At 35.5% G+C, this 288,358-nt stretch overlaps 5 protein-coding genes across 7 annotated transcripts in view; 3 read left to right on the top strand and 2 right to left on the bottom strand.

Annotated features, from left to right (window-relative positions):
• LOC121382570 (galactoside alpha-(1,2)-fucosyltransferase 2-like) overlaps positions 1 to 228 on the top strand; it is a 4,099-nt gene extending 3,871 nt beyond the window's left edge. Inside the window, exon 2 of the mRNA XM_041512046.1 lies at positions 1 to 228. This exon is cut by the window's left edge and continues 1,035 nt beyond it. Within this exon, the coding sequence (XP_041367980.1) occupies positions 1 to 68 (68 nt within the window). The 3' untranslated portion in view covers positions 69 to 228.
• Positions 229 to 17,733: 17,505 nt separating this feature from the next.
• Positions 17,734 to 43,203, top strand: LOC121384574. 2 transcript variants are annotated; one of them, XM_041515031.1, is made up of 14 exons: positions 17,734 to 17,871; positions 21,010 to 21,100; positions 24,672 to 24,883; positions 27,718 to 27,919; positions 28,784 to 28,933; positions 30,973 to 31,115; positions 32,679 to 32,904; positions 35,006 to 35,143; positions 35,683 to 35,829; positions 36,707 to 36,816; positions 38,877 to 39,075; positions 39,960 to 40,094; positions 41,461 to 41,631; positions 42,836 to 43,203. In XM_041515031.1, the coding sequence occupies exons 1-14, from the start codon at positions 17,812 to 17,814 to the stop codon at positions 43,111 to 43,113; spliced, it is 2,262 nt and encodes a 753-aa protein (XP_041370965.1). In that variant the 5' UTR covers positions 17,734 to 17,811; the 3' UTR covers positions 43,114 to 43,203. The 2 variants fall into 2 exon arrangements, with proteins under 2 accessions (XP_041370965.1, XP_041370964.1); XM_041515030.1 differs by lacking the exon at positions 38,877 to 39,075 and adding an exon at positions 38,612 to 38,816.
• A 3,408-nt stretch (positions 43,204 to 46,611) lies between these two features.
• Positions 46,612 to 82,952, bottom strand: LOC121383226 (endoplasmic reticulum transmembrane helix translocase-like). The gene is made up of 26 exons (XM_041513114.1): positions 82,698 to 82,952; positions 79,346 to 79,435; positions 78,562 to 78,749; positions 77,787 to 78,015; positions 77,164 to 77,233; positions 76,559 to 76,665; positions 75,653 to 75,782; positions 75,132 to 75,314; positions 73,431 to 73,568; positions 72,997 to 73,117; positions 71,753 to 71,904; positions 69,843 to 70,018; positions 69,274 to 69,384; positions 66,970 to 67,095; positions 65,642 to 65,747; positions 63,346 to 63,455; positions 62,794 to 62,886; positions 62,211 to 62,307; positions 59,999 to 60,060; positions 58,743 to 58,877; positions 57,451 to 57,568; positions 55,922 to 56,118; positions 54,782 to 54,921; positions 52,433 to 52,541; positions 50,111 to 50,254; positions 46,612 to 49,065 (listed from the first exon to the last, which is right to left on the bottom strand). The coding sequence occupies exons 1-26, from the start codon at positions 82,950 to 82,952 to the stop codon at positions 48,958 to 48,960; spliced, it is 3,495 nt and encodes a 1,164-aa protein (XP_041369048.1). The 3' UTR covers positions 46,612 to 48,957.
• Positions 82,953 to 83,679: 727 nt separating this feature from the next.
• On the top strand, positions 83,680 to 89,753 carry LOC121383294 (coiled-coil-helix-coiled-coil-helix domain-containing protein 5-like). Its single transcript, XM_041513218.1, has 5 exons — positions 83,680 to 83,698; positions 84,502 to 84,641; positions 87,281 to 87,423; positions 88,161 to 88,232; positions 89,400 to 89,753. Exons 2-4 carry the CDS (start codon positions 84,505 to 84,507, stop codon positions 88,166 to 88,168), a joined length of 288 nt encoding a protein of 95 aa, XP_041369152.1. The 5' UTR covers positions 83,680 to 83,698; positions 84,502 to 84,504; the 3' UTR covers positions 88,169 to 88,232; positions 89,400 to 89,753.
• Positions 89,754 to 93,843: 4,090 nt separating this feature from the next.
• Positions 93,844 to 275,007, bottom strand: LOC121382741 (discoidin domain-containing receptor 2-like). 2 transcript variants are annotated; one of them, XM_041512313.1, is made up of 13 exons: positions 274,524 to 275,007; positions 185,002 to 185,107; positions 156,758 to 156,899; positions 133,729 to 133,821; positions 123,595 to 123,742; positions 112,009 to 112,533; positions 111,322 to 111,477; positions 109,353 to 109,844; positions 107,534 to 107,862; positions 106,823 to 106,953; positions 106,272 to 106,469; positions 104,259 to 104,493; positions 93,844 to 103,017 (listed from the first exon to the last, which is right to left on the bottom strand). In XM_041512313.1, exons 1-13 carry the CDS (start codon positions 274,648 to 274,650, stop codon positions 102,685 to 102,687), a joined length of 3,015 nt encoding a protein of 1,004 aa, XP_041368247.1. In that variant the 5' UTR covers positions 274,651 to 275,007; the 3' UTR covers positions 93,844 to 102,684. The 2 variants fall into 2 exon arrangements, with proteins under 2 accessions (XP_041368247.1, XP_041368248.1); XM_041512314.1 differs by having other exon boundaries at positions 109,395 to 109,844.
• Positions 275,008 to 288,358: the final 13,351 nt, after the last annotated feature.

Genomic DNA, 288,358 nt, shown 5'->3' with positions numbered 1-288,358 from the left:
AGTTAAGAAAAATGTTCTCCGAAAACTATTCAGATTACTTTTATCCAGGTTGGATTGGAATGGAATAGAAGGAAGGAAGAAAATGTAAACGTCAAATTAAATTACTGTGCATGCCCATTTGAATCGATGGGAAACCGCCCCCACGGTTTGGTGGTGGGGGTTGTTGTTTTGGTGGGTTTTGTTTTTGTTTTTGTATGTGTTATTCTATATTGATAAAGAAGGAAGGAAGGAAATGTTTTATTTAACGACACACTTAACACATTTTATTTACAACTATATGACAAATGGGCCCATCGACGGGGATCGATCCCAGACCGACTGCGCATCAAGCGAACGCTTTACCACTGAGCTACGTCCCGCATCCGAAATGGAATAAAATTCTACAGACAACATAATCAGTTTTCAGTGTTTGGTTCTGTTAATGTGCACGTTTGGAGAAATGATTTGAACGCTTCAGACCATAGTCAACAGTGATGTATTTCATTGGTAGCATACGATCTGAGCTCCAGACCATAACTGTTAATTATTAACAGTGATGATTCATTGGCAGCATACGATGTGAGCTTCAGATCATAATTGTTAATTATTAACAGTTAATTAATTGTTAATTATTAATACTGGTAGCATACGATCTGAGAGTATGGGGTTGGGGTGCGTACCCCATATAATGTTTCAAACACAATGATACTTGACAGAGTGTTACTGGGTGAAATAACATTGCATACATTTATTGTCCAAACCAAACCTCTTTGTTTTTGTACAACAAACACTGTTACATTTGAAAATGTGACCAAAAATGAAAATAAAATATTCAAATGAATTTTTTTTTTAAAACACTGTTACATTTATCACTAGTGGAAGAATGGAAGGAGTAATTGCGCCATTAAAAATGACTTCGAACTTTGACCTAACCGGATATTATTTATTTGTTTTGTTTAACGGAACCACTGGGGCACATTGATTAATTAATTAATCATCGGCTATTGGATGTCAAACATTTGGTAATTTATGACTCGTAGTCATCAGAGGAAACCCGCTACATTTTTCCTAATAATAAAAGTGACAGAGAATAGAATGAAGGGAAAGGGGAGGGGGATAAAAAGAAGAGAAAACAAACAAAAAAAGTTTGTTTTGTTTAACGACACCACTAGAGCACATTGATTAATTAATCCTCGGCTATTGGATGTCAGACATTTTGTAATTATGACTCGTAGTCGTCAGAGAAAATCCGCTACATTTTTCCAAATGCAGCAAGGGATCTTTTATATGCACTTTCCCACAGACAGGAAAGCACATACCACGGCCTTTGTCCAGTTGTGGTGCACTTGTTGGAACGAAAAAAACCCAATCAGCTGACTCTCTCAAGATGACACCAAGACTTGTAGGGTACAGTTATCAAATTTTATCGAGAACAGCCAATATTTTATGATACTTAAAGAGCGAAATCGTCCACGTTCTAAATAAATCATAGAACTAGTTGTAGAGTTTCTAACACAAATCAACCTTTTAAAAACTGAATATGAATTACTTCAATATATCTGGTTGATCAATAAAACCCGAAATCTCACTAGAGTCGTTCATAACAACATTATCTTACATATATGGCGGACAACGTGTGACATCAACGCGTTTTACGTTTGAGTATTTTTTTTTAATTATTATTTTTTGGCCCAAGCCATTCGTGAAATCAAATTCAAATAAACTACAGCTTATATAAACTCGTGATTCTTGCGTTTTGCTGTCCAGATAACTGCCAATTTTATAAGGATCAATGCACTTTACACACCGGTGTCATTTCATTTTAACTTATTTTCGTAATTATATCCGATTATGGTTCAAGCATGGTGTCCTGGGCACACACCCCTGGGCTGTCTGTCCAGGACAGTGGGTTAATTGTTAGTGAGAGAGAAGAGGGTGTAGTGGTCTTACACCTACTCAATGAGTTGTTAAAACTAGCTTTGGGTGGGAGCCGGTATCGGGTTGCGAACACCGGTAACGACAAATCAATACCAGCTGTTGAGATTGGTACGGTATGTGTGGAAAAAACAATAAATAAAAGTGAACACACAGAAACCGTTTCTGAATATCTAGCATGCATTCTAGGTTTGGTCAGTTATCTTATACATGTAATAATATTTAGTTAATTTTAAGTTACGTTTTATTTGACCTCTTTTTTTTTCTTCTTTTTTTCTTTTTGAAATGGGCAGATTTGGGATAGGGTAGGGGTGGCAGGAATCCACCCACAGGACAAGATTTATATAGAGTAGAGAAAACAAAAACAACGAACATTTTAATCCACGAATGGTGTGTTTGTGCACAGGACGCTCGGCCACCCCCGCTTCCTACGGGCCTGTTTCTCAATATATATATATATATGTATATGTAAATGTATGTGTATATATATATATATATATATATATATATATATTATATATATATATATATATATATATATATATATATATATATATATATATATATATATGTGCGTGAAGAGTACCGTCCCTGGCCGAAATGGACGGTATCGAGGCTATATACAAATTGGGGGGCATGATCGACAGTTGTCATGAGCGTCGTGAGTAGCTTCGTAGGAGCTGTGAATCTCTAGCGACTAACGTACATATTTCGTATAAGATGTTAAAATGGCTGCGAAAAACGGTCTACTAAAGTTTACATCGGAATGGTTTAAGACCAAAAGCAGTGAAACATTAACTTAGACGAAGTCTCTGGAGCCGCCTGTCAAGGGTATTTTAACAGCGCAAAATTAAAAGATTCATACAATAAAATTAACTTTAGTGGAATGTGTTTGCTACTTTTGACAATTAGAATTATTGTTAAATATTCACGCGGATTTATCAGTGATGTTTAATTCTCCACATGTATCAGTATTTAAAATTTAATAAAATATGCCTCTCCTTCCCCTTAAAACCCCCCCAACAAAACCCCTAACTCACATAGCCCTTTTCACAGCTCCATTTTCCCCTTATCGATTCATTAAAGGGACATTCCTGAGTTTGCTGCAAGTTTTAAGATGTTATCGACTAACATAGACTTTTTAACGAGTGTAATTACATATCAAATATATTTTTCTGCATATAAAATATTAGTGGCTGTATATTAAATGTGTTTCTGATCATTCTAATATTTGTACTAGGTTAAATTTCAGTTTATTTCCTAAAACATATTTTTTCGTACGTACGAAATTATTTAAAGACGAAATCCAGTTTGGGATTCTTACAAATATTAAGACGATCAGAAACACATTGAATATACAGACACTGATATTCTAAACAAGAAAATATATTTAATATAAAAGTTTAATCGTAGAACTATTTTGTTAGTCGGAAACATCTTACAATGCAGCAAACCCGGGAATGTCCCTTTAAAAAAAGAGTCGTACAACTATTAATCAATGTTACATGTCTATCCACGAATTATTTATTTATGTATTTATTTATTTACTGATTTATTTATTTTATTTTATTTATTATTTTATTTTATTTTATTTTCACTATCATTTATATCAGATACATACAACTTCACTTGAAATAATAGCTGATATTTACGAAGTTTTAAAACATATATGAGCTGTCAAACCTACAACTTAGCATGACGTCAGAAACCGAGTAAACGCGGCTGTTTGCGTTGTTTGTTTTGGAGAATTTAGAAGATGGCATCTTCTTCTTTATATGAAGATCAGCTTGAAGTAAACATATATCTGTATGTACAATAGTGTTTGGTTACTATTTTGTATTTTGTACCTGAGAACATTGGTCGAGATCGTTAGCGATACCATCAGTACTTTGATACACATTTACAAGCATAGGGAGAAGTCCTATATATCGATATGGTATGCAAGTATCACACGTTTTTATAACGTACATGATTATATATAACAAAGTTCAGCAACTATACCAAAGTGGTAGACCCATGCAACCCGATACGATCCTAATTTGATCTTTGGTCTAACTTATGAATATTGTATATAACTTCAGGCCCGTAGCCAGCATAATTAATGATTAGGGGGGGGGGGGGGGGGGGGGCCAATTTCATGTAAACGGAATTCATCAAACGCGAGCGCCGAAGGCGCGGAGCCGTAGACGGGGGGGGGGGGGGGGGGGGGGGGGAGGAGAGGATGTTTCCCCAGATTTATATATATATATATATATATATATATATATATATATATATATATATATATAACCCCTTGTCAAACAATGAGATGACGCTGGTTACACTCGAGAATAATACACGAACTTTTGTTGCGAAATATACGTTAACAAGTTACATTAGTTGTGGTATGCATGTGAAATGGACTGGTCACAGAGCCACAACAAGAAACCGTTTGTTTTCAGTCGTACCAATGTATTTATAATAAATGATACATGGCATACTTCTCACATTCCACAAACAGGATAGCATACACGACGTCCTTTGATGGATCATTCGTTGGGACGGGAAATAATCAAACGGGCCCACTGAGGAGGATCGAACCTTCAGCAAATGGAATCTCAGACAGACGTTCTTGCTACGTTATCCCGGTCTTTTGGGGACAAGGACTTTTATATGTAAAATCCGATTTTGTTTTCATTTGAGCGGAACTCTCAATCCTGCGTGGGGGGATTGTCCGATACCCCGATCCCCCCTCCCCGGGCTACGGGCCTGACATGGTACTTAATATGTTTGCTTCAAACATTCAAACGAAGTATCTTATGACTGGTACCTTATGACTGCGCATAATAAACCCTCATGAGTTTATAATAAAGAGACCACCCTGAGTCTGTAGCTATATTATCAAGCTGTCGGCTAGTCTAATATGTTATAGGCTAAATCAAACTTGCATCTTTCTTAGGTTAAATAATCTTGCTTCGAATTTAAATAGCTGTATATGCAATACAGTTACATTTCTGACCATTCTTAGGTCAGTAGCAACCGAGACGTCGGAGGGGGGACTATAGCCCCACTTTTATAAACCCGGTTTAAAATATGGTTTTTGAACCACCACCACCACCCCCCCCCCCCCCCCCCCAGATTGTGCTCCCTCCCCTTCCCCAACTCCAGATATCGTTCCTACGGGCCTGATTCTAATGTTTTATATACCATAGCTCAAATTTCATATGTATCGTTTAATTTTATTCCAAATACCGAACAAACTTTTAAATAACTTGGTGAAAAGAAATCCCGACAAGAATCCTGAATGTATTTATCTGTATAATGCTTTATAAATATTTAAATCATGTTAAATACAATAAATATCTACATAGATACACGCGCGCACACATTAATATTAATATATGTATATTAATATAGTATATAGTATATAGATAGTTTGTCTTTTTCATCAACTGTTCACACAAAAGTAACAAACACACACCAATATTTACATTTCAAATCAGCTCACCCCAAGGCATGTGTCACGGGGATTCTACAATACCCGTAACTGAATGAAACACGATTGTCCAAATATCTCTCCTAACTGTATATCTATTAGATCTCTCTGTAACAGGCAGTTATACCCGCTGTGGCTCGTCTCTAGGTATGATCAGAGATACGATCTTATATAAAGTATATATAATATAGCACGTTTAGTTCACTAGAAAACACAACAAAAACACAATACACTTTGGAATCTGTATTAACCTACGCTGACAAATGTACTGCCGCAGTAGTTAATTAACAACAACAAATAATAACAACCCAGAACTGATCACTTAATTAGTTAATCTCTTAGGTGTCTAATTTACACAATATGCTAATCACTTCACCGTGACACAACACCCACACGTGTGATAATTGAGAAACGCTAACACACACACGTGTGATAATGGAGAAACGCTTCCAGGGGAACTTAATTAATAAAGGAATTACCACTCTATTCCTAACTGGTTAATTTTTAATTAACCCTTAACTACTCATTCAGTAACCTTGTAACACATAATTAATACTGGTACCTATCACAATAAAGACAATAACCTACAGTTTACCTAGGTCCTCTAGGATGACTGGTTAAGCGTTTTATAATTATTTAGGACAGTGAGCCTACAGATTACTGCGTCAGATGACCGGCAGCACCGTCTAAATAATATTGGTATAATACAGTATTAAAATATTTAAAGTGACATCAATCACATCAAGGTTATACACAGAGCAGAAAATATATATTTACCAAAGTCCCGTCTGAACTAATATAGATCGTTCAGTGGACGGACAGCGATCCCCTGGAGCCTTCCTATCTTTCTCCCCGATATATCTAAATCCTAGCTATTTATTCAAAACTCTCAGAGACAGCGAATATCGCCTGGGGGTACATCGCGGCACCGAATCCCTACAAGTGCTATTTCCACCGCGACTAAGCGGTATTTTTTTTCTCAGATCGTCAGACTTAATGTCGCCAGTTCGCTAGAGATTCCATGGTCGCGCGGAGGTATTACGTAACTACTGGCCACATGGCCTCCGCACCTGGCTGGGTGTGTAATTGAAACTGCACACGGCCGTCGCGCAGAGGTATCACGTAACAAAGTACCCACCTGGGCTAAGTGCATAATGGAACTGCACACGGCCTTCTAAAACAATTAATATCGCCACAGGCGAAAAGAAACTAAGAGCATGTACCGTCACAGCATGTAAAAAAGGAATTCCTTTCAGTCAAGCTAAAAGGTACACCAGAATCATTTCAAACAGTGACACGTTACAAACTGAACTAAATAGTTTGAAAAAACACTTCTTGAATAGACTGTACCCTCCTGCCATTGTAAATAATGCTATAGAAAAAACATTAATTGGACCCAAAGAAAAACATATCGAATCTCCTAAATCTACGTCTGAACAAGAAACAATGATACCTTTTGTCGTAACATACAACCCATGCCTACCAAATATTGACCATATATTACACAGATATTGGGGAATTCTCGAACAGTCAAGTAAACTCAACATACTAGCACAAAGTAAACCAATTGTTGCTTTTAAAAGACCACGTAATCTTAAAGACATGCTTGTTCATTCTAAACTACAATCTAATGATGATAATAAAAAGCACTCTGCATTAAAATGTGGTAAAAGTAAATGTAAAAATGACAAATTCCTTGAAGAAAAAACGCACTTTGAAAGCAGTCACACTGGACGCGTTTATCCCATAAAACATACTATGACATGCTGTTCTTCAAACGTGATTATCTTATCACTTGCACAAAATGTAGTATGCAATATGTAGGACAAACAGGGGGTAAGCTGTCTTTACGTATGAATGGACATCGTAGCGACATCATTTTATATCCTAGCAAATCTACGTTGGTTAATACCCACTTTAATACGAATTATCATTCCATATCTAACTTTTCTTTTATGCCTATTGAACTAGTATTTAGCAGTGATGAACATCATCGACTAGTTAGAGAAACTTTTTGGATACACGAACTGAGAACCAAAACGCCACATGGACTTAATGATAACGTTATATTTCATGTAAACACATCTTAGGCATTCAGTAACGTTATAAATATCCAATGCAGTACAGTGACATTACTTTGTGTTTCCATGTTCCATAATTAATTAAATAATCTTGTCTTTATAGTAATTTAACAAAATTGCTATAAAATGCATTTATACACTTATTATTATCTTTTCCTATTTAAAATGTGACATTGTTCTTTAAAATTTCAATATGTTCAGTTAGTGGTCTAATGTCTGTTTTGACGGCTACTTTTCAATGCATTAACCTGCTGTTTTTAGACTACTGTTGTATCTACGCAGATCCTGTACAAATTGATAAAACAATATTACAATAATGGAAATGAGAGTGTATAAAAAATAAAAAATAATCTTTTTGTCTCAATGACGTCATGATGAGAATGACGTCAGGATGACGTTACGTCATCTTATTGTTAATTTGAAAAAGGCAATATGCCGAAACATGTCATTATTAAATAACTGAACTGTTGGTAGTAGTTTTATTATTATTATTTTTTTTAATGTAATTTTGTTATATATATATATATATATATCCTCGGGTAGTGAAGACAATAACAAGATTTGCTTCCACAGGTTCATTTATTAATGATGATCATATGAAAAACCTGCAATAACAATAATACATTTCTTATAATCGTGTTTAAATAAATATAATGATAATAATAATACTAGAGATGTTAAAATATATCTTTGATTTTGCAGTCGTAGATTGAAAGATGTTATTCAGATCAAAGCGGAACAAAGAATGAGATCGGGTGTGGTTCATTTGGCGGAAACAGGTGGGAAAATACCCAGCATGCAGTGCTACTGTCCTTAGCGTCACTGTATTCAGTCAACCGTCACCTGTCACTAATTACACGTGTCACCGAAAACACAATAACCCAATATCCAATCTAAACCAACCAACCGATAACATTACCCTCACTATTAATATATAAACTGTAATAAAATAAGTGACTAACTGCAAACAATTAATGCCCTAAATATCTAATTAATAATATAGTAAATAGCAAAAACTACACTTGGTCGGTTTGGGATCGATCCCCGTTGGTGGGCCCATTGGGCTATTTCTCGTTCCAGCCAGTGCACCACAACTGGTATATCAAAGGCTAAAAGATCCCTTGCTACTAATGGAAAAATGTAGAGGGTTTCCTCTCTAAGACTATATGTCAAATTTACCAAATGTTTGACATCCATTAGCCGATGATTAATAAATCAGTGTGCTCTAATGGTGACGTTAAACAAAACAAACATCCATATCTTGTATTACTCACTGGCTTAGCCAGACGTTGGGGGGGGGGGGGGGGGGGGGGGGGGGTGGGTGGGGGGGGGGAATAATTCCCCACCAAGCACATCTCTTTTTTTCCCAACAACCACCTTTTATATTTTCCTATCGTCCCATAACACGATTCATGGATATAGTGTGCATCCCACCCCACCCCGATGGATACCCCCAATATAAAATCCTGACAACGCCAATGGTATCAAGGTAGTGCTTGGCCAAATGATAGCATTCATACGGCAGATGATCATTTCAAAAGTTATAGCCGCTGTTTTTGTTGAAGAGTATTGACGAAAAATGGCATCCGTAAAACGTTTTCGCCAGATGTGCGGTCGGTCTGGGATCGATTCCCGTCGGTGGGCTCATTTGGGCTATTTCTCCTTCCACCCAGTGCACCACGAGTGATATATTAAAGACTATATGTCATAATTACCAAATGCTTGACGTCCATTTATTTATGTCCATCAGTATATATCGATTGTTGGATAGTATCGTAACATACAATGAAATAGGGACTCCTACTAGTTTAAGGGGCGAGACGTAGCTCAGTGGTAAAGCGTTCGCTTGATGCGCGGTCGGTCTGGGATCGATCCCCGTCGGTGGCCATTTCTCGCTCCAGCCAGTGCACCACGACTGGTATATCAAAGGCTGTGGTATGTGTATGTGTGGGATGGTGCATATAAAAGATCCCTTGCTGCTAATTGAAAAGAGTAGCCCATGAAGTGGCGACAGCGGGTTTCCTCTCTATATCTGTGTGGTCCGTAACCATATGTCTGACGCTATATAACCGTAAATAAACTTGTTTGAAATGATAGGCGGAACCAATGACGGGCCGCTCACCTCAAAAGAACTTTCTGTTTCCCCTTAGTCCCCCCCCAAATATTTCTTGGATCCGTACCTGCTAAAGCCTTACTTCCTTCACACAAATATTGTATATTGTTGCCGTATTGGCAAAAATACTGGAACAAACATTTGGTACTTCATATAACAAGGACCTAAAAAGATAAAGTTTGTTTTGTTGAACATCACTAGACCACTTTACTTTAATTTATTAATCATCGGCTATTGGATGTCAAACATTTAGTAATTTTGATATATAGTCTTAGAGAGGAAACTCTCTACATTTTTCCATTAGTAGCAAGGGATATTTTGTATGCACCATTCCACAGACAGAATATACCAGTCGTGGGGATACTGGCTGGAACGAGAAATAGCCCAATGGAATATTTGTAAAAGCGATTCCACCACAGATTTAAATGATCAGAGTATAAATGTCACTTCATGAAAAGATACGAGATGTTTCGACCATAAGCGCTTCATGTGATTCTGACGTGCACGAAAGTGTTTTATTGGTTTATTGATGAGATCAGTATATATATCAAGGTAGTGCTTGGCCAAATCATTAAATAACTGAACTGTTGGTAGTAGTTTTATTATTATATTTTTTCAAAATGTAATTTTGTTATATATATATATATATATATATATATATATATATATATACACAATGAATAATATTGTGAAAGTAACAAAGAATATATTTATTATTTCCGTTAAATGCTGTAAAAAAAAAAAATAATAATAATTTAAAAAATGGGTATTTTCATGTTTTATTTTAAAACCAAGTATTACCGACCAGTCACTTCGTGTGTTAACGGGGGGGGGGGGGGGGGGGGGGGGGGGCGTATCCCAGTAGTAAAGCGCTCGCTTGGTGCGCGGTCGGTTTAGGATCGATCCCCGTCGGTGGGTCCCTTGCTGCTAATCAAAAAGAGTAGCCCATGAAGTGGCGACAGCGGGTTTCCTCTCTATATATCTGTGTGGTCCTTAACCATATGTCTGACGCCATATAACCGTAAATAAAATGTGTTGAGTGCGTCGTTAATTCAAACATTAGCTTCTTTCACTGGTGTGTTAACGAGCAAGACGACTTTGCTAGACAGAATTGCTATTGTTACAGTTTGTGCATAATACTAGCATTAGTCCATGAGTAATAAGCGTCAACTCGGAAAAAAGATACTAATGCATAGCTGAATTGTTCAGGATTATTGCAGAATGCCATTAGGAACAACATATTAAAAGTTCCTAAACTTTATTGGTGTGTTTTCCTCACAACAGAGGTAAATGTATCATGACGTTTTTTGCATTTTCTTCTCAAAAAAGGTGTTTTCTGCATAAAATATTAGTTCAAATGCCCTAAACATAATTTATAATTGTTTTTATAAATGCATTTTGCTTAAACTACTAGTACTTCTAAACTCAAAGGAGTCGTTCATTAGTTACGTTAGCCTCTGAGTAAGGGTGAATGGGTATTTATTTGCCAGGGGTTTTGTTACGTAACATCTCAAAATAATGTCTCAAATATTTATAATGTACCTTGATAATGAGTTCTTTAATATTTTTTTTTTATATAGTACATATTACCAAACCAAACCAAAATACAAACAGAAAATACATGAATATTGGTCGACTTATGTCACTAGAATAGGAAAAGCGAGGGTAAGGTGTTGCAATAGTTAGGTGACCTGGTTTCAGTATTAACGGAGGAAGATATATAATTGCGACATTTGGTGTTATTTAAATAAAAAAAGAGAATGACATATAGAGAAAATAGAACATGGACAAATAAATACAGAAATTAATTGAGGAAGAAAATAAAAGGGAGACAAGTGAAAAAAGAGAGAGAAAAAGAAATAGAAAGAAGAGAACATAGAAAGTAAAATTAATTAACCACCACTGAATTGTATTGCAACCAAAACGCGCCTAAAAGTAGTTGTTCGTGCTGAAGTGGTTTAAACTTGATATTACATTTTCATGTAATACATCAAATAAGTGTGTTTTGCATACACCAAATGTTCAGTTACTTCAGAAATTAAATCGTATTCTCAAAATTAGGTGCTTAAAAACGCAGACCCTAGTTTTAGCCTGTGGAAATGGACAGTACGTTTATTTAATCTATCCACCTGCAAAACATTTGGATACGGTTATTACAGAGAAAAGCTGAAGTTTGTGATGTTTAAACCTGTAAATATGGTCTAAAAATAGACAAGAGCCTGTCTCGATAACCATTACTTCTCAGACGAACGTGCGGTTTCAGAATTATGAAAAATGTATTTTGGGTCATTACAAAACCCTGGATGACCAGAACCACTTCAGGTGTACGAAAATGAATATTCTAAATAATAAAATGTAAGTACTCCTAATTTAAAATATTAAAAACGGTTTTAATAGTGGGAAAATACGTCGTTTTATTTAAAAACTAGGGTCTGTCTCTTTAATTAACTTCCAGGTTTATAGAAGGAACATAATGGAGGAGTAACACAGACAAGGAAAAAGAAACAGAAAGACAGACGGAGAAATAGAAATACAAAATAGAAGGGAATCAAACAGGGGAAAAGAAAGATAACAAAGGACAGAAATAGATAATAAATAGAAGAAATAAAAAATATAATGTATAGACAAAAGAAAGTGGAAGAGAAAATAGGTCAGAGAAAAGAGAAAGACAAATAGAGTAAAAATAACAGCGAGTCCAAGAAAACGAAATAGACCATAATACGGATAAATAGAATGAAGGGGAAAAAATAAGGGAAAGAAAGATGGATAAATAGAAAGGACACAGAAAACAAAGATAATATAGAAGAGATTCTACAGAAGACAGAACATATGACAATGAAAATAGGAGAAAGAGAAAATAAAAAGAAGAGAAAACAAACATAAAAGTTTGTTTTATTTAACGACACCACTAGAGCACATTGATTAATTAATCATCGGCTACTGGATGTCAAACGTTTAGTAATTCTGACTAATTAGTCATCAGAGGAAACCCGCTACATGTTTTCTAATGCAGAAAGGGATCTTTTATATGCACTTTCCCACAGACAGGAAAGCACATACCACGACCTTTGACCAGTTGTGGTGCACTGGATGGAACGAGAAAAAAATCCATTCAGTTGAATGGATCTACTGAGGTGGTTCGATCCTGCGACGCAAGCACCTCAAGCGAGAACTCTACCGACTGAGTTAAATCCCGCCCCAAAGAGAAAACAAAGACAATACAGAAGAGAAACAGAAATTAGGACAGTGAAAATAAGAGATAGAAATAGTAAATAGGAAAAAAAAGATTAAGAGAAAACAAAGATAAAGAAAATAGACAGAAAGAAAAGGAAATAAGATAGATAAACTGGTTACTGGAAGAATGAGAGAAAAAGAGAAAAAAAAACAATGATGAAAATGCAAGAAAAAAGAAAGAAAGAAATGCTTTATTTAACGACACACTCAACACATTTTATTTACGGTTATATGGCGTCAGACATATGGTTAAGGACAACGCAGATATTGAGAGAGGAAACCCGCTGTCGCCACTTCATGGGTACTCTTTTCGATTAGCAGCAAGGAATCTTTTATATGCACCATCCCACAGGAAGTATAGTACACCAGTTGTGGAGCACTGGCTGGAACGAGAAATAGCCAAATGGGTCCACCGACGGGGATCGATCCTAGACAGACCGCACATCAAGCGAATGCTTTACCACTGGGCTACGTCCCGCCCACTACAAGAGAAAAAAGAATATAATTGTTTTGCTTAACGACACCACTAGAGCACACTGATTTTTGGATATTGGCTATTGGATGTCAAACATTTGGTAATTTTGAATGAAGACAAAGGAAAATGGAAATATCGTAAAGAACAAAAAAAGAAAAAGACAAAAAGAAGAAGAGGGGACTGCCAGGGGTCTGCTTTATATTGCGAGGGGGTGTTTCACCCATGTGAGAATAAGTCCTACAATATTAATGAACAATTTGACATATGATTTGATGAAACTGACGAAACGTTAACGCACAACCAAAACAAACAAATATAGTAAGGTATGTTGATTTTCATTATGGTGTACAAATTAATTAATAGCGATTTTTTAATAATCATTTGTTGGAGACCAATCATAACTCTATATGACAAATGTTTTTAAGTTTCGGATACACCCGAACATCCCGGGTACCCCATTTATTTACAGAAGGTTACACATCAGTATACATTGAGCAGGCACAGCGGAGCAGGGGTGGTGGGGGAGGCGCTGGTGGGAATTTGTGAGAATCCACATGTGATTAATACAACTTGTGTCGGACTCGAAGACGTTTGGTAATACCTAGAAAGGCGATCCTTGATATTAGTCAGGATAATGGTCAGTCTTTAAGACACGGATTTGGTCGTGCATTTGCTGGAGACTGCGATGTTTCTCTCCTTAGAAGACAATTAATTTAATGGTGCTTGTAAGCTTGTAATATTTGCACTCTAATTAAAATTAGCTCCATTATTACCAGCCAGTTGGAGCTCATGTCGACCAATCAAAACCTTACTTGCAGAATCCTGCCAGTGATTTAAAAATAATTTGAAAACATTCCGAATTATCTGAGGGTATACGATATGTTTCATATGAATAACGAATGCCTTATTTAGACCAGTAGAACTAATTTTTATCGATTGCTAACAACACTGCGTAGTCCCCAATGAAAAGGTAACATTTCGTCTGTAAATAATAATTTAAATATTGACCATGTCATATCATAGGGATTTACGTGCACATTCAGAACAAGCTGTTGTAGCGCACGCCTGTCGTGGGCTCCTCCGTCCATGACAGGAAAGTGGGGGGAGGGGAGAGGAGGGACCGCCTGCACTGGCAGATGCAAGGGAGCACCAGCAGCCTGATCAAATCGGTAGCAGGCGGGTGGGGGTGGTGGTGGTGCTATGGAATTTGAATGGAGCAGTTAAGAATATGAACTTGAATTACTTCACTTTGAGGCTTGGCCTAATCAGAGAGATGCAACTACCAAACTAGTAATTGGTAAGTAATTTTAAAGTATGTCGGTGACTTGGTGTTTGTCTTGTGCATATTAACCCACAACTAACTTTACCCGTAATTGGTGTTATCCCTACAAATATCCCAAACCGAAGAGTAGCAAACACAACACCACAATCTACTCTCAAAACAACACGCACATATACACACTCCTGAGCACACTCTAAATTGCCGTATAACATGTTATTGGATTTTCTTTTAATTTCAAATATGAACTCGCATTTAATAAGAGCCCCCCCCCCCCCCCCCCCCCCCCCCCGTTACTGCCATCTTCCGACGCCTATGGTACTACTAATTTAAAGTTGTAAAGAAAGAAAGAAATGTTTTATTTAACGACGCAGTCAACACATTTTATTTACGGTTGTATGGCGTCAGACATACGGTCAAGGACCACACAGATTTTGAGAGGAAACCCGCTGTCGCCACATAGGCTACTCTTTTACGACAGGCAGCAAGGGATCTTTTATTTGCGCTTCCCACAGGCAGGATAGCACAAACCATGGCCTTTGGTGAACCAGTTATGGATCACTGGTCGGTGCAAGTGGTTTACACCTACCCATTGAGCCTTGCAGAGCACTCACTCAGGGTTTGGAGTCGGTATCTGGATTAAAAAAACCATGCCTCGACTGGGATCCGAACCCAGTACCTACCAGCCTGTAGACCGATGGCTAACCACGACGCCACCGAGGCCGGTCAACTTGTAAAGTAACAACTATGCAATTGTTTAATTACATCATAAAAATAATTATCTTGAATCATGCATACAAATTTTATTATTATACATACAAATTATATATTTTTAGCCCACATCATAATTATTATAATATTAATAATTATCTTATTATTTCAAAGTTGTTAAATTAATAATTAATATTACCTAAAAATTGCATCAACAAAAAATTATATTCTACCCAACCTGGTCCCCTCGACATACAAACTATACGGAAACACGTCGGTAATAAATATAGATTGTACTAATTCAGATTGCCGTTGTTCGCTTCTCTTATATGACAACCCAAGCTGCTATAATACTCATAAGACGTGCTGCAACTATGTGTTAGTTACAGAAAATAAATGATAATATGCAAGGCATGCACTGGTATAACAAAGGTCGTAGTATATAGGGTAGTGCATATAAAAGATACTTTCCAGGCGTGTACCTGCCTGTACGCAAGTACGCAGTGGCATCCACATCATTTTTTCCAAAACAAAAACAATTATTAAAAAAAAAAAAGGAAACCGTGCGCGCGAGAGACTGTTGATTTTCAGATGAGATACTACTGTTAGTAGATGACCAGAGCCCGAGGTTACAAAACTATTTTCATGCTGAGCGTAGAAATTATTTGGTTAAAGAGCAAATGGTTTTAAATTCGTGTTTAGCAGCCAGCATATCTACATGATGATGTCACACAAGGTGTATTACTTATGTTATTAACTTGGCTCTACGATGCCATTATTTTTTTATGCTCAGCGGAGTTGAATAAGAAAAATGGTTCGTAACCTCGAGCCCTGATACAAAATATACCAATGACCATGTCGATGTGTTATGGTGTTCTACTACATTTATGTAGGTCTAAGGACTAAAATCTCAACTCTCCTATTTACCAGTACATTAATGATCCACTAAATAGATATACACCGTAGATCTATGTGCATGTGCAGTTGCTGACAAGGCACAGGTTTTGATTGACTGAGTTGGGTTTAACGCCATTTGTCAACAGTATTTCAGTTATATATGGCAGCCAGTTAACCTAAGTGTTTCTGGCAACCCCCAGTACTAACCAGTTATTTGCAAGTAAAGGCACAAGTGAAGGCACAGGTAGATCTACATGTAGATGTACTCCTTTTCATACCCGGACTCAGCTAAAGATATTTTAAAGTGAGATGCAACTCAGACGTATCGATGCACTGATGCTATCTATAGTTAAGACATTTTACAAATTGCCGCATTAAAATTGCCAATCTAATTAAAATTAGCTCCACTATTACATGTGGATCTAACACCAGCCAGTTGGAGCTCATGTCCACCAATCAAACCTTACTTGCAGAATCCTGCCAGTGATTTAAAAGTAACAACACTGCGTAGTCCCCAATGTCCAGGTAACATTTCGTCTGTAAATAATAATTTATTCATTCATTCATTTTCATTCATCAACTTATTTTCGTGCTTACTTGCATGAATGTCCTGGGCCAGCTATCTGGGCTGTCTGTCCATTTAGTGGTTAGTGAAGAGAAGAGGGTAACACCTACCCATTGAGCCCTTAAGAACTGCGTAGCCGGTCCCCGAACCCTGTCCTAGGTGTAGTCCGATTTAACGTCTGCTACCGAGGCCGGTTTTATAATAATTTAAATATTGACTAATCACACTTCGCCTTTTATAACGTTATTTGGGAGCATGCAAATTCTAAAAATATCGGGCGAGTCTATTTTAGTGGCCGCAGTACAGCGAACCATACCAATACGTACGGGGTGGGTTATCAGTCTTCAATTTTACATTAAAAATTATTTATTTATTTATTAAAAAAAAAAAAAAAATCAGTCTTCAGTTTTACATTACAAATTATTTATTTTATAAAATACAACATGTTTTAAGGCATTCGTAATTCACACGAAACATGTCGTATACCCTCAGGATAATTCGGAATGTTTTCAAATTATTTTTAAATCACTGGCAGGATTCTGCAAGTAAGGCTTTGATTGGTGGACATGAGCTCCAACTGGCTGGTGTTAGATCCACATGTAATAGTGGAGCTAATTTTAATTAGATTGTAAAATTGCGATTTCCAAGTTTATTTATATGTGTAAAATTAGTTCTCAAAGTCGCCAGAGTACACCATATGACGTCTAGGTTTCAAAAAGTTTGGGGAGGGGGGATGCCCCAGACCTTCCTACTACAACTATCACCGTCGGTGCTCGACTGTAAATTTGGAATCCACATCAAAAATAGCTGGGTACGCCCCTTCTGCTAATCAAAAAGAGTAGCCCATTAAATGGCGACAACGGGTTTCCTCTCTCAATATTTGTGTGGTCCTTAACTATGTGACTATGTGTATGACGCCATATAACCGTAAATAAAATCTTTGAGTGTGTCGTTAAATAAAACATTATCTTCCGTCCTTCCTTTGGGAGTTCGAGTATCTCCGGTATCATTCGTAAAATCGACCGAGGGATCCGGAGTGTTGAAAAGAAATCATGTGACCATACAAAATGGCAGCTAAGAAGAAGAACTGTTTTGTTAATTTCATTTGTATCCTAATTGCACTTGGAGTAAGTGTCATTGATAATACGTTATAGATTAAATTAGTTGTTTGTTCCATCTACTATTTTACGTATCCTGTACTTTAGATTCTGATAACGAATAGATATAAAATGGATTTGTTTATTAAAATTATTTCATTTTGAAAGTGAAAGTATTTTTGTAGTTGAACTTTAAAAGGATGAAACTTAGATGATGCCATAATTTAAACTAAATTTCCCTAACTTATCACGTTGTGGTGGACCAGCCAAACACACGAAAGTCGGTAGGACTTTCCTTTGTCACTGTCACATATAAAGAACATTATAAATAGGCCTACTTATCATAAATAGTTAGGGTTAATGACAGTGCCAAAGGAAAGTCCTTCCTGAAACAAACTGATAGCATTTTAAAAGTAGACTTCCAGGCTAAATTTATTCTGCGAAGTTTACTGATTAACATAGGAGTGGTTGACATTCGCAGAAATATTATAAATAAAAATTTATAGGGCATCAGGCTAAATTTATTCTACGAAGTTTACTGATTAACATAGGAGTGGTTGACATTCGCAGAAATATTATAAATAAAAATTTATAGGGCATTTAAAAAATACACCTGATTAGAAATTTGTAAAACTGGCATGATCTCGTTTGTCTATAATACTCATGCGCATAAGACTTTCATGTAAACTACACACAAAAGCTTTTTTAAAGATGATAAATATTTGATTTTAAAATACAAACAAAAATACAAGATTTGTTCAATGATTAATGTCAGTAATGTGATCTACTCAGTTAAAATTGCCTAATTTAGCCAGAATCATAAACGGAAAAACCCAGAAGTATAATACCTCAACTTTCTATTTCACGACTGATCCATTCATTGACGAATTCAGGCATGGGTTACCAAAACATTTGGGAGGGGGGCACACACACATATATATCAATACATGTAAAAATATATTTTAAAAAAAACATTGCTGCTGCTACGCCAGTGTCAGGTGCGGGTTAACAGTAAAAAGTTTGTGGGGGTGTATTGTCAACGTTTGACATTTTATTCAGAAAGAGAAACACATTGGTACGTGGTTCCCCAGTAACGAAGTTGCGAAAAACATCCAATTGTGTTGTTGTCGCAATTAATGTAAATAGTACATTTATGTAGTATTAAACAAGTGTATTCAGGGTCTCAAATTGGCTGAGATTCCTGCCGGACATTTTGCTGGCCCGAATCATAACTTGCTGCCAGACCTAATATACTACTCAAAAGAATTTAAGGGTCAAAAATTTATAACCAAAGAAGTTTCAGAGTGTATTAGATTGATGATGTAAACTACACCAATTTTTTTATTTATTGTTCCATATTTACAAAAAACCACAAATAAACGTCACTGTATACAAGAAAGTCACATGACATGCTGTCAAAGTTGAAGGTTGTCAAACATGGATTTTACACATTAGAACATTCGTTTAATAGTGTGTGAATCCATCCCTGGCGCAAATACACTTGACACATCGTTGCCTCATGCTGTTGATCAGACGTCTGAAGAACTCTTGGGGAATGGCCTGCCACTCTGCCATAAGAAGTTCACCCAGATCATGAAGGTTGGCCGGAGGGGATGGTTATCTCGAACTCTACTGCCTAATTCGTCCCAGGCGTGCTCTATTGGGGCCAAGTCAGGCGAATATGCTGGCCAATCCATCCTGGCGATACCTTGTTGTCTGAGAAAGTCCGTTACCACCCTGGCGCGGTGGGGTCTGGCATTGTCATCCTGCAGAACTGCCCCGCCGCCAATCTGCTGAAGGCCTGGGAGAACCAACGGCCAGATAATCTCATTCAGATAGCGGATTCCATTCAGATTGCCATCCACCACATAGAGGGGGGTCCTGTGGTGGATAGAGATGCCGCCCCACACCATGACGCTGCCACCACCGAACCGGTGACGTTGTCTAACGTTAACGTCAGCGAAGCGCTCCCCAGGACGTCTGTAGACACGAACCCGACCGTCGTTGAACTGGAGACTATACCTGGACTCATCAGTGAACATCACTCGACCCCACTGAACACGTTGCCACCGCAGATGAAGCATACACCAGTGACGTCTGGCCATTCTGTGACGTGGTAGGAGTGGTGGTCGAACAGCCTGGCGACGGCAGCGTAGATTATTGGCTCTCAGACGATTGCGTATGGTTTGATCAGACACTCGAGTTCCAGTCGCAGTCCGCAGATAGTCACGTATTCGGCGTGCAGTGGTTGTGCGTTGACATAGAGCCATATTGGTGATGTAGCGGTCCTCTCTATTTGTAGTGCTTCGGGGTCTTCCTGAACGTGGACGATTTCGAACAGAATTCGTTGCTTGGTACCGTTGCCACAGTCGGCCAATGACACTCTGACTGACACCAAGTCTCAGAGCAACATTTCTTTGTGTATTGCCATCCTGAAGCCAAGCAATAGCCCTTCCTCGATCTTCGATAGTCAGTTGAAGTCGTACCATTGTCGAATTTAGAGTGTGCACTATACACGAACGCAAGCTCCAATTATACGGAAATTCAGCATTGGGAACATGGAATACACGTGCAAAGCGTGCAAATGAAGCGCTTTGTGAAAAAGCAAGTTATGGGCACTTAGCAGACCTTTCGCTTTCGCCCTAATTTACGTGCAAATGTAAGCATGTTTTCGCCATTAGAACTAGTCGACAATGTCAATGACAGTGGATTTTAATTCATTTATGGGTTGCTTAGACCCACTTTCGTCAAAATGGAACAATACCATGCGTGACATTATGGTCTAGCTAATATAATTGACATTCAGAAAATAATGTCGAAAATATCGTCTGACCCTTAAATTCTTTTGAGTAGTATATACATTATAAGGCCTTAATGGTTTTTTTGTTTGTTGTTGTTTGGAGCCACTAGCGAGTGTGATTGCCAGTTTGTTTCTGTTTGTCAAATACAGTTATATGTAGGTTTACTGAATCTATTGAATTGGCATGTTAAAATTCAATTACATGTATTTTGAGAGGCATTTTTGTAAAAAAAAGAAAAAACCCTGCAATTTAGGCCTTCAAATATATCACATACACATGTCTGAATATTGCTTCAAAATGGGTCTAGGCAAATGCATTAGTCTTAAGTTTATCTAAAATTACTCTTCTTTTTTTTCTTTCTTGTAAGTTTGGTACCTGTACCGGTACATCATTTCAAGAAGTCCATGCTGAAGTACAGTCCATAGAAAAAGTGCATATTATTTTTATGAATCATTTAGGTAAGTTGTTATTTATATTTTATTACATATACACAGGTCCCAATCTAGAACTGAACAAGTTAGAGAAGTGACTTCTCCCTTCCCAGGGAAAGGGGATAAGTTTGACATTTATTGGTATATATTGCAATGGTTCATAATTTTCCACATTTATTCAGAAAGGTTCCGAATTATACAAATTTGAAATGCCTAGTTTTATAAATAAACTCATCTCATAGGGGGCCATTCAAATATTACGTAATGCTCATGGGGGTGGGGGGGATGTAAGTCCAAGCATTATGTGCCATTACAAGGGGTGGGGTGCTGTATTGAACAGCGTTACGTAACACAAATTTGTTTTCTCTTAAACGTGCCATGACAACAATATATAATGTTGGTTTTAGAGGTAAATGTAAACCCAAAACAATTATAAATCAAGCTGAAATGCACCAGACTTTTTAATATTGTATTTACAATATGTTTTCCCAAGGAGATTCTCTGGATTCAGGGTCTGGTATAATTTTTCTTTGTCAACCATGATGGTGATCAATTAAAATGGCACAAGTGAAAATCTGCAGGACACATGGGTATAAATAAACATTGCCACATTGCTTTGTCTGTGTGTTGGGAGGGGGGGGGGGGGGGGGGGGGATCTCCAAGCGTTACGTAATAATTTGGGGGGTGTATAGTCTAGTGCTACAGGGCGTTACAAGAGGGTGGGTAGGTGTCTAATTTTTACCAAAATAGCGTTACCGGTACGTAATATTTGAATGGCCCCTAGTTAAAAATAGTATATCTATAGTTACAATAATATATTGTGACTTAATAACTTGATTTATTGAACAAAAACATTGACATTGCGTTTCATGTTTCCTACTATCGAGACAGTAATGTAAAAGTTCACATTGGGTGTTTGGAATAAAAACACAAATTAAAAAGTTCTTTTCCCTTTTGTTTTGGTCTTAGTTATTTGTGTGTGTGCATGCATACACCTACATCAGGGGTGGAGAAAAGCCCTTTTCTCCCGGTCTGGGACTGATTCTCGATCGTGTGTTTGCCAGTCCCACTTTCGTCATTCTTGTCGGTCCAAAGCATCTGTCCATTTCTATTATTGGAACAAATTCTTATCCGTCAAGTGGACCAGCCTGCCCAGACATCGGTATCTCATGCACGATTTAAAATAATAAATAAATAGTGGTCAATATGGCTGGTGTTTCAGACGTCTGTGATTTTAAAGTCTGCCTAAGTAGTTATCGCCAGTCAGTGAAGTCGGACCTACAGCAGTGTCAATCCATAGCCACTAGGCTAGACATTAATTTTGTCAAAGTCGCTGAGCCGGTCAAGAGATTAAACAGACATTAACAATAACACCATTCTTGGTGAGAGAGCCATCAAGGTATTACACTCCAATTAAAACAAAGGACCCAGAGTTTGCAGTTGATTACAATCAACACCTGTCAACACCTATGTACGGAGCTCTGTCGGATCGAGTGTCCTAGTCCGAAGCAAGAGGCTTTTGTGCAATACAGACTGCTTAAAATAGCATAAAATATACTGAAATAATCTATAAATGTATTTATTGTTGAATGTAGTGTATCCGATAATTATAAAGGATTTTAAAATTAACAAAAGGTTTCCACCTTTTTGTTAACAAGTGGGAGTAAGCAGAACAGCTACATGGTTATTTTTTATATTATTTATTCCATTATGTAAAATATATACAATTTGTGGGGGTTTTTTCCACTGATGTGATAAAAAAAAAGTTCCCCCCCCCCACCCACCCACCCACCCCCATTGGTGATTGACAATTTTATTTCCCCCCACCCTGTCTTTGGTCTTTGGCTACTGCTCTCTTTTTGGGGTGGAACATCACAGCTAGATCCACAGTTATATGTACCATTCTGTCTTTGGCTACTGCTCTCTTTTTGGGGTGGAACATCACAGCTAGATCCACAGTTATATGTACCATTCTGTCTTTGGCTACTGCTCTCTTTTTGGGGTGGAACATCACAGCTAGATCCACAGTTATATGTACCATTCTGTCTTTGGCTACTGCTCTCTTTTTGGGGTGGAACATCACAGCTAGATCCACAGTTATATGTACCATTCTGTCTTTGGCTACTGCTCTCTTTTTGGGGTGGAACATCACAGCTAGATCCACAGTTATATGTACCATTCTGTCTTTGGCTACTGCTCTCTTTTTGGGGTGGAACATGGCCCAGTGGTTAGTGCTCATTCGATGGGCAGTCGGTCTAGAATCAATCCTCATCAATTTCTCATTCTAGCCAGTGCATCACAACTGGTATATCAAAGGCCATGGTATGTGCTGTCCTGTCTGGGATAGTGTGTATAAAAGATCCTTTGCTACTAATGGAAAAATGTAGTGGGTTTTCTCTCTAAGGCTGTGTCAAATTACCAAATGTTTGACATCCAACAGCCGATGATTAATAAATGAATATGCTCTAGTGGTGTCGTTAAACAAAACAAACTGTCAAATTACCAAATGTTTGACATCCAACAGCCAATGATTAATAAATCAATATGCTCTAGTGGTGTCGTTAAACAAAACAAACTAACTCTTTATGTGCACTATATATAGAATCACCTAGAGCACAAAAAGTACATCATAGTAATGGAAATTTTAATACACACGTAAAGGCATGATGTTTTTTTAAAGGCAATAACAGGAAATTTAATTCTTTATCACAGGGATATAGGTGGGGGAGTTCAGGAGGTTCATCCAAACACATACACGCACTCGCTAAGGTTTTTCAGTCCAATACTAGGCTATTCATATACATGTAGTTGTGGAGGTTCATCCAAACACATACACGCACTCGCTAAGGTTTTTCAGTCCAATACTACCGGTAGGCTATTCATATACATGTAGTTGTGGAGGTTCATCCAAACACATACACACACTCGCTAAGGTTTTTCAGTCCAATACTAGGCTATTCATATACATGTAGTTGTGGAGGTTCATCCAAACACATACACACACTCGCTAAGGTTTTTCAGTCCAATACTACCGGTAGGCTATTCATATACATGTAGTTGTGGAGGTTCATCCAAACACATACACACACTCGCTAAGGTTTTTCAGTCCAATACTAGGCTATTCATATACATGTAGTTGTGGAGGTTCATCCAAACACATACACGCACTCGCTAAGGTTTTTCAGTCCAATACTACCGGTAGGCTATTCATATACATGTAGTTGTGGAGGTTCATCCAAACACATACACACACTCGCTAAGGTTTTTCAGTCCAATACTAGGCTATTCATATACATGTAGTTGTGGAGGTTCATCCAAACACATACACACACTCGCTAAGGTTTTTCAGTCCAATACTAGGCTATTCATATACATGTAGTTCTCCATGGAAAATATAGACAAACAGGTTCACTAAGTTCATATTTCAACCCACCCGGATCCAGATTACGCTATGCCCTGACCTATAAGTCTGTTGTAATCAAAATTGATAGCTTAAACAAACACATTTAATAATAAAATGACTTTACAAACTAAAGTAAACATATTTAATAATAAAATGAGTTTATAATTAATTTTTTTTTGTAAACATTTTTTGCAGATGTTGGATACAACGGCATTCCAAAGAAGACTGGTTTTGTTAACAATGTCATAAATACCTATTTTACTGAGTACTTCCCTCGAGCTATTAACCTTTCTCAGGAGCTGCGGAAAGGTGAATATGTCGAAAGCTTTATCTACACCACACATCCGTGGCTTGTCAGTTTGTATTTGGACTGCCCAGATTTGGTGCTTAACCAGATTCCTTTAAAGGTGAGTGCGTGCTCTGTTTTTAAAGGTGCATTCTCACATAGTAAGTTGTATTATATAATCAAGTTTTTAGTCCCCTTCCTGTTCAGTCGTTGGGGACTGTAAGTTTTGTTTCTGTTCGTCTGTCCCAAATTTAGTTTTCCGGACTTTGTTTTTCTCACAATGCCTCGAGATATTGAGCTGAAATGTTGTGTTTAGTTTTATCAAATAGAGCTACAGATCAAGTTTGACTTTCATGGATATTTACCTATTTTTGACAGTTATGGCCACATAAAGTTAGACTTCATTCAAGGGGCATAACTCTGTTAAACAAATTTAGCCAGGTTTGAATTAATCTACACAGTTGGATGTAGGGCCTCCACGAGTCCAAAATATTGAACTCGAGTACTCGAGGGTCAAACTCAACCCAGACCCGAGTACCCGACATTTACACTAGATGATAATGAGACTCAGGAATAAAGTAAAATAGCATTATGCAACTTAATTCCAGCACTGAACATAGATGCCAAATTATGCCATTGTATTGAATTCCGCACATGTGACTGATGTTTTCCCTTCATGTCTCATAGCCCTGTAATTTTGTTACCGCCAGCAAGCATAATTATGGTAAAATGACGTAAGAAAATATAATTAAATGAGAGCACTCTTTCTTTTAGTGGTTTGAGTCTTGTGAACGGACTCAAGTCTTGCTAGGTCTGGCCCAAGTACTCGTGTACTCGTGGAGACCCTAGTTGAATGTACACTCATACATGGACATAGATGCACATACACTTACACACACACAGTCACACACACACCCTGACTTACACACACATACATATACATGCACGCACCCATACAAACACACAATCCACCATTTTACATGTATTCATGCTTACACCCAATACATTAATTTTGGGATTACATCGATGAAGTTTGAGCCCGTTTCACAAAGTGATCACCTTAAAGGGACACACCCTAGTTACGTTTATTTGTTAACCATTACGGCATTGTTTTTCGCTATTAAACCCCATTTTTCACAAATAAAATTGCACTTTACTTACATTTTATTATTTAGAATACACATTTCCATTCACCTGAAATGCTTTTTGGTAATCCTGATGTTTGTAAAACCACGAAATGCATTTTTTGCATTTTTTCACAAGACGTGTTGTCGAGAAAAAAATGTTAAGCAAGCGAGGTCCTATCTATTTTTAGAGGGGATATTTCCATTTCAATGTCACAGACGTTGGTATATCACGTGACCGTTATCATTTTGGTTCGGTTTGTTTTCTCGTGCACGGTTCGCACAATCAACATCCGATTTGTTGTTGTTCATTTGTGAGATTTTTCTTCACAGTTCGTGAACATTTTCAGTAACAATAAAGTTCAGACAAGTAAGTGTCTCAATACAAAACGTTACAAACCCTTAAAACCAATAATTTTGCTAAGTCTTACGATATCTGGAGAGGGGATACAACCAGGACAGAACAGTTGGAACATGTCCAGGAGAGGTGAAACGAACGCACCCCAAGTCTGTGAAATTTGTCGTGACGTAGGCATTGTTCTGCTTCGAGCGACATCTACCGGTGACATCAGAATACTAACTTTCAAAATTATTTCAAGCAATTGGGACATGGGGATTCCCATGGTATTTATCGATATAAAACCTGTTTTTTCACTCCATTTGATAAAAACGTGATCTAAGTGTGTTACAGGTTTGTAGATTAACCAAATTATAATTTATTTTCGCTGGATGGAACTAGGGTGTGCGGCTTTAAGTACATACGGTAGAAATGCACTTATGGTGTTCTTAGTGATAAAATCACTTTGCGAATTTCACAAAACATTGTAAATTTACATTTGATTTGTTACTAACAGTTATACCTGTCATAGGCTTACATGTGTTTAATATCTATTTCACACAGAATATTACATCATTATAGAGGATATAGCAGTGTATATGGCATATGGTTTCAATTGTTCTGTTAGTAGTAATCAAATTTATGTTTACATGCCAAACTAGACTTAAGAATATCTTGTGAAATTGGTCCGTAGCGATTTTTAAGTTTGCAACCATAAATTTTAGAACTTACAATTGAAGCTGTGTATAACCATCGCTCAAACAGAAATATGGTTTCCATGAAATATTATGATCTGCATGCCCAGAATATAATATTGCTTGCACAAATAATCACACACTACTAAATGTCACAAGGTTCACACAGATTTGAAAAGTGCTTGAATTTGAATTGTCTTAATGCTTAGCCCTTGAATATACCAAAACCCATGAAAAGTGCTGGTATTTGACAAAATCATCTTAAAAAATGCTTGAATTGTCTATTTCTGCTGATAAATATTAACATTTATCTTCCTCAAGTTTATTTTCTCATAATTACAAATTTGTCAGCTGGTGGTATTGTTAGTTTTTACGAGTCTCTGTCATTTTATCATAAATATCGAAAAGTGCCGGATATGCTGTTACAAATACTGACCAAAACAATATATGAGATTAAGTTTTACCAATTGAATATAGTGAAGGCAAAATCCCTTGAAAATTGTAATTTTACAGTGAAAAGTGCTTAAAAAGTACTTGAAATTTTCACTTCGAAGTTGTGTATGAACCGTGTGTGAATATTTCCTTACAAATTTTGTGTATTAACCGTGTGTGAATTTTGCCTCTCAAATTGTGCATGAAACTTGTGTGAATATTTCCTTACAAATTTTGTATATGAACCGTGTGTGAATTTTGCCTCTCAAATTGTGTATGGACCTTGTGTGAATATTTACTTACACATTTTGTGTATGAACCTTGTGTGAATTTTGCCTTCAAAGCTGGGATTGTTAATATTATTCAGTGTCCAAATGCTACTGAGAAATCTGCGTTCAAGGCGGCTGTTCAGCGAGGCGACATTGCGTGGCATGCTGGGCCAATGAACATGCAGCCAGAAAACATGAACAAACTGGTGTTTGAACTGGGCCTCAACATCAGTCTGAACGTGGATGCCATGTTTGGAATCAAGAGACGGTTCGCAGCTCTCAGTCAGAGAGACGTCCCAGGTGGGTCGGGTTATTATAGTCTGTTTCTGTCTCACCAAAAGTACTTTTCATTATTAAAGTGACAGACCCTAGTTTTTAAACGCTATGTAGTATATATTTTACTATTAAAGATAATTTTGATAATTGAAATGAGATATTAACGTATATTTTATTGTTTATTGTTTATTGTCTCACCAAAAGTACTTTTCATTATTAAAGTGATAGACACTAGGTAGTTTTTAAACACTACGGTATATATTTTACTATTAAAGACAGTTTTGATAATTGAAATGAGACATTATTTATATTTTATTGTTTAGAATATCCATTTCCATACATTCGAAGTGTTTATGGTCATCCTGGTGTTTGCAGTGACATGAAATACATTTTTAATAATTCTAAACATATATGTGCCTCTGAGAAGTAACGGTTATGCAGGGCTTCTAGATTATGGTAGCCACACTCCCATGGCTAGTGAATTTTTAAAATCACTGATCTCATGGCTAGTGGATTTTATAAAAATTCTAGAAACCATATGTTATGAAGACGATCCCTAGTCTATTTTTAGAGGATATTTCCCCATTTCACTTAGACTTACCGTACGGTGAAATGATAACAGTTTGGGGAATAAGAGAAATGTTTAAGGTTTTATATAAAACATAATTATATGAACTAGTGAAACCCCTCTAAACCAGACACCTATTAAACTAAGTAAAAGTCTGGTTTTAAAGGGAATATGGTTTAGAGAGGTTATGTTCTGTGCTGATATTTACAAAGGGTCCAGTTTAGAGGGGTTTTACTGTAATACCATACATGGAATTTATATTACTTTTTTGTTTAATATGATTATGTATGAACACCAATTTATTGTTGATATATTTCTAGGCATGACTCAGTCTGTTGTTCCAAGTCTTGTCAAGTATGGAGTTGCCGCAGTGTCTGTTGGCGTAAACTCTGGAACCAGCCCACCCGCTGTACACAACCCGTTCTTATGGAGGTTTGAAGGCAGTGAAGTCATTGGTTTCTGGCATCCAGGTATTCTCTTGCTACAACATTTATATTAGTGTATGATGTTAAGTGCCTCGAGATCACACCCCCACCCCCCACACTAAAAAACTAAAAAGAAAGAAAGAAAACGTAGAAAGTCTAGAAATGTCTCTGGCAGAATAAACATTTTTAATGGACATTTTTAGGAGGAGGCAAGGGTGGCAAAAATGACTGGGCGTCTAGATTATGGTAGCCCCACTCCCATGGCTAGTGATATTCAATGTTGGGCTAGTAAATAACTAATACTGCCATGGCCAATGACTAGTGAAAGTCAATTTTGAAAATATGAATATCCTGCCCCATCACCACCACCCAACATTAATGTTTTTAATCTCTATCTCCCTCTTTTGGTGACATATCTCATTATTTTTATTATTTAGTAAAATTGTATTAACTTAAAGTAAAGAAGCAAAGTAAAGTAGGGCTAGTAAATTTTTAATCATGGCTAGTAAATTTTTAATCATGGCTAGTACATTTTTAATCATGGCTAGTGAATTTTTTATATCCCTGATCAGATGGCTAGTGGATTTTATACAAATTCTAGAAGCCCTGAATGTACTTTAGTGGAAATGTTGATGGTTATGAATTTCCCCTAGTGGTAAAATTGCAGTCTTTTTGTTATGGATTGTTTATTTGACATAAAAAGAAGTTTATTTAAAAGCAAGACTGTAATATCTACTCAAAACATATTCTCTATAAATATGTTTTTGAGGTTCACCCAACTTTATAATAGACCAGTTTTAATAGCAGTAATTCTGAATCATGAAGTTATGCTGAATGAACCAGATATAACTTATAGATATATATATATATATATATATATATATATATATATATATATAGAATACTAAAAGAGCTTGCCTGTCATACCATTTTTATGAAATGAGTAAACAGTTTTAGGATTTGACGAGTGAAGGCGACTCAGATACCAACACTGTAACCGAGTTTCATGAAAATGGTATGACAAGCAAGCTGGTTTAGTATTTTATTTATTACAAACCATCTGCAAACAAGCCGCAATGCAGAAGTAAGCAGATGTCGATACCTACAAGTTGTTTTTCTATGAATTGGGTCAGCAAGTGATCTAGGTCATACTCACGTCACGCCAATATTATGCTACAGGTACAAATGTAGTTAGATACTGAGTGATTGTTATGACATGAGCAATATCTTACACTAGTGTGTAATAAAATTACGTACTTTTCAAGGTTTGTGTATGAATTCTTTGATGATATTTTATCTTAATCAGTATTCTCATAGTAAATTAGTCTTGAAAATTCATATCATCTGTCATCAGGCAGTGCTGTTGCAAAATTGATCTGCAACGCCATTTTTATGATTATTGGGTATTTACTTTGTTTTATTACCCATATGGGCAGTGAGATGCAAGTGAATATATTTTTAATCTTTCTCTATGGAAAGATAGAAGCTATCTTTCTCTAGGGAAAGATAGAAGCTATCTTTCTCCGCTGACGTCGTGACGTTAGTTTGGTGACGTCGTCGGTTTTCTCGACTGTTAAGTCTCTCATTGATTTGTTGAAATCGTTTAAGCAATTTGTTCTTGTTAACAATTAAACATGCTCTAAACTAATTTCTTTGTAGTTTATTCACGTTCCCACTAGAAACATCAGTTCATTACAAATGTGACCTCTCTTGCTTACATTTGATTTGTGTACCTAAAGATAGCTTTTGATGTCATTGCTTTTCTTTCGTGACGTCATCAGTTTCCTCAGACTTTCACATCTTTTATATTATATAGTTTGTGTCATGTAAGAAGTTTAAAGTTTAAGTTTCTAAACTATTTACACTATGGGTAATAAATACAATAACCCACTCGATACTCATGAAATTAATGTTGTCAGTCACGAGCTTTAATTTCACTCGGTACAGATAATTTGTAATTCCTCGTAACTCGTAAGTTATTGTCTATATTATATATACTACATTGCCATCCATGATGAGCTTGAATTTGGATGGCTGTAGAATGTCCTGAGAGTTCCAGTTATTTTTTAATTTGTGTACTTCAGGTGGATACCCAGAAAATCCAGGACCAACCCCTGGTGACCCCCATGGTCTGTCAAAGAAAAACTGTCTAATAATTGAGGGGTTTTCTCAAGTCTTGTGTTTCGCCTTCAGATCTGACAACAGTGGACCGCCCCTCAGCGTTCAGGTGAGACCTTGTGGTAAAGTCTTGATATAAATCAGAGATTAACGTTTTCAGATTTATCTAGAATTCGGGATTTTTAATCGTCTGTATGTTGTTTCTGGGTTTTCCACTGTTTGTATGAAATTGTCTATGTTCTCCATCCAAAACTTTTGATGGTGTTCTGGCTGATATTTGCATACATTTTGAATAGGAAATGCCATTTTAGATTATTGTGCATCCATAACCCAAGGGCCAGAATTAAAACTTCCAGATTTTTTTCGTAACCTACTTTCCACTCTGATAAATTATTTGTTTCCATGTAAAAAAAAATTAAGGTTAATGGGAAAGAGTAAAAGAGTAGTCTGTGGGTGTGGGTTTCTTCTCTAAAAGTATGTATGAACTAACTGTTTACGTGCTGTGTGTATAGTATGTTGTTCTTTTTTCTTGTATTTTGTAATTTATGTTTTATAAACTTTACCTTTGCCAATAAAAAAGAAAAAAAAAGAATTAAAAACCCCCCCAAAAAACATGTTTAACAACACCACTAGAGCACATAGATTTATTACTCACATACATTTGATAATTCTGACATAGTTTTAGAAGACATCCGCTACATTTTCCAATTAGCAAGTGATCTTTTATATATACTTTAGCACAGACTTTAATATACCAGTTGTGTGGTACCGGTTGACACAGAATAAAAAACAGTCCGAGAATGAATCCACCAAGGGGTTTCGATCCGATGACTCAAGCACCTCAGGCGAAAGCTTAACCAACTGAACTAGGTCCCACACTTTAATTTAAATTAACAGACATTGATTGGAAGTGGTGCATAGGTTAAGTTTACATTCTGATTGGTTTTATTTATAACATCTTGCTGACACTAGGGGGTCACCCAGAAAATTTTGAAATCTAGAGGCGCTATTAAAGGCATACTGTCATGGATTTAAGGAACTTATTTCTCTAAAAATGGATAATAAATAAAAATTACATTAATTGTTGGAAACCAAATCTAGCTATCGTATCACCATAACTGAACCATGATGGAGTGAAATTCATGTCATCCTCTCGGCAATTTTAGTTTTTTAATTATGGACCATTGCCATAATTCAATTATTTTTACAAAATGTCATTAATAAATGGAGTGTGGTGGTTATGAAGATGTTTGAATAAAGTACATTTAGGGACAAATCAAATTATTTTTCTTTAGGTAATACTTTGTTAGGTCATTAAATAGGTCAGTGTCTGTGACAATACGCCTTTAATACCATTTTGAAGCCATTTCAAAGAGGTTATTTCAAGTAGCTAGAGGGTGGGACGTAGCTCAGTAGTACAGTGATCAGCTGATGTACAATCTAGGATCGATTGAAATTTTGTTTAATGACACCTCAACACATTTTATGACTATGACTATTTGGTGTCTAACATGTATGGTTATTCGGACACTTTTCCACAGTCAGAACAGTTCACACTATGGCCTTTGATGTCACTGATTGGAATGATTGACACTGCAATCCATCATACCGCTGGGGGTGTATTATGTGAGTTGCCACCATGACATTTCTGCTCAAATGTTTTCTCTTACAGGAAATTCTGGGCAACTATGAAATACTGCGAACAGAATTTCCTGGAGCCCAGCTTGAGGCCTCAACATTTGACCGATACATCGAATCTCTGCAGCCGATAAAGCACACTCTGCCGGTGGGCACATTTGAAGTGGGCGATACCTGGATCCAGGGAATAGCCTCCGACCCCGTGAAGATGTCCAAGTACTGGACGTTCAGCAATACCTTACAAGACTGCTTTCTGTCTCGTGAGTCCTTCATAGTCTCATGCTCCTCGTTTACAGAGGATATGCTCTGAGTGTCATGTGATATCATAATTTATCATCCATTAAAGGCTTTTGTAGGAGATATCACTGGCACTAAAATGTTTTTATCATCCAAATCTTGATTGGTCAAATTTTAATCACAAGACAATGTTTTGTTACGTCACTGTGTTTGTTTCAGCACTAAACCTATCATTAATGACATCACACCACTGCCATTCTGCTAGTTAACGAGTCTACCGCTGACATTCAAACCACATTACTGGCATTGTTTACAACTGTCGCAAATGAAACGAATGATAATGGATGAAAAAAAGAATACCCCCTTGTGTCTTGTAATATCATAATTTATCAGCACTCATTAATAAAAGTATAAAATCCTTGATAAGCCTCGGATTTCATACTTTTATTAACTCGTGCTGACAAATTATATGATATCACAAGACACGAGGGGAGTATCCTCTATTTATCAGCATGAGTTGATAAAAGTATGAAACCCGAGGCTTGCACAGTTGCATTTTGTGAAGCCTTGTCCACCACATCTTTACTCCAGTTGCACAGGGTGGTGTAGGCAAATGTTCTTGTTATTGCAGACATCGTTAACCAAGTGATGGATAAATACAAGACACAAGGGGGGTATTCTTTTTTTCATCCATTATCATTCGTTTCATTTGCGACACTTGTAGACAATATCAGTAATGTGGGTTGAATGTCACTATATTTGGCAGTGGTAGACTCGTTAATTAGCAGAACGACAGTGGTGTGACATCATTAATGATAGGTTTAGCGCTGAAACATAATGTACATAGTGACGTAACAAAATAATGTCTTGTGATTAAAATTTGACCAATCAAGATCATAAGAAGCGATATCTCCTAGGATATCAAATTATGGTGCCAGCGATATCTCCTACAAAAGCCTTTAATGGATGATAAATTGAATTATTAATTAGCTCCAGTAGACTCAATAAAGTAAATTGAGTTTTTTTAGTTCAGCCTACACTACCCACTCATCCCCTTTCAGTGAGTAACGGTATGTCACAGTTGGTCAGTAATATTACTACCCATATGGTTAAAAATATCTTGGTACATATCAAAGTGATCCGTCCTACTAAAATGCCAAGTGGGACGTAACACTTCGATTGGCACACTACAACCTTACCAGAACGTCAACCAAATGAGATCAGTGATATAAATTAAGATCGATTGTGGGTAATATACTGTAAACCGTATTAATATTGCGACGTGTTTTTTTCGCGAATGTATACCTTAGCGCATGTTCGCGACGTGTAAATTCCGCGAACGACCGTTGACAGCTAAAAAAAAAAGTGGATAAAGACAGCTCACTGTAATTGTTATAAAGTTACTGTCTGTAAATCAATATTCTGTTATCCTACATCAAGCAATTGTGCCTGGTACAGAGTCTATAGATGGGATTAGGCCCTACCCACCTCACCTGTATTAGAATCACAACTCACAGCTTCAGTTGTTAACTGTTAACACCCTTTGGTAGATAAAACAATAAATGATTAGTCGCCATCGATTGGTTACATAAAACAATTAACGATTAGTCGCCATCAAGGAGAGCTCGTGTATAGGCTGTGCACACTTCAAACTGGAAAATAGTGCGTGCATATTAATTTCGCGACATAATGTTGGACACAAACGACGTGAAATTTATACGCACGCATTTTTTTCATGGTTTACAGTATAGGATATTAAATTCGACACAAACTCTTATCCTATTTATGTTCTTCATAAAAGCTTGTGTCAATTGATAATATTTCACTTGGGACATAAACATGATATGAAATGGAAGCTCGTTTAATATCCTATTAGTATGTCACAGTCAGTCATTGCATCAGACAGTTGATCATTCAGTCAGTCAATCAGCTGGTCTGTCAGTGTAATATAATTTTTGAAGTTCTAAAGAAACAATAATAATTTCTTACACGGTTTTGGTGTGTTTTTCATATTTACAATAGGTACATTGCAGCCTTGTGTGTATTAAGTTCCATGGTTATGTCTTATATCTCTGCTTTGAGTTATTTCAAAATGAATTAAGACTTCGATACTCTACTTTTCAGAACGGTGTCAGGGAGATGACCCCAGGATTAAGAATGCGGCTAGGTTTCTCGTCAAACTTCCAGAACACACGTGGGGCCTTCCGACAGTATACGACAACATTAACTGGTCAAATAAAGCCTTTGAAAAAGTTCGAAATGGTTAGTATTAGCTACATAGACCTGATGTTTTGATCAATTAAGAAATAACTTTCACACCTGTAATATTATTGATACGTTTGGAAATGGCACGTATGTGGCTTTTCAGCAATTGCATAATGTTCTAGTGGGGAAAGGAGTATTATGGGATGCATTACAGAACATTATGAGGGAGGGATGGGGTTTTAGTTAAGAGTTATATAACATTTTCAAATCATTTGTTTCATTTTTATTTATAAAATAAAATGCAGCTAGTCAATGCTATTTTGTTCTTTAACAAATGATTTTTTATGTAGTATTTATTAATAAATCAAAAAATCAAAAAAATCCAATAATATTGGTCAAAGTATGTTATAATGACAGGGAAAGTGGGTTATTGATAAGAATTATGTAATTTTAGAGGGGACAATTGTGTATTAAATATGCACAATTTTGATTAACTAATTGTTGAATGGACCTATCTTTTACTTTTGTCTTTCAGAAGAAGAGTAGTCAATAAGTACATGTATAATGATTATAATTTCAAATTTTTTTTTTTTCAGGTAAAAACTTCACAAACTGTGTGAAGTCATGGGTTGAACAGCGGGCATTCTTGGACCTCGCGCTACAGAGTCTTGGTACACATCCAGTGGCAAGTGAAATCAAACAAAACTATGATCTTCTCACTCCCAAACAACCCAGTCTTACAGGTTACTTGATTTTTATAATATTTCAGTACTATGTTACTAACTTTCATCAGAACATTTTGATGATTTTTTCCCCCTTTAAGTTGGATATAAAAATATTCTTAGCAGTTTGACAAATTTAGTTGGTATATATATCAGTGTTCGAGATTAATTTTTTTTGCCAGTATCCCAGTTGGATACTAACATTTCAAAATCTGGTATCCCACCTGAGAATTTAGTATTATATGGCATCCCGGTGGGATAATGGGTTCTTGAAGTCTGGTATCCAAAATTAAATTCTGGTATCCCCGGGATATCGGGATACCGTTAATCTCGAACACTGTATATATATATATATATATATAGCCTACATTAGTTTTACTAGCCATTCAAAATGCAACAAAATAAGGACCATGTAAGGGAAGTTAATTCTAGCATTAACTTTTTCCAAGATAGATTTCATAATTTATTTGCCGAATTAAACTTCATTTTAGAACAAAACTGAAGCCTGTCCCTTCATTCTATAATCATGTTGTTTGTAAATAAATTCAGTTTGGTTTGATGTAAGAAGAAAAGTAAAAGTGTTTTGGAAAAAACTAAAACATACTATCTTTGTGTGCAATTTACAAATCAATCGACTCCGACATAAATAACTTGTAGTAAATTCCATAGGATGAAAAAAAAGGAGTTCCCTGTGGGACAGACTATAAGAAAATGTTAATTTTGATGACTGCTTTTGGGGATTAACACCCAAAAATTAAAAAGCAAAATGGTCTCAATTTCACTTCTTAATTTTCTCAGTAAAAACACCAGACTTTTCCAGATCCCTAGATATGTTTTCAGTGCTTTGAAATGCTGCCCAGTGAGGATTGTGATTTATTTAGATTTATAAAAATTACAGGATACAAGCGGATTGACAATTACTCCGTGCCTTTCATCTGTAGTGATGGAATCAGGTTGCAGTTTGGATCTGATGGTTCACTGGCCAATCTCTTTGATCCTTACAATCAGGTAATATATCTTATACTTTGATAGCCAATTACAGCTTTGGATACTAAAGTTCATGTACTGTAAAACAAGTAGATTACTGTACATGCTTTTCTTCATTCAGTATTATCATATAATTACAAAATTTCCGAATTTATACGATTTACTGTACCGTATTTGACCGGAAATTAGCCCAGGGGGCCAAGACAACTCATTGTAAGCTTAGCATGGGGTGGGCTTATTCCCAGACAAGGGGCCAGTTTTGTTGAAAAAAACACAAAAAAACTAATAATTAAAATAAATAATAATTAAATGAACTAGGAAGAAAATGAAAAACGTCCAGTAGCACATCTATTAATTAGTGTTCCATTTGTTATTAATAAATAATAGTTTATTAATTACAATTTTTTTTTTACTAGTATCTAATTATCAGAAACGCACCTTCTATGTTACAATTACTTACCAGTGCTGTTTATTTACATTCAAAATTTAATGCTGAGAAGACTTAAAACAACAAACTCAATAGTGTATACACACGTTTCTGACAGGCAGCCAGCTTACACTACAAAGAATTGTCAATCTAGGCCATTGTTCTTAGCCAATCAGAATAAGGTATTTGCCTAATTAGCATTAACTGCGGACACAGTGTGGTGGTAAAAATAGACATTGGTTTTAGTTCAGACTTGGGTTTGGGTACTTCAAAGAAATACTGCAGGCATGAAATTGAAAACAATGTTACACACTGTTACTGTTAGACTACTAAATCTCACTGGTGGTAAAATATTGTGTTACATTTGTGTGTTTAATTATTTGCAGGAGGTATGACCTTTTAAATGAACTTTGAGCAAACTTGCAGTTTTGTGTTATTTATAAGGTGACGAAGTTGGGGGTGGGCTTATTTACGAATGAGGGCCTAATTTCTTAAATGCTATCAAAATGGAGGGGGGCTTATTCAAAGACATGGGCTAATTTCCGGTCAAATACGGTATTCTGATTGGCTGACGTCACTAAAAAGCATTATCCTTCCATAAACCTCATAAAAATACGTCATCACGGAAGACCAAGATTGATTGGAACTATTTTTAGCTGGATGGGCGAGAAGCCCAATGACCCAGTTCGGTGATCGTTTTAAAAATAGAACAAGGAAGTGACCTGTTTTCTTGATTAAAAAACATAAGGGAAACTGGATGAGATATTCATGTTATAAATATAAAAAAAATTACAATATATTTTTTATTTGTTTTTATTCTGTTAAAAAAAAACCCCAAAAAATCCAATAGTATGTATACATGTATTCCTACGTTTATTTACAGAACATGGTTGACAGTAAGAACGAAAGAAATTATTTTTGAGTGTTTTAAGGTACACTTCTTGTACTGTTTGTAATTATAAGAATTGTTTCTAATGTTTTTGGGAATTTATCGATGTATAAAAGTCACAAATGTAGTATAAAATCGTTTCGCTAAGCTACTCAATTTTATACCATTTGTGACTTTTATACATCGATAAATTCCTAAAAAATGACAAAGAATTCTTATATGTATCGTATGTATGGCAATAAATAATAGTAATAATAAGGTGATGTCATCGATTGGCACACTAAAACCTTACCAGAACGTCAAGCAAATGAAATCAGTGATATAAATTGAGATCGATTGTGGGTAATAAATAGGATATTAAACTCGCTGCCATTTTGAATCAGTTTATGTCCCTCGTGTAATAATTTTCTTATCAGTTAAAAATTATTTCACTTGGGACATAAACATGATACGAAATGGAAGCTTGTAAGGTGTATTTATATGTATTAAACTTTATGTAGATAGAGTGGGCGTCAAAAGACAGCCATTTTGGAGGATTCTTATACTCGACATACAACGAGACTGACTTCATCCACATGGGGAAGATATTCAACTTCGTGGGAAATGGGATTCTGTTTGGATACGACAAACCCAACTCCACCCAAAACGCTGCCCCTGTGTCCAAGACTTGGCAGTTTATCATGGAAAGTCTGTACCAGAAAACTGGTTTGTTCATTTTAGTTTTTTGTGAACATTTTCGCCAGTTGTTTGGTTTGGTTCTTTCAGATAAATTGGGCTTCTGGTGGAAAGGCGATGGGGCAAATGCTTTACACTACGTTCAATGAGAGTGATTTTGAGAACATGGCTAAGCAGTATAACTACTATGCGTACGGTGCCGGCTATGACAAGCCAAACTCTACTAAAAATGCTAATCCTTTGTCACAGAACTGGAATTTTTTTATCAGTGACTTGTACAAAAATGAAGGTATGAACAATTTGTTGAGTTTTCGCTATCACTGAGGCAAGGTACATTAAACTCTTGGGAGGGAATATTTCCACTTTTTATGGCACTGTATATAATTCTGTTTTTCATTTCAAAATGTTTAGGAGATAGAATAATTTAATCACAATATATTTAATTGAGAGCAACTTGGATAGGACCTGTTTGATTCCAGAGCAAAGATTGTGTGATTCCATGCTGAAACTCAATAACAAAAACAGTTAAATGTTTATATTTAAAAAAGAAGTTATTTAGTTCACCTATCAACTAAAGAGGGTCTAATATATAATGTAGCCACCTCTGTTTCAGAGTTGGGAGGCCAATCCACCACCTTAAGCCAACTTCCAAGGTGTATGCTTTTAAAAAATATAACTAATCATGTAATATTTTGAAACAAAACAGGACTTAAATACATCAAGTTCTTTCTTTCAGTACCTTGTAATATCTTTTAATGAAACATTTGTAAATGCAAACCTGATCTGTGTATTAAAAAAAACATTATGCTTATATCACAATTAGTAAACATTTTCTAAAATGTTTTGCATTGTAGATTAAATATTTCTTGTTAAGTGAGATAACCTACATCTTCTTCAGTATATTATAAGTGTGGTAAATTCTGATGGAATGAAATAAAGTTAAGCACATAAATATTCATCCTCAGTGTCAACAACCTAGCCACGTTACTATCATTCAACCACATATTAATGACATTCAGTCCTGTGTTATATTTTTCTATTTTATACAAACATAACTATGCTATTAGTGAACTAAAGTGATCTAAAATGTAATGTGTTCCCTTATATCTTTTCATCACTATATGAAAATTTGGTTGACAAAGTGTGTTACTTTCCATTTTCGTTTTCCCACAGATACATCAGAGCACTGTGATTTTTTGGTGAAATTGGTCCCAAAGGATCGTGAAAGCTATGAGCTGTATGGGGCTCCTAGAAAAGTGTGGATACAGTACACCTCTAGATCACCCTCACCACAGGGCTACCCAGGAGGTAAGCGAGGTCATCAGTCAAATGTCACATGTATCCAGCCTTTTGTCTCACTTTTACGGAGTAAATCTCGACATTTTACTATTACTTTTCCAACGGTGATGAAGGCATGAACCTTTGTATTATAGTTTTACACTTAAATTCCTTTTTCACAATCTATAAGTCCTAGATCAATGAAACTTGGTAGATAATTGGGCGGGACGTAGCCCAGTGGTACAGCGCTCACTTGATGCGCAGTCGGTCTGGGATCAGTCCCTGTCGGTGGGCCCATTGGGCTATTTCTCGTTCCAGCCAGTGCATCACGACTGGTATATCAACGGCTGTGGTATGTACTACCCTGTCTGTGGGATGGTGCATGTAAAAGATCCCTTGCTGCTAATCGAAAAGAGTAGCCCATGAAGTGGCGACAGCAGGTTTCCTCTCTCAATGTCTGTGTGGTCCTTAACCATATGTCTGACGCCATATAACCGTAAGTAAAATGTGTTGAGTGCGTTGTTATATAAAACATTTCCTTCCATATAACCATAAATAAAATGTGTTGAGTGCGTCGTTAAATAAAACATTTCTTTCTTTTTTCTTTAGTAGATAGTTGCATTTAATTTTTGTTTTTAAAAGAAGTATCATGAATATTACATCACGGATTCTATTTGTATGACATCTGGTTCTGGGAATAGCAGGGGACATTTTGGTTTTTATCTTGAATTTCCAGATTTGCCCAACGGGTATTTTAGAGGACTTCTGGTATGTTTTTCTAATATCTACTCTTCAAAAAAAGTAGGGAAACTCTAATAAGAATTTACAATTGCTAAAATTGTAAGGTATATTAGCTATGGGGAATGGTTATATGATAATAGTGAATTAATTGGGCAAACATTACAACCGGTAGTTCAGTATTACAGTAGGTTTTATGACCACCAAAGATCTTGAAGGACTATTGGAATCAGAAGTGAAATTTGAAAGTTGACATTTTTAAATCAGTAAATAGCAAATTCAGAAAAGAAAAATGACTAAAAACAAAATAATAACAACTGTATGATCAACAGAATGAAAAAGATTGACAGACATAATGTTCCACAGTGATTAATGGACCTTCCTGGAAATTGTCAAAATCGAGAATGACACCCCTCGCACGTGTATGAGGAAACTACGTGTCCTGATGTATGTGCAAACTATGGAATGTGTTTCAGTGTGTTGATAAACAGACCTGAACGTTCTTTACTAGGATGTCTGTGGTCAAAACGTATGTTCGGTCTAATAGTTGATATTAACATTAATATTTCAGGTTCCACTACTTTATTGAAGAGTATATTTGGAAACTTGTATACATATGAGAGTTCTTAATGATCAAAGCATTGTGTTTGTTTTACAGGACTGGATGTGACAGTTCAGTGGTTCCAGAAGACTTCAACACGGCTCGCCGAGTCTCTGTCATTCAACTTCATGCCCGTGTCGCAGTCGTCACATCGATGGCTAATTTCAAAAACAGGTCATCTCGTTGATCCAGCAAACGTCGTCAAGAATGGGAGTCAGTATGTTCATGGTGAGACGACTATTTACTATGAGAAAATGTTTCACTCTTGCATTCAAACTGTTTGTTTTTAGTTTTAAAAAAAAATTCAACTTATATTTTCGTGCTTATATCCAATTAGGTTCAAGCATGCTGTCCTGGGCACACACCTCAGCTATGTGGGCTGTCTGTCCAGAACAGTGGGTTAGTTGTTAGTTGGTTAGTGGTTAGTGAGAGAGAGAAGAGTGTAGTGGCCGTACACCTACCCATTGAACCCTTAAGAATTTGCACTGGGTTGGAGCTGGTACTGGGCTGTGAACCTTGTATCCACCAGCCTGTAGTCCGATGGCTTAACCACTGCGCCACCGAGGCCAGTTGTTTACTATTGACATACTTACCTAGCCAATCTCTTCTTTTTTTTGTGCTGGGGTGTCATTAAACATACATTTATTCATTTATTCAAACTGTTGCAGTGGATGCAGACCCAAATATTTATGGTACATATTAATGTGAGTACTGGGGACATTTTAAAGCCTATTGGGCACTTGTTTCTACTTTATTTAAGCTAACAAATAAGAATAAACTTGGATATAATTATAAGATGTCATGAATTCTGATAGTTGCAATTATTCCAAATGAGTGCATCATGACATTAATTGTCGTACTAAGATCAAGTTGATGTTCATGGCGATTTACCCATTTGTGACAGAGTTATGGCCCTGTAACTTACAAGATACAAAATGCCTCAAGATATTTTTGTTAATTGTCATACTCATCTGTGATCTTTGACAGGTGCAGATGTCATTTTTTATTTATTGATCTGTTTTACATTTAACTGATCTAGGATTAAGCTAACTAAGAAAACTCAACCATTGAAGTTGTGTAGGGGGATACCATTTAAAGTCTTTTATTTTGACTTATATTGCAAACAACAATATTATCCAAAAGCACAAAATTACAAGTTTATCTTTTGTAAATGGATTATAATTTTCATCTACTACATGCACTGTAGATTAGACATGCATTATTTACATTTTAAAGGGTCTGTCCCAAATTCTATTTGTCACAATCAGTGAAGTTTTATCATCTCTCTTTTAGCCACAGACAATGGTGCTTTCTACATGGATAATGATGGGAATGAACCATCTTCAGTATGTAATTTTAAGCTGCAAACTCATTGCAGTCTCTTTAAATTCTATTTGTCACAATCATTGAAGTTTTATCATCTCTCTTTTAGCCACAGACAATGGTGCTTTCTACTTGGATAAGGATGGGAATGGCCTACAGCTGATCACTCAGAATGTTCCACTTGTGTACGTGGGAACCAAAGCCCACCCTCCTTCACCATTTCCGGTTCCTCTGGATCCAATCAAACAAGAGGAGATAACTAGCATGGCCTTTAACTTCTACAACAATATTTGGAACACAAATTATATACTGTGGTATCCATATCTTCCAGGAGAGGATAGTTTTAAAGGAAGATTTAAAATTAACTTTTACACTTTAAAAAATTAAAGGCGCATCCCCTAGTTTTAACCCGTAAAAAATAAGACACTAAGTTTAGTTAATTTACAAACCTATAACTCATCTGGATAAAGTTACAGTAGAGTGAAATAAGAGTCTGTGACGTTAAAACAGGAAATATCCTTAAAAAAGACTGGAATTCGAATCAATAAACCGCTACTTGTCAGACCAACGTGCATTTTTAAAAATATGAAAAATGTTATTTTTGGTACTACAAACATCAGGATGACCAAAAACACTTCGGTTCTACGGAAATGGATAATCTAAATAATAAAAGTAATGTTTGATTTCAGTGATCATAAACGGCTCTAATAGTGAAAAATATGCTGTAGTGTTTAAAAACTAGGGTATGTCTCTTTAAGTGTGAAAAAACTAATAATTTGTATAAATGCTGTAATTTTTAATACATATCTCCATGATTGTGAATTAACATTTGTGATAAGGCCCCTACCAGGCCAACCAGAAGGGACTACAGGTTTCGTCTCTATCCTTCTGTCTGTCTTGTCTTTTTCTTTGTCTGTCCATTTGTCCCACATAGTATTCCAGATTTTTTTCCACAATACTTCAAGATATTGAGCTGACATTTTGTATATACATGTAGCTTTATCATTTACTATTACGAGACAATATTTGTTTAGTTCCCTATGGGTAGGTGTAAGACCACTTCACCCTCTTTTTCTCTCACTAACCACTAACAACTAACCCACTGTCCTGGACAGACAGCTCAGATAGCCGAGGTGTGTGCCCAGGACAGCGTGCTTGAACTTTAATTGGATATAAGCACGAAAATAAGTTGAAATAAATGAAATGTATGCTTTAGCAGTACTCTCAGAATGCTTGGCATGGCATATAGTTTGACCAAATATTCCGGGAACATTCTCTTATTGTAGTTTTGTTAAACAAGCATCCTTGATTAGTAGGGGGAGGAACGTAGCTTAGTGGTAAAGCACTCGCTTGATGCACGGTCGGTTTGGGATCGATCCCTGTCAGTGGGCCCATTGGGCTATTTCTCATTCCAGCCAGCAGTGTTCGAAATAACCACTTGTCCATTTGTTCTGACAAGTGAAAATCTATGCAGACAAGCAAAATGTGCCTCAGTGGTTGTCCAGTGGACAAGTAAAAATATTCAGTGCAGTTTCATTTTGAGCAATCACAAACATCATACTGGTACTTGAATAAAACAAACCATTTATTTGGACAAATGAAAATATTGGCAGAAAAGTAGATTTCTAGATGTGTTTGTCCAGTGGACTAGTAAAACAACACTGGCCAGTGCACCACAACTGGTATATCAAAGGCTGTGGTATGTGCTATCCTGTCTGTGGGATGGTGCATATAAAAGAACCCTTGCTGTTAACTGAAAAAGTGTAGCCCCTGAAGTGGTGACAGTGGATTTCTTCTCTCAATATCTGTGCAGTCTTTAACCATATGTCCGATGCCATATAACTGTAAATAAAATGTGTTGAGTGTGTCATTAAATAAAACATTTCCTTGATATGCGAAGATTCGCGGAAACTGTCAGAGTATGTGCAATGCCTGTTGTATATTGATTTTTATTTTTATATTTTAATGTACTAAACAAATATTTTAAATCTTTCATTCCATGAAATAAACAATTAACCATATTCATTATTTGTTTCTTTTGTTGTAAAATCAATCTCTCAGTAGACTGGTTGGAATGGGAATAAAGTCAAGCTGATCAGACCAATACAATATATTAAGATCAATGACAGGATATTCCAGCTAAAACCTTTTGACTAACCTGAGCTTCCACAGCATTAATAACAAAACTTTATGTTCCACAAATATTTTATTCATGAATAGCAAATGTATCACAAATACATCAGTGGATGAATAAACACATTAATATTTGAAAATGCAGAAAGAACAAAATGATTTAAATGTTTCACAATACCCACGTTTAAAAGAAAAAGCATAAAATAGAAAATGTTACATAAACTTCCACACTGTATACTGCCCACCAAAAAGTAATGTGATTGACATTGAGATCTTGATGTTCCTTTGTGTTCTATATACATGTACAGATATTTTGTAATGTTTTGACATAAACCTGTTTGTAATGTTTTAGTTTTGATATTGTTGAAATGAGTCAAAAGATGATTTATTAAAGGGGAGATTCCTGAGTTTGCTGCAATTTTTATGATGTCATCGACTAACAGACATTTTAACGATTGTAATTAAATACCAAATATATTTTTCTGCATAATATATTAGTGGCTGTATATTAAACCTGTTTCTGATCGTTCTAATATTTGTAGTAGGTTAAATTTCATTTTATTTCCTAAAACAAAAAATTTCATACGTACAAAATTATTTGAAGACAAAATCCAATTTGGGCTTCTTACAAATAATAAGATGACCAGAAACACCTTGAATACACAGACACATATTCTAAACAAGAAAATATATTTAATGTGTAAGTTTATTCGTAGAAATATTTTATTACTCTGAAACATCTTACAATGTAGCAAACTCGGGAATGTCCCTTTAAAAAATTGTTGCTTAAATATTAATGGGGAGTATTATTTTAAAGAGCATGGCTTATAGTATCAATCTCCTGAAGTATAGTGACAGTACACCCATTTTAGTTTTAAGTGTCCTTTAAAAAATATTCATAACTGGTTTCAATACAAGAAAGGAATGAATAAAGGAATATATTGTTATACAGGCCTATATGAACAATATCAGGGGTGGGATTAAAATGACTAGTGAAGGGGCCATAGTAGGGGCTTTGTTTATATAGAGTAGGACAAAAAAATCCAAAAACAATTCGTCCTCAAGTGGGGGGCACAGCTCCCTCCCCTCCCCCGGTTCCTGCTGACTTTAAACCTAATTCATAATGCATTTTTAACATGGATATAATCAAGTTTATATCAGACGGTGCTTACATATTCTTTCAAAGCAGTACTAAATAAGTGTTTTTATTCAATCAAGATCTTCATTCATAACCAACAAATTTGATGAATTTTGCAGCATTAAGAATAATGCCTTTTTTTTAGCAGTGATACCTAGTAATATTTAAAGGATTTAAAAAAAAAAAAAAACTATTATTGATGTAGAACTGGTATATAATTATTTTAAAGTATAACACGTATATTTCAGTTAAATTGCTGACACATTTCATCAGATGACTTGCATCAGCTGACCTATACAGGTGTTAGTGATTCTATTCCATATTACTACTGGACATATACAACAAAATGTTAATTTAAAAATAGTGCATACTTTGCAAGACTTAAGGAAATATGCACTATTATGATGAAACGACATTCTAAATATTAGCATTGGTTAACCACCAAAATTTTGAGCAAGATCCCCTTTAAATGAATAACTACATTTTTGTCTTTAAATATGTCACAATTTGTTGATGTAAAAAGTTTGTTTTGTTTATCGACACCACTAGAGTACATTGATTTATAAATCATCGGCTATTGGATGTCAAACCTTTGGTAATTTTGACAAATAGTCTTAGAAAGGAAACCTGCTACATTTCTCCATTAGTAGCAAGGGATCTTTTATATGCACCATCCCACAGACAGGATAGCACATACCATGGTCTTTGATATACCAGTTGTGGTGCACTGGCTAGAGTGATTTGTTGATGTGTACCTGAACATACAATCAGAGCTAGCATCACAACACAACTGCCAAATTTGATTTTAATTTGGCGAAATAATTTATGTAAATGTAATGATTGATATTTTCGGAGTTTAATAGATAATTTGGCGAAATTTTCTACACACCCAGAGCTAGCCCTGATAAGTCATTAATTTTTTTTGCAAGTATCAGTTGGTAGTGAATGTTTCTAGATGACTGAAGTAAAGCATAAAGGCTCATTCCACCTAATTGTTTTTACATTTTTATGCCCCATTTCACGAGTTATCAACTGTTTTCATCTTGGCGGTAAACACTGGCAGAAAAAAGTAAACTTTGTTTTGTTTAACACCACCACTAGAGCACATCGATTTATTAATCATCAGATATTAGATGGTAATTTCAACATAGTCTTAGAGAGGAAACCCACTACACTTTTCAATTAGTAGCAAGGGATCTTTTATATGCATTATCCCACAGACAGGATAGCACATACCACAGCTTTTGATATACTAGTCATGGTGCACTGGTTAGAGCAGGCCCACCAATGGGGGGAATCGATCCTAGTCACGATGACTTGGCTAGAGATTTTCGAAGCAATCTTAGTGCTGCGATATCGTAAATCTGTTATAAGCTATAATGTCACAATTGATGCTATAGCCTATGCCAGTTTTATGATCTCGTAGTCTTAAGATAGTTTACAAAATCTGGGCCCTGATCTCAAATACAGACATCCTACTAGTTGCCCTGTGAATGTTTCTGAAAGCTGTTTTCGCATTTTAAGCTGTCAATGAGTGATGGCTTTTTTAACCTTTTCATTGTAAGATCATTACAGAAGACAGCATTTCACCCACACATTTCATGCACCATGACACCACAGCATAAAATGCCTTCGTGGATTATGACCTTTATACACACAAAATAGTATATGTATACATTGTCTCTATGTCAGGTTTTGAAAGGGACCACTTTCCAGCAGGAGTATATATTAAGTTACTACAATATATGGCACAAGGATACTAATAGTGTGGAGCCTGGACAGATAGCTGAAGTAATTACCCAGGAACATGTGCTTGAATCTTAACTATATGTAAATACAAAAATAAAGTGAAAGCTTGGTGTTGTAGTTATAGGTATATATATATATACCAGAGCACAGTTCCCTGCATAACATTGTAGACACATTCTCCAGGTTTTTTTTTCTTCTGAATATAACCTCAAATTATACCTTTTGTCAATCTAGGCCATAGCTTAAGAATAAAACTTTTCTATGAAAATTTTCAATCCCCTATCCAGCAGATATTTATGCACCAAGTAATAATATTATTTGATTCTTTGCCTTAAATAGTGAAACAGTGAAATACAATGTATTTTGAACACTTGTTTTTCATAGTTCATGTCATGTCATATTTCTTATGGGTTATATAACAATATATAAAAAATATATATAAGGCTCAAAATCAAGAGTGCAAAAGAATGGAATGCACATTGAGGTTTTAACAAAAACAAAAAACTGTAATGACGATGTTGAACTTCTGAAATCTCATTTAGGTATGCAATTTACCTCAATATTATGCGTCTGGTTAAATAACATTATTTAGGGATGAATGTGTTAGTTAACTATCAAACCGTAGACAACGATATAATGTCCCGTTGACCAGTCAGAACAAAATATTTATCCTTTTGTTGGGTCTAAAACTGTTGTTTAAATCATTAAGTTTAAGAACATGCCACAACTTACAATGAAAGAATTTGTATTTTCTTTTGCCACATTTAAATAAAAAAAATACCATAAATATCTACTTTATAATAAGCATGCCTAATTTCTATGTCATTTTATTCTAAAACCAAATTTGATTTTCTAGATTTGAAACAGTCTTCTGAGTAAAAAGACTTAAAATAAAGCCCCTAATGTTCATATTTTCGCACTATGGATCATAAAATAAGCTGCAATAGATAACACTAGTCAGGGTCAATTAAAAGTGTGACTTTTTCTCTCGTTTAAATTTCAGTCAATTAAGAGATTTTAATAGTTGGTTTCAGCCCTAATATTTCCCACATATTTGTAAAACTGAATTATAAATAATAAGGCAATACAAATCTGTATCAACATTAGGGAAATGAGTGTACAGAGCTTCTTTCAAATAAATACTGCCAAGAAGGTTTACGAAACATGTGCACCAGTGACTCTGTCCTCACAACATTTCACAGCTATGTTCTTCATGCCTGTTTTAATCTCCCTGATCCAAACAAAAAGCGACATGTTCTATCGACCATGAACGCCGAGATGATGTCCGTTAATATCACCGTGATAACAGTATTGCGGAACTGAAAAAGAAGAAAAGAAAACAGTGCTTATTACAAACAGACCACTGTTTATTAAGACAGAACCGCATATTGCAGAACCGACAAAAACAGAGCAAAATAAAACATATCCAAACCCAACGGCGAAAGGAAAAAGAAGGAAGTTAAAGTCACATGACCGGAACTACAGGGAGAATACAGTGTAGAATTTTAGGCCATCCCATTGGCTGTTGGGATGTTCAGACCAGACCACGTGTGAGGGGGGGGGGGGGGGGGGGGGGGAAAGGAGGTGCACTTGTTGAGGACAGTTAATGTTAAAAAAAAAAGGAACTGAAAGCTTGCTTAGTACAACGGTTGGAGGTCAGGTTGATGTATCAAAAGAAAACATTTAATTTTTGGTTTTGTTTAATGACACCACTAGAGCACATTAATTTATGAATCATCGTGTATTGGATGTCAAACATTCAGTCAATCTTGACACAAAGTCTTAAAGGAAGCCGGTATGATCTTTCATTAGCAGCAAGAGAGATCTCTTGTATGCTCTTATTACAGACTGGACAGCATATACCACGGCCTTCAATACACCAGTCATTGTTCATTAGTTCAGACCAGGAAAAACACAATCAGAGAATGGGTCCACCGAGGTGGTTCAACCTATGATGCATGCAGCTCAACCAACTGTCCCCAAAACAAAAGAAATACCAAGGCATAATACTTCAGAAATACCCAGGCATAATATTATAGAAATACCAAGACATAATACTTCAGACATACCCAGGCATAATATTATAGAAATACCCAGGCATAATATTATAGAAATACCCAGGCATAATATTATAGAAATACCCAGGCATAATATTTCAGACATACCCCAGCATAATATTTCAGAAATACCCAGGCATAGTATTATAGAAATACCAGGCATAATATTATAGAAATACCCAGGCATAATATTACAAACATAACCAGGCATAATATTTCAGAAATACCCAGGCATAATACTTTAGACATAACCAGGCATAATATTTCAGACATAAAAGTGTGATTAAAAGACCAGTGGTGTACTCACCTCACTAGGTAACTGCACTAGTTGAAACTGGTCAGCTATATCCGGAATCAAGCCACAGGCCAAACAGACTATAGCCCCAGCAGAAAACAATAGACTGTACACCAGTGGTTTGTTGTTCTTTAGTGACTCCATAAATGGTTCACCCTGCAACACAATTAAAGTTTGGTTTGTTTAACGACACCTCTAGAGCACACTGATTAATTAATCATCGGCTGTTGGATGTCAAACATTTGGTAATTCTGACTCGTAGTCATTAGAGGAAACTTGTTACATTTTTCCTAATGCAGTAAGGGATCTTTTATATAGACTTTCCCACAGACAGGAAAGCACATACCAAGGCCTTTGATATACCAGTCATGGTGCACTGGCTGGAACGAGAAATAGCCCAATGGACCCACTGACAGGAATCGATCCCAGACCGACGGCGGTTAGGCGAGTATTTTACCACCAGGTTATGTCCCACCAACTGGAACAGAGTTAAGTATTATCCACTGATTAAAGTGAAAGACCCTAGTCTTTAAACACTACGGCATGTCTTTTTACGTTTTTAATAATTGATATCAGATACTTGTTACATTTTATTGTTTAGCTTATCCATTTCCGTACATCCGAAGTGTTTCTGGTCATTCTGGTGTTTCTAATACTAAAAAATGCATTATTTTATATTTTTAAAAATGCACACATCTCTAAGAAGTTGTCATTATGGAGAGGACTTTTGTTTCACTCTGTTGTAACTTTATCTGAATGTGTTACAGGTTTGTATATTAATCAAACCTATAGTCTGTCCCATGGGGAACTCCTTTTCTCATGCTATGGAATTTACTACAAGTTATTTATTTCTGAGCCGATTGTTTTCTGAATTGGACACAAAAATAGTATGTTTTTCTTATTTCCAAAACACTTTTACTTTTCTTCTTACGTCAAACAAAACTGAAATTTACAAAAAACATTTTTATAGGAGGATGGGATGGACTATAAGTGTCCATTTTTATGGATTAAAACAAGGGTATGCGACTTTAACAAAGTTAATCATAAATTGAACAAAACAAGTAATAACCGAACAAATTTTCTTCCCTTTCAACTGATTTGTCAAACAAGTTGTAAAGTTACAAGCTTCAACAGAAATACTGACTAACCAGTTGTAAGTATTTATAGGATGTTAAACGAGCTTCTCTTTCATATCATGTTCAGGTCCTGAATGAAATAATTTTCAGTTGTCACGAGCTTTAGCAAGTGATAATGAAAATTATTTCACGAGTGACATAAACACGATATGAAATGGTGGCATGTTTAATATCCTATTTATCACCCATAATCGGTCTTGATATTACTCAAGACGTTTAGTTGACGTTCCTGTAAGGTCATAGTGCACCAATCGATGATGTCATAATGTGACATCAAAGTGTTACATCCCACTTGGCATACTCGTGGGATGTATCACTTTGGTATATACCAAGATATTTTTAACCAATATGGGTAATAAGATTGTTCTATCAAACAGGATCTGGTGTCATGCACGAGGCACGTTTGACAATATGCTATTTCCCATACAACAAATATTTGTTGGCAATTAGTCTCAACTCAAACCTTTAATGACATCATAAGCATGTAATTTGTAAGCATTGTTATGACATTAGTCTCAAGATGTTTAATTTGTAAGCATTGTCATGACATTAGTCTCGAGATGTTTAATTTGTAAGCATTGTCATGACATTAGTCTCAAGATGTTTAATTTGTAAGCATTGTCATGACATTAGTCTCGAGATGTTTAATTTGTAAGCATTGTCATGACATTAGTCTCGAGATGTTTAATTTGTAAGCATTGTCATGACATTAGTCTCAAGATGTTTAACTAGAGTAACAGGCCTAAGTCTGGATGCTTTATAAGCACTGAACTAGAAATGTTAGCAATCCTGTCCTGGATGGAGGAGTCGGTAAAAGTCCACACATATGCCCATGACAAGCATGTACTACAACAGCTTGCTCTTAATGTGCACATAAAACCCTCTAACCGAACCGGACTGTTAGCAAAGCTTTGACTAGTTTAAATGTATTAACAAAGCCTAAACATTTTGTGTTAAAATGTTCACCAGTTATATACAGTGAAACCTCTCAAAACTGGACCCTCTGTAAACCGGAATTCTCTCAAAACCGGACATTTACAGAGTTCCTTTTTAAAAACCAGTACAGAACTTAACCTCTCTAAACCGGATCCCTCGAAAACTGGACACATGTCTTGGTTCCAAGGGTGTCCAGTTTAAAGGGGTTTCACTGTATAACCAAATAGCCGTCATACTTGAATTTATTTTCTCTAATACTTACCCTATAATTAACTGCAAATGTGGATACTTGTAGAGCCATAGATATAATATATACAGTCGTATTTAATAAATTTGGCTTGAATTCGGCTTCTAAATTCACTGGTTCCTCTCTACAAATACATTTAAAGAAATTATTAGTATTGCGTAGTTAGTACAAATTATTAAAAAAAGTGCATTTGTGTGTAAAATTCTAGTATTCTATGAAACCATCCTGATTAAAAACAAAATCCTTTAAGAAAAACAAAAAAAACATACAAAATACTTCAAAAACACAATCAATCATTTTAGTATTCAGCTGGACACAAGGTATTTTATTATTTTCAATAAAAAAAAATTTTAATATGTCAAGAAAAAAAAAAGTCCAGTCTCTTTAGTTTGGCACAAAGAGATAGCAATTGGTTTAAAAATTATTACAAAATGATTAGAAACATTAGAACTATCTCATTAAGTCAAGACCAACTGTTAGTGTTCGAAACCATAGTGGTATATGGACACGTTAAACCAGTTACGGTACTAAGCTAAGCCAACTATCAGATTTTAGTTCTCACTTTTTAAAGTGGTTTTTGTAAAAACAATTCAGTTTATAAAAGACATACAACTAATTTTAATAAAATAAAGAATGTCTGAGCTGATCAAGCAAAGGAGAACTCAAGATGATCACATAACAGAAAGAGTGAACTATAGACACAATGGAAGATTCCAAAGAGATTGGTCATAGGTAAATTTAGAGTTAGGTATGATGTATGTTGTCTTACAAAACAACTTAGGGGGCCGAATTTACAAAGCCTGTTTTTCGTCAATGCAAGTGTTTAAGCAAATAAACAGAGTGTGTCTGGGGGTCAATAAACTTCTTTAAAAAAAAAAAAAAAAAAAAAAACCAGATTATTATACAAACTTGTGTGTCATATTGATTTTACGAAACAAATGTCAGAATAATTGTATTACCCTCGCTCTCGTTCGGGTAATACATGAATCCTGACATGAATTTCGTAAAATCAGTATGATACACACACAAGAGTAATAATTTCTTTATTATCCACATTATGCAAAATATTATTTTTATGAATAATAACAAGATAAGACTATGTCAAAACGTTTCAAACATAACTAGAGAGGACGAAATGATGTCATTTTCCAAAAGGACTTCATTTTGATAAGTTTTACACAGATCTAAGACTGGGGAATCCACATTAAGTTATGACGTCACTTCAAAAATTACGTCATTCGTTGTGCATGTGAAATCATTATGACACACGTGTGCCAAACTGGTTATATTTCCCTGAATATCTTGAACTATGTGGATAATATATATATACTGAACAAAATAAGAAACTTCCGCTAACTTTGCTTGAACATAACTTGATGAAAACAAACCGGAGGAATAATTGTTATATATGCGTTTAAAGAGTGTTCCATGATGCATCATTTGGTGCAAAAATCATGGCCATAGGTTAACAGAAACTGGGAGAAATTTTGACCAAATGTGGTAGGGGTTAAAAAAAAAACGCCCACTTAATAACGGGTATGACCACCTCTTGAATTGACCACTGCAGTGCATCGCAGGCGCATAGAATTGACTAAAGTGTTGATTTCTGCCTGTGGAATATTGTTCCATTCCTGAATGAGCACTTGACGAAGTTCGTTGACGTTAGCGGGTGGGTTGGGACGACGCCTCAATCGTCTGTCCAGACTATCCCAGACATGCTCGATGGGGTTGAGATCAGGACTTTTAGCGGGCCAGTCATCAATGAAATCAATGTTATTTGTCCTAAGAAAATTTACAGTGTCTCTAGCTGTATGAGAGGTGGCATTATCATGCTGAAAAATCGAGATGTTGGCGTTGTTATGGAACAGAGGAATGACGTGATGAGAGAGAATGTCATCGCGGTAACGTTGAGCATTTAAATTGCCATCAATGACGACTAGTGGTGAACGATAACCATGAGCAATGGCTGCCCAGACCATGACATTACACAATGAATTCTTTAACACAACAAATACTATATGTACAAATCGGAAGTTTCTTTTTTTGTTCAGTATATTTACTCTTAATATTTATGGTCTGCAGGATAAAGAAAATAACTAGTTAATGATGTAGGATATTAGCTTTATCCTGTTCCACTGAATGACATTTTCTGCTCGGCAAGCCTCGCGGAAGTTTCCATTCTTACCGTCACAGGATAAAGGCAATATTCTATGTCATTACCCAGTTATTCTCTATGCAGTTACACACATGTTAGACAAAAACAGGATTTGTAAACTCAGCACTGTATATTTAAGGTTTAGAAAAAGAAATGGTATGTTTGTACATATTAAATAAAACAGTTTATTTTGTTAAATGAGCTCTTACTTTGGATCCAGTTTTTGAGCTTCTCTGACGAGATATACCAGACTGGTAAAATGTACAGCAAACTGTAATATGACAGTCAACATTGTGTAAAAATTGAAGATGTTCGGCAGTGGTCGCAGTTTGGACAAGGTCTTAAGTGGCTGTGAAAGAAACATACAACAACAATTAAAGATAAAACTGGTACATGTTGACATAAAAATAATAAACTAACATTCAATCCTATGCTAGCTTTACTAAATTAAATGCAGAGGACAATATTTCAAAATCTTAGGTAACCAGAAGTCAGTTCATGTGAGTTTTACTTAGGTAACCGATGAGTTAGACCTACATAATAGTAAAACACTTGAACTACAGTTCTATGCTACATTGGGGGTTCAAATGTATTAAAAAAAAACCAACTGATTTTCAATTTGACTTCCGATACGGTACTTTTAATTTTTGAAATTAATTGTTCACCACGTAACAAATTGGTGGTTCTTAATTCACGTGATTTAAAGTTGCGTAACCAACACGCGAACAGAAAATCGGTTCTTGTGAAATACTGTGCTCTGAAATGTCTTTGGTAAAGAAGAGTTTTTGGTACCTATTCAAATGTAAATCTTGTGAATACTAAATACTATTATTCAGTATAATGTTTATTGAAGTAGGCAGCTATATTATGTAATCTATAAAACTTACTGGCACATATTTGAAATTTGCATAACAAGCATTATGAGAGTACTGCTATTAAAGCAATACATGTCCCCTACCGGGCCCAACAATTTTTCCTATCCCTAAATTCAAGGGACATAACTCGTCAAAATTTGATCTGTACTAGTACATGAGAAAGCTATACACAAAATTTCAGCTCAGTATTTCAAAACCTTCTGGAAAAAAAAGTCAGAATTTTGTTTTCACATCTCATAAGATGAAGGGCCATAACTCCGTCAAAAATGGGTAAATCACTGTGAAAGACAGGATGGAGATGAAACCTATAGTCCCCTCCGGTTGGACTGGTAGGGGACTAAAAATTAGCAATTAGCTAATTTGGCAATAGACAGGATGAGTCCAGGGATTTTTCATTCGATCATGTCGGTAGAGCCCAAGCGATCAACTTTCGACCATAATGGATCACTGGTTACATCACTAGCATGAACCCACCTTTGATCTCGATATGAAGAGGAAGCACCCCGCCAGTAGGAGACCCTGCATGGTGGCCTGTCCGTCGCTGAACTTGATCCCATCCAGATACAGCACACTCTGGCTGTATGCCAGGATGAGAGCATTGAGGGCGAGGATTTTGAACATCTGCAATGTGGTCACCAACGTACACCGGCCTTGTTTGATGATATGACATACTGAAGAAAACAAATATTCATTATAAGAAGTCGTTTTAAGGTAATTTGAGATATAAATGTATTAGGGAAAGGCTGATAGTGACGACTGATTGTTAAGAATATGGATCTGAATCATGTACAGTTGGACTGATGTTACATGTCTGATTGTCAGAGGGAAAAATTGGGTTATATGGGGAATAACTGGTTACTGTCTTAAGATATCGGCTTTATCCTGCGAAGGTTAGAATGGCAAATGCAGCGAGGCTCTGCCGAGCTGCATTCGCCATTCGACCTGAGCAGGATAAAGCCGATATCTTAAGACAGTAACCAGTTATTTCTTTTATCCTGCACTCCTACAGAATAGTCGGAAAATCATTATTTATTCCATGTTTGTGTAAGCAAATTGAATATCGTCAACCTAGCAAGGCTTTTGTCGTATGATGTCATACAAGATACATGATGTAATTTTTTTGTAAGACGCTAGCTACATTCTGTCACATTGAAAAAGCATTTCTAAACTCTAATTCATAATAAATATACAAGTTTTGTATAGTTATCGCAAAACTAAAAGTTATTTGTATTTACTGTACTTAAACAAATGATTTAAAGAGTATGTTTATTGAAAAACTAGTCTGAAACACTCAAGTAGAGTTGGGCTTATATCACATGAACTATATTTGTGATTAGTGACAAAAAATATAGAGATTTATTTAGTTATCATATCTTGTCAATGTATACAGTGATTGCGGGATAAAAGTAAATAATTGCATTCAAATTTTGTAAAGTGGAAGTAAAAAAAACAACAACAACATTGACCCAAATTATAATTACAATTGATAATCTACAAGGAGCACATAAAAGTACTGTTAAAATTATATAACATAGTAATGTTTTGTATTATTTCAATATAAATTTTTGTCTGAAATAATTCTGTACGTACAAATTTATTATTTCTTCCAATGGCCAAACAGAATTGGAAATAACTCGTCCAAACGTCATTCCTATTGTATTTATTCCATATAATGTTTATGTTTAAAACATGTTAGTGTAAAATAGTGTTTCAAAAAACACAAAATAAGCAAGCTGTGTGTCTGGGGGGGGGGAACAAACACAAGTCTTGCACTGGGGATGAAAACTCAGGATAGCCAGATTAAGTAGCAGGGCTAACTCTGCCACTCGCCATAATTTGGCAAAATGACGTCAGGAAATAACTGATATTTTGTTAGAAAATAACTGGGTTTCTGCAGTTTATGAAGTTTGAAACACAATTTGGCGAAATTGTGTGTGGACCCAGAGCTAGCCGTGAAGGAGCTAGCCGTGAAGTAGCTAAAAGAAGGAGATGAACAAACGAACCACTCATGACTGTTGAAAGTTTTGAAGTGAACGGAGACGCCACACTAGCATCTCCCAGACGAACTAGCTGTGACTTTTCCTCTTCTTCCAAATCTTTTAACATGGAAGCCAATTTTTTCTGGAAGTATAAGAGTAATTTTAAAATATACTTTAAATAAAATTACAAGCCAGTAGATGCATTCATCATTTATCTTTAAATATAAAAAATTCCAACATATTCTTCTGTTGTACGGTGTTGGCAGTTCTTACACTTAATGATATACCTGGTAACCAACAATTTAGAACAAACAAAATGACAAGTATCGTTCAGGGGTGGGAATTGGTGAACTGTAAAATGGAGGAAATCTAGAGGGGTCCGAACTGCCATTTTTACTTCAGATATGTCACGCTGCATCACGACACCGGGTAAAGCTTACTCGCTCCCTTTGCAAATGAAAGCAAATAAGAAACGCAGCTGCATTTAGATTCATAATGACGTCACAACATAATTTGATGTGTAACATCATCATTTAGGACAGTTTTACGATATAGTAGCACTAAGATAGCTTTGAAAATCTGGGCCCAATTCCCACCCCACCCCACCCCACCCCCAGCAGAAAGGCTGATTAAAATGCGAGGAAACACAATGTTCTATGAGAGGATAACCGCGAATCCGAGGAGAATTCCCATCCCTGATCATTATGTACAAATCCTAGTCAAAGGCGCATTTCAGTACTTTTCATAAAACCTATCACTGCTAAAATTTTACAGAAACAATGTGTAGATGTCTCTGTGATCAAAACTTGCAATAATATGACAGTAACAAAGAATGACCAAGTCTTTGGGCCCTTAATTAATCTTGTCAAGTATAAAGTACAATAACAAGCATTCAGTTAAGATTGACGCAAATATGTTGAACTGATAACAAATTTACTGTTTACATTTCTTGCATAGATCTACACAAAATTCAATCTATTTAAGTGACAATACCAATCCCAAAGTATAAAATGGAACAGCATAACTCCCACATGATATTTCTTAATAAAATATTATATAGCATGCAACACTGTGAGGAATAAAATGGTAAGTTTAATAAGATTTACTACATAATGCTAATGTCATTAAGTCACAAAATATAATTATTAGTCATTGAATAGTTTTCCACAAATTTTAACTTCACTAAAAATATCAATTTGTATTTTAAAATCACTAAATATTATACATAATACACCAGTAACTAACAGTAAAATTTTGTGACTTAATCAGTCAATTTTAATATCACTAATATTTCTGAATTTATAACAAGCAGCCACCTGTGTTGGGGCCAAATTGTCTCCCCTAGCGACAGCTCTCTGTTTGGCTTTCCCGGTCAGCCTTCCTCGCTGGCCACTAGGTGGCGACAGTGGCATCTTACCATTGAAGGCATCGCCATCAGCACCAGTAACATGCTAAAACAGAACAAACAACCACACAACAGTACTACAACCTGCCTCATTACAATACAGGGCACGAAAATTCAACACCACGTAAAACTAGAATTTCTTTAATCTGGTTGTTTGTTTATTAACCATTACAGGTAGAGTAAATAACTGTTTTACAGACAAAGCAGTTATTGTTGTGGGTCATTTTCAGTTTTAAAAATTAATGGTACAGATTGATCATTCACTTGCTTGTAAGTTGAGTATTCAACACACAAACTGAATACTCAGGAGTATGAAATTTCATGCCCTGTAACTGAAATATATTTCATAATATTCAGCCAGTTAATCAATTACATTTCATGTAATTACTTCCAATGTTAACATGCAACACGAGTATGTCATATATTAACTTTTATGTTTTGCTTACAAACACTGCAATTTAGAACATTTCTCCAAAATATTGTAAAAATGTTTTTGTTTATTAATATACTATTGAATGGTCACATGTTCTCTTTAAAGAAAATGTTAATTTCTGAATTCTCAAAAGCCAAATGTAAAACAATATTAATAAAATAAAATGCCAACATCCGTTTCCTGAATTACAGGAATGTCATGCTGCAAAATGTCACAACTGTGACGGAGGTTCAATTTTTTTTTTTTTAAAGAGATCATTTAAAACCAAAGTTAAAAACAATGCAAATAGCAACTGAAACAATATAATGAAACATGTTTTACAACAACAGATGTTATGTATATTTAAGTAATTAAATACATTTTTTAACTAGTTCTGAAAATATTTGAGATACATTACACTATTAGTAATTTGTAGTTAGCATAAATAAAACCAGTTATCTGCTTTTTCTTCTTCTTCTGCTTAATTAATTGAATATTTACCATTCCTGAAACAATAGTTTTTAATAATAGAATGGGAAGTTAAAAATTCTTTAAAAAATAAATGGTAATAGATCTTTTAAAAAAATCATTTTAAAATCTTTCTTTCAATATGACCTTGAGAGGTAATTTTAACTGAAAACAAAATATTATTGAAAAAATTTCTATCTATTAGAAATAATCTCAAACAGTCATGCATTACTGTGAAGAATAGAAAATACAATAAACATTTTAAAAAGCTTGTAACAATTACTAACCTCTTCCCTTTGACGTCTCTTCTCTGGAAGTTTCTCCGGGGCATTGGCTAGCAAAGCAACACCTAAAATAAATATTTAACAATCTCAGAACACCAAAGTAGAAACATTATAAACAAGAGTACTGGCTGGGTCAGGAGTTTGATGGAAAACCAAAGATATTAATGAATATGTTACGAGTATGATTCAATTCTAGTTATGTGAAATGTTTGCAATGGGATGGATGAACAGTTTGTTTTGGACCAAATACAGATGATACTGTATCCATTGGAGAAGGTGCTGTCTGATTAATGAAGTCATTATTCTTTATTAGAAAGGGAAATTTTGTTTAGCATCAGTACTCTGGTGACACATTTATATTGGCAGAGAAACAGTTTATGTATGTATGCATCTGTATGCAAGATATGGTCCGGACAAGGACTTACTGTTATGTGCAGTAGACCATGAAAAGTAGGTCACAGTGACCTAGTAACAGTATGTGACATACCGCCATCCCATGTTGTGCCTACTTGTGAGGTTTGATGGTCCTGTATGCATCTGTATGCAAGATATGGTCTGGACAAGAAAAAGTTAACATATGGACGTACAGACGGATGCAAGATATGGTCCGGACAAGGATTTACTGTTATGTGAAAAGTAGGTCACAATGACCTAGTAATAGTATGTGACACACCGCCATCCCAGGTTGTTCGTACATGTGAGGTTTGATGGTTCTGTATGCATCTGTATGCAAGATATTGGTCTGGACAAGAAAAAGTTAACATATGGACGTACGGACGGACGGACGGACGGACATACAATGTCATACCATAATACGACCCATCATAGACGGGCATATAAAAAGAAAGTTTAAAAAGGAAAAACAAATGCAGAATATTTTTGGCGTTAATCTCAAAGGTCAATTAAGTCTATTTTTCTTAGAATTTCACATTTCTCACAAAAATACAAAATGGAAAGAAAAGGAAAAAAAAAATATTGTGTTTTAATTGAAGACATTGTGTTTCTAATGGCTCACACTGCTGGGCATTACATACCTGAGCATGATATCATTCTATTTATATTCTTTGCCATGTAAACTCCAAGTAAAAGGTGCCAAGTACAAAGAGAGGAAATACTGGCAAGTGCAAGCACTATGTTTCTTTCATATTTTGATTTTTAGTTTCTGAACAAAAATAAGAGAATCGTCATTTTTAATTAACACTTAAATTTATATTTTCTAGGTAAATTTACAAACCATATTCTGGATTGAAATTTGTATTTAATTGAAATGTATTTTAATAATAAAAACAGATATGTGACTTTGCATGGTGTTCGTCACAAAATGTTGGTGGCCACCATCAACTTAATGAGCATGTTGCATCATCGCTTGGTGGACATACATGAAGTGATGACACCGTCAACTGCTAGATTTCAATTTGGAATGCCGAAATCACTACATGTCACACATCGTAAGGGCCATGTAATAGCCCCAAATATTTTCTGCCTCCCAAGCAATGCTATCACATGTCACACAGCATTTTGATTAGCAAAATTTCTAGTCAAATTGAAACTTGATTAGAAACTATTGTTTAATATTTCAAAATTGTGTAGCGATCTCTGAAACCTACTTTGCAAATCATAACGCGATACAGAATAAAATGTTTCCTGTGGTTGTCGACTTACTTTGACAGACCTGGTTGGTTATACAAGAATAATAAAATCTATCATTGTTGTGAGGTACAGATAAGGCAATTCCAACCCAAGGGACAAAAACATTTTGTCTTGAGTTGGAATTGCCGTATCTATACTACAAAATGGTGATTGATTCTTTTTCTTGCCCATTTAATTCCAGTAACAATTAATTTTGTAAGCGACGGTTTGTTTATTGTAGAACTATTCGTAAACATTTTACCTAAAAACACATTTAATCCTACGCGGGGGAGATATAGTCCACCTCATGCAAAGACATAAAAATGTAACAACTTAACAATAAATAAAAAGTAGAAAATATTAATTTGTTTAAATATTTTTAAAACAATGATACAATGTGAAATGGCAAACAGAATTCTGAAAACCATGAGTTATGTAGTCAATTGTTGTAAAGTGTGAGTTATGACGTCACACGTATGCAGAAATCATCTAGCCCTCAGGTCAGACAGATTTTTCTAGCACTGTGCAAAAGCTGTCCAGTGGGCAAGAATAACATGTTCATGGTTTGAAGCAAAGAGTCACTCACCAACATCTGCATGTTTCAGAGCTCCAACATCATTGGTCCCGTCTCCACACATCAGAGTTGTGTATCCCTGGCTTTTCAGAGTGGTTATGATAAATTCCTGACAAAATTGAAGAAAACACTGAGCTAGAATTAACTAAACAAAATTTATCAAGAAAAAAAAGAGAGCATAAAACAAAGGATGAAACAAAGTGAGAAAAGAATCAATGTGCAGATCATAATAGAAAATAAAAATGAAAGCTGCACAATTGAATTGGTACCTGTAACATAATAAAAAACTATAGCCATAGAAAAAGGGGCATGGATTAATATATGAAAAGAAAACTTTATTACTATAAGAACATGGTTCACAATGCAATAAATTCAGAAAAATGTCAATCATAATGTAACAAAAAAAATTATAGCATAGCAAGGGGCTAAATAGTTGTATTGTTGAATATCTAAGTTTTCAAAGTTACTTCCCTTGCCTGAAACTAAATGATAATATGAATGGGAGTAAAAGAAAAGGTGCATTCTGCTGTATTAACAAAGTGAGTGGAAAGGATGAAGCACATCAGGACTGAACAGTAAAATATGAAATACAAACCTTTTGTTTTGGTGCTACTCTAGCAAAAACTTTAGTATTTGGCAGAAGAATCTTAAGTAGCTTCGGGTGGTCTGACTGAAGGTATAAGAGAGCCTGGAAAAACAAAACAAAAACAGGTTCAATAAATATTCTACCTCTTGTTTCTATGCAATCAAAATGAGTCTATAAAACTACTCAAAAACTGAGGAGGTAGTTTTTCTAGACATATTTAAATATATACACTTATATATAGAAGATGAATGGCAAAAATATGTTTTTTAAATATTCACAAAACCTTTTTCAACTATATTTTTGTAACAAAATCCAACTAAGAATGTGTGTTAAACAAGCCTACTGGGCCCAACATGTTTTCCTATGTCCTAAGTTCAAGGGCCATAACTCCCATGAAAGTCAAACTTGATCTGTAACAGTGCATGATAAAGTAATACCCAAAATTTCTATATCTGGAGGAATTACGAAAAACAAAACAATGGAAAACTATATGTGGGATGGATGGACAGACAGACAGAGACAAAACCTAATCCTAAAAAATCAAACAATAAATGAACACACCTCTCCTGTGAGACAGAGATCGTAGACATTAATGAGATCTTTCCTCATGTCCAGTGAAAAGGCTGGGAGCACCACACTGTCATCAATGGACTTCCAATGCCAGCTGGATTCTGTAAGGAAACTTGTCAAGTCAGTAAATTCACTGATAATTCACACTTCAGTTACCTGCCATGCTGTTAAAGGGACAGATCGTAGTTTTAAAACACTACGGCAAATTTTTCAATGTTAGAACCGTTTATGATCAATAAAATGAAACATTGCTTGTATTTTATCATTTAGATTATTCATTTCCGTACAAGCAAAGTGTTTCTAGTCATCCTGGTATTTCTAATACCTCAAAATGCATTTTTCATATTTTTTAAAATGCACGTGCCTCTGAGAAGTTACAGTTTTAAGAGTATTTCAACGTCACAGACTCTTGTTTCACTCCGTTGTATCCAAATTTGTTACAGGTTTGTAAATTAACCAAACTTAGTGTCCATTTTCACGGGTTGAAACTAGAATCTGGGTAAAAAATATGCCTTAGTGTTTAAAAACTAGGGTCTGTTCCTTTAACCCTTTCTGGATGAGACCAGCTGTAGATAGCTAATTTACTTCATTTGATATCAGTCATAGACGGCCCATGCATTTAGCATACGGTTTTCACAGCTAGCTTTTTCACTACAGTTATATCCCTTCACATATCAGAGGGCGGGATGTAGCCCAGTGGTACAGTGCTCGCTCGATGTGCATTCTTGTGGGATCGATCCCAATCGGTGGGCCCATTGGGCTATTTCTCCCTCCAGCCAGTGCTCCACAACTGGTATCACAAAGGCTGTGGTATGTACTATCCTGTCTGTGGGATGGTGCATACAAAAGATCCCTTGTTGCTAATCGAAAAGAGTTGCCCATGAAGTGGTGACAGCGGGTTTCCTATCTCAATATCTGTGTGAACCGTAACTGTATGTCTGACGCCATATAACCGTAAATAAAATGTGTTGAGTGCGTCATTAAATAAAACATGTCTTCCTTTTTTCTTTCCCTTCACATATCACTTTAAATCAAGTTATATATCTCATTCTTACCAAAAATCTCTTATAATAAACATTTAGCATACAGTTTTCACAGCTACACTACATTACAGTTATATCCCTTTAAATGGATTTATATCTCTTCACAAAAACCTCTTATGGCAAAGATTATTTTAGTATACACAATGAAAATTGGTTTGTTTTCTTTCCAAATGACTTGTAAAGACAACAAGTAAACTAAAACTTAAAGGTATATCCCAAGAATCTGCCTGGTTTGTTCAGCAGCTATATATACTCAACAACGAAAGTTTAGCAAATATCTTTTATGACATCTAAATTTGCCATGGTTGAATAAACTTAAAAGAAAACCAGGTCCTCCTGTTGTTTTAACCTTCTGACTACTGCAGGTGAGATATCTCGCCCGACGTCACGTCAGTCACTGGAAACGGAAATATAATTAAAGAAAAAAGATTTTTTTTCAAAATGGTGGTTTTTGTTTTGATTTTTCCAATTGAAAATACCTTGAAATTTTTCGCTTGACAACAATGGCGGCACGTCGCGGTAATTTTCAGGGATCGATAGCTGATTGTAACAGCTAATTTGATAATAAATTTGATCGTTTTACCAACAACGAAAATTACCAAATATTGCAATATGAATCGTAGTTCGGGTTTAAAAAAAAATTCTGGTCAGAAAACCACTGTTATCGGGAATAATGGACATAAATACTGGACAGCTGGCCACAAATGCCCGTAAGTAAACGCAACTTTTTCGATTTTTTGCCTAATTTTAATCACCATTAGCCGATCTAAAATAATAAAAATTACAAAAAAAGACACGAAAATAATACTTACCGATTCATATATGAACTTTATTTCATGTATTTATGAAACATTTAAGTGAATATATGTGAGTAAAAATTATAAACTTGTACCCACTCAACGTGGTTTTTGTTAAAAATTAATCCAGTAGTCTAAAGGTTAAGGCAAAGGTTGATGAGTTTATGTTGTTTGTAAATGGTAAACATTTCAGATGTGAATACTAATTAATAAAAATAAGTTAATTTATAAATGTTATGCCATTTCTTTTAACATTAGCTAAACTTTCGTTGTTGAGTATAATGACAGTAAATCTGAATTTTCGACAGATAAATGAAACATTGGTGATTTATATTATTATAAGTATTATTCTTTATTACATCAGATAACATTATACTTTTTTCAGTGGATTACCCAATATAAATGAAACTGTTGCTGGAATATAATAAATGTAATAATGTCACTGACCACTTTCATTTGGAGGTTGAAGAATGACAGTCTCTCGCTTTGTGATTCTCAGTTCTTTAGCAACATGGCAAGCAGTCAGTGGATTGTCTCCAGTTATCATGCAAACCTGTAGAGAAAACAAAACTGTATCAATATGGGGAAGAAAAAAAACACCCTAGAATACACATAACAAAACAACAGAGGTCAAAGATCAATCACATATATATAGGACAATAATAAAATTTTCTTTGCATCTATACACTTTATGGTAATTTGATTGGTCCTGAGGTGCTTACTTTTTTGCGTTCAAATCTCAATGAACCAAATAAAATTAAGCCAAGCCTACACCACACTCCCCTCCCCCACCTGACTCACACTACTTTTGTGCAACTAGCCAGATTAATCAGATAACCATATTTAGATATTTTGAAGAAAACACATGTGAAAGATACAAAATCAATAGTACACTTTTTTAAATATTATACAACTAATTAATGGAAAATGCTATAGCAAAGTAGACATGCATTGATAAAAACCCTCTTCATTAATGAAATGAGACTCGGTCGGTGGCCAAAGAAATGTAGAAAACTTCATGTCTGAAACTTAATAGCAAGCGTTGTTCTACAGTTATTGACGAAAATTAAATGGTTCCCCCAACAGTGTAAATGTTTGACACATTCCCTTCATTCACATTCATAAAATATAAACTAAACACGAATCAGACAATTCCTTCTAATATAACTAAACAAGTCGTAAAATGGACACATCAGCTAGTTCGTCATTTAAAAATCACCTGATAAAAACAATAGTGAATGAACTTTTGCATTCTTATGCGACAGAAGTATCAATGAAGTTTACACAAACAATACTACAGGTGTATTTACAGCCAAACAAAATAAATTCAGTCATTTATTGTTAAAGTATGCATATAAATGTAATTATAAGATTTGACCATAAGTAATTTTTGGTTCATGCAAGTATGAACTGAAAAAACTATAGGTTTTTTGGTTCATACTTGCATGAACCAAAAAATAATTGTCGTCAATTCTTAATTAAATGAGCTTCCATTTTGTATCATGTTTATGCCATCTGAAATACTTTGTTAAGTGTCACAAGCTTTACCCATAATTGATTTTAATTTATATCAAAGAACTCATTTGATTGACATTCTGGTACGGTCGTGCATGACTTTGAGGTGATATGACCCACTTTATATTCTATGAATCAATATATTTTTAACCATATGGGTAATAATTCATAAAAGTAACTGAACAAGTTCTATAATATAGCAGAAATTGTTAATCATCTTTGACATATAACAATAAGTGTAATGATGAACTAAAACTCACGTAGTGAGATGCCAAGAGGATCTCCTTGACAGAGGACTTGGAATCATTCTTCAGTGGACAGGATATGATGATGAATCCAGCAAAATGAAGATTACATTCTATGTCATCCCTGGTAGTTTCACGAACCTGTCGGGACAAAATTCACACAAGTTGCTGTACCATCTAATTCCCATCATAAACAATATGAAGAACTAGAATATTACTTAAATTAATATTTTCATTCTTATATAATTTTTGTACCTTTCTTTCAGACCTAAAGGCTGTTGTTGTTTTTTTAGATGGTATGTGATTCTATTATCACTTGTACATGACATAAAGTGATTTCCAAAACAGTGCTAACATTCGAAATGAAAAACTGAAAGGAACTTTTGAGTATGTCAAGAAACAAGAGATATAAAGAGGGGATATGGTAATGTAATTTAAAGAGACATACCCTAGTTTTTAAACACTAAGGAATATTATTGACTATTAGAGCCGTTTTTGATAACTGAAATCATACTTTACTTAGATTTTATTGGTTAGATTATCTATTTCTGTATATTCGAAGTGTTTTGGGCCATCCTGGTGTTTTTAGTATCACAAAATGTATTTCTCTTCTTTTTTTTTAAACTCATGTGCGTGTGAGAAGTAAAAGTTATGGAGTCGAGTTTTAGTCTATTTTCAGAGGGTATTTCACCATTTTAAAGTCACAAACTCATTTTCACTCAATTGTAACTTCATCCAAATGTTTTACAGGCTTGTAGATTAACTAAATTTAGTGTTCATTTTCATGGGCTGAAACTAGGGTCTGTCCCTTTAAAGCCGCACACCCTAGTTCCATCCAGCGAAAATAAATTATAATTTGGTTAATCTACAAACCTGTAACACACTTAGATCACGTTTTTATCAAATGGAATGAAAAAGCAGGTTTTATATCGATAAATACCATGGGAATCCCCATGTCCCAATTGCTTGAAATAATTTTGAAAGTTAGTATTCTGATGTCACCGGTAGAAGCACAACAATGCCTACGTCACGACAAATTTCACAGACTTGGGGTGCGTTCGTTTCACCTCTCCTGGACATGTTCCAACTGTTCTGTCCTGGTTGTATCCCCTCTCCAGATATCGTAAGACTTAGCAAAATTATTGGTTTTAAGGGTTTGTAACGTTTTGTATTGAGATACTTACTTGTCTGAACTTTATTGTTACTGAAAATGTTCACGAACTGTGAAGAAAAATCTCACAAATGAACAACAAGCAGACGACAACAAATCGGATGTTGATTGCGCGAACCGTGCACGAGAAAACAAACCGAACCAAAATGATAACGGTCACGTGATATACCAACGTCTGTGACATTAAAAATAGATTGGACCTCGCTTGCTTAACGTTTTTTTCTCGACAACACGTTTTGTGAAAAAAAATGCAAAAAATGCATTTCGTGGTTTTACAAACATCAGGATTACCAAAAAGCACTTCAGGTGAATGGAAATGTGTATTCTAAATAATAAAATGTAAGTAAAGTGTAATTATATTTTGTGAAAAATGGGGTTTAATAGCGAAAAACAACGCCGTAATGGTTAACAAATAAACGTAACTAGGGTGTGTCCCTTTAATGGTAGATTGATTGCATGAGGTGTGATGGGTCATAACATCGATAACCCTTAGTGGAATCTTGGTTTTCCATCCATCCCAACCTGGGCCCTACAACTGACACATCAAGGGCTGTAGTACATGGGAATGTGTATAGAAAGGATTTCCTGCTGCTTTAGGAAATAACAAAACTACACCGTTTAAAAACACCCTGAGGGGAGTGATTAAATGATCTCCTAACTTAAAGTCCGTCCCACAGAAAATGCCTATTTTCATGCTATGGAATTTACTACAAATTATTTAGTTCTGAACTGAATGATTTGTAAGTTGCTAAAAAAAAATCTTTTTGTTTTTATTATTTCCAAAATGCCTTTACTTGTCTTCTTATATCAAATAAAACTGAAATTATTTACAAAAAAAACAGTTTTATAGAAAGATGGGACTAACTATAGATTATGGGGAGCCATTTAAAATATTACAATATTGATACTGTACAAATTCACATGCTAGGTAAAAATTACTTTCCTTGAACTAGTCTCAGGGGTGTGAGAGTAACAGCTCCCCAAAAATGGTGAGATCTGATTAAGCATATATCAAAAACTAGTCCAACGGTGTAGTTAAATAAAGAATTCCTTCTTTAACCTGTGTGGTGTCGTTAAACAAAACAAACTTTAACTTCTTTTTTTTAAAAGTCCGATCCAGAAAATAAAGCTGAACTATGTTGTGTTACCTGCTGATGTGACATGGTGCCCAGCTTTTTGTAGCCTAGAGCCAAGACGCGTGCTCCTCTGCGAGCCATGGCCAAATACACAGAATCATAATCACTTGGTAGATCCTTGAACTGAAACACAAAAACAACAAATACATGAGGTGATACAAAATAAATAATTCTAGTATATCAAAATAAATTAAACAAAAACAACTACCTGTCTTTTAATTGAAAAGACGTTTCTATCATAACAGAAAAGTAACTGAATTATTGAACACAATGTGCTCTAGTGGTGTCATTAAACAAAACAACCTTTAACTTTTTATTGAAATTTTAATGAACATTGAACAAAAGGTGTAAATAAAAAATGCATGAATGCACGGCATTCATAACTATGACCAATCATATTATGATGTTAAGCAATAAGCAGAAAACATGTAAATAATTGTATAATTACATAATAATACGCTTCTAGGAACGTAAAGCCTGTAGGTATCAAAATAATATGTACAAATTTATATGCCTGGAGTACTGAAAAACAATCAGTCCCCTCAAAACAGTACAAATAAATTAAATAAAGTATGACTCACCATTTTTTGCAGTGTTTCAGGAGCCCCCTTGACAGTGGCTATATACTCTGTATCCATGGCACCCGGTGGAGTGTGCCCTGCTATAACCGACATTCTTTTCAGTGCACTGGCGAAGTGGAATCGGTGAAATATTTTCAAGCCATGAGCATTTCGCTTAATCGGTATTACAGCCTCACCTAAAATGAAGAGTAATAGAAGTGACTGTATTTGGGCAATTCACTTTAAAATCCTCACATCCTTCTCAAGGATCTGTAGTTGGTGGTACTTTGAATGTTGACTTGGTAACATGTAATTTGGTATGGCATTACAAAAAGATTGTAGAGCAATTCACAATTTCAGACACAGTCTAATTTTTAAGTCTAATTTTTGCACAGGCGTATGAGGGGGGCGGTGTGTTCCATATCTCATATTCTATGGCCATGGAATTGACCACTTTAAATCAAAGACTGAAATTTTTAGAGCAAAAAAATATTTTTGTCTTGATTTCATTTCATTTTAACTTATTTTCGTGCTTATATTCAATCAAGGTTCAAGCACGCTGTCCTGGGCACACACATCAGCTTTTTCGACTGTCTGTCCAGAACAGTACATTAGTTGTTTGTGGTTAGTAGTTAGTGAGAGAGAAGAGGGTGTAGTGGTCTTACACCTACCCATTAAAACCCCGCTCTGGGTTTCCTTCTGCAGACTCACCCATCCCAGTAAGGTGCCATCTCACACACCTATTTTAACAATAACAGTCTGTACTGCAGTGTGGCCTTCATCAGGTGTGTTTGCAGGTGGGGTTTCTTTTTTAAAATATATTTTCTGTGAGAGCATGACCTTTAGTGAGTTTCCACTGTACAGCTTGCAGAGTGGCTTTCTTCAGGGGGTCACCCATCATCTAACCCTCACCCCCCCCCCCCACCCACCACCTATTAACAGAGATTATGTTTAGGGAGTTTCCACTGTACTGCATGCAGTGTCGCTTTCTCCAGGGGGTCACCTACCATCCCCCACCACCACCTGTTAACAGTGATTACCTTTAGTGAGTTTCCACTGTTTAGCATGCAGAGTGGCTTTCTCCAAGGAGTCACCCACCATCCCCCCCCCCCCCCTCCACCATTTGTTAACAGTGATTACCTTTAGTGAGTTTTCACTGTACAGCATGCAGAGTGGCTTTCTTCAATGGGTCACCCACCATCCCCCCCCTCCCCACCATTTGTTAACAGTGATTACCTTTAGTGAGTTTCCACTGTACAGCATGCAGTCTGGCTTTCTCCAGGGGGTCACCCACCATCCCACCCCCATCCCCCCACCATCTGTTAACAAAGATTACCTTTAGTGAGTTTCCACTGTACAGCATGCAGAGTGGCTTTCTTCAATGGGTCACCCACCATCCCCCCCCCTCCCCACCATTTGTTAACAGTGATTACCTTTAGTGAGTTTGCACTGTACAGCATGCAGAGTGGCTTTCTCCAGGGGGTCACCCACCATCCCACCCCCATCCCCCCACCATGTTAACAAAGATTACCGTTAGTGAGTTTCCACTGTACAGCATGCATTGTGGCTTTCTCCAGAGGGTCTCCCACAATCCCACCCCTATCACCCCACCATCTGTTAACAAAGATTACCTTTAGTGAATTTCCACTGTACAGCATGCAGTGTGGCTTTCTCCAGAGGGTCACCCACCATCCCACCCCCAGCCCCCAACCATCTGTTAACAGAGATTACCTTTAGTGAGTTTCCACTGTACAGCATGCAGTGTGGCTTTCTCCAGAGGGTCACCCACCATCCCACCCCCATCACCCCACCATCTGTTAACAAAGATTACCTTTAGTGAGTTTCCACTGTACAGCATGCAGTGTGGTTTTCTCCAGAGGGTCACCCACCATCCCACCCCAATCCCCCAACCATCTGTTAACAGAGATTACCTTTAGTGAGTTTCCACTGTACGGCATTTAGTGTGGCTTTCTCCAGAGGGTCACCCACCATCTCTTCGTCGAGCTGTACTAACGAATGACACGTTGCCATCACCTGTATTGTCTCTAGCGGTGCTTCAATCGCAGGCAGGATTTCTGCTCCCCTGTTAAGTAATATTTTCGGTTCTTTTAGTCAAAAAGTACAATGTATAATGTTTTAATCAAACAAACATTTAAGATTTTGTTTCAGTTAAAAGTTTAACGACACCTCTTGAGCACATTAATTTATTAATCATCGGCTATTGGATATCAAACATTCAGTAATTTTGACATATAGTCTTAGAGAGGAAACCCGCTACATTTTTCCATTAGTAGCAAATGATGTTTTGCATGCCCCATCCTACAGAATGGATAGCACATACCATGGTCTTTGATACACCAATCGACGGGGATCAAACCATGCATCAGACTTGTGCTTTACCACTGAGTTACATCCCACCCGCTTTTACTCATAACGTGCAATGTATAATGCAACAGAAACTTTTAAGATTTTTTTCAGATGCAGACAGCAACTCAAGAACTGAAGATTCTTAACTTGGTGTAATCTGAATTTCACATATAGGGTTCCTTGACTAGGTAACTAATTGCTCAGTATATGGAATAACATTTAGAGTTTGATAGTGGGTGCATTAAGTAATCAATTTGTCATCTGTGTGTTTTGAACAATGAGTAACCAGCACAAAATAAAATACAAAAATGTATAATCTAGAGAGAAAAGAAAATCTAAACTGTGCAAAAATACAGGGCTCGAAAGTAAGAATTTGTCTTCCAAGGCTTTTTTATTTTATTACTGTGGGTGAAATGACTCACCGATGGCAATTTTGAGCCTGCCAATGGGAATTTTTTTAAAGTTAGTTTTGCAAAAAATAAACATGACTGAAAGGTTATTTTGCTTAATGTAGACATATTTCAAATGTACAAATGTTTTACACTGGCAGATAATGTAAACCAGGTGTATACATTTCGCCATTGTTGAGGAGTGTTACTTTTGTGCGTTCGGTAATGCTACCGACCTGTGGCAATTTGCTGTCAGTGTCATCGTTAAGTTCAAGCCCTAAAAATAATCATTAAGAAAAAAGTATTTCGCAATTTTTATCTTTGACATAAGGACCTCTAAAATGCCTTTAGTGTTACATGTACACAAAATTAAAAATTAAATTCTTGTTTGATTAAAATAATATTAATATGAATCTCACTTCAAACCAGCAACTCCCTCTACCACCAGATTGTCACTTGTTAGTGTTCCGGTTTTGTCAAAACAGCAAATATCTATTTTTCCAGCAAATGGTATTCTGAATGGTTCTGTGCAGTATACAACTGGAAAAATAAAATAAGAAAAAGGATTGTTTTTTATTTTAGAATTAGTTCCACATCATTAAGAACTGTACAACGTTACTGACATTTATTTTTCTATACATATTTATGATGCAATAAAAAACTATTTCTTGACAATACATGTCAATATTTTGTCCATAATTTTTTTTTTTTAAATCCAATAACCTTAGCCTGCTATGACACTAACACTGAATTGTACGAGTCACCAGTTGTGCTAAATAGTTCTATCAAATATACGTCATACAAACTAATCATCTCAATACAAAACACGAATTCAACAGACAGATATACTAACACAACTTGGTCAAAGCCAGCAGTGAGGTATTTACAGCAAGCGATAACTCAATTGGCAGTTCCGGTGGCACAACTGACGTCAGAATGAGAGTGCATTCCAGGAACAGCTTGTAACGATTTCTTTCAAGATTTCTCGTTCCTGCAAAGATAAGAAACAATAACTTGCATAATTAAAAAAAAAAACCATCAAATGTTAATCAGTGTAAAGATACTGAATCATGGATGTGGTAAAAGGACACATTTTATACAACATTTTCAGACATGACTGACAATTGGTACAACTGGCAAACTTGACAAAAAATTATCAGGCAAATCCCCATAAAAATGTGTGACCATGAATCCAGTATAAAAATCATGGCCCAGAATACAGTAAGCTAACTTTTAAAAAAGGTGGGACCATGGGGCTATTTCTCATTCCTGCCAGTGCTCCACAACTGGTATATTAAAGGCTGTGGTATGTTCTATCCTGTCTGTGGGATGGTGCATATAAAATATCCCTTGCTACTAATGGAAAATTGTAGTAGGTTTCCTCTCTGAGACTATATGTGAAAATGACCAAATGTTTGACATCCAATAGCCCATGATTAATAAATCAATGTGCTCTAGTAGTATCGTTAAACAAAACAAACTTTTTTCTTTTTCCCCCCAAAAAAGCCTCAAAACAAGCTAAGATTAAGACTGAAATTAATGCAGTTACTAATTCTTGTTAGTCATTAGACAGAATCCAACATATGACCGATTTCCATAATAATAATATATTAAAGGGACACACCCTAGTTACGTTTATTTGTTAACCATTACGGCGTTGTTTTTCGCTATTAAACCCCATTTTTCACAAATAAAATTGCACTTTACTTACATTTTATTATTTAGAATACACATTTCCATTCACCTGAAGTGCTTTTTGGTAATCCTGATGTTTGTAAAACCACGAAATGCATTTTTTGCATTTTTTCACAAGTAGTGTTGTCGAGAGAAAAACGTTAAGCGAGGTCCAATCTATTTTTAGAGGGGATATTTCCATTTCAATGTCACAGACGTTGGTATATCACGTGACCGTTATCATTTTGGTTCGGTTTGTTTTCTCGTGCATGGTTCGCGCAATCAACATCCGATTTGTTGATTTTTCTTCACAGTTCATGAACATTTTCAGTAACAATAAAGTTCAGACAAGTAAGTGTCTCAATACAAAACGTTACAAACCCTTAAAACCAATAATTTTGCTAAGTCTTACGATATCTGGAGAGGGGATACAACCAGGACAGAACAGTTGGAACATGTCCAGGAGAGGTGAAACAAACGCACCCCAAGTCTGTGAAATTTGTCGTGACATAGGCATTGTTGTGCTTCGAGCGACATCTACCGGTGACATCAGAATACTAACTTTCAAAATTATTTCAAGCAATTGGGACATGGGGATTCCCATGGTATTTATCGATATAAAACCTGCTTTTTCACTCCATTTGATAAAAACGTGATCTAAGTGTGTTACAGGTTTGTAGATTAACCAAATTATAATTTATTTTCGCTGGATGGAACTAGGGTGTGCGGCTTTAATAATAATAAGACAAAAGAATGATATTGATAATAATGATAATGGTAATAATAATAATGTCTTAAACAATATTTCAATATCTCTATATTATTATCATTATTATTAATTTATTTCTTATTGTTATGTATTCCACTGAATGGCACTTACCTTGAATCCAGACATAGGAAGCTGCTACAATCGCAAATATGAGAAGGAAAAGAATGAAGGCAAATGTCTCCAAGTTGTTGGCTGTGACTCGTTTCACACTGTACAGGATTGTCCTCAGCAGTTTACCCTGTGACGTGTTGAAACCATGTCGGAGAACATACGCTATACATCCATTGTCACTGGCTGAAATACAACACATTTATACACAGTAAAATATATTAATCTTCATATTTCTTAATAACGTTTGGTCAAAGCTGACCTAATTTTAATTATAGTACATGTAAACCTAGCAATAAAAATAGAATGTTTTGGGGGGTTTTCCATTAAAAAAATAAACATTTTCTCTAAGGACTTTAATTATGTTGATTAACAGTTAACAATGGACAGCATTAAAAAAAAAACATTGGAAAATAGGTGTTGAACAAAGGTACGTAAATTAAAGAAAGATTATTTTTATTGACAAAATTCAATAGTAAAGTATAAATTAATAAAGAACTACAAAACAGGGAATAAACTGCTACCTTTGAGTCCAGGTCCGGTTTTGCTCGGTGGGGTATGCTGTACAACTTTGGTTCCACCTGACAACACATGGAGTTTACCGTCCAGTTCCATGTCCAGTATGTGATCCATCTCCAGTGTCTCCACAGCTTCCTGATAATAAACACACAAGTAACATTACACACAAATAAAATAACAGACTGTCTAAGCTAGCTGAACTTCAAACAAATTTAACTGTTTTTTCTGGCCAACATTTTTTTTCTTTTCTTTTTTAATTTAATCTGATGGCACTTGAAACGAAACCTATAGTCACCTTCAGTTGGACTGGTAGGGGACTAACAACTAGCAATGTTTCAGTGCTGTCAAGTCTTACAAATTTGACGTGAGACTCACACATTTGAACGTCGTGTCAAACTCTCACGCCAGTACATGATTTTCTCAAGCATTTTAAACTATATATATATATTTTTTGTTGTTTATTCAATCTCGACGACCGACAAACAAGCCTGCGACTGCCAGCCAGCCCGGTTAAGCATCGTAAGGTATTAAAATCATATAAATAGGTGTCCATGTTGTTTATTGGTCAGAATCTCGAACACTGACCAACTGTCTGTGCACTTATTTCCTGTGCCAGTTTATTCGGATTCACGATATCGGTTAAAAGTTCCAACTTGAGAGCTCTGACTACATCTATGAAAACATGCAACCTCCAATGGCAGTTTAAAGAAGAAGAAAAACCTACCTTTATGACTGACTCTCCAGTCAACATGGGATTCATCCACATTACATGGCCCTCTTAACAGCAACATATCACAAGGAGCCAGTCTACTTACCTTCATGACTGGTACTGACTCTCCAGTCAACATTGATTCATCAACAATACACGGCCCTCTTAACAACAACATATCACAAGGAGCCAGTCTACTTACCTTCATGACTGGTACCGACTCTCCAGTCAACATGGATTCATCAACAATACACGGCCCTCTTAACAGCAACATATCACAGGGAACCAATCTATCCTCTTGAGATCGACCTAAAAGAAAACCCCATATTTTATAAACAAAAGTATACCTAACGACATAATTGTACCGCCATTGAAAACAATACATTTTAGCACCAATGTTCATTTTGTACAGATTAATCTTGATTAAATTTCCTTATTACAATAATTAACAATTAGGTTACAATAAGGCACATGGTTGTCTGTGAGAATGGGTGGTGGTGTTCTGAATTTTATTTTGTTAACAAAATATGGCTGGAATTCAATAAATAATTTAGGCCTCCAGCATGTCATACTGACTCATAGCAAAAAATAATAACTCATTGCACATTCAAACCTAGAAATCAAGATTCATTTATTTCATATATTTTTTTATTATTCAATTCACAGCTGACTACATATCCTGTGTATGAGGCCAATGTTCTATTGACAGCACTATTTAGTAAATTACTTTATTGACTGTCTACTGCCAACAGGAAACCCTCTGAACACACTACTACCTATGTACTAGAACAGACGCTGACAACTTACCTATTGATACTATATCTGCAGGAAGAAGTTCATCAGACAAAACTTTCAACCATTTTCGGTTCCGGTAAACCTAGAACATACAAAAGATATTTCACAATAAATTCACATAAGTCTGCTGTTCAAAGCCTCAATCCTGGCTATAATTTTAATAGTCAATAAAAATTTTATGTATATGACTCTGCTTTATGTACAATTAAGGATCAAGCATGCTATCCTGGACTCACACATAAACTATCTGGGGTATCTGTATAGGAAAGGAGTTATGGTTAGTTCTTAGTTTTAAAAAAGTCAGTTTTGTGGTCTTTCACCTCCTTATTGACCAGCTAAAACCAGACTATGAGTGGAAGCTTGTACTGGGATGTGAACCCAGCACCCATCAGCCTTAAATTCAACACAAGGGGGGGGGGGGTGGGGGTGGTGGTTATGTAGCCCAGTGGTAAAGTGTCCCCCTGATGCACGGTCAGTTTGGGATCGATCCCAGTCGGTGAACCCGTAGGTCTATTTCTCATTCCAGCCAGTGAACGACGACTGGTATACCAAGGACTGTGGTATGTGCTATCCTGTCTGTGGGATATGGTGCATATAAACAATCCCTTAATCCAACAGCTGAACTAAGACCCCACCTGAATGACGTACGGCTTGTTGCCCATCTTGCGAATCTCGGACATATTGCGTAGCTGCTGCTGTACGAGCGTGGCCTCGAACGCGATCAGCATGAAGAGTGTGAAGATGCTGTAGTACCAGTACTCATCCAGACACCACAGAGCCACACAGAACACCTGGAACACGAAGAACGGCGCCGTCGCTCGCTCATGAAACAGTTCCATGAACTTCGGGATATCCATCGCCATACTGAAAGATTATGTTTTAAAAGTGACAGTTATTTGACAAATATACAAGCATATCAATAACCCACAACATGTAATTTTGATGAAAAAATTATATATAACGTATACCACACCTTTTGGTTTTTTACCTAAAAGGTTAGAAACCCATGTGTAATCCCAATACTGGTATGCATGTCTGATTAACAATAAGAACACTGACTTTTTGTGGAAACCAATTTCTGTTTGAAAACCTAAAATAAATTGTCTGTAAGCATTCTAGTATAAATCTCTTTTCAGTGAAGTTTTTCTCAAATTTAATTTGAACATCCCACTATATTTGTAAAATTAATCATATTTAGTTATACTTGTTTAATTCAGCTCTGAGTTGGCTAGTTTTGTTATAAACTCTTTTTCTGTTTCAAGCTACAAATAATGAAAATTTTGACATGCACAAATATTTGGAAACCTGAATGACTGTTCTCTACTTATTTCAAACCACTAAGATATTAGAATAATTCTACATGTATTCGTGTACGAAAGAGCAAAATCCCAACCAATATGAAACACCCACTTGTTTTTTCCAAACTGTTTCTCAGCCGTCTTTATCTCAGCTTCTTCTTGATAGCCCCGCCATTCCATGTAGTACTTAATGGAATGGTTATCCGGGAAGGAGAGTGGGAAAAACTGTTTTTTCTCTTCAGCATCATAGATGTATTTAGTTTTCTGGAAGATGAACCAGAGCTCCCTGCCATTTTCATCCTGCAACAGAACATTATTAATCACATTATCAAATATTCAATAACACGAAGTACTGTTAAATATTTTATATTATATATCATAAAAATTATATGTAACGGGCCAATGAGGCATAATGGGCAAGCCATTGAAGATATATATATATTTATCCCATAAGTTACCCATGATATTCATGTCATACACCCATGTGATAATGGTATGCAAATGTGCAAGGTCTCTAGGTAAGGTGTTGCTGTGGATGGGTCATCTGTTTACAAGCCAACAAGACCTGTATACCTAAGTGTAACGTTTTCAAAGATTTAATTAAAATGTGTGACACCAAACCAATTTGTGCGTGATGATATTACCGATGGCTGCGACTTTAGTACTGTAATTTACTAAAAAAATATTAAAATGTTATTTTAATCATGCTATAGATTAAACAGAATTCGCTGTTCATTTTTTTTTAATCTCTAAAATATCAACCTCGTCTAGTTAATTAGTATTTGTCTCAGAAGAGCCTCAACAAATACCGATTAACATAAGCCTCAGTTGATATTTTCCATATTAAAAAATACTTTTATATAGTCTATAGATAGAGAAATAATTACTATACTTACGTTATCATAGTGCAGTCTAACAAGCTGTGTAAATCCATTGTTTGGTGTAGGAACAACTTTTGCCCAGTCTGCTTTAAAAGGATCAGTGACCTATAAGTGTAATAAGCAAAAAATATCTTACACAAAAACCCACAAGACAATTTCTGAAGGAAGAAAATGTCTTATTTAACAATACACTCAACACATTTTATTTACAGTTAGATGGCATCAGACATATGGTTACGGACAACACAGATACTGAAAAGGGAAAATGGGTGTCGCCACTTCATGGGCTACTCTTTTCGATTAGCAGCAAGGGATCTTTGATATGCTCCATCCCACAGACAGGACAGCACATACCATGGCCTTTGATATACTAGTCGTGGTGCACTGGTTGGAACGAGAAATACCCCAATGGACACACCGATGGGGATCGATCCAAGACCGACCGTGCATCAAGTAAGTGCTGTACCACTGGGCTATGTCCCAACCCCACATTTGCAATTAGTTAGTGTTATCAATAATTATATGTACATACCACCCTGTATATGACACTTTAGTATTTTTCATTAAACTGTAAGTTCATTTAGAAGTGTGGTAATACAATGTACATCGCATATTATATACATTTCCAGTATATTGGGCTGTCTAGCTTTCTAACTTGCTGTTTGCCAAATTGTTTAGACCCTCAAATGATAATCAAAGTAAACTCACAATTGTGTTAAGTAACATTTTGCCCTTGCGATCGATCACAAACTTTTTCTTTGAGTTGTTCCAAATGCATGACTATCGGTTCATTATCTGATTACAAAATAAGTGTTGCCATTACTTTAAATAAGATACCAATGAGTTTGCCAGATCACTTTTAAATCAGAAAGCCAATCAGATTAATTTTCTGTCTGATATAAAGAAAAAGAAAACTTTCATTCTGTAATCAACTGGCTCAAAACTGTGAACTTGCATGTTTAATATATAGTTTAATATGCAAATTATGTTGTCAAACTCATGCAGTCATGTTCAGGATGCTGATCAAACTCGTAATCACTTGCTAGACACATTGGAAACCTGTTAAATTATGTGTATACCCTTGCCCTTCCATCACATAGCAGTAAAGTACCAGTACTTAAACAAAGTTTGTTTTGTTTAAATGACACCACTAGAGCACATTGATTAATTAAAGTTTGTTTTTGTTTAACAACACCACTGGAGCATATTGATTATGAATCAACAGCTATTGGATGTCAAACATTTGGTAATTCTGACATATAGTCTTAGAGATGAAACCTGCTACATTTTTCCATTAGCAGCAAGGAATCTTTTATATGCACCATCCCACAGACAGGAAAGCACATGTATATCATGGCCTTTGATCAGTTGTGGTGCACTGGTTGGAAGAGAAAAAACCCAATCAGCTGAATGGATCCACCAAGGTGGTTCGATCCTGCAACACAAGCACCTCAGGCGAGCACTCAACTGAGCTAAATCCCACACAGTAGTTAAACGAGAATTTTGAGAGTATACTGCTAAAGCAATATATGTCCCCTACCTTTAGGGATTGCAAAAAAAAGTTGTATTTCCTAAGTTCAAGGGCCATCACTGTTAAAAATGGGTAAATAACCATGACACAGCAAAATATGACACCTGTGCCTAATACACTGGAAGCCACACCCCCACCCCTATAAAAATCACCCCCAATGCATTACCATTACCATGTAAAACAAACAAACCTGCACAAAAATGGTCTTTATTACTTGACATATTGTGGGAAGAGACAAACTGAAAATTGCTATGGCAAAGTGACATTTTGTTGGGGGCTAACTGACTGAGAGCGGTGAACTGGTCAAATTGGGAGAGAATCGACTTGGGGCGAACTGCCTAAATCAGAACCAAATTGTTAACAACTACAATAAATTACTCTCCTACCTTTTATTACCATTAGATTTCAAAAAAATTCTGTCCACACACAAATCATGAAAAAAAAAACATTACAGTGACACAGATTTCACATACGAGACTGTAAGGGATGCAGTCGATTCGTCCACTGGACGTTTCGTCCACTGAAAATTTGTCCACTGAGGAACTCGAGACGATTAGTCCACTACAAAAAATCAGTTCCGGATGATTCGTCCACTGGGTTTTTTTTTTTTCCCCATTACATTTCGTCCACGGACTAAATAATGTGTACTACATGTACGTGGGGGCTAAATAAATTATTAGATATATTTTACCCCATATATTTTTTGCTGTGTCATAAATTTACAAAGGTGAAAATAAATTATATTGCATTAGATTATGCTTGGTAGATGTTTTTGTAACAATGCTCAGCAGACATAATTATTTGGCATTTCTAAATTATTCGGTTATTGTTTGTTCCTATAATGTACGCCTTTCACGCTACATGTCGTAGAATGTTTTTAGTACAATATACCCAGTAAAGATAATCTTTAGCCCTTCCCTTTCAACTTGTTTGGTTTCTGTTTGCTTTACCAATTAAGTGTACAGGTGTCCTCTATTGTGATATTGTGAACTAATTAGCTTAAGCTTGTTTCACCAAGTTGTATCCATGCAGTAGCTTCTAAATCAACATTTAATTAAATTGGAATTGAAGACAACAAGTTTTTATTTTATATCGAGGTTATTAGGCATATGGGGATAACATGTTACAAGGGAGGGTACAGTGGATAGAATTTACGCCATTGAAGGAGAACATGACATGGTAATAAAGCCTTCCGACGCGGAGGCTTGCATTATATATTTACCACATCGTGACATGTGAGAGGTGGATCATTATTATTTAATCTAACAATGTCATGACATATGCTAAGGTTTAACACAATAATCATGACGTCAGATTTAGAACTGGGTGGTATACCGTATATACCGTTCGGTATCTGATGCTGCACGACAGTACCGATTTACCATACCGAGCAAATATCAAAATACCGGTGAAAAACAACATGTATTTTGCACCATGTGATCTCATCGAAGTCAATATCGGTGACATTGTTAGTCTCGTATATGTGAAATCTGCATCACTGTAATGGTTTTTTCATGATTTATGTAAGAACAAAGAGTGGAGAAAATTGAAACTTCTAAAGGTAATTAAACGTAGGAGAGTAATATATTGTAGTTGTTAACAATTTTGTTCTGACTTTAGTGGCAAAACGTCTGACACCAAACCTTAGCCACCATTAGTTCATCAAGATTAACCTCGAGTGCAAGCCATGTGCTTGCACTGGAGGTTAATCTTGATGAACTAAGCCACCATATGCCATATGGGGGGAAAAAATCAAATCTTGAAAAATCTTATTTTTAAAAAATAAAAGACACCCAAATATATTACATATTTAAGTAGGAAACAAAATGTACTAACTGTAGCACACGTTAGTGCACATCGGACTCCGATCGACCACAAACAAAATAGCGAAGTTAGCACTTGGATGAGACCGATGATCGCTAACGCTATTAAGCCACCTTCAAAATATTCCTCAGTTCCATAGATTGCTATCCACACATATAGCCATGCGCCGTATATAAAAATAAATGGTGCAACATAGCCGTGAAAAACAACAGGACGAATGTTACAATAAGAAATGTGTTGAATTTCTTCGTTTAAGGGCGCAGACATTTTCTTTTTATCACACTGGGTTTTTAGTTGTGCTGCGTTAGTATTAGCGCGTATAGTTATAGTTGTTTGAACCATAAACATATAGGTCCCAAACACTTTTGCCCCTCGGAGGCCCTTCCATGCCTATTAGTATTAAATTAAAACTTAACTGCTTTGTCCAATTTACTCAATTTCGTTTTTGAAGTTTATGAATAACGCATGTAATTTAGATAAACTTATAAGTGAATGGATGATATAATTCACCCAATTTTGTACTCACGGAAATATAGTCTAACCTACTCAAGATTCGTGTCACAGGAATGAATTCCTATAATATGAGATATTTTCCATAACAGTATAAACACGTTAATTAAAAATATTCGAAATAAGTACCAAATATTGGGACAAAATACATAATCTTTTATGGGGATCAAGACATAGAGTACAGGAACATTTGGGGTCGAAAACATTTGTCGTCGTTTAGTCAGGTTAACCAAAATGACATAAAACCAGTCAATCAGCACGCATCACCAATGTACTAATTTGTGAACTGTTACGTGTACACAGTACAGTTAATAATCTTGCAGATGTCTTGGAGATTATCTTGTAAATCATTTTAAATTTTACGTTGTAAACAGACAACTAGTAGCTAACTCTATGATCATTCAATATGGTTTAACTGGTTAATTGCTTCATATTTCTTTTTAGGTCTTATACAAGTTATAGTAGTATTTAACCTCTATTGTAGTGTAGTCCGTAGTGACGTAGTAAGTGGGTTTTTTTACTACGTCGGGATGTCATTAAATACCCTTAATATAGCTGGTATTAAAAAATTGTGGCACCATGTTTCAACTGTTTCTCAAACGAAATACATGTAGTACAACAAATGGACACACGAATCAAAAATGTATTTAACCTACTATACTTGCTAAATCCGATTGAAGTACTTGTATCACTATTAACAAAATAAATCTTCAACACAACCTTAAAAAATATCCCCACTATTATAAATTTTCTACATATAGGGAAGTAACTCGCTGTGCACATTAAGAAAAATATTGCCTTAATGTGCTCCGTGCACTACCCCTACTGTAACCAAAATGACATAAAACCAGTCAATCAGCATGCATCACCAATGTACTAATTTGTGAACTGTTACATGTACACAGTACAGTTAATATTTTTGTGTTGTCCAAACTATGGAGCATGGAACACCATTTATATTTATCTCAATTGCACAATCTAAATATTTCTGAAACAGACTATAACAGGAATTGTTTTTTGTTTAGAACTTACAAAAAGTCGGATCTGTTGCTGTTTCTGTTAACATTAGCAACAGAAGTGGTTGTTTTAATGTTAGCTACGCAGACTTATGTGCCATCATGCAGGCCAGTAAATCAAGGAGGGGTCCCACTAACAATGCGCTCAATACTTTAGTTTAAAAAAAAATAACTCAGTGGTAACACGTTTATTGTTCCATTGTACATTGCACAAATGCTTAGGTGCGCAGACTTAGGTGCCACAAGTGTATTCTCAGAATGTTTGTTTTTAATTATTTTTTATTTTTCAGAAAATGCAGGTAGAGTTGGTTCAGAAAGAATGTGGACGGTATTTTGAAAACTATACAACCTGTGTAAATACTTTTCCAAATACCTGGCATTTGGACTGTGAAAAGCAAAAGTATAAATTGGCTAAATGTGCTCAAACAAAGTAAGTACAGAGGTGTGTGCAGGAAATTTAGAAGGGGGTTAGGGAGAGGGTCTAGACTATGGGCTCCCCCGTAAAATGTATAGGGGAAAAAAAAGAAAATATACTTGAGCAGGGGTGGTGGTTTAACTCTCCAAAATTCCTAACATAACTTAATAATGTTATTCTAGTTTTTTTTATATAATTTTCTAATATATATATATATATATCTACAGGGATTTATTCAAGTGTTCTGTGGATCCCAACATAAAGTGGCACTGAAAATTCCCAATTCACGTATTATATACATTTAATTATGTCTACAGGTTCTAATGTTTAACAGTGGTGTGCTGCATTATCCAGTGGACTGGCAGGCAAGATGTAGCTCAGTGGTAAAGCGCTCACTTAATGTGCGGTCGGTCTGGGATCGATCCCAGTCAGTGGACCCATTGGCTATTTGTCATTCCAGCCAGTGCACCACGACTGGTACATCAAAGGCTGTGGTATGTGCTATCCTGTCTGTGGTATGGTGCATATAAAAGATCCCTTGCTGCTAATCAAAAAAGAGTAGCCCATGATGTGGTGACAGTAGGTTTCCTCTCTCAATATCTGTGTGGTCCTTAACCATACATGTGTGTCTGACACCATATAACCACAAATAAAATGTGTTGAGTGCATCATTAAATAAACCATTTCCTTCCAGTGAACTGAAAATATATCCCACGTATGATTTACTCACTTTATTTTCCCCAATCTTATCAGACCTGAGACCCTGGATAAATGATATTCCTGATCAAACTCATGTAACTAAACTACATGTATACATGTAAGTACTTTCCATTTCCATTTGGTTACCAGTCTTAGATTTACATGCATTTGTTTTAAATTGTGGAAAATATATTTTTTAGTTATGGATTAAAGGCCTTTTGTGTCAGGAAGTCAAAATATTGAATGCAGAAGTTAAAGGGACACACCCTAGTTACGGCTAGTTGTTAACCATTACGGCGTTGTTTTTCGCTATTAAACCCATTTTTTCACAAATAAAATTGCACTTTACTTACCGTTTATTATTTAGAATATACATTTCCATTCACCTGAAGTGTTTTTTGGTAATCCTGGTAATCCTGGTGTTTGTAATACCACAAAATGCATTTTTCGTATTTCTGAAAAACTGATGCACGTTTGAGAAAAAAACGTTGAACAGACAAGGTCTAATCTATTTTTAGACGGGATATTTCCATTTCAATGTCACAGACGTTGGTATACCATGTGACCGTTATCATTTTGGTTCAGTTTGTTTTCTCGTGCACGGTTTGCGTAATCAACATCCGATTTGTTGTTGTTCATTTGTGAGATTTTTCTTCACAGTTCGTGAAAATTTTCAGTAACAATAAAGTTCAGACAAGTAAGTATCTCAATACAAAACATTACAAACCCTTAAAACCAATAATTTTGCTAAGTCCTACGATATCTGGAGAGGGGATACAACCAGGACAGAACAGTTGGAACATGTCCAGGAGAGGTGAAAAGAACGCACCCCAAGTCTGTGAAATTTGTCGTGACTGTAGGCATTGTTGTGCTTCGAGCAACATCTACCGGTGACATCAGAATACAAACTTTCAAAATTATTTCAAGCAATTGGGACATGGGGATTCCCATGGTATTTATCGATATAAAACCTGCTTTTTCACTCCATTTGATAAAAACATGATCTAAGTGTGTTACAGGTTTGTAGATTAACCAAATTATAATTTATTTTCGCTGGATGGAACTAGGGTGTGCGCCTTTAAAGACTGAGACTTCAGTCGAATGATCCAATCATCATTATTGTACATGTCTATTATTTTTAATTTAATTATTTTCAAGAAGATTGATTAAGGGCCAGCAGACTTTTGGTAATTTTATAGTGGTGTCATATTAGTTTACCAACTTTTTTTTTATCACAGATGACTTGGAAACATTGTTTCAGTAAAATCTGACCCACTTGCACACTGGGTTTTTTGGCCTCTATGAAACCTGCAGAAATGCATGTTCGGCTGTGATTCATTACATGTTGGTTCATAACGATGCTTGTCATGTTGTTCACTTTAAAATTGTTGTTTAAATCATTAAGCTTAAGAACATGATTGCCACAGCGTGATGTGTGATAGGATCAGGATTCCTCGTTGGAGAAATCATGAGTTGTATCGTACAATGTATACTTCAGTCCATGGTATGTGATTTCTAGTCTGTGAAAAAACGCCTGTATGTACAGATGAAGCCTTCCCCTTAGCACTGAAAACACTGTCACTGATACAATAGTAGGGGAGCATAATAACTTGTTGTTAATACAGACCAGAAGGAAGAGTTTGTTTCCAGAGAGATAAAGAAAAGGAAATCTTTATATTTACAGACCTGACTCACTGGCATAGGAAGTGTGTGGGGGGGGGGGGGGGGGGGGGGGGGATGTGCCCCCCACCTTTTCAGATATTTTATTTTATATTTGCTTTATAATAGTGTAAAAGTGTAAATATAAAAGTGTGCCCCCTCCCCACACACACACACACACTTTTTGGCACCTTCCTACGCCACCTGTCTTTAAGAATAAATTTGTTTTGTTTGTTATTTTTATAATGTATTTCTTCTATATAATTAATTTATATTTTGCTATCTGTTTATTTCAGTCCAACAATTATGAAAATAAGAACCGAGTGCGCAGAGAGTTTTTCAAAATACGAGTTCTGTGTTAGTCAGCATCCCACCCAGTTTGAGCTGTGTACCAAGGAGTTTGCCGTTTTCAATAAGTGTGCACAGAAGTGTGAAACAGGTTTGTTGGCAGTTAGGAGTGTCATAATTGTACTGAATATCAGTGTACTGTGAACATAGACATTTTATTAAGTATTAAAAAATTAGATACAGGTAATGATCTACTTTGCCAATACATTTTCAACCAAAGGTACCAAGTAGATGTTTATTTTTAGTATATATCCATCTGTATGTCTATCCATCTGTCAGTCCGTCAATCCATCCATCCATCTATCCCATCATATATGATTTACAAATTAGGTCACATCGTATTTGAAACATTACACAAGGCTGCCGCAGAGTAAGATTCTTAATGTTAAGTAAATCCATGAAAGGTGTTTTGATCATAGATTTAACAAAGTGTTAGGATGATAAATTAAAAAATGTTTTAGTAAATCATAAAAGAAGGTATGTAATAAATACAGACTTCACATACATTGTTTTCACTTACTATTTATTGCACTCGTTTATTTTGTACAAGAACATAGCACTTGACCACTATGCGGTATCGTATATATTCATGCGCAAAATAAAGTCATGCAATAAATAAGAAGCGAAAACAATGTATGTGAAGTTCTATAATTATATCACAAATCCTGTAATTCATTCATCCACAACATATCAGATTTATTCACTGATTCACTGAATTGCAACACATCTTACTAGATACATGTATCTAGTCTTAATTTAAATATTTTCTTAATTAATATTTCTATGTTCTTTATATTAACTGATTAATCAACATTTTCTTACTTGCAGAACAATAATAAAGAACTTACAGGTTATTGTGGTCATCAAAGTTTGTACATCTTCATGGATCCTGTAGGAATGGTATGTTACCTACTGTTAAAATATATTTAATATATATTAATTTTTTATTATTATTAAATGTTCTATTGTAATAAGTAGCTTTACTTTTAAATATGAAAGTATGATTGTTTTACATTATAAACATTAAAGAGTTCTTGTTATATTCTTAGTTTAACACCCAATAACCGATGCATATTTTATGCTGCGCCAGTATATTAATTGAACTTGTTCATAAAAATTATTTCGTTTTAAATTCAAGTCCAGTGTTTGCATATTTTAGTTTTTCATCACAGTCCTGGTTTTGGAGTATCAAACTTTGTTTGAAAAACATTGATGTTGTCCTTATTGGCATGGTGGCAGCGGTGGGAGTTGTCCTTATTGGCATGGTGGCAGCGGTGGGAGTTGTCCTTATTGGCATGGTGGCAGCGGTGGGAGTTGTCCTTATTGGCATGGTGGCAGCAGTGGGAGTTGTCCTTATTGGCATGGTGGCAGCGGTGGGAGTTGTCCTTATTGGCATGGTGGCAGTGGTGGGAGTTGTCCTTATTGGCATGGTGGCAGCGGTGGGAGTTGTCCTTATTGACAGTGGGGTGTTGTTAGATCATTCATTCATTCATCAGCGTTCGAAAGAAACACATGTTCGTTTGTCCGTACAAGTAAAAATCAGCTCGGACAAACAAAATGTACCTCTATGGTTGTCCATTCAGTGTTCGAGATTAAAGGTATCCCGATATCCCGGGGATACCAGAATTTAATTTTGGATACCAGACTTCAAGAACCCAGTATCCCACCGGGGATACCATATAATACTAAATTCTCAGGTAGAATACCAGATTTTGAAATGTTAGTATCCAACTGGGATACTGCCCAAACATTTTAATCTCCAACACTGCCATTGGAAAAGTAAAAATATTCAATGCAGTTTCATTTGGAACAATAAAAAAAATCATCCTTTTATATTTTTGTACTTTAATAAAACAAACCATATATTTGGACAAGTGACTTTAATAAAACAAACCATATATTTGGACAAGTGAAAATATTGGTGGACAAGTAGATTTCTAGATGTACTTGTCCGGTGGACTAGTGAAAAATGCTACTTATTTTTATCACTGTTCATACTATTGCACTGTAATGTATACATTTATACTTTGAGGTATCTGTACTAAATCTGTGGTTGTTTTGTTTCAGTGCACAGATACATGTGGTGGATCATTGTGAAGATGCCATGGGACAGAACGTTAGTGCTAATCAAGATTCTTTCCTTTTCAACCACTAAAACTGCAATTGTCATATTTCTAGAGATTCATATTTGTTAGATATGTCATGGATGGATTGATGTTATTAAAAGGGATAAAAAGTCAACTATTTATTAGTCCCCTACCGGTCCAAACGGAGGGGAATAATAGGTTTCATCGCCATTTTGTGTATAGCTTTATCAAATTTGACTTTCATGGCGATTTATCCATTTTTGACAGAGTTATGGCCCTTTAATTTAGGATATCTACAGAAATTTGTTTTGATTTTGAGCTGAAAGTTTGTGTATAACTTTATCATGTACAGTTACAGATCAAGATTGATTTTAGTGGCAATTTACCCATTTTTGACAGAGTTATGGCCCTTTAACTTACAATATTACAAAAATTTGCTTTTCAGATGGGGTTTTTTCCACAATGCCTTGAGATTTTGAGCTGAAAGTTTGTGTATAGCTTTACCATGTACTGTTACAGACTTTTTGTTTAAACTTAGATCTGAAAACATTAACCTCATTTCATTGTTTAAAGTTAAAATAACAGGTTTACAATGTTTTCCTGTTGTTAGTGCCACAGGTGTTGAGTAAAATTTCTGAAAAAAACCCAGGTGGTTTATTATGTTATCAAATTTGGCTGTGTTCCATGACGTCCAGCTTCTTTATTGCCGACTTGATTCTTGTGGATATTTTAAATTATGATTCTCATTGCTGAAGACATTAAATTTTAATACTTTGAGTAGTGTTGTGTATGTTTATCTTACAATCATAGCATTTTTACAAGACTTATGAGGAAAGCACTGTGGGTTTTTACAATCAATTCCATATGTATATTGAATTAATTATAAGAATTCTTACTTTTGATCATGCTTCTGATAATACTTGACATTGGTAAAACTGTTGGCCAATAGTTTTGTGATCACCATAAGCCTTGTTTTGTGCATCAAATATACAGCTACGCTATAATTAGTATTACTTAGGGGTGGGAATTCTCCTCGGATCAGCTGTTTTCCTCTCATGGAACATTGCGTTTCCTCACATTTTAATTGTCTTTTCCTCTAAAATGTGTCCAATGGCACAGATTTTAACCTAGGGTTGCAAGAATTTCCGGGACCCCTCTCGATTTCCTCTTTTTCACAGTTCACCAATTCCCACACCTGATTACTACTAACAGTACCACTAATATTATAGTTTGAAGTATAAATATACTGATGTAAATAAATATGGGAACACGTGGTATGTAAGATCATATATAATTCACTATTGGAGAAGATATGCCTGTATAAAATACATAAATGTAATGTGGGATTGAACATTAATAACAGTTAACTTCATGTTAAAAGGGATGACGCAAATATTTGCTGTTATTATTTATGTTCCCTTATTTTTTTCCATGAGTATATTTAATTGTTTGTTTATTCTTACAATAATGAGACAATTTTCTGTGTAAAATGTAATACATGTAGACGTACAACAGTTATAACTGCTTGTTGCAAACGTAAATGTAAGATGTTTTGTAAAATTGGCTGATATGTGATCTGGACCCCATGTTTAGTTTGATTTGTACTATGTAATGATATGATGCTACAGTATCGTATTGTCAATTTATTGCAGCTATATCACGATACATACAATATATACCTATCTTAAGATCACCGACGTTAATTCCCGTGTTGTTTACCTTTTCTGTTTCACATACACTGAATTTTCACTTCGAATTTGTTAAAATGTATAATTTAAGCTAGACGTTGTAATTTAATGTAAAAAAGCTGTAATTGCTGAAAATATTTGACACTTCCTAATAACTATGATTGATATCATGAAGTATCACGATACATAGAAAATAATTAGGTAATGATGTAGGGATAAGCCTCGCGGAATTTCCCATTCTTACCATCACAGGATAAAGCCGATATCGTACATCATTAAATAGTTATTTTTATCCTGATGTTCATAAAAATTAAAGGGAAAAGTTATTATTTCTGTTATTTCAGCTACATTGTACAAAGACCTAGGAGTCGGATGAGCAAGTTTATAATGTATGCATATGCGACATCACACGCATGTCAAAAGTCATAATCTGCTAGTATATACGTTTATAACTTCGCTTATCATAATCATCATAATCGGTTAATAGAAACAGTGGTTACAGGATAAATATATTGTATTGAGAGTAACATATTGGGATATGTATAATATTTAAATATCAAGGTCTGCTTGTATCATTACACCTCATCTTATTAGTGATTGGAATTTAAACCTGCAATGTTTTTAGCAGAGTTTCTTTTAGTAGGCCTTGCAGATAAATAAGCACCCATATTCTATACCTGTTAATGGTCAAGTTAATGTTTGTAAATTTTGTAGAATAAAGTTTAGAAGCCATGGTGCATCGCTTAACATCACTTGATAGGATGTACAGAGTATATTTTTCTAATCAATAAAATGTTTTTGCAAAATTTACTTGATGTCTTCTGTTTTCAATATAGAAGTTCAATTTTGTATATAGAATTTTGGGAGACCATTATGTCCATGCTTATAATAAGCAGATGGATCCCTTTTTTTGTTACAATGTTTATGGTCCCATCAAAGACCAAGGGATACGATAGCTTTTTTAATTGTATGTGTGTGTGTGTGTTGTGTGTGTTGTGTGTTGTGTGTGTGTTGTGTGTGTTGTGTGTGTGTGGTAAATGCAAGACTAGCAGTGTTCCGACTTTATTTACAGGCTCTTTGTATGAGCAATATTTTCTTTGAAAATACGAGTCTGGACTGTTAGTTTTATATCTGTTTTGTTTGATGTCAAACATTTGAATAAGCATCGTCACTGTGGGATTGGGAAGTAAGCTCTGTGGTAGAGAACATGTCTGAGAATCCAATGGCTTCTTCCCTTTACCAGCCAAACGCTGTGCAAATGCTGACGTATGTGCGGTTCTCTTAGTGGAGAGAAGTGCATATAAAAGACCGCTGGCAGTGACTTACAATGAAGCAATTGCTGCTTCTCTTATTCTCTGGACCAAATCTAGCAATTGCCATATACATGTATTAGATGCCGATGGGCAAAGGGCCATTCAGCAGTTATGTAAAGCACAAGAAATTTTCCACCATCATGCTTTTTAACTTTGAACAACAGATTTCGTAACTCCTTTCAACTGAACCAATGTTGGCTGCTAGGCCAAAATGCTGATGGGCCAACGATGAACAATTTCCCTCCTAACGTTTTAACCCAAAGCATAACACATTCCATAACTCCCATTTCTCAGGACTGATGTTGGCTACTAGGTGATGGTTCACACTGGTACACTAAACCCGACGTGAGCGATATTTTTAGAAACCACTGATTTCAATTGCTGTATCCTAATCGGAATAATCACTTGCATCCAGTTAGGATACAGCTAAAGAGCATGCTATCTGGGTAACAGTCCATTTCTCTGTACAGTTGTTTATGCTTTCACCATTTTACAGCAATACTGTAAGAATATTATTTGCTCATACAGTTTAAAATGACATTTTCTTGGTTAGTGTATCCTAGTAAACTCCATTTGATGATTGTTTTGTTAATCTGTCTAAACAATTGGAAATCCTTTTAGAACAATTGGTACAATAAAAAGAATTCAGAAATTAGTTTCAAACTCCATTTTCACTATGAGTGAGTATTGCTGTTTTATTTATACCTAGACCAATGGTTTTATAAGCTGCACATAATGATTACGATAGAACATTTTTGTTGTTTCGAAAACTGTTTTTATTTTATTTTTCTACATCAAGCTAAACTGGAATTATTGAGAACAAATACTTAATTTTTTTGCAGTAATGAGGTAAAAGTTATATGAATACGGTCTAGAAAACATTCCTATTCATGCTTACACTAAATTTATTAGAAAAACTTTTTAAAGGGGGGGGGATGTATCTGTCGTAAACGTTCGCCTGATGTGTGGTCTATGATCAATAATTGATCCTTGTTAATGGGCACCATTTTTATATTGATGTAGTTCATCATTTAATGTTTGTATTTACCATAGTTTAACACCAAATAACCAATGTATTTTTCAGGTTGGGGTGTCTTGGGCCCATTTCTTGTTTCAGCCAGTGCTACACAACTGGTGTAACAAAGGCTGTGGTATGTACTATCATGTCTGTGGTATACTGCATATAAGAGATCCCTTGCTGTTAATTGCATGGCATCAGGTTTCCTCTCATTATCTGTCGTCTTTTACCATACGTTCGACACCACATAACGGTAATTAAAATGTTTTTAGTGTCGTTAAATGAAACATTCTTTCACTCCTTCCAAACTTCGTCTGTCCACTGTGTTAAACATTCTCCATAAACATAAATGTCCAAACTTAAATACTAATTATGGAAGGGGGAAAAAAAACAACAATGCATTGATCACTTTAATAGACGATGCGCTTTTATTTACATGTAATGAACAAAGCGCCTTTGTTCTTACATTTCAGCAAATAAACATACAAAAAAAATTACATCTTTTGCACCAGTTTTTATAAAGCGTGGTTCATTTCAACTCGAATGTTTATAAAAGAAAAGCAGCTAAAAAATAAAGTTAGACATGCAGAGTAAGAGCTTACAGAAAACGAAATCTGAAAAATCACACTTCATGTCTCAGCTTATATACTAACTAAAACTGACTGGATAAATAGCTTTCGAAATGAAAACTTTAAAATGCTAATAAATTAAGCTTAACAATATGGATATCATGTGTAACCATAGTAACAGAACTGTTTGTGATGCAACATTGGGGAAATGAAACACAGACAACAAATATTTCAACTAATACTGATTATTGAGATTCAACATAATTAAAAAATAAAAAGAAACGGATCCGAAAACTGAAACCAGTTCAAATTAACGGGAATCAGTCATGTGTTTTGGACATCAAATTCATGGGCTCTGTTAATCAACTGTCATTACAGTCCAGAAAAAAGAAAACAAGTTGCCTTTTTAAATCTATTTAGTAAAGAAAAAATATTTATTAATGGTTTTTATTACTTTTATAAGTGGATGCAAAAACTAAATTTGCTTGGTTTTTTAAAATGTATACAAAGTCTGTTATAAAAATGTGGGTTTTTTTTAACAACACCACTAGAGCAGATTGATTTATTAATCAAATGAATGTCAAATATTTGGTAATTTCGACCATGTCTCTTACAAAAGTCATCACCTTAAAACTCTGCTCTATGTTTAATTGGTGCAAGCTCACTGGCAGGTTCACACTGGAAATAATTTTGGTTTAGCCACTTTTCACAAAAGTGTTTAATTTAAAGAAAATTTTATGAGCCAAATGCTCAATCTTGTAGTCTCTTTGTATGAAAATTAGCAATTGTCCAATTTGACAATGAACAGGGAGAGCTCTGTGTATTATGAAACACTCAATACGAGTCACTAGACTGGTTTTGACTCTATGTTAAATGAAGATGAAGTGTGAACCAGTCGAAGCAATAACTGGCATTTACAAACAAAAGCTATGTAACGAACACACCTCTTGATTGTGAAAATATTTTAACAGAGCCTATTATTTTGACATCAGAACCTGGTGTCCAATCCTCTTTAATGACAAAAACTATTTAACCAATCATAACAAACATCTTTTCACAAGTACAACTCGTGTCTGTACTCCATATGCAGAACGTTTGACCAATACTCAACATGAATATAGGAATCTATTGTAACGGGGACACACAGTAAGTGATGGGACAGTAACAAAGTGCAAAAAATACAACCAAGTTAACATGTGTCATGTTTTCTTTTAACTGTCTATCTAACAGCAGGTCACTACAACTGATCTGTACATAAAACTAATATTACAAGATTTGGGAATCATGAGCATTAGTTTCAATGGTTCATCTATAGTCGTTGTGGTTATGTGCACAAATATTCCCAGAAAGAATTACACAATGTTCACTAATTTTTAAATGGTGTTAAAGCATAACCAAGGGACTTTATACATATTAATAAATAACCCCATTTAGCACCAGGCCATGTCATTTTATAAAAACTTAAAATTAATGATGCCTATTTTAATCAAATATCTTGGAAATTATGTCGAGCAAGCCTTGAAATATATACTTTACATTTCAAGAGTAGATAATTTTTTTGTCTTTATTTTATAGTAACCATCATTAAGTCAAATGAGACCAAAAATGGATGCTTCAATTCGACATACTTATAGGTTTTAAAGTTAAAGTTTATTTTGTTCAATGACACCACTAGAGCACACTGATCAATTAATCATCAGCTTATAGGTTTCATTACCGATAACTAAATATCACAATTCAAGAAATAACATTTTAAATATATTTGTGTATGCGCAGTTTATTACAACTTAAACATTTTTGGCTGATTATTACAATAACATTCAATGAACAACATAACCAAATGAGTGGTTAGGGCTTAGAAGTGGTAAAAATGACTGAAAGTGACGGTGGCCACTGGACTATGACGGGATCATTTAGTTTAGCAAAAATAAACACTAGTCTAATATTTATTCTACTTGACCGTTCTCCACAGATTTACAAACTACATATACTAGTACCCATCACCTTTATGTGTCACCTGACTTCAACTTTATTACTAATAATTACGACTGCATTTACAACAGATGTCTGATATTTGTGTTGTCTACACAAGTGTAATTATTTCTTGTAACCCACACAATAGAATGTGTATGTGGAAAAGCATTTTTTACATTTTGAACCTAAAAAAACATGTTTAAAAAGAACACAACGTAATGTGGTCATTTTAAAAATTTGTGGAACACAAAATAAAACCTATCTTATAAAATAGAAAATAACAAAGCTGTGGTTAAAGAGTTTGGAACATCCATCAATGTTTGTAAGGAGTTTTCTCATCAAAATCACCTGGTTTTGCAGATTTTAAAATAAATCTCAAGTGTCTTTTGAATTCTTGATGTGACCAAACTATACTGTTAATGACCTTGTTGCTAATGGGTGGTGGGTTGGGGAGACTGGACAAACCCATCTTATGATGAAAACATTCATATTTTAAAGCTGTAGATGAAAATATAATGTAAAAAGACTAATTCATGACTAACTTGTCGACAGCTACAGACATGAAAATAATTGTGTGTGGGGTATTTATTTTTTCTTATTTTACACAAGTGCACATGTACAAAAGTCAATACACACCGAAACACAAGACATTGTTAAACATTATTTACAGACTTCCTGAAAGAACAGTTGTTTTTAAAAAGAAGAATTTTAACGGTTCATTTGTACAGTTTGTAACTATCCATATACAAAAATATATGGCTGAGCATGCTCATTGTTGAGATTATCAAACTAGATGAAGGACCAGGGACTTGTTCCAAAGCTGTTCTTCTACCATCAAGCAGAATGTTATAATTTTTCTGTCTACATTTAATGTTGTCATATCAAAAAGTGGGGGTGTTGTTTTGGTGTAACAATTCTTTCCGGTCTCATCCAATTAAGGTTACAAATTGCTGATGTGATTTACCACTAAGCTAAGTAATAACAAACAATATTTTAGCATGATTTTTCTGATATCAAACTCTTAAACCAGAAATATCTATCCAAGACCAAGCCAGGTCATAATCCTAGTACAATTTGTATAAAATTAGAATATATTCTCTTACCATTTATAAACAATGTATTAGAAAGTGAATTATAACAAAAATCCTTTTTAAAATATATTTATTACTTTATTTATTAGTTCATATTATTCAGTCTTTGATAACGAGGTTATATTATTATTAATTTTTGGCATGGTCACCAAGTTCAAAATAACAATGCTTTGAGTGTATCTTCCTTGAAACATAAAACAAATATGAACTGTGTTTATTATCAGTACAAATAATATTTTCCAAAAGTTAATCATAAAATGTAATTTCAGTAAATAAAACTTTGTAAGAAAAAGGGTCTTAGTAATAAAAAGTACAAATTAAACGAATGGTAATAAACATCCTGTGAATGGTAGAAGAATAACTGTGGAACCAGTCTAACATGAAAGATTTAAAAATATCACAACCAATGAATTTATTATTTACCTCACAGACAGCTAATAATAAACCATGTTGTACACACAACACATTTCAACAGCTTTATTATGATTGGTGTTTTGTACAGCTGAAAACATTCAAGTTTGATAGTGTTCATGAAACATAATTATTAATATTCATGTAATTTGATAGGGGTAAAATAAAACCTAGCCAGATGAATACATTTTGAAAATTCATATACATGTATATGCATGACTATGGAATGAACTAAATCCCAACCATTCATTCATGTGCAAAGCCTTTTAGAGACATTTAACGTACTTAAAGCACTGACACGTTGTTTAACTGTCGCTAAACTGTTCTAACACTAAGACATTAATTCCTAGTTCAGTACAGTACAGAAATATCAACTGTAATTACAAAACATCATTTCAAAAATATATATATTTCTACCAATTTAATTAGAACTAATATTTAAAACAGAAAACCAAACACTTTACTAACAATTCTAAATTAATAGTTTTAGTCAGTCTTACGTGCAATTTTAGCTGCTTATATTAGACTTAAGTCATGAAATACTTTTTGATTCAATGACTGGTCAACAAGTTAGTTTTTGCCACCACGTTTTGCTGAGGAAAAAGAATATGTCGATATTCTTCATCGCGTAGCATTGTCAATTAGTTAATTTAACCAGTATTGTGGTAAGCATAATCAGCGTTATCAGCATAATAAGCCACTGCTCAAATCAGAATTTCACTGACTGGTCTTAAAATTATCCTATTGTAAACCAACCACACAATTTATCGCAGGACGACCAACCTAGCAGAAAACTAAAAGATGGGAAAAAACTTAAAGAATAAACATTTTTAATATTTAAAAATTAAATAAACATTTTGTTAAGATTATAATAATAACATAAATAAGAAGGTTTTCTAAAATAATTGTTTTTTATACTGCAAAAACTGAAATTAAAAATTAAAATACTCTTATAACCAGCACAAAACAAAGAACACAGTATAAAAACAATTCTTGATTTTTAATATATTTTTTTAATGAAGTTTAAAATTCCCCAAAGTAATCTGAGAAATAAACATTCTTGAAATATTAAGTGTTGGTCGCCCCGTATCATTCTACTAAAATCACATCAAATACAGTAATTTCGAACTGGAATGTGATCAAAACAATGGATAACTCCATTTGTGTGAATCTTGTTTTTTGGTAACTTACCACAGGAAACGGTAAACAAAGCCTACTTTGGCACTTTTAGATTAAACAGACAAAACCTGATAAAACCATCCTACTTATTCAATGAACTAAGAGCAATCATTTGATACAAAAATAACAAACAAGTATTTAAATTGTAATGCTGAATGCATTAAACAAGAAATATGCTAAAATGCACCATATTATGTTTAATCCAGTCAAGTCAAGTAAAAATGGAAATTCAATAATGTATTATTTTCAACTTTGAACCAACTGCAGAGTATTAAAACACACTTGTCAATTTTAAGTCCACATAATCATTAAAGGTTATCTTATACACCTAAATAACTTGGGTGGACATTACACAGGCCGGGATATTGTTTTTTGCTTGTCAGACCAGCAAATATTTACACATTAGTCCAAGTCAATTATGTTTGGTTCAGTTAGTTTTAATTCGGGTTGGCAGACTTAATGGTCGGGCAGGAATTTCAGCCAATTTTGACCGCTGCCTTATGGACAGGTTTGATATTGGTGATAACTTGATATCTTTGACCAATTTGTTTTTAATATCTAAGATAATGACCTTCTATAGAATTAGTAACAGAAATAGTTCAATGTATATAATGTCAAAGTATGAAAATATACATCATCGGTATTACCAGATACAGGACTTGACTGAGAGGAAATACCCTATTTGCCAAGCTACATGTATACAACTTTTGTATACACGTCGTTCACTATCCAGAACCATACAAAGATGAAAACCAAAACGTTTAGTTTTCGCTTGGCAATTTTCATCCATTTTCTTGTTATATTAAAAAACGGTCTACATCTGGTGACACTATTTCTATTGGCCATAAGAAAAGAAGTGTGAGTTTTCATTTTGCAGAGTTCTGAATAGTGAATTTTTTTGTTTTTATATCCCACTAACAAACATGGGAGACTTAATTAACATGAAAATTACATACGAGCACAGTTGTTTAAAATTCTATAAAAGCATGAAACTCTTTGGAACTTAATAATAAACAATGGAATTAATACATTACAGATATCACGTGATTCACCTGACATGACGTATTTGATTTTTTTTTATGAAAAAAAAAAATCATCAAAAACCACAAAAAAACTTTTTAAGAACGTAGATGAAATTATACAGCCATATATACAAAATATATAATTGTACAGCCAGCATAAAGCTAATATTTGTGTACACATGTTATGTCATGTTCAATCAGTCACTGGAAACTCAGACATAAGGTAAATTATGTAAATTATGCCAAACTGACCTTGACATTGCCAGACAGATGAAACTTCTGATCGTACATGATCTGTGTGTGTATAGCGAGGACTTTCAATCGGTTCGATGTCTTCGTGTTCATGCATGCGTGTATGTTATGTGTTTATTATTTACATGTACATGGACACACATACACACACCATATATATTTGTAAGAAAGTTAATCCTAAAGTTTCTGCAGTAACATGAATCTGGTATCACAAACACGACTCATTTATCAACTTGCTACAGACATGGGACGTCTATAAAGACCACAGATGACAGAACACTGTTAATCTTTCATATACAAGTCGACTAGACTAATATTGTTTTTTTCATAAACAAATACATGTACATTCTTTCATAATTAGTTAATTAGACAAACAAAACGAAACATAATTCAATGTTTTTAAAGCAATATTTAGACAGCTTCCTATGTATTAAAATAGTGGAAACATTTCTTTGTGGATTAAAATATGTCATTTCATATTAAACTAAAAGTAAAGTTGTAGTTTTTTGGGGGTTTTTTCAAAATGGCCACGTTTTTAGCTGCAAATGTGCCTTATAGATATATTAAAATCTGTACTATCTATGTTTTTGGGATAAGATAGCAGACATGGTATTGAAATGACAAAATTAGTGGATATGTCAACTAAAATTATGCAGATTTATTTTAGTGTGTTGTACGGCCTACTGTATGATGGTATTAAAGCTAAAATAACATCTTGGGTCCCTTGATATCAAGCATTAAATTCTTGTCTTTTCATTTAATGATACATGTACAGTTATTGAAGAGACAGCTTAAATGACATGTACCTTGTAGATATATTAAAATTTAACATAGCAGACATTCTATTGAAATGACAAAATTAGTGGATAAGTAAAACTAACGTATCTTAATATATATCAAGTATTTATATTAAAAAATATATGTTTGGTATTTGATTCAGATTTATTTTAGTGTGTTGTACGGTCTACTGTATGATGGTATTAAAGCTAAAATAACATCTTGGGTTCCTTGATATCAAGTATTAATTTCTTGTATTTTCATTTAATGATACATGTACAGTTATTGATGGGCCTTATGTGTGACTACACACAAAGAGGATTAAGTAAGTAAGTATAATTATTGAAGAGACAGCTTAAATTACACGTACCTTATGATTTGTCAGTTTAAAAATAAAATATTATGTCCTTAAATGCATAACCTGCAATAATAAGTTGTGTTTTAAACCATAACAATTCCAAAAGAATGCTCTATATTGTTGTGAACTGGCCTCTATGATCATGTATAACAATAAATGGCTGACCATTACTGGTAGCCAGTAACAAACTCATGAACAGAAAAACAAAATAAAATAAAATGTCCCAAATCTGAAGAAAAAAACTAAGATTGTCAATGATGGTAAGTGTTGTCACATTTACTGGACTAATTTTTAACAATGTAAAGTGAAGACATTACACAAAGAATAGTTCCAATATAATAACTTAAAAACATGAACGCTCTTCTAAACAGTCATACAGCTTGGTGTGTTTACTTTCTACACTAGCTGCTAACCCTGTATACAACAACAACATAGGTCCGAGTCACAGTTCATGTATATTGAATTATATACAGCCACACACCAGCTAGTTATGTTTGAAAGCGGTTACTACCAATCCTGTGAATGGAAGTCATGGATGAGGAATTTCATTGTCAGAAAATCTTCGAATCAGTCTGGCCATGTTGACCACATTGTTTTTACATTTCCATCAACTCCAGTGTGGAGATCCAATCAGAACTTTCACAAAATCTTCAACATCTCTCTTGTGAAGATAACCTTCACAAATACTTCAACATCTCCCTTGTGAAGAGAAACTTCACAAATACTTCAACATCTCCCTTGTGAAGAGAACCTTCACAAACACTTCAACATCTCTTTTGTGAAGAGAACCTTCACAAACACTTCAACATCTCCCTTGTGAAGAGAACCTTCACAAACACTTCAACATCTCTTTTGTGAAGAGAACCTTCACAAACACTTCAACATCTTTGAACATAACTTTCACAAACATGTGACCCTCTTGTGCTTTAGATTGAGCATGTGACCATCAGACAGTGTGTAATTGTGTGTGTGTGTGTTCGATATACAAGAGTATACACAGCACAGGGAAGGTTTACCGTCAGTGTCACAACATAACACAACCAGCAACTTCATCCAATCACTTTAAAAGTCAGGTCTGGACAATTCTTTAAATCAACAAACCACCGTCAATTTTATACCATTGTTTTTTATTATTCTTTTTTTTTTTTTCCTTCATAAAAACAAAAATAATTTCTCTGGATCTGTACTGTTAATATTTTAGAGTATATAATGTTCAATAATTATATATGTTTGTGTGTATATATATATATATATATATATATATATATATACTCTGTTCATATTAAACATTGTTTACAGGAACGACCTTTGGTATCACTATACAACATAATTAATTAATTCATACCATGTATTAGCACCCTATAGGCAGGTTGTCCTCACTCCTGTGAGGTTCACGGAGAGGAAAGGAGAGAGAGATTGTCTCCCTTTCTTCAGAACTCTTCAATCTGAGGAGTTTGACAAGTGCACAACCATGAATATGGCAACGTGTATGTGGACATGTCTCATGTCACTGATATGTGATTCCCTCTTGACTAGCTCCACCTTGTGTAGTTCTCACACGCCTCAATTAATATTCAAAATTCAACATTTTAATTAATCGTAATCATCACATATCAACACACTGGGACTGTTATTTGGCTAAGTTTTTCGTCTTTCGGGTTGTAGCCCATGTTCTTCCTCTGCAGGAACATGTGGATTTCCCTGAAGGTGGGCCGCTCGCTCTCCTGCCGGTTCCAGCACTCCCGCATCAGGTCGTAGATCTCCTTGGGACAGTTCGGGGGCTGCGGCAGGTAGACCTGCAGGTTATCATTCCTGTAGTAGTGTCCAGCGTTCTCGATCACCTGTTCATCGGTCAGCACATCGTATGGTTGATCCTTGTTGAAGGTCAGCACTTCCCACAGAGTTACGGCAAACGACCATACATCGCTCTTTGTCGTGAACTTGCCCTGTTATAAAAGTAAAGTTTGTTTTATTTAACGAAGCCACTAGAGCACATTGATTTTTTTTATCTTATCATCGGCTATTGGACGTCAAACATATGGTCATTCTGACACTGTTTTTAGAGGAAACCCACTGTCGCCACATAGGCTACTCTTTTAGACAGGCAGCAAGGGGTCTTTTATTTGCACTTCCCACAGGCAGGATAGCACAAACCATGGCCTTCGTTAAACCAGTCATGGATCACTGGTCGGTGCAAGTGGTTTACACCTACCCATTGAGCCTTGCAGAGCACTCACTCAGGGTTTTGAGGCGGTATTTGGATTAAAAATCCCATGCCTCGACTGGGATCCGAACCCAGTACCTACCAGCCTGTTAAAAGTTTGTTTTGTTTAACGACACCACAGGAGCACATTTATTTATTTATTAATCATCAGCTATTGCATGTCTAACATTTGGTAATTTTGACATATAGTCTTAGAGCAGAAACCTGCTACATTTTTCCATCAGTAGCAAGGGTTCTTTTATATGCATCATCCCACAGACAGGATAACATATACCACAGCCTTTGATATACCAGTTGTGGTGCACTGGCTGGAACAAGAAATAGCCCAATGGGACCACTGATGGTGATCGATCCCAGGCCTATCGACTGTCGGCAATCTCTTTATCACTGGGCAAGAAGCACATAACATGAATCACTTGTAGTGTACAATTTTATCTGCAACATTTTAATACATAATTCAGTTAAGATTTAATGCTAAAACCGGCTGGCAATTCAATCAGTTTTCAATATTAAAACCAGCTTTAACTATTTGCAGATTTAGTGGAATCACCCAGAGTATGAGTCACTTCTTGCTGTGTAATTGGATGTGAAGATTTTAAATATCACCTGAAATTTTCAAGGCAAGACAGATGTTCCTCTCAGATTTGAAACACAAATGCTGTTTAAAAAGGCTTTGTGTGATGTCATCTATTGTCATATATGATATCCCTACCAAATAACAGGAAAGGGTCTTTTATATCCACTTTCCCCATAGACAGAACTGCACATGCTTTGGTAACCATTTGCATGGCACCGGCTGGGACACCAAACACTAAATATAAACATCAGACCATCAATCAATTCCTTATTTAACCTGTTACACCTTAAGCAAAATACTCTCCCACTGAGTTACATGCCAGACTTTTAATAATTTCCATAAGCTGTCAGCCATATTTGAATGATTCCATCGGTGTGTCGACTTACCAGGAGGATACTTTCCCATGCCATCCATCTGATAGGCAGCACCGCACGTCCTTCAATTCGGTAGTAGTCGGCGCTGTACAGACTGCGACTCATGCCAAAGTCGGATATCTTGATCAGGTAGTTGGTGCCGACGAGACAGTTTCGGGTAGCCAGGTCTCGGTGTACCATGTTCAGTGATTCCAGATACTTCATTCCAGACGCAATTTGAGACGCAATAAATATCAAGCAGCCATAACTAGAATGCAAGAAAAAATACACAAAAATTAAAAATTAAACAAATCTTCATCATGTTTATGTTAAATTAACAGTATTGAAAAAAAGAACATATAAATCTCCATGTCTAGCTGGGGCAAACATTTAGCAAATATTCTTAAAGGGACATTCCTGAGTTTGCTGCATTGTAAGATGTTTCCGACTAATAAAATATTTCTACGATTAAACTTACATATTAAATATATTTTCTTGTTTAGAATATCAGTGTTTGTATATTCTATGTGTTTCTAGTCGTCTTAATATTGTAAAAAGCCCAAATTGGATTTTGTCTTTAAATAATTTTGTATGAACGAAAACATTTTATAGTAGGAAATAAAATGAAATTTAACCTAATACAAATATTAGAACTATCAGAAACATGTTTAATATACGGCCACTAATATTTTATGCTAAACACTTATATTTGATATGTAATTACAATCGTTAGAAATTCTCTGTTAGTCGATAACATCTTAAAAATTGCAGCAAACTCAGGAATGTCCCTTTAATTTTGAATTTAATACAGTGAAATCTCTCAAAATCAGACCCTCATTAAACCTGAATTCCCATAAAATTGGGGGGGAAAATTCAGTCCTGTTTTAGATATCTGTACAGAATTGTTTTTGTTTTTTTAACCAGAGATATCTGAAAAGAACTTTTCACTTGGTCCTATGGATGTCAGGACATTGTGCTTGAACCTTAATTGGACATAAATAAAATAGTCTGTTCTTGGCTAGTTATTAGTGGTTATCGTGAGAGAGAAGGCTGTATAGATACCCAGGGGTTCCCCAGACACATAGGGGCCACTATGCCGTAAGTGCGTAAGTAAGTGCTTTGGCATCATATCATGTAAGGGCCTTAAATCAATTGCCTCTGTGCTTTCATTGGCTATATGTGACAATCAACTGTTGGTTGTAACAACTTTTAAAACTTTACAGTACACAGGTATTCACACTTCTAAGAGGTGAAACATGTCCTTCATACCTAATTAGGTGCAGGGCCCTCAGCACCCTTTTGTTTAACAACAGTTGATTACTAATTGTTATAGACAACAAAGCTGGCACTTGCATTTGCATTAAACTGATAGTGAAAATGTAAGCGCCTTAAAAATATCCTGGGGAAAGGTCTGGATATCTTACACCTGCTCAATGAGCTCTCAAAACTCTGGGTGTGTGCCAGTACCAAGATGTGAAACAGGTATCTAACAACCTTAAGGCCAATGGCTTAGCCACTATGCTAAACATCAAACTAACTTCAACAGTCATCTAACACAATTAGAAGTACCGTAACACTGTGCTTCTGGATTACATACATACATTATACTCGGATGCATGTACAGGAATTTATGCATGGGAGTCTTAGACTAGTGAACAAAATTTCTAGGGGGGGGGGGGGGGGGGGGGTTCAAACCATCTTCTCACAAAAAATATATGTAAAAAAAGAAAAATCGTTTGAGCAGGGTGGTGGTTTCAACCTGATATGATGCACTACTTCAGTCCATTAATACAACATTAATTCATTCATTTATCAGATATTGATCATTTTAATTAATGTATTTACTTCTGATTGACATCCAATAGCTGATGTATTTTTCATGCTGGGGTGTCGTTAAATATTCATTCATTCGTTCATTCATTCATACATATAAATAACAATGACAGCAAGAATCAGTTAACATGTACAGGTAACCTTCCCCCAACATATCAACCTTCTTCCTTCGACTAAAAACCCTGTTGACTGAGACGTTCGAGACATGCGTACCTCAGAGTCTTGGCGTTGGTGGCTTCAGCGACGGGGCTCTCCGGGACGTGTTCCAGGATGAACTGGTTCAGATCTCCATACTTCATGTACTCGACAATCATACACAGCGGTTCCTCGCGCGTACACACGCCGAGAACGTGCACGATGTTGGGGTCCTTCAGCTGAGACATTATCTTCACCTCTTTGTGGAAGTCAGCTCTACGAAGAGATAATCAAAAGGTCAAATTGGTCACATATACGACAATAGATGCTCGGTTAATATGTTTGACATCCAATAGCCGATAATTAATAAATCAATGTGCTCTAGTGGTGTCGTTAAACAAAACAAACTTTCTGGTCCTTATAGTTATCCTTATGTTTATATAACTCTTAACTGATTGTATAATTGAAAGTTGATTGGTTGGAGTCAACCTATTAAAACTGATTATAACCGATTACTGATGATGAAATTCCAACCGATTCCCAAGACTAGTAAATAGATCAATTGACCCTACGATCCATCACATCTCAGGCTAGTGTTCTTTGACTAGAGAAGTATAGCTTCTATATACCTGGCTCTGTCATCAGCGTTGGGTCGTAACATCTTGACAGCGACCAGCATCGAACGGTTCGTGTTTGTTCTGTTTCCCATGTACTCATCTCCCAGAATGTCGTTAATACGAAGCGCTTCACAAAGGTGAACCTGAAAACAACATCATGTCACATAAAACAAATCCGTGATTTGAAATATTTTACTCTGAAAGAAAATATCATCATCTGTTTTACATGCACACATTTAACTTATTGTCCATTTGGGAATATATAACACTACTAATTTTTATTTTCAATATTCGAACTCCTTTCAGAAAAGATGTTCTCATTCCCTGAATAAAATATTAACTCCCAAATCTCGAGTAAATTTTTTTTTTTTAAGCATGAACATTTTAACAGACAACAAAAAAGAAAAATTATTCAGGGTTAAAGATGGACCAAAAAAATGTCTTAGCAATTTGATAAAATAAATTTGTAAACAAATTAAAATTTCAGTTATATTCTTAATTTGGACTCATTTTAACTTCAAATCAGCTTTTAGGTAATTTAATAATGAAATACTTTATTGATTTGGACTTATTTTAATTTCAAATTAGCTTTTAGGTAATTTAATAATGAAATGTATTCATAAAGATAAAAAAAATTTTTTTTTACCAAATGCCATTTTAATATGTATTTTGCAATTTAGTGAATGACAGCTTAAACATTTAACTATATTACAAGAACCGTACTTCTCCGAACTGTCCCTCTCCTAGCACCTCTACAAAACGAAGATTCTCTCTCGGAAACTCCAACACGGAGTAGTCGATGCTGAGGAGCAGGTCAGCATTGGGTACAGCGTAGACGTTGTTACCACTGACTCCCTGCATGCTGGGAACGTTGGCGCCGTGCACATTAACTATGTCAGCCGCTGCATACAGAGCGTCATAGTTGGGAGGTTTGTCGAGAACACTGCCAACCTGAACTGCTGGAAGTGACATCGGAGGACGGGCAGGACGTGGGGGCAGGTTTACAACAAGGGCTGATTTTGTGACATCAGGGACAGCATAGTCACGTGACCCTACAAACATGACATTTATCATATGTAATATATATGAATATTTTACTTTTAAATAATATACACCGAACACCGAAAGCAAAGCATTTTCGGACTACATATAATGAGATACATACTATCTTCAAATATTTAAAACATAAAGTACAGTATTACTCTGTTTTATGCATATATCAATATAGCCTACATTTATACACATTTCAACTTACAACAAGGGGAGACAACTTTTGTGTGCAGCTGGATGGCAGGACAACAAAATGGTGAATTCAGATACTGGAGTAATAGCAATACAGAGCAATAGCTGTAGGCAATGCCACATGATACAAGTGTCTTGTACAAGAATAGCCGATTGCATAGCAACCAACAAAATCATAATGTTGTCTTGTTACAATCAGCTCTTCTTGTGGCTATTCTCGTACGAGACACTTATATCATGTAACATCACCTTTAGGGGCAGTGGGCTCTTTGATATCGAATAAATTACTGAGCAAACATAATGTTTTGCACAGAGCTAAACATGCTAAGAAATATAGTGCATAACAACATCAAAATATACATGTAGATAAAAATGAAGATATTTGATAATTTATCATTATATTATTTTTTTTGCCGAAAAATATTTAGTATCCTTTGTAGAAAAAATAACAGAAATTGTTCATGTAAACTTAGCCTAAAAACTATCATAAGAAATAACATTACACCAACATTCAATATAAATACATTGAAAATGTAAAAATAAAAACGAAGCTAAAGGAAGTATGGAGAATAAGTTCAAGCACAACAGTTCTGGTCGGTTCATAAGCAAGCCAAACTAGTCTAGATATCAATATAGATAAAGAGAAAGAAGACCTGTATTGAGGCCTCATTTTCAAAAATGTGTTTCCTTTGCTGACAGACACCCAAAATACTTTAATTACAATCGGTTTTCTCATAATGCCTGTTCCTTTGTTTGCCTTTGTTATCATCACTTTGCCACCCATCCACCTTAGTTTAAACAATGCTATTTCACAGTCACCTTCAACACATAATTAGTACTGCCTACAGTAAATTATAACAGACACAGAAAATACTTTAGAAATAAATACTAGTCAATTTTAATTTTTATTGATGATACTTTTATTCATATACTCTATTCATTTTAAATTGATTATTTAAAACTGTTGCGGTGGTGATAATTGAAGATTGTGAAGAAAAATTATTTTCTTTCCAGTTTTAAACCTTTCTGTAAATTATAAGATAATTCAAGGCCAATAATGACAAATGAAGATATTTAATTTCAAATAGTATCACATCACTATATATACACAAAAAGTAAACTCCTAAAATCCAACCTCCTACAAGTTAATAATGACATTTACTAACTCCATCAACTTAAATGTCCGTCAGCAATGGAAACTAATTAAACAAAATACCAAAAGAGGAAAGATGAGAAAAGTCCACGTGATTTCCATTCAGTTGACACCGAACATGCGCAATTGAGATTTTTGATTACAAACCACCAGACACTGGGCTTGGGGGGAGATCGGGGAGTTCTCTACCCTGAATAGTGTCCTTGGGTTCGAGGTAGGCTGGCTTGCTGAGCTTCCCGTCACCCATCATCTCCTTCTCCGAGTCCAGCTCGTCTGTCGCCACGCAGTTGTACATGTTGCCATTGGAAACCTTCCCGTTCGACGTGCCGCAGAGGTCATTGAGGTTGATGGCGTGGTGATCGACCACCGGCTTCAGACTGCGCCGGTTATTGTTGTTCTTGCGCCGCTTGTGACGGATGACGAAGATGACGATGATGATGACGAGAATGACGATCAGAGCAGCCAGGCCTGCGATGATGATGCCGATGAAGCCGTCGTCCGTTTTGGTCTCTTCTTTCTTCTTGTGTACATCGTCACCGTTCAGCGTGGCACCTTTCTTCTTCTGCCGTCGGTTGATGGTGTATTCTTCGTCACCACTGTAACTCTTGTCTCCGCTGAATGGTCGCTGTGATGCAGGAGCTGGCAAAATAGAAGAGATTCCAGTGATGATCAGAACCAGAAACTTAAACATCAAATATTATTCAAAGTTCAGCATTATTGTTACTTAATGTTGAGTTTTAAACATCAAATATTAGTTGGGGAAATAGTATGGTACAGTAAAGTACTCTTATAACGAACCAGAAAGTTAGTTCATTATAGCAGTGGTTCATTGTACACATTTGCATTAGTTGGTTATTAATGTACAGGGAGATAAAACAGGACTTTATGATCAGTTTGTTCTATGCAGTAGTTCGTTCTAAGCAGAATAGCAGAATAAACATTATACTGAGTTGTTCTTTTAAAGAGCTATCTTCACTTTGTAGCCATTGTAATATGTATTTAGCAAATACAATATTTTAGCTAATAAAATTACATTTTCTTGTTTAGAATATGAGTATTTCTACATTTACTGCATTTTTGATCATCTTAATTAATATCTGTAGCAGCTCAATATTGATTCTTGCCTATAATGTGATATATGCAAGCAGTTTTTTCCGTCACCACCAAAGCAAATTTGAAATAATATGGTCAAAGGAAATCACAAATGTGTGTATATTAATGTAAAAAAAGTAAAGTTTGTTTTATTTAACGACGCCACTAGAGCACATTGATTTTTAATCTTATCATCGGCTATTGGACGTCAAACATATGGTCATTCTGACACTGTTTTTAGAGGAAACCCGCTGTCGCCACATAGGCTACTCTTCTTTACGACAGGCAGCAAGGGATCTTTTATTTGCGCTTCCCACAGGCAGGATAGCACAAACCATGGCCTTTGTTGAACCAGTTATGGATCACTGGTCGGTGCAAGTGGTTTACACCTACCCATTGAGCCTTGCGGAGCACTCACTCAGGGTTTGGAGTCGGTATCTGGATTAAAAATCCCATGCCTCGACTGGGATCCGAACCCAGTACCTACCAGCCTGTAGACCGATGGCCTGCCACGACGCCACCGAGGCCGGTCATATTAATGTAATGCCTTACATTTCAAACATTTTTATTTTCCATTTGTATTCCATGTATTCAGCATGAGTGTATCAATCCACTGTACACTTTAATGGCAAGTCCCTTTAATACTTGCACCAGGTCACTAACTACTAACGTTAACTATTTTATAATCTAATTTGTGCACCAAATAGCATCTGCACATTAATTCTAGTCCAAACAGTAATAAAACTATGAAAAATGCATTATGCACCACTGGGTTTCACATCAGTGAAATGAACCAATAATTATGTTAAAGTAAACACTGCATTAAAAAACCAACCGTGTGAATGTGCACATGAGTGCTGTGATTAAGGGCCTGTGGATCAGGTTATGGGAAAGACGCAATATTACATACCATCCCCGAGCTAGTAAGCACTGCATTAAAACACCGACTGTGTGCATGTGCACGCGAGTGCTGTGATTTAGGTCCTGTTGATCGGGTTATGGGAAAGAAGCAAATATTACATACCATCCCCAAGCTCAATCTTGGGTGTGTTTGATCCTCTGCCAAATATGTCTATCTCCACGGCTGTCATATGTTTGTTCTTCTTGGCACTCGCGGAGGTGGTTGGGGAGAATGTCGTGGGTGGTGGACTCTCTGGGGTGAAGTTGCCATGAGCCACCTCTGAATTCGCCAACGAAAAATACAGAATTAGTATTTTTGAAATTGTTTTTTTCAAATGCAGTTGCAGGCAATCTGTCATGGTGTAATATATTCACGCAAATTATAAGTATTAATGTATTTAAATCTAATATCATATGTCCTGAGAATAAGAATGCATATATATATATATATAGACATAGACATATATACATAGACATATATACACACACTGTCGTCGTTCAGGAAAATCTAAACTTTTGACATAACAAGCAGACTTAATTTTCTGCTGAATATTATAATACTAAATTAATCAGTTACTTTTATATCCAGTGGTTTTGTTTGCTAAATAAAAATTTAATTTTGACAACAGGTTTTCTTAGAAAATTAACCAAATTGCTAATATTTTACTGGCTTCAACCTAAACCCTGATATAGTAAGACAAAAATGTTGATTTTGTGATAATCAAAATGGGTGGCATAGTTCCCATATCCCACCTCCAGTTTCTACAGACCTGCAATACAGGTTATTATATTGATTGTCCCAACAACTCACCCGATTCAATCTTCACCTCACTGATCATCATCCACTTGGCATCAAAGTACAGATCCATCTTGATGTACTGGCCCACGTTGTGATACAGTCGGATGATTACCTGTCGGGCGCTCTCGAAATAGTCGTCCCGCACGAAGTTAAACTGGATGGGTGGCCGCGAGTAATACTTCCCGCCAACACTGAAGTAGATCTCTGCCTTCCTGAAAACCCGCACCTCTTTGCTGTAGTGGTTGTTACAGTGCAGGATCATGGCAGAGAAGTTCCGCACTGTGTCGAACTTATAGATGATCTCTATGGGTTTCTGGGAGTTGGTGTCGTTCTTCCAGCCAATCCACTCGTAGCCCTTTATTCCGATGCGCTGAGAATCGAGTCGGAAGTTGGTGTCCCCTTCCTCTCCGTCCGCCAGCTGGCCCAGTCCGTCCTTGAGGTAGTTCGATTGGAACAGTCCATCGTAGGTGAAGTCAAAGAGGTCCACCTCCGCCCCACGTTTCCCTCCCTGGGGCATGGAGTAGGAGACAAGGCCATCTGGAAGTATATTAGGAATTAATGAATATTTAACAACACCCCAGCACATTCAATTCATGTTTATATACAGTAGATGTACTGGGTTTCTTCAGATGACTATGTGTCATAATTACCAAATGTTTGACATCCAATAGCCGATGATTAATTAATCAATGTGCTCTAGTGGTGTCATTAAACAAAACTAACTTTAAAATATATATATATATACAATACAGGTTCAAGGCTGCTGTCCTGGGCACACACCTCAGCTATCTGGACTGTCTGTTCAAAACTGTGGGTTAATGTTTAGTGTAAGAGACATTAGTGTAGTGGCCTATCCACCTAGTCATTCAACTCAAATCCTTAAGGCTGATGGCATAACCACTAAACCACCAAGGTTGGTACCCCAGCACAAATAACATATATGGTTATTGGATGACATGCATAACCACTAAACCACCAAGGTTGGTACCCCAGCACAAAAAAACATATACGGTTATTGGATGACAAATTAATAAAGTCAAAATGGCTTACTAAACAATCTTTACCAAATAATTAATCTTCTATATTTTGTTTTCACTTCTAATTCAGCTGTTTTAAAGAAACTCATAATGCCCTATGGATTTAACAGACAACTCCAGCAGCATTTTGGTTTCAACTTCTCATTCATCCGTTTTCGACAAAATATTATTTTCTGTGGATCACTCAAGTCCTATAGAACACATTTAGAATTTTTCATTTGCATACCTCTCTTGTCCAGTGACATTTAAACAGCTACCTATGTCTGTTAATATTAATAGAGATGTAGTTTACAATGCATTCTATGGTAAAACTACATCAATGAGAGTTTTAATTCTGAACTGGTCAACTGGATAATGGTTAGTGCAGACAAATAGTAATTATATCTCATTCATGTTACAAGCCAAATTGGCAAATGACAATATTGCAAAACACTAAACATTATTCAGTTGACCTGTTCTAAATTAAAACTCTCACTGATGTAATTTTCCCCACAGAATACAACATAAACATACTAGTAAACGATGATTCTAACGAATCTGTGTAGCATCATGTAAAATGTATTCTACACAACTAATGTGCAGATAAATCAATATGCAACAATAATAATAAGGATACTTGATGCTATATCTAGGTTAAAAATGCAAGTGCTCCCTTAACTGTTTTTAATGTATCTAAAAACAAGACTGCATACAAATTTTTAATTCAAAAAGAATTTGCTGCAATAATTTATTTGTATTAAGCCAAAACAAATTTGTTTTAGAATTTTTAATTCTCATCCAAAGAATATGAATTACATAATTTACAATCACTAACAAAATATTTTGGGATTCAATGCCCATCATGCATAAAGAATGGTTATAATTTGTTTGTTTTTTTCAAATTAGATTGCAATGTCAGCCAATGTTATAATTTCTGAAATCGACATTGAGTGTAGACTGCAACTTAGTTTTTTTTTTAAACCAAGCATTTTCTGTGTCCAAGAACTAACACTCATTTTCCAAAATAAATTCAAAAACATTTGAATATCAATTTGAACTGCTTATAACCCCACCATGTGCACACACACACACACACACACACACACACACACAAACCCAATCAAATAAAAACCATCCATGCATTAAGCAAATGTTCAGTAGATCCACAATGCATAAAACCTCAGCGTGTTGTCTCCCAGACCCCACCTCTGCCCCACTCGATAATCTGGAATAGCTATTACAGGGGCAGAAACCAGATGGGCACATGCAGGCCGCTCGTTATTACTTTAACGAAAATCCTGTCAAGATGTGAAAAATGGATTCCCATCTGGATCAACGTTAATTGCTGCATGGGTAATGAAAGGTGATCAACGCAGAATCATTCGTAGATTCTAATTTCTTAATTAATGCTTATTCTGGTCATATCTTTTAGATTATCCTGTGATTCAGCATAATTTGGAGTAAATGGTCCAAGCAACAGATGTTTCTTGATGAAGTCTTTGTAATGTTACCTATAAAAAATAGGCTAATTATAGCAAGATGGCATCAAACAGCCTACAGATGTCTTTCAGCAAATGAAGACTCCATCAGAGACTTATTTGTTTATGGTAAAAACAGGAAGAACATTTTTTATTTAATGACTCTACTGTGTTTTCTTGGGCAGTGATTTATGGAGAAATCTTTCTTTATATAAACAATCCATTCTTTGCCATGTACATCCATTGCATTCAGCATCTAAACCAATACTTGAATAATTTGTGTATATGTTAACGGATAGGGCAGATGAAGCATGAAGAAAACATTTTACATCAATGCTTTGTGTAATTAAAGCTCAAGTTCATGGATATGCAAAGCGGATTTTGTTACCAAATTGTGTTTAAATTACAATACCAACAAGAACTTACTGAATTTTGTTACCAAATTGTGTTTAAATTACCATACCAACAAGAACTTACTGAATTTTGTTACCAAACTGTGTTTAAATTACCATACCAACAAGAACTTACTGAATTTTGTTACCAAACTGTGTTTAAATTACCATACCAACAAGAACTTACTAAATTTTGTTACCAAACTGTGTTTAAATTACCATACCAACAAGAACTTACTGAATTTTGTTAACAAACTGTGTTTAAATTACCATACCAACAAGAACTTACTGAATTTTGTTAACAAACTGTGTTTAAATTACCATACCAACAAGAACTTACTGAATTTTGTTACTAAACTGTGTTTAAATTACCATACCAACAAGAACTTACTGAATTTTGTTACCAAACTGTGTTTAAATTACCATACCAACAAGAACTTACTGAATTTTGTTACCAAACTGTGTTTAAATTACCATACCAACAAGAACTTACTGAATTTTGTTACCAAACTGTGTTTAAATTACCATACCAACAAGAACTTACTGAATTTTGTTAACAAACTGTGTTTAAATTACCATACCAACAAGAACTTACTGAATTTTGTTAACAAACTGTGTTTAAATTACCATACCAACAAGAACTTACTGAATTTTGTTACCAAACTGTGTTTAAATTACCATACCAACAAGAACTTATTCTTACATGTATTTCGTCCATTTTCAGAAGTTGGAGAGCCACAGTAAGTCCCATAACTCTCAGACCTTGCACACACGAGAAACTAAACCATTACTATCTAACACAATTAATATAACACATGAGAAGAGTATCACTTGCAGCTACGTCAACACAGATCAACTGAAAACTGATTATCAACTACTATTTTGACATTTTAAAATTCTGTAGCTATCTTTGAAATTTGCATAGCGAATTGCAGTGCAATACTGAACAAAATGTTCCCGAACATGATCAGAATTAGTTACGAAGTATTTTAAAATAATTATGGTTAATTATATTATATTATTTTAAACTCTTCCATGCTAAAAACATTTTAGATTTATTTTATACCACAAATAAGATATTTTTTAAAAAGTATACCAGCAATTTCTAACAGCTTCTTAGTCAATATCTGTATATCAAAACAGGCGTTCTCGCATTATGATAATAAATGTAAAACACATAAGAGATTGTCAACAGACATATGGGGTTTTAGGGGGAAAAAAATGAGAGAATGAAGAAGAAAACACAAGTATCATTATTCCAAAAACTGTTTTTGTCTGGTTCACAACTTTTTTATGTGAAAAAAGCAAGGACGGAAATAATCAAGCAAATGTTTGCAAAGGAACTTGACATGCTCACACATGTTAGCAAAAAATGTCTGAAATTTAAAGATGATACATTTGCTCCATTTCAAAGAATATTTACTCAGCTGCTAAACATAAAAGCATGTAGACAGTTACAAAAAAGGAGGTGGAAAATCAAATTGTAAAATAAACAAGCTAAGAAAAAACAAACAATTTATTGAGGCGAGAGATCAAACATGACATGATGCATCTATTGTGGTAATGTCTGTTCAATATCAAATGAAAAGACGACAACTGGGAAACATTTGTTTTACCCCAGTCCTACAATTCACATCTCCTGGCACCACTTAACCGGACATTGACAGAAAACATTTTTTATTATTTCTAACATTCATCTGTTTTTTTAAACAATGACCCTAGTTTGTCATGAGGTTCATACATTTCCTGTTTTACATAAAATGCATTTATAAGCTATAACTAAAAACAGGGTTACGTTCAGCTAGCTACTTGCTGCTGCTAGACTGGGGTTTTTTAATACTCAGGGTTACAACAAATTCACCAATTGTTAATTTTTTTAAAAACTGGTGAATTTTATTTTAATGTGGTTAAATAATTTTATGTAATAACTGACATTTTGTTTTAAAACATAACTGGGTTTCTACTACTTTTTAAGTTTAATAAATAAATGACTGGTGAAATGTTCTGCTCACCCAGAGCTCACTCTGATACTACAGGAACCAGTCAAAACAGTTTGCAAATGTTTAGCAAAAATGGGCTAGCTAACAGAGACCAGGATAATTGATAAAATTGATAACTGAAGCAAGAAGTTGTACCAAAAACTGTAATTGCTAATTTTATTTACCAAAAATGTTAATTAAGAGTCAGTGCCTTTAAGATACCAACCAACATTTGTTGTGTTGTTAAACTTGTTGCAGTGGCTTAATGTAGTCCGGTTTAGAAAATAGTATAATACGACAAAATTCTTATATGCTGTTTGAAATCACATGACCCTCTCAATACTGTTGTATTTTTTCACAGAATATATTCTGACATATAGAAATTGTACTGAACTGCATGGAGTAATTAATGATGGTGTGGAAATAAATATTGTCAAGTCACCATTTTTATTTTTTTATTTATCAATGACTTATTAGTCCTGAAGAAGAATAATGTCTGTTATACCAATCTTCCTTCTCCACATTTCAGATTACATATACTCGAGTCCTCATTTTTATTTTGTCATTATCATTCACTTGTTGATTCTGTAGAGGAACTTTGTCCATTATAGCCTTCACCAAATTTCAGATTATATATAATTCAGTCATCATTTTTATTTTGTCATTATCATTCACTTGTTGATTCTGTAGAGGAACTTTGTCTATTAATACCCTTGAACACATTTCAGAGTATATATAGTCATCATTTTTATTTTGTCTTTATCATTCACTTGTCAGTGCTGAAGAGGAACAATATCCATTATATCCTTCTCCACATTTCAGATTAAATATAGTTGCTCATCATTTTTATTTTGTTTCTATCATGAACAATGTCCATTATACCCATCTCCTTTCTCCACATTTCAGATGTTTTCTATGTCATAACACCACACTGTTTGAACATTAAGATTATGTAATCAACTCGCCTGCAGGACTTCAGTTCCAACCATTTGTCAGATGTTGTTAATGATAATAATGAAGATAAAAGACGAAGGAAAAAACATATTTATTTTGAAAAACAGCTTAAAAGGGTCCTAACCAAATAGATAAAACTACATGTTACTATAATCTTAAAATAATTCTTTAAAATTCCTTGATTTTGTTTATTTCCATTTCCATCATATAAACAGGAAACAGCAGATGTGTAGGTACTAAAATTATTTTTAAATAAATAATGCAAGATGAAAACAGCTGTAATGGCATAAACTTAAACAATCATTAAACAAAAAGATTTACAACAACAAAATAAACTTTTAACCAAGATGATAAAGAACTTAGAGTCTACATCATGTATTATCTGAAACAATACTATCTCTAACGAAAGATGTGTGAGGTATCTTGTAAACAGAACACAAGGGAAATGATGTTACGTGGACATTTTTGTGTTGCTTTTTCCGATGTTGTACGAGATTAATGTTCCTTCTTGGTGGGCTTCTGTCCTATCTGCGCACTAACAAAACATTGCACTAAGCTATCAAAGACGTGTGAAGAAAATCTGTTTAAATAACAAAAAGCCATGTCAGATGACATCTTTATTTAGTAAATGGAATGTTCAATTTTATACAAAAGAACACCGAAACTCAAAATTTGTGTAGTATCTTTGTGAGAAAAAGCAGGACATCAAAGTAGAAATTTATTATTAAATGGTACTCTTAAATTGCCTACAACTCTAGTGGTTTACTTAGTAGAGTCTAAACTGGATCACACCAGGGACCTAATGCTTAACAGATTTATAGACAGGATCTAGTGTTTAGAGGGCCACGTTTTAGAATTTACATAGGCATACAGAATACCATTTTTGTAGGGGGACAGGCTGGCTTTTGCCTGAATTAAACGAAAATGACACAATCTGAATAACAGCATTTATTCATATTAGCATTACTACCAAACAAATCACTACATATTTTTACATGGATTACAACTAATTTTGAGGGTAGAATGATGGAAATACATTGTAAAAAGGTCTCAGGTTAGGATATTTAGAAAATTCAGGACCACGAAACTTGGCCAGTGTTGACAGGATTCCGTTTTGTTCAGGGTCCAGGTTAAACAGGTTTCACTGTAGTAATATAATTATAAAAATTATATTATAAACAAACAAACAAAACTTTACAGTTAAAGGTTTGGCATTTTTAAATAAGATAATGGCTAGGAAACATCTTAAACCTCGAGGTACAACCATCTTTTTTCTTCTAAGATAAAAAAAAACAAATCTTTAAAAAACTTTATAGTTAAAGGTTTTGAATCTCAAACAAGATAATGGCTAAAAAAAAACATCTTAATAATATTTCCTGGCTATACTTTGCAGAACTAAGAGCCACATAAATGGATCAAACAGAGATAGAAAAAACTCCCAGATCAACTAATAAAATAGACTGGTACGGTATATGAATAACAGTTCTGCCACTGCTGGTGGTAAATGCTTTGGCTCACTGGTACCAATCTACCTGCACATGTGTTAATATAAACTTCCTCTGTTCATGAGGTGGAATGGGGTAATAACAAGTTCATTATGAATCATATCATACTTTGATCTGTATCACATTGCACCTCGACTGGTCTGTGTATTGTTTCACTAAACACACTGGGATGCAAATAGAAAAAGAACAGAAAGGTACAGAAGTCGCAATTGTAAACTGTTGATAACACCTGAGTACTACAGCATGCCTGGCGGGGTCACCGCACACAGAATGAATATGAAATCAGCCATCATAATCACATACAAATGTCAAAGGAATAAAATGTTAAACTTACAACAAAACTGGGATAAAATTACTAAACGTCACAGACCCTAGTTTTAATCCGTGAAAATGGAAAATGGTTTGGTTATTAATGTAAAAAACTGTAACACATTTGGATAAAGGTACAACAGAGTGAAACCTAGTCTGTGACAGTGAAACAAGGGAAATAGACCTAAAATTAAGACTAGGGCTGGTCTCCATAACCATTACTTCTCAGAGGTACTTGCATTTTTAAAAATATGAAAAATTAATTTTGTGGTATTAGAAACACCAGGATGACCAGAAATAAGGAAGGAAGGAAGGAAATGTTTTATTTAACGATGCACTAAACACATTTTATTTACGGTTATATGGCATCAGACATATGGTTAAGGACCACACACATATATAGAGAGAGGAAACCCACTGTCGCCACTTCATGGGCTACTCTTTTCGATTAGCAGCAAGGAATCTTTTATATGCACCATCCCACAGACAGGGTAGTACATACCACAGCCTTTGTTACACCAGTCGTGGTGCACTGGCTGGAATTAAGACGAGAAACATTTCACATGGATGAAAATGGATTTTAATTATCAAACACAGCTCTAATACATGTGTAGTAAAAACATTTGCCTTATAGTCAGGACTAGCTTTGAGTGATCAGAACATTTGGCTAAATTACCTCCAAAATGCAAAACCTATAGTTAGTTTCTACCAAAATATCAATTATTTCACAAAGTATTCTTAAAATTCACAACTGTCAAATTAGGCAAGTGGCAGAGCTAGCTATGGTAGTGTTTTAAAACTTGAATCTGTCACTTTAAAGCTTCCAACAACAGCTGTATATCAACAAACATTTTAGACTTTGACTAGGTGTAGGTGTGAGAGAGAAAACCTATGGTTACCACACAGGCTGTAGGTGTAGGTGTAAGACAGAAAACATATGGCTACCACACAGGCTGTAGGTGTAGGTGTAAGACAGAAAACCTGTGGCTACCACACAGGCTGTAGGTGTGAGAAAGAAAACCTATGGCTACCAGGCTGTAAGTGTAGGTGGAGAGAGAAAACCTATGGCTACCACACAGGTTGTAGGTGTAGGTGTAACACAGAAAACCTATGGCTACCACACAGGCTGTAGGTATAGATGTGAGAGAGAAAACCTGTGGTTACCACACAGGCTGTAGGTGTAGGTGTAAGACAGAAAACCTATGGCTACCACACACGCTGTAGGTGTGAGAGAGAAAACCTATGGCTACCACACAGGCTGTAAGTGTATGTGTGAGAGAGAAAACCTATGGCTACCACACAGGCAGGCTGTAGGTGTAGATGGAGAGAGAAAACCTTGGTACCAAACAGGCTGTAGGTGTAGGTGGAGAGAGAAAACCTATAGCTACCACACAGGCTGTAGGTGTAGATGGAGAGAGAAAACCTATAGCTACTACACAGGCTGTAGGTGTAGGTGTGAGAGAGAAAACCTATGGCTACCACACAGGCAGGCTGTAGGTGTAGGTGTGAGAGAGAAAACCTATGGCTACCACACAGGCTGTAGGTGTAGGTGTGAGAGAGAAAACCTATAGCTACCACACAGGCTGTAGGTGTAGGTGTGAGAGAGAAAACCTATGGCTACCACACAGGCTGTACCACACAGGTGTAGGTGGAGAGAGAAAACCTATAGCTACCACACAGGCTGTAGGTGTAGGTGTGAGAGAGAAAACCTGTGGTTACCACACAGGCTGTAGGTGTAGGTGTAAGACAGAAAACCTATGGCTACCACACACGCTGTAGGTATGAGAGAGAAAACCTATGGCTACCACACACGCTGTAGGTGTGAGAGAGAAAACCTATGGCTACCACACACGCTGTAGGTGTGAGAGAGAAAACCTATGGCTACCACACACGCTGTAAGTGTGAGAGAGAAAACCTATGGCTACCACACACGCTGTAGGTGTGAGAGAGAAAACCTATGGCTACCACACAGGCTGTAAGTGTATGTGTGAGAGAGAAAACCTATGGCTACCACACAGGCTGTAGGTGTAGGTGGAGAGAGAAAACCTATGGCTACCACACAGGCAGGCTGTAGGTGTAGATGGAGAGAGAAAACCTTGGTACCAAACAGGCTGTAGGTGTAGGTGGAGAGAGAAAACCTATAGCTACCACACAGGCAGGCTGTAGGTATAGGTGTGAGAGAGAAAACCTATGGCTACCACACAGGCTACTCTTACCAAACAGTTTGTTTTGTTTAACGACACCTCTAGAGCACATTAATTTTGTTTAAAGCATCGGCTATTGGAATGAATGAATGAATGAATGAATGTTTAACGACACCCCAGCATGAAAAATACATCGGCTATTGGATGTCAAAACATTTGGTAATTTTTACATATAGTCTTAGAGAGAAAACCTGCTACATTGTTTTCGTTAGTAGCAAGGGATCTTTTATATGCACAGACAGGATAGCACATACCACATCATTTAGATTTACCAGTGTGTGTGTGTGTGTGTGTGTGTGTGTGTGTGTGTGTGTGTGACTTTTTCCATGCTCATATACCACAAAGGTTTTGAGCATGTCTGTCCCGCGTTCCGCATCTGGATAGCCAGAAACTCAACCCAGGACAGAAGATTTACCAGTAACACATCATCCATCAATTATGTAACAACATCCTTTTAATGTTTAAAAAACAAACAAAAAACACCCCCAAAAAACAATAACAATCATATTATGAAAAGTAGAGTTTAATTTCTCTACCTTGAACTAGTTTTAGAATTCTAGAAACATTTTAGTGTTTACTGCCAATCCCAGATCATCACTAATGATGAACATACCTGTTCACCAACATAACATACTTCTGTGAAGTGTCCCTTGAACTATCAGCCACGGATCTTCCCTGACAAGTGTAATGCTTTTAAGATGTTTCCACAGTGTGGCGGTCTTAATTCCAGCAAGGTTAGTGGTTTATGTACCCAGTGTATGGTTACCTCTGGGTGAAACTCTTACTAACAATATCAAAGGCACTCAGGCAGCTGAGACAAATTTGCAACAAATAAATAAGAAGCAAATGAGAAGAAAGAATAAGATACAAAAAAAAAATAATCTTAATTCAACTGGAGCAGCTGGTGCCAATTTGTGAAACCCCATATATGTGTCAACAACCGCCAGAACAAGTACTACTTTCTTTACCACATATCACTTTTATAGTGATGAAGTTCATCCATTTTCCTGTCCTCAGACATTTATAGCTAATAATGTGTAATAATGCTTTATTGGTACAAGAATTCACAGGATGTGAGCTATAGTACATGTCATCAAGCCAAAAAAAGAGGTTTGTTTACCATCTTACAAACATAATTTAGTACGCGGTAAATGCATTACAGATCGATATTGTGATGATTGCTTTAAAAAAAAAACATGGTGGCTCAAGGGACTGCTGGGAATGTGTTTTAAAATTGTTACCATAATGAATTTATGACAAAAAATTTCCATGGGATTGTTAAAAGCAGGGAGAAAAAAAGAAGTGATTAAATAGAAGAAAGTGGTTGTAACTGCCGCCTAACAATTCGTACCATGGTAGGAAACATCTTGGCTGTCTAGAACTGATTAGGCACAAAGTAATGAAATCAATCTTTTACTAGGATAGGTTAGATAAAAACAAACATTATCCAATATAATTTGTTTTTTAAATATATACATTGTTTTTCTTGTTGCCTTGACCTTTGAATGAAATTCCTTTCAATTGTCTTGATTGTCAACATGTAAATGTACAAAATATATAGATTAAGGAATGTGTTTTTGCAACCTTTGCAATTTCCCACAGCAATTGGCAATACCATGGAGTTTTTCTCTGAATGTTTTGGGGTGTTTTTTTACTGTGGACTATATTCAAATTGTTTTCCATGGCATGATTTTTTGCTGTTGACATGTTCTCAATTGCAGGGCTTGTTTTTGTATGAGTTTGACGAAGAAGTAAGCCTACCTTCCCACTCGCATCCGTAGATCTCCACTCGCATGCATATCGTGCGTGGATGGCTGGAGTAAGGAATGAAGCGAAGTCTCTTTGCGATGATGGGGGGCTGTACATGACGCAATTCGGCCAGATACGTGTTGTCATTGCCAGGAAACACCTGAAAATATGTAATATATCTGTAAAATGTTGTGTCATGAACATAAAGACATTTGTCTTTATGATTGTGTCATGAACATAAACACATTTGTCTTTATGATTGTGTCATGAACATAAACACATTTGTCTTTATGATTGCACTCATAAAATCCAAGTGCAAACTGGAGTGCAACCTGAAAAGGAATGTTAACATACAAATATTATATAAATAAATCATACATATTTTACTAGCATAACAGATAGTCTATCTACAAATGTTATGTGACCAATTTGTTACAACAATTCAAGTCCACAAAAAACTCAAATTTTGTAATCAATGGCTAGCAGGGTACTAACTTAACATTTGGTCAAGGCAAAACTTAACTTTTCATTCCAAATATCATGTAAATGCAATGTGACCAAATTGGTCACAACAACTCTGACATCACATTTAGTGAATCTGACATCACATTTAGTGTGACAGAAGATATATTGGACTAATCCCAGACGCACCCAGCCCACAAGATAACAGTCTCTACATGTACTTAAAAGCTATATATATTATTTAAGGATTGTCTGCTATTTCCTTTACATTCATCGGGGTATGAACAAAAACAAATCATCCGCAAACTGTGTGAATCGGTGAAGCCGTTCTGACATAAGTTTGCGGATGATTTTGTTTTGTTTATACCCAGATGAACATAAAAGAAATAACAGACAATACTTATAATTAAATTTGAAACATACACGTACTTACTAATAATAAGTTCATATTTTATTTTGAATAATTGTTTTGGTTCTTAAACAATAACACTCAGTAAGACAAAAGTTCCAAAATAAAGTGATGTCACATCATCAGGTATGATGTTCCCAGACATTATTTTTACGTTCATTGAGAAATGAACAAACTCACGTTGCTACAGCTGGACCAATATGACGACATTAAATTGTAATGAATGTAACAGAAATTTAATTATATAAATTTGTTAAACAATGAATTTTCTGTGTACTTGGGAGTTTGATGGAAGGAGTGCACACTTTAAATTAATTAAGCCCCCATCCCTTGGATCTATACATCTGGAATAAAATATAATAATTAAATATATTGGTGATTATTGATACGTCCACACCTGGAATAATAATCATAATAAATTATAATCATTAATTCATTTTGCTTTCCCGACATGATCACAGAAACATTAACTTCAGGATGCACACACCCAACCATTAATAAACCTCGAACAAACAAACCGGATGTCAAGAAAACTGGACAATGGACAATGTAATAACCAGGCAGAGTTTGATTGATTGGCTGGTGGCTGAATAACACCAACTAATTGTCATATCAGCCTGAAAAAATAACAATCTCAAGACACCAACAAGCACTGGAGACAAGAACAAGCAAAGGTGCCTACAGGCCGAGGAGGAAGTAACCAAGGAAGTAACCGTGCAAACCTAATCAGAAGGTTGTTAACTGTTGGGATGGCTGGGGTTTTTTTCTTTTCTGCAGCCATATATGAACACCTGGTGAACGGTCCATGCAATCAAAGTGATAACCTGCACCCAGTTACCTCCTCCTTACAGTATGGCTACCACTTACAATGATCAGGTTCAGCTAGCAAGCACTTTCAATTGTCCTTGAAATTATTATGGAAGGAAGGGGAGATGTGTAATGGTGTGTTACCTTTAAAAAAAAAAAAACATACATTTTTACAAAATTAAAACTATTTTAATATGGCTGCATTTGCTTTAAACAAATTCCAATACATCAGTATATTTCAAAACACTCGTGCACAGGCATTCTCATACAGATGCCTCCCTTCTCTGTTGTTTTGTATCTGTCTGGCTGTCTCTATCTTCCTACTCCCTGCCCCTACCAATTCCACCACCTGGAGCCTCATGTGACTATATTTTAGGCAGTCATTGTGCTACCATATAATTAAATATTAATATCTGCAATTAAATATTAATATTACAGGTTTGAAAAATTCTACTAGTTCCAGCATTGGCCAACATGCACAGGTCTTTTTAACACTGAAGTAAGTCTTCAAAGGTCATCTCCACCTATGATATTTCAAAAGTTATGTTTTATTATTCAATATAAATCAAATATGTATTCTCAATGTAAGAATTTTACAGTGGGGACTCTTTGTTATCTGAAAATTCTTCTCTTTTTTTTTTACAAGTTGAAATTGCTGTTATTACTGCAACACAAAAATCTAATATTCAAGACACTAAAATGGAGTTGTTTCCCTTGCATTGTTATCCCATCCTAGATTTTTCGCAATGGAAGGTGTTGTAGTCTTAAGCCCCTTTAATGACTGTCAAGACCAATTCATCTAAACATGAAAGGACTCCTGGCAAGTGAAAAATACCATGACACGTGGGAGAAAGCCACTGGCTATGGAAATGTATGGTGCAAATAGATCTACTGTAAAACAAAAAAAAAACCTGGGTTCTTTCTATTATAAATAAAATATCTTGGTTTTTAAAAATATAGTTACGCAAAATTGCATAAGTTTAAAACACACATACACCTGCATAACCCAGTGAAGGAATATATATATTCTATTTTCAAAGTAATTTTATTCAGTTACCGTATTCCAGAACAGTTCAACACCAATAACAAACAAACCTGCTCGGTTTACCTGAGCTATTTTATTTTGGTTTTGCCAGATTTGAAATCTTTGATGCAGGTTTTATATTGCCAGAAAGCAGCAGACCATCCTCCAGGGGGCGCTTTAGTGATGGGTATGAACATTCAATTATAAGACAGTTAGCTTCCTCAAAATACAGACCTGTGCCACAGACTAATTCACACTTTTACCTACAATTATCTGTCAGGGCCTTTTTTTCTTTCTTTCATTCATGCAGACAGAATTTTTAAAAAAAGCTACGAATGTTGCAAGCTGCAGGTTAAGATTATTAAGTTACCTGATCAACAGCCAAAGTTCTATTTAGAATGAAAACAACAAACATATTGCTAATTACATGACCACTGGGACCAGGATAAAGCTCAGTGGTATAAAATGCTTCCTGAGATGCAGTGGGTCTTGGGTTCAATCCTCCTTCAGAGATTTAACATTTTCCCCCCACTAACAACTAACCACTAACCCACTGTCCTTGACAAGTAGCCGAGGTGTATACCCAGGACAGTGTGCTTGAACCTTAATTGGATAAATGCACGGAAATAAGATAAAATGAAATGAATGAATTCCGCTCACCGCCATCTCAGCCAGTGCTCTAATACTAGTATACCAAAGGTCATTATGTACATTCCAGTTTTTTTAGAGAAAGTATATACATACTCTTGCTGGTATTTGGTAAGAGTGGCCAATGTGGTAGCTAGCAGCAAAATTCTTCTAATATACATGTACTCCAAACCAAGTCTTAACATTTCTGTATACTATGAAAGGAAATGGTTTATTTTAACGACACACTCAACACATTTTATTTACGGTTATATGGCATCGGATTCTGTATATTAGACACCAAAAATGTTTTATACCTGTAGTTTAGAATGTGTTGAGTTCTTGTTTTAAAAAAATCCTTTTGTTTTACTAGAAAATTGTGACAGAACTCCTAAATCAGTATGAACTTGTCTTCACTTTACAAGATAATAAAACACATGATTACAATGCATAGTAGTATAAATTAACAATGAGATTTAGCAAAACCACAAATGTAATATATTGACTTATTTTAAAACATTTGTTACAAATTAACAATGAGATTTATCAAAATCACAAATGTAATATATTGACTTATTTTAAAACATTTGTTTCAAATTAACAATGAGATTTATCATAATAATCACAAATGTAATATATTGACCTATTTTAAATCATTTGTTACAAAATAATTGTAATTATAATATAATAATGAACTTTAGAAATCATGTTTATATTAAATTACCATTTTTAAATTACCATTGTGATTATGTTAAGCCAAAACCATTTCGACAATGCTAAGCTCCTCTGCTGCCTACCTAAATATTTAGGCTCATTCATGCTCTTATAAAATATATCTTAATATGAACTGTATGAAGCACAAAAACAATATAACACCTCTGATCTGAATCAATCCTTAACCTAAAATGTTTGGTAGACAAAAGTGTGCCAAACGGCACACCATTGATTTGTGGGTGATAGATTGGTGATCTGCTGGCTAAGTGGAAAAGCCCAAAGTCAATATTCTCTCCCTTGCCATGCTCTCCAGTGTTGCTTTAGAAACCTTTAATCCTACCTGATCCCCACATTCAAAGAGCTCCTAAACAAAAACTCTGTATTTGTGGCCTTCAATTTGTGATCGTTTGGTGGCACCTTATCAACCTCTTGCAATTCCAGAGTAATAAAAGAGACATTAATCTGACAATAATACTACCCACTGTCTTGCCAGGAGAGTCATCGTAGTCGGAAACCTCTTGGACAAAGACCGGTCAGCCTTAGAGCATCCACGCAAATGCAGAAACCATGGAAACACATCTTTAATTTCTGACGACAGATCTCTCTTTGTTAATTCCTCACCGGTGTCTTAATTTTCACCAATTTGGTTGTAGTTATTTTTAAATGCCACACTGTCAGTGATTTCTGAAGGTGGGATGGGGTTTACATTTATCTGTTTGAACATTATATGGGCAGACAATTAAGAAGAGACTGGTTGACGATCCACCCTGGTTTAACATTTAAGTTGCACCAGCCTCAATGGCATACTGGTTTTAAATCCATCGGCCTTAAGGCTGGTACTAGGTACTGGGTTCCCACCCAGAGTTAGTTCTAATGGATCATTGGGAAGGTGTAATGCTACTAAATATTACACCAACTTCTCACTCATTAACTGCTAGGGGTAGAAAGAAAGAAATGTTTTATTTAACGATGCACTCAACACATTTTATTTACGGTTATATGGTGTCAGACATATGGTTAAGGACCACACAGATTTTGAGAGGAAACCCGCTGTCGCCACTACATGGGCTACTCTTCCGATTAGCAGCAAGGGATCTTTTATTTGCGCTTCCCACAGGCAGGATAGCACAAACCATGGCCTTTGTTGAACCAGTTATGGATCACTGGTCGGTGCAAGTGGTTTACACCTACCCATTGAGCCTTGCGGAGCACTTACTCAGGGTTTGGAGTCGGTATCTGGATTAAAAATCCCATGCCTCGACTGGGATCCGAACCCAGTACCTACCAGCCTGTAGATCGATGGCCTGCCACGACGCCACTGAGGCCGGTACTAGGAGTAGAAGTTAGCTTAGTTGACAAAGCCTAACTACCTAACTACCTGGGTCATATGATCAAACATCCTCGGTGAACCCATTAGTTGTTGTTTTTCTGTCACAACCAGTGCCCACTGATTAGTATATCAAAGACCATGGTATGTACTGTCATGTCTGTGAGAAAGTGCTTATAAAAGATCCCTCGCTGCTAACAATGTTTTTTAGTAGGTTTCCTCTGAAGACTACAAGTCAGAATTACCACATTTTTGACATAAAATAGTCAATGATTAGTAAATCAATGTATTCTTGTGATATCATTAAAACAAACAACATTTTTTATTAACCATCAACCCCTATTTTTGACAGACAGTCCATATAGTTGAAGGTGTGAGCCCAAATAGTGTCCTTGAAAATAAATTGGATATAAGTATGAAAAATGAAGCTAAAACTGAAGTTAAGCAACATGTTCTGTGATTTGACCAGTCTGGCAAAAACAAAGTTCTTCAGTTATATTCTGGTATTGTATAATGTCACTGTTAATCTTCCATATAGCTGAGGGTATGTATCAAGATTGCCTGCTTGAAAGTAAACTGGATATAAGTATGAAAAATCAAGCTAAAACTGAAGTTGAGCAACATGTTCTCTGATTTGAACAGTCTGACAAAGACAAAGCTCTTCTGTTACGCACTGGTATTGTAATGACACTGTTAATCTGCCTTGTTCGTGACTTCGCCTCATAGTTTCATCATCACACTGAAGGCTTGCACAAAATATTTGTAATTGAAAATGCCAGGTCTAGACACTATGTTGAGTTAATAATGGATATTATTTGAAGAGTTCATTTCCAAATCGCGATATATACTCCGATTTCCAAATTGTAGAGTTAGCAGTGAAGGTATATTGATGTTAGTACAACCCAGCAATAAGACAATAGAGTTTCAGTCAAAATGCAATCTATGACCATTGAACGGGATGTTAAAACTGTGATTTGTGTTGTGCCAGTGCACTATGACTAGTATATCAAAGGCTGTGGTATGTATTATCCTGTCTGTGGAATGGTGCATATAAAAACACTTTGCTACTCATAGAAAAATGTAGCGGGTTTCCTCTCTAAGACTACATGTCAAAATTACCAAATGTTTGACATCCAACAGCCAATGATTAGTAAATCAATGTGATCCAGTTGTGTTCATCAAGAAAACAAACTTTAACATCATGTTGCAGTAAAATCATGTTTTTCTCAAAATGAGATACGGTAAATGGATATGTCATGTTTTGAAAATGAATTGTTCATTTCAAGTTACATCCATAAACAGGATACGGCCCTTCCCCACCTTGAAGATTGTGCATTCTAATCCTTACCCCATTAAAAAGCAAACTAATATTTAACTACCCCACCCCAAGTTGGTGGCATCTTCTGTGGCTTGTGTATTTGATTTGAGAAACTAATGCTCTACCATTAACAATGGCAAATGGCTATTTTCCATTAATCAAAATATGGTTTCACATCAGATGAAACATACATTATATATAATAATTAACTGAAGAGTTATACAATTGCAGTAACATTCCTAGGGTGTCATTTTGAAAGTGATCCCTGCTGTAGTTAACTTGCCTCCCCACCCCACCACATACCCCATCAACTCAAATTTATTTTATGACTTTCACCTGAACCAGCTAGATAAAAAGGATGTTTTTCCCCCCTCCGTTGGCATGTTAAATGGTACTTTCTCCACGGACTGACAGCCCAAACTAAATGTAGTGATAATGTGATGTATGAAATATCTGAACCCGTCATTTCTACTAAAGCACATTTCCCGAGCACACCAACTAATACACCATTTACCAGAGACCATCATTTCCCTGCACAAATTACCGGCTGTAAACCCATTAAGACTGTCCATCACACACCGATGTATAATGGGAAGTTTATGCTTAAGTACCTGCTTTCACTTATTGGGATAAAAAAGATGATTATAACTAAGTAATCCATCAATCTAGTGGTGGATCACTATAAATGAAAACCAAAATCATAGGCTGCAGCACGCGAACACCGCACAACACCACCATTAGCGAACTATCACTAGTAGATTAATTCATGGAAGAATGTTAATTATAACACTAAATCGAGACAAGCAATTTCAATATTAACTACAATTTTATTTGAATCCTTTTCAGATATTTCAGTCTTGGCATATTAATTGTCACACAAAATCAATACTAAATATTTTTGTTTAAATTGCCTAGAATTTATTTTGAACCCTTTTCTGATATTTCAATAATGGCAGAATGTTAATTGTAACACAAAACTGATACAAGTAATTTCAAAATTAAATAGAATTTGATTTGAATCCTTTTCAGATATTTCAGTCTTGGCATATTAATTGTCACACAAAATCAATACTAATTTTTTTTTTTTAAATTGCCTAGAATTTATTTTGAACCCTTTTCTGATATTTCAATAATGGCAGAATGTTAATTGTAACACAAAACTGATACAAGTAATTTCAAAATTAAATAGAATTTGATTTGAATCCTTTTCAGATATTTAGAATGTTGAAATTAATTAGAATTTTAATTTAATCTTCTTTTTCCCCGGATATTTCAATAATGATAGAACGTTAATTGTAACACAATTTTTTTTATAAGCATTTTCAAAATTAACTAGAATTTGATTTTAATCTTTCTCAAATTCTTTGCTAAATATGTTGAATGTGTTTTTTGCACCAAATTAAAACAAATTCTTAAATGAATCAGACATAATTCATGTATTATTTCTATTTTTAAAACATCTCCTCCATTTTGTCTCTTCTGATTTATTGTTTAAACTTAACACCTGGGTAAGGAGGTGTGTGTGTGACGACCAAAATAGAAGGAGTTTCAGTTAGTCAGTGAGCAGGCTTATTTACAACTACATAGACATATCACTAGCTAATTTGGCATGTTGGATGCACCTACCCTCTGAAAATTGATTTGGAATAAAGTGTATTTGCTTGTGACCTAGATTAGTCATAGAGGCAACATAAATTGACGAATGGTGTATCATGGAAAGAACTAAACCTGGATAATTTAATTCAAATACTCAGATGTATAAAATATACCCAATATTAGTCTTTTAATCAAATACATTGTTTGACAAAAAATTAATATTAGACATCCAAGACATTTAGGCTAGCCAGTGGCCAGCGTACAATAGTAATAAAAGATACAGGGCTAAATTTACAAAGCCTTTTTTTTTTAAACACAAGCATTGTAAATGTATATAGTTACATGCATGTCAGATAAAAATCGGCTTTATAAATTTGGTCTATAATTTCTGCTAGCTTTGACCCAAAAACCTACTAGCTCGAACTCTGAGACTAGTGGAATGAGCAAACTCTGAAATGCTAGCCTAATGACCTCAGTCAGTATCTTACACATTAGCTCAGCCAAAAAAACCCCACAAAACCCTCTTCTGAGAACTACTTTGAAATGGTCTGCTGCAATACACTGAATATGTAAAGACAACAGACTCTTGGGAACAGCACCATTAGTTTGTTTGATACGGCGATAATACAGCAAAGATTTACTAGCCCAGAGAAAGTCCCCAAACACCTTTTTCAAAGAGAGCATAGGCTCAATGCAATAATGCAGGCAGAAGCTGCAGAAGGTGCTGTTCAATTTGCCGCAAGACTGCAAGATGATTGCAATTACTGGTCGCCCACAGAAAGCCATCAACAGGCCCGGCCAGGCTTCAGACCTGATTAAATGGAGATTGACAAAGAAATTGCAATTTTCTACACAACACTTGAGGGTCTTCCTGAAATCTTGTATAGAAACAAAAGTATCTTAATGATTTTCACTGACGTCAGGTGCACGGCCAACCTGGGATGCTCGATCTATTGGAAAGTGAAACTCTCCACAAACATACGCCTGCAGCTTCAAACATAGAAGCAGATGTCTTCCGATGACTGGCAGCATTTTAACAATGAGTAATTGTTAAAAACACCAGTAACAAATTCTATTTATTCTACAACACTTCAAAAATAACAGTTTAAAGTTCAATACTTGTAAAATAACAGTTTAAAATTAGATGCTTAGTCAATCACAGTCGTAATGTCTCCTTCATTTGTAATGTGATGTCATCATGATTGGCACAAATGTAGTTTGATGTCACATGCTTTAACTAAATCTTATCAAAACAATATATTCTGGTGGAATGGGAACTCTTTTAACGTGCCCATATCCACTGAAGGTTCAGGCATGTCCATCATGGACTTAACCTGTGACATCGCCAGTGACTAATTCCAGGACAGGAGGGGGTGTTCTGATGTTCAGGTCTTGTTGGCTTAAATGGTTTAATACAACAAAATATCTAATGGGTTTATGACATTGATATTATGGGTAATTTATAAGATAAATCAACTTATTGATGTAGCTTTAAGTAACAATGGAACATCTTTTATGCAGTAGCCTTAGTAGAGTTTATAATTATTGTTTAATGATCAACTGCTTATAATAATATTTTAGCCATTAATCCTTGGAAAATATAATCTAAAATACTGCTAACATTAAAAACTGTTTTGAGAAAAGAAAAAGAAAAGACTTTGTCTCTAATTGCAAATAGAAATTATGCTTCTTCACATACAATGTTTTAAAGTATTTCAAGGACATACTTCAATCTTTTTCTTAAATATGAACATATTGTATGACTGACTAATTGACCAGCCAACTGACTGACCGACCAACCAACTGACTGACTGACCAACCCACCGACCGACCGACCAACAGACAGACACACAGACACTCACCTCAACACCTTTCTTGTCTCGGAAGCGTTTCCAGACATTTGTGTCCTCTTCTCTTTGGTATTCTAAGAGAAACTTTTTAGCAAACTCTTGGCCCTGGAAAGAAAAATGAATAATTTATTAACAGAGTTCATTAAGCTCTATCTGTTCAAGACTGTTCAATATTAATGTATACTGGTAAGAACACTAATTTTCTTTTTTACCTGTACCCACCAAACCCTGCAATTAAAAAAACGTCCACAGCAAAAAGACATGCCATTGAAAAAAACACCTGAATATAGTGCAGGGCAAAAAAGTGCCATAGAGAATTAAAGACTCCACGGCATTGCTGACTGCTGTAGACAATTGCAGGGGTTACCCACTTTCCATGTTGGTAAGTATATATAGTATAGATCACAAGAAATTATAAACGTAATTGAACATTGTTACTAAGATTCATGTACCTAATAGATAAGTGTAAAAAATAAACCCACATGGAAACATATTATTTATCTAAACAAAGCTTTTGACTGTGTCTTGTTTTAGCTATATGTCTGGCCATTGTAAACACGATTAGAAATATATACATGTACCAACTGATGGATATATGAATTCATAAAACTGAAAACAATCATTAATGTAAAATACACTTCAATGCAGCTTCACTTCAAACATATAAAACTGATATTTTTTTAACACTGATGAGATATATAAAAAACAACTACGCAGCTGCTTCATCTTCATTTCACTCTTTATCGAAAATGCTTTTTTTTTTTACCTGATATTATCTTTCAAAATCCATTTCTGTACAGACTATTTTTTTCAGTAATCAAGCCGAATCAATCTAGTAGTTATTATTTTCAAATAGATATGTACATGATACATGTTAAAAATAAAAGGCCTAATTTAAGAAGCTTGTTTTTCTTAGAGGCAGGTATTTATACATTATAAATGTATGTCGTTAAATGTGTGTAAGACGTAACAGGCTCTGTAAACTCGGCTCAATATCTAATCATAGTCTCCACTTGGTACTACAGTGAAACCTCTCAAAACCAGACCAGTCTCGGTGGCGTCATGGTTAGGCCATCGGTCTACAGGCTGGTAGGTAATGGGTTCGGATCCCAGTCGAGGCATGGGATTTTTAATCCAGATACCGACTCCAAACCCTGAGTGAGTGCTCTGCAACGCTCAATGGGTAGGTGTAAACCACTTGCACTGACCAGTGATCCATAACTGGTTCAACAAAGGCCCTGGTTTGTGCTATCCTGCCTGTGGGAAGGGCTAATAAAAGATCCCTTGCTGCTAATCAGAAAGAGTAGCCCATGTAGTGGCGACAGCGGGTTTCCTCTCAAAATCTGTGTGGTCCTTAACCATATGTCTGACGCCATATAACCATAAATAAAACCAGACTCTCTGTAAACTGAAATTCCCTCAAAACCGGACATTTATCACGGTCCTTTTTCAAAATTCAGTACAGAACTTAACCTCTGTAAACCAAATACCTCTTATCACTGGACATTTTACTTAGTCCTGAGGGTGTCTGGTTTAAAGGGGTTTCACTGTATATAAAAAGGGTTAAGAAAACAAGTGTAAACAGCAATTCTGGAAACAGACAGATGCGTACAGAGACCTACCACAGTAAACAGTAATAATATTGATTTCTGAAGTCTGTGGAGTGTAATAAAAAATGTCTGGCACACTTTATTGTAGTCATGTGGTTTGTTGACTTGTACATGTCAGCATTAACTTCTGTATAATCCTGATACAACCAATCTGTATCAGGCTTTCTTGGATTCCATACTCAGGCAAGCTTACACCTAAACATTCTCACAAAATATGTTTTTAAAAATTGGAACCTCCTGCATTATTTCTTCTCCAAAATTACCCAATCTCCATCAAAATCTAAATAAGCCTCCAACAAGCAAGTAGACGACCAGCGGAGTTCTAATGGACTTGGTTTTGTACAGATTCACAATTTAAGATAAAGCATTTTGAATGGAAATTAAAACCTGTTTAAGCAGTCACCTGTCTTATTAGACCACCTTTCTATTCTTCCTGTTTATTAAAGCAGACCATAGGCTTCATTCATTCATACTTATTTTCATGCTTATAATCCAATTAAGGTTCAAGCACGCTGTCCTAGCCACACATCTCAGCTATCTAGACTGTCTGTTCAGGACAGTGGGTTAATGGTTAATTAGAGAGAAGTTGGTGCAGCAGCCTTACACCTACCCACTGAGTTGTTATACTAACTCTGGGTTTGAGCCAGTATGGGGGTGCGAACCTGGTACCTACCAGCCTTAAGTCTGATGGCTTAACCACTATACCACCGAGGCCAGCTAGTAGACCATGGACTATTTGCTATACACAGCACGAGCATAAGAAAGTGCCAAAAAGTTGGGGGGTGGGGGTGGGGGCACACTTTTATATTTACACACTTTTACACTATTATAAAGCAAAATATCTGAAAAGTGGGAGGCACATTCCCCCCCCCCCCCCCCCCCCCCCAGTTCCGACGCCAGTTATATACACATGTAAATCAGGTACAAGCACTGGTAGTGGGATGTGATGTTCCCATTAGCTGTTCGCTACTTCAACACCTGGTCCATTACACACCCAATTAGCTGTTAGCATGGAGACCAAGGCACATTATAATACATCACGTCTACAGTCCAAACCGTAGCACTCAAATACCTGTAACTGGCTTCATTGGTACGGTGGTTATACACTGCCAGCATTAAGACCAATAAACATTTATGCTGGGTTTGCATCCATGATGCACAGAGTAAGTTTTAAGGGCTTATTTGGGAAAAGTTTAAAGAAGGAAGGAAATGTTTTATTTAACGACGCACTCAACACATTTTATTTACAGTTATATGGCGTCAGACATATGGTTAAGGACCACACAGATATTGAGACAAGAAACCCGCTACTCTTTTCGATTAGCAGCAAGGGATCCTTTTTATGCATCATCCCACAGACAGGATAATACATACCACACCCTTTGTTACCCGGTGGGCCCTTAACGGGGATCAATCCCAGACCAACTGTGCATCAAGCGAACGCTTTACCACTGGGCTGTGTTCTGCCCCCTTGCATCCATGATGCCCAGAGTAAATTTTAAGGGCTCATTTGGGAAAAGTTAAATGTCCTATATATAGTATACTGATTTTTATCTCATTAACCATTAATCTCCCTCCTGCCCTGGAATTGGTTACCGGCATTGCCAGAGACTAAGTCCGGCGTGGGCGTGCCTGAACCTTTGGGATATGCATAGGCACGTAAAAAGAGTTCCCTTCCTTTCCTACCATTAATCTAAGATGTGCCCAGGACCGTGTGTTTAAGCTTTAAAGTTCTTTTGGACATTGACATTAAGTAATGTAGACAAAATTAATATCCCATTTGTTGTAAACTGTGTGTTACAAATCCCCTAGATTTTCAGCTAACTGGTAGATAGGCCTCTTCTTTCTAGTACAATAGGGACGGGACGTAGCCCAGTGGTAAAGTATCTGCTTGATGCACAGTCAGTTAGGGATCGATCTCCGTCAGTGGGCCCAATGGGCTATTTCTCATTCTAGCCAGTGCACCATGACTGGTATATCAACGGCCATGGTATGTGTTATCCTGTCTGTGGGATGGTGCATAAAAAAGATTTCTTGCTACTAATGGAAAAATGTAGCGGGTCCCTATGTCAAAATTACCAGCTGATTATTAATAATCAATGTGTTCTAGTGGTGTCATTAAACAAAACAAACTGTTTCTAGTACAATAATGAATGAATGAATGAATGAATGAATGAATGAATGAATGAATGAATGAATGAATGAATGAATGAATGAATCGATCAATGAATCAATGATTAACAACACCCCAGCACAAAAATACACATCACCTATTGGGTGTCAAACAAAAGTACATATATGAATGTGATTATTCACATTAAATAATTAAATAACAATTGTATCATTCAAGTGCAATACACACATATATCACAGGCACTGATATTCCAGTTGTAGTGCACTGGTTGGGACAGAAAATATCACAGTGATTCACTCAGTTGGAGGAAAAAACGAAGCACTGCAATCTTTAAAATTTCCGATGGCTGCTCTAGCACTGGACTATCTCCATCTGACGATGTCAGTGAAGTGCCAAATTAGTGCCTGGTGAAGAAGTAGAAAAACCTGAACAAAAAATACTTCACCTCACACCAGTGTCAAGGAAAAGGGTATGAAACGGTAATGGAGCTAATAAATAAATGACAACTAAACGCTGTCTCGTAGGAAATGAGGTGTCCCGCTGACCTCTTTGTCACGTCTCCTAATTGCAGTCATAAAACACGGTTTGGTTACCTTTTCATGCGACAGTGCAACAAAGCTGGACAAAAAGAAGTAGAAGAAGAAGAAGAAGAAAAAAAGAAGAAGATAATCCAATTTTCCCTAATCGGTTCAGCCATCATTTTCAAGCCTGAACTGTTCATAAGTTGAAAATATTTCATCATGTAATTAATGGAACAGTCAAGATTTGGTAAGATTAATTATTAGCGACCTGATACAAGTGCTTGTTTGAAGGAATTCAATTTCAAGGTTAAATTGCTTTGGGCTGTAAAAGTGATTAAGCTAAGAGCCAGACAAGTATGTTTCCCCCACAGTGACACAGTCCAAGAGTGACTCACTGATGGCTTCCTCCTTTAAAGTTTAATTTAAATTCACTTTAACTCTTCAGATATTGACACCTCGATGACAGCATGAAACACAAGAAATATCAGCTTTAAATTTGTTGATTTAATATGGCGCATGGAGTCATGTGCATTTTGATGGACTCATGTTTCATGGTTGTGTATCCATGCAAAGAGAGGCTGTATTGTATAGAAGACCAGTCTATTTGTATTAGGAAATGTAATATTCTTTGAAGTTAATACTGTTAGACCCCTGCGCATACTGTAACCTCACCGTGGTGCAGGGGTGTAACATTCTCTTTGAGAATGGCCAATACAGCACAAAATTGAAGTTTTAAGTAAAATTCAGTATCCGTAAAATTCTGTAATATTTGTGTTTTTGCACAGTTCTTTACACTGTTTTTGTTTAAACCTTGAATTTTTATATTGATGTTGATCATCACTTTATTTATTTGCATTACCATAGTTTGACACCCAATAGCCGATGTATTTTTCGTGCTGGGGTGTCATTAAACATTCATTCATGCATTCATTAATACTGTTAGAAGCTATATTTTATAGGACACCAGTCTATCTGTATTTGGACATGCAATAATCTTTAAATGAAAATTATTACTATTATTATAAATTTATATTACCATATTACATATATCTTTAAAAGTTTTAATTGTAAAATTTATTTTTTCGACATCGAACCTTTTTAATTACTTTAGTAATTATGTTCATTTTTGTTTACAAATTTGTCGAGAGCTAAATGATATAGGTTATTTTTAGCTACAGGGACAGGATGTAACTCAATGGTAAAGCACTCACTTGATGCGTGGTTGGTTTGGGATCAATCCCTGTCAGTGGGCCCTACTGTGGTATGTGCTATCCTGTCTTTGGGAGGGAGCATATAAAAGATCCCTTTCTACTAATGGAAAATGTAGCCGGTTTCCTCTCTAAGACTATATGTCACAATTATCAAATGTTTGACATCCATTGGTCGATGATTAGTAAATCAATGTGCTCTAGTGGTGTCATTAAACAAAACAAACAGGGTTTTTGTTTAGCTACATGTATCACAAATAATCTGGTTTAGGAAATTCCTTAAGGTATATATTTAGCTACATGTACAATGCATATACAAAGACTTTCTTGCTATTTCCAAAACTATAAATTTGATACATTCCTTTCCTTATTGTTAAATGAAAGTTTCTTATCTAGTGTCCATATTATCAAAATGGATGGAATTTTAACAGAAAGTAATTTGCAATTTGTGCTGTGATAACTTTTTCATTTAATACTTGTTAATTTACAAAATTACACAAAGCTTTTTTCAGAGCAAATTGTCAATGTTTTTTTTTTTTAATGCCACAATTCGATATCACATTATTTGTCTCTTTTTTTATATCCTTGGTAGCTAATACGCTCTCAACTACATTTGTTCCTAAAATAGCTAAATGACTTTTGTATCTCCTCTGAATAATGGGGCCATAATACGAGATGGCATCAAGTTTATACTGGAGGAAAATTTCATTCCCATGTCTGTTTGGCCTTGTTTTACGCCACAAAAAGTGTGCTGCATTCTGATGAGGGCTGACTCAACAAGACATCACATTTTTCTCCACTTCATCTCCACCTTCTGGCCTTATAAAGTGCAAGACTGCTCTCTATGCTAATACGGTGAGCAAAGCATGCATTTAAGGCATCCCTAATCAAATTGATTGTGAAAAATTAGAGGGAAGAGGCCATCTGTCTACCAGTTTCTGGAATTGGTTTTTGTGTCACTTGGATTAGTGGTGTGATCCATAACGGCCATCTTTAGATTTGTCGCCATGTATCAGCTGCCGATGAACATCCTGAAGGTTTTAGTCAGCTGGTCAGTTGTAATTATCACACAGGTGTTACCAACATAGGTATGAATCATATTCTACCTGGACAATTGGGACAATAATTGTGGTGGGAATAGTATATGGACTCTGAAGGAGATATTGGTGTTAGTGAGAGGAAGGGTTAATTAGAGATATGTTTGTTTGCTATTGTTGTTATTTACATTTTCTGCTGTTAAAACTCAGTCTAGGTTGGATGCAAATCCAGCACATACATACACAAACTTAAGGCTGACCACCATACCAATAAGAATGTTTTAAACATGTGTGGCCCCTTTAGACAGCTGATTAATACCATACAAAATGATGTATGATTAGAAATAATTTGGGAAAGGAAAGGAAGAGATATCAGGGCTCGAATATAACAGCGGCCATGTGGAAAATTGCCAAGGCCCTGAAAATTAAACAGAACCCAACAACCAAACTGGCCATGTCTTATTTTTGCATATTACTCATACTCCTTGAAGTGGGATTTTTTTTTTTAATAAAACCATAAACCTGTTTACACTTCTTTATTCTGAATGGGTGCTGTTATGTTATATTATGTCACTTTGCTTTGTTGCCCTACCTTCTTGCTGCAATACCCTAAAAAAAATCTGAAACAAGTCTAGGTCAAATGGCCTTGCATGCCCTCTCATCTGCCAAATTCAAGGCCTGGGCCCCATTCCACAAAGCGATCTTAGCCCTAAGATCACCTTAAGTGCATAGCTACCTTATGCACTAAGGTGATCTTAGTGCTAAGATTGCTTCATGGAACGGGGCCATGGGATATAACGACACCTCAGCACATTATGAACTGCTGCTATTTGATGTACCAGTAGTGGAGCACAGTGGTTACACAATTTTCGAGACATGTACATGTAACTGCTTAACAGACATGGCAACGTCTGCATGTTTGACAGCAATTTCAGACTGCTGTCATTTACACATGTATACAGTTTTAAAAAAAATACTGACAATGAACTGAAAGTATTCATAACTCCTTCACATGGACACAAAGCCTTTTATGTCCTGAACCAACTCAAGGTGTTGGGAAGATAAAACTGCATTGTTATCTTTAGAGACAAGTTATTGTATCTGATACAAAATAAGATGAACAAACAATGGAAGACGGGAATTTGTTTTTTGTTATCAGGGAATGTTTTTTTATGTTATATAACGCTAGGCATTATGACACAAGAACAGCGTTTCTAAAAGAAATCATAGCCTGACAATATCATGTCGATGGGTACTTGACAAGTGTGCGAGCAAGGCTAGCTCGTGCTATTGCCTCACACAAAGAATCATTGCTTCAAAGGCCCTAATCTTTTTAATGTTGGTTATGCCGGCTCATGAGCAAAATGTTATGGAAGGCGACACAAAAGGCTACTAAACAGTTATGAGTCATCAATATTAATGTCACCAAAGTGAATCTCCTTGCTGCATTTTTGCATGATTACAATGGTGCACCATGGGGATGACCGTTTGAAAAGTTCAACTGTCTATCATAAAATACACAGTTAGTGTTAAAAAGAGTCGGCACCAGGCTTTTGGTGGCATTTGCTAATAACTTCACCTGAATCCATAAAACTTAAATGAGGTTTTAAAGCTGTCTGGGTGGGTTTTTTTTGTGTAATACATGTATTGGCCTTGAATATTTGTATTTCTGGTAATATTAGCAATGGAGCCATGAATACATACAACCACCTATATGGAAAGTGGACATGTTGAACTATAATATGTAATTCAGAAAAGACAGATTGAATAAAAATACTGAAAACAATGTTAACAGAATGAGACATTGCTGAAGTGCTTGGAGTAATAACAAGGGAGCAGGAAGCGACAGGAACAGAACAGACAGCCTCTGACACACAACAAACATGTTCAAAACAGAAAATAAGGATTAAATTATTTATCTATTAATAACTGCCAGGAAATCCGACCTCTAACAGATAGTAACTTAGGCTCGCTGAGTGAATGTGCCTTTTACTAATAGCACAAATCAAACAAATAAAAACAATGATAAAACACACTGATTACACCAAATACCTTTTTCAATTACTTAAAAACATATCAAGAGTTTGTTTCCAAAACATGATATATATATATATATATATATATATATATATATATATATATATATGTATATGACACACACTAATTTCCAAAGTTTGGAGTTAGCAGTAAAAGTATACTGATGCTAGAAACTGTCAGTAATATGACAATTTGGGGACTGGACCTAGCTCAGTGGTAAAGTGTTCGCTTGATACACGGTCGGTCTGGGATCGATCACGGTCGGTGGGCCCATTGGGCTATTTCTCACTCCAGCCAGTACACCACAACTGGTATATCAAAGGCTGTGGTATGCGTTATCCTGTCTGTGGGATGGTGCATATAAAAGATCCCTTGCTGCTAATCAAAAAGAATAGCCCATGAAGTGGCAACAGCGGGTTTCCTCTCTCAATATCTGTGTGGTCCTTAACCATATGTCCGATGCCATATAACCGTAAATAAAATGTGTTGAATGCATCGTTAAATAAAACATTTCCTAATATGACAATTTACTGTCAAAATGCAATCTATGCCCATTTGCAACAACTCAGTAAACTCAGGAATCTAAAAAGCATTCACCTAAAGTATACACTTTTCTTTTGATATTTTAAGAAGATATCATTCTACTGAGCTAAATTTGCTCTTCTCTAGAGTACAAGAAACAATTCCATTTTTCATCCTTTTGTAGTTGGTTTGAGGTGAGGTCATTTTTCATGGGCAGCTCTTAAAATTGATCTCGGGTAATCACTAAATTAGCCCCATTTCCTGCCTGGAATTAAGACTGCCAACTCGATGTCAGATAGTATGACCTTTCACTACGTTCACTTAGCATGATGAGAACTCTGTTTTAGAGGAGCTTTTACAACAAGTCAAAGATAAATCATGTTAACTGTGCAATAATTTAAAATATATTTTTCCATTTGAATTTTATTTTGTAACTCTTAAACAGAACAGTGTATATGTATGTATCTATTTGTTCTTATCATGTACATACTTTGGGGTTTTAGAAAATACTCACTGACCTACGTGCCCAGAACTCAAACTTAAAGGGACATACCCTAGTTTTTAAAAACTAAGGCATATTATTTTTACTATTATAGCCGTTTTTGATAACTGAAATCATACTTTACTTAGATTTTATTGTTTAAATTATCAATTTCCGTACATTCGAAGTGTTTTTGGTCAACCTGATGTTTTTAATATCACAAAATGCATTTCTCATATTTTTCAAAACGCATGTGCGTGTGAGAAGTAACAGTTATGGAGTCAGGTTGTAGTCTATTTTTAGAGGTTATTTCACCATTTCAAAGTCACAGACTCATGTTTCACTCAATTATAACTTTATCCAAATGTGTTACAGGTTTGTAGATTTACTAAACTTAGTGTTACTTTTCATGGGTTGAGACTAGGATCTGTCCCTTTAACAGTGGCACCATAACTGCAGTATTAATTGTCACAGGTCAGAGATTCTGCCAATGCCAGTTTTGTACCACTGAATAAAACATAATGCCACTGGCTAAAGGCATACTTTTTTTCATTTTGTTTTTACAAAACAAAGAAATGTTTTATTTAACAACACGCTCAACACATTTTATTTACGGTTATATAGCGTCAGACATATGGTTAAGGACCACACAGATTTGGAGAGGAAACCCGCTGTCGCCACTACATGGGCTACTCTTTCTGATTAGCAGCAAGGGATCTTTTATTTGCACTTCCCACAGGCAGGATAGCACAAACCATGGCCTTTGTTGAACCAGTTATGGATCACTGGTCGGTGCAAGTGGTTTACACCTACCCATTGAGCCTTGCGGAGCACTCACTCAGGGTTTGGAGTCGGTATCTGGATTAAAAATCCCATGCCTCAACTGGGATCCGAACCCAGTACCTACCAACCTGTAGACCGATGGCCTAACCACGATGTCACCTATACCGGTATTTTATAAAAGTTACTGGTTTAAAATTGTTGTAGACAGCAAGAACCTTTCAAAACTGCCATAGGTAACAAATGGTTAAGTTCTTAAAGTCTTAAGAAGACAGGTTCACATAGAATGGTGTAATAAATTCACAGGTTGCTAATCTTTCTGCATGCACTTCAAGCTACTGTGGCTCTCTGCAAGCTGTCAGGCTCCTAAATATAAGTAGTTAAGGAACATATCCAAAAGATAAAGTGAAAAAAACTCATGTACACACTCATGTGGAAAGCAACTTTCAGTCAACCCATTAGCACCACTCCAATCTGCTCATTAAAACGAATGCTGCCACACACTAAACTGAACATTCTTGGCATGATTTCATAATATCCTGTTCATATGGAGTCAGCAGTGTGCCGTTTAAATGTACACTCATGCCTAATATTTTCTAGTAGTAGTGGTAGCAGTAGCAAATAGTAGTAGAGGTAGTAGTACTAGCAATAGTAGTAGTAGTAGTAGTTTCTGTTGTAGTTATTAAAAATATATATTACACTACTAGTAGTACAATATACTAAGAATGGCATTAATAATAGTATGATGATGAAGATGAAGAAGATGAAGATGAAGATGAAGATGAAGATGAAGATGAAGATGAAGATGAAGATGATGATGATGATGAAGATGAAGAAGATGAAGATGAAGATGAAGGAGATAATTGTATGATGATGATAATGATGATGACTAAAACATGCAAATTTATCTTTGCAATTTATCAAACATGAATTTTTTTTCAAACTATAAAGCAATCAGTCTTGACAGACTTAATTTTATAGACTTCTGAAGAAGACTGCAATTTCTTCATAAAATTTAGATAATGCCTCTTTTTTTTCCCCCATTTCATTTATGAGGCTATTCAAAATTGAACTGTCCCTTTGTACGAAGGGTCCTTACACCGAATACACTTTTGTTTACAGCACTGCATTTACAAATAGCCTATAAAATAATAACAAAGCATAGCAATCCATTTACAAAGAAGCCTATAAAACACTAGCAAATGTCCTGAAAACCCCAATCACCTGTAATGTATAATAACAATCGTCTTCAGATAAGCAAAGAATTTTAGCCAGCCCTGTCTTTGTAAAGGTCATCTCTTGCAGCAGAACCGTTACAAATAATTTTCAAATCAGAGTTAAATTTTATCAAGCTCTTGAAATGCCAACAGAATAGGAGAAAAGATCTGAGGCAATGACATTTGTAGAATACATCAAAGGCAGGCCAGCTCGCTCACTTTGGATGGCGCCAGTCCATTATCTTACAAATAAAATGCTACTTTCACGGGTTACATGATGCCTACGAGAAGACCAGATAATGCAAATGAGAACTGTTGCATTCATTGGCCATGCAAAATGTCATCAATCCAATTAAATGTTCTGCCTGGAAACACTAACTATCAAGGATAGCATGACTCTCCAACAGAGAGTGTTACACTCGGGCAGACAAAAGTAGTCACAGCCATAATGCTGACTGACTAAAAGCTTTGATTTTTCATGATGATAATAATCACAGCTTCCGGTTCATTCTGCAGGCTGGCACCAAGAAATGTAACATATTGGTTATTTATCTGACATGTGTATGTAAAGAATGTAGCAACAGTTCAAACTACTGAATTTTATTTCAACAGGTCATCAAAAGCATTTCATGACTACAAGTAAAAAAAGTGATGATGTCATTTTCAATTTGTTACAATGACATAATGCATCCACTGACACAATAATACATATATTGTTTTATAATGAAAGACCAACACACAATTCCACTCAAATAAAACAATAACAGGTATCTTTTATCAAATTAATACAATGTCGCAAATTCACAATGAACTGGCGGTTTTTAAAACCAGGAGTTACTTAAACATTCTAAATCTTGTCAAGTTTTTTTTATATTTTCCATGATAATTTTAAACATTTGAAGAAAATAACAGAAGTCTATTTAAAGACTTCACCAATTTTATTTGTATAATTCAATGGGTCCATGCATTCATTGTGAGACAGGAGAGCTGATAAAGGCAAACCAAGTATTTTTATTATTGACAACATTGTTAGTCACCAACAGTGCCATTAAGAAGATCGAATCACATGAAGAGTTCTACTCAGGGAGTCACTCATCTCCCAAGGGGCCCAAACAAGACATGGTGATTGGTCAGGCTGAGCTGTGCCCTGCAGTTAGGGATAACAAGTCATGTGTCTATGGTCTAATTAAAGGCTGGATTGTGTTAATGATGAATAGTATTCTGGTGGGCATCTGAGAGAGGCTGTCAAAAGCAAACAGATGAGGCGTCCAAAACAATATGTGTTAATGCCATCAGGAGATGGACAGACCACAGACGGTGGTCATTGACCCCAAGGGATTAAAACTCCAGCATTGTGCCCAGATGAGATTACTAAGTGATTTGTATTCCAAAAACACACATGTAAAAATAGAGATTTCAGAAATACAGTTCAGCTTTGTTTTATGTTGACAAATCTTTTAACTTAAGAAATTATTTTATTCAAAATTTGAGAGTGAAAACATATACTTACAGTTAATATAAATATGCTGACTGATTAAAGCAGACATTTCCCTCCCTGTCAGTTTATTACATTACATTTATTCAAGTGTTTGTACAACAGTCTGTACAAATGTCCTTCAGCCAATGATTTACAGTGTTCAACAAATCTGTACTTATGTATAACTTCAATATTTTTATGCAATAATTTAAAGATGATGATATATAACAATTTAATATAACTAGAAGAATGTTTTTTTTTAAATGTAAGTACTATAAAAAGTTAACCGTAACATCTTCACTTATAATGTTAGCATCTAAATAATTAAACTACATAATTAGACAGATTTGTTAGTTTATCAAACAGCATTATGCAAACAATTATTAACAATTAGTGCCATGGACCAGTTAGTTAAAATGGTCTAAATTGATTTAAACAATTTCTAACCTAATCTCTGAAATGCTAAACCTGAAACAAGCTCAGCAGGGGAAGTCCCTGCCAATCAAGACCTGTACCATATAGCCCACACTGAGGGGTACCTCAGGGAAATGAGCACTGCATTGGCTGAACCGATAATGTAATTAATAATGGACAGGTATCAATCATGCTGCATAACAAGCTCCAATTATAATATGATAGGCAATGTCTGGGGTACAGTTAAAAAATAAACCAAATTAAAGTTCAGTCTTGGGAGTGGCAGGTCCTCCTACAGACAGTATGATGTGCCATCGTGGGGAGTGGGAGTCCTGTTAAAGATGAATAACCTGACAGTGATTCATGGAAAAAGTCAAGACCTTGTCCCAAAAAAACAATAGACCTGCTGAGTTTAGAAATATGATTTTGAATGAGATGGTTTTATCATTTATATTGCATTAGTGTTATTAATTGTCATTTCAATCAATTTTTCTTGTTTTTCAACCAATATTCAGCTACATGTACCTATCAACACATGATGCAAATAAAAGATCCCTTGTGACTAATAAAATAGAGTAGCCCATGGATTGGTGGCAGTGGATTTCCTCTCTAATTGTCTCTGTGGTCCTGAGCCATATGTCTGACACCATTTAACATTAGATAAAATGCGTTGAGTGTATTGTTAAATAAAACATTTGTTTCTTTCTTTCCTATCAACAACAACCAACATCATTACTTTAATGAAACAATAACCTAAAGCATAAAATGGGTAACAAGCTACTTGCATATTCCATAATGCTTGTACTTGCATATTTCATTATGAAATGCACAACCAAGTTTTCCTTTTTGAAATATAGCCTTCGATTCTCTTTTCTTTTTTTCAGTGTGGATGGTGATATTAATTTTTTTTATTTTATTATATTTATCCCAAAATTCTTCAAGTTATTATGTTTGGATTTATCATAACTTGTCATTACGTGCCAGCATTTGCTGGGTCAGTGACAGTTACTTTCCCTTTAAATCAGGATGACTTCATAGTTGCATCATGGCATTGGCATCGCTAAGTTGATTAACTTGCCAGAGACTGACAGATAATCTGCGAAAACCCGTCAGTCTCAGACTCCCAGGGGAAATTGTACACAGGCAACACCGGTCTCCAGTGTGACATCTGGAGCTACAGCGTCTAGTCATGGCCAAAAAAAAGAGAAGAGTTTAGTCACTGCAAAGACAAAGTTTAATCATTTCAAAGATAATGCTTAATCAGTGCCACCATGAAACCGATTCATTCCCCGACTCTGGGAATGTAGTCAGTCAAGGGAGCACTATATTACAGGCACTAGGCCGATCAGATCATCCCCATCTGACAGGTGACACAACCAGGGCAAAGACTGTGAGCTCATGGACCTGAAGGCAACCTTCTTGGAGCTCTTGTTATTGGAGGACAACACAGCAGCTGAGATCAAAGCATGTCTACGTGAGATGATATTACAGAGTATCGGGTGTCATGCTGGTTAATCCTGCTGGCACTATAGAGAAGGCTGCCAGTGATGACAGAGTCACTCAAGACTGAAGAAGATGACCTGTGTCACACTGTGTAATGAAAACAAAATGAATTCTTGCAGTCAATCAAAATGACTCATAACTGTCATCTCAAGAAGAATCCTGTCAAGACCTAATTGGTGCAGCAGTTGTTTTTGTGGGAGGACATCTTCTGAAGTTCTATAATACCTTTTTTACCAGCAGCATTCTTTTACTGGATGTATACAAAGTACCATAAAGAAAACTGCATTAAAATCAAGGTTCAAGCATACTGTCCTACAAATATATATTTAACCATGGAACATGCCCACAACAGAGGTGCAAAAGATACAATATTAAATAAAAGCACTGGGTTTAAGCTGTTTGTTGCTACATTTCAAATGCAAATTAAAGTTGAATTTGGCTAGTTAATTTGAAAATAAATAATTTAAAAGCCTTAAATTTCTTTTAGCTAATTGAAACTTGTATTTGGATGTTGTATATGTTGTATTATTATTATAGTTTTCTATATAATTCAGTAATACTATCATCTGATGGCTGTGTTGGTATTTCTCTGCAATAATTTGTGGGTATTTTTGCCATTTGTTAATTACTACTGAACATGGCTGATGGAAATACATGCCGATTGACTTCCACAGAAAGGCTGCTACCCATGATATCAAACTAATGATGATTCTGCAGCATTAACCACTCAGCCAGTCATATCTACCCTTCCTGCCAACTATCAGTCTGGGAATTCTTCATCCAATAAAAGTGCCACAAAAGAACCTGTTATTCACATACATGTCTGAGACCAATGGTGAGGTGAATATTGGCTAAATTCACAATGGACAATGTCCGACAGTTAAATCAGCAACTGTCGTGCAAGAATCTGCTCCTGATGAAAGCAATCTAGCAAGAATTGTTGCAGATCGTGTGCCAGCCATATCTAATTTGTCAGAAGTACCCTGGCTATCTGCTGCCAGGGTGATAATGTCTTTACAAATGATCACTGTCATAGCTTATCTTCTGGGAGGTGTTTAGTAAGAACAGGATGTCCCTTTTTAAAACTAAACAGGACTAGATATGTGTAGCTATATATATACATGTTAATGTTTGTATTAGATACTAATGTGAAAAAAAGAGAGCAATTTTACATCTGTTGTCAATTAAAGCCAGGATGTTGTATTGTGATATGTATAAAAGGAAATTGTTTTAAAACGTATCCATAGTATACATGCATGTGCAGGAAATTGTGTAAGGGTGGTGTAAGACTTTAGCAAGCGAAATTGTAGTGGGGTTGAGTCATGTTCCCCAGGAGCCCATGTAGTGGTGACAGCGGGTTTCCTCTCACAATCTGTGTGGTCCTTAACCATATGTCTGACGCCATATAACCGTAAATAAAATGTGTTGAGTGTGTCGTTAAATAAAACATTTCTTTCTTTCTTTTGTTCCCCAGGAAAATACAATAAAAATGAAAATTTGCTTCGAGCAGGGAGGGGTTTCGACCCCAAACCCCCATCTGCATAAGGCATACATATGGCAACAATAAAATACTGAATACATAAAACACTGAACGTAAGACAAAGATGACTGAAATCACTAAACCATATTGGATGCCTTCACAGCTAGTTCATTTTAAAAGGTTCTTCTTCATCTCATGTATTTTTTTATATACACAGTAAGAGTTTGGAATTCATGAAGCTGTTTATCCACTTGATTTATGCAACATGCTATGCTCCAAAGCTAAAATGCGTGCATGCCACAAACAGTTAATGCAGTTCCTGGAAAACTTTAGTATTTCTGCACAATTTATTATGTTGTTTCAGCTATTGGAATGTGAAATTAAGTCACAAAAACTGAAGACTTCTTGGGAATGTGGATGGTCATTTTCTGGAAAACTTTAACATTTTCTATTCTCAGAGTTATGATTTATGTTAAATAACAGCCACCTCATTCAATATACTATGATCCTCGTTTGCTTATGTCCTGTTTGTATACCTGTAATGAGATACCATGGGATTTGGAATTTGTGAAGCTCTCATATCCATCTGATTTAGTGCTAAAAGAGTACATGCCCCAGACATGTAAATGTATTTTTCCCCCTCTAGGCACAGATGCAAGCTGGGGTTAAACTGACGTAAACAAGAATTCAATATTGGCCATAACAGATGTGTACTAAAGCCCCATCGATGGTGAAAACCATTTCCATTTGCAAACCTTTCAGTAGGAAATCCCTCACGTTAATACATTTCTATCAAATTTTGCAACATGACAGTTCTAAATAGAAAATTTTCTTGCAGGCAATTACGCTGCTTCAGCTTCCCATCACTGACATACTATCCTAAAGTATTGCTGCTGAAAAAAAAAAAGAGGACCTCATTGTGCTTATTTTCCTATAACATTTCGATAAACTGTCAACTCTTCTATGCTTTTCTTTTAAGACAAATTATGGGATATTCACCATTCCCATCAGGCCGGGACCAATATTCAGTGAAATATGGTGGATAATGATTGGATCCATCAGCTGGAATCTGACTGAAAATTGCAGACTCCATCACCAAAGAGTGACCAAAAGCAATTACACTGGCCAATCAATACCGGGCCTTAAGATGGAGCTTAATATCACTAAGAAGCTCAGGTCAATACAACAGATCTGATGAGAGGAGAAAAGAATTGATTTATCATCCGACATTATATCTGTCATAGACAACCGACAAAATTGGACATAACCTTAATCTTTTGTGGATGACATAATGCTTGTATTTTTTTTTATTTTTTTTTGGCCAATATAAGGAGGATCTGTAAAGCAATACACACCTTAGACAGGCTGTGTGTACTGTTGTTTGGCAGTGATATAAATTAAAGACAATAAATTGCCACATTTAATGACTACAGTATAAGCATTTGACATAACCCTAATCTTTTGTGGATGACATACTCAGCTAATGGTTGTTTTTGTTTTTTGCCAATATAAGGAGGATTTGTAAAGCAATGCACACCTTAGACAGGCTGTGTGTACTGTTGTTTGGCAGTGATATAAATTAAAGACAATAAATTGCCACATTTAATGGCTACAATATAAGCATTTGACATAACCCTAATCTTTTGTGGATGACATACTCAGCTAATTGGTTGTTTTTGTTTTTTGCCAATATAAGGAGGATTTGTAAAGCAATGCACACCTTAGACAGGCTGTGTGTACTGTTGTTTGGCAGTGATATAAATTAAAGACAATAAATTGCCACATTTAATGGCTACAATATAAGCATTTGACATAACCCTAATCTTTTGTGGATGACATACTCAGCTAATGGTTGTTTTTGTTTTTTGCCAATATAAGGAGGATTTGTAAAGCAATGCACACCTTAGACAGGCTGTGTATACTGTTGTTTGGCAGTGATGTAAATTAAAGACAATAATTGCCACATTTAATGGCTACAATATAAGCATTTGACATAACCCTAATCTTTTGTGGATGACATACTCAGTAATGGTTGTTTTTGTTTTTTGCCAATATAAGGAGGATTTGTAAAGCAATGCACACCTTAGACAGGCTGTGTATACTGTTGTTTGGCAGTGATGTAAATTAAAGACAATAAATTGCCACATTTAATGGCTACAATATAAGCATTTGACATAACCCTAATCTTTTGTGGATGACATACTCAGCTAATGGTTGTTTTAGTTTTTTTGCCAATATAAGGAGGATTTGTAAAGCAATGCACACCTTAGACAGGCTGTGTGTACTGTTGTTTGGCAGTGATATAAATTAAAGACAATAAATTGCCACATTTAATGGCTACAATATAAGCATTTGACATAACCCTAATCTTTTGTGGATGACATACTCAGCTAATGGTTGTTTTTGTTTTTTGCCAATATAAGGAGGATTTGTAAAGCAATGCACACCTTAGACAGGCTGTGTATACTGTTGTTTGGCAGTGATGTAAATTAAAGACAATAAATTGCCACATTTAATGGCTACAATATAAGCATTTGACATAACCCTAATCTTTTGTGGATGACATACTCAGTAATGGTTGTTTTTGTTTTTTGCCAATATAAGGAGGATTTGTAAAGCAATGCACACCTTAGACAGGCTGTGTATACTGTTGTTTGGCAGTGATGTAAATTAAAGACAATAAATTGCCACATTTAATGGCTACAATATAAGCATTTGACATAACCCTAATCTTTTGTGGATGACATACTCAGCTAATGGTTGTTTTAGTTTTTTTGCCAATATAAGGAGGATTTGTAAAGCAATGCACACCTTAGACAGGCTGTGTGTACTGTTGTTTGGCAGTGATATAAATTAAAGACAATAAATTGCCACATTTAATGGCTACAATATAAGCATTTGACATAACCCTAATCTTTTGTGGATGACATACTCAGCTAATGGTTGTTTTTGTTTTTTTGCCAATATAAGGAGGATTTGTAAAGCAATGCACACCTTAGACAGGCTGTGTGTACTGTTGTTTGGCAGTGATGTAAATTAAAGACAATAAATTGCCACATTTAATGGCTACAATATAAGCATTTGACATAACCCTAATCTTTTGTGGATGACATACTCAGCTAATGGTTGTTTTTGTTTTTTTGCCAATATAAGGAGGATTTGTAAAGCAATGCACACCTTAGACAGGCTGTGTGTACTGTTGTTTGGCAGTGATATAAATTAAAGACAATAAATTGCCACATTTAATGGCTACAATATAAGCATTTGACATAACCCTAATCTTTTGTGGATGACATACTCAGCTAATGGTTGTTTTTGTTTTTTTGCCAATATAAGGAGGATTTGTAAAGCAATGCACACCTTAGACAGGCTGTGTATACTGTTGTTTGGCAGTGATGTAAATTAAAGACAATAAATTGCCACATTTAATGGCTACAATATAAGCATTTGACATAACCCTAATCTTTTGTGGATGACATACTCAGTAATGGTTGTTTTTGTTTTTTGCCAATATAAGGAGGATTTGTAAAGCAATGCACACCTTAGACAGGCTGTGTATACTTTTACTTGCCAATGATGTAAATTAAAGTCAACAAAGTGCCACATTTAATGGCTGTGGTATAAGTAACATGGCTGGAAGTTTGGCAGTGCCTGGATGTTTGTTCACCCCAGCAGCCATTCAAACAATGCACTAAATCCAACTGCTGTTTTACAGAAAAATAAAATATATAATGTGCACTCCCACCCACCTCTCACATATGCTTTAATTTGTTCCCCAAGTAAAACAAACATGAATGTATCACTCTGTAATGTGTACCCATTATTGTTGCAAAAAAGTGTTAGTAAACACAAAATGTTTACCAAAAATCAACCACAAATCAACAAATAGTGTTATATGCATCTGCATTCTTAATGAACAAAAGAAAATAGTTTTTCACATCTATTTTCACTTCACTAATGTGCTGATACAGAAATAATCCATTATAAAAATTGGGCCATGAGAATGGATGGGTTTTTTCTATTTCTAATGGCAATTACAATTTTTTTTAAATATATTTCAGAATAGGGACTTTCATGATGAGTTTTGATCAGATATTCCAATGAATGCTATCAAAACAAATTTGGAATTTGTAAAATACCATACATTATCAATTGTAAGTTCTTGGTTGAAGACTGACAAAACATTTTCCCCTAAATGATTTCTTGATGTTATGCTTAATGAACATCACTGTTTTAATCCAATTTTTCTAAATGTACAATGATTGTGTCCCTTAGTCTAGAGTATGAAAAACTGCCAACATACAGGCTACATTTTCTAAGTGGCATAGGAAGGTGCCAAAAAGTGGAAGGGCACACTTTTATATTTACACACTTTTACACTATTATAAAGCAAATATAAAGCAAAATATCTGAAAAAATGGGGGGCACATACCCCCACCCCCCACTTCCTATGCCAGTGTACACAGTACAGTGAAACCCCTCTTAACTGGATCCTCCGGTCAGAGTTCCCTCAAAACCAGACGTTTTCAAGGTCCTTTTTTAAATATCAGTACAGATTAGAACCTCTCTATTTGAATCAGATACCCTTTAAAACCAGACTTTTTCCTTCATACCATGTCCCGTTTAGATGGGGTTCCCTGTATCATCAAAAGTTCTTTAATATTTACTTGCGTTTAATTTACAACCAGGTCTTCCCTTGATGCACAGCAGGCTCATGCACTGAAGGAATCAACCCTTCTCACCTCACAAAGTCTAAATCTCACTTAATATATTTTCAGAGAAAACAGCCCGACTTAATGAAAGTATGAAATAAAAGGCTCACTTTGATGACGTGTATTAGTGATCACGTACCTCATATGTTCTGCATATTGCGTATTTGAAAATAACAATAAATTATAAATGAGTTAAGAGTGTCATGTGGTCTACATCATTTTCTTTCTATTGCAGTCTCAAGGGTGTGCAGAACCTCCACAAGAGAATGTGTTTACAATTGTCCGCACATGGGAGTGTTTATCACAAATTCAACATCAGACGAAATTATACTGTTGTTTTTTCTAATCAACCTATTAAATCATAGTGGTTGCATCTGTGAAGGTTGCAACTAGAGCCACCATGCACTGCTGAACAGATGTAACTAACACCACAAAACAGTGCTGTGAAAATAGCATGCAGAATTTAAGAAAAACCTTTTTTTGTCTTTAAAACAAAGTCAAGAAAAATGTCAAATTTTTTATATATAGATGCATCTGGCTCGAAATATTTCAAGTACTTGATGCCCTCAATCAAAATGTACCTTATATCAGATATTATTTTTGAGGAGCATAAGCACCCCTTGATAGATCAAACTCATCAAACTCCTGTTATTTTTGAGGATTGTGATAACTAAGAGTCAAAATTACCAAATGATTGATATCCAGTAGCCATTGATTCATAAATCAATGTGCTCTAGTGGTGTCGTTAAACAAAACAAACTTTTTTCCTTTTTTTTGAGGATTGTGATTTTTTATTTTTTGACATTTCGAGGTGTACCAGTTTTTATGCACCTGGTATTTTCAAAAATAAAAGTCTACCATATAAATGTTTTTGGGGCAAATGTTCTGTTTCTTTTTTAGTAGGCACCAAATAGGAATAATTTTAAATGTGAAAGAACTACTCTTTTAATGAAATTTTTACTAATGGAAGTTGAAAAAATCCTCTTCAGTCACGTGTCTTATCATAAATAAACCCAAATCAACTGCACTGTATAGTACCACTCAAATCACTCAACTAGAGGTTTAAGTAGAAAGTCAATATGAACATACTTCAAAAGAACGGTTCAGTCTAGGAATCATTCTGTGCAGTTTCCAACAGGACTTCTTAATTAAGAAGATGTATCTACAGGTCAAGCACTTGTGTGTCACATTAACCGTGACCTGTTCACAAAATTCTTTATTTTAATCATTAACAAATTGATTGCATGTTGTTTTATAAGATATTTCTGTGATTTCCATCCATCCATCCATCCATAACACATTAATTCGTCTTCTGCATTCAATCTTTTTACTACCATCATATCAGTAATCGGGATGTGAGAAGAACCTTTTCCATTTTTAGGAGTTCGTGGACAGGTCTCCATAGTTTGGTTTTGAGGGGTGTGTTTATCATCCAAACTTTCTGTTGAATTTCTATTAGGTGCAAGCAGATTTGTAGAATGTGTTCCCTTAATATATTAATAAATTTAAATAAATAAAACCTGGTTGATTGCCAAGTACATTGTAGTATGTGCATATACCTTTCCATTCCATGTCCCCTGAGTTTCATGTCAAGGGATGTCTTCTATCCAAATATTCTGTTAAATGTTTTCTTGATGCAAGCAGATTTGAAGAATACATTCCATTAACATATAATGAATTATATTAATTAAACCTGGTTGACTACCAAGTAGTACGTGTATATATCTTTCCATTCCAGGCCCCCAGAGTTTGGTATTGAGGGGTGTGTCTTCCATCCAAACTTTCTTTCAAATTTCTTCTAGGTGCAAGCAGATTTGTAGAATGTGTTCCATTAATGAAATTAATGAAATAAATTAATCAATGAAATAAGTGAAACCTGGTTGATTGTAAAGTAGTATGTGTACATACCTTTCCATTTCCGAATCTGCCCTGAGTTTCCACCATGGTGATGACCATGAGCTGGTCGAGGTCTATCTGAAGATATTCAAACACATCCTTCTGAATGGCTTGTTTGGGACACCAGGCTCCACCTTTACGCTCTGTTCGAATCCTGAAATAACACAAATAACCTCATTAGTAAAAACTGTTAAATATACAGACCTTGAGGTGAAATAAAACTGAGGAGTGTGATTAATTACTACTCAACATGGCTCTCCTCAACCTAGTCTCAAGGGAGTGATGGGGAGTGAGAGTGATAGCTCCACACTTACACGGCAAGAACTGAACATATACTTTACCCCTAGCTTCAAAATAACACTAGGTAGATGCCCTCCCGTCCCAAGATTGGCCACTGGCAAAGTCAGAGCTCAAACCTGGGATGGACGTGCTTGAACCATTTGGATATGGGCACATTAATAGAGTTGCCTTCCTTCCTTTACTATACACACAGGAAGAAGAAAACAATTCTGACATGTTAAAGAACATGAAGGCCATGAAGGCTTTCTTTTCCCCTAAAATGAAACAGCTGCACAAGGAACTAAAAGCCCAATAAATTTCACTATTTTGTTTATTTTTATTAGAACATAATAACCATCATATGAATTAGGCTTGTCATAATTACTATATACATGAAGATGATATTTTGTTGTGGCCGAGGAAAAGAGGGGAATATTTGTTTAACAGCAACTCGTTATATAAGGTGCCTTTACATTATAGTACTTGTAACATTTCGTCTTTAGAGTAAGAGGAAAACCCACTGCTGCTCCCAAAGGTGATTCTCACTAATTAGCACCAAGAGGTCTTTTACTTGCTCTTTTTCACAGAATGGGAAGAACATATAATGACTTTTGATATAGCATTTGTGGTTGGAATGGTAAAATAATACTAGGGGATCAATTCTACACCCCTATTACGCCTCGAGTAAACACTAATTTGGATCTTTCCCTTCTTATCATGATGATCAGATGATTCTTTTATTGGCAAATTCAAACTCATATATACCATGCAAAACATAATCATGTTTTTAGTTGATGTTGGGTGGGGTTTTTTTTGGTGAATTTACCCAAGATAAAAAGATAAATATCAGTTGTTAGGAACCATTCTGAATGTTGAAAACTTTATTAAAATGTGAAATTGTGTTCAACCAACTAAACCAAACCAAAGCAAACCAAAGCAAACCAAACAAACACACACACACACACACACACACACACACACACACACACACACACACAAACACACACACACACACACACACACAATCAAATAATGCTGTCATGAAATTTGCCAGGCATACACTCCTGCTCTAAAAACAATATACATACTAATGTGAGATGAGCATGAAAAGGCATAGAGGGAGCATTTCACACAGAGGGATTACACACGTTTTTCTTGAAGAAGTTCAATGGAAAAAGCTTCATTCTCAGGAGGGCATTTTTTTTCTTCTTGTTTTGTTTTTTGTTCATTTTTGGGGGTTTTGGGGGGGGGGGGGGGGGTGAGTCAGTATGTAAATGATCATGTTATATTCCTTGTCCGAATTTCTATATTTTTTAAGGTTAATCCCACTGCCTTACATACCTGTGAATGTATACAAAATACAACAGTACTAAAAAATACTGTGTTATAATCATTCAGCAAGATACATTGTACTACATATGGAGTGTCTTTTTATAAAAATAGAAACACAAACACACACGATTGTCTCTCCATTCACAGATGATTGTCCTGGTGGTGGGGGTGGGATCTGTCCCTGGGAACAATGCCTCTAACCACCCTGGCTGTGAGCTGGATAAAAACAGCATGTTAACCCAGCCAGGCACCACGACCAGATCGCGTTTCAGAAGAAACTTGCACAATATGACTGTGCTCATTGCACAGTACAGAAAATGATAATGACTTCCCAACATGGGGAGCTTTACAAACGTGGTAAAGCAGCTATTTCATGAGCCATTAAGCATAAGCTGGGGTTTACACGTCTTTCAATACCTGTTGAAATTATCTCTTGTTAATCGCCATTCTGGACACACCTCTGCCGAGGTTAAATTGGGTGAAAAAGTCATAAATCAGCAGACAAAAGCCACTCTTAGATATTATTAAGCATGAAATACTACAAAACAAGCCACGTATAATAGATAGGTGCTTTACTTACACACAGAACTTAACACTGCTTGCTGCTACATGTATCATACATTTTGTTTGGGCTTTTCAGCATGTATACGGTTTCCTCGATCTGCATGAGTACCACGAGTTAAAATTTCCAAATGTTTGACATCCAATAGCCGATGATTAATTAATTAATTGAATATATATATATACAGTAGAATCTCATTGAATCGAATGCAGAAGGATCGAATACACCGTAATGCTCGAACCAAAAACGAAGTCCCGAGTTACACTTTCACGTTGTTGACTGAATGGTTGGGTCAAACTACCCGATGGGTCAATCACTTTCTCAAGCACTGATGGGGTTCGAGCTAATGGGATTCAACTGTATATATATATATATATATTATCCAACTTACGAGGGCCGCTCCTAATGAATGTGCTTTAGTCCCAGTGTCGTTATACAAAACTAACTTCATAGTCATTTTAGTTGTTTGATTTGGGGTTTTTTTTGTTTTTGTGGGAGGTATATTGGTGCTTATACATCCACTTAAAGTTAAAACACACTGTCTTTGGCACCTCAGCTGTCTATCTGGTCTAGTTGACCAGTATGGGGATTAGTTGCTTGTGACTAATAAGTGAGAAGTTGGTGTCGTGGTCTTGCAATGCTCCAATGAGACAATGGGTTTAAACTGGAACCGTGATTCAAATACCTACTAGCATTACTGTTTCTTTCAATTCTCTTAGTTTTTCTTTTACTGATGTTCCACTTTATGCAACAGATAAAAATAAACCTCCACTGAGAGGATTCGAACCACAGACTGTCAGTACAAGAGTAAAGTGCTCTACCAACTGAGCTAACAGGGAAATTCCCACTAGCTACTACATATATAATCATATTTTTTTGCTGTTTATATTTATATTATGTAGTAGCTGAAGACATATCAGGTCAAATCTCTTTAAAGAAAATTTAGGTGGGATTTTTTGTTTTTTTTGGTACATTATCTGTACTCTTTAGTCATAATTTAATTTTTTACAATCATGACATGCATGTACTGCTGTGAAGTATTTTTCATTGATTAAGGCCTAGAAGACATATTACAACTTATGTATTAAAACCTTTAAGAAACCAACTGTCTTAGAGGCCATCTGCTGACCTTGTTTAGGTATCGGTTTAACACAGGTTTAACTGTATTACTAAATATTTTTTACAAAGCAATAAGGTTATCAGGCCTATAGACTGTTGACATTTAAACATATTTTTTTGTCCAGGCATTCTTCATGTTGCTTTCACTCACAGAGCACGCAACTTTGTCATCTGCACCACAAGAAATCCCAAGCTGGAAGATTTGCACAGCATTGAGAAAATTAACTCTAGCAGAAACCTACTTTGCTATCTGAATGTCCATTGTGTTTCTTGAAAACATCTACGAAATCAGAGCTTCGAGTCAACCCGTTAAATTTCCATAGATCTCTTCCTTTTGTAAAACAAGATTCTGGTTCATTTGTTTTCAACAAGAGGGCAATGTCAGATTTGTGTTTTTTTTCATCCTGTTCATGTATTTGTATTGATACAAATGGTGGCACGAGGTTCTAATAATATACAGCTCTGCGTGAATCTGTTAAATTTTCATAAATCTTTTGTCTTTTGTAAAGGAATTTGTCGCCATGCTCGAGCTTTAATCCAAATGGTGACATGGGGTCTGGCAATGTGTGGCAGTATTGTTGCAATCAATATGGTTAGATCCACGAGTTATTATCAATAAATCAGACATCCGTCTGTCAGGCCGGTGCACACCAAGCTGTAAATATTGGCTTATTGATGATACAACAGGAACAGCACAGTCCAGTCGCAATACACTCACACTGAAATCAATTTGAGACATTTCTCTCAACAATATTAACCATAAAAGGGAATCGGTCATATGGCTAAGTGTTTTTAGGGTGAAGTTTGTGGATTCTTTTACACATTCACATTTTATTTATAAAGTATACGTTTAATTATTACTTAATTGGTCTTGTATCTTTTAGAATGTAGTAAAATGAATGAATGAATATTTTATGACACACCAGCACAAAAATACACATTGGCTATCAAATGCCAAACAAAGTTAAGCAAACCATATGTGGATCTGAATTGGTCTCTTATTTGGTTATAAACACATTTCCAAACTGTTTGAATACTGTGACTTCAAGTTAGCTACATGATGGAACCTTAATTCTGGCATGAATATGGGTAACTGCTTTTCCTCGGAAAGAGATTTTGCCAACTTTTCAATTATAAAATTATAATATTCATGGTACCAATTGAAAAGATTGGTACATTTGCCCTTTATTTTACAAAATTCAATCAATATCATAGTATTTTTATTTCTGAAATTTACACAGAATATCTATTAAATCAAAATGAGGAATAATTTTAAGTTTACAAACTGACATTTTTTAACTGTTTATTTTCACAGACTACATATCATGATTATAGATTATCCATATTACTTTTCAAAGTGAAATGTTAAAAAGGTCAACCCTGATATTAATTGAATGTTCAGGTAAATATCAAACTATAGTAGTACTATAAAACTGAATAGAACATGCAAATCTTACAACCTTAATCTTATTTTATTTCTAATTGATTTATTGATACCTCTGTCATACATCATATCTTTTCATCACCTTCTTTGCAAATTAGTGCTGTTGCCATAGCATTACTGTGCATACAGCTGGTGTACTACAAGTGTTATTGCCTGGAACGTCCAGTCACTGCTGGTAGATTTTCCACCTGGATGATATACGAGAAAACTAAGACAATCACAAAATCAATTCTCGTCGTGAAAAGCTTCAGATGTGTTTTTGTACTCCGGTCGCCTCAGCACCGTATCGGAATAAGCTGTCAATCAATACTTGTTACAAAGGTTGTGTTGGTCATGTTCTGGGCAGGCTGGGTCCCGACACTGCTCCTCCAATCAATAGATGGCTGCCACTGATGCATATACTTTGCCGATTAAAGTGATATGTGCTTGCACACATGGTAACTTCTTCATTCATTTTCAAAAGGATTTTCTAGTTAAAAAGATTTGTAGGGAGTATCGACCACAAAACGTTATTTCACACATTAACAGAAGAAAAAAAAGTGCAAGAGATGAAAAGCACCAAGATATTTAGTTTTCAGACAGAGTTGTCTCTCCTTGTCAACATTCTGCTTTATGGCAACAGTGAATTTTGTGACAGTAAATTATAACAGATGTCAAATACACTGCTGATATAGACCTAGTTAATTCCCAGTGGATGAAATGCATTAAATAAAAATGAGATTATTTTTGTTTTGTGTTTTCTGATGGCAGTACAGATAAGGACTGTGTATTATGCAGCATTCAAGTGTGAGTTATTAAATTATCAGTAATGATGTGATATCCATTACCTTTTAATGCATGTTGATACATGCAAGTGTCTATAATAAGGTTTCCTTCATCCAATCATAATCGTTTCTGCAAGCTGAATGTTAAATGTTAGCATACATGTAGATGTAAATGCAATTGTTGACACCTTTAATTTATTACTTCTGTACAAGGTCAAAGCAAAAGTCAATATATATATATATATATATATATATATATGTAAGGCAAGCACATGACTTTTCTCTTACTAACCATTCACTTCTTTCCCAGACAAATAGCTCAAATAAGGTTTATATCCCTATAAACGGCTCAGTGAGAAGGTTTAAATCCACCACACCAGGACTAGAACTTAAGGATTTGTTGCCTATGCTAATTTTGAAACATTTTTGCCACAGGTAAAATGCTCACTTATGGCAACTTTGAGCCTGCCAAAAGCAATTTTAAACTTGTCACTCTTTGCAACAAATAAACACAAAATTAAAAAACAAAAGTTATCCCTTCAACCGATGGCAATATATATATTTTGTTAGCAATAAACTGCCATTGGTAATGTTTCTGATCTAAAGTAATTCATAATGCAGCTATAAATAACACTTGCTGTCAATTCTGCTGTTACGTTTGAGCCCTGCTATGTGACTTTTCTCTCACTAACCACTAAACATTAATTCCTCTTCTGGACAGATAGCCCAGAAAGCTGACATGTCCAGAATAACATACTTGAACTTAAATTGGAAATGAGAAGGAACATAAACTGAAATTGAAGAAGCTTGCTTTCTATGAGCTTTTTTTTTCACTGCAGACAAGATAAATGCAAAACTCTATCTATCGGTATAGTAAGACATGTGGAGTTTTTAAGCTCGGGTCTGAGCCCATGCAGTCAATATATATTACTGCTTAAAGATTCAATTATCTCCCGAACTGTAGTAATCGGGAAATCAATAAACAGGTAGTGAAATCCTGCAGTAAATGTAATTAATTGAAAATAATGTGTAGATAAGAAATCCAGATGCAGCTTACAGCTCCTGCTAACGGAGATGGATGTGACAGCGTTACATCTCACAAACACAATAACATGGGCTGTACAGCATCCATCAGCTTCGAAATCGTCACATTGAAAAACAAAATGAATAACCAAACAGAGCTCCACAATCACTTTGAATTAAAATATCTCCGTGTAGTGGTGGAGCATTAGTCTAAAGAGTTAATTACATTTTATTTCTCATTCCAGCCAGTGCACCACGACTGGTATATCAAAGGCCGTGGTATGTACCACCCTGTCTGTGGGATGGTGCATATAAAAGATCCCTTGCTGCTGATCGAAGTGGTGACAGTAGGTTTCCTCTCTCATTATCTGTGTGATCTATAACCCATGAAGTGGTGACAGCAGGTTTCCTCTCTCATTATCTGTGTGATCTATAACCCATGAAGTGGTGACAGCAGGTTTCCTCTCTCATTATCTGTGTGATCTATAACCATATGTTTGACGCCATATAACCGTAAATAAAATGTGTCGAGTGTGTGTCCTTAAATAAAACATTTCTTTCTTTTAATTACATTTGTATATAATATTATTTTGTTACATCAGCTGTGGAGCACTGGCTGGAATGAGAAATAGCCCAATGGGTCCATCCACTAGGATCAGTTCTAGACTGACTGTTTTTACTCCTGGCTACACATTTGTAAAGGTATCATAGCGCTATGATATTGTAAAACTGTTATAAGCTATGATGTCACAACAACACATGCCATAGCCAATGACAGACTAATGATATCGTAGAGCTAAGATAGCTTAGAAAATCTGGGCCCTGGTTTTAAATGCTGCTCTCCTGTTTTTATGTTTAGTGTTCTCCTGACAATGTCAACATTTAGTTGACAAAATGTTGAGACTTTTACCTTGTGGTTTTAAACAGAGACTTGTGTTATATTTTATTAAATCAGAACCGACCTGGTATAAACATACTTCAGTAAAAAAAACATGTAAAGTCATATTGTATTAGACTGTTACCAACTTATTAAATAATGTCTTAAATAAAGTGTTTAACTGATTCTTTATGTGTAAATGTTCATTTCTGCAAGATCCATAGCTACCTGCATGTGTAATGAAAGTTAAAAAAGTTTGTTTTGTTTAACGACACCACTAGAGCACATTGATTTATTAATCATTGGCTATTGGATGTCAACCATTTCGTAATTTTGACATAATAGTCTTAGAGAGGAAACCTGTTGCATTTTTCTATTAGTAGCAAGGGATCTTTTATATGCACCATCCCACAGACAGGATAGTACATACCATGGCCTTTGATATACCAGTCATGGTGCACTGGTGGGAACGAAAAATAGCCTAATGCCTACTGACGGGGATCGATCCTAGACCTACTGCGCATCAAGCGACCGCTTTAAAATGATGACAAATTGCAAATCAGCAATTTAAATGGATTACCTGTCTTGACACAAATATTTATAATCTATCACATATTTCACAAAGTCGTTTGACTATTAGTATCTGGGTTGTCTGTCTACGACAGTGGGTTAATAGCTGCTACTAGCTACTGAGAAAGAAGTTGGTGCAGTGGCCAAACACTAATTCACCACTAACTCATTAAAAAAAAAGTCACTCTGGCTGGAAGCCAGAACTGGGACGTGAACCTAGTTACCTACCAGCCTTAAGGCCATATGGCTCAGCCTTACCACAAGAAGGAAGAAAGGAATATGTTTATTTAATGATATACTGAACACATTTTAGTTATGGTTATATGGCATTGGACATGTGGTTAAGGACCACACAGAGAAAACCCACTGCCATCATGCAATGTGCTACTCTTTCCAATTAGTATGCATCATCCTACAGACAGGATAGTACATACCAGGACCTTTGTTGTACCATATGTGAGCACTGGCAGGAATGAGAAATAGCCCAAAGGAAACACCAACTGGGATTGATCCCAGACCTATCCCACTTTACCACTGGGATACATCCTACCCCTTTACCACAGATAAAGTTAAAAGTTTGTTTTGTTTAATGACACCACTAGAGCAAATTGATTTATTAAACATCGGCTATTGAATGTCAAACATTTGGTCATGTTGACATATTGTCTTAGAGAGGAAACCCAGTACATTTTTCTATTAGTAGCAAGGAATGTTTTATATGTACCATCCCACAGACAAGATAGCACATACCACAGCCTTTGATATACCAGAACAAGAAATAGCCATACCACAGACAAGATAGCACATACCACAGCCTTTGATATACCAGAACAAGAAATAGCCATATCACAGACAAGATAGCACATACCACAGCCGTTGATATACCAGAACAAGAAATAGCCATACCACAGACAAGATAGCACATACCACAGCCGTTGATATACCAGAACAAGAAATAGCCATACCACAGGGACTTAGGGAGCAACAAGTGTCTTCTATATGGACATTCCTAGACAAGATCCCACGAAGTACATACAACTTTTACAATAGCAGTCATGGAAAAATAGAATCAATGGAAACGTAGAAAACTCAGAGGTTCCAGTATGGATGAATTAATGTCCGGGCAATAAACAGGAAAAATATATTCAATGACATGCAAGAGAATCAGTAACAGTATAATGTAGGAATCATCAGGTAATATTTGTTCCACAACTTGTAGGGCCATAAAGCAGCTGTTAGTGCAATAAACCATTGAGTCTATCAACCATTTATGACTATTAGCTCACTGAAGAGTTCACAGGGTTATAACTATCTTGTCATTGACAAAGACACAGTGGCAGACTCAATGACAGAATAATGGCCTCAACCATGATATTTAGATCAAAGAATTTAAAGGCTCTGCGGGGGAAATCTATAAAACTGCAGTATATTTCAACTCACACACCTCTGTTCACCCATTAAATCACCAGACAAAGGCTGAATATTTATGAGTGTTAAAAACATGTTGGGCAGAGTCATGATGAGGACATTAATAGAAGGATATCCTTTTTAAAAAAAAGAAAAAAAAAAAGAAAAAAAGACTATGTGGATGCCTATGACCATATAATGGAATTTAAAGTTGTAAAGTTGTTTTACTGAATTAGCTCCATCTATATCCGGTGTTGTCAATTATTTTATTATTGTGCTGACACAGAACTTCAAAGAGTAAAAGGCTAAAAAAATAAATAAAATTGAAACAAACTTTATTGTTATTAAAATGATTTATAATAATTTTAACTTTTTACTTAGATACAACTGCTCTATTTTATAACATAAATACAGTGAAACCCGTCTAAACTCATGGGACCAAGTAAGATGTCCAGTTTTAAAGGGTATCAGGTTTAGAGAAGTTATGTGCTGTACCAATATTTGAAAAGGGGCCATGAAAATTTTAAGTTTACAAAGACTCTGGTTATGACGGTTTTACTGTATATCAAAGTGTAAACAATATATGCACGTTTTTTGCTACAAAAATTGAAAAACTTCATGATGCCACAATCAACATAAATTTTTTAAATTATTATTTGCCAGAAACCCACATCCATCTCACCCATTTGAGAAAGCAATAAAAACTGCATATGTCTTTATGGAGAAGATTTTTTTTCTTCATAATTTTCATTAGGACAGCTGCACTTGATGGAACAACACCATAGCCCAAGTTGATAAGATAACTGTATGAAAGTTTAAACTTAAACACTTAAAAGATAACTGTTTGAAAGTTTAAAAGTGAACACTTAAGAATATTAGTAGTACATTTATAGTACTTAAAAGAAACACAAAATTCATGGTTTTTCAATTTTGATTCCTGGGCCATGTCAATGACAAACAAGATGACCGTTAGATTTAGAGGCCCCAGCAACCTACATTAAGATACACGTGTGTTCCCATGTATTATTAACTCAGCATGAGATCCATGGGATACCAATTCAGCACACATTTCAGTGTCAGTCCACTGAAAGAGATAATGAAAATTTACTTTTTATGTATTACTGATGAATGCCCTAGTTAACAAAGCTCTTCTCAATGAATCTGCTCTGACTAGCCGATCAGATGAATTCTAATGCCATCCATCTTGCCATGGTTGCCTTTCTGCATGTGTCATCCCGTGATTTATTGTCCATTGATACCAGCCGGTGCGAGCAGCAGACAATACCACAGCAAGACAATATGGCCACAGCAAGACAATAGGCGGCAACATCACTTTCTCTTCACTCACAAAGGTAGGGCTCCATACAATGGCTCCACCTATTCAAGTAATTCGAGATGAACATTTCCGAGTTTCCCAAGATTTGTCATGATCATAGTATTAGCAATGAATAGACATGTCAATTCCATTAAAATATTTAGTATAAATGTATTTGACTTGCCAGAATCCCCAGTGGTAACAAAAGACATGGAAGTGAACCCCTATACCCAAAGAATTATTTCTGCAAGAAACATATTCTTTTTCAAATGTTCATTTCAAAAGGTCTTCTATAGACTATACGGCCCAGAGATGATCAAATAATCAATGCTATACTGTACACAAAAATTGCTTGTCATAATGAATCTGCCTAAACTGCCAATTTACAAGTATGCCACAGTTTCCAACCAAAGAGGTCAACAATTAAAGACTACTTTCTTATCAACAACATGTTATCTACAACAGACAGGACACATAAAGGCAACCTGTTAGAGGACTACAAATGTCAAACAGATTCCTACAGTATAAGAAGACGGCAATCCAGACAGCATAGTGGACTGCTACTTTGATGAACCATAGCAACACTGACTGTTAGACACAGCTATAAACTAAACATTCCGTACCGAGCACAGCAATAATACAGTGTGATGGTCATCCGTTTTCACTATCTCAACCAATATCTTGCACACAGTTGATCTGAATGACAAAACAGCTATCATATTCAAAGTTGTATTTCTGCACAAGGCAGAGTCAAAAGTATGTTACAAGGTCATGACTGCCTCTCATGAATCATTACCAGGTGCTTCTTCCATAAAAAGACCGTTACTCCCCATGTTGGTACATACTGAAATATGCAAGTTTAAATCTTGAACTCAGTTCAAAACCATGCTACAATTATACAGTACAGTATGTTCAAAAAGTATGAAACTCTCAGTGAAGTCTACCAGGTTGCTTTGGATCAAAATTGGCCATATACGTGTAAGGACAATTACAGTTAGCCAGATTTTGTATAAAGATTTTTTATTTTTTTTAAATCTGATCACCAGTAACAAAGTCAAATTTCAGCAGATCACATCTCTAGGTTTGCACTGTGAATCACACTTAAAACTGCTGACAAGAAATCAATTCCAAGACTTCCAACATCAACATACAGCAGTTTTGAGAACTCAGCGGCTTAGCATTATCTAAAGTGTAAGCAGCATTTATCTCCTAAAGACCTTGCTCAGAGTAAACCCACTGGGACCTATTCCAATAAGTCCTGCACTGCTTACCCAGTATATATTAAAAACTTAAGCATGTACCATCAAATATTTCAAAACATGTATAAAAGACACATTACTGCTTTGAAAAAAAAAAGAGTAGCCTATTTTGCAGCAGTGGCTTGTAAACCTACCATGCTGTTTTTTTAACAATGTGCCAAAGTGTTGTTAAACAAATGTTCCTTTCTTTTGAATCAGGTGTTCCCACACAAAAAGAAGACTTCCATTCACAACACAGAACACTTCTTACAAAACAGGAGATAATTTCTACAGCTGTCCTGCTTTAAAGCAGCACATTTGATTCTTATCAGAGATCCTATCAACAACGTCTTTACCGGTATTTACAAACACTTACATGAAACCTAGAGTGAAGACATCCAGGTTTCATCATCATCATCATCTCTTAAAACAACAGTCCTAATGAACCTTTAACCTGTAATCATTTCCTCAAAACTCTTAATCTAAAAATCGTTGATGTCTCAATCTCCAAATCAAAAAGACCAAAAAGCATGGAGCATTCCTGTCATGTCTTCCATTTATCTAAATTCCATCTAGAAAACACAAGAAACTCAAGTAGGTGCAACTATTTCCTTTCAAAGGGAGACCTGACAAAGCGGCACAATAAAACCATGCTGTCTGACAGACGGGATTCCAAAAACATCCTTAAAAACACAACATGCTTGTTGTATTTCACCAACAGACACAGAAATAAGGAACAGGGTCTTCAAAAAAGCATTATCAGCCAGTTTTTCTAATATCCTGTAGAAATGTAAAACTAAGACATCATATGAAAAGATCTTTGTGGTAATATTATAGTCTTACAGTACTTCATATATAGGTTATGTTCCTCAGTTAAATGGCAACCAAAAAAAAAAAAAACAGAAACAGAAAAAGGACATTATTTTTGTACTTTGTTATCACTAGATTGGTGCAGTGTAATGTTACTGGTGCTGCCAAGAACAGTGCTTTGTAAGATCCAGTGTTAATTCAATCAAAATAGCATCTCTGCAGAACTCATACACAGGTAAACACTTCATTTTTTTACAAGTACTACAACTCCAACAAACACTTACAGGAATACAGTTCTACCTCATCAAATCAAAGCATCTTATCAAAACCATCATGATTTTAACATTAACTCACTTACATATCAAGTTTATGTATCAAAGATCGTCTAGTAGTACTGATAATGTATTTTATTTTCAATGTTGGAGCAGGCTTTGTAACTCGGTGGTTTGTACAGAAATAGGTACAAATGATGATGGAATCAGTCCTTTAATTTGCAACAGTCTATTGACAGTATTCACCCATTCCTTTCAATATTTCATTCATAACTGATATATCAAATACCATGGTAGGTACTGTTCTGCTTGTGAATGAATGAATCTTATCATAGCCAATATGTTTCTTCTGAAATCTTTTGGCATTTCTCAGATAATGTTTGTGGTGGCTATATGTGACCCAAGGATGTGATAATATCATGTCTCTAGTATCATGTCCATAATACATCCAGGAACTAATACACCAACACAATTCACCCAAATATGTGAAAACAGGAACTTCATCAGCCAGACTTAATTTGGTCATAATGAAAGAAAACAAAAGTTCTGAAAACATCGCCTTGGCAACCATGTGAAGATAAACAAAACAGGGGCAGGAGGAAACTAAACACAATGACAAAAGGAAATACTTTAAGAGAAATAAAATTGATTGATTTCATGGAAGGAATTGGGTGCTGACATTTGAACAAGAAGTCGTGCCTTTATGCCACTGAGTAAGAGAAAATACATCAAAGAGAGATCCAAATATATCTAATAGCAAATGAAACGGACATGAGGCATCCCTATTATTGATTCCTTAAGTAAATCAGACCTGCAGCTCCATGAAATCATACAAAATTGCTGGCGTTAATAAAATTTTATGGCCTGATCTATGACACAGTGTTTCATTAGAAGAATTTGAGAAAAATTAATTTTCTTTTCCTCAATAAATCAGATTATGAAAAGGTCATATTTCCTACAGAACAGCAGAGGCAAGTAAACACAATGAATGTTTGTCGTATTTCTGTCAAAGTAATTTGGTTAGCCGTACATGAAGCAACTCATTTGAGTATGGAAGTGTTTTTCTTATGTATCTCAAATTGGTAATACAGTCCTGAGCAAGAAGCAAAGCAGAAAAAACAACCCCAATATTTCACTATTATTATCAAAATGATTGTTAGTCAACAAGGGAAAAAAATTAATTTGTAAATTCCTTGTTTTGATAGAGATTCATGAGTGCATGCCATCACAACTGTCTAAATGCTCTGTCTTGTGCAGGCTGAGATTTAAAAAAAAAAAAAAGAAGAAAAACATTTTAATATATATATATATAAATATATATATATATATATATATATATATATATATAGGCAGTCCTTCTAAAGCTATAAATAGCAAGGATCTATCATCTTCAGAAGTGGTAGTCGTCCTCTGGATAAGACATCTGCCAGTGATTCATCAGAGCACTCAAAAATGTCAAAATATCCTTTAGACTGCCATGTACAGAGATATGAGTTTGAAAATATTACTGGTTTTTATCATTTAGATTTATCATCACATCTTTTATATGCACTTTTCCACAGACATATTAGCATGTCAGTCTTTAATAAAAACCAGACCAAAGTCACCAACTTTTAAAATATTTTAGTCAACCACGAATGAAACTAAATGCTTAACAATATTTTACTGTTCACTAAATAATATTGTATCATACTTAAGTTATTTTCCCATGGACAAAAAGAAAGAAAGAAATGTTTTATTTAACGACACACTCAACACATTTTATTTACTGTTATATGGCGTCAGACATATGGTTAAGGACCACACAGATTTGGAGAGGAAACCCGCTGTCGCCACTACATGGGCTACTCTTTCTGATTAGCAGCAAGGGATCTTTTATTTGCACTTCCCACAGGCAGGATAGCACAAACCATGGCCTTTGTTGAACCAGTTATGGATCACTGGTCGGTGCAAGTGGTTTACACCTACCCATTGAGCCTTGCGAAGCACTCACTCAGGGTTTGGAGTCAGTATCTGGATTAAAAATACCATGCCTCGACTGGGATCCGAACCCAGTACCTACCAGCCTGTAGACCGATGGCCTGCCACGACGCCACCGAGGCCGGTAGTTTAAAAAGGTGTGTGGTTATACAGATTTATTGCATGCCTTTGTCCATGGGACCAGCCTCGGTGGCGTCATGGTTAGGCTATCGTGCTATCCTGCCTGTGGGAAGCGCAAATAAAAGATCCCTTGCTGCCTGTCGTAAAAAGAGTAGCCTATGTGGCGACAGCGGGTTTCCTCTAAAAAACAGTGTCAGAATGACCATATGTTTGACGTCCAATAGCCGATGATAAGATAAAAAATCAATGTGCTCTAGCGGCGTCGTTAAATAAAACAAACTTTTTACTTTTTAAACTGCACCTCTCACTAAGCCAGTCTTCCTTCTACGTCATGCAATGTCACTTAGGGGCATGGTACAAGTCAGTTACTGCATAAACTTACTGGTGGTACACATGGTTAATGGACACTTGTGATGTTTTGATTGACAGTAGATACATGCAGATCCTTGTGCTGTTGAAGATGGGACTATTGGATGTCAATCAAAACAAGGAAAGTGTGCACTGATCAAGTATACCACTTGTAACTTTAACTTGATGAAGAGCTAAAAGCAATGAAATAAAGATGTTTAACGCAGTGAAATCATCACTTATGTATAGAGAGTGATACATGAACTAAAGAAGTTTGATAAATTACTTCTGCACTGATAGTTTGAAGTTTTGAACAGAAAAAAAATTCATAAAAAAAACAAAAGTCACAACCTATTTGTGAACATAATTTAACAACTGACAAACACGTTTTGCTAAGCTATATTCCCACCTACAATGCATGTCTGTAATAAAGCTGAATGTTCATTTAGTTTGGCATCTGTACAAACTAGTTATACAACAATGCCACTGTTTTGGGCATGTTGTTGTTTCTAACATTTTGAATGAATAGACATGTGTGTACTTCAAAACATCACAGGTACAAAAACAATAAACATGTGCGGTTGTTTAGTCACATATAGAAACAAAACAATGCTGAGAGCAGTGTTTTCATTAATAATTAATTATTTTCATGCTTATATTCAAATAAGATTGAAGCATGCTGTGTTGGATACACAATTTAATCATTTGGGCCATTTGCCCAGGGTAATGGGTTAACGGCTAGTTGTTGGTGATCAGTAAAAGTAAAGTTGGTGTAGTACATATCCTTACACCCCACCCCACTCCCATCCTCTATGGGTTGGAGACTGTAATAGCATACAAACCTACCACCTATGTACAGCCGTAATACTACTACAAAGCCAAAAGAGACCATAATTGAGCCATCTAGTAATAATAATAATAATAATAATAACTTTATTTAATGAGGGTGACAGGTTTAGCACAAGCTAATCTTCCACTTGGCCCTCAACAAAAATACATATATACTAAGTACTATACTACTATTATAATAATGCATACATACATATTGACTAGAGAAATCTTACATTTAACAGACATCTGTTAGTTGTGTAATATTGACACTAAAGTCTCAAAACATAATTATTATATAGAATTATGTTTTGAGACTTTAGTGTCAATATTACACAACTAACAGATGTCTGTTAAATGTCTAGTAGAGCTTTGTGATTGAAATGTGGCATTCAAATGAAGATTGGAAAGTTCTGGCTTTAAAAAAATATTCCTAAAGAATCAAAGGAAGTATATATGTATTTGTGAGGATTCATGATGTATATTAAAGAAAAGACAAATAACACAAAAAATGTTGTCCATTTGTAAAAGCCAAATAACAAATCAATATTGAAATAAAAAATTATTACATCTATCCACTAGTTTATTAAGAGAAGTACCATAGAGCATATCAATGACAAAACTATTTTTCTGATTATGTTCCACTCAAAAAGAATGCCACAAACAAGTTCCCAATTTTCAAAGCAATTTACAACTGATTTCTACAATGACAACACTGTGTCATATTGTATCAGCTGCAAGCAGCAGGAGTAGACCATCTCAGCATTCCTTCCTTCCAGATCTGAAGAGCAGGACCAATAACTCTGACCACAGTGTGACATCAATAAAAAACACCTGGAACCAATCTCTAAGGGAAATGGTCAATAAGCTTTGGACCTGGCCACAAGATTCTTTTTCTCATGCATAAACAAACAAAAGTCTTTAAAGATTTACCATTTCACACATGAGCAGCCAATATTCCCTGAAAGCCTACCTCTGGATTGGAAAAGACAAGGTGTTCCAGAATGTAGAGTAACTTCTGGACATGATCAGGGACCATGTTAATGGTGGACAGCAAAACAGGCTCAAATTAAAGCCATCTGTCCAAACCAACAAAATAAGCATACTCTGTACCATATGCCCAAGACCTACAGTAGCTAAGACCGAAAACCTAGATAGAGTTTCCAACGAAATAAGCATACTCTGTACCATGTGCCCAAGACCTACAGTAGCTAAGACCGAAAACCTAGATAGTTTCCAACGAAAATAAGAAAAAGTTCATGGCACAAGAAAATTCCCTGCTTATTTGCTCAATATTTTAATCTTTTCCAAAAGGAATTTCCAGAGTTTATACGATCAGAAACACTTACAATTAATTGAACACAAAAATAAGAAGGAAAATAATGCTGATGTTTGTTATTGCTGGTTACCTGATATAAATATTTGCACACATGCATGCATACATGCACCCACACACCAATGATGGCTGGTTCCGATTCTGCATCCACAACATAAAAAAGGTGCAAGATTCACAACACGAAAAACAGTGTAAGTAAACTCCTTTTGCTAGAAGCAGAAAAGAGTTCTGTAAATGAGTCATGAATATGATTATTATCTAGCCATGAATTCATTAAGAGTATATTCTGGATGTTTTTTGAAGATCAAAGTGAGAACAGGCCATTTGTACAGATTCCATGCTGGTAATGGTGCAGAGATGTCAGAACTTGGCTAATTATAGGTAGACCACTTTATGATAAAGACAGGACTGACTGTAAACAAGTAAATGTTGTGGAAAAGCAGGCAACAATCAACAGTAAATACTGCAGATCATAAAAGCTGGGAAAAGCTTTTCATATTTTTTAATGGGAAAATATGCACACTGACAAATTTATGGTTATGTTTTTCTTTTTCTTTTTTTATGGTTCAAAGGTGAAAAAACACTGCAAAACAGATATAAGAATTTAGTATTTGTTCTTATATATGAATATTCTATTTTATGTTGATTGTGTAAGGCAGTTTTCTGAAATGTTCAATATGTATGTGCAGAGTAACATTCCAGTTTATATACAAGTGAAGAATTACAATTTACTTGTGAGTTCAAAAGAGTCAGAAACCTGCTGAATAAGTGCCGTATATTTTGTTTAACACTACAGAACATTTCACTACAAATAGTAAAATGATAAAACAACAATAAAATAATCTTGTAAATGCTACATACAATAAAATAATTTGTAAAAAAAAGTAATTTGTTTTAAAATATTATCTAGCCTAAATTTACATTTTAAAACTTTTTCTTTGTTTGTTTTATATTACAATAAGTATAGACATTTATTGACAGACAAAAAATAGGTTTGTGGTTTTCATTGCAAAAAAGAAAAGGAAAGAATTTTAGTTTATCACTAAATTATATGTAAAGAAAACAAGTTGAATATTTTATTACTAAATTATATGTAATGGGAGACAGTGAATACTGCACTATATAACATATATTCTGTATCTTGTGTATATAACTGTCGTTGTATCAATGTCCATCTATTGTTTTATTGATAGTCTACATGTATATATATCCATGGAAAGACAAGAGGACAGTATTTGTATAATATTTTTTGTTTTATTAATAGTCTACATGTATATATACCCATAGAAAGACAAGAAGACAGTATTTGAATAACTATCCATCTTTTGTTTTATTAATAATCTACATTTGTATATATATATATATATATATATATATATATATATCCATGGGAAGACAAGTGTACAGTATTTGTATAACATCTATTGTTTTATTAATATTCTACATGTATATATATACAATAATTATATATCCATGGAAAGACAAGGAGACAGTATTTGTATAACTACCCATCTATTGTTTTATTGATAGTCTACATGTGTATATATCCATGGGAAGACAAGAGTACAGTATTTGTATAACATCTATTGTTTTATTAATATTCTACATGTATATATATACAATAATTATATATCCATGGAAAGACAAGAAGACAGTATTTGTATAACTACCCATCTTTTGTTTTATTGACAGTCTACATGTTTAGCCATTGAGGACAACAAAAGATCAGTGTATGTATCAATAGCCATCTTGTGTTTTATTAGTTTATGTATATAGCCATAGAAAGACAAGCCTCATAGGTGCTGCAGTGTCTATCCCGTGTTTATTATTGTGATGGCTGCCACCTGGCGCCCAGAACTCTTCACTCCCTTGTTTAAGACTGGGCTGTGTGCTGCTGGCTGGCAGTGAAGTGAACCATCTCAACAGGGCAGAAAGGTAAGATGCCATCTGTGTGGATACCATACAACACAAGTATGCTCCTTCTGCCATTGTGTCTACAGCTTTTTCCGGTGCCGTTAAGAAGAGACACACCTGATTTGCAAAGATTAAATGACTTGTGTGTGTTAGATATCACTAATAATCCTGTCCATAAGACCCATACATAACAGGATTCAGTTATTTACCCAGCAATTAACCTTAAGGTTAATTCACAATCACGGTTATGTAACCATTTTTCCCCTGAAGATATCATTTATGCAATGCATCATGATTAAAGCTCACACAAAATGGGATTGATGTACTAAACAATTAATCTTAGGTTAATTCACATTCATAAAGCTATATCATAATTTCCTCAAAATATCACTTCTATACAATCCATCATAAAGTACATACAAAATGGCATTCCTTTACACAGTAATTAATCTAAGGTTTATTCTCTTTCATGGTTTATGGCAATTTTTCAAGATACATTTCATTATGGTATAGATACACCATCAAATTAACTGTGCACATTTTTTATATTAGGTCAGAGTGTTTAACGTGCACATTCAGAGCAAGCTGTTATAGCGCACACCTACAACAGCTTGCTCTGAATGTGCATGTTAAACACTCTGATCTAATAAAATTAGCAACAATGTATTTTTATATGCACTTTCTCAAAGATAGGGACAGGGACAGCACATACCACAACCTTTGATATATCAGTTGTAGGGCATTGGTTTGGATGGGGGGAAATCAATGGATTAGCTAACTGGGATCTGTCCCATTCCATCCAGTGACTGGTATATCAAAGACTGTGATATGTGCTGTCCTGTCAGTGTTAATACATTGTATAAAAATGTAATGAATTTCCTCTAAACACTACATATTAGAATTTTCAAATGTTTGAAATCCAATAGCATATAATTCAATGTGGTATTATTAAAGAAAATACATTTCAAACTAGTTTTATAAATGTATGCGTTTAATTAACAGGTTAATAAATGTACAAGTCTGTTTGTACAAGGGACATTATGTGAAGTATGAAGTAACCTAGTGGATTCCATGACCTACTAGTACAACTCTGACTTTCTCATTAGCAGCAGACTGATTGCTGGAGGGTTCCCCATTCCAGTCAGTGCTCCATGTCTTACTATATATCAAAGGCTGTGGTATTAGTTGTCCCACCTGTGGAAAATTGCTATAAAAAAGGTCTCTTGCTGTTAATTCATTACAAGAATAGCCATGTGGTGACAGTGGGTTTCCTTTCTCATTTGTAGACCAAGTGTTGCAGTTACAGAACATTAAAACACCAAACAGCTACTGATTAAACAATATGTTTGGGTGTTTCTAAACAAGCATTTGTTTTCTTCTTTGAAGCACAGATAATTAACATATGATGGGCTGTCCAAATGAAGTTTGCAAGACATATATTCTGGAATATATATATATATATATATATATATATATATATATATATATATATATATATATATATACATATATATATATATATATATATATATATATATATATATATATATATATATATATATATATATATATATATATATATATATATATCTATGCTCAAACTCTTTATTTTTCATTGTAATCCCCACTACAGTTGAGACATTTGTCATAGCTCTTTGTTGTAGAATTCAGTATCCTGCAAATTTAACCACCATCTCACACATCTGTTCCATGTGCAGATACACATATACACACCAGTGGCAAAGAGATCTACACCACATCTTTGTTTTTTACATAGACATTACAACGCTACTAGAGAATTAAAGTTGGTCCCTAATGACAAGTGTTCCCTTACTTATTTCTCACAGTATATAAATTTGTGACTCTTGGTCTAAAACATGAGAAAATATGCTTGCTGTTACTATATAGGGCTAAGGCTACTATTTTCATTTGCAGCAAAATGATTTTCTTTATACTTTCTAACAGACTGGGCAGCTTATACCAAAACTTTTAATAGAATAGCAGTGGAGCACTCCTTGGAAAAAAGTAACCCAATATTTTCTACATTTTATCCATCCTCGGGCAGATTCTACAATACAAAGTTGTTTAAACATCACTGGAGCACATTGATTTATTAATCATCAACTATTGGTAAAAAATTTACTGGTAATTTTAGAAGAAACCTGCTACATTTTTCCATTAGCAGCAAATGATCTTTTATATGCACTTGCCCAAACAGGACAGCACATACCATATATCAATAAGGAAGCACTGATTGGGATGGAAAAAAACAATCAGAGATTGGGTCCACTGAGGTGGTTTGAACCTATGATGCAAGCACCTCAGGTGAGTGTTCTACCTACTGAATACAATCCTGCATCCCATTTCTGTGCAAGAAAATTCTACATTATTTAAGGGGTTCGGGTTTTTTTGGGGTTTTTTTTATGAATTGCCACAAAAGAAAAAATTTGAAAACTCTCAACAAAATAGTTGCTGGTACTTTCCAGACAACTAGCAGATTCCTGGATAATCATATCAAAGGTTCCGTTATCACCTTGAGGTTACAGGAAAATGTTACAAGAGTGGTGCCAGATTATCGGATTGTCGACACACCCACTACATCTTATTCCAATAAGTGCTCAGGTAACCCTGCCAACTCTCAACCTGCAGGGCAGAAACAGGAATATAGATACAGAATATTTATGCTGCCACGCAGAAACATGTGATACTGATAGGAATGCTTTGAGGAAGAATTTACCAATGACCTTTGCTCCTGAGAGAGATTTCTCTCCCGGAGTAGTAAATCAAGAACTGTCTCAAGGAATTTTGGTTGAAGTAAAAATTTAATTTGAAGATAATGAAATTATCAGCGTTGCACTGTGGTAATGTTTTGCAGGTTAGGAAGGTTTGTGGTTTCGTTTAACTTTGGGTCATTACCAAAAATGGTTTATGTTAGTGGCGGTGTGGTAAATTTCTCTACACAAGAACATGTTTGGGCATATAAATGATTTGTGACTATATTACAAGGAATAATGAAAAGAATATTAAAACTAAAGATCTATTGTTTAAATATGTTGTATTTCAAATATTAAGCATTCTGCATTTTACACTAAGGATTAAGTAAACTAATTAAATATATACACTACAGGTCTATGATTTCAAGCTATATCAAAGGCAATGGTATTTGCTATCTTGTCTGTAAGATAAGTGTATGTAACAGATCCCTTGCAGGTATGGTAACACTATTATTATACAAAACACTATAGTTATGTCTGAAGTTTGTTTTGTTTAACACCACCACTAGAGCACATTGATCATCGGCTATTGGTCATTTTGACACTGTCATAGAGAGGAAACCCACTACATTTTTCCATTAGTAGCAAGGCATCTTTTATTATGCACCATCCCACAGACAGGATAGCACATACAACAGCCTTTGATATACCATGATGAGAAATAGCCCAGTAGGCCCATGCACTAATGAGGATCGATCCCAGACCGATCACACATCAAGCGAGTACTTTACCACTGGGCTACATCCCACCCCATAGTTATGCTTGATCATTAAGAACCTTCATGTAACTTGTCATTCAGTTTTCCCATTCAAACAATGCTAACATACACTCTTGTTCTCACCACTCTAATTGCTAATCTTTTTTTGTATCTTGTCTAACATATACTCAACAGATTTTGACAACTGTGTTTAATATTTTGTCTGAACTGGATTTAACTTATGAATATAACAGAGTTAAAAACTACCCACAGAAGTAATAAAGGTAAAAAAAATTAATGGAAAAGCATATATTCTGTCCATTTACAACATCTGCAATTGCCCACTTGCCTTGAGGCAATAAGCAAAGCCGTAAAAAATTCTTCATGGCAATTTTTTGGCTTTGACTACATTTGTATATTGAAAACAATTCTGCAGCATGTTGTTTTTGCCATAGACATTTCCATAATTGCTGGGGCTGCAAAAAGTAATCATTATAAAGGTCATCAAAACTGTGGTCTCCTAGAGTAAACCCCCCCCCCTTCTCACCACCACCACCACCACCACCACAACCCCCACACCCATATCTCACTACTGAATAAATAATAAAATCACCACTGATAGACTTTCCATACATTGCATAGCTCAAACTGAGAACAGAGAGACAACAAATACACAGGGCACACACGCTCACCATGAAGAAGTTTGTATATCTTAGACAAAAGAGTAAACTAAACGAGAAGGAACGCTGGTATCCAAAATGGCTGAAATCACACACATGCTTTTCATCATAACTGTAATGGATGCAGAGAAAATGTCTTGTTGTGAGTAGCCATGGTTCAGGAATAGTTCTTCAAGGGGGAATGTGTTATGAAAGAAAGCAAAACAATGAGGTCTCCCTGGGCAGAGGGCCTGATCCGAGTAAGCCTCCATAATATTATCTATACATCATATTATCACTACAGATAACATGCTACTCTCTGTGGGTGGTACTAATGTTTCAGTCCTTGAGAATAAACCTGTGTAAATCATGTTTATGGATATGCTGAAAGCCCATACATCTTAATCTATATAGGCTTATAAGCAAGGAACAATAAATAACTAGACTGGTCTTTCTCTTGACAAGACCAATTATGCACATTTGGGTAAAATTAAAAATATGCATGACAAGGGATCACACCTGACTGATAAATAAAATAATTAAAGCAGTTCTTTATAGATCACCAACAATCTGGCTAAAAAATAGTGGCCATGTTTTAGTTTAAATGAATCAAAAAGAAAAATTATCATCATTACATTGTTAGCGTATGGGATGATAAAGGTCTAACAAAGTATTCTGAATAGAAGTGCATGTTATCACAGCTATATTTGGGGGCAGGACGTAGCCCAGTGGTAAAGTGTTCGCTTGATGCGGGGTCGGTCTAGGATCGAGCCCAGTCGGTGGACACATCGGGCTATTTCTCGTTCCAGCCAGTGCTTCACAACTGCAGGCCTCGAAATGACCTGTGGCCAGGTCACTAAATGCAACCAATGTCCCATGTGGGCGACTTAAATATTAAACAAATAATGGCATTAGTCGCCCAAATAATATTATGTAGGCGATCTTCTTTAGAGCTTTAACCTATGAGCCACTATTAATATTTGTATTCCACATTAAAATGTTGCTTGTGGTTCTCTTACCATAATACATTATTAATTTTTGGGCCACCATATTTTTTGGTGAGTTTCAAGCCCTGAACTGGTGTAACAAAGGCCATGGTATGTACTATCCTGTATGTGGGATGGTGCATATAAAAGATCCCTTGCTGCTAATCGAAATGAGTAGCCCATGAAGTGGCGACAGCAGGTTTCCTCTCTCAATATCTGTGTGGTCCTTAACCATATATCTGACGCCATATAACCATAAATAAAATGTGTTGAGTGCATTGTTAAATAAAACATTCCCTTCCTTCACAGCTATATTTATTCCAATGAGTTGTATCATGTGCTAGTTTTGATTTAGAACAGTGCAGAAAGGATGTATTGTCCAGTAAATGGGAATGGGAAACTGTTTACAAGCCCATATCCAATAAAGGTTCAGGCATGCCTACCACGGGTCCAGCTTCTGACATAGCCAGTGGGTGGTTCCGGGGCAGAAAGGTGTCCAGTAAATGATTTCCGTGAGAGAGCCTCTCCTCTTATAGATGAGGCATTAGATACAGATTCATGGAATTTTGCCAAATGCCCATTGGATCAGATTCTGAATAAAAGTAACTTTTTAAATAGATGAAAATCTTCCAGCTAACCTGACATCAGTGGTGGCTAACGTGGACTTTAACCTCAAAAGATGAATGCAGTTAGCTATGATCATTCAAGAAAAAAATATGTACCATGTCACTTTAAGATCAGATGACAAATGCAATTGGTTAGGAGCATTCATAGAATATTTGTCGTGTAAGATGTTTTGAAATCATTTGACTGCTATAAAGAATGCACTGTGCAATCTCAAGATTAATGGTGACATCATGGCCTTTAAATGAAAGGTTACCTTTGTCAAGATATTAAGAAATATTCATTAATGGCAAGCAGTGTTGTGTTGAAATGTGGAGAGAAAGGGATTTATTATGAATGTTATTGATGTTGAAAACATATTTTTTTTATAATAATAATGTAAAAAAAAAAACATTTGCAAAGAGCAACGTGTTAAATTTGGTTATGTGATGTCATCTGTATATTTGTTCAGTGATGATACTGAAAGATCAACCTACTGTACATATGTCATAACATGGTTAAAATTGTTATTCATATTTTTGTTCATTGATGGTCTAAAAACACCAACCTATTGTACATAATAATATTGTCATTCATATTTTTGTTCACTGATGGTCTTGAAAAATCAGCCAATTGTACATAATAATATTATCATTTGTATTTTTGTTCATTGATGGTCCTGAAAAATCAGCCTATTGTATACAACATTATCCAGCTGAAACTGGTGATAAAGATACAGTGGATCATGTAAGCTCAGTGCAATGTAAAGCTGGTGATTCTCATTTCAAACTCTCCAGATACTGATATCAATGGCATTCACTTTCAGTTCATCATGTCCATAGCTAGCATTTCCTTCAATGATGAGAACAGAAACTTTGCAATGCTGTATATCTGCTTGACCTCAACCATTGCATCACATATCAAGGGAATACTCATTCTAAGCTCTCCTTGTTAGTTTGCCCTTTGTTCTCAGATGTAGGCACAATGTTTTCACAGTGCTCTGTTTATCAATATAGACAGTAAACAGGAATACCAAAAGGCCCCCCACAGTCGCAGTGTAACCTGTCATGTAGAAAGAGCAAAGATCATCTTTTTAGTCCCTGTTTCCCAAAGGAAATCAATGACTCTTTGACAAATTTCATCATGCTCACAAAGGGACGTAAGACTCTTTGAGGAACTTGGTATACATCCAAAAAACATCAGTAGAACAAAGAAAATAAATTTTCAAAATTGGGAATTGAAAAGGATGAACCCATGCAGACAAAGAAATATGATTTTCGACCAATATCCATCTACAGTAATGTGATTTGAAAAAAAAACATCAATGTACATTTGGTGTATTTGACTTTAGAATTACAACATGGCTACCATGGAGGATACAAATGGTGTCTCCACCTACACATACCTAACATGAGTAGGCACCGGCAGAGAAGGCAACTATTCAATTTGAATGTGTTATATGTATGATGCTAGATCTAGTGATACGAGGAAATGTGTCTGCTCTTTTATAAGAACCTATAGACATTAATTACTCCTCTATCTCAGATTATGGGGAGACATTTAAGATATTTCCACACTGATATCATATAAATTTTACATGCTAAGGGGAGCTAAAAAGTACACATCTTGAACTAGATTCACAGGAGTGATGGGAAGCGAGATCGATATCTTAAAACATTATGAATCCATGTGACTACTTCTTCTTTCAAATGTTAACAGACAATTATACACATATCCATCCATACACAAGCATTAAATGTGTTATTTTTCAAGAAATATTCATGCCACTTTCTGGCAGCCTTTGGTATGCTATAATAAGATATTAGACAGTCAGTCTAGTTTGAGATGATAAGGTTTTGCAGCTGCCACAACAGCGAACAGCTATCAGTTCCTCCTGCCCATGTGCAAATAATAGTACATCCTTGCTTATGAATGGTCCAGATCTTTAACTGCTTTAGACTGGCGGTTTCCTTGAGCTTCCTCTGATAAGTCAAACCGTTGTAACATGTTTCTACTTAGTCTGAGAGGACTGGCCGTTAGTGGCATTATATCAGAAGAAATGCAATATTGGCCGCTTAGCTTGGGGAATATACATTGGTGAGGTAACCGCACCACCATGATCATCTCAGTGGTTCCACAACAGCTTTCTGTAATTAGTCTGGTTACTTACAGGGGATAATGAAGACAACATTAGGAGTCCATCCAAATAAAACACACACGAAAAGAAAGCAAACAAGAGGTTGCTAGTTAATGAAAGACAATTGGCGGATACAGGGCTCACCTTTCTACAATGTGAATGCCAGAGCAGGAAACTGCTAATGGTTTTCATATCACCAGGAGCTATCTTAGAGAAGGAGGCTGTCTACACACCTAATATTTATTGTGTGTGCAACAGTCATCTGTATTATTGTTCTGGCTAACATTTGCTTGCATGATATCACAGAATGCTGTTCTACACAAGATGGAACATAACCTAATATGTGTACTTAACTCCTTTGCGTTATCCTTTTGGTACCTCCCACCTTGAGTGCATCATCAGATGGGGTTAGAGGGTGTACTGAAGGAAGGAGATAGGGGCGTGATTCAACAGTGAGAACATGAGCATGTTAATAAGTAAAAGTCAAAGTCTTCTCATCAAATGTTGCCTTATTGAAAAAAGATATCTAAATGCCAAATTATGTACCTTCAATACACTCAATTTTCGCAGTTGTTGTGGCTGACAATTGCTTGCATGATATCACTTTAAAGGTATGCTATATATATATAAAATGCCTGGCAACCCAAGTTGTTGGTTTATTGCATGATGACTGGTTATTACTTTGTTTTTCTGGGATAACATCAAAGTGGTTTCAAAACAAAATACTGGTGATTTGTTCCACTCCAGTACTACCATCACAACATGATCCCTGCACTAATTGGCATTACTGTTATGCAGCTTAGGCAAATGGAAACAAAACAAAAGGTCAGGTTAATATTGAAATCCATGGTCAAATAAATACCTGGCATTTTCAGGGCCAACTTCTGACTGGTCATAAGAGGAGCTTGCTGAAATGGCTTCATCAGGAATTGCACCAGACTGCATGCCCAACGCATTGCGACACTGATCTGCAATTAAAGAGGCCACATATTAGTCTAAGATAAAATAAACACAATGTACAAAAAAAACAATGATTAAAAATCAGATTAACAGCAAATTTTAAGAGTTACATAAACAATATTATTATTTAGAACAATGCATGTATTTATATACATGTATTAACTATTCCTCAATTCAGGTACTGTCTTGTCAAGGGAAGATACCTCCATATATTAATAAGCATCACAGAACTATTTTCCAATTAATTGGTGAATTAGCTTTACTATAGGTTAAAAAATTATAATATGTGAAAAAATTAATACATTTAAAGACAATTAAAAAAAATATGTTTGTTTTTTCTAATTTTTTCTCTTTTCTTGAAACAAACTTTGCCAAACAAATAATATTACTCTTTTTTTTTTATCTTCCATGGGGCTGTTTTTAATGATAACATACATATTTAATACTGTTTGCAGCAAACTAGAAATGGAAATAATTGAAATCACTCAGTATAAAAAATAAAACAGTAGGGAAAAGAAAAGATACATGTAGTTCTGAACATGTCAAAAATATGCAATTAATATTTGAAAAAGAAAGCTCCAGACAATTTTAACAAGTGCAGCCCACAGCGAACCAGCTGTATGTTGACGACTCGCTCACAAACAAGCGTGCATTAAAATTTACGTGGCATGATTAATTCTTGTTCATGTACACAGACCGATCAATAAAGTAATAGATAAGACGAATCACCAAGGAATTGTTTTATGGATGAAACATTATGTAGGGAACGTATTAAAAAATGGATGCTGTCAAAGGATGATTGTGCAGTAGATAATACTTAATAAGATTAGGCAAACCACTAAGGAATAGTTTTGAGACAGAAATATTATGTAACACATTTCTTTTCTTTTTTTTAAATGGATGCTTTTAAAGGGAGACAATTACATAAAAATAATTGGGGGGGGGGGGGGCGCAGAGAGTTCAAATACTTGTAGTAAATGTTTATATTCAGTTTACCACATATATCTTGCATTCTTTTATCAGATATTAATGTTGGCATTGGCAAATGTGGGGGGGGGGGGGGGGGGGGGTAAACATGTTTTGATATTCATGTCGATCCAGTCATAATTTAGTAAAAATATCTCAGAAGTTAGTAGTAGCTCCTTTTTTATTTTAATTAAAAAAATACATAGTTATATCTTAGGGTAGTTGATACAGAGTTGATACATGATTGATATAGGTCATGGGCTTATGTAATGGATACACTGTGGTAGTTATATGATAAATTATATATGTATAGGATATACTGCAATAAGAACATTCTTATGGTAGTTATATGATAAATTATATATGTATAGGATATACTGCAATAAGAACATTCTTATGGTAGTTATATGATAAATTATATATGTATAGGATATACTACAATAAGAACATTCTTGAAGGACAGACATATTAGTTAGAAAACAAGTATTTTTTTAAACACAGGAAGACTATAATTTGCATCCAGAAATTATATGTGTCAAAGATTTACAATAATTTTTCTACACTACTTACTAGCGCATTTGATATACTATATACTAGTACAGTGTAATAATTTCTTTAGAACTCTCCATAAACCAAAATATGCTGGAAACAGCATCTATCAATAAATCTCCCTCATTTCCCCATAGTTAATCAGCTTGTGAAAATAAATTCATTTTTATCTACATTTCCAATTTCCTCTAACATATATTTATTCCGGACATATCATAGTATTTTCATTATGAGCAGTCAAATTGCAGATAGATATCTGGTTATTAACAGATGGCAGCAATTCGAACTTCCTGCCCCTCCGCTGTCAGTCACCTGCACAGAACTACTACATCCCATTTGGTACAATCTAATGTTATAGTCAGAACCAGCAGCCAGAACAGGCCGAAACAAACTGTATGTAAAATATCATGTTATGTGTAAGTAGATAGAGATAGATATACAATATTTTGTCCATTTATCTTTATAACAGGGACTGTTGAATATATATATCTGTACATGTATGATACCGAAACATTGCAGATGTGAATAAAAAGTAAAAACATTAAAAATAATCCCCTAGTCCATACACCCACCAACCCCCCCAACCCCCCAAAAAACCCCCACAAAAAACCCCAAAAAAACCCCCAACAAAACAACAACTAAAAACATGGGTCTTATAACATTTGTGTCTAGATAAAAAAGAACAATACAACAATTTTATCTTCATCTCATTTTGGGGAAAACACACATTAAAACCTTTAAAAGTAGTTGTTTAGAAAATAGTATCCAATGATAACCAGTCAAATGCAAAATACCCAGTCATCATGTCAGTCTAAGTCAGTTATCAATTCTGAAATACTCATTATTATGTTGTGTAGCCTGCTAACCCTTCCATCCCCACTGAGACATGATGTATTCTGTGCAGCAGACAGAAGAAGGCATCCAGCAGATCATTATCTTAGCTAGTCTTATATCAGTGTAAAACGTGCAGTTTCACAGTTTAAAAAACCCACATGGTTTCGCAAAAAGATATCATCTGGTAAGAAATAAATTGATCCAATTTAAATTGTTTCTTATGCCGACAAAGCTCAAGTTTCAGATGGCATTCTGATAAATTCAAGGCTCATGTGGAACTCAGACTGTTAGAGAAATAAAATAACAGGAAAATCAAGTCATAATATTTTAGAAATGAAATCACAGGAATGCCAGACTGGGACACATGATACTTATATTTATTTGTCATGACGAAAAACCCAAATAATAATAATAAATAAATAAACAAATAAATAAATAAATAAATGCTAACTTCATGTTTTTGTTTCCTGTGTTAAATACCTAAATAATATACACTTTTTATTATAATTTTTTTAGAATATAATTATGCAAGTATGTAATACATTACAGATATTAATTATTATGGTCAGTGTATTTAACCTATAGTAAAAATTAACAGTTCATTGGAAGGTAACAGATGCTAGTGATACAGAATTTTCTTTTGTATAAATTTGTATTTTGTATACACAGATAACATGTACAAATAAGCTGTTGATAATCATCCAAATCCAATGTTTTACCATTTGATCAACATTTTCTGAATGATCACCATACTAAAACCCAAGTTTGTCTCCAAGATTCCTTGATAAGCATTGCACAACACTTCAATAGATAAAACATTCACGCATAATGAATTCACCAATGTCATTTCATCACTTGATCAACCAATTACATGTACTGACTTACTGCTACTGAAACATTAAAAAACAAATACCATATTTTTTCTTCATTTTAAGATAATCTAAAACAAAATGTATTCCCAGAGGAATATTTTAGCTATCTTCTTCTTGAATGCATGGACTATAAAAACACATACTTTTACTAGTTTAAGATGGAAAAAATACTTTATTTGTGTCAAAAACATAATTACAATTATGTTTTGGAATGTGCACAAGAAAAATAGTTTTTTCCAGGCAAATAGGTTTTCTCACAGCTAAATATCCTGCTGTCAAATTCCATTATTTTTTGCTGTGAAGTAGGAAATGAATTGAGATGTTTAATATATTTTTTTTAAAAGCTATTATTTAAAAGAACTGTAGTCATGTAGAAATACCGGAAATTTGACATCCATTTTGAGGCTGATAAATCAAACATTTCTTGCTTCACTACAGAGTTATTGAAAACCTACCACAACAGGGTGTCTGGCAAGACAAGCCATATTATTTGAGAAAGGTATAATGATAAGAACAAATATATTAAGACTAGCCATCATACGATTTACAAAAGCAAAAAGTTTAAAAAAAAGAATAGTGATTTAGAGAATGTTGTATCAAAAATTAAATATTTCTAATTTAACAATGAATTAGCTACGAAAATTACTTTCGACCCCCCAAAAATATGATTTTTTTTTTGAGTATTGAAAAGTGTGGTGTATTATGAGATGCCCACCACCACACACCACACACCACCCAAGGCGGAAAATTGACAGGAGGCAGACAGCAAATACCACTCAAAATGCACAATATATTTTCTGACAATCCATTTAACAAGCAGCTTTTGCTTTCCATTTCATTTTTGACAGTATTCCAGAAATCGAAAATTCCTCATTTCAGCAGCAATAATATAAATCATAAGCTTTTATCAGCATTTGTCTCAAGTCTACTGCACCGTTCTTAAAAGTCTAATCCTAATTTCTAGAAGTGCGTTCCAATTTCTAGCATTTGCTTCCATCTTGAAATTTGAAAAGAAAAGATTGCTCTCAACAAAATAAAATTTAAGCCTTGCTTTTCATTGAAGAATAATGACAAAAACAGTTTTTATTGAGTGGCAATAAAATTGTGAATTCCAAAGAAATCCAGCTCTAGGTTTTTAATCTTTAATAAAAAAAATTTCATCTTCAAATCCATCCCAGAACCAGACTTGCACCTAACACAGCCCCATCCATAACTCTAGTCCCAGCCCCATCTCCATCCATAACTCCAGTCCCAGCCCCATCTCCAGCTCCATCCATAACTCCAGTCCCAGCCCCATCTCCATCCATACAATGTAACTCCATTCTCAACCTATCATCATCTCCATCCATAACTCTAGTCCCATCTTCAGCTCCATCTATAACTCCAGTCCCAGTCCCATCTCCATCCATAACTCCAGTCCCAGTCCCATCTCCATCCATAACTCCAGTCCCAGCCCCATCTCCAGCTCCATCCATAACTCCAGTCCCAGCCCCACCTTTATCCATACTTCCAGTCCCATCCTTATCTCCAGCCCCATCCATAACTCCAGTCGCAGCCCCATTCACAACTCCAGTCCCAGCCCCATCCATAACTCCAGTCCCAGCTATATCCATAACTCCAGTCCAGGCTGAAGAACCAATCCCAGCACAAGTTCTGGGCCTAATCTAGAAGATGTTTCTTCATACCAATTAACAGCATTTAAATTACATGTATCTGCAATGGGAAGAATTTGCTGTTGGTTTTAGCAGCACATGTGGTTCCATGTGGTTCCAGAGACAGGTGCCCTGGCTAGCACACCGTTATCACTGCACTCACTAATTAGAAGCTCTAAACCATGCTAAACTGGGAAACTGACATCAATTCAAGCAACCACTATTTATTGGACTAGGCACTGGTAAACCTTTCCTCAAGTCCGTATCTTCAAAGGAATGTCTTCTGCCATGTTCATTTGAAAACCAGCAAATCAAACAATGCAAATGGAATGAAAGGTTTCCATAAACTTAATGTAATATCCATGGTGGCTTTATAAAAAGAAGAAAAATAATAGATGCTACCTTTCTCAAATTTATGTATTATTAAAAGTATATTTTTAAATTAGCTTTTGCATAGCAAATTATGGCTTAAATTCTAGAGAAATCATTTTTATATTTGCTGTAAAATATAAAACTTTAGAAATTATATTAAATTAATTTTAAGTTACAAAGCAAATTATTAAGAATTGCATATACTGTCTGTCTATAGTTAACACTGACAAATGGCAACATGGGGTTTTTAACATGCAATTCTCATGAACTAATCTTAGTTACAAAAATGAATTAAATTTTAAGTTAATCAGTAAATGTTTGAGGAAATCAATTAAGCAAACCACAAGCTACTCCTTACAAATAGCAGCAAGATGTCTTTTATATACATGTATGCTCTTGAATGAATGAATGAATGAATAAACGAATGAATGAATGAATGAATAAACGAATGAACAAATGAATGAACAAACGAACGAATGTTTAACGACAACCCCAGCATAAAAATATATATCGGCTATTGGGTGTCAAACTAAGGTAAATACATTAATTAAAATGATCAGAATCGATATAAAAATCAAATGTAAATTAAAACACAGTGTAAAATAAATTTAAAATATATGCCTACTTTCCCACAGACATGCATCTATGAACTGATATACAATAGCCCCTTCATTACTTGGCTACCCACCCTACGTTTCCCCCAGTCCACTACACAGACGGACTGTATTTTATTGTGGAACAGTTCAAAGATAACCAAGGTATTTTACTTAGCATGCATTTCATTCCTGCAAGTCATGTCCACCTGTGACATCTCGTCAACATCATCGGGCGGTGGTCTCCTGGTCTCCGACAGAATGAGACAAACTACATACTTCTCCCTTACAGATTAAACACAATCAGCCAATATCTGCAGATTCCTCACAAACTCAGTGGCACCATTTTCTTTTTTTGTTTCTTCACAGAGACAGGGGTGTGCTGAAGACCAAACACAGCTGTCAAATCCATTATGTTAATCATAGGTTTAATGCTGCAGGACTTTTGTGCTTGAGTATACTACCTTGAGGAAGTTTAAAGGGAGATCACTATAATGAGTTCAATTAAAGAAGTTTAAAGGGAGATCACTATAATGAGTTAAAGTTTAAAGGGAGAGTACTATAATGAGTTCAAGTTTAAATGGAGATCACTATAATGAGGTCCAGTTTAAAGGGAGATCACTAAAACGACTTCAATTATCAGAGTACAGTAAAATCTGGCTTAAGGAACACCTCTGTAAAGCAGCCAGATGTTTAAAGTTTGTTTTGTTTAATGACACCACTAGAGTATATTAATATATTAATCATCGGCTATTGGATGTCAAACATTTGGTAATTTTGACAGTCTTAGAGAAGAAACCTGCTATATTTTTTCATAAGTAGCAAGGGATCTTTTATATGCACCCTGAGACAGGATAGCACATACCACAGCCTTTGATATACCAGTCATGGTACACTGGCTGAAACAAGAAATAGCCCAATGGGCCCACCGACGGGGGATTGATTCCAAACCAACTACGCATCAAGTGAGCGCTTTACCACTGGGCTATATCCTGACCCTCAGCCAGATATTTATACCTGGTGGATGTTTATATGCTAATCACCCCAATCAACAAATGTGTTATAAATTGATCTGTATTAAGCTGCCACCTGTTTTAATGGGCCATTTAATATACTCTCTTGGATGCCTGTTAATCACGGCTGGGTTTGACTGTATATATGCATCAAATCTGCACGAGCTGAATAAATAGTATAGCAGTATTTTTGGGTTGTGCACATGCTTCAGAAAAATACCAACCAATTTATAACATGTCGACGTCCCTTCCAGTACCATCAGTGGCCAGATTAAGTCAAACAATTATGGGGAAAAATAAACATGATCAACTTCTTTGATTAAAAACATACAGTAAAATCTCATTAGGTTCAACTCGAAAGGGTCAAATACACCAAAACGCTCGAACCAAAAATGAAGTCTGAGTTGCACTTACACAATGTTGACTGAATGGTTAGTTTGAAATACCCGATGGGTTGAACACTTTCCCGAGCACCGACAGGGTTCGAGCCAACAGGATATATTCAACTGTAAATTACTTATGAGGCCATCTCCCATATTGTAAGTTATTTACAACTTCATATCCAACAAAAACCAACATGATTTACACAGTTGGCTTTCAGAAGTTGACAAAAAAAGTAATACTATTATCTGGGATAATTCTTGATAATTATCTGTATGTAAGTGGGATAATTTGATAAATATCACACTGCTTGCTGTGTAATTTAACTCTAATGATAGGTCATGTTTCCACACAAAGTTCTGCTGGTAAGTATCACTGTTTAATATGGTTTAATGCAGGTTAATTAAAGCTGACCTTGCTTCATTCCCAAGAGTCAAACATCGATAATTATATATATGGATATACATGTGTATATCTGCAAGTTTTTTCCTCATTCCAATCAGTGTACCACAAATGGTCAAACGCCATGGTATGTGCTTTCCTGTCTGTGGGAAAGTGCATATAAAAGATTCCTTGCTGATAATGGAAAACTGTAGCCGATTTCCTCTGAAGACTGTCAATAGCCGATGATTAATTAATCAATGTGCTCTAGTGGTGTTGTTAAACAAAACAAACTTTAACTTTTCATATATCTAAATATATGGAGTTGGGTGGAAAAACACTGACTAAATACTGTTAATTTACAAATTTAAAAAATATGCATTTCTATTTAACTTTAAAATTAGCTAAACATTTGAGTGCAAGTGCGAATAATTTTTACATGCTCATATACCACTAGAGTTTCGAGCATGTCCATCCCGGGGCCTGTCTCTGGATAGGCCCCGGGGGCTTATCCCGGGACAGATAAACATTTGAATGAGAGTATAGGTTAAATTTTATTCAGATCAAATTTATATTTGTAGCTCTAAATCGTGATTGCGAATTCTATCAATGTGCCCCTATACCCTTATGGTTTCGGGCACGTCCCTCACAGGTCACAGCTCTGTCAAGGACAGTAATGGGGCCTGGGATGGATAAAAATCTATTTTAAAAATCCCTGCCTTTCAACCGGCCACGGTGGCGTCGTGGTTAGGCCATCGGTCTACAGGCTGGTAGGTACTGGGTTCAGATCCCAGTCGAGGCATGGGATTTTTAATCCAGATACCGACTCCAAACCCTGAGTGAGTGCTCCGCAAGGCTCAATGGGTAGGTATAAACCACTTGCACCGACCAGTGATCCATAACTGGTTCAACAAAGGCCATGGTTTGTGCTATCCTGCCTGTGGGAAGCGCAAATGAAAGATCCCTTGCTGCTAATCGTAAAGAGTAGCCCATGTAGTGGCGACAGTGGGTTTCCTCTCAAAATCTGTGTGGTCCTTAACCATATGTCTGACGCCATATAACTGTAAATAAAATGTGTTGAGTGCATTGTTAAATAAAACATTTCTTTCTTTTTTTCCCTGCCTTTCATATAAATTAAAAGAAAATCCTAACTATTTTCTATATATCAATATAATATTCATGTTATGATCTAATTACATTTAATTCAACACACTCATTCTCGGTTTTCCCAATCAGTTATTCTTTAGTATTCTGGCTTTCTGTTTTCTGGTCACGCACAATAATACTTTGACAAAGGTCTCTGATCTCTAATTGGAGGCCATGCATGAAAAGATCACATCTGTTATGAAGACTTGACAAAGGTGAAACAACAAAGGTGAGATTAAGTATTCAGAATATTACAATCAAAACTATTTTGTCATTGTATGACACAGCCTATTTTTTCAATGCCATTATAATTCAGCACATCCAAATGAAGGCAAAAAAACAACAGCCCAACAACGCAAAAGACATCTGCAGCACAATAAAAGAAATGACTAATACACGAATTAGCCAGTAAATTATTTGTAATATTGAAATGTTAGGATTTAAATTTTATTCATATTGATTTGTATTTGCAGGATTAATTTTTTTTTTATTAACAAAAGACTGATTTTAACTGTTTTGGAAATCAACAAAAGATGGTATTTCTGTCTGTCAGCACCCCCTCCCTCCACCCTCAATCCCCCACCCCACAAAGTTGACTGACAAGAAGGTCAAACCATCAATATTGATTTTATTTTCATCATGCCTGCAGCCAGCAAATATTTTACTGTGTATTTTTAATTTCATGTATTTTCTTTTAATTTCAAAGCTCTCTTTAACGACATTTAATTTGTTTTAGTCTGCTCTTTCGTGACGTCTGCACGATCACATAGCTATCAGAAGAGTTGTGAAACCGACTTCCCATCTTAAACCAACACCATCACGGATGATATAAAGCTAGCAATTTAGAAATACTCAAGCAATAATAAGCACCATGTCTTCAAAACAATTTGTAACAAATTGCATTTTTGTTGTTGCAGAAGCCAGCCATTGCACATGGGCTCCATAAAGACAGCACATGTTTATTTACAATGGAGTATAACCCAGAGGTGTGACATCTCCCTGGCTCCGTACAGGTGCTAAAATATAACGGAAAAACACAAACAACAAGCTTGTTGATGTCTGCAGTTTACCTAGACAAATAAACTTTTTTTATCAGTGGATTCTTTTTTCACCATAAATTTTGTATGGATCAGGGACCACGTGACATCAAAATACATGTAATTTGTCTCTAGCCTAATACATCATTGTAGTCTGGGAGCCAACTGCTGTTATTTTATCAGTCGATGCGTGAACAAGGTGTCCATCTTCTGACTGCTGAATATATATCTGTTAGAGTGTAATATATTAACTGCTGTTTTGTGCTTTCTGATTTTATCTATTAGTGTCTATAAAAGAAAAATGTTTTAAGCACTACCAGTATTCAGGGGAAAAAATGTAACTATACTCAACAAAATTAATTAACGGCAGTAGATGTTTTGGTGAGTTTTTGCAAGTGAACATTACAATATGTTAGCAAGTTCTGATCACAGATGATTTCTGAATGTTATTGGAGTAAATGCTGACTAGTAGCTGACCAGTGATGCATGCAAAATTCTTGCGCTCAGTGCATTTTTCATACTTTGTACTTTAATTTATTTTGTTGAGTATATACATTTTGTATATTCAATGCTAATTTAATTTGCTGGACACAAGTGGAAATGTGAATACAAACATGACTTGTTGGCTTTAAGGCTAACAAGTCACAATTGACTATAGAGAAATATACGGTCATATGTATTGTACCGATGTATGGAATAAAATGATATTAAACTAACACTGGTGATACACCAATAACAGCTCACACCCAGAGAGTTTTTTAATGGCTTGGTGTTGAGGTGCAAAACAATTCACTACACTGACTTCTCTCTCACATACTAAAGGTCAATTCATACTTAGATTGCCAACCGTATGTGCAACTGAAATGTAATTTTTTTTATTGCAGTAGGTAAACTAAAATGTGTTGAATGAATGTGCATTAAAATTTATTATGAACTGTGTTAAAATCATACTGAATTGACTGAAAAATAAGGATTAGATTTGAACAGAAGCAGGACTGGGTGAGTGAACTACTCGCTGACAAGAGTTAGTGGTGAAGTATGAATCTAGCTTTACACTTGAAAATACACTTATAACACAGACCTCGACATTTGTAACATATACTCAATTTAACTATTAATTAGAAATAATTATAGATAATGATAAGATAGATAAAATTGATTGAATTTAAACATTCTACATGGGAACAGAGTGCACAAAATAACATCAAAACGTTGCATTGTTCCATTTCTATGATATCTTTCTTGAGATAAGAGACTTTGTCTAATTAATATAGACTTTAAAATCTGTTTTGCATTTTTTTTTTTTTATTTCAAAACAAAAACTAAAAGACATAACAGAGGATATGAAGTATCTGTGTGTTTAGTAAACATGCTGGAGACTCTCTTCTCAGTCCACTTGTGTGATAAACATCATGGCACGCACTCCTTGAGGCACACCAAAAACCTGGTGCTGCAGGAGTAAACAATTCACTGCTCGTGTAAACACTTTATTGTCAACAAAAGCTATTTTTCACAGACACCTATATATATTCACACACTCAACCAAAATGGTAGTTTCATCCCACAACCCAGGACTGTATTCAGTGTTCAGTGACGGAGAAACCCAATAATATATAGTCATTCAGTTTAACATGGAACAAAAACCGGGCAGGATCTAGTTTAGGTTTTTTCATATTCTTTATTATCCCCAGAAAATAGGTCATGTCAGGCAGGATCTATTTGAGTTGGTAGAGTGCTCAATTGAGGTGAATCCCAATAATATTGTCATTCAGTTTAACATGGAATAAAACTGGGCAGGATCTATTTGAGTTGGTAGAGTGCTCAATTGAGGTGAATCCCAATAATATTGTCATTCACTTTAACATGGAATAAAAACTGGGCAGGATCTAGTTGAGTTGGCAGAGTGCTCAATTGAGGTGAATCACAATAATATTGTCATTCACTTTAACATGGAATAAAAACTGGGCAGGATCTAGTTGAGTTGGTAGAGTGCTCAATTGAGGTGAATCCCAATAATATTGTCATTCAGTTTAACATGGAATAAAACTGGGCAGGATCTAGTTGAGTTGGCAGAGTGCTCAATTGAGGTGAATCCCAATAATATTGTCATTCAGTTTAACATGGAATAAAACTGGGCAGGATCTATTTGAGTTGGTAGAGTGCTCAATTGAGGTGAATCACAATAATATTGTCATTCACTTTAACATGGAATAAAACTGGGCAGGATCTATTTGAGTTGGTAGAGTGCTCAATTGAGGTGAATCACAATAATATTGTCATTCAGTTTAACATGGAATAAAACTGGGCAGGATCTATTTGAGTTGGTAGAGTGCTCAATTGAGGTGAATCACAATAATATTGTCATTCAGTTTAACATGGAATAAAAACTGGGCAGGATCTAGCCCAGTCACAGAAGCACTCGCCTGAGGTGCTTGGGTCAAAGGATCAAATCCCCTCGGTGGACTCATTCTCTGATTGGGTTTTTATATCAATGTACGTTCTGTTCTCTCTGCTACTAATGAGAAAATTGTAGCAGGCTTCATCTAAGACAGTGTGTCAGAATGTTTGACATCCAACAAACTATGTGCTCTAGTGGTGTCATTAAACAGAACAAACTTTTCTAACTTTGAACAAAATAACAGACTATAGCAATCATATATTGCTAACTCATCTTAGTTGTTTTTTCTTTGTCACAGATCTGATATTTCAAAAGATATTTCATACAATATAATACAAGTGAATATGTAGTCTATAGTAATATGTTTGTCTGAACTGAGAAACCTATGGTAATTCTCTGCCAATCTCGTTTAATCCAGTTGCAGTAAAATAAATCAACATAGCTGATTTAGTATTCTACAGCTAATTTAGTATTCCATGCATGTAGGAGGAGTGGGTGTGAGAGATGCCTGTCATAACGAGATGAGACAACATGAGATATGACATGGGTAAAGACATACATTATCTAGCCAAGGGTGACAGTACATGTGTATATAGATGTGAAATATAACAAAGAGATTTTTTAAAGGTTATTCCACCATGGATGGACCTAATTTTTTGTATGAAAGCATAAAAAATTAGCCATTAATCGAAGCCATATTTGATTAAGCAAAATACCATAGTAGAAATTACTATGGTAATATTGTTTTATAATGTCTATACATAATCTACAAAAAAAGTAGGGGAACCTGAAATATTAATGTTAATATCAACTATTAGACTGAACATACATTTTGACCACAGACATCCTAATAAAGAATGTTCAGGTCTGTTTATCAACACACCGAAACACATTCCATAGTTTGCACGTGCATCATTCAGTTGCGTGGGGTGTCATTCTCGATTTTGACAATTCCATGAAGGTCGATTAATCACTGCGGAACATTATTTCTGTCAATCTTTTTCATTCTGTTGATCATACAGTTGTTATTGTTTTGTTTTTAGTCATTTTTATTGTTTGAATTTGCAATTTACTGATAAAAAAACATCAACTTTCAAATTTCACTTCTGACCCCAATCGTCCTTAAAGATCTTTGGTGGACATAAAACCTACTGTAATACTGAACTACCAGTTGTAATGTTTGCACAATTAATACACTATTATCATATAACCATTCCCCACAGCTAATATAGCTTACAGTTCTGGCAATTGTAAATTCATTATTAGAATTCCCCTACTCTTTTTTAAGAGTATATTTTAGCAAAATACAGGATTTAAACATTAAAACAAACATCAAACAACCCATGGCACAACATATACTACATTAAGAAATTTCAAGCCTTATGTATCAAGGCTTGCTATTTTGGGCTGGGCAAGTATTTTGTAGTCTGCCTAGTCAGTACTTAATACAGGCAGTGGTGTGTGTGGGCAATAGCATTCACAAGGTGTGAATTTTACTTAGTATGCATCTAACAAAGCAGAACCACATTTACAGACAATGGCAAAAACTAAATATCGCAAGAACCATGTTTCCTCCAGTAATCAGCAAAAATGTGTTTTATTATACATGTATATACAAGAGAGAAAAAAAAGGTTGACAAGACTGGCTGAACATAACACAAACATAAATGGGTTACCATGTAACCATGACAAATCTTTGACATATATCTTTTATTTGAACATGTGATGATTGACATAAGTACGTTTTTCAACATTGTAATAGCAGCAGTAGCAGCAGACACCCAAACTCCACCAGAGAGCGGCATCCATCAATGGCCGCCACGTCTGCTTTATATCGGTGTTCCATGCTGCAGATTCCTCATCTGCCTTTATGCACTCCCTGGCATCACCGTCTGACAGCTTTATGCAGACAGATGGCAAGGCATATAATTTTTATTATCTTGTCTCACCATTTGATATTTTGCAAAAAAGTGAGAAAATACCACAGGTTGATAGATTAATGGAACAAGCAGAATGGGTGTCAGGTCATGTTCCACGCCATGTTGGTTCATGTTAACCGGACCACAATGACATTGTTGCTGTGTTATGGCAACACTTCTGGATTGGTGGCATCTGTATATACAGTAAAAGAAAATCTAGTAGCAGAAGATAAAAGAAGTAAGAACATGCACACAAAAACTTCACAAACATACAGCAAATGCTACAGATGATGGTGTAAAATTGCAGAATGTAATTGGAGCAAAGCTGTTTATGTTTGGATTAAAACATAGTGCAACAAGTGCTGAAAAGATATTCAATACATACTAACATACCTATATATCCATGTAATGTTCAGGTATGCAAGAATTCTTGTAATACAACTTACAGTAAAATTTGCAGCATGCAAGTCATAAGTATACGAAAATTTCATTTATGCCTTTCCATGACATTTTAACATTATTTATCAGCAGCAAAGAATAGTTTTTTTAAATATAGGTTTGTTCTATCTAAAAATCTTGTCATCATCCCCCAGGTTTTTCGTTTGGGGTATTTTCTCAATTTTTTCCACTCGAGACATCACAAACATAACACAGAGACAAAGACATCTTTTTGGTTCTGACATCACAAACACAGATATGCTAATAATGAGATGAATGGTGGAACCTGCAGTGCTTGCCAAGTAATCATCATCCATGTGGAGTCATACACTTGGGAGACACACCCATAATCGCTCCCAAGGAAGAAGGTGAAACTCTGTGTGTATGTGGTCTTACACACCTACCCACTGAGCCTCGCAGTGCACTGACTCTGGGTTGGAGCCGGAACTAGCATGACAAATCCCCCATTGCCTCAGGTAGGACACGTATCCAGTACCTACCAGCTACAACTCTGATGGATTAACATCATGCTCCTTAATAACTAGGCAAATGACACATTCTGCTGGGGGTTTTAAATAAGCAAAAAATCAAAAATCGATAGCTGTTTTGTTTTGTGTTGAACATTTCACAGTGTAGATATGTATTGGATGAAACCATTAGTTGAGTTTGTGAGATATGACTCACCAATAGTGTCAATCAATATAAACCTGGGGGATTTCTTCCTTTATAGGACCATAAAAAAGCAATGCAAGTTTTAAATAATGCCTAATGGATTATATGGGATTAATCGCAATTAATAAAATGCTTGTAACAAAATATTGCTCTCACAGATGTTTCAACACAGGTGATAACGGGGATCCTAGGCTATAACAATGATCAAACAAAGTGAGAATTTATTTATAACAGGTAATAGATTTCCCAACAGGTAGTCCAGGTCTTTACAATAGATGTAACATGATGATGGTGATAGTGTAATCTATTTTCATTATTACATTCCATTAAGATTTAAGCATACTCTACTGGGCATGCAATGTGGTTACACATGGACTGTTGTTATTTCCAGGACAGGTGAATGATTTAATACAAAAGATATACAATGCTGCTACAAAGACTATTTTTACTGACTAGCTGTAAGATATATTGCAGACAAGATAACACATACCATGGTTTTTGATAAACCAAATATGAAATACTTGTTGATGCATGCACCATCAACAGGGATTTATCCAGGATTTTTGCTAGGGTCCCATGACTGATGGGATTGGGAAAATTAGTGTGAGTAAATCATACTTGAAATATTTGTTCAGGTCACTGAATGATGCAGTACACCACTGTTAAATTAACTTATTAGAACCTGTAGACATAATTAAATAACTATATATATATATTGGGAATTTTTAGCATAAAGATTGGGAATTTTCAGTGCCACTTTCTTTTGGGAAGGGGACTATATGAAGAGTTCAGGCGCAAAACGTGACATAAACCATTTTCTTTTTCTGTTTTTAGTTAAAGCCATTATTGTATGTCAGTAAGGGCTAATCGTAGGCTGCAAAACATGATTGATCCTTATGAAATTGTATTGGGTAAATCCTGTCTTTTAAAATTAAAATGCGATATATGGCAATTAATACTGAAAATGAAAAAAACTGATATATCGCGTGTTGCACCTAAACTCTTCATATGTTCACCATTTTTTGTTCGACCCCACAGAATGTCTGGATAAATCCCCAATCAGTGCAGGTTGGAGTTATATGTTCATTCATTCATTTATTCTGCCAATGAGCTACCTCCCACCAACCCAGATGACATGATTACCGATATATACATATAATGTACTCAGTATTAATCCCTTCCGAGATCTTTGCCGAGAGTCCTCCAAGTGATGCCAATGTGTTTATCCTCCGATATCTCCCGTCTACTGTATATATGACACCCACCACTAGACCCGTTCATAATTTGTATGGCTGGCATTAAACATCCATTTGTCACATTTCAACACACCCATATCTGCGGTGAACAGAGCCGGTGAACAGAGCCGTTTTAACCCTCATTACACACTGCTTAAATTTATGATATCTACAGCTAACACCTGTCAGTAAATGTTGTGTTTGATTGCTCTTTATCACACAATGTACAAATATTTGCACTCGTTCAACACGCCAGTGTTTACCAGTGGACAGCTCCACATCCACATGCAGTCCGCAATGTCTGTGGGCCTCACAGAATGAATCCACTTCAGTTTGTACCATATTTGTTTTAAAGCTATATCCAGGTTTTTGGGAAGAGCTTTTTTTTCTTTAAAGCCCATCTAATTATCCAACTATTTGTGCCACCCCCCACCTCTTTAGTTTACACTCTAAGGTATAAAATCAAATCTGGTGAGCATAATATGAAAAATAAATAAATTAAGTACATGAACATTTGAATTTGAAATCTTTTTTGGGAAATGTTTTTTTTCGTCTGAACATTAAATATAGGCATAAATTTTAGTTAATAAAAATCGACTGGAATTTTGCAACTCATTCATTGGTTAAAACACTTTAATCAATTTATAAATTAGTAGCAAACAATTATATATTCATGATCGAGGTAAAACAATTCAACCAATTAATCTTCCACAAATGTATTTGGTACTACAATGTATTATAAGAACATGTTTGATTGTTAAAAGTATTCATATTATATTTTAAATAACATACAATATGTATGAACTATAAATGATAAAAATTATATACAATTTAATCTGTTGAAATTCAGGAAGGAAATGTTTTATTTAACGACACACTCAACATATTTTATTTATGGTTATATTGTGTCAGACATATGGTTAAGGACCACACAGATATTGAGAGAGGAAACCTGCTGTTGCCACTTCATGGGCTATTCTTTTCGATTAGCAGCAAGGGATATTTTATATGCACCATCCCACAGACAGGATAGCACATACCATGGCCTTTAATATACCAGTCATGGTGTACTGGCTGGAACGAAAAAATTGCCCAATGGGCCTACCAACGGGGATCGATCCCAGACCAACCGCACATCAAGCGACCGCTGTACCACTGAACTACGTCTCATCCCCTGTTGATGTGATGGTGAAACTTAGCTGAGAATATTATTAGAGAAGAAATTCAATTATAACCACAAAGAATACTGCCGAGTATTAACAGCAAGATATCTTCTATATAGACAGGCCAGCACATACCACTACATTCAATACCAGTCATGAAACAGCCAAACAGCAAAACTGACCATCAAGGGTACGCATACTAACAGGGATTTAGATCTCACCGATTTTTGTGTCTGTTCTGAACTCGGTATGTTTAGTGCAACAATGTTATTAACAATTGATGAAGAGTTGTGAATATTCAGAAACACATTTTGTGCTATTTTTAATATAACTAAAGCTTAATATTTCAATGATTTTGAGTCAAAATGTTTTGAGGTCAACATGTTTGTACTTAATTTGGGCACGATTATTTTGTTCATACATATTTTGTGCACATTTATTGCCTTGATGTTGGTGCCATATAATAATATTTGCATTTACCATAGTTTAGACACCCAATAGCCAATGTATGTTTCATGATGGGGTGTCATTAAACATTCATTCATTCAGTTCCATCTCTATAAACCCCTGACAAAGACCTGTCATTTCAGGCAACCACTCTACCCACTGACCTACATCACAATAAAAGCAAACCCACAACAATTATCTAATATTAATGGTTATATAGTTAAGAAACTCATCTGGGAAGGATTACTGTGTCTCCGTGTCAGAAGCGGTTGACCATCATCTATATTTAATGACCTTTTGTGTATCAATTAATACCCATAAGTCCTTGATTTAGATATGGTATACTGAGTAATGTCACAGACAACTGCTGGTTGCTGTACTGATCCCCAATGGTGCTGCTGCTGCTGATAATGTATTATATCTTTCTTGTTTTGTTGCTGAATCAATAACCACTGTGTTACACTGTCATCCATGGTGGTGAGTTGACACTTCAAAGACCAGCATTACCTGAAGGTTTGATCAACTGCCCCAGGTGACAGGTGAATCATTTTCTCTTATTGATTGGAGGAGAGTGATCAATTATACAATTGTTGTAAAAACACTGGGCTTCAAAACTGGCTGAGTGTTTGTTTTTGTGTGTTGGCCTGTATGAGGAATCAACTGTGTTATTAAATTCATATATATGAAGCCCAGTGGTAAAGCACTCGCTTGATGAGAGGTCAGTTTGGGATCAATCCCCGTCGGTGGGCCCATTGGGCTATTTCTCGCTCCAGCCAGTACACCACAACTGGTACATCAAAGGCTGTGGTAGGTGCTATCTTGTCGATGGGATGGTGCATATAAAAGATCCCTTGCTGCTAATCGAAAAGAGTAGCCTATGAAGTGGCGACAGCAAGTTTCCTCTCTCAATATCTGTGTGGTCTTTAACCATATGTCTGACGCCATATAACCGTAAATAAAATGTGTTGAGTATGTCATTAAATAAAACATTTCCTTCCTTCAGAAATTGTCTTGTGGGTTTTTGTGGGGGGGTTTTTTCCAACCTGATGGCTAATTTACAATTACATCAAAGGATATAAATCTATCTAAGTATTTATAACTGCAACAGTTAAATAAATATAGATCTGTAATGCTATAGTAAAACTTTATTGACTGAGTTTAATACATATAGTTAAACAACAAATTCATGGTTTAGTATATATACGTAACCTTAGTGCATCATAAATATTCACAACTTTACTCTTAAACCTATAAATTTGCAAAAACTAAATTAGTTTTTTTTTTTAATACAAATATGCAAACAGAGTACCCTATAATTTAGAGACAACATATAAACTATGCATGAAAGGCAACCACATTTCCATTAAATACATGCATACATGTATAAGGAAACTCCCACATTCAAAGGCATTGACTTCATGCCTGTCTTGTCCCATTTATCACTCCCAACAGTAAATTAACAGCCTGCCCATGTTGTATCCATTAAAGCCATGACTGCCACACAGAATCCCAACTTACAAGCTGCACACTGGCCATAAAGGGCCATCTCATTCCATTGGGTCATCTCAGGACACACGTGTGCATGAAGATGTGTGAAAACGCTTATCTCTATTGGAGGTCATTTAAGGATAAGGATACAAAGTGAAATTTTACAGAGTTTTGAAAGTAAATTAATTTGTTTTGTTTAACAACACCACTAGAGCACATTGGTCTGTTAATCATCAGCTGTTGGATATCAAATATATACATCAACGTTAAGAACTACATCATTGGCTATTAAAAAAACAATCTCTTAACATTTAAAGTTAAAATCTCAAGTATACTTTATTATTTAAGTATTTAGAATAAATCATCCACTATGACTGTTTTACTGTTACATGCAATTCAATATGACATTCTTTAAGTTTAATATCCTTTGGCCATATGCAGTCAAACCTCTCAAAACCGGACCCTCTGTAAATCGGAATTCCCTCAAAACGATGTTTTTCACGGTCCCTTTTTAAATATCTGTACGAAAGAGAACCTCCCTAAACCAGATACCTCTTAAAACTGGACTTTTTACTTGGTACCGAGGGTGTCCGTTTTAGTTCTAATCCATGTGATTTAAAGCAGTATTATTGTCCATTTTAACATGTGACAACCAACTAGAATGGACATAATAAAGATGGTCACTGAAAATGTTTATTAATTGATCTGTTAAATTTAATAACACGTTTGGTAAACATTTAAACAACACTGAAGGTATAAGTATGGATTTTGGGGGGGAAATCTTTTGTTTCATTTCCATCAAGTTGAGAGAAAAAAAAGCCTCTGATTGCTACGAAACAGACCATTGTTTTGTTAGCAGCTGTGATCACAAATAGAATATTCTGGTGTAACTATCACCAAGAGAATCTAAACAAACTTGCCATATGTTCAGTACTTCAGCTGTGCCGATACTTGGGTCAAAGACGTGATTATGACAGGCAAAACATGACATTAAAACATCTGGGGCACCAACAAAAGACACATTACAACAGCATCATGCAGATAGAATTGAGGGATTTCAGTGCACTCTTGTATGATGATATCACACTCACTCAAGGTTATGAGATGGAAATCATAACGATACCAAATGCGTTACATATAACATAAACATTGCTTTACCCCACAACAGGAAAGGTATCATACATGTCTCAACAGCTGCTGGGTAAAACTGAATGAAATCCATACCCAGGTCAGTCGGCATTACAAGGATGAAGTGTGTGGAACAATATATGAATGTCAGAAAATGTAAAGAAGCTGACACAGATGTCAAGAAATCTATATATTATTGCTCTAACATGAATATATTAGCAAATGTGTGAAAAATATAATCAAATGTTAGGGTCAAAGGATCAGTCGTACTGAATGAACTTGGGTTTCTTCTCATCTTGACCACCGTCTCATCACTGGTATATCAAAAGCCATGGTTTGTACTGTCCTGACTATGAGAAAGTGCATTTGAAAAATGTATTGCTTCTTTCAAGTCTCTCCCTCCCTCCCTCTCCCTCCCTCTCCCTCTCTCTCTCCCAATGTCAAATTAACCAATAGACATCCTTTAAAATGTGCTGTGGTGTTGGTAAACAACCACTGCTTTGCTTTCCTTTCAAACCAGGTTTAGGATACAGTATTGGTGATACTTAATTGTTTTCATGTTGCCGACACCAGGAAAAAATACCTGTCATTTGAGATGAAAGCCTGCTGTCAGGTCTGCGCCTGGCCCATGTACATGTCACTTACTGTTACTGTACAGGTATTATTAATAACTAAAATAATAAACAGACCGTTGACCGCCACAAACCTTTGTAATGTAACTAAACATGACTCAGTATGTGACATCCCGTCAGTTGGTCTGAAAGTGCACTTGAAAAGCCAACAATTCTCGTCCACATTTACCAGTTGGTTGAGTTAAAATTTGTTTTGCTTAATGACACCACATTTATTTATTAATCATCAACTGTTGGATGCCAAATATTAGATTATTTTGACAGTAGTCTTAGAGACAAAACCCGGTACATTTTTCCATTAGTAGCAAGGGATGTGTTAGAGGCGCTGTTCCACAGAAAGGATAGCTCATACCACAACCTATGATATGCCAATCATGGTGCACTGGCTGGAACAATAAATAGCCAAATGGGCCCCCAATGGGGATTGATCTTAGTCCAACCGTGCATCAGGCGGTCTCTTTACCACTGGGCTATATCCTGCCCCGCCAGTTTGTTTAGATGTACTTATTCACATTAAAGATCCATGTGCCCTTCGGCATCATACAGCAGATGTAATTTGTTTAATTCTTTTTGGATATGCGTTTGGCAGGGCCCTTGGGTATTTAAATCTGTGGATAATATATTTTTGTTGCGTTATTAAATTATGCACTAAATTAGACCACCATGAACAGAAGAGATTACACAGTATTAAATGTCCAGTCTCTGTGCATTCAAGTCTTCTCAGACATCGCTTTGCAGCGTCTTTTATAGACATGTTTCAGTGTATGCCAAAATGATTTAGCAAATTTTTTATTTTATTATCTTGACATTTGAATCTCCTCCCCACCCCCAAAAAACAATATAGGATACCAGTGTAATTTTGTGAAGTTTGGCTGTAATCTACTATGTATATATACAAATCATTTTAATAGGTGCTCACTTATCTGAATTAAGATAATCAGAAAGTCATGACAACACAACATCCTTCAAATCAGCTTGCTGATTTAATGAGGTAACATCCAAACAAGACTCCTCCTTGTTCGGGCCACACTGGAGATGATTTTTATCTTGTAATTTGCCAGCAAAAGAGGGCTAACATCCCCACTTCACACCTCACATAATACTGGCAGTTTTCTAAACAAGTAATTACACATACCTCAACAAGGGAGAAGAAGAAGAAAAAAGTGGGTTGAATGAAATAATTGTGAGAGACACAGACAAAAAAAACCTCCTGTCTAATATTAACTAAAAGCTCTACTACCTCTGCGGTTGGTACAAAGAGCCAGCGTAACCGAAGCCCAAAGTTCAATTAACGCTGGCTGCAGTGCTACTGTGCATACCACACACAATGTCTTGAGGGAGCTATATCATTTCAACCTAACCCAGATAACATGATACCTGATGGTCAACAGTGCTATACCAATTTAATTTGGGACTTTGCTGAGTATATGTTTACATACATTCATTTGCGGTCATCGCCAGGAGCCAAATCAAGCCAGTTGAAGATCACTCTCCTGAAATGATGCTAGAGAAGCAACTGCATGGAAGTCTCAAATAAAATTTATTTAAAATTGAATTGCATGGAAGGTTATAATTTTGCTGCTTTCCTAAAACTTTCCAGGCTAGTGTGGAGGAGAGCCTTTCTTGGTGAAGACAGATTAATATTTTTAAAATGGGTTAATGGAAGAATAAATAAATAAATAAATAAATAAATACATGTATATATGAAGTGACCTTAGTAAAACAAAGTAGCTTTCTAAAACAAGTCTAATATTCTGTATGGGATAAGGGGATAAACCCAAATCTGGTATGGCCTTTAGTACCTAAAATTCATCAACAAGAGAACAGTAAGAAAATGACTTTAGCACATTTAACTGTGTCAGTTTGGATTTAGACACAGCCTGTACAATAGACGCAATAGATGCGTACCTTTGGAAGAACTATTATCACATCATCCATTCATGTCAAGTCTTAAATGGGAAAATAAGTCTGTTCACAAAACCATAAATCCTTCATGCAACTTTTTAACGGAAACATAAAACTCCTGTTAAGATATAGGAGATGGCAATACGTTGGAACACATGGAATATGATTTGCAAACTAACTGCTGGATATTCGGAACCTGGTCTGTGAGGTATATGTTACTCTGTGTTATTCTTCAAATAGGTGTACAGCAATGTTTCCATCCTTCAAAGGGGCGGGACGTAGCCCAGTGGTAAGTGCTCACTTGATGCGCGGTCGGTCTAGGATCGATCCCCATCGGTGAGTCCATTGGGCTATTTCTCATTCCAGTCAGTGCACCACGACTGGTTTATCAAAGGCCATGGTATGTGCTATCCCATCTATGGGATGGTGCATATAAAAGATACCTTGCTACTAATGGAAAAATGTAGAGGGTTTCCTCTCTAATACAAGCAATGGCACAGCCAGCATGAGGCAGACGAGGCGCTTGCCTCATCTGGAATTTCCCCAGATTTATTTTATTTGCCTCAGCGTTTTTTCCTCTCTGGCTACGCCCCAGGACTATATGTCAGAATTACCTAATGTTTCACATTCAACAGCCGATGATTAATAAATCAATGTGTTCTAGTGGTGTCGTTAAACAAAATTTGTTCCTTCCTTCAACGTAATAATCAATTCATTTGTGTGTTTACCTTTAGCTGATGTATTTTCTGTGCTAGAGTGTTTTAAACATTCATTCATTCAATGTAATAGTGATCGAATATCACAACATATGATGTAATATGTTGTACACTTAATTTATAGTGTTTTACTAAATATAAAATAAGTTTTTACCTCTTCACTATTAAATTTAACATCACAATATGCCCTACTATGTATAGGTAACTAACGAGTTGTTTTACCATGAAGTTTGTTCCTGCTGTCACAATAATAGATTACCTGCCAAAGCGATTACATCCTTCCATTTTAAAAGCTATCAAAAATATGTTCAAATTTGCAAAGGTATTCTGACTGTTCCACACCCATTCAAACTCAATCACTAACAAGATTTTAATCACACGTGTCCAAAATGTTCCATATACAATAATAGATACAGTCAACTCCACTTATTTGCACATCGGTTTATAGCATAATTCGGTTAATCGACTATTTTCACCCAACACGGAACCATTTGCCCTTATAACACTACAAAACATCCGGTTAATTGCACAGACTACAGGCTATATATCGGTTATTTGCACATATAAATAACGATTTTTTTTTTTTGGGTGCTAAATTAATGTCACAAATGACTGAGAATGTCTATCAAACTTTGGCAAAAAAACTCAAATAAATCACCGATTAATCCGTTTTGTTTGAGCTCACTGTGTGGTAAGCCGACTGTAAGTGTAATCGCTGTTTACAGAGTCGACGTGTGACATGCAAATGAGATGGTGTGCACGTTACTACTGGTGAATCACAATACCCGACTACAAGATTTAAGAATGACATAATTAAGTTGAATAAACCTAAGACCTAATGTTTTGTTTGCAATATATTGCTGTTAATCAGAGGCCATCTCAATAACAAGTAACTCTCCGACTATTATTTTTAGAAGTACCGCCTGTGCGCTTGTACGCATGCGCACTCAACTATTGAGGCCCTATTCGATTGACGTGTTCAGGGCAATCATTGTTCTGTATCAATTATTACGTTATGTTTTTAATAAATGTGACCGAGAAAGGGTTGTTGTTCACTTATTCATTAGATGCAGTGTACGCTATATCTGTTAAACGCAAAAGAAACGATTTATCACTTGCTTCCCGGAAAATGTAGCGGAAAAAAAAAGACTGGTGGGGGAGGTCGTCAAAAAAACAAACATAACAAAGACCGTTATTTATGGATCGTCCCTAAGTTTCTGCTATATTGTTAGACACCAATCAGTCGGACCTCACCATGAAGGTCAGTCAATTGTGTTAGACCGGTCATGCATGCAATGCAGACTGCTGGAACTGATAACGACTCACTAGCCGAGCTTAACTTTAATTGCTTAACAATAGCAAAGTCATTATTTGGGGATCACAAATAATACCAAAGCTTGCCGTATCTTTTGGGATGGAAAGAACACCATACCAGCAAATGCATACAAGTTCACGTAATTCTATTCGGTCAATCAACAGCCCGGTAATTCCGGAAACTGACGTCATTTTGTAAACACGTGCACCGATGAAACGTGAACTTTTTGATGGTTCTGTTGTTTCAAGTTTATCTCATTAACTACATGGCTAATACACTTTGTTTACACTAGTGGATGGTCAGTGGGTTTTTTTTTAATGCACAAAGTTTGTGTTTTTAGAAAACGACGCCAGTTTGTGTTTTTAGAAAACGACGCCCAGTGACGGACGTTGTTGGTTTTTTAGAAAATGATTTCTGGTCTGGCAGATTAAAACAAAAACGCCATGCTAATTATATATATCGATAGATATATTTTTTTACATTTATATATATCCAACTGCATGTGACATGTGTTAACTGTAATAGTTCCGGTATGAAGTACCGCATTATGCTAGACTGTCTCCCATGCCACTTTGTAGTTGGATGGCTGTTACAAAGTGAAAGTCGGTACTCTATCGGTTAATCGACTAACCCGGTTAATTGCACAAAATCGAGCAGCACCGAGGGTATGCAAATAAGCGGGTTTGACTGTACTTCTATGTATAATATCCTAAATTACATCTGCACAAAAGGTAGTATATCTGCCTACTGGTACCTAATATCAGGCTCAGCTCTGGCACTTGCCACATTCACCAACTGCAAATTTCAAAAACAACTGGCGAAAATTTTAATTTGGAAAAATAATTTCATGAAATAATTGGTATCTTGAAAGAAAATAACTGAATTTCCACAAGTTTAGTAGATAATTTGGCAAAATGATTTCATGAAATAATTGGCATCTTGAAAGAAAATAACCGAGTTTCCACAAGTTTAGTAGATAATTTGGCAAAATGATTTCATGAAATAATTGGCATCTTGAAAGAAAATAACCGAGTTTCCACAAGTTTAGTAGATAATTTGGCAAAATGATTTCATGAAATACTTGGTATCTTGAAAGAAAATAACCGAGTTTCCACAAGTTTAGTAGACAATTTGGCAAAATGATTTCATGAAATAATTGGTATCTTGAAAGAAAATAACTGAGTTTCCACAAGTTTAGTAGATAATTTGGCAAAATGATTTCATGAAATACTTGGTATCTTGAAAGAAAATAACCGAGTTTCCACAAGTTTAGTAGACAATTTGGCAAAATGATTTCATGAAATAATTGGTATCTTGAAAGAAAATAACCGAGTTTCCACAAGTTTAGTACATAATTTGGCAAAATTATTTCATGAAATAATTGGTATCTTGAAAGAAAATAACTGAGTTTCCACAAGTTTAGTAGATAATTTGGCAAAAAAATGTTTTGCTACCCCAGAGCTAGCCTTGCTGGGCTATACTAATGAAAAGACTAACAGTAAACTAAATTAGTTGATAATGTTGATTAGTTGAGACATTTCCAGAGATAAAATTCAGTGCCATACCTAGCCTAAAATAAGGAGGATGGTGTGGTGTGGTGTGGTGTGGTGTGTGTGTGTGTGTGTGTGTGTGTGTGTGTTGTGTGTGTGTGTGTGTGTGTGGCATGGGTGTGGTGTGGGATGGGACGATGTGATGTAGGGTAGGATGGGAAGGGGGATAGCACTGAAAACTAACAAACAAAAGAATCAGAGCACTGTGAAATATAACTTTTTCCAGCTAGACAAAAATAACAATTCTATATAACTTACAAGAAGAAGTTTGTTTTGTTTAACTACACCACTAGAGCACATTGATTTATTAATCATCAGCTATGGGATGTCAAACATTTGGTAATTCCGACTCGTAGTCATCAGAGCAAAATTGCTACACTTTTCCTAATTCAGCAAGGGATCATTTATATGCACTTTCCCACAGACAGGAAAACACATACCACAGCCTTTGACCAGTTGTGGTGTACTGGTTGGAACAAGAAAAAAATATATAACTTACAAGGTCACTTTTTAGAATTTTTGGAGAAGACACCCATCTGCCCCACCCTCTCAATACAGTGATGTGATTATGTTCAAAATTGTATTTTATTTTTTAAATGAAAGAGAAAAATCCAGGAAACATTTAGTTAACAGTAATACAACTATAAAATCAATGCAAAATATTTTTGTTACATAATTTATTATATTCATTCTTAATTCTCAAGAAATAAATTTCATTAAAACATAAAAAGTTATACTGCAAATAAAACTTAAAAGTACATAATATCTCTTAATATTATATAGTGACACAATGTGCAGTAAATATATATCTGTGTTATAACTATGATATCACACACCTTAAATTATTACCGGATGATCTATGTATATCTTTCTTACTCTATATAAACCATGAATTACAGCCAGTATTATATCTTGCACAAAATCTGAGCATGATCTGTGTGGGTAAAACCATAAGTACTGAGAATGTATATCATAACTATCCTCCAGCACTAATATAGATTCACACCCACTGGCTGTTTAATATGACAGGTATCAAAGAGGGTGCAGTAAATATATTTTATGACATTTGATTAGACAAACAGCAGGCTTCAACAGGTACAATTTGACATGAACTGATTTTGGGGCTACTTTGAGAAAGGTTTATGTCATCAATAACCACTGGCGTAAAGGCTGATCCTAACCCTCTTCACATATCACAAATATCTGCATACTACTCTCATACATATTTATTACAACACCGCAACATGCAAGAGATTATTACTCATCCTGTCCCGTCGGTGGGCCCAGTAAGCTATTTCTCGCTCAAGCCAGTGCACCACAACTGATATGGTAAAGGCCGTGGTATGTGTTATCCTGTCTGTGGGATGGTGCATATAAAAGATCCCTTGCTGCTAATCGACAAGAGTAGCCCATTAAATGGTGACAGCAGGTTTTCTATCTTAATATATGTGTGTTTCTTAACCATATGTTCGATGCCATATAACTGTAAATAAAATGTGTTGAGTGCGTCGTTAAATAAAACATTTCCTTCCTTCCTTCATCCTGCCCCATAGCCAAATTTATCAATGGTTAATAATTATACAAAATGGCTATAATATTTATCAATTGACTAATAATTTTTTTTTTTTTAAACAATCTACAGTTGTGAACAATGAAATTTGAATGTTGTTTTTTGTTTGGTTTTTTTTTTTGTGGGTTTTTTTTTTTTTTTTTTTAGGTCCGGTTAGACTTGAATCCATAACTGCTGGAATTTGTACATTGTAAACAAACATTTTAATGTTGTTTTTTTGCATTTTCTGGAATACAATATTGCCATAAAACATGTAATTCAATTATATTCAAGAAAAAAAAATTGATTTCTTTTTTTGTGTAATTCAATAATATTCAAAATAAAAAAATGGAATTCAATAATATTCAAAATGCTAAAACAAATAAATATCTTATTATATTTAATGTTTTTCAAACACCAATTAAGTCAAACATATTCAAGAAAAAAAAATAACAAAAAAATATTGTAATTCAATCATTTTCAAAATGTTAAACCAAATAAACACCATATTTGTATTTAATGATTTTTAAACACCAGTTAAATGCATTATAATAGAAAATATTTTGAGAGACACCGAGTCTTTTCTACTGTTTTCGCAGGTGCATCTAACATTAAAGAAAAACCCTTTGGTCTATTATTGTACAGATGCCTGGAAGGACCTTTCCTTACAAACACTGGCCATCCTAAACAGGATCCAGCATTAGATGTTATTCAAGCCATGACAGTCAAGTTATTCAACATCAACAAAGCTGGTAATTCCTTCTCCCACCTGGCATGTTGTTTCTGTGGCAACAGACTGGAGATCTGGAGTTAATCTCGGAATAGTCTTGATAAGTAGATACAAAGATAAAATCACTTGGCTTCTGTGTGCTTTGTCAGATAGGACAATGGTACTTCATAGTTTCTAGTTAATTGATTAACATGTCGGCAGATTGCATAGCTCAGCAACACGTTTTGCACCATGTCATGGTTACATGAATAGAACTTCCATTCATTTTGTTTATCATCATTGTCATCTATATTGTCAGAAGTGTTAATACAGGTTCTTTCAACAGTCTTCTTCAATGTACTTTATGATTAGGGTATTGAGGAGTATAAGTACATTTTGGTACAAAACATTATACAAGCATAACGGAATTGCCCAAGGCTAAATAAACTCATTAGAAGAAAAAAATAGAAAAAGATGTTTCGAATATTTGTTCCCTTAATGGAATTAGTATTGTAGTTTTATGTTAAAAGAACCCTAACCTATACTTTAGTCGTTAAGACATCAAAGGTTGAACAAAGCATCAATGATATCCTCATATTCAATTCTCCGTAACAAGTTATAGCCTGGATAATGTCCTATGAAAGAACAACACACTGTTTCTAAAGTACGCCTAGAAGTTCTTGTCATGTGTGTGTATTAGCATGTCATTCTTTAATTGCAATCTTGTCTTGAACACAAACTAAATTGATTCTGTGGCTTATTCGGTTTGCCATCCACTTCTTGATATTATACAAAATCTATGAACATGTTGCATACAGAGAATACTACATGAGTGGCCGTTCGATACCATTTATCTTACAATGAGCTGTTTTAAAAAAAATGTATCTAACGAGCGAAAGTGAGCTGGATATGTTTTTTAAAAAACATGTTGCAAGATAAATGGTGCATAATGGATATGAATGACATGTAGTATTCTATTTCTTACACATGTTAAAAAATCAGGTTTAAAATAAACTTAAATGCTTTTTCAACTAAAACTCATTTACTGCACATGCATTACAGTTAACTTATGGATCACACAGTAATCAGTGTCAGGTTAAATTACATGTCACAGAACAATCAATTTCAGTCATCCTGTTTTAAATTGGATCGTAAGGCTATGGTGACCGGGTCATCACCATATAAGAGTCAGTCTCAAAAGATATTTGTCTAGAATGGGCCATCTTTTACATGGGGGTGCAAGAAAAAAACTAGACACAACATGTTCATGATATCAGCTATATATTGCCAACTTTTCAAGGAAGACTTTTAGGCAATGGTGCTGCTATAAAGAAATTGCAAATAAAAACTTTAAAGTGATAGATCGAAGTTTTAAACACTATGTTCCACTATTAGAACTAATTTTGGTAACTAAAATCAGATATCCTTAAATATTTTATTGGTTAGGTTATCCATTTCCATAAATCCGAAGTGTTTCTGGCCATTCTGTGTTTGTAGTACCATGAAATGCATTTTATATGTTTTTAAACATTCAAGTACCTCTGAGAAGTAATGGTATGGATACAAGCTCTGGTCTCTACTTTTAAAGGTACATCCTCATTTCAATGTCACTGACTCTTGTTTCACTTTATTCAAATGTGGTACACGTTTATAAATTAACCAAACTTAGTGTCCATTTTCACAGGTTGTAAGCATGTTCTGTAACTTTAAAGAGAATACAAAATGTAGTTACAGCATGTGTGGGGTCTAAATTCAATCCAGAGACTTGTTTTTAATGACACCCATTTTTAACTTCTCAAATTACAGGATGCTGTTTCCTTTTGTTCTGCAAAGCTGCAGAGCAGATTTCTATAAAAAATATTCACACTCAAAGTATAATGAATGTTGTAATCAGAGACCAATAAAATAAAACCACTTTACTTGATACACCTGATGTTCGGCACATCTAATTACCAAGGATGACACCAGCAGACAACTTACCTGAAAAAAACAAACAAGAATTTAAATTTATTTTGCTGTTGAACAAAACAACAATAAAAATAAAATGTGACAGTTAAATGACAATGTTAGGACACTGTTAGGACACTGTTAGGACAATGTTAGGACAATGTTCTCACTGAATACAGGCAGTATTCATATATAGTGAAACCTCTCTAAAGCAGACCCTCGGGATTCCCCTAAAACTGGATGTTTTTCACAGTCCTCTTTTGATATGTAAGTACATAACCTCTCTAAACCAGATACTCCTATTAACCAGACGTTTTATTTGTTCCAGTGGGTGTCCAGTGTAGATGGGGGTTTCACTGTGTTTACTTTACAAAATGATCCACAGTGATGTCTCTAAATTCACCAAATGTTTGCACCATTCCTGTAGATTACCTCCCTTTTTAGAAATCTCTCCAACTAGACTCCAACCAAGTAAATATCCATTATAATACAGAGAAATCATGACATTGGGAAGAAAAAAAATATATTGATATATCTGGAAACTAATAATAAGGAAATTACTTGGTTCAGCAATTTTGAGCCGACAAAGATCTGATTATGAGTGGTATGCAATCCATTAATAGATGAAAACAGATAAAGAGTTGACTGGCACATGCAGTCAATAGGAAGACGGATGGATGGCGGAGGAAAACACAAACGCTACAAAGATAGATGTATTGACAGAATTGTTGGGAAGTAATTATCAGCGAAGGTCCAATCAGTCATGATTTACTGTTAGTCTTGTCAGACAAAGACAGATCTGAGAAGAAGAGCTGAAGGAATCAGCCACAGATCGTAACTCTTGCTGTGGGGTGTCGTGCGGGGATGTTTGAACTTGCAGCAGTTTATCACCTTCGTGCATTGGAACAGATCATTATTAACCCTACCATGGTTTACATTTGTGCAGCAGTTTATCACCTTCATGTATTGGAACAGATCATGATTAACCCTTCCACGGGTTTACATTTGTGGTTTACATTTGCACAGCAGTTTATCACCTTCGTGCATTGGAACAGATCGTTATTAACCCTTCCATGGTTTACATTTATGCAGCAGTTTATCACCTTCATGCATTGGAACAAATCATTATTAACCCTTCCACGGGTTTACATTTGTGCAGCAGTTTATCACCTTCATGCATTGGAACAGATCATTATTAATTTGCCCATGATTTACATTTGTGCAGCAGTTTATCACCTTCATGCATTGGAACAGATCGTTATTAACCCTTCCACGGTTTACATTAGTGCAGTAGTTTATAATTTTCATGCATTGGAACAGATCATTATTAACCCTTCCACGGTTTACATTTGCGCAGCAGTTTATCACCTTCATGCATTGGAACAGATCATTATTAACCCTTCCATGGTTTACATTTGTGCAGCAGTTTATCACTTTCATGCATTGGAACAGATCGTTATTAACCCTTTCCATGGTTTACATTTGTGCAGCAGTTTATCACCTTCATACATTGGAACAGATCATTATTAACCCTTCCACGGTTTACATTTGTGCAGCAGTTTATCACCTTCATCCATTGGAACAGATCATTATTAACCCTTCCACAGTTTTACATTTGTGCAGCAGTTTATCACCTTCATGCATTGGAACAGATCGTTATTAATTCACCCATGATTTACAATTGTGTGTACGGGACTCATTTCTCGCACCGTTGTATCTGTCTGGTCAAATTAATGTTTGCTGCCGGCCAGGCTATACCAAATACTGGAGTTCTGATGAATGCTGATGCATGAGATTATTGACAGTGGAGAGAAGCAAGAGGCTCCTGCAGAATTTTGATAGTGTTTGTGGCCAGCTCCATACAATATTTATCAGTCTGAAAATGTAATCACCTATATTCATATCATGCCATCATCGTGCCAGAGAGATTCCTGTCAGCTCAGATAATAACTTAGATTTAATTACTATCAAGAAACCACTAGATGAGCCTGAGCATTGGAATGTGTCATAAATCTAAATTAATATTCAATATATGTAGACTCCTAGACCCATCAGTTGTCGGAGAGGCCATTCATTTACATGAAACCCACATCTATATCCATTGCATTGCAAACTTGTGCAGACACAGCTATATATATGGATAAAACTACGATATACATCACTTTTTCATTTCATCTTACTTCACATACTCAGACATTTCACACTTGGCTAATAAATAAGTACGGATATTAATCTATTTTCAGTTAGGCTTTCTACAGAAATGTTAATATTGGCACACACAGACCAGACTTATGTATAATTAACCATGTGCAATCTGTAAGATTTACATGCTTTTTAAAACTATTTTTCCTTAATGATTTTACCGTACCGTACATCCTTAAAAACATGTAGGTATTTTCTTTTCTTTTTATTTGTACAATTATTTTCCTGTAAGAATACTTGTTTCTGAAATCCATTATTTTACTTTATTAAATTATAGATCTTTAGGGTGTGAACCACAGCTTTTAAAAAATCTTTAAATGTGAACCACAGCTTTTAAAAAATCTTTAAAATGTTTTAACGACACCCCAGCACTCAATTTAATTAATGCCAATTAGCTGTAAAACATACATAACATGTACAGTGAAACTCCTCTAAACCGGACACCCTTGGGACCAAGTAAAAAGTCTGATTTTAAGAGGTATCCAGTTTAGAGAGGTTCTTTTCTGCACAGATATTTAGAAAGGGACTATGAAAAATGTCTGGTATTGAGGGAATTCCAGTTTATAGAGGGTCCGGTTTTGAGAGGTTTCACTGTACTTCATTTGTCACACATGGTCTGAAGTATAAAGAGAATCATGAAACTTCCACAGAGACATTTTGTACCATAATTTAATAACTGGTCATACCTTTCATGCACTGGATAAAATCGTGCTTATCTAAAACACTAGAATGATAGGAAAATAAGATATATGAAAATTAATTTTCTAACTAAAATACAAAAAAGTTTATCACCCCCCCCTTCCCCCACCACAAAATACGTTCATCACTAGCTTGCTTATGAAAACATAACCACAAATATGCTACATCATCAAAACCTTGGACAGAATAATACTTTAATGAACAGGAAGGAAGGAAATGTTTTATTTAACGATGCACTCAACACATTTTATTTACAGTTATATGGCATCAGACATATGGTCAAGGACCACAGAGATATGAAGAGAGGAAACCTGCTGTCGCCACTTCATGGACTACTTCTTTCAATTAGCAGCAAGGGGTCTTTTATATTCACCATGCCACAGACAGGATAGTACATACCACAGCCTTTGTTAAACCAGTTGTGGTGCACTGGCTGGAACGAGAAATAGCCCAATGAGGCCACCGACGGTGATCAATCCTAAACCGACCGCGCATCAAGCAAGTGCTTTACCACTGGGCTACATCCCGCCCCCTCTTGAATGAACAGGTTTCTACCAAACCACCAGCAGCAGATCGACAGCACTTGGAGAGATAATATTTCTCTCGCCCGTGATTAGCACTTTCTTACAATTCATCAGCGGGGCCATGATGATAACAAGCTACAGACTCGCCAGAAGCCCAGGTGGCTCAACTGTTTGGCATTGTTTCCACATCAATAAAGCCTCCACGGTTCAAGAAGCCAGTGCCCACCAGTTCGGCACCAGAGCCCTGGTTATAACGCTGGCGAGCTAATTCTACTGGAGTGCTTGCAAAATTGGTCCTGACAGATCATTTATTTACCGAAGATGAAGATAGGCAAATACATGTATGTTTATCACACTGGTTTCTCCATCACACGGGAGGTGTTGCAAGTGTTCAGCACACTCTTGTGTCGCCTGTACATAATCATATATATCGTATGTGACAACAGAACAATCTCGCTGACCTATGGCCAGCCCACTTGGCCTCTGGTCAACTTTCTGGCTAAATGCTGTGATAAGTTTTTAAGCAGAAGCTATACTATTCTGATAGACAGCAACAGCAAAGATTTATCGAGGTGGCAAAAGGAAGGGAAAATAACTATGGTTGTTTGCATGGTTATTCTGACATGCTAATGAATGCCACATAGCATCAAGGAAGCTGTTATTTCACGTTACCCTACAGGACAGCACATACCATGGCCTTTGATATACTAGTCAAGGACACTGGTTGGGAAGGAAAAAAAACACCACTGAATGGGTCCATTGAGGGACCTATACAACCCACTGTCACTAAACAACCTACCTTATTAAACAAAAATTATTAGCATCAAATGAATTTGAATTTGACTGCATTATGATCAAGTTAAAATACTGATGGACAGAAATAAGGGAACACACCAAATTGTTGACCAAATTTAATTCACAACTAGCGTAGTAATGTCTGTATTGCATACACAGGTTGTAATGTGGGATTGAATGTCTGTAGTGTTGAACTGATTGCCAGTAACACGGTCAACTTCTGTTACTATGGATTGATGATTTTTGATGCAGTCATTACTTGCTGTTACTATTTGTGTGATCTCTTATTTCTTTGCATCATTGTGTAAGTTGAATGATGGAAAGAAAAGAAAGAAGCATTTTTACATAACAACACACTCAACACATTTTATTAGTTATGTTGTGTCGGATATATGGGTTAAAGACCACATAGATAATGAGAAAACCATCTGCTGACACACAATGGGTTACTTTTACCCATTAGCAGCAAGGGATCTTTTATATGCAGCATCCTAGGACAGGACAATACATACCATGGTCTTTATTACACCAGTTGTGGAGCACTGATTGAAACTAGAAATAGCCCATTAATTACCGGCCGGCTAACAGGGATCGATCCTATAGACCAACCACACATCAGGCAACCACTTTACCACTAAGCTATGTCCCGCCCACTTACAATGATGGATGTATATATCTGAAAAATTTAAATATTTATCACATCATTTTTAAAAGTTATATTTTATTGCTTGTTGGTTCCTTTGATGTGTATACACCCAAAGATATCATCAGTCTGTGTGGATTCACAGCATTAATCTGTAAGTGTGACAGATCCATGCAAATGATGAAGAGATAGATTAATGTCTGTCTGTGCTTTGTCAGGCCATCCAGATAACCGTGACAGGTAGATACAAGCTCATCAAGGGAACTAGAGAGAGAAAAACACACACACACACACACTTCAAACTTAGCTGTTTTGGTGTGATGTTAATGTTATCTCTTGTAACGTGCAAGGCAAGGAGAGGTTAACAAATATTGTGTTAGGTCAGAATAAATGTACAACTTAATCTGGTCTGCTGAAAACAGTCCTCATAACTATCAGCTGTCGATATCAGACCAGGTTAGACGGGATGGTCATGGCAGCACGGGATGATCATCGTGGCAGCATGTGGGTTTTTCAGTTTGTGAAGCTAGACTGCCCCCGCTTGGTATAGCATGTGGTTTTCAATTAAACGCTACAAGTCATTACCCTCTTCTGATAGCAGCTGACATGATGTCAGAAAATAATTAGTGGAAGAATGTGCGATTACCACAAACAATACAAACTTCCAATTACAGCGGAATCCATGTGTGCATAAGAGAAATCAAAATTTAATTATTTGGGTGATTTCAGTTAGCCAATGACCCTAGTTATTTGGCTGTATAGAATACTTTCAGCTACTACCGATTAAAAACCCCAACTATTTAATTATGGCAAATGCAAAGTGTTTCTAGTTATCCACATGTTTATTTGAATTTAAAATGCAGTTTTATGCATCACAAGAATTCTGTAGAATTGAATCCTTTTTTTCAGTGCACTGTGATCAACATCCATAGGTGCAACTATAAACCAAGTTTCACTGAAATAGGACTTATAGTTTGTGATGCTGACACCATTGTCACAAAAGAACATGTAATATATATATATATATATATATATATATATATATATATATATATATATATATATATATATATATATATATATATATATATATATTGCCTCATTACTTCGTAAGAGTGAGACAAAAATGGTACATACCTTGGGAACTAAATATACGGTTTCATATAATCTATGTGTGAAGTTTAATTTATTGTCATGTTTATAATTATAGAAATGTTCAAGCATGCTGTCCTGGTTATGCAAATCTGACATCAGGGATACATCTGTCCAGAAGAGAGCATAATATTACTCATTTTGTAGGCACTGTAACATGTATCCAATTAACAGAGGTTTTTTAATTATTAAAATGACATATTAATGACATTTATTTCCTTTGTTAGAACATCAGTCTGTATATCAAGTATGTATCAATTCTGAACTCATATTAAAGGGACATACCCTAGTTTTTTAACACTACAGTATATTTTTTACTATTATAGCCATTTTTGACAACTGAAATCATATTCAACTTAGATTTTATGGTTTAGATTATCAATTTCCGTACATTCAAAAATGCATTTCTCATATTTTTAAAAATGCACATGTATCTGAGAAGTAACAGTTATGGAATCAAGTTTTTGTCCGTTTACAGAGGGTATTTAACCATTTCAAAGTCACTCTATTGTAATTTTATCCAAATATGTTACAGGTTTGTAGATTAACTAAACGTAGTGTTAATTTTCACAGGATGGAACTAGGGTATGTCCCTTTAATATAAAAAACAAGACTCCATGCCCCCCAAAAAGTATTCCTACTTATTTGTACATACCATAGTTTTTAATATACGAGTCACAGAGCCCTTTTTATCGTGTCCTGATTTTGTTATCACCGACTCCACCCCAGTTGTATTCGGCCAACTACAGTCCTAGCTACTATGACCAACTATTCTGTTTATGAGTCAGAACCTACTGTTATATTTTTCTATCAAACACTTCAGACCAATGCCAATCTACTATATTTATCTGACTCTTGATTTGTCACTCATACCAAGTTACAAACACGTCTGTTCTCAAATGTTGGTACAAGCATCACCCCCGTAGGTGTCCATTTTTAAAGGGCAGTAACTCAGCATTCTCATAAGATGTGAGCAAACATTACCAAAATATTTATTAACAAACAGAATGAAGTCTGGGGTGGGCAGATAACAGCTGCAGGAGCTAAAACACAAGTGATAAATCTCTGTGATTAGCACCCCAGGGGCCACTGACATGTGACAAGAAATGCCGACCAGAAATAACCAAGCCCACATATCTTGGAAAGGTTCAAGTCCATTTCAGATGTGCGAGTGTATATGAGAATGGAGACTCCAGGTTTTAGGTGGACCTCACGTAGAGATTCCAAACAAGCAGAACCACTTACCAGTAAAAGATATAGGCAGACTATCACTTGTGTTATGTGAATCATTTCAGACTGGGGTTTTTTTTTCTTCTTTTTTTGGTGAACACAGAGACATTCTCCAACTAATGAATTAACCATCAAGTCATCTAATTCCAAATTTGGCAATGACGTGAAATGTATGTACTTGTGATCCAAATGGAACTGCAATTAGTATGTCAAATTCCCAACCAACACATCTTAATTTTAAAGGTATATTGTTTCAATGTATTTAGTACCTTCCATATTTTGGAATTTTGTACAATAAAAATAGCAACTGACTGACTGACTCATTAGTTAAACACATCTTAATTTTAAAGGGATATTGTTTCTGTGTATTTAGTACCTTCCATATGTTGGACTTTTGTACAATAAAAATAGCGACTGACTGACTGACTCAATGATTAATTAATTCATTCATTCATTCATTGATTTATTGATTCATTATAATTCATTCATTCATTTTCCTTAATATGTACACTGAAATTGATTTATAAAAAAGTCAGCATGTTCATCTTTTCAATAAGTTGTCATCTAAATGAATATATTTTATTTCACACAATTCTCCTGATAATATTAATAATATACTTACAGAATGGGAAAACAAAAATGCAATGGTTTGAATATATTGTTTTAACAATAAAAAATAATAGCTTGTCTAATGATGTATCACAAAGCTTAATAATATCCATAATTAATTATACAGATGGCAGGTTAGCTTTCAAATACAAGCTGAATATGAATTATTGAAAATGTGATGTAATACTGGTCAATGCAGAACAACAAAAGCTTCATTCAAAACAAATACAGATATTGTTACTGCTAGAAATATCAATGTTGGAAAAAGGAAAAAACCCCTATGTGCACCATAATGTCCTGGGATGGCATCGATTCCTCTGAGAATACGATGCACTTTGTATTAGATAAAATTACAAGACACCGGTTGTTTTAGAATATGATTCACACTGGATTAGTGGTGACCCAGTTGTGGCTGTATTGTGTTAGTTATTATTTCAACATTCCTGGTTCATGTGCCTGGTTATTAACAAAACAGCACAAGGCATATTTAATGGCATTCATCCAGTTGGTTCAAAAGGATGAACACCCATTGGCAAATCTAACTCAATATTTGTTCATTGGCTGTAACAGCCTTCAGGGTCAATCAAGTCAGGTGCGGGCTCTAGGGGATTCACATCCATAAATAATGTACAGGAGAGGCAATATCATAGCACACCAAGGTACTGAACATAGAAATACACAAAGTTTTATGGTTAGAAGCCATGCGTGTTTATGGTGTCGCATGTGATGGTGTTGACTGGAGGCTCAACTAGACTACAGTTTCAACTCAAAACAGTCTGCAGTTTTCATGGTTTTAGAATGTAGGCTTGAAGGTTGAGACCATGACCAGAAACTAAGCTTCAGAGTCTTCAGAATAACAGTAATGGTCCTTTTATTGTCAACTTTCTACCTGACAAAATAACAAATATTAATATTCCTTAACAAAACAGTCTGCAGTTTTCATGGTTTTAGAATGTAGGCTTTAGAATTTGAGACCCTGACCAGGATTTAATCTGGAAACCAACAGTAATGGAGCTTTTATTGTCAACTTTCTACCTGACAAAAGAACACATATGAATATTTTTGCAGACCCCGATTACCAGGTATGGAGCACTGACTGGAATAGATAAAATTCACATGGGTCATGCAGCACTAATTAAAATAGGAGAGGGATAAAATCCTGACCTCCTGCAAACACTCTACCATGGAAGGAAGGAAGAAAATGTTTTATTTAATGATGCACGCACTCAACACATTTTATTTATGGTTATATGGTGTCGGACATATGGTTAAGGACCACACATATATTGAGAGAGGAAACCCGCTGTCGCCACTTCATGGGCTACTCTTTTCGATTAGCAGCAAGGGATCTTTTATATGCACCATCCTACAGACAGGATATCATATACCACAGCCTTTGATATACCAGTTGTGATGCACTGGCTGAAATGAGAAATAGCCCAATGGGCCCACTGATGGGGATCGATCCCACACTGACCGTGCATCAAGCAGATGCTGTACCACTGAGCTATGTCCCGCCCCTCTCTACCATGGAGACATTGATCCTAATCCAATACAAGATGTCATGCCCAATCCAACTCTAACAGTAAAATATTGTTTTTCTAAAATCCATCTAGTAGCTGAAATAATCATAGACTTGGGTTCAGTAGAAGTGGCCACTTAACAGAGGTGACCACTCAATAGAGGTGTCCAGTTAATACAGGAAGCCTAAAGTGGTAGACACTTGGAAAGAGATGATGTCTAAATGAGAGGTGGCAAACTAATGCAAGAGTCCACTTAAGCATGTCTGATTATATGTCATTTACACTCCAGTGAACCAACCAACTGCCTGAACTGACAGACGGCTTGTACATATTATATTTATAAACCTATATAACTGCATGAAGTCAGCCAGTACACCTACCATCCATGTGTATCATCTTTCCGGGCTGTTCAATACACAGGCTGTGTACTGGCTATAATTCCAGGACAAGTGTATCAGCTTACTGGTGGCTTGTGCTGTGGTGACATATGTAACAGACGTATCAAGAATACACCAGAACCTGTCACCGATAAGAATCTGACAGCCCCACATTTGTCTGTCGACTTCTTTACAATGCCCTCTACCCTGGGGACCACTTATTGTCATCAGGCTGTTCAACTCAATCACCCACTGCAAAATTCATCAAATCTTTTTTTGTGTGTTTTTCCAACAGCTTTCCACCATTAAAAAAAAAAAAAAATTAAGCACAACATCATAAAGAAAGGGTAAGAAAAAAGCCCATAACATCTGGTTTTTCTTCATATAGTAGTCTCGCAATGCAAAAAAAAAAAAAATGTCATAAAAAGTGAAAGCAAAAAAATAACTGTAATGACTGCCATAATTTATTGTGAAACATTTGGTGAAAGTGTTATCAAGATTGAAACAAGACCTCTGATCTGATAAGGACAGCTAAAGACTTACGTGTCTTCAGCCTCTTGACAGAGGAACATTACGAGTGCGTATATTGCTGGTGACATCACCGGCATGGAGGGAACAGTGATGTAGCTGTGTGGCAGCCAACGTCACACATATTTCTTTCACAACACATGAAGCTGTTCTGCTCTTAAATTATACCTCTGAGAAATATAGCAGCCAAACAAGAACAAGTCATGGGAATGCAAAACATGTTGCTTAGACATGCTGATGAATGGTGGACAAGAATACAGACTATACATGGATTTTTGTTCTCTTTTTTTTGCATCATTATAAGAAAAAAGGGCGGGACATAGCCCATGCAGTGATAAAGTGCTCCCTTGATGCACGGTCGGTCTAAGATTGATCCCTGTTAGTGGGCTCGTTGGGCTATTTCTCATTACAGCCAGTGGTATATCAAAGGCTGCGCTATGTGCTAGCTATCCTGTCCCTTGCTATTAATGGACAAATGTAGTGAGTTCCCTAGCTAAAGCTATATGTCAAAATTACCAAATGTTTGACATCCAACAGCTGATGATTAATAAATCAGTGTGCTCTAGTGGTGTCATGCAACAAAACAAACTTATATTTTAAGGAAAAAAAAGTCTTTGAATCTATATTACTACACTTTATACAATTATATTATAAAAGCATGATGAAGAAAGTGTGAAAAAGTTTTCATAAAAAGATTTACAGAAATTTTCAATGTTTATTTGAAGCATGGATAAGTGAGTGAGTGAGTGAGTGAGTGAGCGAGCGAACGAGCGAACGAACGAACGAACGAACGAACGAACGAACGAACGAACGAACGAACGAACGAACGAACGAACGAACGAACGAACGAATGAATGGTCAATGACACCCAAGTACAAAAAAAAAAACACTGGCTATTGGGTCTTACAAACAAAACCAACCAGTTTTACAACACCAGTCTACAACACAGTCATCCCTGATGTTAATGTGTTACTCTCTCCATACAAATAGACAAGGATCTTATATCCACATTTGCATTAATTCCAGTTCAGAAATGCATATTTTATTTTACAATATCAAAAGCACATTTACTACTGAATTTAAATTTGTATAACTAATGAAAAATGGACTCTACAAAATAATGTTCATCAAAAGACACATCAAGATATGAATGCAACAAAAACCTCTTTGCATATATATATATATATATATATATATATATATATATCTATGTCTATGCCTGTGGGTGAAGGTAATGTTTTCTGACATGTTGTTTTGGCCCAGTTCCACAAAGAACAATGTGAGATCTTCCTCCCTAGTTTCCTCCTCAGAATCAACTCCATCCAGCTAGCCACTTGCCTTGGGAGAAACTCCACTTCACAACTATTAGCTTAACCCAGAAATGCCAACAGTGGAAATATCACTAATATTCTCAGAGAAATCTTGACCGATATCCTTTTTCTCCATAAACTGTTTTATATTATAACACTTTCATGTTTGATTTTTACAAAGCTAAATGAGTATATGAGCAAATTGAAACAGTTGCTTGTAGATTACCAAAGAACAAACATGGCAAAGAATCATTCTGACCTACATGTATGTCCTTTTTTTCCATAAACTGTTTTTATTATAACAGTTTCATGTTTGTTTTTACATTCCTAAATGAGCAAATTGAAACAGATGCATGTGGATTAACCAAAATAGCATGGCAAGGAAAAATTCTGACCTACATATATATCGTCTTTCTCCATAAACAGTTTATATATATATATATATATATATATATATATATATATTATAACATTTTCATGTTTCTTTGTATAAAGTTAACAGTTGTGTGTAGATTACCAAAAGACATGGTAAAGAATATATTCTGACATACATATCCTTTCCAATATAAACTGTTGTATATTATTGTGGCTACATGGCATGTTGAACCTTAATTGGATGTAATCATATTAAACTAATTCCTTCCTTCCTTCCTTCCTTCCTTCCTTCCTACCTACCTACCTACCTACCTACCTACCTACCTACCTACTTGTTTTATATTATAGCACATTCTATTTTGTTTTTATCAACTTGCACCAGTCTACGAGAAACCTAAAACAATCCTGTAGATTACCAAAAGACAAAGTAAAAATAGTAATTTTAAGCTACAATGTGATTCATCACACATACATATTAAAAGCAACTGATTATATGGATTTAGCCTCTGATAATTTTAACTTTGGTGGGTTTTATTCCTAGAATAAACATCAACATTAACTAATTATGTTGGCCAAAAACATTAACGTGGGGTTTCCTGAACCTGCTGTAAATGTGTGTGTTTTTTCCTTCAAAATAACTACATTATCGGTAAATCCCTTAGAGGGATTAGTACCAGAAGTCAGAACACAGCCGGGATTAAGAACCAGGGCAGTTTTATAGACCAGACCAGCCGATTCCGACCTATCAGACAAATGTATATAAACATGCCTGTCAACATTAATAATTAGATAAGTTTGCTGACTATTTCGGTTTCATAACAATCAAGTGAAGATGTTTATTCCAGTCAGTCCGTGGCTGTACTGTCAGTTCAACTGTTTATTCTGATCACCCTCGGGGATACTATCAGAGTTTAGCTGTCAGCAAGTATCCCACAACGACCCCCCTGCTTCCTGGCATATCAGGGTTTACAATACCAGGAAACCAGAGAAGCAGAAAAGGAATTTTTGTGAATTTGTGTTTAATGACACCTCAGCGCATTTTAAACTACAGCTATTTGGTGTCTAGCATGTAGTAAAACAGTTATTTTGACACTTGATCAGGAATTATAAACAGAGAGAGTTAGAGTTAGAGAGACAGACAGATAAAAAGACAGACAGACAGAGAGAAAGAGAGAAAGAGAGAGAGAGGGGAGGAGGAAAGAGGGAGGAGGAAAGAGGGAGAGAAAGACAGAGAGGGTGAGGAAAGAGGGTGAGAGAGAGGGAGGAGGAAAGAGGAGAGGGAGAGGGAGGGAGAGAGAGAGAGAGAGAGAGAGAGAGAGAGAGAGAGAGAGAGAGAGAGAGAGAGAGAGAGAGAGATAGAGAGAGAGAGAAGAGGGTGAGAGAGAGGAGGTGGAAAGAGGGCAAGAGAGAAAGGAGGAAAGAAGTAGAGGGTCAGTAAATGGTTGACGAACTACACAGCAATTATAGGATTAATTAACATAGCTATTATGTTTGAAAATTATGCTTTAAAAACGTATGCAAAAGATTCTTCATCAAAACAGGGCATCTATATAGCACTCTAACATACACAAACATGCATTATACAAAATGCATTACACAAAGGATTTCCATTTCAATTTGAAGTTTGGGGGGGGGGGGGGAGCAAGCACACCTCAGCACCCTCCATCAGGATCTGCGCCTGACATATACACAATACAACAAACATGTACATGTAAAGAATGAGCTCTGAGAACTTGCGGAAGCGAGTGCTTGGAGAAAGCATCTGCTACACAACTGATCCTCACTGACAGGTTGTTAGAAGTGCAAGTCTTGTTATGAACATTGGTCACTTTGATGGATGAAATGTTATGACAGTTGTGATGGATGGCCTGTTGCAATGACAGGAGTACTGCTCTGGCCAAGTCAGATAAAAATCTAGGGTATTAGCAAACAGGAAGCTGGTTTTCACTACTGAAAAAAACCCAACTAAGACTTACTCAAATATGAAATACAATGAGCACTGGATGTTCAAAAACTAAATTATCCACATTTTTATGCTAAGTGGCCAACAGATTTAATTTCTAAAAAATAAAAAAATTATTAATTAAGTTTGATATGTTTGCGATACATATACTAACACAAAAATCACAGCAAATATGATCAACGTCATTTTATTGCACATGTAACAAACAATTACATTATAAAAATGTTGTTATAGTTATTAAATATAGATTAGAAGTTTATGAAAAAAAAATTCTTTGTTGCATTTCATGTTGGTAAAAAAAACTTCTAAAGAATTTCTTTTTATCAGTTCAGTTTATATTTCATACCTACATGAAAGAAGAAAATGCTGGTTATAATAATGATGTCTTATTTATACGTAAATCTCAAAACAGATGTTTGAAACGTGTGCTTCGTGGAGCGTGTAATGTTCACGTGGATTTAAAGGAGGAAATTGCGGAGATGATAAAAGCGTGTTTTGCATTCAGTCTCTTCACACATGATGTGTATCATCATGCACATGTATTTTTTAACTGCTCGTCTCACTTTAAACCGCAGGCCAATGTCATCCAGGTGTCCAGCTCTCTGCAGAGTCAGTACAACAAGCACCAGTCTATTTTCAGTGCATGCATGGCTATCACAGACAAGACAGTACAACAAGCACCAGTCTATTTTCAGTGCATGCCTGTCTATCACAGATAAGACGGTACAACAAGCACCAGTCTATTTTCAGTGCATGCATGGGTATCACAGACAAGACAGTACAACAAGCACCAGTCTATTTTCAGTGCATGCCTGTCTATCACAGACAAGACAGTACAACAAGCACCAGTCAAGTTTCAGTGCATGCATGGGTATCACAGACAAGACAGTACAAGCACCAGTCTATTTTCAGAGCATGCACAGACAAGACAAAAAAAGTTTGTTTTGTTTAAATAACGATACCACTGGAGCACACTGATTTATTAATCATCGGCTATTGGATGTCAAACATTTCGTAATTCTGACATTTTTCCTAATGCAACAAGGGATTTTTTATGCACTTTCCCACAGGCAGGAAGCACATACCACGGCCTGTGATCAGTTGTGGTGCACTGGTTAGAACCAGAAAGACCCTAATCAGGTGAATGGATCCACCAAGGTGGTCCGATCCTGACATGCAAGCATCTCAAGCGAGTACTCAACCGAATGAGCTATATCCCGCCCCACACAGACAAGACAATTAAAGTCTAAGGGACAAAAAGGAAGAAGGAATTTTATTTATGGTAATGACGCACTCAAAAACATTTTAATTATGGTTATATGGCATCAGACATATGGTTAAGGACCACACAGATAATGAGATGAAACCTGCTGCTGCCACACAATGGGTTACTCTTTCTGATTTGCAGCAAGGGATCTTTTATATGCAGCATCCCACAGACAGGATAGTACATACCATGGTCTTTGTTATACCAGTTGTGTGTGGAGCACTGGCAAGAATGAGAAATAGCCAAATGGGCCCTCTGAGAGGGATTGATCCTAGACTACATATGAGGCAAGCACTGGGCTACAGAAAGATAGACTGTGACCAACACCATCATCCATAGTGACAGAAAGTTAACTGTGTTACTCACACTCAATCCCACTTTATATCTTTATATACTGATGGAAAGAAATAAGGATCATGCAAGAAGGAAACAAGAAATAATGACTGCATCAAAAATCAATTCATATTGTTAGAAACAGACTGCGAACATACACATTAAACACTACAGACATTCAATCCCACATTACAACTGTGTATGAAATACAGACATTACTATGCTAGTTGTGAATTATATTTGGTCTACAATTCCATGTGTTCCCTTCTTTCTTTTCATCAGCCTATTATATACAGACTATGTTTGTTGTCAGTTAAATTTGGTCTACAATACCAAGTCTTCCTGTTTTTGTTTTCCTAAGTATATATTTGTCCTGGATGGAACCAGTTATTGATAATGTTAAATGCCGGCTCCTGGGTGGCCATATATGAACCTTCAATTGATGTACATGTATGCATGGAAACAAGAGTATCCTGATCTACTGGATTTAAATGAGGCATGAGCATTAATGTATTTAACTTAAGCATCAAAAGTAAGGTATTTAACTGAAGAAGGAAGGAAATGTTTTATTTAACGAAGCACTTGGAACACATTTTATTTACAGTTATATGGCGTCAGATATATGGTTAAGGACCACAGAGATATTGAGGGGAAACCTGCTGTCACCACTTCATGGGCTACTCTTTTCAATTAGCAGCAAGGGATCTTTAATATACATCATCCCACAGACAGGATAGTACATACCACAGCCTTTGTTACACCAGCTGTGGAGCACTGGCTGGAATTTAACTGAAGAATGAACACGACACACATTATTTAAAAGACACATGCTAATTAGAGTATTTAACTGAGGCATGGTCATTTTAAGGATGTCCCACGCCCAGCCACTGGTCTTGCTGGAGACTGGACATGGAATGGACTTGCCTGAATCTTCAATGGATATAGACACGATAATAGAGTTGCTTGGACTCAATCATTAAGGTGTATAATGTAACTTGTAATGAGCACTACATGAGACAACTATCCATTGTGCTTTTAAAATTTAGTGAAACTTCAATACATTCTAATTATATTTTTAAAGGTTTTTTTCTCTCTCAAAGTTTAATGTTTAATTATAGCACTCTGTTATCATTAATTAAAGAATTCCAGTGCAAACATATTTAGCCTTAACAATAGTAACATTTGTTCAGTGTTTTTGTTATCAGGAACAAAAATTCTACTGGTTGATATGAAAATTCCAGACCTGTTTAAACCAACAGTATCTAAAATTAATCACCTCTTGCTTTATGCAAAATTATCAGAAATAGCTGCTATAAGTGTTTGTATACGTAGATTATGAACATTCCAGAAGCATGGAGTGATTCTAATTCACACGACAATCCAAGTCTTTTAACACAAATCTCAACTTTCTAAACGGCTTGTCAATTTAGGTTATTTTTAAAATCTGGAACTTAATTTTTAAATAATACTGCATAGTCTACATTCTACAGCCACCGAAAGACTTTGAGAACATTCAAAATTTTGCTGCTAATCTTGATGAATAACAAAATTATGCTGCAACATGCGCCACACTGATAAGAACACCGCAACTTTATCAGTCAATTAGGGATAGGTTTTGTTGTCTTCAAGCTGGACAAATATAAATATATGGGCACATTTAGCGAGACTGATCCTGTTTTAGGTGTTGAAAGACAGATGCCTGGGCTACAGCCTGAGTTAGTGTGAACGGTGATCTGTAATGGTAGAGTCTGAGACAGGAGTCTGGAATCTGTACACAACATCAGACACACAGCCCTTGGGAAACTGGCTTCTTGGTGCACTACCCTCCTGGCTGGTGAAACATGAATGCAGCCTGTACTAAACATATTTTTGTCTGGGTTTAGTTTCCTTTTTTGATGGCATTCTCTACAAGTTCATATCACCTGCAAGCAGATCAAATTTACCATTATATTTTTCTATTACGTGCTTAAATTGTCTTTTTAAAAATAACATACAGTAGAATCTTGTTGGGTTGAACTCAGAAGGGTCATATACACTTCAATGTTCGAACCAAAACCGAAGTCCAGAGTTACACTCACACAGTGTTAACTGAATGGTTGGGTAGAACTATATACCTGATGGGTCAAACACTTTCTCGAGCACCGATGGGGTTCATGCCAATGGAATTCAACTGTATTTTGGAAACCAAATAATTCTCCTCACTATTTATGTCTATAACTATATTTTGTGATGTTTCATTTCTAAAATTTATTTTTGTTAATCTTCTGTGTAAGGTTCAAGTACACTGTCCTAGGTACAAACCGTATCTGTCTGGGCTGTCTGTCCAGGACAATGAGTTAATAATTAGTCATTAGTGGTTAGTAAGAGAGAATTTAATTTGGTGTAATAGCCTTTCACCTCCCCATTGAGCAGTTAAAACTCACTCTGATAGCCAGTCATGGGATGTGAACCCAGTACCTTCCAAACTTAAGTCTGATGACTTAACCACTATATGCCTGCTTGTGGCCAGTTCAGCAATGATGTTTTTTATCCCACCTAAATATCGGGATCCATAAAATAAAAACCTGTTGCCACTCTTTGGTATAAATAAGCCTACAGGTTATTCATGTCCTGTTATTGTTAACATGCTACAGATGACACATAACAGCCAGACAGCTTACGGCATGGGCAGATAATAGTGTCTGTGTGTGTGTGTGCGTCTCAATCCCTGATTGATACAATCTCAACACTGTGTTCCTTAATGGTTACAAAGTTTACTATGAAAATAGGCCTGGACACTTTGTGTTGTCACAACCTCAACAGAATGCTTATATACAGCTTGCATAACACCACCACTAGTGCTTGAACTTTTATTGTATACAAGAACGTAAAAAAAAAAAATTATACAAGCATTATATCAACATCACAATATAAAAAATAAAAATAAAGTTTTATTTAATGACACACTCAACACATTTTATTTACGGTTATATGGCGTCAAACATATGGTTAAGGACCACATAGATATTGAGAGAGGAAACCCGCTGTCGCCACTTCATGGGCTACTCTTTTCGATTAGCAGCAAGGGATCTTTTATTTGCACCATCCCACAGACAGGGTGGCTGGAACGAGAAATAGCCCACACCGAGCGAGCACTGTACCACTGGGCTACGTCCTGCCCCCCGACATCACAATAAAGATATATATGTTGCTTGGTCTTAAAGACATACATGTGTATTTTGATTTCTTAATAATTAATTACTTTTGTGTTAATATCCATCCAAGGTCCAAACAAGTTGTCCTGGGCACACACCTCGGAAAGATTTCCACCTGTTACCCCCCTTTATAATATATTGATACATGTATAAAGAGGGAATCTCACCCTAACCCAAAAACTAACCCTAACCCTAAAACTAACACTGGGGGATAACAGTGAGGTATTTTACCCACACCTCAGCTGTCTGAATTGTTTGTTCAGGATTGGAGGCTAATTGTATAGTATTTTTTTCAATGTTTATGATCCAAACAAAAGCTAGGACTGCATGGTGACCTATGTAATATCACCTCATACAATTCATCTACACTTGTATATTAACATAAGTACTACAGTACATAGCTGTCAACATTTTTTTATTGATTTTTCTATGTGCTACATTTCAAAATCCAATGAACTTCAGAAAAATAAATTACAACTCATGAGAACTGTACAGAAACAGGAAGCCATTTGACAAAAATCAATAGCTGATGCACAAATTCCCAGTGTTTGATTCCCCAAGCAAGATTGTACACATGTAGAAGCACTCAAGGTAGCAAGCGTGTCCCAATTAGTGCGACGGAATCTTTGAAAAGCGATGGTCTCAGCCATGTTAAAGCCATCGCACCACACATGGACAGGAAGCCTCTCCTTGGGCTGTCCTCTCTGCAGAGGAAATGAGGACCTGGCACCATGCCAGTTCTGTAGTCCCCAATTTATTTCAACATCAAGGCCATGTTCGTGTCTTGTGAAACCGTCTTCCAAGTATATTGAAGTCTGCAGTCCATACTGACATTAATATTGGTAACAATTATAAAAGAGACAATATAGGCCTTATGAATAATATCTGGAGTGGGGGCACAAGCTGTATTGTTTAATTGTTATTTATATATAGTGAAGGACAAAAATTAAAGTACATTTCCGTCCTCAAGTTCCTATGTGCCTGCAATAAACTTTAAGAAAAAAATGCTTTATTTATATTTTACACAGATGATTTTTACAATTTGGACATTTATTTCCAATTTCTGTCAATTGCATGTACAATAGATTTAATGCAAGAAACTGATTCTGCGTTAATTACGAGTAGAATATCACTCATTAGACCAAGTATGTTAGACACTAAACTGTTACTCATCCTTTTTTGTTCCCTTGTCCAAAGTTGTTTTTTCATGAAGAATATAAAACTTAGTGTTAACAAAATTGGAAATTAGTGGGCAAATCCATAAATATATGAGTAAATGGGAAGACACATTTTATTTACGGTTATATGGCGTCAAATATATGGTGAAGGACCACACAGATAATGAGAGAGAAACCCGCTGTCACCACTTCATGGGCTACTCTTTTTGATTAGCAGCAAGGGATCTTTTATATGCACCATCCCACAGGCAGGGTAGTACATACCATGGCCTTTGCTATACCAGTCGTGGTGCATTGGCTGGAACAAAAAATAGCCCAATGGGCCCACCGACGGGGATTGAACCCACACCGACCGCACATCGAGTGAGCGCTGTACCACTGGGCTACCTCCCGCCGTCTCCAAAAATGGCCCCCTAAAAAATTACTGCAACCATATGGGATACATTATCTAGTGGTGTTAAAAGGAGCTTTGATCATTAAACAACTTTAATAGCCATTTGTCATTGTCAGTGACATAATCTGGGGTTTTTTTCAATGAAATGTGTTTTTTCATTAAAATAAAGCTGAACAACTCTATACAATTAATTAGTACCTTATTTGATCTGCCCATGGAAATGTCTTTCACGCTCCATGTGTTACGTTGATGTTTTTCAAAATGTCTAACCCTCCAAGGTGATAAAGAATCCTCAGAGAACCCCCGTCCGTGTCAGGACTAAATCATAGTAAATGATTTACAAGTCCCACCAGATTACATCATGCAGGCTCCAGTTGTATAATTAATGACACACAACACTGCATAATTTAAAGGCTGAATGCATCGCAAACTAATAGAAAACTTTGTCTGAACATATTAATTAAAGCTATTAAACACATGTCATTCATTTAAGAAGATTTTGTCTCCTGAATCAATTTTTTTTTTTTTAATCCAAAACACACTTCTGCACTATTCAGAGAATTTTTTTTTAAAAATCAATGTGTACTTTTTTTTACCATAGTTCGACACCCAATAGCCTATGTATTTTTGTGCTGGGGTGTCATTAAACATTCATTCATTCATTCATTCTAGTACTTTCTAATAGCAGGATGAATGAATGAATGTTTAATGACACCCCAGCATTTCATTCCTGCTATTAGAAAGTACTAGAATGAATGAATGAATGAATGAATGAATGTTTAACGACACCCCAGCATTACCATTCCTGCTATTAGAAAGTACTAGAATGAATGAATGAATGAATGTTTAATGACACCCCAGCATTTCATTCCTGCTATTAGAAAGTACTAGAATGAATGAATGAATGAATGTTTAACGACACCCCAGCATTACCATTCCTGCTATTAGAAAGTACTAGAATGAATGAATGAATGAATGTTTAATGACACCCCAGCATTTCATTCCTGCTATTAGAAAGTACTAGAATGAATGAATGAATGAATGAATGAATGAATGAATGAATGTTTAACGACACCCCAGCATTTCATTCCTGCTATTAGAAAGTACTAGAATGAATGAATAAATGAATGTTTAATGACACCCCAGCATTACCATTCCTGCTATTAGAAAGTACTAGAATGAATGAATGAATGAATGTTTAATGACACCCCAGCACAAACATACATATCGGCTATTGGGTGAGTAAGTACTAGAAAGAAAAATCTGTTTAAAGTATTATATAATAAGCAAAATTTATCATGATGCACTGCATGGTGCTCAGTACAAGTCTTTTAACCATTTCTTTTTTAAATATTTCAAACATTTCCTGTTTAATTAGTACATATACTTCAAACTGCTGCACTTCTTTCAACTGCTACCTTTTTTCTTAAGCTGTTTAAGAAAAACCTTTGATATATATAATCACAGACTATTCAAATATAATTAATTAAGAACATTAGTTATAACCACAAACTTCTAAAATGATAATACTTCTTAAACTTGTTTTGCTCCCTCTGTCTTATAGAATAACATACTTTGACAAGGATCAGAAAACTAATTTGTTACTAGAAACCTGGCTAGAGATTTTCGAAGCTATCTTAGCACTAGGATAACATAAAACCAATATAAGTTATGATGTCACAACGATGCATGCCATAGCTTAAGACAGTTTTACAATATCAGAGCACTAAGACAGCTTCGACAATCTGCCCCCCCCCCCCCCCCCCCCCCCCCCCCCCCCCCCCCCCCCCCCCCCCCCCCCCCCCCCCCCCCACCCCCCCCCCCCCCCCCCCACCCCACCCCCCCCCCCAACACCCCCCCCCCCCCCCCCCCCCCCCCCCCCCCCCCCCCCGTAAAAGTAAGTTCACAGAAACCGGAATGTAGTATTATTGTGAATCTAAACACAAGTTTAATTCATTGTTTATAGCACCTCTAACACCTGACTAAACAGGAAACCCATCCTAGCCCTGACTGATATTGTCATTTTAGTGCTGTGTAATTAGTTTATTCAAGTTTAAAACCAAAAAGCTACAGCAAAACACATTGTCATTATTAATTTCAATCTGGCATCAGATCTTCTGATTAAAAAATATTATTAAACATTCTTTATGATAAATAGATATTTTGTTTTCACTAATAACCTAATGTGTACTGCCCATTACAATTATTATTACTGCATGCATTAATTGTGTTTGGTTTGCATGTAACAGAGTTACAAATTTACATTTATGTGTATTCTGTTCTCACTGTGAAATGTAATAAATCTCATCTTAGACAACCCTTCATTAAGCAGCTCATTTGCCTTGGCGCCTACATTTGTCATACAACCGAAGGTCAATAGGAGAATGCAAACGAAGAACTACAAGTTAACATTATAGGCCAAACAGAACAAGAATTACAGCCACCAACAAATTTATTAATGTCAGACAGATGTCAAATACTATTCAAAGCACAAGAATATAAATAGCTTTTTGAAGAACTTGGCAAACACATGTTTTAATTCATTTTGCAGACTATAGATTTTTTTTGCCACTTTTAAAAATGTTAAAGGGACTGTCCATTCTGATTAACAGTCTTTTTAAAGATTAAAATTACATATGAAACACATTTTGTTTTTTTAGAATATTGGTGTCTGAATATCCAATGTATTTGTGGCCATTTGTTAATGTTTGTAAGAGTAATTTTTCATTTTTCTTCAAAACATATATATTTTTTGTAAATAATAATTTATTGGGAAGTAAAATCCAGTTTTGGCTAAAAAAAACATTAGGATGACAACAAACACAAGGAGCCTTTGTTTATACAGACACTGACATTCTCAACAAGAAAATATATTTAAACATAATCTTATTGAAATAAAATTGTATACAAATTTTATATGTACAAGTATACATTATTATTATTTATTATAATTGTCACCATTACATTAGATTGTGCATATATAGGAGAAGGCCTAGTAATTTGGCAAACTGGTGCCCAATCGTTTTGTTGTTTATACAATAAAACATGTTTTCAATCAACTGTAATTTTAGATACTAAAAAGGATATTACAATTTGATGGAAGAAAACTCAGCAATGGCCCTTTAATGCAATTTTAAAAACAAAAGTATGATAAGCGTCTAAGTCATGCAAAGGTGTATTAGCCAAATACCTCTTGATAATCCAATCTGCATAACAATTAGCAACTGGTTACTGACAGAATGTAAGCCCTGCTTAAAGCAGGAGAAAAAAGCTACTTGCAAATGGAATCATGTTATCAGATTGTCATAAATCAGTGTTAAAACTATCACGGCAACAGCTCTGTAATACATGGACCAAGTCCTCCAGATCCCGAACTGCGATTTCAAAGAAATATAGTTTCTTTTAACCATCCTATATTTCATAAGCAAAAACAAAACGTCAGTATCATTGCTAGATTATCAGTTTTATTGCTATGAAGGGAAGGCATAAACATAGTGATAAAGTAGAAAAAGAATGATGGATGAGCCAGGATCATAAAACACACTGAGTGCCTATATCTTGGAATAAAGCAAACAGATTTTCTCAACAAGTCAATATTGACAGAAGACAAAATTATGGTCTTTGAATGGAAAGTTTACCAAAATAATGGCCAGAGTGAACCTACAAAAGGTGGCAAAGGCATCAACATTAAAATAAAAATGGGCCTAAAAGCCTAAAGCCGGAGAGGATGCAAAGCACACTCTCTAACAGTAATTTTCAAGTCTTTGAGAGAGAAGTGTGAAGTCTGCAGACATGAAAGCAAAATGATTCTTCATTTGTTTGAGCAGACGGCACAGCCCAAGACTGATGCCCCTCGTAAAACTTGTGTTAGAAATTCTAAGTACAATTCTCGTTATTTCGCCCACTCTCCAGGAGAAACATGAAACAAAGTTATGGCTGTTTTCACTTGACTGGTGCTATTTAATGGTCAATGAGCAAACACTGCCAGACTGGTAATGAAAGACTTAAGCTTTGACCGTTGGTCATACATCATGGGTTCCACTGGCAAAGACAGTCCTATTGAATAATTCATCTGTGTGTGTGTCTTCAAGTATGAATGAACAAGCAACAGAAAATATGGCTTTCATTGCTATTTCCTTGATTACAGTATCTTTATCGTTTTAACAACTTCACAAAATGAAGATGTTCTATTCAAATCAGCTAAATGTCTATGCCATGGCCATTCATGGAGAATACACAGATCATGTATATGTAATAATGTAAACTAAACAAGTTTGTTTTTAGAAAATTGTAAAACAGGTCTTCCAAGAGGATTTTTTCCTTTAACACATGCACCTCAGGAGAGTGCTCTTCCGACATCCAGATCTTGTCCATCATTTACAGAGATTCTGCCTTGTGCACAAATATGATTTTGATATATTATTGGGTTTATCATTCAGATTTATACATTTGATTTTAAGTTACAACAACAACTATTTGGCAGGAACAATTCTTCACCTATAAAAATCCGAACGACAAAACCATTATCTTTACCAAAACTTCTAAAAACCTAAGCCAAAATAAGCCCTCAAAACCTTGAAACATTTCAGACATTTTTGATGTTTTCTCTTTTCTTCCTCATCTTATTGACAGGTAAATTAAATTTTCTGTTCTCTATACCCATCAGCCTCATGACTTGGAGCACACTTCATCAATCAGCTAACAGAATGACCATTAGCCTGCAGGTGTCAAGTATCTTTTTAGTTCTCTTTACAGACAGTTTTGTAATCTACATCTACTTGCTGCACTGCACAAATTCATCCCAGTCTTCAGTGGTTGGTGCCAAGATTTATCAAATTCTTTCTGGGACAGGGTCAAACAGGGCATGGTATCTTGTCTTACCAAGATAATTGGTGTAAAACTGCCATGTTGGCACATAAAGACGGGCACTATCAGTGTTTTCAGTGAGGCAGAATGACTGGCACACAGCAACCTATGTAATAATTCTTCAACTTGCAAGAATAAACTCAAAAAGAATGGCCGGCTATATTTTAAAGATTAGTTCTTATATCAGGAAGCCACCCAACTTGGCAAGTAGAACAAAACAATTATAATTTAAAGAAGCATTGAGAAGCAACATTCATTCAAGGGTTTCAGATTTGGTTTTACAAAATAATCCTGACAGTTACATACAATATATATTCCATGGAAAGAAATTCAGTTTTAGAAGAAAAAAACATATGGATCCAAAGCAAACTAATAAAGTAATTAAATTTGGTTGTTTCATGAAATAATAGCTTGTAGGATTAATTAGTTAAAGGGTTTCATTGCCAATTTAGGTTAGCATTACCGTAACTGTTCTATAAAAGAAATAAAACATGGGATATCCCACTTCCCATTTGTATTTACAAGTGTAAGATTGAACACTAAAATTTAAACACAGAAAATTCAATTGACTTTTTAACAGTGAAAATAGACTACAACCTTTTTTATAGTGTGAATAATAATAAAAAAGAAGCCCCAAAACATGTCACTACATGTGACATGATTGAAATGCTTATTATATCTTGACCATAATTAAGAAACTCTGTGATGTTAGTGTTGACCAAGAGTAAAACTAACTGAACCTGTGTACACAGGAACAAAAAGCAAGACCATGATATTATTATAGAGCTGGTGAGAATAAACACAAAACCACTGGTTGACAGGTTGTCCAGTTGGGGGGAAATATATTCGCTGGAGACCACCTGGGAATTACAAAAATTGGACAATTGCTATACAGGAAATGACAAAAGGAAGTAATTTCTGATAATGAATTTGAAGTGAAAGGTCATAGTTGATGGTCAATATTTGTGTTGGATATTTTTCAATCAGATGGTGTATCCATTAATCATAAATAGAGAGGGTCAACAAAGAAGGCTGACAATAACGCATATGGAAAGATCAGTCATTCTTATATTACTTTGATCTTTTTGTGAAATGCCGACATTTACTTTCCTGTCCCACAGGAACTGAAAGAGCATATATTCCATTGTATAGGAGGCATATTAGTACTGGATAAAGAGTGTTTGTCTGGCATCTATAATCTAATGAAAGCTCTAAAACGGGTCCACAAATATCTAAAGAAGCATTCAGATCTTAGAAAGCAACTACTTAGTGGGCAGCACAAAACCAAACCATCAAATTAACTAAATACACTTTCGCCAGTGCAAGATTGAACCAAATGAACAAATTAATTCTATACACTTTCACCAATACAATGCAAAACCACACCATCAAATCAGCAAAACAAATTTCAACCACCATACAACACAAAACCAAACCATCAAATTAACTAAATACACTTTCACCGATGCAACTCAAAACCAAATTAACAAATGAATTATATATACATTTACCAATACAATGCAAAACCAAACCATCTAATAACTACTTTTGCTGAAACAAATTGAAAACCACACCATCAAATCAGCAAAACAAATTTCAACTACTATACAATAAAAATAAATAAAAACCCCATCAAATTAACTGATTAAATTTTCAACATAACTCAGAACCAAACCATCAATTGAACAAAAGAAATTTCAACCAATGTTTAAAAAAAAAACCAAGCCATCAAATTAACACAAAACAAGCTTCAAACAATACAAGACAAAACGAAATCATAAAATTAAGAGGGCAAAATTGTTCGCAATCCTTCATGTGAGCTGCATTATTTTTCTGATTCCTGCCAATGTTTCCAAGTTGTCATTAGTGTCAGCCCAGCCATCAAGGTCCTTCCTGTCTCCATCCAATATTGTGGTCAAGAAACAAAAGACTCCTGGGACACATTGAACTCGGCATAACCTTGCATGTCTTGCATACAGAGTGTTTAATATTGGGTAACCACAGGAAACAAACCAAGAACAATCAAAGAAATTCAGAAATTTTAACTTGATTGTCATGCCCATTTCCAATCAAGGTTCAAGAACACTGTCCTGGGTATACAGATTTAGCAATCTGGGCTGTGTGTCCAGGACTGCAAGGTCCTAAGTATTTATGGTTAACACGAGAGAAGTTGGTGTTAAAATCCACTCTGGGTGGGAGACAGAATCACAATGCAAACTCAGCACCGGCCTCGGTGGTGCAGTGGTTAAGCCATCAAACTATAGGCTGGTAGGTACAGGCTTCGCAGCCCGGTACTGGCTCACACCTAGAGCGAGGTCTTAAGGGTCCAATGGGTAGGTGTTAGGCCACTACACCCTCTTCTCTCTCACTAACCAACTAACAACTAATAACTAACCCACTGTCCTGGACAGACAGCCCAGATAGCTGAGGTGTGTGTGCGCAGGACAGCATGCTTGAACCTTAATTGGACATAAGCACGAAAATAAGTTGAAATGAAATGAATGCAAACTCAGCACCTACCAATGTTACGGTCAACAGCTTAACGACTACACCACTGACGCTGGTTTAAAGAGTTTTTTAAGACAACATAAAGGGGACAAATAGAGTAGAGGTACCACAGCATGCTATGTAAGTATGTTACATGCAAACGTATACCCTATCTCTGTCCTTGTTGGTTAAAGGTCTCACGTATCAAGTGGCAACAACATAATTGCAATTAAAACTCAACCTTCATGTACCTCTGGTGTGATAAGTCACCTGTTTGTACAAGACTGTGTAAAGAGATCAGTTCGGCATACACAACACATGTTTATGAATATCTTTCAAAATCTAATTAAGACCATGAATCTAAACAGACTACTCTAGCTAACAATGTAATATCCAGGTATTTAGCATACATATCAGAAAGAGAAGAGGACAAAAATACTGCTTAAAAACTAATTTACCCAAGGTTTTAAAAGGGATATAAATTATAAAAAAGTGGTCAAATAAAAATATTCACATCTCAGTCCAAAATGTCAACCAAATAAAGATATAATTGTTTTCTTCAACACTGATAAAAAGTATAAAAATATATTTCCAAATTAAGACAACACATAGCAATTTACATCGATATTGATAACAGTTAATGAACAGCAATAAAATTTAAACACGGTTTTCTTATTGAAATCATTGCTTAACATTATATACTGATGGAAAGAAACAAGGGATCACAAATAATTAAAGCAAATAGTGACTGTCGGTATATACATTAAAACCCTTCAATCCATGGTGTTAGGAGTTGTAGAGTAAATAGTGACTGTCGGTATATACATTAAAACCCCTCAATCCATGGTGTTAGGAGTTGTAGAGAAAATAGTGACTGTCGGTATATACATTAAAACCCCTCAATCCATGGTGTTAGGAGTTGTAGAGAAAATAGTGACTGTCGGTATATACATTAAAACCCCTCAATCCATGGTGTTAGGAGTTGTAGAGTAAATAGTGACTGTCGGTATATACATTAAAACCCCTCAATCCATGGTGTTAGAAGTTGTAGAGTAAATAGTGACTGTCGGTATATACATTAAAACCCCTCAATCCATGGTGTTAGGAGTTGTAGAGAAAATAGTGACTGCCGGTATATACATTAAAACCCCTCAATCCATGGTGTTAGAAGTTGTAGAGAAAATAGTGACTGCCGGTATATACATTAAAACCCCTCAATCCATGGTGTTAGAAGTTGTAGAGAAAATAGTGACTGTCGGTATATACATTAAAACCCCTCAATCCATGGTGTTAGGAGTTGTAGAGTAAATAGTGACTGCCGGTATATACATTAAAACCCCTCAATCCATGGTGTTAGAAGTTGTAGAGAAAATAGTGACTGCCGGTATATACATTAAAACCCCTCAATCCATGGTGTTAGGAGTTGTAGAGAAAATAGTGACTGCCGGTATATACATTAAAACCCCTCAATCCATGGTGTTAGAAGTTGTAGAGAAAATAGTGACTGCCGGTGCATGCATTCAAACCCCTAAATCCATGGTGTTAGAAGTTGTAGAGCAAATAGTGACTGCATGCAGGTTTGGCCAATTTGACAATCGATGTGTTTTAAACTGTTGAATGCTTTATTAACATAATGATTCAAGTATATCCATATTAATACTTGATATGTTGCCAGGCAAGTAGCAATCCCAGTTGACTAGTGATTAATTTTCATTTACAAGCCAACTGGTGAGTAAATATAACAGGGTTCGAAACTTGCCAAAAATATGGTGGCCCAAAAAATAATAATGCATTTTGGCAAATTATGGTACGCGAACCATGAGCAAGATTTTAATGTGGAATACAAATATTAATTGTGGCTCATATGTTATAGCTCTAAAGAAGATACTATTATTTGGGCGACTAACGCCATTACTTTTTAATATTTAAGTCGCCCAATTTGGTGACCTGGCCAAAGGCCGTTTTGAGCCCTGTATAAAATTCTGCTTGCTGGCTGGAATGAGAAATAGCCCAATGGGGCCACCGACGGGGATCGATCCTAAACTGACTGCACATCAAGTGAGTGCTTTACCACTGGGCTATGTCTCGCCCCCACACACAAAACAAGTGGTATGATTTATATATACAGAACACATGTTATGTGCAAAAAAGAGAAAATACCAAAGGTGAACATGCTGTACTGGAAATAAACATATGTAGAAGAGAATCTCTGAAGTTACTATCTTCCTATAAAACATATATTTCTACTAAAAGGCAGAAACAAAAATCAATATAGAGTTTAACAATGTATGCTGTGACATTTCTTAATTCTAATGATCAAACAGAATTGTTTAGTTTACTGACATTTAGGGTTAATGTAAGATAATAAAAAAAATTATTATTGTTTCTTCCGCCAAAAACACTACATTATTTAACCTTGGAACTATATTGCTGTAGATATGAGCTGCACCCAAATACAGTCTAAGAACATTAATGTAGACATCTCAAATAAAATATAATGTATTGGGTGAACTTTCAATCTTATTCAGGATTTTATTTATATAAACATTGTAGCAAATATCATAATGCACATATATTCTTTTATGATATTTTGTTGTGTTTTATCTTTTTAAAGATACCACAAATATATAACAGAGATCAAGACATTTTTTGTTAGGACACTATAAAAATACATAGATGATTTTAATGGGATGAATGGAATGAATTAAATGAGAATGAATTGAATGAATGAAAGAATTGTTTTATTTAACAACACACTCAACACATTTTATTTACGGTCATATGGCGTCAGACATATGGTTAAGGACCACACAGATTTTGAGAGGAAACCCACTGTCGCCACTACATGGGCTACTCTTTCCGATTTGCAGCAAGGGATCTTTTATTTGCGCTTCCCACATGCAGGATAGCACAAACCATGGCCTTTGTTGAACCAGTTATGGATCACTGGTTGGTGCAAGTGGTTTACACCTACCCATTGAGCCTTGCGGAATACTCACTCAGGGTATGGAGTTGGTATCTGGATTAAAAATCCCATGCCTCGACTAGGATCCGAACCCAGTACCTACCAGCCTGTAGACCGATGGCCTAACCACGACGCCACAGAGGCCGGTAAAAATGAATGAATTAATGAGTGAGTGAGTGAGTGAGTGAGTGAGTGAGTGAGTGAGTGAGTGAGTGAGTGAGTGAGTGAGTGAATGAATAAATGTTTAATGACACCCCAGTACAAAAACACACATCAGCTATTGTGTGTCAAACAAAGTGGGGTGGATGTTGAAGCCACGTACAGTATTTGTCCATCATGCTTGCTGTCAGATGAACTATCTCAGTACCACCTGACCCCAAGGTACACAGAACCTGGCTGCAGTGATGTCTGGTAATCATCTCTCAGTGAGGGTCAGACACTTACAAGTACCACACCCATAATCATACCCGAGAAGTAGATAACAATCTCAATATATTTTTTTGGAATGTTCCTTTTTTTTTTACACAGTATGATTTAACTTTACTTGAGCTCTAATTATTCTGTTGACATCTTGTTTGCAAAAACCTTGGGGAAAAAACCCCTCAAACAAACACCATTTTTTTTTTTTAATTCTATTTCATCAATAAAACATAATGCTTTGTTTCTTTTCTTCAATTCAAAGGTTTCTCCAAATAAGGGGTCAACAGAATAATTAAGAGGTCAAGTGAAGCTAAATTAGAAAGAAAAACCCCACTGCATCATGCTGAATGAATACAAAGTGGTGTAATCTCCAGCCGAGTGAGTCATGCATGCTCCGCAACTCTGCAGACAGCATGTTTCAGCTCCACTGGATAGGCCCCAAATATAGCACCCAATAACAATTAACCCCTCACACAACAATCCATGTTTAATGTCAAAATATTATCCCATTAGAGGGTCAACACAAGCCGTGAAATAGATCCAAATTGGGAAACATTGTTAGTACTGCTTGACAAACTTCTGATTCTGTGCAATGGTTTGAAAAAAAAAGAAAAAAAAGAGAGACTAAATTTGGATTTGGTGAAACACATTGAACATGCATCCATTTGGCAAATTATTGTCGACATGCTTACTTGGAAGAATGGCATCAGAGAAATGAAATGAATGTTTGTTTAACAACACCTCAGCACATTGCTCAAACAGAAGCTATTTCGGTTCTATCATTTGGCAATGAGACATGTGATGTAAAGAATGACCAGACACCTGCCACCAAAGGAGATGCTATACATATGATTCACCACAAACAGGGTAGTACATACCAGTTTGTGATATGCAGATAAGATAAAATTTATTGCATTTAAACATTCCACATGGGAACAGAGTTCACAAAATAACATTAAAAAGTTGCCATATCAACAAACAATTAATGAATATAGTTTTATATACATATATACAAATACATGTATATCATGTCATGTCATAGGGTTTTACGTGCACATTCAGAACAAGCTGTTGTAGTGCATGCCTGTCATGGGCACAAGAGGCCGGCTCCTCCATCCATGACATGTAAAGAATGAATATGTATATCACTACTATAATATATCTATTTATTATATTGGAAAACCAACTTGCAAATAACACCTATGTTGCCTGGATCCTGATTTTTCATAATAATTTTGAATGTCACACAGAGTTCTGGGAATAAGCCACTTTATATTACCCATGGTTAAAGGTATCTTGGTTCATATCACAATGTATATACATCTTACTGAGGAGGCAGGATCTAGCTTAGCCAGTAGAGCAGTCACCTGAGGTACTTTCATCATAGGATCAAATCACCTCAGTGGACCCTTTCTCTGGCTGTTTTTCCCCCCCATATCCTAACCAGTTCCCCATAACTGGAATATTAAAGGCTGTGGTATGTGCTGTCCTGTCTGTAGGAAGTGCATATAAAAGATCATTTGCTGCTAATAAAAAAATGTAGTAGGTTTTCTCCAACTACTTTTTTTTAAATATAAAAATTACATAATGTCTGACATCCAAAAGCTGAGGATTAATTAATCAATGTGCTCTAGTGATATTGTTAAACAAAACAAACTTGAAAATTTAAACATTCTATTGATTGTCTCAATATGGCCATCAAGGTTACTATAATTGTGACCCCGATTTCACCCTACCATCTACATTTCATCACATGATCAGACTTGTTTTCTCTGATGGTGATAAGTCAGATCTAATATGTGCACCAGACATTTAAGAAAAATAATTATAAACACATGCACTGAAATATTATTGTTTTAAGCCAGAAAGACATTTAGAGAATGCTGGGTGTTTCTTTCCTATATTTAAGTTTATTTTAAAAACACAAGTCTTTCAGCAAAACTGTGTTTCTTTCTGAATGATAAAATCAAATTAGGAACCATGCATGCTGTTATTTTTTTAGGTTACACTTTCTTTTGTGGTTGCAAAATTGTCTAAGATTAATACAAAGTAACCCATTTAGTTTGTTCTGTGATTCTTTTGATCAGTTAGTTTGTTTTGTTTGCATTTACCATAGTTTGACACCCAATAGCTGATCTATTTTTCATGCTGGTGTGTCATTAAAAATCTATTCTATTCTATTCTATTGTTTTGTTTAACAAAACTGCAAGAGCACACTGATTTATTAATCATTGGCTATTGGATGTCAAAACACTTGATCAATTACTAACATGTACCTTATATTTCACATGGTTAGCAATGTCCTACGACATACAATCCTACTAAACAAGAAAAGTATTAACCTAACATAAAAAGCCCATATCCCATTATGTAATATTTACAATGGTGTGAAATAATAAATTAGAAAACACGGGAGGAAAGTTATCTGGTATTCACAACTCTTTTTTTGTTGTTGTGGTATTGATGGTGCATGCATGCTGCATTCAAAGGAAGGAATGACGAGAACGGGCGAAGAGTTTACTGGATTTACTGTGTCCACAAAGAGTGGCTATTTGCATCATTTAAAGCTGGTGTTTTCGTTTGCACAAAAGCTGTACATGACACCACCTATTTGTGTTGATGTGTTAAGGCACAGGTAAATATTGAAACAGACCTTCAGCAGCTATATAAAGATGGATGCATGTGTCACTCAAGCTCAAAGAGAAAATTGGGAAATCTAATACATAGTATACATGCATATAGGTGTAATATGGCATGCACTTTACATGATATCTTTGTCAAATCATTATTTTGCATGATAGGCAAAATTCAATGGCATTGATATCAATTTAGTTTTAGTTTTTTTATGTACATTAAATATTAATTTTGTCAGTACAACATGATTGATACTTATTTGTAAATGATCTTTCCCAATTGCACTACAGTGGTTAAAACAGACCTGGAGTTTAAATATTTTTTTTTTTTAAAAATACATATAATATATATATAAATATATATATATATATATATATATATATTTAACAACACCACTAGAGCATATTAATTAATTAATTGATGGTTACTGGATGTCAAACATTTGGTGATTCTGACATACAATCTTAAAGGTAACCCACTACATTTGTTTAATTAGCAACAAGGGGTCCTTTATATGCACTTTATCACAAACAGGAAAGCACATACAGGATTTTGTTGGTATACCTACCAGTCATGGTGTACTGATTGGGATGGGGAAAAAACATCTCAGAGAACAACTCCACCTTGGGGATTTGATCCATCATTTCATTTCAACTTATTTTCGTGCTTATATCCAATTAAAGTTCAAGCACACTGTCCTGGGCACACATGTCAGCTATCTGTTATTAGTTGGTTAGTGGTTAGTGAGAGAGAAGAGGGTGTAGTGGCCTTACACCTAGCCATTGAGCCCTGGTTTGAAGCCGGTACCGGGCAGCGAACCCTGTACCTACCAGCATGTAGTCCAGTGGCTTAACCACTGTGTAACAGATGAATGCACTACCAACTAAACCATTATCTAATCAAGGCTCAAAAACCTGCAATAATAGCTGATACTCCTTATCAGCTTTTGATCTACGCTTTCTAACTGAATAGCTACTGATAGACCAAAACTTAATTAGATGAAACCACTGAGGAGTCAAAACTAACAGGGCCATAATTTTAAACTGGTGCAACTATTTCATGGTCAATTAAAGCCAGTATTTATTCAGCTTGTGGTTGTCAAAATCTGAAGTCCCCACCAGTTGCTCAAAAGAAATCCAAACAATAAAATCAACAGCGAACAATTTTAAAATGTAAACAAGAGGATTTTATCAGCTGATGTTAAAACAAAGAACCGATTTGGTAAACTGAAAGAGGAATCCAAGAACAACATGTAATTTGGAGGAATTTCCAAGACTTGAATTTCACAGTAACATAAGATGATCTGGATTCAATTATACACTTGCAGCTGAGAAACCGGAAACAGTTCCAGCCAGATAATTGCTTAGAAAAGTATTTAAGTAACCACAGGACCACTTTTAAAGGTGGATGAAGCAGGTTTTGTTATGCCTGCAGTAAAATCCACCTAGCACCTTTAACCGTTTTGATGGAAATTCTTCCACCTGAAGCTAATTTAACAAATGCATGCCTCACTTTAACTGTAAATATAGATAGCAGATTCTCACACACAAAAGTTCTGAAATATATTTGTGCACTATACTACTGCAAAGTTAGCAAGGGAATAATGACAGGATTTATATATGTACATGAAAAACAATGTGGGTATCATTCATGTGCATACATGTCTGCACACACACACAGTCTTCACCAGAAAAGGTGAGTGATTTCCACAGCTCCCTTCCACACTCACCTGGAAAGATTTAGGAGAGCTGCAAATTGACTGCCGTACAGTAAAACATTAAATACATTTTATTTGATACTTTATGCAATTGCTTGCCTAGCACCATTTCAAGACAGTGATCTACAGCTTGCCTTGATTTTGCTCATGGCAAAGGCTGCACATACACACACACACGCACGCACACACATACATGCATGTACGCACACACACACACACACACATGCATAATCACATATAACCTCTTGTGCTTATCCATCTGGAATCCGTTCCACGAAGCGATCTTAGCACTAAGATCAGCTTAAGTACATAAGGTTGTTATGTACTTATGGTGATCTTAGTGCTAAGATCGCTTCGTGGAATGGATCCCGGATTTGTTCATTGATACATATTCTATTTGAACCTTTCTTACTTCTATGCCTGGACTGGAATATTGTTTGGTGTCGTCATCTCCTAAGAAAACCTTTTAATTTTGCACACTATAATACTGTAATGAGTTTAAAGCATGACACTTTCATATTATTCATTCAGGGTTTTTTTCTTCCTTTTTTGACATAAAGATTTCAACCGATTGTTACACCAGTGTGGGAAATGACGAAAGGCCGTATTTCACAATGCCTGAAGACAGATGGCAAAAAAACCATAATTATATATAGCACATCAACTGTCTCTTTCTCATGCCATATTACTGCACCTAGATGCTATCAATCATGCTAAAACATAACCTTCTGCATGTCATTAGGCAGGATATAATGCAGACAGTGAATTGGAAATGACCTCACAAGTCACACTGAAGGGATCAAGACACGGTAACCAGTGACTTTCAAACACCCACAGATGATGACGGACAATGGTGGAGGTGGTTCGAAGTCAATCCACTTCATGGCTACACCATTAATAAAGCTCATTTTACTGTGGTATCACATAGATAAATTGTTTCATAAAAACCAGTACGCAGTAGATAGTAGATAATACCAGAGTGTCTTGGAAAATAATCCAAAGATCTATCAATGTATAGCTATATGCAAGGCTGGTTCATTTCGAACAAAGAGTGTTGTATTAAAATATGCATTAAAGTGATTTCTAGTGGTAGAGAAGTGACCGACCTTCTAGTTCTATTTGCTTGTGTAATACAATGATGGATTAGATAGTGATCACACGATGGCCAAAACAAAATGCTTGAACATCAAAGACCACCTGAGATGTCCCAGTTATTACCTGAAATAGCAATTTAGATAGGGTTTTCACTCACGTAACATGATAACAATGCAATCCTTCATTGGTGAACCATGGAGCTGTGTCCAACCTCTCTATAATGGTAATAGTGCTTGATTCAAACCAAAACTTTACTCATAACAAAAGAAAGGAAAAAAATCCCCCAATAATATTTTTATCTAGGACTGCTATAGGTGAAAAATACTATGACATGTAATTAAAACAAGTTGCCTGTACTGAAAAGAAACCGGACGCCATTACAAAGGGTGTTCTTTTTTATGACTTCCTTTATTTTAATTTTATTGGGGATTATATTCATGAACACAAGATGCAAGCAAATAGTCCCATAGGCTACCTTAGCCACTGTGCCACCAACGCTGGGTCTACTGACTTTATGGCAGGCTATAGAAGATTCAAGCATAGGCTACCTTAGCCACTGTGCCACCAATGCTGGGTCTACTGACTTTATGGCAGGCTATAGAAGATTCAAGCATAGGCTACCTTAGCCACTGTGCCACCAACGCTGGGTCTACTGACTTTATGGCAGGCTATAGAATGTCTTGTCATCAAGATTCAGACATGCCTTTTCTGGACCCAATCTCTGGACTTCATCGGAAGCCAGGTCCAACAATAACTTTAGAGTGAAGGTGTAGGTAATTTTTGCCATGCTTTCATCAGACAACTGACTTTAGGGGTAATACATGTATGTCTTTGATATTAATGCATTTGTTCACAGACAGGACATCAAACACCATAGCCCTTTATATACCATGGAGCATAGGCCAGAACTAAGAAACCGAGAAAGACTACTGTTCCCAAGTAAACAATAGACATAATCACTAGATACAGGACACAATAACATCCTCTCAACAAGAGTTCTCGGCTATCCCCAAGTTGCTCAAGAACCCAAGACCCAGCCCACAATGCTGGCTTACGAAGGGGACAGGTTTACTGCCAAATAATGCTGCTTTACTACTCATCAACAAAACAACACCAAACAAAGGATAACAAACGTGATGTCAGTGTCCAAACCCGAGACTTCCTGTGGATTTTACACCTTCATTAAAATAATGTAGGATCGCCTTTCTATTCACAGCCAGCGTTAAATTATAAATCAAGACACCTGGCACTGTCAAGAAGTGCTAAACAACACAGACCTTTGTCAGTCTGAACATTTGAAGCATGGGTACCATGTGATTGAATGAACAAACATATAATCACGGAGAAGAAATTTTAAGTTTACCAAAATGTAAGCTAGGCAGGCTAAATACCTTAGCATATTGATTAATCAACACTGTGAAGTATTAAAAAACATACAGTAATTATAACAAATACAGATACATGTATAAAATAAATAAACCTACATTCCATAAACTTTATTGCATATAAACATCCATCTTTGGAAATTAGAAGAACAAACATTTACCAGTATAAAAGATTAAAATGTTAGAAGCAGAGATTGCTTCCCATTCAACAAAATGAATTTCGAACCTTAGTCCACTTAGAAAGATTGATCCCATGACCTCTTGCATTTCAGATCGATGTTCCAGCTTTCAAGTTCAGTTATGTTTGTGCTTACACATCCATTTAAGGTTCAATCATCCTGTCTGGGGCACACACCAGAACTATTTATTCTTGACAGAGGTCAATGGTTAGTTGAGATTGAGAAACAAACTGATGTAGTGGCTCTATATCTCCTCTCTGAGCTGTGAATTCATCGAGTGTTGGGGGCAGGACGTAGCCCAGTGGTAAAGTGCACGCCTGATGCATGGTTAGTCTAGGATCGATCCCCATCAGTGGGCCCATTGAGCTATTTCTTGTTCTAGCCAGTGCACCACGACTGGCACATAAAAGGCCGTGGTATGTGCCATCCTGTCTGTGGGATGGTGCATATAAAAGATCCCTTGCTACTAATAGAAAAATGTAGCGGGTTTCTTTTCTATGACTGGTTCAAAATGACCATATGTTTGACATCCAATAGCCATTGATTAATAAATCAATGTGCTCTAGTGGTTTCATTAAACAAAACAAACTATTCATTAAGGGTTGATGCCAGTACTGAGATGTGAACTCAGAACCTACCAGCCTTAAAGCTGTTGGCTTAGCCACTGAGATTGGTAAAGTTGTATTATCAATCCACCATCTAAAAGCAGGAATATATAAATCATGGTAAAGGATACACATGTTTAGTATCAGTGTATTATTATATTTAAAACAAATATATATATATCTGGGGGGGAAATATGAAAATTAAAAAATTGAAAATATGTGTATCTATTAATTATCTATCTGTACACATCTGATAATATTCGAGGCATCAGGTCGTAATTGCTCTGTGGTCATTTAAACATGTCCAGAACCAATGAGCTGAATTATTTAGTCTTGCTCTGTGTCATCTCTTTGTGGTCAGGTCTCAATGAGATGAATTAAGAACTGAAAATATCTCTGCATATCTATTCCAGTCTTTAATGTTCTGTACACTTCTGATAATATCTGAGGCATCAGGTCCTAATTGCTCTGTGGTCATTTTGACATGTCCAGACTCAATGAGCTGAATTATTTAGTCTTGCTCTGTGTCATCTCTCTTTGTGGCCTGGTCTCCATGTGGCCTGAGGTGCCAGGTGTTACCATCAGTAATGATCAACTGGGGATGAAACCTCTAAACATAATTTCACATCAGTTCTGCAGCTGAACACTCAGTTGAGGTGTGATGGTCATGGAATCAATCCCCTTGGAGGATCAACCCAATGGGTTTTCTGGGGCCGGATGTAGCCCAGCCGTATAGCACTCGCTTGATATGTGGTCGGTCTGGGATCCATTCCCGTCAGTGAGCCCATTGGGCTATTTCTCACTCCAGCCAGTACACCATGACTGGTACATCAAAGGCCGTGGTATGTGCTATCCTGTCTATGGGATGGTGTATATAAAAGATTCCTTGCTGCTAATCGAAAAGAATAGCCCATGAAGTGGCAACAGCTGGTTTCCTCCCTCAATATCTTAACCATATGTCCGATGCCATATAACCATAAGTAAAATGTGTTGAGTGCATTGTTAAATAAACCATTTCCTTCCTTCCAATGGGGTTTCTCAACTGGTATCAAAGACTGTTGTATGTACTATCCTGTCTTTGAAGAAATGCATTATTTTAGTCTTAAAGTTATTTGCAGTAAGTAAACAAGAGTATTCTAGACAGGACAAAAAGGAGACCCTTATATGAAATGGCCCATTTGCACTTTCTATTCATCATCAAAATAAATTACTAATGTTCACAATTTCTTTACATGACTGTGACAATAAACCTTTCATCTATATCCTGCAGGAAGTATATATATATATATATATATATATAACTCAGTTATAAAACGTTCATTCGTCACTCACAAGGTCAGGGATTAAGCCCAGTTGTTTTCCTTTCACGGTCATTTTTATTATTATTATTACACCTGCATATTTCCCTTCCAGGTAACTGGCTGTATCTACTTTATCAAATGCAGTGGTATGTTCACCATGACTCAGAAGGAACAAAAGGAATACTAAAGAATTCTGTATCTTATCCTTCAACACGAACATTGTTCAAGCTGCTATATAAAAAAGTGTTAGCAATTTGAGGAATTTTCTTTGAAAATGTGTAGACAAATATTCCTTTTGTCTTTGTCCAACAAACTGTAACAGAACAAAGGTTTTCAAATTAATTTCTTAATTGACTTTTTGGCCGATTTATTCAGCAAAATATTCACCATTCAATTTCATTTTGTATTTGGCAAATTAATTTCTTAATTGTTTTTTTGGCTGAATCATTTTGCAAGATATTCAGCAGTCAATTTCAATTCACATTTGGCAATTTGAAAAAAATAGGGGTTTTTTTATACCAACAATCCTCTGGCAGCAATAAGTTAAATACCATCTACATATTAAATACTGCACCATAGGCTGTTGTCCAAGAAGCAGTGTACAATCACTATTGGAAAGGAAAGGAACATGTTTGTTTCAAAGTTTGTTTTGTTTAACGACACCACTGGAGCACATTCATTGATCAATCATCGGCCACTGAATGTCAAACATTTGGTAATTCTGACACGTAGTCATCTGAGGCAACAAGGGATCTTTTATATGCACCATCCCACAGACAGGATAGCACATACCATGGCCTTTGATATACCAGTCATGGTGGAATGTTTGTTTAATGACATCCCAGCAGGGTTTATTTTTAAATCAGAGTTATTAATATTATATGTCTTAGGAATCTGACATATGGAATTCACTCTGTGTATGAATAGAGTACTGTATTATACATACTATACATATACTACAAATGTGCATTGATCATTAAGGCTACATGCACTACAAGCAATGCATTTTTAATACACCAACTGCCGGAATGGCAAAAACCAATCATGGCTAGCAAATACAAAGATTCTACGAGACAGTCATTTATTGGTCTGTGTTACTGAGATGCATTTTCAATTAGCTGTACATATACACACTTCAAAGACAACATGTGTATATAGCCTGGACTTTCGGCTCAGATATATGCACGAAGATACATTTACATGCAAGCAGCCAGTGCAACAGTTACCAATGACATATAATATGTATGTCAATATGAGACCCCCTGGCATGACAACAACCTGTGTCCGTAATGTTATGGCATACCGTATGTAAATATACAGCTATGATGTGATAAACAGCTGGTGGAAATGCAAATTACCTTATTAATGCTGAAACATGGCACACTTTGACAAATGGGAAACTCGAGAGGAACAAGTGTTAATAGCCAATGTTGGTGAATATTTAATGACATCAGCATGTAATACTCAGCACAAAGTGCTGGTGTCACTTTTTACATCATAATTTAATCATCAACAGACTGGCATAAACAGCATGGGTTATTGTAATGTACAACTGTTAAAAAATATGTGACAAAAATAAATTTTGCTATCTACAATATAAAGTACCAGGTATAACAGAGAAGTATCTAAGGTGGTATGAGTATAGGACATTGTTGGTGTGTTTCCAGTAAAACACTGTTCAAGCAGGCCTGTTATGGGCACAACATCGGACTTCACCAGAGAGATATGCCCATTACAAAAATAAGTATCTAAGATCACATCAGTATCCTTTTATGATTGTACCCATCTGCTGGTACGTGTCACCCATTTACAGGAAGTATCTAAATATACTAGTTGTTCGCACATATTTACACTGTGCCCTTTCTCCTGTCTATATTTTTCCATTCTGTGCAAGTTTGGGTTTTCTGAGCTAGTCTTGATAGTGGCAGTCCTCCTACAGGAAGTGTAAGAGGGTTAAACATCCTGTTACAGATCTCCTAGGTAATTAGTGGCAGTCCTCCTAAAGAAGAACACCTGATAGTGGATCATGGAAGCAAACATGACTTTGTCTAACTTTGTCCTTTCAACTCTGTCTTGTACAGAGATATGATTTTGATATTAGAATACGGTTTCAATTTTACCTTTCTTAGGCAGTAAGATATACTGTATAGATATAACAGGTTGATCCAGGTGATGTCGATCAAAGTAATTAGTATTATTTTACAATATCAAAACAATAAACTCTCCAAAGCCTTCACATAAAATCAGTCTATTTTCCTCCAAAATGCATTTCTAGCAACACATTTCTATCCATTGGCAAAACTCCCTGGCAGTTATTTTAACAAAAACCCATTCTTTTCTTTGTTTTATTAAACAAATATCATACAAGCTGAGAACAAATATTTACAAAATGTAATCTTTATTTCACTATTCAGTTGTAGGAAATCCAATAACAAAGTTGCATTTTTACAAAAAACAGCACTGTTCATTTTCATATTGATCCAAACTGGATCGACAAGCCAGAACACAACATTAACAAATAAAACCTCTGACCATTCCCTCATCCTCATTAGCTATTTGAGTAAATAATAAAAAAAATAACAATAATTTTTCTCACAAGAGTTCTAATCTGGGTGACATATCAATTTATAGAAAGCTAATGTCCCGCAAAACTGTTTGCCTGATTATAAGGCATGATGGGTAATCTGCACACAAATCATGTGACCTATTAATCAGTGACTCCCACCCTAGGAGTGCAGCACCGTTAAATTAGCATGAGTCATTACCACGAGCAGGAACAATGACAGACTGGAGTCTCAGGTGCAGTACAACTGTCAGCAGACTAACTGAATCCATTTTTTCTTCATATTTATAATGTTTCCAATACAAGATGTTTTAGGGGGGTGGGGGGTGGGGGGGGGGGGGGTATCTATCTGTTAAAAAAAATTCTTTTTCAGTTAAACCAACCCCTCAAAAAAAAAAAAAAAAAGATTAAAGCTACACTCATGAAATATTTAATTAATTTAAAAGAAAGGTTAAAATTGTTTTGATGGTGAAACAAATACCATTTTCTCTTCATATTGATAAATGTTTCGAATACAAGATTATTCAGGGGTTTTTCTGTCTGTAGAGTAATTTTCTCTTTTTCAGTCTAACCACCCCCTCAAAAAAACTACTAAAATATAACTGTAGGAAACGTCTTTTTTGTTTAAAAAGAAATCTTTGGTTTATTAGTTTAGAACAGTCATTAATATTAATTTTTCTTTATATTTATAATGTTTCAAATACAAGATTTTTTAAGGGTTTTTTTTCCCTATCTGTAGAATAATCTTCTCTTTTTCAGTCTAACCATCTGCTCCAAAACAAATACAAGATTTTTTAAGGGTTTTTTTTCTATCTGTAGAAAAATCTTCTCTTTTTCAGTTTAACCATCTGCTCCAAAACAAAGAAGAAGAAAAATTAAAGAAATTTCATTAGTCATGAAATATTTAAATAATTTAAAGGAATGTTATTTTCATTTTATTAGTGAAATATATATAATACCATTTTCTCTTCATATTTATAATGTTTGGAATGCTAGATTATTTAGGGGTTTTTTCCTATCTGTAGAATAATCTTCTTTCTCAGTTTAACCACTCCTCAATAGTAACAAACCATTTAATTAATCTTAGAAAAGGCCATTTTTGTTTACAAATGAAAGAAAGAAAGAAGTGTTTTATTTAACGACGCACTCAACACATTTTATTTACGGTTATATGGCGTCAGACATATGGTTCAGGACCACACAGAGTTTTGAGAGGAAACCCGCTGTCGCCATTACATGGGCTACTCTTCCGATTGGCAGCAAGGGATCTTTTATTTGTGCTTCCCACAGGCAGGATAGCACAAACCATGGCCTTTATTGAACCAGTTATGGATCACTGGTCGGTGCAAGTGGTTTACACCTACCCATTGAGCCTTGCAGAGCACTCACTCAGGGTTTGGAGTCGGTATCTGGATTAAAAATCCCATGCCTCGACTGGGATCCGAACCCAGTACCTACCAGCCTGTAGACCGATGGCCTGCCACGACGCCACCGAGGCCGGTCTGTTTACAAATGAATAAATAAATCAATGTTTGACGACACTCCAGCACGAAGATGTTTACAAAGCAATCTTATTTTTTATTAGGAAATCATTAAGATTATTTTCTCTTCATATTTACAATGTTTGAAAAAATAAGATTATTTCGGGGGTTTTTCTATCTGTAGAATAAGTTTCTCTTTTTCAATTTAACCACCCCTTCCAAGAAAGAGAGAAAAGATTAAAGAAATTTCAGTATTCGTGAAATATTAAAATAATTTAAAGAAAGGACTTTTTTGTTTATAAAGAAATCTATGGTTTATTCAGTTAGAACAGTCATTAATATCAAAACCGAAAAAAACTAATTAATGTAAAATATGTTCAAGACGTTAAAGAGTATAATAAATCTGTAAACATAAGTACAAATAGACTATAAATAAAACTTAATGTCAATAAACTAAAATTCACTCTATTCAATATTTTGTTTGTAAATCATTGCATAAAATTGTCTTGTTTTTTTTTGTCTGTGTCTTAGAAAACAAACACTGGGTCGTATGCTCATTTCATGAAATGCATAATTAGTTGAAAAGACGGTCATCGCACATGCACACAGCCATTAATCCCTACTTCAACGTTGATTCTCTTCACCCACACAAATCATTAAAAAGTCTCCTCAACTCCAGAGACGGGCACACACAACAAACACAAATGCCTGATTAATAATTTTCTGTCCATTGTCCCCAAATTCTTTGAAACCAGATCTTGGCTGAGTTTTGTTGTCTTCTTGGTCACGTATTATATCGCATCTGTCGGCCCTCAGCTTGTTCGCTTCATGCATAAAGGATTTCCAGCCCATAGCTGGCGACAAACCTGTAATTATTGATTTTAGTTTACATCCTGACAAGTTTTGTCATCCAGCCATTATAGCAGTGACAAAGCTGAAGACCCGTATTCCGGGCATCTGCTCACCTCATCTGTCTCCACAACGAGGAAAAAACCCCGGACACCTTTCCAGACAGCCGTAGCAGCTTGTTCCGAGTCGCTGGCCTGGTTGGCATTTTAGGAGAAGCAATTTGTAGGACATGTTACATTCCCTGACCGCAAATGATATCAGCAAAAAACCAAGATATTACATTAAGAATTGTGTTCGCGGAATGGATCTCTCTCACGCACATCACCAAACAGCACTGTTATTAAACAGCGTGACTTCTCTGCCGAATGCCATAAAGTCTTTTGTTATAGGAGGAGCCTTAACACCAAATTACGTTTTTCAGTGGATGAAAGGTTTCTGTCCATACTGCACTGACTACATGTACTTCAAAGATACATTCATCTCTTCTACTCTATATAACATGACAGCCTCTGTCAGTTTGAGATGATGCAAGTTAATTCAAATATATTTGTATAGATTTGTAGTGATATATACCAAAAGCATGGTATGTATGTTAGGGGGAAAATGCATATGAAAGACCCCATACTGCTATTGTCATGGCAGTACCCTCTCTTATAGTTATTATTTTAAACTGTCAAAATAACTGTATGAAATTACATTGTAAATATCTTTAGTTTAAAATATCCTGGGGTGATATTAACGACACATTTCTTTCTTTTCTGTTAAATAGGTAGACTTAACACTGGCTGTTATCTCCCTTGAAAATAGTTCCCCTTTTCTTTATTATTTTGTTGGAATTAATAAGAACTTTATATTGGTTAAAAGTGGAACCTGAAAAATGTGCCAGGTTGTCACTGAACAAACATTTCTTTCTTTTTCTATTAGATAGATATACATGTACTTCACACTGGTACTAGTCTGTGGGATTATTTTTAACATTATAAAAGAAACAGGGGAAATTTTCACCTCTTCAGAAGAATATTAATCTACAGGATGTTACCGTGTAAATCAATATTGTTTATGTTAAATTAGGAGAGGTTCAACAATATAGTCCTTTGTTCCAGTAATGCACTGCACAGACCTGTCGGAGAATAATTATGTGTTGAAAATCTCTTAAAATGGAGCACTGAAGCCAAACAGGTCAAAGGGAAATGGGTTTTTAATGGACGAGACAAACTTTGGAGGGAACAAATACTTTTATTGTTATTATTACAGATACACATGTACATGCATAACATATATACTGCACAAAAGATGATGATCAAAAGAGGTATAATTAGAAAAAAATTCTGTAAATACAATACCAGAATGATTATTTAATGAGGTACATGTATGTATATGTATACATGACATGCCTTAGTACCTAGCTGTCTTTTTTATATTACCCTAATTCTTGCAAATGTTAAATATGCATGTTAATAATTTCCTATTGATTTTGAAATTTGCTGTTGTCTGTTCACACCATCCACCATCCATAGGTTGATATAATATAATGTATATAAATATACTATTTAATTTTCACATGCATTTTTCAAGAGCATGTATCACACATCATTTTGTAATCAGCTTCTGGAGTTTATTAATTTTGCCATACTTCTAGGAGCATTTCTGATTTTAATGGTCAGGCTAAGAAAACTGTATGATTACGGTAAGTTCTATCTTTTTGTTTGCATTTTGACATGTTTACTATATGCTGTCATTTGTGTCTGCCAGTCTTCCCTAGGAGTGTCTAAACAGGAGCTTTATTAATTAGACACGTAAAAACAAAAACAAACAACATATGGTAACTGTTACATAACTTGATTTAGAGCATACACCCTGGCTGATTTGTTTTTGTGTGAAACTATCTTTTTTTTTTTTTTTTTTTTTTTTTTTTTTTTTTTGCAACGATGAAAAGTAGATCACAGGAGTGGATCCAGGAATTTTCAAAATGCTTTGAGTTGCAAAATATTTAGTGCTAATTAAGCACTGGATAAAATTTATGTGACAAGATCTGACATTTCAGCCAAATACTGTATATCTTCACCTGTAAGTCGATATCGGCTATAAGTCATAACTTGTAAAATAATCCCCAAAATGGTAATATTTGTGGGTGAAAAATGTTTTTACCCTCTTATAAATTGATCCCCCATGTTATAAAATAATTTTTGGGTGAATAAAATTTGACTTATAGGCGAAGATATACGGTATATTAAAAAGGGATTTACAGGTACTGTCACATTCATGTATCTTCCCATGGGTCATTTTTAATTTCGCCTAACCTATTTAATTAGTCATATTAATGTGTGGGTTTTTTAAAACTATCATCCGATTGACAATGATCTTCTTCACTATGGTCTTGTTCATTAACTAACATCTGTCTGGCTTGACCATCACGCTGTTTTATATAACCTTGGTAACAGCTGGTGACTATTTTAACCTCATTTGTGGTTTCAGTAAAGTAAAGTTTGTTTTATTTAATGACGCCTCTAGAGCACATTGATTTTTATCTAATTATCGGCTATTGGACATCAAACATATGTCATTCTGACATATTTCTTTAGAGGAAACCTGCTGCCACCACATAGGCTACTCTTTCCAATAAGCAGCAAGGGGTCTTTTATATGCACTTTCCCACAGACAGGACAGCACATACCATGGCCTTTGATGAACCAGTTGTGGACCACTGGATGGAATGGAAAATAGCCCAAACTGCAAATGGGTCCACTGAGAAGAATCTTCATCAGTGGTCTTATTCTATCCCGGGTGAGTCCCCTGGCTATCCAGAGATCGGACCCATGATGGACACGCCTGAATCCCTAGTGGTATACGGGCATGATAAAATAGTTCAAGTTGTCTTAACACATCAGTGATGGATGTTTCAAACTCAGTGATGGCTGTTTCAAACTCAGTGACTAGTTTTAACCTCAATAGTGGTGTTTCAGCATACTGATTATTCTAACCTCATTGACCATTTAACATGAGTAGAACTTTTCAACTTGGCATGACTTTATTTAGCAGGCTCCAATTTCCTTTTATTCCAGATGCTGAAATAAAGTCCATTGTTTAGATCTGGTACTGGAAAGCTATTGTTGGACCTTTTGACTCGACAAATATTGAAGTCCACTGTGAACAAACACTGCCATCCCAGTGATCACCAAATACAAATTCTAGTCAGGTGCGTGGAGAGTAAAAGCACACCGAACCACCAGACTCAAGCTTAAATAGTGGAAAAATTATCCAACTAGAGGCAGTTTATTAACAGGTAGAAAATGGGTTACCCCTGAACCTTCAGCAATACACGAACATGTAATGCTTAGGAATTGAAAAATATTAAGTGGAGTATATGATGATTTACATACGTACACATAGCCAATCAATTGCCATGAGACCAACAAACAACAAAATGGTTTACTGTAATTCAGCATTATTATTTTATTAATATATAATATGGATGTATTGTAAGTTGGCATTTTATTTATTTATTTATTTTTATTATTTTTTTATTTTTTTATTATTTTTTTATTTATTTATATTTATTTATTTAAGAAATGAATGAAAAGTTATGATGTATGAATAACAAGCTATCTCTTTTCTCTCATCAGTTGGGTGATCAAAAACAATATTACTTCGATAACTTGCTATACATGTACCTGTACATACAATTATGTATGCCTTGGCATTTTGGGTTGGGGTTTTAAGCATTTTTAGAGATATTCTGTTCGATGTATATTAGAACTAATAATCCTAATAAGACTTTCAGCACACATACATTGTTAAGGACCTTATAAACAGATGGACATACATTGGTATTAATATGTTAAACTCATATTTTTACAAAAGAATCAAGACAACATTTTGACAAGGCAACAATGGTATATGTTTCCATGAATCATAGTCAGCTGCTTCATGTACAAGAGGACTGCCACTCTCCAGGATGACACACCCTTCCTGCTTTGTTTTTATGAGGACTGCCACTTCAAAGACTTCATTTCCTGACATCTATAATAACATAATTTCTGCAGCAGGATTACATAAGTGAACCGATATGGCTACAGAAGATGAAACAGCAGCGAGCACTGGGCCGTCATCCCACATCATCCTTCATGGTTCGCTGCCCAAATGCTCTTTAATATTTCACATTTTTCGCAGGTGTGCACACTGACAATGGTGAACAAAAAGCCTCGATAAAAAAATCAAAGCCAGCCCAATTTTACAGATATAACCCTGAAGATCTGTGTGAATATTTCATTAATTTTTCACAATGGAAGAACCTCGGTCACAGAATCCATAACGCAGCCCCAGTAGCCTGCATTGTGTCCTTCAAAGGCCATGTAATGGAGAGTATTATGTTACCACAAAGGTGACTTGCACACTGACCATAGTACATTAGCAAGTCCTGTCCATCCCCGGGCGAAACGTTTGGTCACATAACCTAACACTGTATTTTTACACAATTACATACAGATCAGAGGAAATTTTATCTTCTTTTGTCGAAAAGACATCACTGACACATTGGAAATGTGGATTCATGCATGATGAATCAAAGTAAATTTCTTGTGAAAGAAATATACCCACAAGTCATCAGTTGGAGATATATTTTTGAAACCGATAAAAATTACCAAAAAAAGGTACGATGTTCATCAAATTTACACATTTAGTGCAGAATTTAAAAAATATATAAACCTAGGCAAATAACAGTATAAAATAAATAAATATAGTATAAATAACCTAACATCAGATTTAATTTTTTTTATAAAATAAAGTCTAAATTCAAAAGATTTTGTTAGTTCAGAAAAAGTACGTGATTACCATTTATTTTTAAAGTAATTTTTTGTTGTTGGCTTTTACAGTTACAATTTTATCACTCAATATTTCTATAATCTTTATCAATTAAGTGTGAACGAGAGCCATGAATATTTGATTTCTTTAATACATTACAAGCTGCGCTAAAGACATTTAATTGCACGCTGTGCGAGCAAGGTGTGTCGTATGCACTGAGTAGCAGTGAATTATTCCTTGTATCTGACAGGAATATTTTTATTCTGGAAAGAACTTGCTCAGCCCTTGATCAATACCATCATCCATCGCTAGATGACATTCAAGTGTCCTTGCAAATCCCACAGATCAGTCTTGTTTTCGGTCTCTGGTCTCACAACACACTTTTAAAAAAAAAAACAGGTCTCACGAGACACTTTTTTTTAAAGTGTAGTTGGATCAAGAAAGTGGTTAAAGCCATCTGAACAAGCCATGTACTCAAACACAGCTTCTTTCCAGCGGTTTCCTCATGTCTTTTCTCACCCAATGTCAAAGTTTAGCACCTAGGTTCTATGTTTACTAAGACGGTCGTGTCATATATACATAAAGACCGCTAACTCCATCCATACAGACAGGTTGTTTTTGAACACTCATCATTATGATGGTGAATAATAGGTCCAAATGTGCAAGTGCTTTGATGGCGGCTTATCACTATTGACTCACACTCCTCTTACCTCTTTATGAGATATTTCTTTTCTCTCGCTATGAATCTGGCACATTATAGGAAATACAGGTCTGTCAAGATACTGGTTATATGGAAGGTAATTTACCACGGAGATTAAACCAAACATGGAATAAAATACGCCGGTCCATGGAATATGTACACATATTAATTAAGATGCCAGTGAATACCAATACAAGCTTAACAATCCATGCCAGTTGATATATTGTATTCTTAAGAACGGTCTTCAAACATATTTACTATTGTGAGCTTGAGATGGGGTCTTCAAATATATTTACGGACATCTATTAAGACTTCTAGTGGAACTGAACTAGAATTATTTGATTTGATGTTTGTGCTGTGTGTGTCAGAGAGAGAGAGATAGAGAAACAGAGAGAAGGACAAATAGCGATATAGAGAAAGAGAGTGAGAAGGGACAGAGATATATAGAGAAAGAGAAAGAGAGAAGGGACAGAGAGAGCCAGAGAGAGAGAGAGAGAGATTCAGAGACTCAGACAGAGAGAACAGAGCCAGATAGACAGATGGACAGAGAGACAGACACAGACAGAGAGAGAGAGAGAGAGAGAGAGAGAGAGAGAGAGAGAGAGAGAGAGAGAGAGAGAGAATGCACTTGTTCAATGCTCTACACAATATGAAAGAATATATATATTCCAAAAACATCTTATTCTTGTATAAAAGAACCTAATTAGTATAGAAATAAAACAGTTTAATCAATTTACAAAAGTATGAATAAGAAAACAGTGAATATAAGACACAGAAATTTCACAAGTGAAACAGTCGCACTCTTTACGGGTTATCAACTATTCAAAAGAAAACCTTGATTAGAAAAATTAAATTATCAAAAGCCAGATGTTTTCTTGTTGAGAACAATCTCCAGTCTGATTGGAAGCCATAGCTGGACTACATGCAGACTGTTATATAATTAGAGTGTTGTGCAGCTTCACAGACAAAAAACAAATCTGCAATCTGCGATCAAATTACAGGAACACAGTGGGTATCCCGACATTGCGAAGCCTCAGGCGCACAAGACAGCAAGTCTGCTGAAGAATGGAGGCATAATTATTAACAAACAAGACTTTATTTGTTGAAAGAAACGGGCAGGAGGCTATCCCATCTCATAGTTATAGTTCTCCTCTTTCTCCTTCTGTCAGTACCAATGTGAATAAGTGTATAAAAAGTGACATTCCAATAGGTATGATTATGCCATATGTACCGCTAGAAGGTTTTTTTGCATGTCCCTGATAACATTATCAATAAAGTTTGGTCAGTTGGTGGTTCAAATGATTCATCCAGATATAATGTACAATTAGACAATGTACAATGCATGCTATATTCTACACTAAAATAGTGTTATATTATTTATATTATTATTATTATTATTATATCCAGCTTAAATTCTCAGATTATCTAGATGAGTTTTTCCTCAACTAACAATTTATGCATATGCCAAGAAAAAATGTACAATTAGATGCATACTATATTCTATACCGAAATAATGTTATATTGTTATTATCAAGTTTAAATTCTCAGATAATTTGTGTGGACTTTTTTCTCCTCAACATAACAATTCATGCATATGCCAAGAAAAATATCTTCAAGTAAAACGATCACCATTTACAAGCCAAACTGACATTGGTCTGTAATAAATAAGACTAATTGACATTTCATATCATCAAATCCTTGAGTCTGTATCCTCTTTCCACATACCGAAAATAGTGCAGCAGACAAATTGCAGACAACAGTATAGCAATATAATACCAAGTGCACAGCAGCCATTTGATTTTCTCATCAAGATGAACAGCCAGAAAAAAGACGACAAAAAATGCTGGTGCAGCCAGATGTTACCCGTCTCTCAACAGCCTATCATTTAAAGTTGCAGCCATAAAATGAAACGAACTCCTCTTTCACAAGCAAACTTCACTGGAGTGAAGATGAAAAGTGTGTACTACCCATTGTTGGACTGGGTTCACCTATGCTGCAATACGTTTACGACTTCTCCAAACAATAATTTCTTTAAAATGTATGTTTGTCTAGGGGTAAAAATACTCACACACATTCAAGTTGAAAATGTCAGCCAGAAATATATCTATCTGATATATTGTCAAGTACGAAAACGTTTGTGTTTGTAAAGAATTTTTATGGAAATTTGTACATTCTAGCAGTAAAAACATTTTTTTCTGTTTATTTTAGTTTAGAACTGAGCAACCCAACAGATGGATTTGGCTCAGACTGTATGTCACCTCAGTTATATAGTGGAATTTCCCTTAGCCATAGACTAAAATTATATCATTATATTTTGTTATATTAAATAATAAAAATATATACATATATTGACTATTGTAAAAAAAAAAATGAACCCCCCCAAAAAAACAAAAAAAACAAAACAAACCACCAACCAACATTAATCTTTTTCATTCAACAGTAATGTTAGGAAAGTTAATTTAAAAAAATATATTTAATATAAAACCAATTTCTGTTGCAATGTTGGCAATAAAAAATATTTTATGTTACAAAAGCTAGCTATTTTTAAAACTTGCTATTTTACAAAGGAAACAAAATGCATTCAAAGATGACTGAAACACAAAATGCCAAGTCAGATTCTCATGAATGCTTCTACCAAAACTAACTGATCTCTAACACAAAAAAGCACATAAAATAAATCTATAATGAAGTCTACTGTAGAGTTATCTCAGCAAAATGCATAATAAATTAATCAACAAAGCTGCTCTTTCATCTTCTAAGATTAGGTCGAAATCAATGGAATTTCAATAACAGGAGATAAAGACTTATACTTATTTCATATCAAATGTTTTACGTACACTATAATTATAAATTAATATAACAGAAACTTGTTACAGAATCCTAAAATGTATATAATTTCACTGCTGAAAATAAGAATATCAACATTAAGAATTAAATCAATATTTTTCTGTGATTTATTTTTTTATGGCCAATAAGACATAATGTGTAATTCGAATATAATTTGTTTGTGGAATTCACATGCTACATTTTGTTGTTTGTTGTTAAAATTCACCTACACTGAAATGCAGTACAGGCTGGGCTCCAGTTAAACGGAGTAACCTTTACATATATGCAGTGCTATAGATGTCATTCCTCATATATTACGCAGGTGAGAAAAACAGGAAGGCTATATAAATTATGCTGAATAAACTTATGAATACACCTATTCATAGATCAATGTAGTCTTCTTCAAAGTGGGGTGGGACGCAGCCCAATGACAAAGCATTCACTTGATGTGTGGTCGGTCCAGAATCGATCCCCATCAGTGGACTCATTGGGCTATTTCTTCTTCCTGCCAGTGCTCCACAACTGGTATAACAAATACCGTGGTATGTATACTATCCTGTCTGTGGGATGGTGCATATAAAAAATCCCTTGCTGCTAATCGAAAAGAGTAGCCCATGAAATGGCGACAGCGGGTTTCCTCTCTCAATATCTGCGTGGTCCTTAATCATATGTCTGATGCCATATAACCGTAAATAAAATGTGTTGAGTGCGTCGTTAAATAAAACATTTCCTTTCTTTCCTTCCTTCCTTCTTCAAAATCTATATATAGTAGTGCATCAATGCTGTTAATAATTAAGTCGGACTTAAGTTACTTATCCACAAACTATTACATTCACATGTGCTAGATAAAAGTTATGAAATATGTTTGCAAAAGATATTCTTTAAACAAATGTGTTTGCATGTGAATGTGCATTTGGTAATAGTGACAGAAGAAACCAAGTACCACTACATGCTTTACCCTTTAGAAAACAGCAGCACAGAATGAAAACAATCTAAATGTGTCTATCCACTGATAGGGATTGATCCTTGAGCCGATCACACCTCAAACAAAAGCTTTACCAAAAAAGTTTGTTTTATTTAATGGCACAAACTAGAGCACATTTATTTATTAATCATCTGCTATTGGATATCAGACATTTGGTAATTCTGACACATAGACCTGAAGAGGAAGCCTGCATTTATATGCAGTATCCCACATACAGGACAGCACATACCACGGCCTCTGATATGTATTTCATATGCCAGTCGTGGTGCACTGGCTGGAATAAGAAATAGCCCAATATTAATGAGCCCACTGACAGTGATCGTTCCTAGACTGACCGCATATCAGGCAAGCACTTTATCAATGGGCTATATCCTGCCCCAAGCTCGGTGCACCAACGAGCCACATACCATATGCATTGCTGACACCACAGTAACAGTGGCCGTGTTGTAAACAAAATACCAGTACATCCCACATATCGCCTGCCTATATCAGCCACAGCCATCTATAACTCACAGCTGTATGTAAAATTGTATATATTGCCGAAGAATTGCTGAGAAAAACATCACTAAATTTATTGTTTATGCCTTATAATTTACGACAAAGGAAAAAGATGAACCATGAAAGTTTCATCAAGATAGTTTGACAATAAGTATCAGTTTACAAACCGTACTTTTAGCACAGCACAAAAGAACTATTTTCACCTCTTTTCGTCACTGTATAATATAATATATATTTTGCTTACCAAGCATAAGATATAAGACGATGGGTTATTTTACTATACACATCCCATTAAAGTTTTGAAAATCAAGATTTGTATCATATAGAAACATGAACATGGCCAGTATTATGTGTGTACTTGCATACTGTCAAGTGTAATTTATTTTTCATATGCATTACCTAAATTGACATTTGATCATGTGTAAATAGATTTTAATTTCTTTAGTCAAACAAAATGTAAATTGCCTCTCTTTTTTTTAGACAAAATTAATTCATACCAACAAATATTTTGAATATTAAAGATTTAAAAAAAAATCCTGTTAGCTTTTTAACTTTAAACAAAACTGTTAAAAAAATATATATATTTAATACAGAACTTGAATTCAGACATTATGGTACTTTCTTATTTCAATACACTTTTATATATGTTAATGGGCAAATAAACAGGGGCCTAATTCACTAAACGTTCGCAACTTGGCGATCCCACAATGCTAAAAGACTTGAAAAGAGGATGCTTTTTTGTCTAGCAGAACCTAAGTGACCTTTGTGAATTAGCTCCTGATGTATACCATAAAAATATCTGTATATTCAATAAAATATTTACAGTGTTAATCCTTCTCTGCTGTTACGTCTGTGTGTCATAACTAATTCATCTTGAAAAATTACTGACATAGATAGCTCACCATGGTGTGTGGAAGACCGAGAGTGGCATTCTTTTAATGAAACAGTCTGTAATAAGTGGCAGAGACCTACCTACGCTCGAACAATTGCTGAGATTTTAATAATTAATCATCACCCAGCTCAACCGACAACCAGTCGTCTTTGAAAATCAATACCAACCTGCAGAACGTGTACACAGACAAACCAGTACTTTTACTATAAACAATGGCATATTAACATGTACATTGTATATATATATATATATATATATATAGACCATTCTTATAGTGTTAGAATTAAGATCGGGGATTTATCCTGAATTTATCCATGTCTCATGGGATTGGCATGATTTAATCAATACTGGGATGGGAGTGAGGTTTAGACTATTGAATGATACGGTTAAATTAATTTATTACAACAGACATAATTACTAAAAATATTTACACATCAATTTTGGGAATTTTCTGTGCAATTTACTTTTGGGAAGGGGCCCATAGATGTTCGATACCGCAGAATGCCTGAAGAAAAAACCAAAAGATACCTTAAAATGTCTCAAGACGTACTATACAGACTGGACAGAAGAAGGCCTCTTTAGTGGGATAACTTGTGCCCAATCCTTTTGTAAATATATATAGTATATAAAATATAATATGTTTTTAATGAAAAACAGACTGGCATGGCATGGTATTTTTTTTACTATATAGTGTTAAAGAATGACTGTAGTCTCAATACCAGGTATAAAGCTGTTCTCTTTAAAAAAAAAAATCCATTATCTACTGGATAAAAAAATGTAAAGGAAAAAAAAAAGGGGAAACTAATTTTTAAAACCCCAGATGTTTGCTAATAATTCTGATTTAAAAAATTAATAATGCAGTAATAAATTCATAGCCTAAAATATTTATAAATTATGCTAATTTAAAATGTTCACATGCAAATTGGTGTTAATATTGTGTGTTTTGGGCTTTTTGGTAAAGTTTTATTCTATAATGTAGTATTCATCTGACATTATTTTATTTGAGAATGTATTTAACTGTTAATATAGTTGGGGCAAAGTTCCTTTCAAATGTGGCTAAACAGTTGTTCTGGAAACAACTATTTGAGGACAACATCGTGTTATCTGGTATCTGAAGTACGGAGTACTGAGCCAGCACACTATTAACATATCTGCGTCCACTCATTTCACTGGGTTTTCAATTATTTGTCTTCATAAGAAATAACCATTGGGAACAACATTGCAGATTAGAGCCTATTTCAGGCTGTACATATATCTAACATTAGAATGTGTTCATTAAAATTGGATTTTGACCAAACAAAAAATTAAAAAATTAAAAACCAACTAGTGCAGTTATGAAGCAAGGTACATGGAAAAGAGTTTGACCCGTACCTCTCTATATCAAAGGCTCTAAAGGCTCTAAAGACTAACCCTAACCCTAACCCTAACCCTAAAACTATAACTTTAACCATTGAAAGGGGGTACAGGTCGAACTCATACCGGTACATATATGTACCTGTATTTTGTTGACATCTATTATTTGTTAGATAAAGATAAAGTTTAATTGCACTATAATAACTAATAAATCATTATTACCTCAAGGGAAATCATTAAAAGGAAACGCCTTAAATTTATTGAGAAATTGTTTTTTAATGAATACAAATATTAAGTTTGCATTAATTTAATATATGAAAAAAATATCTTCAAATACATTTTAATAATATTTTTGTAAAGATGTATTCACATTGATATGTTAGTTGATTATTGTTTAATTTCTAACACAAGACTGTACATGTTATTGAGTGGGTTTTTTAAAGTTTTAAAATAAATAAACAAATTAGGCTAAAAAAACTTTTAAAAAACTCAATAACATATTTTAAAGTGTTTTTAATAAATATGTGTGTTAAAAATTAAGCCAAAATTTAAAAAGATGAAGAGTTTAAACTTCCAGACAACAGAAAAATATCAAATTTTGAGGATAAAAAAATTTGCAACACACAAAGGGAAGAAATTAGTTTAAAAAAAACATGGATGTTATGAACCTACAATGTTAATCTGTACTGCAACAAATAAACTGTTCAGATAAATCACTAAGATTAAATAAAAAAGAACCATCAACATACTTCAGATTTCAAAAAGATTACACATAAGAAATAAAAATAAAATTCCTATTTCAGATTAGCTAATTCTCTACTAATATGAACTATGTTAATAGCTAGACCTTGATATAAAAAGAATACAATATTAGAAAGATTATCATTATCAAAGAAAAGGCACAAAATGTATTTCAGATTCCCAACTTAGCCACAAAAAAGAAAAGAAAAGAAAAGAAAAATACAAAAATACAAAAATAAACCATGCAGGGATTTTGGTGTCAGAATGGGACTGACTGACTGAGCTTTTAGCCTAGGGCTCACTTTTCTCTTTCTTATTTTACAATGATTAAAAACAAATCTTAACATAATATGTTCCAATAAACACCTAAGTAGCAACTACTATACAAAATACTACATATAGCTTGACTGATATATTTTAAAAAGGAAAAAAAAAGAGAGAAAAAAACATATCAGAATAAAATAAACAGTACAAATTCTCCACTTTAAATTAAGTATATTTATAGCTTAGAATATAATTCTTTTATAAAATAACATGAATAAAAAAAAATGAAGATTCTCAGCCATGGTAACATCCATGCGTTATTCTCTCTCTCTCTCTCTCATTAGTTCAGCCCACCTCCACAGAGAAGTACAGAAATACCGTTATAATGTTCTGTAAACCACTAAGATATCAACATTTCTAGACAGAAAGCAAATTTGTTGATAAAATACACATAAACCAGCTTTGTTTGAGTTTTAATTAAGGCAGCAGTGGCTCTGCTTAGGGGGAGAACTCACCTAGATCAAGAGCTTGGCAGGCTGGTGACAGCAAAGCAATCCATAACAGTAGAATCCAGAGTGGTTTCCTCCGAACCTTCACCGTGGAACCACACCACTCACACGAAAAAGTATCCATAACTCCCATAATGTAATCTCTATCACATATAGGAAAAGAGAGAAAAAACAAAACAAAAAGAAAAACTATCACTGTACAGCAGTAAACACACCACCAACTCCCATGAACGCCGCGGTGAGATTATAAAACTCTGCTAGTAGTAGTAGTAGTAGCAGCGTATACACGGTGATCGTGGTCAGTCAGCGTTGTCAGATCAGCCATGGTAACATCCACGCGTTATTCTCTCTCTCATAGTTCAGCCTCTGTCGGGCTCTGCGAACAGATAACAAATGCTTTCAATATAAGGATCATTATGGAAGAGAGGTCAGGTCCATTTCTCGGCAGGGAGGACAGGCTGATTATTGGCTTTCACAGTGGGTAGTAAGCAGCGGCTTTCATACAGGATCACCCCTCCCAGGCGTGCGATTGCTCCCAGCTTCTCACTCTCTCACTCATTCATGTCAGTCGTGCTTCGCACCTATTTTGTGGCCGACCTATTGTGACTATGAGGAAGAAAGGCAAGGGAAGATACTGGGTCTTGGGGATTAATCGCGGGCTATCTCTATAGCTGTCTTGATGGCTCGGAGGAACTTAGGTATCATTTTATAAAACAGTTACTGCTTTTATATATGCTTACAGGGCCATGATATACATTACTAGAAAATATACAAATCAGGTGATGGGAAGTAATTTGTTTTGTTTAACGACACCACTAGAGCACATTGATTTGTTAATCATAGGCTATTGGATGTCAAACATATGGTCATTCTGACAGTCATAGAGAGGAAACCTGCTATATTTTTCCATTAGTAACAAGGGATCTATTATATGCACCATCCCACAGACAGAATATCACATAACACGGCCTTTGATATACCAGTCGTGGTGCATTGGCTGGAATGAGAAATAGCCTAATGGGCCCACCAATGGGGATCGAACCCAAACCGACCGCGCATCAAGCAAGTGCTTTACCACTGGGCTACATCCCGCCCCCAGGTGATAGGATCGAGAGAAGGAATGAATAGACACCTCAGCACATGAATACTTTGACCATTAGGTGTTAAACAATGGTAAATATATAAATGAATTGATTATAAACATCAATATAAAAATTCCAAAGTTAAATTAAAATTAAGTGTAAAGTGCTGTGCCAAATATATAAATAGAGAAAAAATTAATAATAAGCATTTTAATCAATAGGTCTGAGATCAAGTAAAGGAACTACATCAATATAATTTTTTTTAAATTGAAACAATTAATGCATAACATCCTTAACAATTATTTATTTTTATGAATTAAATTTTCTTCTAAATAGTTTACTAAACAACTCAAACATATTTCACAACATACAAAATATATTTATAAAGATCTTCAGTAATTGTAAATTAACATTTTTTTTTTTTTAAATTATAACAATGCTATGAGAAAAAATATTAATGTATTACCTGCAATAATTCTTGAAATAACAAGCATCCCTGTTAGACTTTAAAGCTGAAATGGAGAACAAGAAAATAATCTTAAAGAGTGAGAAATGCATGTAACAAGCAGGATATAATACTGAAAGGGAGTTAAATATTTATGAAGGTTTATCACTGTGTGAGCCTGTGGCTGGCTGGGTGTGTGAGCGTGTACTATAAGGGTTACACCGATATATACAGCTAATTTAATGGCAGCTTGAATAGACCACCGACAGTGGCTTCATGCATGTAAGTGATAATATTGTCGGAATATGATTAATAATATTTACCTTTTATTTACATTACAAGAAAGGTCACTAGTGTGCAGCATTTCAACCTGCCGCATAATCTTGAACAAATATTGGTCATTGTTAAGTCTCCATGTTAAACTTACAGGTGTGGTGGCAATGACAAACTGAATGATACGGATTTGTGTTTCAGCAGTAAACAAACCTTTTTGAATTTAGAAAAAGAGAATGAGGATTTATTACTTAAATGTACATACAGTGAAACCAGTCTAAACCAGATCACACAGAGGACCTAATATTTATCTGATTTAGAAAAGATCCGGTGTTTAGAGTGGCACCTTTTAGAATTTATAAAATTTGAGACCATTAAACTTGGCTGGTTTTGTCAGGATTCTGGCTCGTTCAGAGTCTGGTTTAGACAGGTTTCACTGTATATATCTATAAAATAATAATAAATTTTGAATCGTTAAGTGTAAAATTAATGATTAAATTCTTCAGTTACAAAATTATACCAATGTCCCGTAAAGCCACCTCAGAATTGAGATGTGTTTGACAAACCTGCTACAAAAAAAAAAGGTATAAAAAGTGGCACTTATTAAGATTGCAGCTGCTTCATACAAGTCTGTTAATATTGTGTACTGTATTAAATGGTTTTAAAGACACAAAAGGGATCTTCTATAGACAAGTGGCTGCTTAACAGAGATGGTTATTGGAGCAGGTTTGGTTCTTCTATTAATTCCTTCGGTAACCTGATCAAAACTAAAACATGTTGCTACTTCACCATGCAACATGAATATCCTACGGTATGATATCAAAGACATATGCAAAATTGTAATTTTAGCGCTTATGTAACACATAAGTGATTTCTTTCAAAGTTTTCACATCTCTAAGTCTCTGTTTTCAGACAATCTGATAGTAGATTCTGAAACAAGATATATATCATATCAAGAGAGAAAAAAAGTTAATTAAGTATGACCCATTTTATTTTATATAAGAGAGGATTTGACAAAGGCTGTTAAAAAGGCTTGTGGCTATTAACCTGTGCTGGGTGAGGCCTGTAAACAGTTGTAACATGGTCTCTTTGTGTTTAGTTTGAGGCCACCTCCATCATAGTTCCTCTGCTTTATCCACAGAACCCCCACGTCACTCTCATCTCATCCCCCTACCCACTCCCCACCCACATCCCTATACCAATCTTGTCTCCATCAGATCACAGGGCAGGAAGTACCCAGTGGTAAAGTGCTCGCTTGATGTGCAGGGTTGGTCTAAGATCGTACCTCGTTGGTGGGCCCATTGGGCAATTTCTTGTTACAGCCTGTGCTCCCCAACTGGTGTAACAAAGACCATGGTATATATTATCCTGTCTGTGGACGATGCAAATAAAAGACCACTAGCTGCTAATTAATTGAAAAGAATAGTCCATGTTGTGGCTGCAGCAGGTTTCCTCTCTGATCCTTAACCAAATGTCTGATGTCCTATGACCATAGTTAAAATGTGTTGAGTTTGTCATTAAATAAAATATGCTTTCTTCTTTCTTTCTTTCTTTCCATCAGAAGCTGGATCAGGACATAGCCCAGTGGTAACCCATAGGTGGGCCCATTGGGCTATATGATGGGTTGTAGGAGTGATCACCATTAGTATAGACCCACTGGGTTTTTACCCATTCAAACCAGTTTCCCACAATTAACTGGCATATCAAAGGCCAAAGTATATGTTACCCATATTATTATAAAACATCTCTTGCTGTAATTAGGTACAATGTCAATACTATTTCCAAGTTCAACACGGATATATTCATATTATTTATTCTATCATTAATAATAATTTTTAAAATGGTTTCAAGAACAAAATGCAAGTAATACATATTTATGTTTAAATGTGCTTATTTAGAATATCTGATTACAGATGAAACTCAAACAATAAATAAAATATTGTAGATTTTTTAAAATTGGTTTTTCACTGAATCCAAACCTTTCTTTGACACCCAATATCCAATGTGCATTTTTGTGCTAGGGCGTCTTTAAAAACTCATTCATCCATTCATTCATTCTGAATTTGACCTCTTAAACAGGTATCCCAAATAGCTGAGGTATGTACCCATGACAGTTGATATAAGAACAGATATTAAAATGCAATGAATAAAATAGACTAGCGTTATGTCATTTGAAATATGTCACTGTATCCTTTTAAGAAAATCAAGTGAAAACAGGTTTCACAATACACTTGTACCACATGATACCATCACTGTAACTTCAGGCAACCCACCCAAACAGTGACAAAGCTAAATTAGTCATATTTTGATGACCACAGCCCAAATTGAAACGGACCTCAGAAGGAAGCGTGCTGCATACAAAATTACCACAGTCGTGAAAGAATTTCTAGAATGCCTTTGTGAACAATTATACTTCATGCTTAGTTCATCAGAAGTCGACTTTTGGAGAGGCATGGGAGTTATGTTTCCTGGCTCATTTGTAACTGGTGTCAATCCTCACGCTAATAGTTTACTTTGACCAGTCAAGTGTGGGACATAAAACCAAAGCTCTGCACTTTATGGAGCAATCTACAGTCCAGTGTCTTAGTTACAGACTCACAGTGCACGACAGCACACTTGTAGATATACACCCAGTAATACATTCATCTACCGAGGATGAGAGGTGAACTTGTAGATACACCCTGTAACACATACACCTACCGAGGATGAGAGGCGAACTTGTAGATACACCCTGTAACACATACATCTACCAAAGATGAGCGGTGAACTTGTAGATACACCCTGTAACACATACACCTAGATTACTACAGACAATGCGGATCTCCAAAAACTAAAGATTAACTTTTGCTCTGTCAGATTAATGAATGAAACGTATATCAACATGATCTCTTGAGGCATGTTTTAATTCACTAGAAGGAAGGTGGGGTGGGGAAAGTATGTGATGACTGTTAAAGATACAATCTCACTCTTGTGCCTAGTACTAATACCAGCCTCAGTGGTCCAATGGTAAAGCCATCAGATATAAAGCTGGTAGGTACTGGGTTCGCATCCCAGAACTGGCTTCCACAAAGAGCAAGTTTAACAAGTCAGTGAGTATGTGTAAGACGGACTTCTCTCTCACTAACCACTAACAAGTAACAACTAACCCACTGAGAGCTGAGGCTTGTGTCCAGAACACGTTATTGAACCTTAATTGGACACACCGGTAAGCACAAAAATAAGAATGAGTGAAATGAAATGAGACCAGTAGGGCAGAATTTATAGCTAACCTAATAACTTATAAAATACCTCTACCTTAAATGGATATAAATATATTCAAAGAGAGCCCTTCCTTACCTATAAGGTAGTGGTGTTCATGGGTTTTAAATAACGACCGATATATCAAAGGCAATGGTATGTGTTGTCCTGTCTGTGGGAAAGTGCTTATAAAAGATCCCTTGCTGTCAATGAAAAATGTAGTGGGTTTCCTTACCGACTAACAGATACCTTTTAATGACTATAATTTTTTAATTTTTTTTATTTTTTATTAAGTATCAGTGCCTGTATATTAAATGTGTTTTTTTCATTATTCGAGTCTTTGTATGAAGTCAAACTTATTTTATAATTCCTAATATGTATTTTTTCATACGTACAAAATTATTGAAAGACCAAGTCCGGTTTAGGCTACTTACAAACATTACAAGATGATCAGAAACACATCGAATATACAGACACTGATATTCTAAACAAGAATCTGTATTTAATATCTAATTTTAATCATTAAACAAGTTTATTAGTCAGAAAAATCTTACAATGGCAGCAAATTCAGGACAGTCTTGTTAAACAAAACACACTTTAAACTCTAAATACTGCGTATAGGTATACCCATAGGACCAGGTTATAGACAAGATCAACTTGTTTCCAAACAGGAATAACACGGAAGTTGAGATTGAATGTCCTGTACTTGACAACCGGCCCACTACAAAGGACTCCGTGTGACAGAAGGTTGGTAGTCACGGGATAGTGACGGGGCATACAGGGAGGATCAAATGCAGACAATAGACAGGGTCCTGCTTTAATTTATAAAGAAGAAATGGGTCGTAAAGAACAACCAAATAAAGCCCATCTTTGTTTTGTCTACAAATGAGTTGCACAAGTTGCAACATAAATTATCTGCTATTTCCGTCATCAGGTTGTCAAACATTTCATTCACAGCACACGTCAGTTGGAAAAGAATAGAATAATGTTTGTTTAACAACACCTCAGAACATTTTTTACTTAAACATATGATAATTCAGACACTATAGGTAAAGAAAATAAAGAAACAACCCAACTCTAACAAAGTCTGTTGTCTTTATTATGGCAAGCATATAACATATACTGATGGAAAGAAATAAAGGAACATGTGGTATTTAAGACCAACACCGGCCTCCGTGGCATCATGGTTATAAGCCATCAGACATAAGACTCCCACCCAGAGCACCCATTGGGCTATTTCTCATTCCAGTCAGTGCTCCATAACTGGTGTAACAAAGGCCATGGTATGTACTATCCTGTCTGTGAGATGGTGCATATAAACGATCCCTTGCTGCTGATCAAAAAGAGTAGCCCAAAAAGTGGCAACATCGGATTTCCTCTCTTCTATATCTGTGTGGTCCATATAACTGAAAATAAAATGTGTTGAGTGTGTCATTAAATAAAATATTTCTTTCCTTCCTTCCCACCCAGAGTGAGTTTTAATGACTCAATGGGTAGGTGTAAGGCCACTATACTGACTTCTCTCTCACACTCTCTGGTCAGCGCACGTGTCGATTTTGACCTGTGAGCATCAACTTGTTTGTTTTTTTAATTTCCCGTGTAATGATGTCAATTTTTGCTTGGCTTTTCTTGCTATGACGTAAAACTACATTTGGAGCCAAAATGTCATCACACATAAACTAGGACATGCTTTCTGATTTCAATTTAAATATAACCCTTATTTCAGTATCAAATATAACCACCTTTTCTGTACAATCCATCTTTTAAAAAAAACAAAAAAACCGACTGAGCTAAATCCAGCCCCAAGCTGCATCAATTCTGGAACTTTGGTCTGACTTTGGGCCTTATCTCAATTTTGTTCTATCTTTGAAAATATATTCACAATAAAGACTATTTTTTAATGCATATCAGTCATATACTGGAGGTTAATGTCAGAGTTAAGTATCCTTTTAACACACACACACACCACACACCACACACCACACACACACACACACACACACAAATTCAAACAAACAACAAAACATTGATAAAAAAATATGTTACAAAACCAAATAAGTGTAGCTTCACTATCAATTTAATAATTAAAATCAATGAAACCAAATGTTTTTTTTTTAATTTGCCAGTACAAAAAGGGTCACAACAGGTTTCTCTCTCTCTAGCAGCAAGCAATTAAAAGAGTTATTCAGTTCAAAACTAGCTTGATGTGCCAATCCTAATGTCTCGGTTTGTAATGCAAAACCTTTGAAAAAAAAAAAAAACCTTCATAGAACACATATAAACCTCAACCTTGTCATCCAGAGTTTATTTACATTTTAAACATCAAACAATTACTGGAAACCAGAGCTAGACATCTACTGCAATTTTTCTGTAAACAAGGTGATTTGTCCTGCTGCGGCTAGAGAGAGATATCACCACAAACCGTCACTCCTAGATATTACAGTCCTGGTGGGTTTCTTATAGAAAAGGAGACAGGATGCAGGAAGGCACCATGGGGGCAAGGCTATGGGCAAAACACTGACAAAACATGTTAGAAATATTTGTATAATTCTGAAACTAAACACCTAAGTATACCACCTTCACTTTCAACAGAACATTTCCTGATAAACATGGCATAATTATATATTACTGTTCAAAAGAAAGCTGTTGGAAGACACTATAATATAATGATGTTAAGCAGCTATTAAGTTCAGAATGTTTAATTTCATTTGAAATTGATTTTCATACTTACCGGTATATGCAATCAAGGTTAAAGTACAATATCTTGGGTATGTGAACATGTGCACGCACCCACAGACATAGACACACACCCAATCACACACACACATACCTCTCCACATACACATACCTGCACACAGACACAGACACAGACACACAGACACAGACACACACACACCCACAGACCTCTCCATACACATACCCGCACACAGACACAGACACAAACACAAACACACACCACACACAAAAAGAAAGAAATGTTTTATTTAACGACGCACTCAACACATTTTTTATTTACGGTTATTTGGCGTCAGACATATGGTCAAGGACCAAACAGATATTGAGAGGAAACCCGCTGTCGCCACTACATGGGCTCTTCTTTCCGATTAGCAGCAAGGGATCTTTTATTTGCACTTCCCACAGGCAGGATAGCACAATCCATGACCTTTGTTGAACCAGTTATGGATCACTGGTCGGTGCAAGTGGTTTACACCTACCCATTGAGCCTTGCAGAGCACTCACTCAGGGTTTGGAGTCGGTATCTGGATTAAAAATCCCATGCCTTGACTGGGATCCAAACCCAGTACCTACCTGCCTGTAGACCAATGGCCTAACCACGATGCCACCGAGGCTGGTCACACCACACACAGATGCATGCAGACACACACATACCACACACACATACCACCCACCCACCCACCCACACCCACACACACACACCACACCACACCACACCACACCACACACACAAACATACACACACCACACCACATACACCGATGCCACACAGGCACACGCCTACAGACACACACATACATACATACATTAGCAGCAAGGGATATTTTATATGCACTTCCCAGAGACAAGACAGCCAAACCATGGCCTTTGATATACGAGTTGTAAGGCACTGGTTGGGATGGGAAAAAACTAAATCAGAGAACGAGTCCACTGAGTGAGTTTATTGATTCTACAATTGAAGCATTTGAGCCACGCACTCTATCAACTGAGTTAAATCCTGCCTCAGCTACGTCTATAGAATATTGACACCAATGGTTCAAATCCCTTCAGTGGATACAGAGTTGTATTTAATGGTCTTAACACATAAATAGAGGGGGCAGAACGTAGCCCAGTGGTAAAGTGCATGCCTGATGCGTGGTCAGTCTAGGATCAATCCCCATCAGTGGGCCCATTGGTCTATGTTTCGTTCCAGCCAGTGCACCATGACTGGTATATCAAAGGCCGTGGTATGTGCTATCCTATCTGTGGGATGGTGCATATAAAACATTCCTTGCTACTAATGGAAAAATGTATCGGATTTCCTCTCTATGACTGTTAAAATGACCATATGTTTCACATCCAATAGCCGATGATTAATACATCAATGTGCTCTAGTGGTGTCGTTAAACAAAACAAACTTCTTTTTTTTAACACATGAATAGAATATTGACTAATGGTTCAAATCCCTTCAGTGGATGTTAAGTTATCCATTATATTTCATGGTCTTAATACATGAACAGAATATTGACTAATGGTTCAAATCCCTTCAGTGGATGTTAAGTTATCCATTATATTTCGTGGTCTTAACACATGAACAGAATATTGACTAATGGTTCAAATCCCTTCAGTGGATGTTAAGTTATCCATTATATTTCGTGGTCTTAACACATGAACAGAATATTGACTAATGGTTCAAATCCCTTCAGTGGATGTTAAGTTATCCATTATATTTCGTGGTCTTAACACATGAACAGAATATTGACTAATGGTTCAAATCCCTTCAGTGGATGTTAAGTTATCCATTATATTTCGTGGTCTTAACACATGAACAGAATATTGACTAATGGTTCAAATCCCTTCAGTGGATGTTAAGTTATCCATTATATTTTGTGGCCTTAACACATGAATAGAATATTGACTAATGGTTCAAATCCCTTCAGTGGATGTTAAGTTATCCATTATATTTCGTGGCCTTAATACATCAACAGAATATTGACTAATGGTTCAGATCCCTTCAGTGGATGTTAAGTTATCCATTATATTTTGTGGCCTTAACACATGAATAGAATATTGACTAATGGTTCAGATCCCTTCAGTGGATGTTAAGTTATCCATTATATTTCGTGGCCTTAATACATCAACAGAATATTGACTAATGGTTCAAATCCCTTCAGTGGATGTTAAGTTATCCATTATATTTCGTGGTCTTAATACATGAACAGAATATTGACTAATGGTTCAAATCCCTTCAGTGGATGTTAAGTTATCCATTATATTTCATGGTCTTAATACATGAACAGAATATTGACTAATGGTTCAAATCCCTTCAGTGGATGTTAAGTTATCCATTATATTTCGTGGTCTTAACACATGAACAGAATATTGACTAATGGTTCAAATCCCTTCAGTGGATGTTAAGTTATCCATTATATTTCGTGGCCTTAACACATGAACAGAATATTGACTAATGGTTCAAATCCCTTCAGTGGATGTTAAGTTATCCATTATATTTCGTGGCCTTAACACATGAACAGAATATTGACTAATGGTTCAAATCCCTTCAGTGGATGTTAAGTTATCCATTATATTTCGTGGCCTTAACACATGAATAGAATATTGACTAATGGTTCAAATCCCTTCAGTGGATGTTAAGTTATCCATTATATTTCGTGGCCTTAATACATCAACAGAATATTGACTAATGGTTCAAATCCCTTCAGTGGATGTTAAGTTATCCATTATATTTTGTGGCCTTAACATGAATAGAATATTGACTAATGGTTCAAATCCCTTCAGAAAGTATTGACTAATGGTTGGTTCAGATCCCTTCAGTGGATGTTAAGTTATCCATTATATTTCGTGGCCTTAATACATCAACAGAATATTGACTAATGGTTCAAATCCCTTCAGTGGATGTTAAGTTATCCATTATATTTTGTGGCCTTAACACATGAACAGAATATTGACTAATGGTTCAAATCCCTTCAGTGGATGTTAAGTTATCCATTATATTTCGTGGCCTTAATACATCAACAGAATATTGACTAATGGTTCAAATCCCTTCAGTGGATGTTAAGTTATCCATTATATTTCGTGGCCTTAATACATCAACATTCTGCTGGAGTCTTTACATAACTGATCACCTCTGGGGTTTTTTTTTTCTTTTTTTTTAAAAAAGCTTCATAACAGCCATGAAACCTCTGCTGAAGTAAATGTATACAATTATTGATATGTACATGTTAAATAAATATTTCACCCTATTATTGCTATAAATGACCCCCTGAATATATAAAGAGACTTAAGAAAGCTATTTCCGAGCACACAAACCAACGACAAAGAAAAAAAATATCTCAGTAGGAGCTGGAAAAGACCAGTCACTCATTATAGGGTGCCTTTTGTGAGTGCATTTGAGCTGGCAATATCACTTGGATGTCATAAATCCTACAATAACTCACAAAGTTAACCCCACTTGTTGTACAATGGCAGAAGTCATTGCATTTTTCACAATTCAGTTGGAAAATTGGCAATTTCTGTTGCTTTTTCAATTGCGACAGCGATAACAAGAAACACTGGTTACCCCCTCAGTGCTTTTAGTTACATTTTTAATGAAACGGAAGACTCAATGTTGCTAATATGTACATTGGAGAAATATCTCCTTGTTCAAAGATTGCTTACAATCGTCACCCGATGTACTGTTTAAGTGTATGTGTCCTATATGATAAATAGTATTAGTTCAAACAACATACCATTGCTGCAGAAAAGGAAATACCAAACAATGTGAACATACGAGTCATATACTGATGGAAAGAAAGAAAGGATCATTGTTTAATGACACCACTAGAGCACATTGATTTATTAATCATTGGTTATTGGATGTCAAACATATGGTAATTTTGACACAGTCATAGAGAGGAAACCTGCTAAAAAATTTCCATTAGTAGCAAGGAATCTTTTATATGCACCATCACACAGGCAGGATAGTACCAGGGTTGAAAATTAACAAGAAAACCATGGTCGCCAGCAGGGCCAGTTGAAAAAAATCTTACTGGCCCTTCTCAAATTCAACTAGTCCTCCAAGCAAAAATCAAAACTAGAATTTTCTTTGTTGAATAATAACCATGTATAATAATAACCATGTATATAGATTGTTTGTGTCAAAAGGAAAACGATGAATTGGCATGTAACTTCATAACGAATGAAGTTAAAATTCATATTAAAAAACATATTATTAAGTTTTAAACCCATACCAACCAAAAAAACCTTTTTTGAAAAAGAAATCCATTATAAATAAAAATGTTTCTTTACAATTTACAATTAAATTATACAGATTAAATATAATGTTTAATACAGGATTAAACTTATGCAGCTTGACGTGCATTGTCTCTGAAGTAATCGACAATGCAGTATAAAGAGACTAAAAAACTTTAAAAGGTAGTACTGCGCATGTTTTAGTAGATTGGTCTGAGAGTGGCAGTCTTCTTTGTGGCAATGCAAGAGGGATGAATTCTCATGTAAAGGATTTCCTTGGGACTGGCTGTCCTCCTATAGACTAGGCACTAGATAAGATTGATGGAATCATCCACTATTTTCCCAAATTCCCATACATTTTAATAAATTACTATGTTTTCATATGAATTTTATATTACATGCCAATTAATTGACTTTTGGAATAATCCCTGTAGTAATGGAAAATTTCATTTAATAATATCAAAAAATAGGTCTACTAGATAATTATGGCGGTAAATCCAGTCCATTCCAATAAGCCGACAACTTTGAAAAAAAAACAATTTCAAGTGTCTACAATATGTTTTGAGCTATATTTGTTCACAGCCCCAGACCAAAGTCTGGCCAGTCTGGCGCTTACAGAATATAGAACATGTTCAATAATATCGTCTCCTGCCAGATCTGTAATTCGGGCCACATTGGCACATTGGTAATTTTGTCACATTGGCATTTGATCCAGTTTCAGTGCATTACTTTCTTAACTGGCACCATACTCGCTAGACTCTAAAATCGATGGTCACCCAATGGACTACCTTTGTAAAATTCTTAATCGCCCTTAGCCAATACAGGTCGCCACAGGTGACCAGGCAACTGCTAATTTTCAACCCTGTAGTATATACCACAGCCTTTGATTACCAGTCATGGTGCACTGGCTGGAATGAGAAATAGCCCAATGGGCCCACTGATGGGGATCCTGCCTGTGGGATGGTGCATATAAAAGACTTACAGTTCGCGTAAATTTAATGTTGCATAACCGATATGTGAACAGAATGGCAGATAAAAGATCTCTTGCTGTTAATAGAATTCCTCAAAGACAACAAGTCAAAAATTACCAAATGTTTAGACATTCAATAGTCTCTAGATAGTGGTATTATTAAACAAAAAATTATAAGACTTTTTTAAACAATCGTATAACCCATCACACTTCCAATAGATATCTTAAATCAAGAATCAGTCCTATATAACCACATTTCAAGGGGATGCTTTCAATCCCAAGGGATATACTAAAGAATAAAAACAACCAAGAATCTGGTAAAATGAAGCTGGAAACTTTCACTTAAAAGACAAAGCTGTGTATGCTTCCAGACATCACAAGGAAGGAAGGAAATGTTTTATTTAATGACGCACTCAACACTTTTTATTTACAGTTATATGGCATCAGACATATGGTTAAGGACCACACAGATACTGAGAGAGGAAACCCGCTGTCGCCACTTCATGGGCTACTCTTTCCGATTAATAGCAAGGGATCATTTATATGCACCATCCCACAAACAGGATAGCACATACCATGGCCTTTGTTACACCAGTTGTGGAGCACTGGCTGGAATGACAAATAGCCCAATGGTACCGTCGATGGGGATCAATCCTAGACCGATCACGCATCAAGTGAATGCTTTACCATTGGGCTATGTCCCGTCCCTCCAGACATCACAAATTCATCATGAAAAACAACAACAAAGATGTCATTTTTTTAACACCTCCATGTGTGTGCCCAGCATTAATCTATAGCTAAGGCAGACTGGTTAAAAAATTTAAAAACCACTCTCACCCAATACTGACATGTATTTCCTCATTCTTTCTCA

This window comes from Gigantopelta aegis, chromosome 10 (assembly GCF_016097555.1).
Source record: "Gigantopelta aegis isolate Gae_Host chromosome 10, Gae_host_genome, whole genome shotgun sequence".
Classification (NCBI taxonomy): domain Eukaryota; kingdom Metazoa; phylum Mollusca; class Gastropoda; order Neomphalida; family Peltospiridae; genus Gigantopelta; species Gigantopelta aegis.
Note: the sequence above shows the minus strand (reverse complement) of the source record. Positions and strands in the feature narration are given on the sequence as shown.

Excerpts from the sequence above, each read along its gene's own strand:
- LOC121383294 (XM_041513218.1), top strand. The coding sequence starts at position 84,505 with ATGCAGGTAGAGTTGGTTCAGAAAGAATGTGGACGGTATTTTGAAAAC. Across the intron at positions 84,642-87,280 it reads GCTAAATGTGCTCAAACAAA|TCCAACAATTATGAAAATAA; the intron begins GTAAGTACAGAG and ends TGTTTATTTCAG.
- LOC121384574 (XM_041515030.1), top strand. The coding sequence starts at position 17,812 with ATGGCAGCTAAGAAGAAGAACTGTTTTGTTAATTTCATTTGTATCCTA. Across the intron at positions 24,884-27,717 it reads TTAACCAGATTCCTTTAAAG|TGTCCAAATGCTACTGAGAA; the intron begins GTGAGTGCGTGC and ends AATATTATTCAG. Across the intron at positions 38,817-39,959 it reads AAGTCTGTACCAGAAAACTG|ATACATCAGAGCACTGTGAT; the intron begins GTTTGTTCATTT and ends GTTTTCCCACAG.
- LOC121382741 (XM_041512313.1), bottom strand. The coding sequence starts at position 274,650 with ATGGGAGTTATGGATACTTTTTCGTGTGAGTGGTGTGGTTCCACGGTG. Across the intron at positions 109,845-111,321 it reads CAAGATTGAGCTTGGGGATG|CTCCTGCATCACAGCGACCA; the intron begins GTATGTAATATT and ends CTATTTTGCCAG. Across the intron at positions 107,863-109,352 it reads CCCAAGCCCAGTGTCTGGTG|GGTCACGTGACTATGCTGTC; the intron begins GTTTGTAATCAA and ends TCATGTTTGTAG.
- LOC121383226 (XM_041513114.1), bottom strand. The coding sequence starts at position 82,952 with ATGTCTGCGCCCTTAAACGAAGAAATTCAACACATTTCTTATTGTAAC. Across the intron at positions 75,315-75,652 it reads AACCGGACCTGGACTCAAAG|CCAGTGACAATGGATGTATA; the intron begins GTAGCAGTTTAT and ends GTTGTATTTCAG. Across the intron at positions 62,887-63,345 it reads ATCTCTGTCTCACAGGAGAG|GCTCTCTTATACCTTCAGTC; the intron begins GTGTGTTCATTT and ends TTGTTTTTCCAG.